General features: G+C 42.8%; 5 protein-coding genes across 15 annotated transcripts; 2 read left to right on the top strand and 3 right to left on the bottom strand.

Annotated features, from left to right (window-relative positions):
• Positions 1-47828: 47828 nt before the first annotated feature.
• Positions 47829-69678, bottom strand: MRPL23 (mitochondrial ribosomal protein L23). The gene is made up of 5 exons (XM_089655079.1): positions 69556-69678; positions 58914-59036; positions 53126-53208; positions 52977-53050; positions 47829-48245 (listed from the first exon to the last, which is right to left on the bottom strand). The coding sequence occupies exons 1-5, from the start codon at positions 69570-69572 to the stop codon at positions 48081-48083; spliced, it is 462 nt and encodes a 153-aa protein (XP_089511205.1). The 5' UTR covers positions 69573-69678; the 3' UTR covers positions 47829-48080.
• Positions 69679-69772: 94 nt separating this feature from the next.
• On the top strand, positions 69773-74518 carry LOC149444080 (general transcription factor II-I repeat domain-containing protein 2B-like). Its single transcript, XM_089655078.1, has 2 exons — positions 69773-69914; positions 72460-74518. The coding sequence occupies exons 1-2, from the start codon at positions 69870-69872 to the stop codon at positions 74281-74283; spliced, it is 1869 nt and encodes a 622-aa protein (XP_089511204.1). The 5' UTR covers positions 69773-69869; the 3' UTR covers positions 74284-74518.
• Positions 74519-85174: 10656 nt separating this feature from the next.
• Positions 85175-125393, bottom strand: TNNT3 (troponin T3, fast skeletal type). Of its 7 annotated transcripts, none has more exons than XM_089655072.1 (16): positions 125290-125393; positions 120266-120301; positions 118675-118688; positions 114178-114192; positions 112639-112659; positions 111027-111098; positions 110153-110173; positions 102696-102714; positions 97497-97542; positions 97088-97204; positions 93252-93329; positions 92704-92817; positions 91774-91883; positions 90865-90955; positions 89326-89366; positions 85175-85442 (listed from the first exon to the last, which is right to left on the bottom strand). In XM_089655072.1, the coding sequence occupies exons 2-16, from the start codon at positions 120283-120285 to the stop codon at positions 85388-85390; spliced, it is 834 nt and encodes a 277-aa protein (XP_089511198.1). In that variant the 5' UTR covers positions 120286-120301; positions 125290-125393; the 3' UTR covers positions 85175-85387. The 7 variants fall into 7 exon arrangements, with proteins under 7 accessions (XP_089511198.1, XP_089511197.1, XP_089511199.1 ...); XM_089655071.1 differs by lacking the exon at positions 89326-89366 and adding an exon at positions 88116-88156; XM_089655073.1 differs by lacking the exons at positions 89326-89366; positions 110153-110173 and adding an exon at positions 88116-88156.
• On the bottom strand, positions 120266-277022 carry LSP1 (lymphocyte specific protein 1). Of its 3 annotated transcripts, none has more exons than XM_089655069.1 (13): positions 276632-277022; positions 209661-209801; positions 201528-201774; positions 194065-194123; positions 193152-193257; positions 191769-191876; positions 187169-187212; positions 184159-184240; positions 179320-179454; positions 177704-177802; positions 177548-177622; positions 173138-173222; positions 120266-120301 (listed from the first exon to the last, which is right to left on the bottom strand). In XM_089655069.1, exons 1-12 carry the CDS (start codon positions 276709-276711, stop codon positions 173142-173144), a joined length of 1257 nt encoding a protein of 418 aa, XP_089511195.1. In that variant the 5' UTR covers positions 276712-277022; the 3' UTR covers positions 120266-120301; positions 173138-173141. The 3 variants fall into 3 exon arrangements, with proteins under 3 accessions (XP_089511195.1, XP_089511194.1, XP_089511196.1); XM_089655068.1 differs by lacking the exon at positions 120266-120301 and adding an exon at positions 155576-156297 and having other exon boundaries at positions 276632-277021; XM_089655070.1 differs by lacking the exons at positions 120266-120301; positions 276632-277022 and adding exons at positions 155576-156297; positions 222455-222743.
• PRR33 (proline rich 33) lies at positions 129039-168041 on the top strand. Of its 3 annotated transcripts, XM_089655064.1 has the most exons (3): positions 129042-129155; positions 131469-131501; positions 166210-168041. In XM_089655064.1, the coding sequence occupies exon 3, from the start codon at positions 166218-166220 to the stop codon at positions 167865-167867; it is 1650 nt and encodes a 549-aa protein (XP_089511190.1). In that variant the 5' UTR covers positions 129042-129155; positions 131469-131501; positions 166210-166217; the 3' UTR covers positions 167868-168041. The 3 variants fall into 3 exon arrangements, with proteins under 3 accessions (XP_089511191.1, XP_089511190.1, XP_089511193.1); XM_089655065.1 differs by lacking the exon at positions 131469-131501 and having other exon boundaries at positions 129039-129155; XM_089655067.1 differs by lacking the exons at positions 129042-129155; positions 131469-131501 and adding an exon at positions 143148-143165.
• Positions 277023-288358: the final 11336 nt, after the last annotated feature.

Raw genomic sequence — 288358 nt, 5'->3', positions numbered from 1 at the left:
ACCTAGAAGAATTTATGTTGTTATGAAGGCAAAGGGTGGTCACACCAAATAATGATTTTATTTGGATTTCTCTTCTGCTCATTTACTTTACATTTTATAATTGATAAAAATAAACTATTACACTTCTATTTTTGAAAGCATTCTTAATTTACAGCAGTTTTTCACAACTGCCTTAGGCTTTTGCACACGGCAGACATATAATGGCTTTTTGGCCAATCTTCCATGAAGACTACTTCTGGCCAGACTTCTCCAGATAGTAGATAGATGTACCTCAGTTCCACTGGTTTCCGCCAGTTCTGTGCTGAGGGCACTGTTGGACATCTTCCCATGTCAAAGGGAAGTATGCATGATGTGTCTTTCATCTGCTGCCTTAAGTTTCCGTGGCTGAAATGTTGCCTGTTTCTTTGTGCTTCTTCAAACGAGCTTGATGAATTGGATTGATATGGGTTTGAAGCCAAAGGGTAGTCACAGCAAATATTTGATTTAGATTTTTCTTCTGTTCGTTCACTTTGCCTTTTGTAAATGTATAAAAATAAATAATTAAAACATATAGTTTTGAACGTATATATTATATATATACATATATAAAATTATTAGTAGTAATATAATTATTATTATTATTATTATTATTATTATTATTAATAATAAAATAATAATAATATTCCAATTGTGTCAATATTGCTGTATTTTTCTAATAAACCACTTGACCTACGGAAGGTTTTACCCACTTCACGACCAGGCCATTTTTTGCTATGCAGCACTGTTCTACTTTAACTGGCAGTTGCGAGGTCATGCAACACTGTACCCAAATTAAATTTATATAATTTTTTTCACTCAAATTGAGAATTCTTTTGGTGGTATTTGATCACCACTGGCTTTTTTTTTATTATATAAAGGAAAAAAAAATTTTGAAAATATAAATATTTTCTGTTGTCCTTTATAAAACATATCCAATAAAAAAAATTAAAAGTTAACTTTCTTCATAAACTTTAGCCAAAATGTGTTCTGCTACATGTCTTTAGTAAAAAAAAATCCCAATAAGTGTATATTAATTGGTCTATGTGAAAAATAGAGTGTCTACAAAATTTGGTATATACTACTGTATATACTGTATTTGAAAATTAATCAATCCTGATGTACTGACTGCCTATCTTATTTCTTGAGGCCCTATAGATGTCAATTGAGATGCAAAGGGTGCATTCAGGGATATGCACCCACACAAATGTTAAATTTATAACAGAGGCTATGTCCATGCAGTTACTGCGTCTCAATTGACATCAGTAGGACTGCCTGCTGGGGATGCACCAAACACTTGTGCATCTTGTGCAGGTATCCACAGCCTCACATAAATATACATAGATACACCCTGTGAGAATGAGGTCTTATCAGGGTTTCCTACGGGTCTACTGCTTGAAATACCATCTCAGGACTTCCAATCAAGTATTATGACATGGGCTTGCAGGTAGCATAAAACTAAACACAATAAAACTCAGAATAAATAAAAACACAACACACCAACTTTTTTGTCAATTAAAATTTGGCCGCACCACTTTTATTGGTTTAGGTTATTTATTTTATTTTATTACATCCAAGCTCCATGTCAACAATAAATATGAAATAAACCAAATTGCTGAGCCATTAAGACTCAAGTAATACAGTATATGAATAAACATCGGTCCCTCCCTAAAACAAGTGGTGACACATCACAAATGGTTTGGAGAGAATCGAATCTTTCAGAAGCAGCAGGAAGAGAATATTTTCTTGTCTCAGTATTATGCCAGGCTGGCTGAGAAGGTCTCTTAAAGGAGCTTTATCACCTGTATAAAAAGAAAAAGGGTCCAAAAAAGGTGGGTGGGGACAATGACCTCTGTAATTCCATAGAGGTAGACTCATAGATGTCCCCCATGCCACTCTATTGTAGGGATCGGCAGGGTCCAGCTGTGAATAGGCTGTAAGGACAGATGAGACTGGAATTGCAACCCCTCTTTCAATCAGGGCCAGATTTATAATTACTGCTCTCCTTGGCATGCCACAATAAGTGCCTTTATTGATGGGCTTTAAACTTGAGTTGATGGCATCAGCTTAACATTTTCTTGAGATGCTTCAAAGATCATTAAGAATTCATTGACAGGTGTATTTGACCTCCAGTTGACTTCCTTCTGACCTGCTTCAAGCTGGTTTTGCATTCCTGTGGACTTGTATGAGAATGAAAAACCTGCCTAAAGTGAACAAAAGCCTGCCAACACTTGCCTTAATAAGATTAGAAGTAAAAGTCGCACAAGGCATGGTGATCTTACTGGAGGAGGGGCTGAAAGAGACATTTGGCCTTCTACATCAGTACACAGAGATCTAACTGAGTAGGAAAACTGTCATCCTATTCTGCTTAAAGTTTGGTTCTAGTTGTACAGACTGCAGACAGCAACATGAGTGTGGGTGGCTGTGTGCCTTTCCTGATTGCTTTGTCAACCTAGGCCAGTGATGGCGAACCCGTGGCACGCGTGCCACAGCCGGCACGCCGAGCCTTATCTGTGGGCACGCCAGGAGAATCCAGCGGCGCGCTGTCTTCCCGGCTGTAGTGTGCGTGACAGCCGGGTCCCAAGTGCGCATGCACAAGAAGCAGTGCTCTTTGTGAATGGTAAGGCGGTACCTGGGACACATGACAGATCCCAGAAGCCGCCTGACCAATCACAAAGCGCAGCGCTTCTCGCGCATGCGCACTGGGCATCCGGCTGTCTGACGAGCGCCCACACTACAGAAGCCGGGAAGACAGCGCGCGGCTGGATAAAGGTAAGATAAAAAAAAAAACTCTGCGGAAGTAAGAGCGGGTACCTGTCAAATTCAGGTACCCGCTCCCCCTCCCTCCCCAAAGGTCAGCAGTCATCCCTGTACTGTCCGCAGTCTCTGGTCATCCCTGTGCTGTCCGCAGTCTCTGGTCATCCCTGTGCTGTCCGCAGTCTCTGGTCATCCCTGTGCTGTCCGCAGTCTCTGGTCATCCCTGTGCTGTCCGCAGTCTCTGGTCATCCCTGTGCTGTCCGCAGTCTCTGGTCATCCCTGTGCTGTCCGCAGTCTCTGGTCATCCCCTGTACTGTCCGCAGTCTCTGGTCATCTCCTGTACTGTCCGCAGTCTCTGGTCATCCCTGTACTGTGTCCGCAGTCTCTGGTCATCCCTGTGCTGTCCGCAGTCTCTGGTCATCTCCTGTACTGTGTCCGCAGTCTCTGGTCATCCCTGTACTGTGTCCGCAGTCTCTGGTCATCTCCTGTACTGTGTCCGCAGTCTCTGGTCATCCCTGTACTGTGTCCGCAGTCTCTGGTCATCCCTGTACTGTGTCCGCAGTCTCTGGTCATCCCTGTACTGTCCGCAGTCTCTGGTCATCCCTGTACTGTGTCCGCAGTCTCTGGTCATCCCTGTACTGTCCGCAGTCTCTGGTCATCCCTGTACTGTCCGCAGTCACTGGTCATCCCTGTACTATGTCCGCAGTCTCTGGTCATCCCTGTACTGTCCGCAGTCTCTGGTCATCTCCTGTACTTTCCGCAGTCTCTGGTCATCCCTGTACTGTCCGCAGTCACTGGTCATCCCTGTACTGTGTCCGCAGTCTCTGGTCATCTCCTGTACTGTGTCCGCAGTCTCTGGTCATCCCTGTACTGTCCGCAGTCTCTGGTCATCCCTGTACTGTGTCCGCAGTCTCTGGTCATTCCTGTACTGTCCGCAGTCTCTGGTCACCTCCTGTACTGTCCGCAGTCTCTGGTCATCCCTGTACTGTGTCCGCAGTCTCTGGTCATCCCTGTACTGTGTCCGCAGTCTCTGGTCATCTCCTGTACTGTGTCCGCAGTCTCTGGTCATCCCTGTACTGTCCGCAGTCTCTGGTCATCTCCTGTACTGTGTCCGCAGTCTCTGGTCATCCCTGTACTGTGTCCGCAGTCTCTGGTCATCCCTGTACTGTCCGCAGTCTCTGGTCATCCCTGTACTGTGTCCGCAGTCTCTGGTCATCCCTGTACTGTGTCCGCAGTCTCTGGTCATCTCCTGTACTGTGTCCGCAGTCTCTGGTCATCCCTGTACTGTCCGCAGTCTCTGGTCATCTCCTGTACTGTGTCCGCAGTCTCTGGTCATCCCTGTACTGTGTCCGCAGTCTCTGGTCATCCCTGTACTGTCCGCAGTCTCTGGTCATCCCTGTACTGTGTCTGCAGTCTCTGGTCATCCCTGTACTGTGTCTGCAGTCTCTGGTCATCTCCTGTACTTTCCGCAGTCTCTGGTCATCCCTGTACTGTCCGCAGTCACTGGTCATCCCTGTACTGTGTCCGCAGTCTCTGGTCATCTCCTGTACTGTGTCCGCAGTCTCTGGTCATCCCTGTACTGTCCGCAGTCTCTGGTCATCTCCTGTACTGTGTCCGCAGTCTCTGGTCATCTCCTGTACTGTCCGCAGTCTCTGGTCATCTCCTGTACTGTCCGCAGTCTCTGGTCATCCCTGTACTGTGTCTGCAGTCTCTGGTCATCCCTGTACTGTGTCCGCAGTCTCTGGTCATCTCCTGTACTGTGTCCGCAGTCTCTGGTCATCCCTGTACTGTGTCCGCAGTCTCTGGGCATCCCTGTACTGTGTCCACAGTCTCTGGTCATCCCTGTACTGTGTCCGCAGTCTCTGGTCATCCCTGTACTGTCCGCAGTCTCTGGTCATCCCTGTACTGTCCGCAGTCTCTGGTCATCCCTGTACTGTGTCCTGTACTAATATCAGACTGCATAGATATTTACAGAGTTGGAGAGAACAGGAAGGAAAGAGAGAAGCCATGTTTTGGAGCATGGAGAATAAGGGGCCCTGTGAGCTGAGAATCTGATGACATCCAGGTGTGAAAGTGTCCCTCCGTAACTAGAGCTGCAGCTAAGTGAAGCTGATGAGATTGCTGCCAGGAAGCTGATGAGATTGCTGCCAGGAATGCTGATGAGATTGCTGCCAGGAAGGCTGATGAGAGCAGAGGAACTAAGCAACATATACAGCGAGAGTCACCAGCGGATGCAAAGCAGACCCGGGTCGGTAAGATCGTGCACGCACCTCATTTCAGTGTTGGCGCCTTGAGACTGAGTCCAGGCCTATAGTTAGTTAGTTAGGGTCTCTGTTTGTGTCCGGCCACAAGTGTTGTTACTGATTGGAAGGACTCCACAACTTAAAGTGACATTTCACATTGGAGAGCTGATACAATCCTACAAACTCAAGCCAGACTGGCATTTTGCTCAGAAGGAATACTCAGGCACGTGCTACAGGACCAGTTATGAGAGGGGGAATACTGTAGATTTGTGTAAGATTGTAAGCTGTTGTGCTGCACCACAGGCTAGCCCATACCGTACACCCATACACTGATTCCTGCTCTTTTAGGGTAATAACAGGTAAGGTGTGGCAGCTTAGTTGTGCCTGCCAGTAGGTAAATTACTTCACTTTCTACCTTCATCCATCAGAAGGTGCCATGCTGTGCAGCACAAGGGTCTTAGCCTTTGGGCTGGGTGTATGTAAATTTATTGTATGTTCCCAGCATTTGTGGTTGTGTTTATTTGCCACATCTAAGTAAAATTCTGTTGTGGCAAAAGCTGGTGTTGGAGCTGCTTTCCTCATTCGTGACTTCACTGTATCCTGGGGAGCCCACCCCGGTACACGGCTTACACATGTACATATCACTCTCACTTCTGCCCTCTCAATATTATTGCACTTATCTCACAGGGCCGGATGTAGCCTGTCTGATGTGGAGGAGCAGTAAAAAAGGTCTGGGGGGCAGAGGATGTGAGGTCAGTAGGGCAGTGTAGAGGAGGTCAGCAGGGCAGAGGATAGGGTCAGCAGTTTGTAGGACAGTGTACAGGGGGTTATCAAGACAGAGTACAGGGAGCAGCAGGACAGTGTGCAGAAGGTCAGCAGGGCAGAGGGCAGGGGTCAACAGAGCATATGACGGGGGTCAGCAGGGTGGAGAACAGGGGTTATCAGGTCATCAAGCAGAGGACGGGTCAGCAGGGCAGTGTACAGAGGTCATCAGGGTAGAGAAAGGGATGGTTTGTAGGGCAGTGTAAATGGGTCAGCAGGGCTGAAGATAGTGGTCAGCAGAGAAGAGGACAGTGTCACTGATGACAGAGCACTCAGCAGAGCTCCTCCTCCATCCTCACACTGCACACAGCCTGGGTACTCAGAGCTCCTCCACACCACACAGCACATAGCTGAGATTGGGTTCCTTTACAGATACAGCCTCCATCTGCACAGTGTTTTAACTTGCTACTGCAGCTGACATTCCGAGAATTTCACAGGTCATAACTGCAGCATAACAGCCTGGTACACACTTTGTAGATCGAGGTTGTGTTTGTAAGGAAATATGATCTCAGCTATGTGCTGTGTGGGGAGGAGATCTGTTGCTCTGAGTACCCTGTGTGCAGGGTGGACAGTGCCAGGGCAAGGTCATATAGCGCTCAGGGACAGGATGACAAACTGTGCCCCCCCAATGTGTAAGTATCATGTCTCAGCATATATTCCTCCCTCTCAAAACAAAATCCCCAGCACTGGTCAGCATGCTCACCCCCTAAACATAAATTCCCTCTGGAAACCAAAATTCTCCTCGAACAATGTCAAAATTCACCCTCCTCCAGTGCTAATCCCCCCTCTCAGCACAGGTCTTTGCCTCTCAATTCCATCTTCCAGCTCAAATCCCCCCATTTCCGCCCTCCTAGCACAAATGTACCCCACTCAAAATGTCACCCCTTCTAGCACACATCCTCTTTCCCCTACAAATTACCATCCTAGCACAAATCCTCCCCACCAAATCTCTCCTCCTAACACAAATCCTATTCCCAAAATCCCCCTCCTAGCAAAACACCCCCCTCCAAGGACAAAACCCCCTAAACTCCTCCTCCTAGCACAACTCCCTCCAAATTACACTTCCCAGTACAAATCATCATTCCCCACCCAAATACCCTCAAATTACCCCTCCTAGCACAAATATCACATATCCCCCCCAGCACATACCTCCATTCCTCCTCCTAGTACATATCTCTCCAATCCCTCCTCCTAATGCATATCTCCCCATTCCTCCTCCTAGAAAATACCCTCCCCCATTCCTTCTCCTAGGAAATACCCCCCCCCATTCCTCCTCCTAGCAAATACCCTCCCCCCATTCCTCCTCCTAGCAAATATCTCCCCAATCCCCAATCCTAGTACATACCCTAGCATTGTGTTGCCACTACAATTTCCCCACCTGTAAGTCACCCCCCCTCCTCAAACGTACAGGTGGGAGATGATCACTACAGAGCCCAGAGGTGGTGCAAGCTGTGCTGTGCTCTCCCCTCTCCTGTCAGAACAGCTCTTTGGCACAGCAAATGATAGGGGATCACTCTTAGATTGGACTGTACAGCTTGATTACCCGCCCCAATCTCCTCCACAGACTGCTCATCTCCCAGCAGCAGGAAATGTAGGTAGGGGGCAGATAATCATACTATATACAGTCCGATCTAGCAATCCTGTGTGTCCTACTTTACAAAGCAGTGCTCTACTCCCAGGAGGGGGGAGGGTACCTCCTCCCCGTTCTCTCCTCTCTACCGGTGCTACTGTCTGCTTCCAGTTCACTGCTCCAGGCTGCCCACTGAGGTCCCAGCCCTGAGTGTGGGAATGGGAGAAGGAGCTCAGTAGGACAGGTACAATGTAAATGGGGGGATGGTCTTGGGGGACACAACTGAAGTCTGGGGGGCGCAGCCCACCCCAGCACTCCCCTAGATCTAGCCATGTCACCCCTTCCAAATCACTGCGGCATTTGCCCTCGTATAAATCCAGCTCCCACCTCATCTCCCTCACCCATCTCCTACTACTAATAACTTCCAGAGATATTGCCCCAAACCCTGGCCCTCCACCATCAACTCCCACCTTCAGAACCAGCAGTCTTCCTTCCCTGGCAGCAGCTGCAACCTTCACTCTCTTATTTCAATGCCCCTGCTTCCTTGAGCCTGTCCTCCCCTCTTATGTGCTCTTTGGAACGTCCACTCCAATCAAAGTATCCAACAAACTTTCCTCTGTGCAAAGAAAACCTAGGGCATTACCTAATGACATTTATTGATAAAAGTAGCACTGTGGCTCTGAGGAAGGGGCAAGTCCCCAAAACACGTTAGCCTATTGGAGGTCCAGTGTCCCTGTGGGGATTACCGCATCCGGCGGACCGGACATTGTTGTTTTTTATGATGAGCCTTTTTACCATTGTCTCTTGTGAGTATATCACTATCTGCTACTTTTATCAATAAATGTCATTAGGTAATGCACTAGGTCGGTGTGCCCTCTGTTTGTTTTCTTTGCATTTAGTGTTTTGGACTCCCCAGTCCTTTGAGGGCAGCAAGGCTTGCAACATCCAGGATCTCCATAATGGATCCACAGCTACATTGAGTTCACCCCGAAGCACAGGAATATTTATGTTTATTATTTGGAAAACTCTCCTCTGTCAATGACCTCTTCCTCTCCAACTTCCTCAACCTACTTGATATTACCAAAATCTGGCTCCAGGAATCCAAATTTGTCTTCACAGCTGCCCCTTCCCATGGTGGCCTCCTCTGGACTCACTCGCCCTCACCCAGCGGACAAAAAGGGGGCAGAGTTGGACTTCTTTCCCCACAAAGCACATTCCAGGTTCTTTTTACACCTCCATCTTTGTCCCTCTGTTCTTTTGAAGAGCATTGTATTCGTCTTTTTTCTCCTGTTTGTCTGAGGATCGCAGTATTTTACTGGCCTCCCGGCCCAGTGTCACACTTTCTCAATAACTTCTCTGTATGGCTACCCTACTTTCTCTCCTCTGAGGTGCCTGCCATCATCCTCTGTGACTTTAACATTCCAGGCAATGTTAACACTTCAGTCACTTCTCAACTACTCAAAATAACCTCCTCTTTTAACCTAACACAATGGACACAAACCACCACTCACTCCAATGGCTACACCCTTGATCCTGTAATCTCCCACCTATGCACACTCTGTAAACTCTCTAACATCCCTTTTCCTCTCTCTAAACACAACTTTTTCAATTTAACATTATCCCTGTCTCCTACCTTCCATGCCCTCAACCAGCAAACAGTTACCCATAGAAATTTCCGTAACCTCAGCCCTTCCACTCTGCTACTTAGGGCCTATATAATAAAAGTGCACCTTTGTCCTGCCCAAACCTGGCCACATCTGTCTACAACAACTTACTATCATCCTCCCTGGATACACTTGCTCCTTTCTCTACATGCAGAACCAGGCCTCGCCTGCTACAACCCTGGCAAACAGATGACACCAGAAGACCAAAGATATGCAGCCATGCTCTTGAGAGAGCATGGTGCAAAACTAAATCCCTGCAAGACTCTACAAATCTGCCCTTCTCAAATACAACTCTGGCCTCCACACTGGTAAACAAATCTACTACATCACTCTCATCAAAACCCTCTCATCCAATCCTCGTAAACACTTTTCTACCCTTTTTAACAAATGCACCCGCACTGAAGACTACAATACTATCCCCTCTACAGCAGCTGTATTTCACACAATATTGTGTGAATATATACAGTTGCAAGAAAAAGTATGTGAACCCCTTGGGATTACGTGGAGTTTTGCAGGAATTGGGCATAAAAAGTGCTCTGAACGTCATCTATGTCACAACAATAGAAGAACACAGTCTGCTGAACATAATACTACACAAACATTAGATGTTGCCATGGTTTAATTGCACATAACATGTAAACATTCACAGTGCAGGGAGGAAAAAGTATGTGAGGCCCTAGCTTAATGACTTCTCTCAGAGCTAATTGGAGCCAGGAGTGAGCCAACCTTGACTCCAATCAGTGTGATGATATTGGATCTGTTGCTGACAGCTGTCCTGCCCTTAAAAAACACACACCTGTTTTGGGTTTACTGATTTCAAGAAGCACTATCTGATGTGAACCATGCCTCGCAGAAAAGAGCTCTCAGAAGACCTACGATCAAGAATTGTTGACTTGCATGAAGCTGGAAAGGGTTACAAAAGTATCTCCAAAAGCCTTGATGTTCATGTGTCCACGGTAAGACAGACTGTCTACAAATGGAGAAAGTTAGCACTGTTGCTACTCTCCCTAGGCGTGGTCGTCCTGTAAAAATGACTGCAAGAGCACAGCGCAGAATGCTGCATGAAGTAAAGAAGAATCCCAGAGTGTCAGCTAAAGACCTACAGAAATCTCTGGCACATGCTAACATTTTTGTTGACACATCTACAATAAGGAAAACATTAAACAAGAATGGAGTACATGGGAGGACATCACGGAGGAAGCCATTGCTGTCCAAAAAGAATATTGCAGCACGTTTGAAGTTTGCAAAAGAGCACCTGGATGTTCCACAGCACTACTGGCAAAATATACTGTGGACAGATGAAACCAAGATTGAGTTGTTTGGGAAGAACACACAACACTATGTGTGGAGAAAAAAAGGCACAGCACACCAACATCAAAACCTCATCCCCACTGTAAAACATGGCGGAGGGAGCATCATGATTTGGGGCTGCTTTGCTGCCTCAGGGCCTGGACGGATTGTTGTCATTGATGAGAAAATGAATTCCAGAGTTTATCAAGGCATTTTGCAGGAAAACGTACGACCATCTGTCCGCCAACTGAAGCTCCGCAGAGGATGGGTGATGCAACAGGACAATGACCCAAAGCATACAAGTAATTCAACAAAACAATGGCTGCAACAGCACAGAATACGCCTTCTGGAGTGGCCCAGTCAGAGTCCTGACCTCAACCCGATTGAAATGCTGTGGCATGACCTTAAGAGAGTGATTCACACCAGACATCCCAAGAATATTGCTACACTGAAACAGTTTTGTGAAGAGGAGTGGTCCAAAATTACTCCAGATCGTTGTGCAGGTCTGATCTGCAACTACAGGAAACGTTTGGTTGAGGTTATTGCTGCCAAAGGAGGGTCAACCAGTTATTAAGTCCAAAGGTTCACATACTTTTGTGCTGCAATATTCTTTTTGGACAGAAATGGCTTCCTCCGTGGTGTCCTCCCATGTACTCCATTCTTGTTTAATGTTTTCCTTATTGTAGATGTGTCAACAAAAATGTTAGCATGTGCCAGAGATTTCTGTAGGTCTTTAGCTGACACTCTGGGATTCTTCTTTACCTCATGCAGCATTCTGCGCTGTGATCTTGCAGTCATTTTTACAGCACGACCACGCCTAGGGAGAGTAGCAACAGTGCTAAACTTTCTCCATTTGTAGACACATCTATCTACGTCTGTCTTACCGTGGACACATGAACATCAAGGCTTTTGGAGATACTTTTGTAACCCTTTCCAGCTTCATGCAAGTCAACAATTCTTGATCGTAGGTCTTCTGAGAGCTCTTTTCTGCGAGGCATGGTTCACATCAGACAGTGCTTCTTGAAACCAGTAAACCCAAAACAGGTGTGTGTTTTTTAAGGGCAGGAAAGCTGTCAGCAACACATCCAATATCATCACACTGATTGGAGTTAAGGTTGGCTGTCAAGGTCCTACCTTTTCCCTGAGGTTATGTTACTCCATGTGCTGGCGTCCATCTTGGATTCTGCTGTGCATGATGGGAATCCTTTTATGCCTTCAGGTCTCTGTGGTCCATCCTCCAGAGGGGTGTGGCTGATGACATATAAGCCTGTGGCCCGCACATGCTCTTTGCACTTGTGTCTTTGTGTTGCTATTACTCTGTTCTGACTCTCGTGACTCTCCTGGTATCTGATTCGGCTTGTTACTTGACTATTCTTTGTATTCTCCCTTGATCTGACCCTCTGTTGCTGAACCCGGCTCGTGACCTGTGATTCTCGTCTGCTGTCCTGTACTGTTTTGTCCTGTTGTTGTTGACCCGGCTTGTCTGACTACTCTTTTGTCTCTTCCACCAGCTACACGCCATTGGTGGCGGCCATTACCGCAGCTGAGGTGTCTCGGGGGCCGCGACCTGGTTCCTGGCTGCGTCAAGTCCATCCCCACCATTAGGGGCCCTGGTGAAGGGCAGCCTGGGACTTAGACTCCGCGCCCTGAGGGACTTCGGTCTGTGGGTGGTGGTTGTCGTCAGCCAGTGCGTTACATTGTTAGGCCTGCCTGTCCGTTCCTCGGCCCCTGCCCTGACATTGGCTCACTCCTGGCTCCAATTAGCTCTGAGAGAAGTCATTAAGCTAGGGCCTCACATACTTTTTCCTCCCTGCACTGTGAATGTTTACATGTTATGTGCAATTAAACAATGGCAACATCTAATGTTTGTGTAGTATTATGTTCAGCAGACTTTGTTCTTCTATTGTTGTGACTTAGATGACGTTCAGAGCACATTTTATGCCCAATTCATGCAAAACTCCACGTAATCCCAAGGGGTTCACATACTTTTTCTTGCAACTGTAACTAGTACTATTCCCAATTACAGCGCTATCTAAAATAGATAAATAAAGTGAAATCAAATATTTTATGTGTCTATGAAATCTATAAACTCAAACAAATAGTCCATAAAGTGCAATCTTCTTATATATAAGGTGCTTCTTCAAAAAGTGTGCAGTTTATAACTTTTCTTCTTTCATATGTGCAAATTAAAGTGCTCCATGCAAAAATGTAAACATCAATAACTCCAAATGCTGTTCCTCATGTTCCACTCCACCACTGTGCACCACCACCACCCCAGAAAACTCACCAGAGTTGGTTTATATACACTTTTATATAGGTTCTCCAATCAGGTGTACCACTTCCAGGAATCCTGTTAGTCACAGCATTGCCAGGAATAACATGCAATTAGAAGGGGGAGAGACTTGAATAGTGTAAAAACCTTTATTTAAAACCAAGCAATACATTCACTAAAAACATCGCCTGTACCGCTCACACTTACTTATGCATTGCGCCTTGCACCCGGGTTAAGTCATTTAATCTCGTGGCCGGCTGGCTCCACTGAACCAAGCACAAGCCGCCTCACAATACAAGTGTGTCTCACCTCTTCTGGGTGTCTCCGCCGGGTTTCAATAGTGTCAGTTCCTGTAGCTCCGCCTCGATGTATGTTTCGTCACAATGACGTCTTCAGGAGGCATTACAGGAAGATCACAGCTTATTCCTTTTAACTGCTCACTAGTAGCCATTTACAAACTGTTTTGTTCTTATTGTACATCACTCTTTATTAATTTTGCATAAAAGCCACCAATACATTCTTCTATCTCCAGGTATTAGTTACTGTATATCATGTTGTAACCCCCATACTGCATATACAGATATACTGATTTATTTATTATTTATTTCAGGTACTTCTATAGCACCGTCAATTTATGCAGCGCTTTACATATATATTGTACATTCACATCAGTCCCTAACCCTCAAGGGGCGTACAATCTAAAGTCCCTAACTCACATTCATACATACTGTACACATATTAGAGCCAATTTAGACAGGATCCAATTAACCTACCAGCATGTCTTTGGAGAGTGGCAGGAAACCGGAGTACCTGGAGGAAACCCACGAAGTCACAAGGAGAACATGCAAACTCCAGGCAGGTGGTGCCGTGGTTGGGCTTTTGCACCAGAGACCCTAGTACTGCCAGAAGTGCTAACCATTTAGCCACTGTGCTGCCCACGATATACTGCATATACCGCACTGATTTTACTGTTGTGGGTTTAGGAACACTTTAATCCAAAACAGTGAAATCACAACCAATAGAAAAAGGGCAACTAACATTTTTTGGGGGGGTCAAGTAATTTCCTTTCATTCTAAACTAAAAAGGTACAGAGCTCAATGGCAATATACAGACTGATTTTACTGTTGTGAGTTTAGTAACACTTAAAGCTTTGACAATAAAACCGGGACGCTGATTGGTTACTATGCACAGTTGCACCATAGTTTGTGTGCACCAGTTTTAGTAAATCTCCCAATATCTGTCTGCAGCACCAACCTAGGTAGCTAGGGGGAGCTCTAGCTTCAATTTTCAGGCAGGAGGGCTGAGTAGCAGCCTGGGTGTGATAGCCAGTTGGGTCAAACTCAGGTCAGAGCTAGAGGCTCTGCAGACTAGCACTCTGTAATTTCCCCTTGCTCTAGGACACTGTAGAAAGATCTAGAAGCAGTTGGCAGAGATGAGGAGAGGCTGGTCTGTACTCTTAAGAGGATCCTGGCCACTCCGCAACAGGAGACTTGGCAAGGGGCCAGACAGCCTTTAAGAGTAACTGAGCCTGCTCAGCAGCAGGAGAGTTGGAGGAGAGTTCGGGTGGAAGATGAGGAGGATGTGAAGCTGGAGAGAAGAAGCCTGAGAGGGGGGCCAAATGGCAGGAGGACCTTACAAGGAGGAAAGCTTGGAACCATGAAAGAGGACCACCTGTGTGGCAGGGAAGGAGCGGCCCAGCTAGAAGGCCTGGTAGCAGCCACCAACCAACTGGTAACATTGGAGAAGGAATAAAATGAGTAGACCTGCACCCCCTGGGCCAGATCAGAGAAGGAGCACTCTGCTGGGAAACCAGATTAGCAACTCCCCAGGACTGTCTTACTTTAACATGGCAGGGACTTCATCTGGGGTCTAGGGTCTAGGATTCATCTGGGGTCTAGGCTAGTACAACCAGAGATGCTTGCTAGCTCTCCAAAAGCTACTTTTTTGCTGTAAAAACTTGTATATAGTTCCAGGAAGTTGTCCTTGGTTTCACAGTTCCATTGGGCATCCCATACACACCTAACCCTATCCAAGTTCTAAATCCCCTAATAAAACATCAAAACAAGCTCAAGGACTGCTTACTGTCTCCTGGATGCAAGTTGATGTGGAAAATGCGTGTTGCCCGGCTGTGCAGGACTATAGGGCAACCCAAAACTCAGCAACTCCTAAGGGGGTAGTGCTACATGTCCAAGACAGTCCTTCCCTCTCACTGCTTGAGAAATGGGCTCCTTTCTGGCAAAGATGATCACTTTACAGAGTAAAAACAAATGTGTGGACAGGGCTGCAAAACACTAGTAGTGGCTCACCAAGATCAGTACAGCAGTAATCCAGAGTGACCTTTAACCCTTATGAGCCAGCAGTGTAAGGCACACCATTCCATACCAAACATGATCTGCTTAGTTTGGTATGAAAATGAGGTTTGCATTGCATGTGAAGTTATTGTTGAAATCGCCGTGTTTGTTTTTCTCAATGTTTGTTTTAGGCCAATGTCATTCTCCTAACATGTACCCTCTTTCTGTGTACTATATCTGTACATTGTGTCTGTAAAATATTGCACAGATTGGTTCTGTATAAATAAAAACATACGTTAGCAAGGCAGACCATAACCTTGTCTTTACAGATTATCCGCTAAGCAAGTGGACACACTTAGAAGGACCCCTGCTGGTCATAGGTAGTAATTCAGTCTCCAGATGTGGCCACTTGGACACACACAGCTTACAACATGATATACAGTAAGCAGTATATCACTTATTCAAAATACATAAATAGTCAGCTATTGGATACCAGACTGTTATAATAAAGGAGCAAAAACTGCATCTGCCCTGGGCAAGAGCGGACTGACAACTCATGGGGCCCCCGGGCAATAGGGGATCATGGGGCCCCTGTGTCCTTGCCCAAACTCAAAAAGCCTAAGAAAAAGGTACCAGGGGCATCTCATGGAGCCCCCTACTGACCCCGGGCCCTCGGGCAGTGCCCGAGTTTCCAAATGGTCAGTCCGCCCCTGGCCCTGGGCCCAACATGATACAAGTGCTTGATCCAAAAAGTTGCAAAGAACTGGGATTTGGATATAAAGGTGGCCATGCACTATACAGTCTGATTATACATCATCCTTTAAATCTACTATTAGCTTAGCTATACTGTATAGAACAAGGGCCTGGCCGATTATATACAGATTGAATAGAAGTTGTAGGTGTGTCCATGAAGATTGTCTAGATGTTGTATTGTGTATGGCCAGTTTAAGATTTCAGTCCAATGGTCATCTGTACAGCCAAGGAACCCCACGTTTTAAAGTTTCCACCTGAATGGGGACACCTGATGTAAAGGGGAACCCTATTGTGGACACCTGATGTAAAGGGAGACTCTGTTGGGGATACCTGATGTAAAGGGGAGCTCTGTCAGAGACACCTGATGTAAAGGGGAACTCCACTCGATGGGGGCGTGTAATTCGCCATTGGTAAGGGGAACAGGTATTTGACTCAGTCAGAAGTTTTGGGTACCAGCAGCAGCCAGAGATCTGCAAAACAGCAACATTTTAAGACATCTATCACCAGAAAGGTATATGTAACATCCTCTATCCCCTAGGAGCAGTTAGGGACCCCCAGTGGTCAGGTGGGCTAGAATTACTTGACTTATAGTAGGGTTTTGAACATATAGGCCGTAGCCCTTCCACTTGATGAGAAATTGGGTCTGGCCCCCCTTCGTCGGCACTTCAGGATTGCCTCCACCTCGAATTCTTCTTCCTCTTCAACCGTTACGGCCTCCGGGGGCCTGGATTCCCGTTCCGGGAAGGCATCAGGGACCACCGGCTTCAACAGGGACACGTGGAAGACAGGGTGGATCTTGAGTGTCTTAGGGAGAACAAGTTCATAGGCCACTTCATTGACCATCCGTTTGATGCAAAAAGGTCCTATAAATTTAGGTCCCAACTTTTTTGACGGGCAGAGCATCTTCAAGTTCGATGTAGCCAGCCAAACCTTCTCTCCGGGCCGCAACACCAGATCCCCTCTTCGCTTCCTATTAAAAGCCCTCTTGTAGTCTTCTTGGGCTTGACGGATGGCTTCCTGTAGTTTTTTATTGTTTGAAGTGAAAAAGGTTAGTGCATCCTGTGTCGCTGGAATAGGGCATTCCGGGACTAAATCCGGGAGGAAGACAGGGTGAAACCCATAGTTGGAGAAGAACGGGGACTGCCCTGTTGCTGAATGGCAAGCGTTGTTTTACGCGAATTCCGCCAAAGGGAGAAGTGGCACCCAGTCGTCCTGAGAGAATGATGTGTAGCATCGCAGATATTGCTCTAGGGTCTGATTGGTCCTTTCGGTCTGACCATTGGTCTGAGGGTGAAATGCGGAGGAAAGGGATAGCTTGATATCCAGGGCTTTGCACAATGCCCTCCAAAATCTCGAGGTAAACTGCACCCCTCGGTCCGAGACGATGTCTTCGGGAACCCCATGCAGTCTAACGACCTCTCGAATAAAAACTTGCGCCGTCTCGGCTGCTGATGGAGTCTTCCGTAAAGGAATGAAATGGGCCATCTTGGATAAGCGGTCCACGACCACGAGAATTGCTGTGTGGTCCAGTGAAGGTGGAAGCTCGACTATAAAGTCCATAGAGATTTTCTGCCAGGGCCGTTCAGGGATGGGCAATGGACGTAGCAGGCCCCACGCCTTATTTCTTGAAGGCTTGTTCCGCTGGCAGATGGCACAGGAGCCCACGTAACTTTTACAATCCTTGGCCATGTCCGGCCACCAGAAGGAACGTCGGAGAAGTTCCAGGGTCTTGACCGGGCCAAAATGTCCTGCCATCGGGTGGTCATGGCAATGTCCCAAGACTAAGGTTCGGGCATCCTCCGGCACCACAATCCGGTCCTCCCTCCATAGGAGTCCCCCCTTGTTCTGGAGGGGCGCCCCATCGGAGGTAGACATCGCTGTGGACGCTCTCAGGATCTCGGAGCGAAGGTTCGTCTGGAGGGCCAAGAAGTTTCCCGCAGGCAGAATAGTGTCAGGTACTGGGATCTCCTTGGCGTCCTCGTACATACGTGACAACACGTCTGGCTTCGTGTTTTTTGAACCCGGCCTGTATGTGATGTGGAACTGGAACCTCGAGAAAAACAATGCCCATCTTGCTTTTCGTGGGCGCAGACGTTTGGCCGTCCTCAGATATTCCAGGTTCTTGTGGTCCGTGAATATCAGGATGGGATGTGAGGCACCTTCCAGCAGGTACCTCCATTCTTCTAATGCGGTCTTGATAGCCAGTAGTTCTCGATCCCCAATGTCGTAGTTCCTCTCCGCAGGGGTAAGTTTCCGTGAGAAGAATGCTACTGGGTGAAGTAATTCCTTGGCGCCCTTTCGCTGGGAAAGGATGGAGCCAACCGCATTTTCTGACGCATCTACTTCTAAGATGTAGGGCAGGGAGGCGTCGGGATGACCCAGAATGGGTGCCGAGGTAAATAACTTCTTTAGTGCTTCAAAAGCTTCCTGTGCCTCTGGCGTCCATCTGAATCGCGTCCCAAGCTTGGTTAACTGAGTGATGGGGGAGACCAGACCCGAGAAGTTCTTGATGAACTTCCGGTAGAAGTTTGCGAACCCGATAAAACGTTGGACGCTTTTCCTGTTCGTGGGTTCAGGCCAATCTAGGATCGCAGAGACCTTCTGAGGGTCCATTGCGACCCCCATGGTGGAGATAATCAGACCCAGAAATGTAACGCTAGCCTGTTCAAAGCAACATTTCTCTGCTTTAGCGTACAACCCGTGCTGCCGCAACCGCCCCAACACCTTTGTTACATGTACCCTGTGCTCCCCCAGGGAGGATGAGAAAATCAAAATGTCGTCTAAGTAGACGATGACAAAGATGTCCAGGAAGTCCCTAAAGATGTCGTTTACAAAGTGCTGGAAGGTGGCCGGCGCATTGCACAACCCGAAAGGCATGACCAGGTATTCGAAATGGCCGAAACGGGTGCGGAAGGCCGTTTTCCACTCATCCCCCTACCTTATGCGAACCAAGTTGTAGGCTCCCCTTAAGTCCAGCTTGGTAAATACTACTGCAGCTTTTAAGCTCTGGAATAATTCTGGTACCAGTGGTAGTGGGTAACGATTTTTAATTGTGACCCTATTCAGCTCCCGATAGTCAATACATGGCCTCAAAGTCTTGTCCTTCTTTTCTACAAAGAAGATCCCTGCACCTGCTGGGGAAGTGGAGGGACGGATGAATCCCTTCCGGAGGCTGTCCTCAATATAATCCTTCAGGGCCCCTAATTCTAGCTCAGAAAGGGGAAAAATTCGCCCAAAGGGAATTTCAGAACCGGGTAACAGATCAATAGGACAGTCATATGGGCGGTGGGGGGGTAGAGTATCTGCTCCCCATTCACTGAACACATCAAGAAACTTATGATAGGCTGCAGGAATCACTTGTTTTAGGCTGGCATCCCCTTCAGAGCACAGGAGGACCTGGGGGACCTCCGGACCCGAAGTTCGGCACAGTTCCCGACAGTATGGGGAAGGGAACGAGACAACCCCAGTTTCCCAGTCAATTTGGGGGTTATGGGTCCGCAACCATGGGAGCCCCAGAATGACTGGGAAAAGGGGTGATGCAATAGCATGCAGGCGGAGGAGTTCCCAGTGCTGACCGGCAATGGAAGTCACAATGGAAGGGGTCTCCTGGTTAACCACCCCTGATTTTATCCAGGACCCATCAGCCACAAAACAGCTGCATGCCCCCGAATCAACTATGGCCGTCACCTCCACGGTCCTTTCTGAAAGCTGAAAGGAGAGGGGGACAACTAAGTATTGGGACGGATTCATATTGGCAATAGATAAAGAAGATGAGGTGAACTTACTCAGTTTCTGCGGGCAGGAACGTACCATGTGACCGGCTTCACCGCAGTAGAGACACAGATTCTGGGAGCGTCTGCGCTGGCGTTCCTCTGGCGGTAGTTTAGGCCGTGCCAGGCCTAGCTGCATGGGTTCGGGAGCATCTTCAGACGGCAGGTTCTGGATGTTTGGCCTAGTATGTTGACTGGATCCTTGGAATGACCCCCAGGTATTTCCGCGACCCTGACCAGACCTCTCCAATCTGCGCTCCCGTAGCCTACGGTCAATTTTAATGGTGAGTGCAATCAAGTCCTCTAATGTCTCGGGCACCTCTACCCGGGCGAGCTCGTCTTTCAGAGCCTCAGATAGGCCCATACGGAACTGGTGCACAAGTGCAAACTCGTTCCAGCGAGTGTCTCCCATCCAGCGCCTAAAGTCAGAGGCGTATTCCTCAGCCGCTCGCCGACCTTGTCGGAGTGCGTATAATGTGGCCTCGGCCGAGGCCGCCCGCTGTGGGTCATCGTATAAGATGGCCATAGCGTTAAAGAAGTTGTCAACCGTAACCAGATGGGGATCATTATTTCCCCTTAGTTGGTGGGCCCAGTCTTGGGGTTCACCCTGCAACAGGGAGATAACAAACCCCACTTTCACCGATTCTGTCAAAAAGGTCCGTGGTTGCAGTTCAAAGTAAAGCAGACAGGAGTCACGGAATGACCGAAAGCGTGTGCGATCCCCGTGGAAGCGCTCGGGTAAAGGTACTCGGGGTTCCGCCATAGGGAGTGATGCGGGAGGCCCAGGAGCCGGCTCGTGGGCTGCTGCGACCGGAGGTGCAGGAGCCGGGGCCTGTGAAACAGGAGTAGATATGGTGCAGGTCTGAAACCGATTCTCAATCTGCAAACATCTGTCCTGCAAAGAGTTTACTGCTTGCGTCAGGGTAGCCAGGTGCCTGCAAACCTCCTCCATCGGGGAGGGTCCTCCTCGAGGCTCAGTCATGGCCTTCTGGTACTGTGAGGGACCGCCGAGCGGCACCCCTAGCACTCCACTGGTCAGGCGTGCCCAGAGCGCGGAGTCTAAGCCCCAGGGTACTTGTTCACCAGGGCCCCTGATGGTGGGGATGGACTTGTAGTACCCCGAGACCAGGTCGCCACTACTGAGCACACCTGTCAGTGGTAGGGGTGTTCGCCAGGGGCTCCAACCAGGGAGAGCCAGATGTGAGGAGGTCGGGTGACCCCGATGGGATGGATGGATGGATGGCTGAGCAAGTGCGAAGTCAGACAGGCCGAGTTGGTAACGTAGAGGACGGTAAGGTACAAGGGAGCAGGCAGAGAATCGTCGGGTCACACGCCAGGTCAGCAACAGGAGGTCAGATCTAATGAGGGGCATCCAGGGAGAGAGGTCAGGCAAAGCAAGGGTCTGGGCAGGAGAAATCAGCAGGTCAAGAACAATCCGGGTCAATAAACTTACAAGGCACAGGTACAGAATCACAGGAAGCAGGTAAGACCAGAAGGCAACGAAATGACAGCTCAGGGACATTTAAATATCCCGCCCTGCGCTGCCATTGGTGCCCAGCGGGCGGCCGCGGCTTCTACTGCGCATGCGCGAACTCGAATGCCGCGGCCGGCCCGGACCTAGTGCCCGTGTACAGGGCGGAGCAGTGCGCCTGCGCCGGGACCATCGCGGCAGGGATCGAGGGGATCCCTGACACTCTCCAGCAGCAGGCAGAAGCAAACAATAAAGGGGAGTTATCAGATTTCAAGGTTTCTGAGACTCACAAAAGGCAGATTACAATCCAGAAAAACCCAACATTTAAATAGTCACTCCTGCTTAGGACAGGGTGGCTGCTTAAATATTTATCTTCTTTTACAGGGAGGTCTTAGTTTGATTTGCTGCAGTTAGAAATGGGGGTCACTTTAAGGTTTTCTTAAAACAGTATTAATCTCCTGTTTTTTATTTTGTCCAAAGCTTATAATAAGCCTTACTTGTAGGTCCCAGGAATATCTCCTAAACGTGTGCCATTTAGGAAACATTCACATCAGCTCCAGCCGATGATGTCACTGCGCATGCAATGTGCTCTACATTCAGGAGGTGCAGAGTGTGCTCTGAATATAGACTGCGCCGTGCCATGATAGTGACTCCCATGCGCATGTACAGGAGTGGCGCTGTCATGGCCCAGCTGTAAGCAGGTGCTTATGGGGTACCCATGAATGGGAATGCATTGCGCTGCTAATGTCTGGTTAGTGGCTGCCCAGTTGGGGAAAAGGTTAAGCCTTTTTCCTGGGCTTTTTCTGAGACCTGCCCCCAGCCAGTACCCAATAAATATCAAAGCCTGGAGGCCCACTACAGTCTGCACACTGCCAATGTGATCAGTGACCTGCCTCTGGGTTGCCCCCTAAGGGATGCCTCACCTGAACCAGCACTTTGCCTCGAAAGGTATGAACTGGGCAGCTGTATTTCATCAGACCTAAGGGTCTGGCATGGATTTTGGGGGGGACCCCATCCTACTAAGGTATGAACTGGGCAGCTGTATTTACTTAGTTAGGGAAAGGATTATTCTGTTGTCTACAAGTGGACCGTTTCCATCCAACTGCCCCATAAAAGCAGCGGAGTGGACACAGACCTGACATCCACTTGCTCAATGGGGATCAGTGGAGAGATTTCCCACTGAGCAGGCGGATCTGCTGACAGGTCCACCCCGTCTAAAAGGGGCCAAAGGGTGCAGCAATATGGGATGGAGTTTTTCATAGTATGAATCCTCAAGTTTGATTCACAGCTGCACAAAATGTATGGCTCACTTCTAAGTATGGATTGCTGCCTTAATGTTGAGTTCCCCACCTGGTTCCAGGCATTACTGAGCAAGTGCTCAAGAAAATATCCTCCCATGTGTAGGGTGAGTTGGCCCTGCCCACACGGCCATTCAAATGGCCTAAGAGTATGAACCCGGAAAGAAGACTCGGTGCAGATGGAAGCGCCTGGAGCGGTAACCACTCAGCACTGGAGGGCTCTCTTTGAATAGCAAGTCTGTCACAATGTGCTAGTATGTGGTGCATACTAGCACATTATAGCATAATATTGCAAGGGCCAATTTAAACAAAAATGTTATTAGATTTTACTACCACCTTAATAAGATGGGTGACCCATGGCTTGTCCAGCAGATATCAACACAGGTGTAAATGAGCCCTTTCTATTACAGGTGACAACCCCCACTCACCATGCTGTATCTATGAGAGAGCAGCATTGTCACTCTAGGATGGGACTATAACCCCCCTACCCACCCCCCCCCCCACCCCCCAAATCAAATGGTATTTCATTTTCACTTATCAAACAGATAAAACTAAATTCTTTCAATGGTATTTTTTAGTATGCATTTACCAGAATCTTAGGATCAGATTATTATATAACATATATTCCCACATCTTCTATATGTTTCAAAAGATGGCACAATGTTTCAATTTACAGGTATAGGAAAAGGCATGCAAATGGAAAAGAGTTTGTATTATGATAAATCTTAGGAAAAAAGGATCTAGAAATAAATGGCAAGAAACCTAGGACTGGCTGCATTCATATTCTTCTATAGATTGCATAATCTTATATAAACAATGTCACACCTTCAAAATTATCAGGATTTCTCATTTGATATATCGCCCACCTGTTTTATAAACAGCTGCCTTTGTGGCTTTGACGCAATAAGAAGGTAAATATCAAAGTCCAATAGTACCAGGCACAGGTAGGCAGAAGTGGTCTTCCACTCTACACTGTAAGTGAGCTACACTTTCTCATCCAGTGGCTAGAATAATGCAGCCATCGGTAAATTTTCAGGCAATCATAAAACTAATGGATTTTTTTTAAATACATTTAGGGATTTAGTGACAGAATTTGACTTTTGATGCAGAGATGTAGATGGATGTAGGTCTTGGCACAGGAGAGACTGAGAGCTCAGCAGTAGGAGTTTTGGCAGTTTCACCCAGTCTTCCTGCCGAGTTTGCGAGCTCCAGCCGCCTGACTGGCCGAGCCGCGATGACGTCACTCCCACACATGCGCGCGGGAGTGCCGGGCCACAGCACAGTGCTCTGAAGGAATGGCTTGGATATGCCGTTCCTTCAGAGCACATACGCCGGTTCTAAAGAAGAGAAAATATCTCCTAAATAGTGCACATTTAGGGAGATATTAATTTTACCTACAGATAAGCTCTATTATAACCTTACCTGTAGGGAAAAGTATTAAAAAAGAGTTTTCTTCCACTTTAATATGTGTTCGGGTTTAAAGGGATGAGATGGCAACCCTATTACTGCTCCATTTGGTATAACATCCCATACATATGGACAAATGGATTCCACCATGCTCAAAGTAGAGCTCCTGTACAGTTAAGAGACTCTATATATCTCTTATTCCTGAGCCTGATCTCAATCCAGCGCTGTGCATGTCTGCAGCAACTCTTCTCCCTTGTCTCTATCTTTACAGGACACAGAGGCACCAGACTGCCTCAGTCCCATATACCAACAGTCCCGTTCAAGAGGAGTTGATCATTAGATCGACTCCTCTTGAAGGGGAACAGCCATAGAGGGATCAAAATTTGGATAGTCCCTGCTGAACCAGCCAAATTTAAATCCATCTATGGCCAGCTTTATTGTAGCTATCAGTGTTGGTGGTACACAGCAGGCCTCCTTTTTCATGGGCAGCTACCAATGACAGACACTATAGGAAGTGAGTTGATTTAACAACAGACTGAATGATCCTTCTACAGATAGTGAATTTCCCAAATGGGGACACAGACTGCAACAAAAACTTAATAGAGAGTCTTATCCTTCCCCACGTTTGCCTAGAGATACACTTTAAGTTTTTACTTCTGCCAGCTGCTGTTGGGCATGTTCCTGAAGTCTGTGTCAAAAGTGTTAAGAATCTGATTTATGAAAATCTATGAAAATCAGCTTAGTCGACCATTGAGGGCTTTGTCCTAGTAATGTGAGCAGGGAGGGGAGGAAGGATGGTTGGGTGATAAATACTTAGGGTAACCTTTCCAGTGTGGGGAGTATCACCCCTTCTGAGAGATTACTACGAAATACAGGTCTACAAAATGATGACAGTTTACTTCAGCCTTGACAAGGCACATGTGGCTACCACCCACTTATGAGAAGTGTTAGATGATTGGTTGAGGAAGAAATTAACATTTAAACCTTTTAACTGTCCTGCCTTGGGAAAGTGCTCCCAAACATCCATTGCTAGAGTGTGGAAACTGCCTGTGGTAGACATTGCTGCAACCATAAAAAAGGATATCTTGGATTATGCTGCATGGAAAAATAGCATGTATGCTACAGGATATGCAGGAGAGATTTGAGAAAGCATGGGACCCATGAATATGATAAATTGAGTTCAGAGCAAGGTGTGAACCTTGGTCTGGAGAGAGTTTTGATGCTGTTTTGATGCTCTTTGTTTTCTTTTCCTTTTGAGGAGTTTTTTTCCTGCCTACAGATTAATAAATGTATTATGACACTTCCGTGACATCAAAAAAGGTTAAGGTTGGAGTGGTTCTCAAGACCTGCATTGTAACCATTTGAACCTCTCAATACTCCTCTAGATTTATGCTTATCTATTGGGTTTTAGATTTGTGCCTTCTGCTACAAGGTCTGCTGTAAGACATTAGTCCATTATATGGCTTTGTTACATATGATCTTGGAGCTCTGTTATAGACCTGGTAGAGTGTCTTTATAAATCAATAAATCAATCTTTCATCATCTGCCTTTAAAAACTCTTTATTGAAATTAATCAAATTCATTGAATTCATTGAAATAGAAATTGCCCCCAAGATATCACTAAGGTCTCTAAGGAGCTGACATCTGATAAGTCTGCCACATGCCAGCAAAGTCTATAACTGCCCAGAGAATGTCTTGAAGAGGATCAGAAGTCAAGCCTGTGTGAAACAGAGTGTAATTTGGGTATCTTGAGTTTCCTGTAAAGTCTTTACAAAGTGGTAGGCACCCAAATTATATCAACTAACATCCTAGGGCAAGGGTCTCCAAACTTTCTAAACAAAGAGCCAAATTACTGTCCTTCAGACTTGAGGGAGACTGTACTGTAGTCTATACTGCTTTACAGACTGTACTGGGTTCTATACTGCTTTACATTGTAAAAAATGGCCTGCATCAGTGGGATTCAACAATGCCTGAGCCTTGTCAGTGGAAGTTAGAAAATTGCATAGTACGTCTGGTCAGTAGGAGGAATCATTGGTTTTGGTGGGAGGATTAGTATCATTTGTTTGCGTCCATGACAGGAATAGTAGCTCATCAATGGTGTGGGTGAAATAGTGCCCCATTGTTGGTGTTGGTGGGTAGAATAGTGCCCCATTGTTGGTGTCACTGGAAGGAATAGTGCCCCATCGCTGGTGATGGTGGGTGGAATAGTGTCCCATTGTTGGTGTCAGTGGAAGTCATAGTGCCCAATTGCTGGTGTTGGTGGGTGGAATAATACCCCAGTGTTTGTGTCAGTAGAAGGAATTGTGCTCCATCGTTGGTATCAGGGGAAAGAATGGTGCGTTGTAATTTGTGTCAGTTGAAGGTGTGGAACCAAGGCCTGGATAAAAGCAAGCAAATGGCAGCATCTAGTCCAAGGACTTCAATTTGGAGACTACACCATAGAGGAACAACACACCTTGAGGTGGCTCTAACTGGAAACCACATCAAAGTAAGGGGATTGAGACACCTATTTGTGTCCTTTATGCCATCTGGAGGTCACATTTTATGACTTTGAGGGTCATAAAATTGTGGGGTAGATTGTGTTAACATTTTTTTCTTTTACGTTGCAGGGTCATGTTGGAGTTTACTTTCTGGACGCTGACCACATTTAGAAGTCGGAATGCTAGAATGGGAATGAAGAGGATAGATACTTGGTACACTCAGGAAGATGGAAGGAAAGAAGAAAGTATTGCTTGGTGGGAACACTCCAGTTCAAGGTGTGCCGTTACATCCAATACGGCTAAAGTAATGATATAGCAAAGTAGACATATGGTCTACAAGGTAACACCAGTGGTACTCAGACACTGCAAATGTTGTTCTGTTGGTGCACAATTAACAAAAGTTTGCCTTGCCTTACTAACAATCCTTCTAGATCTGAACAAACATAAACTCTTCATTTACCTTTAAAAGATAAGGACACAGCAACCCCCTCCTTACAGCGCTTTCATATTTCCTCCTTGAACTATTTTTTTTTCGTCTTCCCCTCTGGCTGGTTTGTGTTACCAGTCCTGTAAAAATAATAATAAAAATGTCAAATTGAATCCATATGGTTTAATACTAGGCAACCGGATCTGCAGTGGGCTTGTGTGCCCCCACCTCTCCCTCCAACCACACATATAATCACTGCCAACCCCCCAGCACACACACTGTGTCACCAGAAAATTAAGGGCAGCCCTGCTTGTTATTTCAATTTGGAGCAGCGGGGAAACCTGGAAAGTACAGTAGTGGTTTCCCTACCTTAATCTATACATCTATAAAGCAAAAGCCAGGCAGACGCTGATAAATAGACTGCAGTCAGGACATGACTGAATGGAGAATGTACAGAGTACCTGCCTTGTGTTCAACCACTTCAGACAGATCCACTGAAGTCAATGATTTAGTGCTGTGCATCCATTACAAGCAGACCTGACGTAAGCCATAATGAAGGCCAGCATACAGAGGAAAACATGCTTTAAAGGGGGTTTGTCACAATGTTAAATGCCTATCTCTGAAGTCTTCGATGATCAACTCTTCAGCTGCATACCAGCTCTGGGAAATTAAAATGTAAAGCAGTATAGAACCCCCAGACTGGGTCCACACTAATGAGGTGGGGGACACCGCATGTAATTGCAATGCATTCCTGTGCCAATTACATGCAATATCTGTGCGGTGCGATTTGAGCCATACATTTTGTATGGCTCAAATCGCATTACATCCGCACTAAAAAGGTGCAGGACCCTTTTTTTATCTACACATGAATTGCATCGCATGGGTGTTCTCACCCATGCGATGCGATTTCTGGTAATCGCATTGCGTTTTGTTTCATTGTGTCATTATTTATCATTGACAACCGCACCAGATTGCATGAACGCCATGTAATGTGGTACGGGAAATGCACAGGATTCGTAGCATTTCCCGCACTGCATTAGTGTGAACCCAGGCTCGGGTTTTTAGTTTAACAAAATAAAATAAACATTTCTTAGTAAACTGTTAACATTTTTGTCCCAGCTCTTGCAGTTCTCAATTTTCAGTGCTGTTGACTCCTGCTCTTTCATTGCTGCTTCCCTGAACATCTGACTTTCACAGGAAAGAGTAAACAGTGGACAGTGCAATCTGGGGTCAGTCTGTTAGCTTGGAAAAGGGAAGGGGGAGAGAAGAAAAGGGAGAGTGCCTCAACATCCTAGGCTATGGGCCTGTGTGTTTCTACTGATGTACATAGTGTCAGGAGACACAATTCTAGTCCCTGCATATAAGGGTGGCTCCATAGAATGTTACAGGAAAAGGGGGTCACCCTGTAACAGGAAACTTGGAGCAGTGGTCATGGCGTCAGCTTTAACAGGAATTTAGGCAAGGATTAAAATATGCAAAAGGGGAAGGAGAGAAAGAGGTGCAAAGCCACCAACGGTGTAGCAGGATTTATTCAACAATGATTGTAAAATACAACAAATTGCACTCACAAACGTTGCTTAAAACAGGCATATAACAAGCTCCATGTGGAGCCGCTAGTGCAGAGTCCAGTCCCGACAGTGCAAAGTCCAGTACCAACAGTGCAGAGTCCAGTCCCAACAGTGCAAAGTCCAGTCCCAACAGGGCAAAGTCCAGTCCCAACAGTGCAGAGTCCAGTCCCGACAGTGCAGAGTCCAGTCCCGACAGTGCAAAGTCCAGTCCCAACAGTGCAGAGTCCAGTCCCGACAGTGCAAAGTCCAGTCCCAACAGGGCAAAGTCCAGTCCCAATAGTGCAGAGTCCAGTCCCGACAGTGCAGAGTCCAGTCCCGACAGTGCAAAGTCGAGTCCCAACAGTGCAAAGTCCAGTCCCAACAGTGCAGAGTCCAGTTCCAATAGTGCAGAGACCACTGAGATGACAGAAGCGCTGTGGAATCTAGGGATCCGGACAAACCGGCAGATAAACCGCCATGGGAGACTCGAGAAAGGAGCTGTCAGATGCCACAGACTCTGCCAATCAGCAACGCGTTTCAGAGGCCAAACAACACCTCCTTGGCAGCTTTGGCGTTCCCAGCCCGTCCAAAGAGTCAGCCTAATTCCAGCCAGTGGTATCAGCAAGAGACTATCCACTAACTGATTTTAGCCCAGACCTCTGGGGTTATATATGTCTATACATACCTGTATAAATCTTTGTTATGTTATATCACTGCTTTCCAGCATTATTTGAGGTGTACCTGTTCTAATGTGACGTCGATACAGTCCCTCATACACTATTCAATCTGATTGCTTAACCCCTTGATGCCAACGTAACACAAATATGCAGTCTCACGGAACTGGGCTTTTTTTGTGGGGTCACATATTTGCGTACTTGTCTTTGTGCTGGGAGCGTGCCGTTCACCACGCTCCCAGCACAAAGACCGCGGTGTCACTGAGAGCCCCGGCTCCCGTTCTAACGATCGGGACGCGGGACTCCCGATTCCTGGTCACATGATCGCTGTGATAGCCTCTGATTGGCTATCACAGTGATCAGTCACTGTACAACCCAGCCCCCTTGCTTTTTTCTCTCTCTATGAATGGACTAGAGAGATTGTATCTCTCTAACTCCTGGTATAGAGAGGAAAAAAATGTTTGTAAAAAAAAAAAAAAGAAGATAAATATTAAAAAATAAAATAAAAAATAAAGAAAAATACCTAGATCAAGGTTTGATCTAGTTCAGTGCCAGGATTAGTGTTTGGGTCAAGGAATAATAATAATAATAACTAGTATGCAGCCTCTGAATCAGAACTGGCACAGGTTTTTAAGGCCCTAAGCACACAGATCCTAATTTGCAAACACTAGTCTGAACAGCATCAGATTCAAGAATTTACGATGTATTTGACAAGCCATAAGCAGCTTTGTTAAAGTGGTTGGAAAGACAGAAGGGATATTTTACCTTAATGCATTCCTGTTGCTGTCAATGAGCCAATGAGAAGAGAGCGGAGGTGGGCAGAGCCGCAAACTGTGTGGGAATGGACAATGTCCATTCACAGGAGCGCAGCTTGGGGGCGAGCCTGCCAGAGTGCCCCCATAGCACTCTAGTGGAGAGAGGAGCCAGGAGCAGGGGCGGACTGACAACTCATGGGGCCCCCGGGCAATAGGGGATCATGGGGCCCCTGTGTCCTTACCCAAACTCAAAAAAGCTTATGAAAAAGGTACCAGGGGCATCTCATGGGGGCCCCTACTGACCCCGGGCCCTCGGGCAGTGCCTGAGTTTCCAAATGGTCAGTCCGCCCCTGGCCAGGACTGTCTGTGAAAAACCATTGTACAGAGCAGATAAGTATGACATACTTGGTATTTATTTATTTTTTCCATAACAATCTGTAGAATCACTTTAACCCTTTCACTGCCAGGTCAGTATGTCATACGGACCTGACAGCACAGGGTTTTATACACAATCCAGTGGCTGCAGCCACCGGGATTGTGTATAATACTGACAGGCAAGTGGAAGCAGTCAAGCAGCACAGCTGGGCTGCCGCCCGATCACTTTCACAGCCCCCAGTACCAGTGCAAAACACCCCCCCCCACACACACACTCCTACCATGTATCCGGGCTCCGCTTGCCAATCTGCGGGCCCGGGGAGTGCCATGGCGGGTGCCGGCAGGAGGAGAGAAGTCCGCTCTCCTCCCCTTCTTACTATGACCCGGAAAGCGATGTATATGACGTCACTTCCAGGTCTTGGCTGCCACTTTCTCTGGCTAGAATAGCCTGGGATGCATGTATTGCAATGTGATCTGCATTGCAATACATCTAGTGGAGTAAAAAGAACCTGTCACCTAAAAATCATCACATAGGGGACTTTGGAAAAAAAAAGTTAAGTAAAAAAAAATGTTTTCATTTCAAAAAAAATAAAGTTACACCTAAGCACATAACATCCCTCTCCCAAAAAATTTTGAGGACCCCCCCAACCCCACATATACACATGTACAAACATAAACGCACACGTTGATGCACCTATGAGTGAATACATTGATTGTGATGCACGTTACATAGCACTGCGCACGCCAGAGTGAAAGCAATAATTCTATTACAAGACCTTGTCCGTAACACTAAACTGATAACCTCAGTCACTCACCTATAGAAAATATAGGGTTCTGAAGTTTGTAGCCATTTCATAGGCGCACACAAATTTAAGGTTTGGCATGTTGGGTATCTATTTACTTGGTACAACCTCATCTTTTACCAAACATTTGGGTAATTTGGGCAGCACAGTGGCTAAATGGTTAGCATTTCCGCCTGGCAGTACTCGAGTCGTTGGTTCATATCCCAAATACAGCACCACCTGCCTGGAGTTTGCATGTTCTCCCTGTTCCTGCGTGGGTTTCCTCCAGGTACTCTGGTTTCCTCCCACGCTCCAAAGACATGCTGGTAGGTGAATTAACTCCTGTCTGAATTGTCCCTAGTATGTGTATGTATGAATGTAAGTTAGGGACCTTAGATTGTACACCCCTTGAGGGTTAGGGACTGATGTGAATGTACAATATATATGTAAAGTGCTGCGTATGACAGCAATATATAAGTACCTGAAATAATAATAATAATTTATTGCTTTTGTTTGCCCAAAATTCCACAATTTCGGTCTGTTTTTTACTGAAATGTTGCATTTCCTAGACCTTTGCGGTAATATCCGGTGACACAGAAAATTGGAACTACCACTATTTTATTCTCTAGGGTGTCTGCTTGCAGAAAATATATGTTTGGGGGGTTTATGTAATTTTTTAAACATGTGTGCAAAAAAATTCAAAAACGGCTCTGGCAGCGAAAGGGTTAAAGCATGTAAAGACCAGCTTTAGCTTTAGTAGGGTTGTCTTTTAATATAACTCTCCATCCCATGAGTGTATCCCACCAAGGACAATACTTACCTTCCTCCCTGATGCAGTGATCTTTCCTCCACCATCATTCCAACTGACTCCTCTTATTGGACAGGCTACTGGAGGGGATACTTTTTTAAAAGACATCTTTAGTAAAGGTGCAGTTGTCCTTTAAAGTGGGTAAAGTAGTAGGACTGAGGATATACACAGCACCAGGCACTATATACCACAAGCTCTTTTTTAAGATACTCTTTCTGGATTACAGTTATAGAATTTCCTATGCAAATATTGATTTTACGACATTTAGTATTTGCACAGATGTAGACCTTAAGTTGGCCATAGATGGTTTCAGCCAGATCACTGCATCTAATGATAGACTTGTGTCACACGGAGATGGCCACACACAGAAGGAAATTCATCCTGTCCCTGCTGAACCAGCCAAATTTCAATCTATGGTCAGCTTTAGACCCACAAGCACACACACTACTATTGCTACCTGACAGCTCTTGAAACCAATCCCTTTATTTTGAGATGGCAAGGGGCATGGTCCCTCTCTCTATAGCCAGTGGATCAGGTAATTGAAAATGCTCCATACCCAGTGGTTCAGGCATTTGCAGTGGCTCCATAATAAGTAGCACAAGTAGTTTGGAAGGCTCCATTAAAAAAGGAAAGGGGATTTCTTTCCAAAGAGGTTGATTATGCACAAATGGTACCCAACCAATGCTTATCTTCAATGTACACAGGACACCTATATACTGTATATAAGAGCTGCCACTACTGTGCAGTCACTGAGCCTGTCATTCTGACCACACTGTTTCTCTGACCAGGAACAAGTGGCAGCCACTAAAGTGTGAATCCCTGCCATCCATGCTTGTTCTGGATTTGTAACTCTCGTAATAATAGAAGATAGGAATGAAAACACCAGAATCTACTTCTTTAAAAACAAGTCAACAATGGCAGTTCCCATATTTCTATCCAAAATTTTCCTCTAAAACCTCTTCATATTTAAGGCTCGTTCACACCAGCACCCATGCTAAATGTATGGCCACTGCTGTGCACTGGGAGAAACAGTTCCAATGTGGAGATCTCAGTTCCTCACACTGTTTACTCTTTGTTTTTATTAGAGCTAAACTGAAATGTCACAAGTGACAGTTCTATTCACTGAAATGACATTGTAATGAGTTTGTGACGCAACACGCTGTACTAAAAATAATTCTCTGCATGCGACGTAGTGGTGTGAACTCAATAGCAAATTGCCTTGTCATTGGGCCCCCTAGAGTTACAGGTGGGAATACATTGTGAAGTGCATTTCCACTTTTTTGTCACAGCCAATGAGCTCATTTGAGCCTTCAGCAAAGAGAGAGTGTCTCACATGTGAGGTCCTTGGGAAAAGGACAGCACTCTTTCCCATAGTGCTTGGGTGGTACTCGTCCTAATGGCTGGTCCATCCTAGAAAGAAACAGAATGGAGCCATGAAAAGGTGAAGTTTTTCCAGCAGGCTTCTGTCATTATCTACAGATATGTTAGTAGAAGAGAGGCAAATTTTTAAAATCTGATTATCTTAGGGTGATCCTATTGTGTTTAGTGACTACATACAGTGCTTTTAAAAAGGTGGACTAACCCTCTAACCAAGATCTCAGAATGCTCTTCAAAGCTCCTAAGCTGGACTCCAGTCTTGCACAGTTGTACAGGCTCCTCATCTGTACTGAAAATGCTTATTCTTTCACTGCACACTGCGAGCTTATCACAATGTGCATTAGAAGACACAGAGTCCACCTAATTTCCTGAGCGGAGGATGTCCAACATCATCTGGTTCTTTCTCCCCAGCCACAACTTCCCTGACCCCTCCCCTTCATTAATTGGATTTTCGTTTTTTCAATCGTGGAGGCTCAGGATTACATCTGGGTGTTACCAAGGACTGTCTGCATGCAAATATGATGCTCCTTCCTGTAGCACTTGGGTGGCACTCACACCATGAAAAACTCTTGTAACTTTTCACTGTAGGAGCACCTCTGCTAATACCTACTTTTATCTACTGTTTATGGTACATTAGTGGGATGGTGAGCGGGAATATTGCTCCTCCCATTGCATCCCTCCCATTACAGATACAGATCATTGGTGTCACTGGTTACTTACTTGAGATGTAGAAATTGCCCACTGCTCAAAGAACCCCTAACAACTCTCAGGAGGAACCCTGTTTAGGAAAGACTACTTTAAAGAGACTCTGTGAGGACTTTAAGATTAAAAAACACCAGTAATCTGCAACATATGAAACAGTATGCCCATCACTATGGCAGTCTATGTGTCCTACCACCCCACTTTGTTATAGTGATGCAGCCTTTATGAGCCTCACTCAAGTTTTCCCAGGAGTGTTTGTGCACCAGAGAAGAGTTAAAAACAGAAAGATTTAATGGTAAAATTGCACTCACATACAGTAGATAGGTAACAGGTAGGCATGTCAAGTGATGGATGGCGCAATCTTGGAAACCCGGTCCATGCGGTGACATCATCCCTGCGAGCCTCCCTGCACCCCTCTGCTACTCTCCGAGCCCTGGACACCACTGGAAAACACTCAGAGTGCGGCCAAAGGACCTGATGCTCCCACTGAACCTCCATCACTTGACATGCCTACCTGTTACCTATCTATGTGAGTGCAATTTTACCATTAAATCTGCCTGATTTTAACCGTCTACATTTAGAGTGGCGCTGCTGCCTCTCTTCTCTACCTGCATTAGGAGTATCTACAAGTTCTTACAGCCAGCTGCCTCCTCGGACAAGTCCATACTACTACAAGCCCCCCACTACAGATGGACTTGGACACCACCTCCACATGGACCTTCTGCTAACCCCCATTGCTGATGGTCCATCCCCAAACGCACACCGGGTAGATGCATCTTAGCGCTCCCTCCCCCACTCACCTCTGAATGTGTTTGTGTGCCACCCCACTGTGATTCCCTCCCTTGACTCCCACTGCTGAATTCTGTAGTGATATAGGGGTCCGAGGAAGAAACCATGGCGAGGGACACAGGCAACCGACACTCATGGGATTTTGACACGCTGAAGAGGAGTACAAAGATTGCATTGGGGTGGTGGGGTGGTAGGACACAGGGGCCACCCAACATGAGTATACTATGTTTGCCTTTGCAGGGTAATGCTGATTTTATGTTTTTAGAGACCTTACAAGGTCTCTTTAATTCCTGAATTCTAGTCTTTTAGTTCGACCCTGGCGTCATATAATGAAGCAATAGATTACGTCAATCAAAACACAGTTGAAGCTCTAAATTAATTCACACATCTAAGACTATAATCAATTACACATCTGTTGTGATAAAATAAAACTAACAAGTAGACAAACCAAATACAGTATATTGGAATATAAGAAAGATTATTCTTCACTTATAGTAAGCAGATTCATGTGAAGAGAACACCCAGTTTTGTCTCCGGCAGACAGATTTGTGGACCGATTTTAAAATTAAGTCCCAAAATTATCCCAAAAGATGATAGTTACCAATGATATGAAATTGCATCCCAGTGCTTTCTTAACATGTACAGCGCAAGAGAACATGTTTAATACAATATAATATTCTCTACAGATACAGTATGTTTTATTTCGCTTGTCCCTATATCAACTTAAAAAATGCTAATAGACATAAAAGGGATGGTTGGTCATTGAGGCATGATCATACCTATCTCAGAAGGCAACAAAAGCTATTGGAAGAACTCTATAACATGTACAGTGTAGTTGGTGCTGACATGTAATTGTACAGGGTGACTGTCATTAACTGTCTTGGCAAATAGAAGGAACAAAGCACTGAATGATTAATTCAAAAATCCTTATAGCCCTTATCCTTGACAATGAAGTTTCTAGTAGAAAAATGGTAACAAATGTGTTTCTGGAGTCAATAAATCCCCCTTCTTCAGGGCATACCTCAATGCTTGTGTAATGGAGTTACTAGCAATGCCAATTCACAGCCACTGAGCTCTGCACATTTTTAGTTTAAGATGAAAGGAAATTACTTGACCCCCCATAAAACGTTAGTTGCCATTTTTCTATTGGTTGTGACTTCACTGTTGATTAAAGTGTTACTAAACCCACAACAGTAAAATCAGTCTGTATATGCAGTAACCGGTGCTTGTTATTCTCACTGTGGAACTTAAGGGGTTAATCTTTTGTATTGTGTAAAAAGGCTGTTTGATCCTGTCTTTTCTGATCCTCCCCTTCTCCTACTGTCCCCAATCAATCTGCTGACAGGACAGAGTCTTGGGGGCAAGCTATACATGCTCAGTTTGGTGTGTATTGCTAGAGAGTTTTTTTTCTTTGGGAGAGTGCATGTGATCAGCACAGGGCCAATCAGCACTGTCCAGACACAGGGTTAGGGGTTATGCAGTCTCATAGGACAATAGGGAACACTTAGGAAGATTTGGGTGCAGGCCTGCTGTGTTGTCGTATATGGATACCATCTAGTTGAGTACTTTAATATATACTTATTTTGCTCTCCCTTTTCCCCATTTGTTTGAGGCCAGTTACCCACTATTGCTTGGTATTATGGGTAATACATCTTGATTGACCACTATTATCATCGGCCAATCTCTTCGCCACCTCATTTGGCTTTTCCAGTGGGTATACTTGAGACCTCGGTTGGACTGGGATAGTGTATGTTACTATGTTACTCTTGCTGGCCAGATATACAGGTGGGTTATATTCTTGATCCCGCTTGATATGGCAAGTACACCAATTTTGATTACTTGAACCCATTAATATATGGCTATTTTGCAGGCTCATTAATGTCTTCTGTGTTCCTCTCCATGTTTTTGTGGATATAAGTTTGTTTTGTCCCTGCTGGAAGTAGCCAATCTATAGAATTACTGTGAGTACTGGCCAACTCAAGCCATATTGGTTTTATTCATGTAAATTCGGGATACCCTTGTCATTTGGTGGTACAGTTTTATATACTTCCTATTATAGGATTCTTTTATACTACAACTGGCTTTCGAGCTTTTGATTGGCTCACTTCAAGCTCTGGTTCCCTATGTCCGCCCTCCAGACTTTTGTGCCGCTCATCTGTCTTCTCCACGTAAGCCCAGCCTAATTGCACACATATGTATCTTGTTGATCTTATGTATATTTATGTTTTTGTTTGTATATCCATTTTGTATTTTTTTATGCATGCAGTAGCACTATTATCCCTCATATTCAAGCTACGGTCCTGAAGAAGCCAAATGCACAGTCGAAACGCGTTGACCATATTTTGATGTATGCATATTGTTAGTATGTGCTTAGTGGTAATTTTTTGCATATACATGAGGGAGGCATTGTGCTTATAACTAAGACCTTTTTTGCTCTTGTTCCCTCTCTTCAGGGGCATGTCTGTACTATGGGTCCTATCATGAATATATGACTCTTTTATGTCAATAAATGGTTATATGTATTTTACTGTGTGGTCTCTTACTGTGCCCAAAGAATCCAATGCCTTTGCTGTACCTAGCAGGTCAGTTTCTTTTTCCTCTGTATCAATAGGGTTTGGCACCAGAAAGCTTTTTTGGTACTTTTTTTTACCACTTTCTATTCACAGTTAGGCTGCATTCACAATTGAGTGTTTTTGGAGCTTGGAGCTTCAAGCTACAAAACACTCAAGTGTGAATGCAGCCTCATTTGCTAAATTTGTCCTTGCAGCTAACCTAAAATAATTAGCAATCCCGCAGCAGCTGCTCCTGGCCACCACTAGAGGGAGCTGAAGAGAAGTGATGTGCTTTCTAATGGGACAAATGAGCAATGCATCGCTTGTTACTTATGTTCCGTCTGGCAGTGGATGGGGGCAGCTATTGCAAGGGAATATATATATATATATATATATATATATATATATATATATAGTGAATTCATAAAGTATTCAGACCTCCTCCACTTTTATCAGTTCTGTTGTTTATGTTGCAGCCTCATACTATAGTTGTATAAATTCATTATTTTCTCATTGATCTACACTTAGTACCCTATAGTGACAAAGTGAAAACATAATTTTAGAAATGAAAATTAGAAATATTTGCAAATGTATGAAAAAGAAAAAACTGAAATATCACATTGGCATAAGTATTCAGACCCTTTGCAACAACACTTGCAATTTAGCTCAGGTGCAGGGGCGGACTGACAACTCATGGGGCCCCCGGGCAATAGGGGATCATGGGGCCCCTGTGTCCTTGCCCAAACTCAAAAAAGCCTATGAAAAATGTACAGGGGCATCTCATGGGGCCCCCTACTGACCCTGGGCTCTCGGGCAGTGCCCGAGTTTCTAAATGGTCAGTCCGCCCCTGTTCAGGTGCCTCCCGTTTCTCTTAATCGTTGCTGAGATGATTAAACACCTTGATTGCAATCCACCTGTTGTAAATTAAATTGACTGGACATGATTTGGAAAGGCACACACCTCTCTAGAAATGGCCTCACAGCTAACAATGCGCACTGTATCAGAGCAAAAAGATGTCAAAAGAACTGCCTGCAGAGTTCAGAGACAGGATTATTGCAAGGCACAGTGGCCTTCATAGTTCTCAAGTGGAAGAAGTTTGGCACAACCAGGACCTCTTCCAAGAGCTGGTCGCTTAGCCAAGCTGAGAAATAAGAGGAGGGCCTTAGTATGAGAGGTGACCAAGAACCAGGTGGCCACTGTGACCAAGCAGCAGAGATCCTGTGTGGAGATGGGACAAAGTTCAAGAAGGATAACCATCCCTGCAGCCCTCCAAGGATCTGGGCTTTATGGCAGAGTGGCTACAGAAGTCTCTCAGTGCAAAACACATGAAAGCCCACTTGGAGTTTGCAAAACTACAAGTGAATTGGCAATTCAGTCAAATAAAAGAAGTGCATGTAGTGCTGCAAGATGGCTTCCACATCAGGAGTCCAAGGTCACCGCCACTGCTGAGCTGTGTATGGTATCTAAACAATGAGCTGAAGGTAGGAAGAGGGAAGTCAAGGGTCCATGGAAAGCAGCTGGGGTGGAAGTGAAGTCATTCTGTGGATGGCGCTCTAGTAGGCATTGCTACATGTTTCAGGGCATCCACCTCTTTGTCAAGCCTGGTGTCTGCTTAGTTTTTTCCAGACTTGAACAGCTAGCCTCCCTTGTGAGCCCTCCGAACTGTAGCATGGTGCCATGCCTTGTTGAGCGATCATCCAAAATCAAGGTGTTTGTGGACTCAGCTTGAGTCACCCCCTTTTTACATTTTACAAGGACTTACCCTGATGATTTATGGACTGAGTCTCATGAACTTTTTGCTGGACCTTTTGCAGGATTCCCCATATACCAGGATAGTTACACCAGAACAGTCACACCTTTTGCCCTATACTAAGTTTGCACAATTATGACGTAGCCATTCAAGGAACGAGCATGCATTTGTTAATGATTAATAGACACCTGTCAAAAGAGAAACATGGGGCCAGCACTGCTTACCTCTACTAAAATGTATGACTGACTGTCAGAAATCCCCCAACAAGGCCTCAGTGGGGGAAAAAAAAAAAAGCACACATTGCACATTTTGCACTTTATACCTTATGCAGTCAGGTTCCCACTTGCCTATTCTGTGAAAAGTGATCCCAAAAGGTTCACTTTTTAAAGTAATGGCAGGCACTAAGGAGGCAAGCCTGCCTAATCCTTAATACCTGTCTGTTTTGTTTTTAAAAGGGAACTAATGCGCTGAAACCTTGAGCCACACAATTGTGGCTTTGTGTCGCCTGTCAACTAGGCTATATTGTAAGCTCTAGGTGAGAGGTCAGAGGGGTGGTAAAACCACGGCGCAACTTCAGTTTTTACCACTTCCAGCTGTATGTGTGAAAAAGACTTTAGTAAAGCACACTATGTAGATTCAATAAAGTCTCTAAGATGACCTTGTGACTCCTGCATAGTCAGGAGGCATATGCATACTTGTTCAGTGTAGTACCAGTCAGGGGTGGACTGACAAGTCATGGGGCCCCCGGGCAATACTGGATTATGGGGCCCCGTGTCCTCACCCACACCCAAAAAAGCCTATGAAAAAGCCAATGAAAGGTACCAGGGGCATCTCATGGGGCCCCCTGCTGACCCCGGGCCCTCGGGCAGTGCCCGAGTGCTCGAATGGTCAGTCCGCCCCTGGTACCAGTGGTCCTGATGTGGGAGACTGCATACTTACAGGTAAAACGTTTTTTTGCCAACGTTTCATTTTCATTCAGGACAAGCCTTCAAGAGATTCACTTTCTTCAAACTGCACTGACACAGAAAGGCTGAACAGAATGCAAAAACAAAATTCTCCAAGATAACAATATTTACAAGTCGGGGAGGAGTGGAAGAACCCCCAAGGTCATAAAAATGAGCCAGAAAAGTAAAGAGTGATTTAAGGAATGAGCAGGATCATGTCACAGAGGTGGGAAGAGACACAAAAGCATCTGACAATTACTTCTCTATACAATGCAATGATGATGGCCAACAAGCCTGAAACCGCAGTATGCAGTCTGGAATAATTGTCTCTATATTTAGGCTGTATCTGTGCAGCTCCAGATGTAGTGTTGGCCAAAGGGACATAAAGGAACGGTTGACATTTGTTAAAGTATATGGCTCTGCATGCACTCCCTGGAGATGGGCCTGCCTCCCCCTCCTGCACCCAGCAGTTGATTGACAGCCCCAGCTGTGCATGTTTCCCTATAAGACTGTGTGTGGGGAGGAGACCTTTCCCCGCACTCAGGTCTCAGATTATACTCAGCTCTGTACATTGTGTGACATCAGATCTCCACTTTCTGTTCCATGGAGAAATGCTAAATTCTGTACTTTGAAAAGCTATAGCAGAGAGAGAGCTACATATAAACAGGTACAATTTATGTACAGGGGCGGACTGACCATTTGGAAACTCGGGCACTGTCAGTAGGGGGCCCCATAAGATGCCCCTGGTACCTTTTTCATAGGCTTTTTTGAGTTTGGGCAAGGACACAGGGGCCCCATGATCCCCTATTGCCCAGGGGCCCCATGAGTTGTCAGTCCGTCCCTGCTTATGTATGAGCATTTGTTAGATCGCAGTGTATCACCTGAGGATAGGCACTTCAGTGGTTATATGTTGGGGTTTAAAACTACTTTACAGTGATATTAATGTTTTTTTTAAATAGAAAACAATGGTTTTGCACAGAGCAACCCCGATCCTCTTCTTCTCACGTCCCTTGTTGGCACTCCTGGCTCCCCTCTCTTGACCAGTGTCCCCAATAGCAAGCCACTTGCTTTAGGGGCACTGGTGAGTGCTCGCTCCCGAGCCCCGTTCTGTGTGTCTAGTGGTTCAGCCCTGCCCACCACTCTCTCCTCATTGGCTCACATAGAGCAGTGGCTCAACCCCACACCCCACTCTCTCCTCATTGGCTCACACAGAGCAGTGGCTCAGCCCCACCCCCAGCTCTCCCCTCATTGGCAGTGATTGACAGCAGTGGAAGCCTTCAGCTGCTTTGTCTCAGCCAATGGGGAGAGAGAGGCTCAGGACAGCCAAGGTTCCTGTGCACATGGCTGGATCAAGATGGGACTCAGGTAGGTGAGAATTGGGGGGAGGGTCTGTGAGGGGAGCTGCACACAGAAGGTTTTTTGCCTTCATGCATCGATTGCATGAAGATTAAAAAAAACCTTCAGCCTTTACAACCACTTTAAACCCCTTTTTGAGCACATTTGATTCAATCACTGCCTCAACCTATATCTGGCTTTTGCAGCAAGGAGCAGTAACACAAAGCCCCACAGCCTAGGATAGCAAGGCCACACCCCTGCTCCTCCTCCAATCTAACAGACTGAATGGAAACTGCTCTGTCCACTATTACTCTTTCCTGTGAAGATCGGAAGTTCAGGGAAGCAGCACAGAGAGCAGGAGGCATTGAAAGCTGTAAACTGCTGGAATTTTCACAGCTTACTGGGAAATGTTTATTTTATTGCACTCAATGTGTTAAACTAAAAAACATTCAGGTCTGAATACTACTTTAAATGATGCATTTATTCAAATAGCTAGGGCTTCACAGCTGCTCTGCGAGGAGGCTATCTCAACTTCTACGAAGATTTTGTGCTTGCGTCACACAAGATAGGAGATGGTTTGTTATTCTTCAACAGCAAGCCACGCCAGATCCACTATGCAGCATGTTTTATACCCCCCACGCATGCACTGTTTGAGTTCTGGCTCGGTTTCCTAATGAGCATAACAAACTGCACCAGATCTCATGCATTGCATGCCGGAGATCAGCAACACACATCACCAGTGGGTCAGCACATACATTTTGTTATGTTTTTACAATGACAAAGCCTTTCTAATTCTAAGTCTAATTTCTAAGGAAGATTAAGTGGACCACCTGTGATATTTCTTTTAATGGTGTAGATTTTTCATGGGGAAAGCAAACTACAGAGACTGCAGGAATATATAAAAGGTAAATGCAAGCAACTATTAGTTTATCAACTGTAAACCTAACATTACAGTGCTGTTGTCAGCTTTATTAACCACCTCAATACAAGGCACTTTCACCCCACCCCACCCACCTCCCGCCCCGACCAGGCCAATTTTCAGCTTTCAGCACTCTCACACTTTGAATGACAATTACTCAGTCATGCAACATTGTACCCTTATGAACTTTAAAAATGTTTCACACAAATAGAGCTTTCTTTTGGTGGCATTTATTCACCACTGGTTTTTTTTATTGTTTGCACTATAAATGAAAAAATACTGAAAAGTTTGAAAAAAAAACCCAGGTTTTTCTTGGTCTCTGTTATAAAGTTTTAATATTAATATTTGGACACAGGCACAATTAAAAAAAAATTTTCAGGTATTTACCAAAACATATTCAAGCTATAAATTATTTTTTATTATTGTTTTGTGCACTGGTACACTGTGACAGATTTTGACAGATGTTTGTGGGACACTGTGACAGATGTTGGCATGTGCACAGTGGGATGGCTACAGATCTGTGTAACTGATCAATAAAATCATCAGCTACACAGATCAGGTGTCACAGTTTGCAGCATCCTTCTGTGGACATTCAGAGATGATTGGACACAGCCATCACATGATCAGGAGAACCAATCAGATAGCCCATATCCCAAACTGTGATGTGCTGTGTGCAAGAGACACAGAAATCATAAAATTGTGCTGCTGTGCAGCCTTTGGGCCGTGCGCAGGCACATGTTCTGAGGGACGTACAACAATGTCCACTTAGAACAGGGAAGTTCCCACCTGGCCGTTTACATACATTGGCCATGTGGAAGGTAGGTGGGGGTGATAGGGGGAGACCCCATTTAGGTAATAATTTTATGGTAGTAATTTAGAAAACATTATCTGTCATTTTATGTAAATCTTATTCTTAGTTTAGGTTGCACTTCACAACTAAGACATTCAGGTCCTCTACAAGGTCATCTCTGAAAACATGATGCCCACATGACGCACTTCTTGTATCTTCTTGTGCTTTATCTATGAGGAGTTGTTCTTATTTTGTCATTTCTGTCCTGTCTCAGCAATGTAATGTTCAGCTTGATAGTTACTTGCAAAATCAAAATCCCACTGCTGCCAGGCTGGCCGGCTTTGCTATATGTTACTAATTTGTCAATACAGATAACTATGTTATATGGACTTGGATCATATATGTTATTATACTACTCATAATTAAATAGAAATATTGTTTATACACATATATATATATATATATACACACACATGCATACACACACATCATTACAAGTGGAAATTTAAAAAAAAAAAAAACCCACATACTACTGGAACACTGACAAATGTCTATACAACTTAAGCCCTGTGGGGCAGTGCCAGCTGTTATATTCCAACAGCCAGCACCAGTTGCTGTCAGAATACCTGAACAGTGCCTGCAATGGCACACTGTATTGCCAGGAATGTCTGGCCTGACCCCTTGAACAAAAGTTGACTGAAAAATAGGGGAATAATAATGGACATAACTGTGTTAGTTTGTATTTGTATGGAGCAAAATTTGGCAAATATAGATTTTTGTTTTAGATTATTTCAGCTGATTTAATGAGATTCAAATAATAAAAGTAATTATCATTTCTTTTTAATTGTTAAAAATAGCAAGCTTGATGACGCAATGTATTTATTTATGTATGCCTAGCTTTCAAAATGTGTATCTCCAAAGCCACTTTAATTGTGTGATGTGCACAGTATACAGTACATGTATGATGTTTATTTAATTTTAAAATATTAAACCTAAAAGCAACATTTTTTTATATTGCAGCCTACCAATTCTTAGATGTGATGGATGCATTCATTTTCTTTTCTTTTTCATCTGCTGATCCAGCTAGTAAGTCCGTTTGTTTTTTTGTTTTTTATGTTGTTTTTTTTTAGCAGAACAAGCTCCTCTGTGAAGGTAGCAGTTAGAGGGCTGTGGCAAAATATTTAGCACTTACAGCCATGCTTACAATGGCCAAATTTTATTTATTCATGTAAAACCTTCATCCCAGAAAAACTGCTTGTGTAACTGCAGTATTAGCTGAAGTTTGACTTCAATTTGTTAGTGTATCTAAATCTACTAGTATGTCTAACACTCCCCTCCCCCCAGACAGACAATGCTGCCCAAAGGTGCACCCTGTGATCCAGATTGCTGGCACTCTAAAAACAGGATGTGTGTTACTTGCTAGGTCACCAGGTGAAAACAGAGAGGAAAAAAACCAACAAAAAATAAATCAAATGCAGCTACAAAATGATCAGTAAGCTAAAATGTATTACATTTTTGGTATATGGGTTTAATATGGCTTTAAGTTGTTAATGTTAAAATAAGATTGTTTTCTAAAACACCAGTATTGCCTTTATAGAAGCCTATATTGTTTTTGCTGAAGCCTAGAGCCCCTGAGCAGCAGTAAATCTTTAGGCTGTCAGCAGATTGGCCACCACATTTTCAGCACAGAGCCTAAAAATAGAGAGCACCTGAGAATGTGCAGAGCAGGGTTAGATAGTAAATTTCTGGAATTTAAACAGTATAGACCAGTGGTTCTCAACCTGTGGGTCGCGACCCCTTTGGGGGTCGACCAACCCTTTCACAGGGGTCCCCTAAGACCATCAGAAAACACATATTTCTGATGTGTAAAGAGCAGCTACTGTGTAGAAAGCAGCTAATCTGTTAAAAGCAGCTACTGTGTTGAAAGCAGCAGTATTGGAGGTAAAACGACACTCATGAATTATAATTACTGGATAAATAATTTTATGGTTGGGGGTTACCACAACATGAGGAACTGTATTAAAGGGTCGCGGCATTAGGAAGGTTGAGAACCACTGGTATAGACAATTATTTTTAACGTTTACATAGATATACCTGCAAAAGGGGCCAGCATGAAGAGATCTAGCAGGACTTATTTTTCTGACTAAAGTTCCACTTTAAAGTGGCTGTAAAGGCTGAAAGTAAAAAAACCTTCTGTGTGCCCCACAGGCCCCCCCACAATACTCACCTGCGCCCCCTCTTGATCCAGAGATGTGCACAAGAGCTTCGGCTGTCTCGGATCTCTCCCTCATTATTCGCTGAGACACAGCAGCGGACGCCATCAGCTCCCACTGCTGTCAATAGCAGCCAGTGAGCCAAAGAGGAGAGAATGGGGCGGGCCCGAGCCATGGCTCTATGTGTCTTATAGACACAGAGTGGGGCTTGGGAGCGAGCATGCACAAGTACCCAGCAAGCGGCTTGCTATTGGAGGCACTGGTCAAGGGGGAGGAGTCAGGAGCGCCAGAGGGGGACCCGAGAAGAAAAGGATCGGGGCTGCTCTGTGCAAAACCATTGAACAGAGCGGTAAGTAAATTATGCTTGTTATTTTTTTTATTTTTTTTAAACTAACCTATAAGACTTTAAGATAATTTTCTGGCACGTTTTTCTAGGGATTGAGTTATGATGTAAGAGAAAACTGAATCCTTAGATAAACTGAAGTCTGTAAATTGTTGGTATATTCTTTGCACGCTGTCCTAAAAATCTGAGAGTTTAGGGTAGTCACAGATGATGTGTAATAAAGAACCTTTAACATCTCTGCATCTCCAACTTCAATCGGGAATGGACGACATGTGTTTATGGAGTAGTGATGGGGTCCTGTAGTTGCATTACTGGATCTTGGTATAGATCAATGATTTTAAAGTGAATGGATATATTTTATGGCGCTGGTCTGAGCATATTTAGATTATGTTCCCAATGAGATTGTTTAAAAATATCTAAAAACCATATCGAATCTGTGTGATTTTTTTTTATTGCTGACAACATAACATCAGAACACTATAGCTTTCCATAACAGCATGAAAATATACTCGGAAAAAGGCAGCAGTCACCTCCATTGTCTGATGACGTGTGCCTCCTAGTGGTTAGGCTGCATACAGCTTTCTAAAGGAGAAAAAGCCTTCGTAATTCCCCAGCTATATTTGGCATAGCATTACCTAGCCTTTATAAAAGGATAATTAATCCAAGAAAGGCAATGTTTTTTGTTTCTTTGTCACGATCTAGTTTTCACTCCCACATTCCTATCAATTCACGGAGTGTGATATTCCTACACAAATCTGGAGGTATTGCCTACAGACATGTTAGATCAGCATTCTGATGACTTAAGTTATTCATGCATGTAATAAAATAACTGTCTAACCTGACTCAGAATCAGTGTCTGGATCTTCAAAAGATTTATCCATGCAATTGTATGGCCTAATCTTGAAGATCCAGACACTGGCACTCTGTCCAAACTTTGTGTGGGGAAAATGTGACCAAAGGCAGACGGTATGCAGATCTGCATGCAGATGTGGTCATTAAAGGGAAAATGCAGTTTATTTTCAGTGACTGCACTTTAGAGCAGTGTATACCCTAAATCATTTTTGGTTTGCCTTTCACATTTCTACATGCCTGTTCATCCTTGTTCTTTTTTACCTGCAGACTACATAGATTTGTAGCTTGACACCTAGCGGCAGCTTCACTGGCAGCACTCCCACTTTACCTGCTTAAAGCAATAGTAAACTGCCTAAAAATCCAAAATAGGGCCCCTGCAGGATAATGCCACCATGTGCTAGTATTCATCACATACTAGCACATTATGACAGACTTTCTTTAAAACAAAGCCCTGCAGCAGTGTGCTGTCACCGCTGTCAAATCTTCCATCTTCATCCAGTCTTCCTCCGGAGTTACTGGCCATTGAATGGCTGAGCAGTGATGATGCCACTCCCACGCTTGCACTTGGGAGTCACTGCTGTGGCACTGCTCTCTCATTGGCTGGCATGCTGTCCATTGAGCATGCAGTGTGCATACTCCAGGGATGTCATCGGTTGCTGCTAAAGTAAATATCTTCCCAATGGAGAACATTTAGAAGACATTTACTATATCTACTATATCTACAGGTAAGCCATAAAATATCAGCCACATATTGCCTCAGGAGATCATCCCACATATATATATATATATATATATATATATATATATATATATATATATATATAATCAATTGCACAATATTTTAGCTGCAGGATGTCAATATTGCAGCAGGACACAGCTTTGAGAGTGGAGTATATGTAAAGCCAGTCACTTAAATTTCACATAAGATGTAATTTGTTAATGTAATTTTCTATCATTTTTAAATCTGTAACTTTCACTAAAAAAATTTAAAAAAATACTTTGTAAACTGGATCCTTACACAAGCACTGTTATAGGGTGACCACACTAGCTCTATGTTTCCCTGTTGTCCTCCCATGTTGTCACCCGCTAATAGCACGTACCTAACTGTTGCAGCCACAACTTTATGTAATTACTGCTGTTTTCCTGGACTTGGGCTTAAAATAAATGCATATTGAATAGAGCTGTATAAAGTGGCTTTTATAACTTTCTAGAGTTCAGCCTTAAAGAGACCCTGAAATATTTAAGGTAAAAACAAAAAGAAAAATCAAGTATTTTTAACATATACTTGTGGCATTTTTCCAGCAGCAGCGTTGGTCTCTCTTCCTGCTCTCACAGAATAGACAGAGCAGTGGGAGCTATTGGTCCCAGTTGTCAGTTTCTGAGATCATAGAGGGGAGGAACAATGCACGTTCCGACTCATCACATCACTACTGGGCTCTCCTGTCCCTGCAGGTGCCGCCTGTAAAAGCGATCAAGTGCCTGAATAGCTACTCAGATCACTTTTATTTTGTAGGAAATCGGTGGACCTAAAAAATGCTCATGATCATTGGTGCAGCTGCAGTGATGACTGAGAGATCACCCTTCCCGTCTGAGGACATATATGTATGTGTATATATGTATTGCAGACGAGAAGCAGTTAAAAACCTAGGTACTTCCCTTTATAATAGAAAAAAAAAAGTCAAGCTTTCATTTTTACATGCACTGGCTACTAAGCCCCTTGTTCAGTCCAGTTTCAGTATTATGATTATATAGAAGTTACCAGTCTCAACTTAACCAAGGATACAAGAACACTTTTTGGAAAGAAAATAAATGCATGATTTATTTATGTACAATTCACCACAAACCATAAGTTCACTTATTTTCAACTCTAAAAATTATTTGAAAAAATAAATATTGCTGTCGTTTAGAGAAGCTGATTGATGATCTGCTTGTAGATTCTCCAAAGGAAATAAAGAGAGTGGTACTTTGACCTTCAGACATAGAAATCTCATTTTGTGCAGAGGACAGAGAATCCGATCCCGAATTGGCTACGAAAGGAATGTATTACAACCCAAACCAATCATTAAGTCCTCCTCTGCGTGGATCGCTGCGCTGACGCTGTTTCTCATCCTCCATGAATTCTGCTTGGATCTGTTCAATTGAGCCCTGCTCAGAAGCATCCTCCTTCTCTGGAAAAAGATCTGGGAATTGGAAGGTCTTTCCTTGGCCCTGTAGAAATGGAGAAAAGGATCAGGTTCAGAGGTGTTCAATATAGTTCTAAAAAAACTAATTATGCAATGTAATGGTATTACAACACAGCTCATATCAGAAATTAAACTGTGCCACTGACAATGCCAAGTGGCTGAACACGACCAGAGTCACAGTAATAATGCAACCACACTGATGTCATGGTCTCAGACATTGGGCGCTGAGCAGAAAAACAAAGCAGCAGCACAGGCTGAGATGGTTAACATTATATCAGGATCACAGGCACATCATAGGAAATAATAAAGCTCTGAATCAGAGACATTTCTAACTCAATCCAGGAAGAATGTCTGTCATAAACACACAGTGCATTACAATACAACCCTCGTTTTCAAAGCTCAGAACATTTGAGTCACCAAACATGTGTTGTTGACTCTTGGGAACAGACATGCAGCCTTTGGAGAGCTAGCATCACAAAAATCATCACCAGACTCCAGAGGACAGACTCTGGAGGACCAGTATAAAGAAGAAAGCCCATGGCCAATCACCTACTGGAATGACCATGGTGGTGCAGGAGGAAGAGCTGTTTACTAATAAATCAAGGTCCAAAACGCTGGAGTTGATTTACTAAAACCGGAGAGTACAAAATCCAATCAGCTTGCAGGCTTTTTGCTTTAAGTGGTAGTAAACTTTGTTTTTTCAAAAATTGTTGACGGACAGGATATTTATGACAGAAGAGACCCTGTCAGCCATCATGTACACTGAGCCACGCATGCAGCCCCGATCCGTGCCGTTATGATGTGACTCCCGTGCGCATGCGTGGGAGGCACATCATAGCAGCCCAGCCAATCAAGCAGCTGCAGGCAAGGAACCCAGAAAGAAGCCTGGGCAAAGATGGAAGCGCCCGGGACCCACCGGATCAATTCCGCTGGAGGGCTCGGTTTGACAAGTAAGTATGCCATAATGTACTAATATGCTGTGCATACTAGTACATTATGGCAGAACACACCTGAGGGCCCCTAAAAAAGAACAAGCTGAAATTAGAAGCTGATTGGCTACCATACACAGCTGCACCATATTTTGCACTCTAAAGTTTTAGTAAATTAACCCCAAAGTCTCTAAATTCTGGCCCTAAGGAATTCCTCCTCCTAAACTGGAAATGTTTTGCTTCCTGCTAGTTAGCCTCTTGAAACATGCTGTGTTATCTTGGCTGTATGATGCAAGTGACAACTGTTCTTCTCAGTGATATGTCTCTGGTGGTTGCAGACGAGCAATTACAGCTTTAAAGAGGAGCTTCAGTCATATGTGTGAAAATGAATTCAGCAGCTACAAAAACTGTAGCTTCTGACTTTTAATAGGACACTTACCTGTCATAGGATCCAGCACTGGGCTCAGCTGAGCCAGTTTCTTCACCGGTCTTCACTCCCTGGCCCCACCATCTCATCTATGGCTAGCTAGCTGTGACTGCTTGCATCTTCACAGCCTACTGCTCGCTGCGCTTCCTGATGGTTCTGCAATCTTCTGGGACCTGCGATGTGTCCCAGAAGGCTGCGGGCTGGAAGGGGGGGGGGGAGAAGTTTTGTTCGGATCGCCTGCTCCTAGGCAGGCTGCTGTGGTTGCAGGACACCTGACCTCGATTGTTGCAGATGATGTTTAAACAGCTCTGAGACAAGCCCTTGAATAACTATACAACTATACTGTATCTAACCTGCCTACGTATCTAGTAATTTGGTCCCAATTTTTGCAGTTCAAGCCTAAGAAAATCTATACTGAGAGAAATATTTAAAGTGGTACTAAAGATTTGGCTTTAAAAAAAAAAAAAAAAAAAAAAAACTTTTTATGCTTACCTGCTCTGTACATTGGTTTTGCACACATCAGCCCCGATCCTCTTCTTTTTGGGTCCTCTGGCTCCTCCCCCTTGAACAGTGCCCCCAATTGCAAGCCGCTTGCTATGAGGACACTGGTGCGTGCTCGTTCCCGGGCCTGACTCTCTGCATCTATAAGACACATAGAGCCGCAGCTCAGCCCCGCCCTCTCCTCATTGGCTCACTGTCTGTGATCGACAGCAGTGGGAGGCAATGGCTCCTGCTGCTGTCTCAGTCAATGAGGAGAGGGAGTCCTGGGACAGCCAAGACATTCGTGCACATTGCTGGACCGAAAGGGGACTCAGGTAGGTATTAGGGAGGGCTAGGGGGCTGCTGCACAAAGGTGGTTTTTAAAAACCTCCTGCCTTTACAATCACTTTAAGCTGCCAATGTGAACCTCTTCCTTGCCTGGTTATCAAGATAGTTCTTTGGCTAACCAAATACTGTAGTTTCTTATTTTTAAAATCAGGCATCTATAAGTCTTTAGAGTCCAGTGCTGTCTTCCCACAGCCAGTTCTTCTCACTACTGCGGGTCCGTGGTACTGCTATTTTGGATTTGGAAGCTAGCTAAGATTTCCTGAGGCAGAACAACCTGCACCCCATCAGGAAGTGCAGTGAGACTGGTTCTGGTGCCTCCTGGGACATGTGACATGTTCCAGGAGGTGGAGGGAGGGGCAGAACAAACATACATGTATAAGAGAAAACTTACAGAATGGGACTTTGTATGTACAATGAATTAAATAAGTTGGTTCCAATTCTTCAGTTCTTGCCTATAGGAGACTGATGTTGTTTGTTTGTACAGTGAAGGAAATAAGTATTTGATCCCCTGCTGATTTTGAATGTTTGCCCACTCACAAAGAAATTAACAGTCTAAAAATCGAATGGTAGGTGTATTGTAACACAGAGAGACAGAATAGCAACAACAAATTCAAAAGAAATGCATGTGTAACAAATGATGCACTGATTTGCATGTTCATGAGGGAAATAAGTATTTGATCCGCTTCACAAAATATGACTTAGTACTTGGTGGCAAATCCTTTGTTGGCAATCACAGAGGTCAGACGTTTCCTGTAGATGGCCACCAGGTTTGCACACATCTCAGGAGGGATTTTGGCCCACTCCTCTTGGCAGTTCCTCTCCAAGTCAGTAAGGTTTGGTGGCTGACATTTGGCAACTCGAACTTTCAGCTCCCTCCACAGATTTTCAATCGGATTAGGGTCTGGAAACTGGCTAGGCCACTCCAGGACCTTAATGTGCTTCTTCTTGAGCCACTCTTTTATTGCCTTGGCCGTGTGTTTTGGGTCATTGTCATGCTGGAACACCCATCCATGACCCATTTTCAATGCCCTGGCTGAGGGAAGAATTTTCTCACCCAAGATTTGACGGTACATTGCCCCGTCCATTGTCCCTTTGATGCGGTGCAGTTGTCCTGTCCCCTTAGCAGAAAAACACCCCCAAAGCAGAATGTTTCCACCACCATGTTTGACAGTTGGGATGGTATTCTTGGGGTCATAGGCAGCATTCCTCCTCCTCCAAACACGGCAAGTTGAGTTGATGCCAAAGAACTCGAATTTGGTCTCATCTGACCACAACACTTTCAACCAGTCCTCCTCTGCATCATTCAGATGTTCAGTGGCAAACTTCAGACGGGCCTGGACATGTGCTTTCTTGAGCAGAGGGACCTTGCAGGCACTGCAGGATTTCAATCCTTGTCGGCATAGTGTGTTACCAATTGTTTTCTTGGTGACTGTGGTCCCAGCTGCCTGGAGATCATTGATAAGTTCCTCACATGTAGTTCTGGGATGATTCCTCACAGTTCTCATGATCATTGACACTCCACGAGGTGAGATCTTGCATGGTGCACCAGACCTAGGGAGACTGACAGTTATTTTGTGTTTCTTCCATTTGCAAATGATTGCACCAACTGTTGTCATCTTCTCACCAAGCTGCTTGGCGATAGTTTGGTAGCCCAGTCCAGCCTTGTGTAGGTCTATAATCTTGTCCCTGACATCCTTGGACAGCTCTGTGGTCTTTGCCATGGTGGAGAGTTTGAAATCTGATTGTTTGATTTCTCCTGTGGACAGGTGTCTTTTATACAGGTAACAAAATGAGATTAGCAGCACTCCCTTTAAGAGACTGCTTCTAATCTCAGCTTGTTACCTGTATGAAAGACACCTGGTAGTCAAAAATCCTGCTGAATCATAATGTTTGGTATTTTTTTCATTCATATAGCAAAAAACGAAAAACCCAGTGGCGATCAAATACCACCAAAGGAAAACTCTGTCTCAAAAGAAGGATAAAAATGTCATATGGGTACAGTGTTGAATGACTGAGTAATTTTCAATCAAAATGTGAAAGTGGTGAAAGCTGAAAATTGGCCTGGACTGGAAGTGGGTGAAAGTGTCCAGACTTGAAGTGGTTAAAGTAGCAATCCAGTCAAATCTTAACTATTCCTAAACCTGTTCCCACCCCCATTCTAAGCACCCTTTAAAAGAAGAGATTTACACATACCGATTCTGAGAGTGCTCCGGTCAGCTCACATCATCTTTACAGCGGCCAGATTCAGTGAAGAGGAGAGTTCGCCGTCCACGGCTGCAGAACCTGGGCAATAACATCACCCATAGGTTTACCTATGGGGCATTCATTGTCGGCAAATGGACCCGATCATGTGAATGGACTGGAGTGCCCTCAGCATATGTAAGCATAGACATCTTTACTTTCACAGGATATTTAGAATAGGCTTAGAATGGGGCTGGGAATAGACTTCGGTATAGTTAGGACTTGACTGGAATGCTACTTTACTTATTTTAATAAATAGAAGCACCCCCAGAGTACAAAACAAAAAAAACAGACATATTGATTTAAAAAAGGTATAAGGGACAGAACTTACCAGCTGAACATAGGCCATCTTGTAATCTGGCTGCTTCACTCGTTGATTTAGATGGTTTCTTTTTTTGTTGCTGCCTAAAATTCAGTGCTTGCATTAGTTACTGTAGAATAATTTAGTCTAATTTGCATTTACATTGCCATGCCACTTACCATACTGGATGCGAGTGCGCACACATGACACTGGTATGTTGTATATACTCTGCAGATAGTTTTGGACATCAAACTTTGTCATTCTGTAGAGTAAAAAACATGACATGGTAAGAATGCACTGCCATACATTTCCTCAAAAATACAAAATACCACATATGAGATTTTATAAGGAAGCAGGGGCAGAAAGTGAGAACCGTTTTCAGAGCAAGTTCGGGCAGCCAGTGTTATCAAGCTCGTGACACAATCCAGGAAACACTATGAACTTGTAACACAATCCAGGGAACACTGCAACTATCAAAGTCAGTTTAGAGTGCAGACGTACCCATCTTCTGAAATATCAAAATTCTTTTGACTGTCGATACCAAGCATGTGTGCAATGCCATGGCATTAGTTATGGGACCAATTCCTTCGTTCTGTACATCTTTCCTCTGACTGACAGTTTTTGTCTACAACCTGGGGAAAGATGTAGCCCACAGCAAGCAAGCTACCCAAAACACCTGAGCAGTTGCAGAGAGCAACAATTCCAAGTCTGCTATCGCTGAGCTCTCACTATAGAAAAATGTGTACTTCTCTTTACCTGAAGACAGCAAATACTGCACCATCAGGGTAACATAAAACAGATTTAATTAAAAACACAAGCCATCAACTCACTGCTGAAAGGCACATGGCTAAAAGCCTGTGGCTGCAAGCTTGACACTGGACTCTGCTGGAGAGCCAAAGACAAACTTTGTTATGCATTTTTGTGGTTTTTAAGTAAAAGAACAATCCTGTAAAAGAATTTGTTTTCTTGGTGTCTCTCAAAACAGAAATCCTAACAATCTCTCTGAAGAAACCAGTTCCTTGTGTATACAGTGACTAAAGAGATACAGGACGGTGCTCTATCTGGTGATAGATATATGTCTGCTGCAAAGATATACCTAACCTAAGCTGCCTGTAAGTAAGAGATCTGATTGAGTGTACGTGACATAAGCAGAGGTACTTCCATGCAGTAAAGTGGTCATAGCACATCGATATTTGTGTCTTTAAAACAACCCCATTCCTGATGTGCTTAGTCAGTAACAAGTCATGAGGAAAATACTGACATGTGTGGAATTAATAATCGAGAGGTATGGCAAAGGAGAAGAAAGGGGTGTTTACTGGATGTTTTTGTGACTCTGCAAGCTAACCAGTATTTGCCAGTCCAATCAAGGAGTCAGTAGACAATTTTAACTTCAACAGACAGTTAAAGTGGTTCTAAAAGCAAGACATTTTTTACCTTAAAGCAGAACTAAACCCATCAATTTAACCGTTTCAAAAACAGTTACATTCCGGGCATGATGGGAATGCTAACTGTCATATTTGTTTGTGCTGTCAACCAAACTGTCAAACCATAAATGTCTGGTGTCCTAACTAATCACATGTGCAACGCCATGTCAGCTGCAGATTAAACAGCGGCTAAGATGGCAGCTTCCTTGTCTGAAAAGGATAGGAGGGTTTAGTTCTGCCTTAAAGCATTCCCTGCAATAAGATAATAATTGGATCACCCCCTCACCTTCCTAAGTACCTACCTGAGTCCTGTATTGATCCAGCACTGCGCCCACTGCAAGTCTTTTCTCCTCTCTCTTCTCTCAGCATATTACACTGAGAGCAGCAGGAGACACTACCTCCTGCTGCTGTCAGTCAAATCCTGTGAGCAGAAAGCAGGAGGCCCGAGTCGCGCACATTTGTCTATGGACACACGCAGCCCAGCTCGGGAGCAAACCCGCACATCTACTGGCTTGCTATGGGGGGCAGACACAAAAGTAAAAAACAAATATCGTCAGCGGGGTACCCCAGAGAGGGAGGTTCGGAGCTGCTCTATCCAATGACATTGCACAGAGCAGGTAAGTATAATATATTTATTATTTTAGGGGAAAAAATGAGCTTTAATGCATTCCCTACACTAAGGTAAAAACCACCCCACTATCTGTCCTACCTACCCCCCTCTAAAGACTTATCTGACCTCCGTCATCACTCCAGCACTATCTCAGCTGCAGAACTGATCCTTTCATTTCCTAGTCTCATAAGAAACACTGAGGGTAGTGGAAGCCATAGGCTTCTGCTGCTGTCAGTCAAACTCATATGAGGGGGGCAGCAAAGCCATGGCTTACAGGCACTCTGTGTGTCTAATAAATATCAAATATTTGCCAATACCGACACTTTGCAGTGCAATTTGCGTTAATGGACCCAAATTGCACCGCAAAGAATAGCATATGATTTGGACAGGAATACAATTCCTGTCCAAATCGCATGCAGTTTCCCACTGCTCCTGTGTGAACCGAGGCTTGTCACAGCCTGAGATCACACAAGAGTGGTGTGTGAAATGTCTCGCTTGAAATCCCCACTGCTTTCCCTCCTCTCCTACCACTGACACTCAGCATGGGATACCTGCAGGGAGGATTCACGTACCACTCCTGTGTGAACACAGGAACAGTGGGAAACCGCATAAGATTTGGACAGGAATCGCATTCCTTTTCAAATCACATGCTAATCTTTGCAGTGAAATTTGTATCCATTAACGCAAATTGCACCGCAAAGTATCAGTTAAGGTATCGGTAGTATTTTCAGGAGTACAAGTACTCATGAAAATACTCGGTATCAGCACTAATACCGGTATCAGTGCATCCCTAGTTAGAACCCCTGTTGGGCTCTCTCTCTTCTACTGACAACATTTTGGCAGAAAGTGGAGGGGAGCTCATCATCAGAAACAGAAACAAAAACGAAAAGTGGGAGAAGGGTAGAAAACTCAGATTATATTCCTCTCTGTGTCTGATACAGACTTTCCTTCACTTTCTGCTTGGTTAAGTTGCAGGGATGCAAAGGTGGGGCACAATTTCTCCAACAGAGCCCCAGACAGCAGTAAAAAAACCCAACTGGTCCTAATCCTTTCCCACTCTATCAAGAAAAAAGGTAAAAAAAAGTTTTTGGCTTACACTTTAAAGCTGAACGTCATGCAGATATAAATGGAACTAATTAATTAGGCCTTGTAATAATAAATACATCATTAAATGTAGATTTATGTGAATTTGATCTGGTGTCAGTTTCTTGCATTCTGCTGTACAGCCTGCAAAGCAGAGCTCAGAGAGGTGGAGGGAGAAACAACACAAGGAGCCAGTCAGGTGAAGCAGCACAAGGAGCCAGTCAGGTGAAGCAGCACAAGGAGCCAGTCAGGTGAAGCAGCACAAGGAGCCAGTCAGGTGAAGCAGCACAAGGAGCCAGTCAGGTGAAGCAGCACAAGGAGCCAGTCAGGTGAAGCAGCACAAGGAGCCAGTCAGGTGAAGCAGCACAAGGAGCCAGTCAGGTGAAGCAGCACAAGGAGCCAGTCAGGTGAAGCAGCACAAGGAGCCAGTCAGGTGAAGCAGCACAAGGAGCCAGTCAGGTGAAGCAGCACAAGGAGCCAGTCAGGTGAAGCAGCACAAGGAGCCAGTCAGGTGAAGCAGCACAAGGAGCCAGTCAGGTGAAGCAGCACAAGGAGCCAGTCAGGTGAAGCAGCACAAGGAGCCAGTCAGGTGAAGCAGCACAAGGAGCCAGTCAGGTGAAGCAGCACAAGGAGCCAGTCAGGTGAAGCAGCACAAGGAGCCAGTCAGGTGAAGCAGCACAAGGAGCCAGTCAGGTGAAGCAGCACAAGGAGCCAGTCAGGTGAAGCAGCACAAGGAGCCAGTCAGGTGAAGCAGCACAAGGAGCCAGTCAGGTGAAGCAGCACAAGGAGCCAGTCAGGTGAAGCAGCACAAGGAGCCAGTCAGGTGAAGCAGCACAAGGAGCCAGTCAGGTGAAGCAGCACAAGGAGCCAGTCAGGTGAAGCAGCACAAGGAGCCAGTCAGGTGAAGCAGCACAAGGAGCCAGTCAGGTGAAGCAGCACAAGGAGCCAGTCAGGTGAAGCAGCACAAGGAGCCAGTCAGGTGAAGCAACACAAGGAGCCAGTCAGGTGAAGCAACACAAGGAGCCAGTCAGGTGAAGCAACACAAGGAGCCAGTCAGGTGAAGCAACACAAGGAGCCAGTCAGGTGAAGCAACACAAGGAGCCAGTCAGGTGAAGCAACACAAGGAGCCAGTCAGGTGAAGCAACACAAGGAGCCAGTCAGGTGAAGCAACACAAGGAGCCAGTCAGGTGAAGCAACACAAGGAGCCAGTCAGGTGAAGCAACACAAGGAGCCAGTCAGGTGAAGCAACACAAGGAGCCAGTCAGGTGAAGCAACACAAGGAGCCAGTCAGGTGAAGCAACACAAGGAGCCAGTCAGGTGAAGCAACACAAGGAGCCAGTCAGGTGAAGCAACACAAGGAGCCAGTCAGGTGAAGCAACACAAGGAGCCAGTCAGGTGAAGCAACACAAGGAGCCAGTCAGGTGAAGCAACACAAGGAGCCAGTCAGGTGAAGCAACACAAGGAGCCAGTCAGGTGAAGCAACACAAGGAGCCAGTCAGGTGAAGCAACACAAGGAGCCAGTCAGGTGAAGCAACACAAGGAGCCAGTCAGGTGAAGCAACACAAGGAGCCAGTCAGGTGAAGCAACACAAGGAGCCAGTCAGGTGAAGCAACACAAGGAGCCAGTCAGGTGAAGCAACACAAGGAGCCAGTCAGGTGAAGCAACACAAGGAGCCAGTCAGGTGAAGCAACACAAGGAGCCAGTCAGGTGAAGCAACACAAGGAGCCAGTCAGGTGAAGCAACACAAGGAGCCAGTCAGGTGAAGCAACACAAGGAGCCAGTCAGGTGAAGCAACACAAGGAGCCAGTCAGGTGAAGCAACACAAGGAGCCAGTCAGGTGAAGCAACACAAGGAGCCAGTCAGGTGAAGCAACACAAGGAGCCAGTCAGGTGAAGCAACACAAGGAGCCAGTCAGGTGAAGCAACACAAGGAGCCAGTCAGGTGAAGCAACACAAGGAGCCAGTCAGGTGAAGCAACACAAGGAGCCAGTCAGGTGAAGCAACACAAGGAGCCAGTCAGGTGAAGCAACACAAGGAGCCAGTCAGGTGAAGCAACACAAGGAGCCAGTCAGGTGAAGCAACACAAGGAGCCAGTCAGGTGAAGCAACACAAGGAGCCAGTCAGGTGAAGCAACACAAGGAGCCAGTCAGGTGAAGCAACACAAGGAGCCAGTCAGGTGAAGCAACACAAGGAGCCAGCCAGGTGAAGCAACACAAGGAGCCAGCCAGGTGAAGCAACACAAGGAGCCAGCCAGGTGAAGCAACACAAGGAGCCAGCCAGGTGAAGCAACACAAGGAGCCAGTCAGGTGAAGCAACACAAGGAGCCAGTCAGGTGAAGCAACACAAGGAGCCAGTCAGGTGAAGCAACACAAGGAGCCAGTCAGGTGAAGCAACACAAGGAGCCAGCCAGGTGAAGCAACACAAGGAGCCAGCCAGGTGAAGCAACACAAGGAGCCAGTCAGGTGTGCTGCACTACAAGGAGTATAACGAAAGGAGGAGAGAGCAGATTGAGAGAGAAAAGTTCATCAGGGTGCTGCTTCTCCTTTAACATTCTGGACACAGAATGGGGAGGAAACTTGTAGGTGAAACTGCAATAGAGAACGATCAGGTCCCTTTCCCTGCAAGACAGGACTGTGCTGTGTGGCAAAGTTGTGCAAATCTCAGGAATAGATGGACAGAAATACAAATACTTTTGGAAGATAAAATAGCTTTCATGCATTACATGTTTCTGTATCGTTTAATAACCCCTTCGTCCCCTAGACTGCAATCAAAGGCTCCAAAATTCTATAAGATTGTCTCTATTCCAGATGGAGGCATGTGTAACATTGTCAGAGTAGATGCATATGCTTACGCAATAGGAATACGGAATTGCACTGTGTCTGGGGGCTGCTCTTTGCCAGGTCTGACCAGGGTCATGAAGAAGTTTGTTCGGAACACACGTAGTTGTGGATTTCCAAGCTGGTAAAGGGGATATCTAGAATAGCAGAAGAATAAATATGTTCAGAAAACATAGCCACTAATTAAAAACATCAAATTCTTTGCAAGTAAAATCACATTTTGTTAATCCATCCATTTCAGTAGTTATATATACGTCACATATATTTCTAAAACCTCCACTCTTTGCCCACTAATTTTTAGTAACTTCTCAAATATTTACTTGCTCCTGTTTTTCATAATTCTGATAGCCTATATCACTAATCAAAGAAAATCATTGGGATGTCATAAACGCATCCTTTCTGCTACTGCGGTCAATTACAAGGGATGAGTAGACTGTAGAATTATGAAAGTCAAAAGGAAAAAAATAAAACATACCTGAAGGGCCTATTCTCACAGACGCTCAGCCTCACATAGAGTGAAGAGTTGTGTGCATGCTTCTGTACTTGCAGCGAGCTGCATGCAGGAAGGTCATAGAAGTGCATTGGACGTATGGACTTACCTGTACAGCCAAGTATGACAGGTACACAGGAATGGGTGCATTGCCCCCCAACACAAAATCTGTGCTCCCTGCATACCTGTCAAATTCAGCTGTGTAGGCAGTTCATAGAGTCAGTCAGTTTTCCATCCACTGCTTGCATTTGAAAACACTTAGTCCCGGTCCACATATATGCGGCCGTGCGGGACACGTTTTGCACGGGCACGAGAGCCCATTCATTGGAATGGACTCCCGTGCCCGTGACACGCAGGGAAGAAGTCCCTGCACTTCTTCTGAAAATGCAGCCCGCACGGTAACCTCGGTTCCCAGTCCGGTTGCGTTTTCCAGTGCAGGTGGCGTGCCATTAGGACTGATAGCACCCACCCGCGGGTCCGCTTTCCTCTGTACGGGTGGTGCGGCTACATGGATTTTCGTGCGGATCCGCAGCTGCACTACCCACACAGATGTGAACCTAGCCTTAAAGCTGAACTCAAACATAAAAGAAAACTACCTTTGCGGTGGAGCTTCCACCCCACTGCATGGGTTGAACGTGTGCTTTTGCCTGGGAAAACCATATAAAATCACTTTCACTTACCTCATCCCTGGTTCCTGCACGCTTCCTCCTCTTCATTGTGACTAGTCCCTCTGAAGTCTCTTCTCTGCAGCCATCCATCTGTCAGTTTCACTATGAAGTCATCAAGTACAATGAAGAACCAGCAGTCCTCTATTATAAGTGAGGACGCTGAGCGCCCTCCCACAACCCAGAGACCTGGTTGGAAGAGGAGAGCGCCAGCTACTGTCTTTTGAATTTCCCTGGAGTTCAGCCTGAAAATAAAACTAAAGGCAAAGTTTTTTTCTCCCCATTTTGGATGGTTATAATCCTGCAAATGTTTTTTCCATCTGCATCCCATTGTTGACATTTCCCTTCACTTCCTGTTCCATAGCAAAACGGAAAGTGACAGGAAATCCTTCTAAGTTGAGGGAATCCTGGGGTGTCATCAGAACTAGTGTCCCCAATTGGAAGACTTTCCTTCCATTCCTGTTCTGGTGACAATCCAAAATTTGGGAATTTATATTAAATTCACATTAGGGATAGTGGTAAACGGGACAAATAGAGAGGCTGAACCTTCCTAACTGGGACACAGACAGTAATAAAAAGCTGACAGTTGTTCTAATCCTTCTCCACTCTATCCAAAACTATAAAAAAAAGTTCTGCATTTAGTTATACTTTAAGAGGAAAAACATTTGAAGAATTGTCACAGGCATATAGTGCCTTGAAGAAGTACTCATACCCCTTGAAATTTTCCACATTTTGTCATGTTACAACCAACAACGTAAATGTATTTTATTGGCATTTTATGTTATAGACCAACACAAAGTGGCACATAATTGTGAAGTGGAAGGAAAATGAAAAATGGTTTTCAAAAGTTTTTACAAATATCTGAAAAGTGTGGAATGCATTTGTATTCAGCTCACTTTACTCTGATACCCCTAACTAAAATGTAGTGGAAGCAATTGCCTTCAGAAGTCACCTAATTGGCAAATAGAGTTCACCTGTGTGTAATTTAATCTCAATATATATACAGCTGTTCTGGGAAGCCCTCAGTGCCTATTCACATACATGAGGATTGGATGCAGTTTGAACTGCATCCAATCCACATGACATGTGAAATAACATTGCTTCCTATGGTGCCTGTTCACATATGTCTGGTGCACTTCTGGTGCAGATTCAGTGAGGTTTAATAAAAGAGTTCTATACCATTTCTGAGCAGTGCGATTCATATCAGGTACGGATTACAGGCTATTGACATCTATGGAAACCGTTTCCAAACCTGACAAGGGTGATCAGGATAAAATCCTGAGTTGATCCTGTCCTGAACCTGATGTAAACCTAACCTGAACTGGTGAACAGCTACTGTGTCAATTAGCAGTGAAACCTGAGCTTCAATACGCACCCCACATGTGTGAATCAGCACTCATAGGTGTATTAGTGAACATTAGTAAACAAAGAGCATCATGAAGGCCAAGGAACACACCAGACAGGTCAGGGATAAAGTTGTGGAGAAGTTTAAAGCAGGATTAGGTTATAAAAAAATATCCCAGGCTTTGAAGATCTCATGGAGCACTGTTCAATCCATCATCCGAAAATAGAAAGAGTATGGCACAACTGCAAACCTACCAAGACATGACCGTCCACCTAATCGGAGAAGGCCGGGCAAGGAGAGCATTAATCAGAGAAACAGCCTAGAGGCTATGGTGACTTGGGGGGGAACTGCAGAGATCCACAGCTCAGGTATGAGAATCTGTCCACAGGACAACTATTAGTCGTGCACTCCACAAATCACAAAAGAAGAGTGGCAAGAAGAAAACCATTGCTGAAAGAAAGCCATAAGAAGTCCCGTTTCCGAGAAGCCATGTGGGGGGACACAGCAAACACGTGGAAGAAGGTGCTCTGGTCAGATGAGACCAAAATTGAACTTTCTGGCCTAAAAGCAAAACTAACACTGCACATCACCCTGAACACACCATCCCCACTGCGAAACATGGTGGCGGCAGCATCATGTTGTGGGGATGCTTTTCTTCAGCAGGGACAGGGAAGATGGTCAGAGTTGATGGGAAGATGGATGGAGCCAAATACAGGGCAATCTTAGAAGAAAACCTGTTAAGAGTCTCCAAAAGACTTGAGACTGGGGCAGAGGTTCACCTTCCTGCAGGACAGCGACCCTAAACATCCAGCCAGAGCTCCAATGGAATGGTTTAGATCAAAACATATTCATGTGTTAGAATGGCCCAGTCAAAGTCTAGACTGAAATCCAATTGAGAATCTGTGGCAAGACTTGAAAATTGCTGTTCACAGACGCTCTCCATCCAATCTGACAGGGCTTGAGCTATTTTGCAAAGAAGAATGGGAATAAATTTCACTCTCTAGATGTGCAAAGCTGGTAGAGACATCCCCAAAAAGACTTGCAGCTGTAATTGCAGTAAAAGGTGGTCCTACAAAGTATTGACTCCGGGGGGCTGAATACAAATGCACGCCACACTTTTCACATATTTGTAAAAAAAAAAAAAAAAAAACTTTGAAAACCATTTATCATTTTTCTTCCGATTTAAAATTATGTGCGACTTTGTGTTGGTCTATCACATAAAATCCCAATAAAATACATTTATGTTTTTGGTTGTAGCATGACAAAATGTGGAAAATTTCAAGTGGTATGAATACTTTTTCAAGGCACTGTACCTCCTCACATACAATGCAGGACCACTAGCCCTGCTGGAGCAAGGAATATGGGGAGTAATACAGCCTCTTCCTCTACCCCTAAAGTTATTCACGAAGTTCACCTTTAGGAACATGATACATCCGTATATAGAGTATAGAGTAACATGTTTCTAAGCTCACCTCCTGAGCCCATCCGCCACCTCCCAAGACAGGGATCAAGGCACCTCTCCCCCCGCCGCTGCTGTCACATTTCAAGTCAGCATGGCTGTGCGGGCAGAGCCCACACATCCATGTCATTCATCCAGAGATCTCTAATGAATAGAGATACACCAAAACGTTTCGGCCGCAAATACCTTTGGCCAATATGAAAATAGGCACCGATACAGGTGCCGAAAATAATCCCGCCCTCACCCAGTGGTTCTTCGCCTTACCTGAGAACCCATCCAACGATCCCAGCGCTGGGCATAGAGATTAGTGAAGGAAAGATGACCTCCACTCATTTCTATGCCCTTGGAGGACCGGAGTGACGTCATAACGTCACTTCCGGTCCAGGAACCTTGTAAACAAGGCCTTTTTTTTTTTTAAAGCACTAGATCAATGCTTTTTTATCTAATGCTTTACATTGTAGAGGAGAGATGTGGGGTCTTATTGACCCCATATCTCTCCATAAAGAGGACAGGACACTGTTTTTTCTACCACAAGGGATGTCTGCATTCCTTGTGATAGGAATAAAAGTGATTAAAAACATTTAAAAGAACAGTGCAAAAAAAAAAAAGTAATAAAAAAAAAAAATGTTTAAAGTGCCCTCGTGTCTGCGGTGATCGCATACATAGGCCATGCCAACATATGTAAACGGTGTCTACAACACACATGTGAAGTATTGCCGCGAACGTCAGAGCAAGAGAAATAATTCTAGCACTAGTTCTCCTCTGTAACTTTAAACTGGTAAACTGTACAAATTTTTAAAACATCATGCATGGAGATTAAGTACCGTAGTTTGGCGCCATTCCGCGAGCATGCGCAAATTTAAAGCATGTTGGGTATCCATTTACTCGGCATAACGTCATCTTTTACATATTACAAAGAAAAATTGGGGTTTGCTGTATATTGTGGGGTTTTTTTATTCATTAAAGTGTATTTTTTTCCCAAAAAATTGCGCTTGAAAAATATATTCATTTTTAAAAACTGTCCATTTTGGTTTTTAGCCAAGTGCATCCTGAATTTTCGGTTTCGGCACCAGAATTTTCATTTTGGTGCACCCCTAGAATAAAATACATGCCCCTTCCGCCACCGCGGCAGACAGACTTGAAGTTCTCCATGAACTACAAGTGTGGTAATCAGCTCCCTTGTAGTCCATTGATACTTCCTACAGCTTTCTAACTGAAAGCCTGGAAAGTGTCTGCAGGAGCCTGACATTGCACCTGCAATCCACTAATCATGGGCGCAATGCTTTCTGGGCTCCTGTAAAAAATAAAATAGATGCACATTTTTTTTCTGCAACATAGCCTTTAATAAGCAGTTAAAACCCTTACAGTGTGGGGTGATCCCCATTTGTTTTCATTCCAGAGATGGGTTTTAAAGTACTTACACTGCTTCCATTTAAACAAACACATTTAATGATGTAGAAAGGAATACAGAGCTGAATTCATTTGTATCTTTTATATGTGCCTGGAGTTTGGCTTTTGGCAGGTCTGTACATAACAGATGACCCAATAAATGTGTTAACAAGGAACTATTTTTCACTAAGTGGTAACTTTTGGGCATTCCAAAAAAATCTAAAAACACAACCCTTTAGGTTCAAGGCATCTCCTGAAATTTTGGGGATGAAGTGATTTATATTTTGCTAAACCCCAAAAGTTCTATACCAAAACATATAGTAGCTTTCTTTGTATAAAGTAGAGATGAATGTTTTGACTGCACTGACCCATATTTGCATCCAAAAAGCCAGTGACAGATTTTCCTCATTTTAATATGAAATTCAGATAGAACTAGAAAAGCTCCACCAGTAGTCTACAACTGGAGTGGACGAAGTAACTGGGTGGAGTGGCTTGAGTATATTGTGTGGTTGGAGTGGCTGGAGTAACTGTGAAAAGGTTGGACTGGGCAGAGTAACTTTATGGAGTGGGCAGAGTAACTGTGTGGAGTGTTTGAAGAGAGTAAAGATAGTAAACATTACACTAACCAATTGATTGATCAAATTTAAAAAGTGCACATGGCAAGCTTGATAGAGTGAGAAATGCATTTCAACTTTTATTTTTCAGCTCAAACTCTAGCTTTTGTCACTCTGCTGCCTGCTCACACACCTGGGTTCCTATGGCAACTCACTCTACAGCAACGGCAGAGAAGAGTGGTTAAAAACAAACTGCTCCAACTTGCTCACTTCACTGGCAGTTGCCATTTTCAAACGGTTGTAGTTTAAAAATTATAAATCCTACACCGAAGAGCTTTAAATTGTGACAATCACAAGACCCAGACCTACATTTTGATGCATAGTATGTTTCTGAAATATTAAAAATGAAGGCACAGTCACAGTTTAGAAATTGCCCTTCAGATTTGAGGTGGCTAGAGTGGAGTTTCAATGAATGTCAATGGGCGGCGTGAGTTGCAAACAAATGGTCATATTGTGAAAACTATCAGGACTATGGCTTAGCCATGGACATTTTTAGTGGCAACAGGGATAGCTGAACGTTTTGATATAAGATTTGTGTAGGTGGGCTTGAAAATGAGGGAGTGGTGGCAGTTTAGAAATCATGTCCTGATTTTTCAGCTCACACTCTAGCTTTTGTCAGCTCCCACTCTAGTTTTCAACATTCCGCCAATCATTCCTATGGGACCAATTTCACCACAAAAACGCCGATATTTCGTGAACCATTCGGCGAAACATTCCACAAAGTAATAGCACACCAATTGGGAACAATCCGCACGTTTCAGTATATTACTGTCTATGTAGTATAAAAACTGTGGGAGGAGTTAGGGTGGTAAATTTGGCTATAATAATAGGAATATATATGTGAGATAACAGTAAGTGGTCTTGCCATGCAAAAACACTTAAATATAGCTGGCACCTCCATTTGTGCAGAGAAAAAGAACTTCCCTTATTCCTAATTCTCCATCCTTGGTTTTCTTGCGCTAGAATGGGGTAGAAACTGGCTGGTGATGAAGAATCGCCGCGGCTTGTCAGTACACCAGTCTGTTCAATGCTATGCTGCCAAAAGAGGTGAATGATGCCATCTAGTGGACATATAGTGAAAATATAGTTAAAATCCAAAGATGCAGAAAAGTAATACCCTAGCCTAGATCACACCTAAGCGTTTTCCAGAAACGCAGTACAGTTCAGTTAACATTATTTCCTATGGGACATGTTCACATCTCCACGTTATCACCGTGTGCATTTTTTGGAAAGGGTCAGGGACTTTTTTTCAATGTAAAAAGTTGTGTTTTTGGTTCTATAGACTGCAGAAAGGCATGTAGTGCGTTTTTGCTGCATTTATAATCTGTCTAGCAACAAAAAAAAAAAATGCAGCCAAAACGCAACGCAATGCAGAAAGAGCTCAAACGCAACCTGCATCAGTGTGAACGTAGCCTAAGGGAGGGTTATTTAACCACTTCAATACCAGGCACTTCTACCTCCTTCCTGCCCAGTCTAATTTTCAACTTTCAGCACATTTTGAATGACAATTGCGCGGTCATGCAACGCTGTACGCAGACTAAATTTTTATCATTTTGTTCACACAACTAGAGATTTCTTTTGGTGGTATTTAATCACCACTGGGGTTTTAATTTTTTGCTAAATTAACAAAAAAAAAGACCGAAATTTTGAAAAAAAATATGTTTTCTTCATCTTTGTTATAAAATTTTGCAAATAAATAATTGTTCTTCATAAATTTAATCCAATATGTATTCTGCTACATTTCTTTGGTGAAAATAACCCAAATCAATATTTATTATTTATTCTGTAGGAAAGTTATAGAGTCCACAAACTATGGGATATATCAGAAAATCGATCAATCTTGAAGTCCTGACGGCCAATCTGATTTCTTGAGGCCCAAAAATGTTAAGACAGTACAGATAACCCTCCTTTGTGCAAAGTAGACAGTTCAAGACATTTAATAAGAAGCATTGGAGAGTTTTTGAAGTAATTTTTTGGAAAATGAATGGGCATGTGAGAGATGCAATCCGGAAGGATGTCAAATGACACTGACCCGGATCGACGAGAGCCCCCCCTCAGACGTCATTTTGCTATTGGCCAGCTGGGAACAGGTTACAGGATAAGTTCACCTTTTGACTAAAAAAAATTTCACATTTTTTTGCAGGTAAAAAAATGTGCATTTTTTTTTTTGCAGAAGCCTGTAAAGCAATACACCGTTGATCAGCAGATCGCTGGTACCATGCAGGTCTCTTGCAGACCTGGCAGTATATCTGTGTGCCCGTACAGGCAAGCAGATACACTGACAGGAAGAGTCAATGAACTACCATGGCGCTCCACAGTGCCGTGGTAGTTGATTGACTCTTCCTGTCAAAACACAGAAAGACATGCACTACTTTTAGAAATCCGCGCCACACCAAATCACTTGGTACGGTGCTGCCATGCAATCTGATGCCCACAAAGGCACTACATTTGTGATCTGCGTATGGGATGCCATTAATGGCTGGTTCACAATCTGGCATGGGAAAGACGCGTTTTATGTGTGTTTTCTGCAATGTGTTCAAAATGCACTCTCTTTGTGATCGGCATGTGGGTGCCAATGGAATGTTAACAACCCAAACGCAGATCGCAAAAGCACCAAATTGCAAGGTAGAACAGTACAATGAGATCTGGTGTGGTGTCAGTTTTTCTTTTTTAAAGTACTTATTCTGTGTTCTGGTGTGATTTGCAGTCCATTTAAATGAACGGGATACAAAGCAGCACTGCACAGGAATCACCCTGGAATACGAAACGCATTTCCGCGCAATACCAGTGCGAACCGGCCCAATTAATGGCAATTTTGTCTGCTAAAGAGCACTTGTTTTACCTGCAGCTTACGAATGCATGTGTATGCGAACCTGGTCCATGGGAAGGATGTCATGTAAGAATGTCATGGTGGCCTATGGAGCTGAGTCACCTCTGAGCTCTGCTGTTTAGTGTGAAGGACATAAGAGAATTCATTCCCCCTCCATGTGTAATCATACCCCCCGATCACTGTACACCCTCCCAGGATTACTGTACACCCCTCTGCCACCCCCCCCCCCCCCCACCTCTGTACACCCTCCCAGGATTACTGTACACACACCCCCATACACCCTCCCAGGATCACTGTACACCCTCCCAGGATCACTGTACACCCCCCACACACACACCTCTGTACATCCTTCCAGGATTCCTGTACACACACCCCACCTCTGTACACCCCACCACCACTGTACACCATCCCAGGATTACTGTACACCCCCCCACACACACACCTCTGTACACCCTCCCAGGATTACTGTACACCCCACCACCACTGTACACCCCCCACACACACCTCTGTACACCCTTCCAGAATTACTGTACGCACACCCCTCCTCTGTACACCCACCAGGATCACTGCACACCCCACCACCACTGTACACGCTCCCAGGATTACTGTACACACACCTCTGTAAACCCCCCTCCCCACACACACACCTCTGTACACCCACCCAAGATCACTGTAAACCCCACCACCACTGTACACCCTCCCAGGATTACTGTACACCCCCATCTCTGAACACCTCACAGAAATACTGTACACCCCCCCACACACACACACCTCTGTACACCCTCCCAGGATTACTGTACACCCCCATCTCTGAACACCTCACAGAAATACTGTACACCCCCCCCCACACACACACCTCTGTACACCCTCCCAGGATCACTGTACACTCCACCACCACTGAACACCCTCCCAGGATTACTGTACACACACACCCCCACCTCTGTGCACCCTCCCAGGATCACTGCACACCCAACTACAACTGTACATCCTCCCAGGATTACTGTACACAAACCCCACACACACTTATGTACACCCTCCCAGGATCACTGTACACCCCAACACCACTGTACATTCTCCCAGGATTACTGTACAACCTCACCCCGCCTCTGTACACTCTCCCAGGATTACTGTACGCACACACCTCTGTACACTCTCCCAGGATCATTGTACACCCCACCACCACTGTATATACTCCCATGATTACTGTACACCCCCACCCCACCTCTGTACATCCTCCCAGGATTACTGTACCCCCCCCCCCCCACACACACACACACACACACCTTTGTACACCCTCCTGGGATCACTGTACATCCTCACAGGATTACTGTACACACACACCATTGTACATCCTCCCAGTATTACTGTACACCCCCCCCCCCCCCCGTACACGCTCCCTCAATTACTGTACACCCCCCACACACACACCTCTGTACACCCTCCCAGAATTTCTGTACACCCAACACCACTGTACACCACCACTTCTGTACACCTACATCATACTCTCTGCCCAAACCCCCAGACATCTCTATGTATTCCTATCACTGTACACAATGCCCTTCCAACCATCCCGTCAGTAGATGTGTAGAGAGATTAATGCAGCCATCACTACACACAGGAGTGACAGCTCACTGATCCAATCAGGAATGACAGATATACAGCCATATAAAAGGCTGAAAAGGCAGCTCCTGAGCGCTCAGCTACCTCCTCTCCCCCCACCCGGGATGTACAGTGCATGCTGGGACTTGTAGTGGAGGGCTCTCCGGCTCTGTCCTCTGATAGAATGTCTCCCCGAGATACAAAAGGCTCCTCTCCCCAGTCCAGCCTGACCCTGACACCTCTCCCAGGAATACAGGGCACTCACATCACTCTGTTAGCCATCTTCTCCCGGTGACCCCGTTTTCCTTTCACCAGTCACATCACTCTCCTCCACTTCCTGATACCGGCGCCGCAGCGCCACCCACACTTCCGGAGGCCCAAGAGCATGTTCCCGCTAAGGCACAGCGCCACCTATCGTGCCGGAGGAACGAGCTACGACAAGCGGCTTACAATTCCAGCGCCACCTACCGGCTTGGAGGAGCGGAGACCCCATATAGTGGCCGGAGGATTCCCCCAACACTTCCTGTGCAGTGGTCGGGGTCAGGGGGCCGAGGTTCCGGTGCTCGGGAAACCGCATCTATGGAATCCTGCACAGGAATCCCCACAGCCATGGAGGCCGCTACGGTAGGTCTGCCCCGGGATGGGGCACTGCTATCCCTTACATTGGGGGGACTACAGGTAGCAGCATGCTCTACGGTGTGCCTTCCTGTATGGAACAGAACAGTGTGTCTGGGGGGAACCTCCTATACACAGACATACCCCATACATACACTAAAGGGAACCTGTCATGAGACGCTATTACTCAGCTCCTTTAACCCTTCCACTGCCAGAACCTTTCTTTCTTCTTCACACACATACTACAATGCAAATGGTTTCCATGAAATACCCCAAAACTTCCATAGGTGCTGGAAGGAGAGGACCCACAGGATAAAAACATGGTAGCTACAATCTATTACATCGAATATCTCTTCCCCCCCCCCCCCCATGCTTTGGTGTCTCCTATTGGCTCTTGCATCCTGTAGTGCCATATGAGCCGGCAGAAGGAACCACATCGTGCAGCGGGGGAGCACTTATTCTACAAACACAGATGTGTGAAATACCTGCTGCAGCCAGGGTAGAAACAAAGCTGCCGGAAAGGCAAGAATGGAGGAAATAGCCCTCACTGACCTCCGTAGCTGTGGGCACAGTGAAGAAATGTATCTTTAAAGTTTACAGTAAAAAGTACTTTTACTTTATTTCAGCAGTTCAGGTTACTCTGCTTCTCGTCCCAGCAGGACTTAAGTGAAAGTAAAGGCTCGGGTTTAAAAAAAAAAAAAAAAAAATTACAAACATGTTATACTTTCCTGCTCTGTGCAAGGGTTTTGCATAAAGCAATCCTGATCCTCCTCTTCTTGGGTCCCCAGCCAATGCTCCTGGCCCCCTCCCCCTGCTGAGTGACCCTAGAGCAAACCATTTGCTCTGGGGGCACTCTTGCATGTTTGTTTTTAAGCCCCGCTCTGTATGTCTATAATTCCTCGTACTAAAACCAATGACGGGGCGCGAGTCCTCCCGCTGCCCCCAAGGACGGGGCGCGAGTCCTCCCGCTGCCCCCAAGGACGGGGCGCGAGTCCTCCCGCTGCCCCCAAGGACGGGGCGCGAGTCCTCCCGCTGCCCCCAAGGACGGGGCGCGAGTCCTCCCACTGCCTCCAAGGACGGGCTGCTGTAAAATGTTACTGTAAAAATATAAATTTAGCCTAACTTAAAAGTCATGTCTGAAAAGTAGTTGGTCACCCCACAAGCCATCCTCACAAGTCCATCCCAGTCTTCCTGCTGCCACCCCGGGCGGGGCTCAAGTCCTCCCGCTGCCACCAAGGACGGGGCACTAGAAATTTACTAGCAAAGCCTCAATAAAAAGTAAGGATGGCGTGAAGAAAACTTAGAAAAACATAATAAAATAAATGTCACTGTAAACATAAATTTAGCCTAACTTAAAAGTCATGTCTGAAAAGTAGTTGGTCACCCCACAAGCCATCCCCACAAGTCCATCATGAAGGCAGAACATCTGGTACTGCCAGCTGACTTGCCTTAATGCTAGCCTGGCTGTCTGCTCTGAGTTGTCACCAATGTACGTAGTATGTAGGGTCTGTGTTCTGGGGTCAGTAGTAGGTAGGTGAGTATCCGGGGGTCAGTAGTAGGTTGAGCACTGTACAGAGGTCAGTAGTATGTAGGGCATTGTTGAGGGATCAGCAGGGTGTATTTCAGTGCTCAGAGGTCAGTAGGATGTAGGACAGGAGGATCTGGAGGGCACAGTACTGGGGGCAGTAGTCTATGATACAGAAGTGGCTTCCTCATGCAGAGCAGCACAGGGAAGCTGCTGTGACAGATTTACCGGTTCTGGCGCTGACCTCTGCTGGCCCGCCTCTCTTGCCCATCCCACAAGATGTTACCCACAGGTGCCTAGAATGGACAGGAGAGCAAGGCCAGCAGGTATTACTGCAGTACACTCGGGGGTTGAGTCCAAACCCACCCGAGCTATCCTGCCTGAAGCTGTTAAAGTTGGCAGCGAATCATAGGCATTTTCTGTCCTACATCCACACATACGCAAGGGGTGTGCTGAGAGTTATGGATTGCTTCTGCTGCCTAGAATTGGTGGTCATCTTTGACAGCTTCACAGTAGGAGAGTTCAGGTAAGTTCAGACTCCTCACTTCCCTGCACTGCTTTGCAGGTGGCAAAGAAACACTTTAGGCTGAGGGTCGCCAAGGCAGGTATGTGAACATCCTACAATGTTCATTGTAACAGAATGCACACGGATAATAAGAATCTTTCTAAACAGCATTTATTGGTATCTAAAATGAATACTTAACTTCCGTATTTAAAAAAAAAAAAAATCTTTAAAAAAAAGAAAAATCTACTAAGCTTTCTGTGATGAGAGATTTATATTCCTGTTTATGTGCCTCTTCTATCCACATATCTATTCATTTGAATTTTAGTCCGTCAGTGTAGCCATTCACTCCCCTTTGTATGTTCTAGCTGAGTAGATCTGAAGAAGCAAATAGGTTCTCATGATGCAGTTGTAGCTTCCATGATTCTGCTCTGTGTAAGTCATACTGTCATTTTGCACAATGCAGTGAAGGGGTGGATGATGTTATACATTTCTTGTTTGACAATTCTATCTACATTTTGTTCTAGGTTCCTCCTGCTGGCCTTGTGCCAAAGACTAGCACCCCTCGGCATCGAAAGGTGGATAGTGAAAATCGGGCTTTCAAAGAACGTTGGGAGATGGATTACTTGTTTGTGAAAACAAAGAATAAGCCTCAGTGCTTAATATGTTTCCAGATCCTGGCTGTCTGCAAAGAGTACAATGTAAAAAGACACTATGTGTCTCAGCACGAGTTTCAGTTCTCCAAGTATACCGGGGAACTGAGGCTTGCAGTAATAAATGACTTGAAAAGTAAACTGAACAGCCAAGCCCCCTTGCCTGAACCAGCCATAAACACAGAAAAGGCTGCCATCAAGGCCTCCTTCCTGATCTGTGAGGAGATTGTGAAAAGGAAAAAAGCATTTAGTGATGGCGCGTTTATCAAGGAATGCGCTGTAAAAATGGCTCGTGCCTTTGGTAATGAAGAAATGGCGAAAAGTTTTGAGTCGGTTTCACTCTCCCATCAAACAGTAGCCCGGCGAATTTCAGTCATGGATCAGTACGTCACTCAAAAAGTCCACGAGGCCGTCAAGAATTGCACTTACTTTTCCATTGCTGTAGATGAAAATGTAGACATAACAGGCACCAATCAGCTTATTATCTGCGTCCGCACAGTGGATGAGAACTTTAATATCTCGGAGGAATTGTTGCATCTGACTCCCCTGCAAGGAGTTGCAAAAGACGAAGACATTTACGAAGAAATAAAGATTGCTCTGGGAGATTATGGTGGCTTAGAACGGTGTATAAGCATCATGACCGATGGTTGCAAATCTACAACTTTAAAAAACTCTGGGCTTGCTACACTACTTAAGAGAGATGGCTTCGGTTGCTTGCTATTACACTGCATCGTACATGAGGAAGGTTTGGTGGGAACCTTGTTAAAAATGGCAGATGTAATGGAAGTTGTTATAAAGGTAACAAATTTGATCAGAGACAAGAAATGCGGTATAACTCGTAGGAGGTTTAAGGCACTGTTGGAAGAACTGGAAGCAGCTAGTTCTGATATGCCACAAAATCGAAACCTCCGATGGTTGAGTGAAGGAAGCTACCTTTCAAAATTCTTCAGGTTTCGAAAAGAAATTTACTTATTTCTGGTTGAGCTGAAATCCGATCCAGTCTTAGAGATGCGTCTCTGTGACACGGACTTCCTCTGCTCTCTGGCCTTCCTAACAGACATCACACAAAGTCTGAACACTCTGAATACAAACTTGCAGGAGAGAGAGCAGAACATTAGCCAGCTCTGTAAGCATATCTCTGCCTTCAGAAACAAGCTCATGCTCCTAAAACTGAATCTATTAAGGAATGAGTTGATACATTTAAATTGCTGCAGTGAACTTTTCTATGAGATGAAAGACACTGGATCCATTTTAGACTTTAACAGGTTTATCCCAAAGATTGAGATTTTAATTGAGAATTTCAGTGCAAGGTTCCAGGAATTTAATGAGCTGAATTCCAGCTTCAGATTGTTCACTAGTCCACTTACTGCAGATATTGTTACTGCAGATGTCCATTATCAAATGGAATTATGTGAAATACAGGCAGATGTATTCCTGGCTTCCTGGGCTGAATCAGGGGTGCCATTCTTTAAACTTCTTCCTAAAGAAAGGTATCCAAATTTACGGGAGTTGGGACTGAAAATTGCCTCAATGTTTGGCAGTACCTATATGTGTGAGAAAGCATTTTCTGATCTGAATCATATCAAGTCCAAATACAGGAATAATATCTCAAATCGCACTCTCCTACAAGCACTGCGTCTTTCCACAACCAACCTTAAGGTAGACGTCGATGAATTATTGTCACAGCCCACTCATTAAAAGCTATTTTGTTTCCATATCACTAAAATAGACAGCTACTACACACCTTAGGTCCTTCCTTTCAAGCTGACATACGTCTTGTGAACAATGTTAAACTACAGTAGGAGAAAACAAAATATTAGACTAGACCAAAAGACAAACTACTTCATCTTTTCATACATTTATTTATTACATTGTTTATACTTTTGTAAATACGTTAGTATATAGGTGAATGGCAAATAAAATGGTATTACTTCTTGCTTTGTATATTTTGGGTCCAAAGGAAAAGCTCTCCTTATAAACCCTTTAGGGGTTTTTTACCAAAACTGAAGAGTGCAGAATCTGGTGCAACTCTGCAGAGAAACCAATCCGCTTCCGGGTCTGATTGCCAAAGCTTAGATGTACAAGCTAAATATAGAAGCTGATTGGCTACCATGCACAGCTGCAGAAGTTTTAGAAAATCTACCCCTTTGTGCCTGTGCACATGGTTTGGTAGGCTTGTCTCCTGTGTTCCTTTTGTGTTTAGGGTCTGTCTGCACATACAGATAGATGTTATTCTCCTTTGTGCTGAACTAACAATACACACAATGCAGATTCGGGCTGGAGTTTTAGTGGAGCAAAACCCCTTTGAGATCCACTGCAGCCTAACAGGCTCTGTGTATAACCCTTAAAGTGGTTGTAAACCTCTGACATGAAAAATGAACAAAGCATATCCTTCACTGGTGTGTACTTTATTCAATCCAAAGCACTGAGCATAATTTCTGTCTGAAGTCTGGTTCCTCTGTTATCTGTCATTTCTGACAGGTTGTGTGGACTCCAAAGGATGGAGAAGTGAAGGGGGGCCTCCAGTACACAGCCAGTGATTGACAGCCTCAGCTGTGCATGTTTCCCTATGAGATTGTGTAGAGCAGTGGTTCTCAACCTTCCTAAGGCCGTGACCCTTTAATACAGTTCCTCATGTTGTGGTGACCCCCAACCATAAAATTATTTACCCAGTAATTATTCATGAGTGTCGTTTTACCTCCAATACTGCTGCTTTCAACACAGTAGCTGCTTTTAACAGAGTAGCTGCTTTCAACACAGCAGCTGCTTTCTACACAGTAGCTGCTCTTTACACATCGGAAATATGTGTTTTCTGATGGTCTTAGGGGACCCCTGTGAAAGGGTCGTTCGACCCCCAAAGGGGTCGCGACCCACAGGTTGAGAACCACTGGTGTAGAGGGGTGTGTGTGTCCCTTTCTTCCACTCGGGTCTCAGATTATACTCTATATTCTCTGAGCTGTTCATGGTGATGTCCTATCCCCATCCTTTACCTCTCGAAGCTCAGAAATGCTGTATAAATTCTTAAATATAAAAGGATGTAGGGAAGAGATGGCTTTCAGATAAAAAGGTAAAATGTATGTAGGAGGATTTGTTTCATGTGTAGCACCTGAGGCTAGGGTTTACAATCACTTTGCCCAAAAAAAGGCAACTAAATGGCATAAGAATTGTCACCACCGCTGGCTCCTTGCAGCTGATCTTTTCCCCATTACTGACTTGCTATGACTTGACTGAGTCTCTGGGTAGAGTCGGCCATCTTGGTAGAGGCAAGGTTTTCCATCCCCATGTCAGAGCCTCCAGCAAAGAGAACAGTGAGCAGCACAGCAGTGACCTCGCCTAATCTTCTGAAATGAACACTTGGAGGCAGCAGCACTTTTGATCTCACACTGCAGATATAAAACTATGAGCCTATAGGGAAGCAGAGCCTAAGCACCCTCACATACCAGGTTGTATGCTACTATTTTTCAGGAGTAATTCAAAACCAAAGTTCAATTTTTCAGTGCACTGTTTAGGCAAAGTTAACCCTTCCAAATGTTCCCTATAACATAGAATATCTTTATTTTTTTAGATCAGTTCCACGTTGGCCTAATATACAAAATTTGCAGGAAAAGGGCTAACACTTTTTTTTTTTTTTCCCCTTGTAACCTTTCTGAGATATTCTATAATTTTCTAGTATGCATGAACATTTATCTGAGATTCCCATTCTTATGGATAACCTCCTGGAACAAAAATTTCATTTGAATATGTTAAGAGCCACAAAACCTATAAATCCTTCCTTTTCAAATACAGTTATTGCATTGGAAAAGTAGCAGTGACGGTATCATGTGCTGTACATAGCCTGTGAATGATAGTATTGTTCAGTGTTGAGCCTAAGAATGAGGTAGGCTGGCCTTAGCATGACAATTCCAATCTGACAGGGCTGAGAGAATACATGTAAATAATTAAAAATTCAGTCTCCAGAAGGCAAAGCATTTTCTGTTTGGACGTGGTGGAGATTGTGATGTCACCGCCCTGCTTTCCACCTCGTCCAATCAGAATGCTTTGTAGTTATTTATAAAAATCCAAGGCATTCTATGAATGGCACCTGTGCCAAGCGAGTGGCCCCTGTCGGTTCTATGCATCAGGGTAGCCGTAAGGCACAGGACTCGGAAGACAGCGGCCATCACTGTAGTAGCAATGACTACTACAGTGATTATCTGGTGTAAAAAAGGTATAGCGAGCGCTACAAACAGGTCTGTAAAAGCAGCTAGAACACCAAAAAAGGTAACCAACCAACCTTACAATAAATAATAAAAGGAGAGGGATAGGTGCAGCGCTTGAATCAGAGTACAAAAAGAGTGCTCTGTAAAGGTGTATATGCATATAAATATAAATGCTCAATAAAATAGGTACAAATGTGATACAATAGTAAACAGTGCACTAATCAGTGGGAAATGTTAAAGCACACACAAAGTCCACATCCCAAGTCAATGGCTGTAAGAGAGGTGAAAAATCCCAAGAGCGAATAGAGTGCGCACTCACCAGAAGTGCGTATAAAATACGCATGTAGAGAGGTATAATCTTCAAAATATCTCTGGCATCAAAGCTCTGGTCAGATCGCACTCCATATCATCCTCTGTCTCACCACGAAGAGCAGTTACCAGGATTCATCAAGCAGTATGGGCGTCAAGGTCCTACTTAGTCCAGATAGGCACATAGAATGTTGGCCACATTTCGTGCTACCCTTTACAGGGCTACCCTTTGAGAACGTGCATCGCATGAAACGCGTCGGGGGGGGCTACAGCACATGGACATCTAGCCACCACATGTGGCCAACATTCTATGTGCCTATCTGGACTAAGGAGTACCTTGACGCCCATACTGCTTGATGAATCCTGGTAACTGCTCTTCGCGGTGAGACAGAGGATGATATGGAGTGCGATCTGACCAGAGCTTTGATGCCAGAGATATTTTGAAGATTATACCTCTCTACATGCGTATTTTATACGCACTTCTGGTGAGTGCGCACTCTATTCGCTCCTAGGATTTTTCACCTCTCTTACAGCCATTGACTTGGGATGTGGACTTTGTGTGTGCTTTAACATTTCCCACTGATTAGCGCACTGTTTACTATTGTATCACATTTGTACCTATTTTATTGAGCATTTATATTTATATGCATATACACCTTTACAGAGCACTCTTTTTGTACTCTGATTCAAGCGCTGCACCTATCCCTCTCCTTTTACAGTGATTATCTACTTCCACAGAAGTCCCACAGGTATGGTGTATACATAGCTACATTTGGTCCAAGCTGGATCAATGTAACTGCATTAAAACACATACTGGGACTTTGGCTTTGATAATGAAAACAGAATGGGCTATGTAAATCTCAGGACTGGATATACAGAAATACAAATCCTTTGCCTGATAACAGGGCTCACATATACTGTATGTATTTCATCTGTGTATTTATACAGCCGTGGCCAAAAGTTTTAAGAATTGCACAAATAGTCATTTTCACGAAGTCTGCAGCCTCAGTTTTTATGATGGCAATTTCCATGTACTCCAGAATGGTATGTAGAGTGATCAGCTGAATTGCAATTAATTGCAAAGTCCCTCTTTGTCATGAAAATGAAATTAATCCCAAAAAAAAAAATTTCCACTGAATTTCAGCCCTGTCACAAAAGGACCAGCTGGCATCATGTCAGTGATTCTCTTGTTAACACAGGTGTCAGTGTTGATGAGGACACGATGGAGATCACTCTGTCATGCTGACTGACCACTGGTTCACATATATGTGGCCGCGTTTTGAGCGGGCATGAGAGCCCATTCATTTGAATGGACTCCCGTGCCCCGTGATACGCAGGGAAGAGGTCCCTGCACTTCTGAAAAATGCAGCCCGCACGGGAACCTTGGTTTCCAGTGTGCGCTGCGTGCTATTAGAACTAATGGCACCCTCCCGCAGGTCCGCATTTCTCTGTGCGGGTGGTGTGGCTGCACAGATTTTCGTGCGGATCTGCAGCGGCGGCACGTGCACATATGTGAACCAGGGCTGAGTTGGAATAACAGACTGGAATCTTTAAAAGGAGGGTGGTGCTTAAAATCATTGTTCTTCCTCTGTTAACCAAGGCTACCTGCAAGGAAACACATGCAGTTATCATTACTTTGCACAAAAAAGGGATTGCTGCTAAGATTGCACCTAAGTTAGCCATTTATCAGATCAAGAACATCAAGGAGAGAGGTCCAATTGTTGTGAAGAAGGCTGCAGGGCACCCAACAAAGTCCAGCAAGCACCAGGACCATCTCCTAAATTTGAATTAGCTGTGGGAGTGGGTTCACTCATAATTTTGCCTAAGAACACAGCCATGAATAAAGAATGGTACAAAAACCTCCTCCTATAGCAAATTCTTCCAACCATCCAAAAAGAGTTTGGGGATGAACAATACCTTTTGGAGCATGATGGGCAAAAGTCATGACTATGGCTTGGGGGAAAAAAAAAAATCGAAATTTTGGGTCCATGTTCGGACTTTAAACCCATTGAGAACTTTTGGTCAATCCTCAAGAGGAGGGTGAACAAAAAAACCCCACAAATTCTGGAAAAACTCCAAGCATTGATTATGCAAAAATGGGCTGCCATCAGTCAGGATGTGGCTCAGAACTTGATGGCCAGCTTGCCAGAGTGAATTGCAGAAGTCTTGAAAAAGAAGGGTCAACACTGCAAATATTGACTCTTTGTATAAACTTAATGTAATTGTCAATAAAAGCCTCTGACACTTATGAAATGCTTGTAATTATACTGCATTATACTACAGTAACATCTGACAAAAAATCTAAATACACTGAAGCAGCAGACTTTGTGAAAATGAATATATGTGTCATTCAGTACCTTTGACCATGGCTGTAGATGTTTGCCTGGAGTTCCACTTTAAAGATCAGCAAGCAACAGGTGAAAGCATTCAAGCTACTGATGCTATACTATAAACTCTGCAGCTGTGCTGCAGATATAAAGTTCACCCAGTTACCCCAATCTGAGGTCTGCATGTGTTTGTCTCTCCTTTTCTGCTCTATCTCTCCCCACTGGTTATGTAGGCTATGCTGCCTCTACTCTATGTATTTAGCTCTAGGATCTTATTTACTAAACTGTTTAATTTTCTGTTCCTGACTCTTTTTATGTTTTTTGTAACATTAATGTTTATGATAAGTAAAAGACCATTTGCTTCTAAGATGATCAGTAACTTAGTCCAGGCCCAATGACTGGTTTTGTTGCAGCCCCTGGCTATGTGACGTCATTTTGCCTCCACTTAGGCTCCCTGTACACAGGACACTTCTGAACGATGGAAACTGACTGCTGGAAAATGTAGGTTAAAAAACGTCTGTTTAGCCGCATTTGCATACTGCGTTTAGGCGCGTTTATGAGTGTTTGCGTTTAGAAGCATTTTTAAAGATAACCTCAGGAGACCTTCCAAAATGCACTGAAAAACAGTAAAAAATTAACTATTTCAGACATTTTGAGAGAAATAGAGAGAGCAGTATTTTGTTGAGATTAGCTGTCTTTTGTTTTTCTTTTTGGGGTTTGGATGTGTTCCAGCTTATTCCTGTGCAGAAAATATTGCAGCAGTGTCTAACATATTTTCTTTCATGCGAAACCTCAAAATATGGTGTACCAGGTCCATTTGAGTACCGGGAAAATGCTTTGCATGAATTTTTCATAATGGAAAAAGGCTCTGGACAGCATCTGGAAATGAGAGAGTTAAAAAAAATTTCCAAACGCAAACACTTATAAACGCAATTAGCCGCGTTTACAAGCATTTGGCATTTGAAAAGCTGATAAAATCTACTCCTGAACGCAAGTTTGGCGCGTTCAAAAAAACGACTGTAAACTCAACTGCCTGTAAATGACTGTAAACGACCTAGTGTACATGGACACATAGAAAAACATTAGGGAGAGTTCAGGGGCTGCTGAAAAAAAATGCAGAAAAGCTCCTAAACGTGAGTTTATCAGCTGCAGTGTACATGGAGCCTTAAAGTCTTCAAGACCCCAATGGGAAATATTCACGTCACCAGGGAGCAACATGGGCACTGTAAAAAACCATTCACCCACACTACAGCACAGGAGAATGAAGACTCGGCACCTGGTATGTCACATGGCCATGATTTCCGGCAAGAAATCGGGGCTTTTTTAAATTAATATTTTTTTTTTTACAGTAAATCTAATGATCAGCTAAATGGGGGTGGGAAAGGGTAGTGGGCTTTTTTTCTGAAGATTAGTTTTAGGAGGGCTTATATTTGTCAGTTTTTAATTGTTTATTTAAAACCCATATCTATAAAGGGAAAAAAAAAACTGTTGCTGTAATTGCTTAAAAAGTGTGAGCTGGAGTTCAGCTTTAATATGTTGGTCAGTCCATTTAAATCCGATGGTGCATCCAATGCTGCCCCCCATGTTGACAGTGCTGCTGTCTCTGTTGCTCTTCCATCCAGGCTGAAGAGCCCCCTAACCCTAGGTTCACATCTGTGCGGGTGATGCTGCTGCTGATCCGCACGAAAATCCGTGCAGCCGCACCACCCGCACAGAGAAATGCGGACCTAATGGCACGCCGCCCGCACTGGAAAACGCAACCGTACTGGGAACCGAGGTTCCCGTGCAGGCTGCGTTTTCGGAAGAAGTGCAGGGACTTCTTCCCTGTGTGTCCCGGAGCACGGGAGTTCATTCAAATGAATGGGCTCTCGTGCAAAACGTGGCCCGCACGGCCGTATAGATGTGAACCGAAGGTAAGACAGGATGTGTGTTACTGATTGGATCAACAAGAAAAAAGCCTAAAAAAAATAAAAGCAGTCACCAAATGTAAGGATAGGGGGAAGCTGCAGTATTTTAAATATATATTTTGGGGTTTAATACCACTTTGAGGATCATAGGTAATTACACATAAAAAAGTAAAAAAAAACTAGATTTCCTTTTCTTTTTTTCTTTTTTTTTTTATATCACAACACTTTGAGTGTATTGTGTAATTAATTAAAGTGCAACTAAACCCTCCTATCCTTTACAGCCAGGAAGCTGCCATCTTAGCCTCTGAGATGCTGTTCCCATGTGATCAGCTATGAGAGCCGGTTCACACCTGAAGTATAGGAAATCGGACTTGTGATTGTGACAGATGGCAGAACGTTTTGTGTTATAGGAACACTGAACCTCATGGTGATATGTTATAAGGTGGTGTACGGTCCTGGAGGCTGCTCGCCAGCAACCATGGTGTCCTGCTGAACGCTCAGAAGAGCTCAAAAGTGTTGGAAAGATGGGAACTCCACACTAATTTGTACAATCCTTTTAAAGATTTTATTTTACGATAGCCAATGTGCTTCAGGGGCTCAACACTCCTCCTTCATGAGGGCTAAAATACAGATTGTGCAGGCGCCTGGACCGAAAACGCCTTTTTTGAAGCTTTCACAGTCTAGGCACCTGCATGATCTGTATTTTAGCCCTTTTGAAGGGGGGGGGGTGTTGAACCCCAAAACGCTTTGGCTGCTGCCAAACAAAATCTTTTAATGGACTGTTGTTGTGTGGCACTCCAGTCTTTTCAACACTTTAGATGGCAGAACTTGTGACAGATTCATGTAGGTTCAGTAAGGTGAATATGGATCTAACAGAACTGTCACAAGCTGTGAAGTAGTGGAGTTTTACAGGCAGAAAAGCTATCAAATATCCAATCCAGAGGAACTTAAAGACAAATATTGTTGCGGAATTGTCTCAAAGATGCAACACACTTTACTGCAACATGGAAGAAATCTTATATACCTTCACCGTATCACAGACCTAGCAGTATTTCTTCATGAATATGTTGTAACAATAGCACCAGACAGGAAAAGTGTCACAAATAGGAACCTTTAATTTGATGCATGCATTAGTGCTAACAATGCATGTAAATGTAACAGTGATTTCATTGAATTGCCTCTACTATGTGTTGGAATGGGCTTTGCTGCCATAGATGTTGTGGGTACATTTTTGTGTGTGTTGAGCATTCAAAAGAAATGGGCTGCCTAACTACAGTGCACCTCAATGCACAAAAACTACGTCAGAGGCTAAATGTCTTATTTTTTCCCAATGTAACAAAGAGGTAGATGTACTAAAACTGGAGCGCTCAGAATCTGGTGCAGGTGTGCATGCAATCAGCGTCTTAGGCTGGCCATACACTATACAATGTTCTTACAATGTTCTTACAATTTTCTTTAGGTTTACCTTCAACTATGTACTGAAAGGGCCCACCTAATTGGATACAATTGAAAGTGTTGTTTAGGTTTGACCTCATATTATATGGTTTTGGGTAAATCTAAAGCAAAATTCTCAAGAAAATTGTATAATGTATGGCCAGCCTAACTTCAGCTTGTTCAGTAAAGCTTTCAAAATAAAACCTGGAAGCAGATTGGTTTCTAGGCAGAGCTGCACTAGATTTTGCACCCTCCAGTTTTAGTAAATTTCCCCCAAAGAGTTTGGTTTTAGTCCAGAATTCTGGTTCAGGTCATCTAATAGCTGTGCCTCCTAGAACAGTGAAAATATGGAACAGCTGCCTATAGTATCTTCATTTTCCCCTAATCTGTGCTAACACACTGAAACCTGACTTCTGATTCCTGAAACCAACAGATTCCTTTCTTCAGCAGATAAGCCCAGCTGTGTACACTTTTTTTTTAAAATGTAATTATGAAATACAGAAAATATGAAGGGTAGGAAAATGTCATCTTTATTTTTTCCAGTTCTGCAGTTTTTATTGTATTTTTTTTTCTTGTTTGAAAATCTACGCTCAATCAGTGAATGCAGCCAGTGGGTTGCAGTGCTGAGCAGGGCCCTCAAAACCCTCTTGTATTGAACTGTATTGTTATTGTATTGTCTCCCGCTATAATGTAAAGCACTGAGCAAACTGTCGGCGCTATATAAATCCTGTATAATATAATAATAATACTTTTTAAAGCTCACCAGCTCAATGGGGGTCACAAACAGCAATAAAAACAAGTTTTAGTAGAGTGAAAATGGATTAAGACCTTTGTTGGAGTTTTATAGTTGTGTCCCCATTGGTGATATTTTCTCTGTCTTCTTACCCAGGTGACGAGAAAGAATAGAAAGTGAGAGGAGTCTCCCCAAAGGTGGCATAAGCAGCTTTTGCTTTTCTTTAGTATAGGAACGTTAGAACCCTGTGCCAGATTTTTCTTTCTTTCTTTGTGACTGTTGCAGATTTTCCCTCACTTCCTGTCTGGTGAAATCAATATCAGCAGAAGAGGAAGTGAAGTTAAATCTCTCCAACAAAACCCTGGATAGCAGTAAAAACCTGACATGAGGTTTAAAGCTGAACTCCAGGTACGGTTTTCAAGGCCTTGTTGACGCTAGAGCGTTTTGTAGCTCAAAGCTCAAAACGCTCAACAAGCAAAAACCTATTGTTTTCAATAGCCTTTTTTCACATCTGAGCTCCCTGTCGCTTGTAGCAAAATGCCTGTCGCTCAAAAAAGTACATGAGCAACTTTTCAGGCGAATTGAGTTTTTTGTCTACATAGGCTTCAAAGGAAACGCCTGAAAACGTGACATGATCTTTTATCCAGCTTTTATCAAGCATTTTGTTGCACGTTTTCTGCCCAAACTGTAATTCTCTGCCCCATTTTCAGCAGCACTCCACACCTTTTAGTTGAAAAAGCCTGAGAAAAGATGCAAAAATGTACAGATCTGTTTAAAAAAACACTCGTTAACATTTGAAAAATACGCTTGAAAATGTGACTCTTCGGTGTAAATGTAGGCGTTGTTGTGTTGGGCCAGCCTTTGACCATTGTAAATACTTATTCTGTACCTGTGGGACCACTGTGGAAATGGAGAATTGCTGTTGTAATTGGTGCTACTACAGTGATCACCACGGTCTTCCGGGTCCTGTGCCAAGCGGCTGCCCTTCTGCATAGGGAACACATGAAGTTGCTCACTCGGCATGGCCACCATTCACAGAATGCCTTGTATTTTTTTTTTTCTATGAATACAAGCCATTTAATGGTTGGATGAAGTGGAGATTGTGAAAGCAACACCCCACCTCTCCATAATCTCTTATCAGAGAACACCTCAAAATTCATTGAAAAAAATACAAGGCATTCTGTGAATTTGCGGCCCCGCTGAAGGAACAAGCCCTTGTGGTTCCTATGCAGTGGGAAAGATACTTGGTACAGGACCCGGAAGACCACAGAGATCACTGTACCAGATGCAACTACTAAAGTGATTCTCCTCTTCCATAGCAATCCCACTGGTATGGAATATGTACAATATATTTACATTGGTAAAAGCTGGAGTAATGTAACTATGTAATAAAAAAAAACATACCTGAAGTCCAGTATTAAACCTTCCCCACTCTATCCAAGACTAGATAAAGAAGGTTTTGGCATGACATACACTTTAATCGTGAGATTCTCTTCATGTATCCCTCCCCAAAGATCCTTGACAGTGGCATACAGAGCTTGTTGTGTTCTTCAGTGTTACCAGGTTTTGAGCATAGAAAACTATGAAGACCCACAGGCCATGACAATGTCACGTGTTTATCTAATGGTAAGCAGCATTTGTCATTCTTCTGTGGGGTGTTTGTGACAAGTACAAGGAATGTTATTCGGGTAAGAAGCGTCACACTTTATTTACAAAAGAGAAGAGATAATACAGAGCAGTCCACAGAGAGAAAAAGGTGGCCCGAAGGGATAGACAGGACAACTATGTTGTGGGGCATTCAGTGTAGCCAGCTTCCTGCAGGATCGGGGATGGTAAAAGGTGGGTGGAGGGGGGCTGCTCTCTGACACGGCCGGGTCTTGGTTTGGGAGCAGTTTACTTCCAGCGGCCCCCAACTTTTCCTTTGCCTCCTCCAGCTGCTTTCTTGCTGCTGTAATGGGGAATAAATAAGCACGGGTTAGTGGACAGAGTACATACACAACAAGAACAGGAAAAGACCAGATACAGAAAATCGGGCATAGGGAACATTAGTGTTATGAAAATGTGTTAAAGAGGAACTGAACTCTGGAAGCTGTGCCCAAAAATAAGCAGGGTAGAGGGCAGAGGACTAGTCAATAGCATTGCCTGTTGTCTCCTTGCCGCTTGCCATTTTCCATTACAGGCAGTTCCCGGGTTACGAACAAGATAGGCGCTGTAAGTTTGTATGTTGAATTTGTATGCAAGTTGGAACAAGTGCGTTTTTTAAGTGTAACACCAGCCAAAAAAATATTTTTATGTTTTGGATAACATAGGGAAGGGTTAACTGACCATGGAGTGATGTAGGATTGCTGGCAGGTCCACTGGAAAGTAGGTGGCAGCATGCAGTGAGCAGCAAGGTGGCCTCCTAGTAGTTTCCAGGACCATCCTGATGCCCCACTTCCTCCGTTCTCCATTCCAAATCATATGTAATTTGGATGTTTGTAGCTCAGGATCTGCCCGTACTGACCTACCATGCCTTGTTCTTCACTGTGTCTCTGTATGGAAGAGGCCATCTTGGTAGAAACAGGGTATTGCTTTCTCATGTCAGAGCCTCCAGCAAGGAGAACAGAGAACAGCAAAGTAGTGATTTAACCAAATTTCACTCCAAATCTGTCAAGAGTATCAATCAGAGGCAACAGTGCGTTAGATCTCACATTACAGATATGAGGCTGTGTGGGTACAGGGATGCCAAGGCACCTTTGTTTACCAGGAAATACACTGCAATTTTTAGGGGGGAATTTTAGACCAAAAGTACATTTTTTCAGGGCATTGATTAGGCATAGTTACAATTTCTACTTTTTTCCTACAACATAGCAAACCTCTACTCTTTTAGTTCAGTTCAACTTTAAGGCAGGTAAAGAGAGAATACAAAAGATGGTGAAGGAGGACAAAAACAGAAATAGAAGAATGAGAAACAATACTGTTGGTATTGCAGGCCATTAAACCAATGCTATGAAACAAGCTGGCTTATGTAAAAGAATAATAACATTTTTCAGCTGTCTTCCTGAAAGTTCCAAATATTGGAAGTCTAAATGTTTGTAATTATCATCATTACAGGTGGGATTTAACATGGTCATCTGATTTCCTTTCTGGTAAATTCATTGGAAATCAATGTAGTGGGCTTCAAACAAAGCCTAACATGGCTAACTTAATACAACTGGATGGACTTAACAAGCGATCATATGTCAATAGAGTGTGACATTTTGCTAGGTATGAAAGTAGCCAGAAATGTTATAATTCGCTTCTTTATATGAGCCACTTGTTGGGTTTAATGGTCCTGCTAGTTTCCCCCATTTACACACAAACAAGCAGTGTCACTTACCATGTTGTCAGGTTAGTTTGGGAGAGACTGTACATTTTCTCCCACATGCTGCACTTCCCTTCAGATTATCATGCATATATGTCTCAAACACACACTGCTACCATTCTGCCATCACAATCGTAAAGGCCAACATCAGGCTTGGGTAAAACCAGAGTTACTGTAGTATAATGGAGGCCGTGAAGAGACTCCGGTCTTGTATGTGCTGACAGAACCGCAGTGTGCTCCTTATATACTGTACCTGACACACCAGGGTCAGCAGGGGGTTAGTTTACTTACTTGTTACTGCTCAGGGTTAGACTGGAGATATCATGGTAAGCTAGAGATATCAAGTGAAGAAGTGGTGTCCTATTCAGCCTGTGATATCTCTCAAGACCAGTGATATCTAAGGTACTTGTGAGGGCACACATCATCTCATAACTAGGTAGGTCAGTCATCAAGCCTAGGTGAGACTTGACACAAGTGTTCGGGTCACCCGTTCACTCTGAAGGCTGTCAAATTACGAGCTGAACAAGTAGTCTTATATACTGTGTTTTCTGAATTGATAGTCAAGTCTCTGCTGCGTATTCGTGACCAGTACACTTGTGGCTAGGCTGGGCTGAGCATAGTTGTTAGGTGATATTTGCAAGGCATCATAGGTCCAAGTTATGCAGTTATATTGCATTACATTGTCACTAGGCATTGGTTTTAATGCTTTAAAGTGCTTAAATTGGGTTAGCACAAAAGAGGGTTGAGTAGAACTGGTATATATTTACAAATTTCCTTTATGACACCGTAACGTACACACTGGTCTGGTAGCCATTTTGTAAGCTAAAGCAAAATTTGTGAGGATGCAGGGAATCGATTTCATTAGGAATTGCGGTCACAAAATGGCTGCTTCAATTCATAAAACGGCTGTCTCCACCAAATGTGCAGCAGTCCTAGATTTAACAAGCTGTTAATTGAAATTGGAGAAATATGGAAGGGAATTGTACCGAAGGGTGAAAATACTGTAGATGTATTAGTCGTTGTGATCTTGGTTGTTTGGGATAAATTGTATTTTTGAGAAAATACAAATAGTTTATTATAAACACGGGCAGTCCTACCAGAATCCATGCAGTGTTGATTTTAAGGGGCTACTGGTTTTCAAATATTTTTTTTTTTTTAATCAGTAGGTTAGAAATGAATTTGAATTTAGAAAAATATTCTGAACCTCATATTTCAGTTGATTGGGGATAAAATGCAGGCTGGGATTGGGGCAAGGCTGTTGTATCTAGCATTACTTACTGTTTCTGCAGCTGATCAATACGGTTCCTGAGGGTAGTAACCTGTTAAAACAACACACAACCCATTTATGCTGGAGAGTCCTTCACGATTCCTTACCTCCAACACCATGATACTTTGTCAGAGGTTCCTCAGGCCGCTTTTTGGAATGCTGTTACCTGGCACCCTCTCACCAGGGTGGAGATCCATATAGGCAAGATAGGAGTGGCAGAGTGTCTAGTGACCTGTACACACACAGATACCTCTAGGCATGTACCCAGACACACAGCTACTTACCTTTACTTAACACCCGGGCTGGGATATGTAGCAGAGGCACAACTACTCTAATCATAATCCAACAAAAGTGGGATCAAAGGACATCAAGACTACAAGTTTATCCAATAAAGAAATTTACAAGTTACTCTGGCTCTGTACTAAATCATCACATGATGGGTAGATAAGTCAGTATTGTTGGTACTTATTTTGAAAAGCTTTCTATTATATATATATATATATATATATATATATATATATATATATATATATATATATAATTACAAGATCCCAATTGGTTTGGTAGACAAATGATGATGAGTATACCATGGTTTGCATTTGTACTTCACAGAATGTGCCATCAAAAAGTTGATTGTGGTATTGGTAATAAAATAGGTCATTCAATGGTTGCATATCTTAACAATCAACAATCTAACGTGTTCAGCAGTCTTATTCTGAATGTTTGCCAAGCATTTTTTAGACTATTTATGATTTACAACAAATCTGAGAATTAGCCTGGACTTTCTAGTACAGAATAATTACATTATACACAAGAATGTGGGATCTCTTACTACAAATGTGTCCAAGTAAAGACACTGCAGCATGCCACATAACTAATTGTCTTAATATACAAGAACATTCTGTAAGCCACCAGTAGTATTCTGTCACCTGATGCAAACTTCTTTTTTTACACAAACTAAAATTAGCGAATTTGGGTATTACACATATACTGTATATGTATTTTGGATCATAACATAATCATGATGCAACAGGAAGTGAAACATCTCTTAAAACATGGAACCTTTTTGTAGTCCTGATGTCCTGGTTTGCCATATCCATGAACTTTCCTGGAGCCTTTGCTTCAGCCCCAAGCCCGGTCGTACTCAGTGCTACCCTGACACACACCTGAACAGACAGTTCAGTTGAGTTAGCCTCCTTCGTAAGAGGCTTCTCTACTTACAACTTAGAGAGTTCCTCTACTCTCCTGTGCAGGGTCGTAATCTAAGAAAAACCAAGATAATCATGTGAATATGGGATACTGGAAGCAAGTGCCTGGTAGGATAATGCGTGTTGGCCTCTTCTATATTACCTCTAATTCTTATATATAGAAGAGCAGCAGAGAGTGCTGTGCCCTCTACTTTGACTACATTTATCACTACAAATGCATCACTGCTACGCATATATTGGGTTTTTTTAATTACACCTCTAAAGTTATAAATGTACAAAATAGATGCCAGCCACTAAACACTTTCTATACAGAGTATAAGTGGCAGCCACCGAATGCTTTCTAATTGACCAACAGGTGCCAGCCACGGAATCACAATTTCCACCTCAGCCAATCAGAGGAGATCTTCTATTCGTTCATTAAAAATACAAGACTTCTCCTGAATGACAGATAAACATTCGGACTAACATGGTTTTGTTCCAGCAGACAGGAAGTCAGCCATACTTCTTGAACACACTTAGGTTGATTTACTAAAACTGGTGCACTCAGAATCTGATGTAGCTGTGCATGGTAAGCAATCAGCTTCTAACTTTATCTTTTTCAATTAAGCTTTGACAATAAAACCTGGAAGCTGATTGGTTTCTATGCAGAACTGAACCAGATTTTTCATGCTCTGGTTCTAGTAAATTTCCCCCACTTTGCCATTATACTGTATGATGCTAATGCTACAGCAATATGATAGCAAACACAAGGGCACATAGTAATGTAATGGAAATAGTTTGTTTGAGCCAGACATACTGGAAGGAAAAAAGACTAAAAAAAACTAATGTAGAGTCCACATCTAACGACTGGTAAACTGCAATATAAGAAATGTTTGCTTTAAGGTTTAGATATGCTTTAAGTGGGAACTCAAATGAGTCAAATACAATGCTGGCTAATTTAAATATCTCTGTATTTACTACAATAACAAAAATATGGTAAAACAAACCTGTACAAATGTGAACATCACATAATTTACTAAACACAAAAAAAAATTTGAAAGATGTACTCCTTGATTTACACTATACCTTTCCATTAATGAATAAAGCTGGGGCAGACTGAAAACTAGACATTGCAGATGTTTTCCATTGTGCATGTCATTTTTTCTAGTGTGCTTATTAATTATATTGCACAGTAGTGTGTTTTCAGCTGTTTTGTGAGATACATAATAGCAACAACAAAACATGCTTGTGTGGCAAAATGAAGAAATTGTCCAGTTTTTTTAGTCCTACAAATTTTATCAACAAAGCAAATTTAAACTAATGTGTAATTTTTTGAGTTGTAATTTCATAACTTGCGTAGGTATAGCCTTGATCAGAAATAATATTGTGGACAGCTGCCTTGCAGTCTAGAATGATCAAAGAAACAAAGGATCCTACAGACCGTAATAATATCAAAATTTGGTCACTAATATTATAATAATACTATAACCTCATCCTTGTTATCTACAGAAGTAAAATCTGTCTGGGGCAGTGCATTGACTTTAGACGTAATTTATTTGTTTATTGGACTCACCTCGTATTTCTGTTTCTTGAGCTTCTCTCCCATCTCAAACTTCTCGGACTCGAGCTCGTACAGCCAGTCCCACATCTCCTTAGCCTTGTCCCTGTTACAGAAAAGTCAACAGGTCAGATAAGTTTACATACAAATATGCTGCAGATCCAGGCAAAAAAATGAATGTTTAATCCAGGCAAAATTACTATTTTAGTTTTAGTTGGGTGGAATTACCCACTGGCTTCTTGGATCTTTTGCAGACTCTGGTATAAAGATCTTTCAAATGGAGTATCCAGCTCTGTACCCTGTTGCTAGAAAGTCAAAACCTCTGCAGTAGATTTTGTCTTATAATATAAATGAAGACTTAAACTGAGCCCATCACAGTGGGTGAGACAGGTGGGTGGATTTGAAAACTCAAAAGTCTTATCACTGGACTTCTGGAGCAACAAAAAAAGCTGTGTGGTGGTTCTATCTACTCGCTTTTACCCAATACTGAAATGTCCACTTTGGGTGAACAAACGTTTTATATCTTAACTCCAAGCAGACATAAAACAAAACACATTAATGCAGCTCTGTATTCATTAACACATCATGACATATGTTTGTTGTAATGCAAACAGTGTAAGTATTTAGAATTTTGATTGTATTAGCCTCTTGCAATCTTCTTCACAGCAGACAGCAAGAAGGTGAGGGCACCACGAGGAGCCAATAGGTTGTGCAGTTCTCAAGTGCTAACAAGTGACATACTGAGTCAGCAGAATAAAATGAGGTCTACTAGAGGGTTGTACTGTATGGCAGAGCTGTGTAAATCTCAGGACTAATGAAATACAATTCCTTTGGCAGGTGAAATCTCTCTCATGTACTGTATATATTTTCGCTGTTCCCCTAGATTCCAGTATTGTCCAAAGACACCTGAACGTCAATGTTTACCTGAGTTTGTCCTCACTCATGTGGTCAACATTCAAGGCCTTGCGACGATCTGCCAAAATCTTCTTTTTCTGCTCACGGGCTGTTTGCTTCTTGCCTCTCTTCTGGTCAGCCTACAGAGGAAACATTACCAAATCAGTGATTTTCAACATTTTATCAGCTGCTCCCCCAAATGTTATGTTTTGTTCTTGGAGGCTGATGGGGGTATTTCTTGATAATGTTCATTAAACAGCAACAGACTTGGTCCCAGTGATGGGTACCAATCTGTGTTGTATGGCTGTCTAACCTTCTGAGTCACCCAGCCCATAGAAGAGTACACTAATATCAGTAGTGGATTGGAATGAGTGCAGATATGACTTCTGTTAGTCCTTGCGCTCTGCATTTTCTCTGTCTTTTCTAAAGCTAGCGTAGATAGTCCTGTCACCAACAAGATCTGAAATCTGAGATGGTGTGCAGGGGATGATGGGTGTTTAATATAAGGGATGATTACAAGTACAGTAGATACCAAAGAACATTGTAATATGCATGTTCCCACTGGCCGCTGTGTTTTGAAAATGGTGCAGTAACCTTTTTTTCTGATGAAACGCAGACTCGCAGACCCACAATAGTGTGAGCCAGGCCTCAAGTCAGTCTGGGCCTCATCTAATAAAGTGTGAAGGGAAACTGGGACTGGCGTCCTTCAAACATCCAGTCAAGTGCACAAGAATTTTAGGAAAAAAAGGTAGATAGGGAGCTAGCCAGAGAAGAATCATCTTGATGCAGTTTGCCAGCTTGATGATGTATTGCAATAGATATTACCCTATTACAATATATGCTAAATAAGAATCTGTGTTTTTAATTCATAAATATTCAAAGTATTGCAATAAACATGTTTACACTTTTGTAAATCAAGCCCTATATCTTGTTTTGTCTTTAGATGGTGGACCTGCTCACCTTGGCCAGGTAGCTGCTGTATGTGGCTCCCATGGAAGACAGAGCCTTCTTCTTCTTCATATCATCCTCAGCACGTCTCATGGCATCTTGTTCCTCTCTTCTTGCCTTCTCCTCCTGTAGCAGCATTATAATAATGATTGGGGATATACTCTAAGGCTTTTACAATAAACTCTAAAAGCAATACAGTGTTTATACAATTCAGAAGTGTTCAAGAATATTATTATTGTACACCCTACATGCCAAAATTGCAATATATTTTGTGATATTTTTATGATGTAAAACATGTATAATTATTACTCTTTATACATAAATGTAATGATATTAATAATACTTAATATCAGTCCTTATTTTATAAAGTGCCAATGTATTGTGTGGTATTACATGCATGCATTGCACAGTAAAGGTGCTTACAGACACCAAATGATGGCCATCCTGGCATGCATGATTTGGACACTGAATGATTATTCTTATGAGCCTACTATATGAATAGGTGTGAATATGGTACACAAGATATACAATTGTGACTGAGAGTTTCTGAGCATACTCACAGCAAGTCTGTTCTGACGTTCCTTCTCCTTCTCTGCTCTGGTCCTTTGCTGGTCAGCTCTCTCAGTTCTGCGTTTCTCCTGAAAACCATAAGAAAATTGGGAGATCAGAAACCCTTGTACCAAACACAGCAAATTTACTGTACATTCATACAGACATTATGACTGTGAGAGCTGTGAAAATGTGGAATAGACTCCCTCAAGAGTTGGTTCTGGCCAGCTCTGTGGATTGCTTTAAAAAAGTCCTGGATTCTTTCTTAGATACACAGAATATAACTGGATACTAACATTTATAGGTAAAGTTGATCCAGGGAATATCCGATTGGGGGATCAGGAAGGAATTTTTTTCCCTGCAATAGCAAATTGCATCATGCTTTGCTGGGTTTTTTGCCTTCCTTTGGATCAACTGTGGGTATAGGATTATAACCTTTTTTTTTTTTTTTTTTTTTTTTTTTAATGGTTGAACTGGATGGACTTTTGTCTTTTTTCAGCCAGACTAACTATGTAACATTAGGTTTAATTCCCAAAGCCACAACACCAGGATACAGTTTTGTTTAAAAAAAAAAGGTGACAGTTTCAGAGAGCTATGAGATTTGAAAGTGACAGCAGTTACATGGCCTAAATAAAGATCCCTCTCCTTGTAATAAAGGAGAACTCCAGGCAAAAGTCTAATTTTTTTTAAATCTGCAGTGTAAAAAAAAAAAAAAAGTGTGGTCTCATGAGCTGTTTTCCACTTTAGGTATCCTTCTGTGAATGCTATCTGGTCTGAACAAATGTGCAAATACTCAAGCAATGGACTGGGTATTCTGTGAACCATTCTCAGAAAACAAGATGTTTTGTGAATGCAAAGGGAGAAGGGGGTGCACAAAGGACACTGTGGTTTCTGCAGATGAGAACACCCAAAGCCGCAGCGAGCCGGAGGTATAGCAAGAGCTATACTAGCCTAGCCTTTCTCAACCAGGATGACCAGGCACCCTGAGGTGCCTTGAGGTTTCTTCAGGGGTGCCTTGGAAAAATGTCTACAAATTGCCCAAAACTTGTATACAAGCCAGCGGGTGGAACAAGTCTGCCTTCTAGTTACACAAAGCCACAGGTTTTCATTGAGCACCATTACGGCCTTCTAGCCGCCGGCATCCTGACAACCAATGGCATCATTCGTTGATAAGGAGGATGTCAGCTGTTTTCACGCCATCTTAATTTGACCCTCCCCTTCCCCTCTCTGTCAGTGCTGGGGTCACATTAGCTCAGTGAAGGAGAAGAGAAACATTGGAATAGTAGTCAGTACCAGGGTTCAAAAGTGTATTGGCTTTGGAAGAGTAAATCACCTCTAACGCTGGGTGTCCTACATGTGTGGATTTGTTATATAAAACTATTAGAATAGTTTTTCACATGTTAGAATGGGGTGCTCTTTTAAAATTATGGACAGTCTTGAGGCACCCTATTTTAGAACGGGGTGCCTCAAGACTGTCCATCATTCTAAAGGGTGCCTCGGAACTGTCCATCATTTTAAAGGGTGCCTTGACTGAAAAAAGCTTGAGAAACACTGTACTATCCCATATGAATAAAGGTGTAACCATTAAATAAATGACTGATACTTGAAGTGGCATACACTTCATGAGACCTAACTTTTTTACACCACAACTTAAGGCCTCATGTACACTGGATATTTTTTCTGCTGCTCCTAGGGCTCCTTTGGCACTTTTTTATTTCCTGCCTCTAAACGCCCCTGCATGTTATCCTATATGTCTGTGCACAAATAGGCATTTGGAGGAGTTTAGAGGCAGAAAAGAAACACTGCCAGTATGTCCAGGAGCAGCAGAGTTTTGCAGAAAAAACGCTTGATGTGCCTAAACGCATGTAAATGTGCCAAAGCGCTAGGCACGTTTAGTACTTGTGCAAAAATTAATTTCAGTTGCCAGAACAAAACATTATTCCGGCCAGTGAAATTAATTAACGCCCTAATTGACGTGCTTAAATTCCTTACACGAGTTTACAAGTGTCAAGCGTTCTTTCTGCAAAAAATGCTGCCAAAATGTCCAGTGTGCATAAAGCCTAATGAATATTATCTGGAGTTGTGCTTTAAAGGGTAACTCCATTTTTGTGGGAAAAATATAGCAAATAAAAAAAATAATATAGCATATACCATTGCAACACAAGCCATATTGTGATTGAATGTTATTAAAAATTAACTTTCCTTTTCAATCTGCAGCGCTGCAATTTTCTGTAAAATGCAATGCAATGTGGCAGCCTAGAGGCGTTCTGTACACAGATGGTGTGCAGGACACCCCCCTGAAATGTAACTTCCTGCTTGTATGATTGGCTCCCTGGTTTTCCCAAAAGTCTGCACTAAGATACAAGGCATATTTTGGGCACCCCCTGCACAAAAATGTCATTTTTGGTCAGATACTCCCAAAGCAAAATCACATCTAAAAGGATGCTGACCCTGCCACTTTCCTCATTAGAACCCTGCCAGTGCAGCAACTGAATAATAATTATACATTGCTCCCATTCATGATTACTCTGCACATGGACGCAGACAAATAAACAACTATTTCTTCAGAATAATAAACAGTAGGATCCTGCAACAAAGTTAGTTAAAATCACTGCAATGTACATAGATCACCCAGAGGGGAAGGTTTGTTTCCTCAGCAAAAGTGGAGTTACTCTTTAACACAGATTGACGGCCAGGTGGGACACTCACCGTTGTGACTGGGCGTTATATGACATCCTTTTAAAACAAGCTACTTACACAGTCGTGGGGCTGCGCAGCGGCGTGATCTGTCACTCGCTGTGTCCACGGGACACAGCCGATGACATATCACTAAACCGGCCCGTTGCCAGTGTCATGTGACTGCTGTGACCAATCACAGCAGATCACATGTCAATTGTATACAATGGATGGCTTCCTGTCATGCCATCCATTGTATGCACTTATGTTGTTAGCTGTGACTGGTCAAGGCAGTCACATGATACAGACAGGACCAATCACAGCCCATCTGTATCCTGTGGTCAGCTTTGCCTAATCACAGCTAATCACAACAAAAGACTGAATGAATCAGTTTCATTCAGAAACAATAATTGCAAATATCAATTAAATACATTGGTATTGGCAATTATAATGTATTAAAAAAAATCCTAATTACTTGCCCAGAGTAGTCCAATGTTACTATGGTAACATTGTAATACTTTGGTCACAGTGTGCTGAAAAATAAAATAGTATAAAAAAAGGAAAAATTTTATAAAAAATAAACAAAATAATAGAAACATTTGAAAAAAAATACAAATTCAATTATTATTATTATTATTATTATCATCAAAGAAATGAAGCAGAAAACATTTTTACCTAAATTTATGAAGAAATGTTATTTATTTGCAAAATTTTATAACAGAAATGAAGAAAAGTGTGTTTTTTTTCAAAAGTTTCAGGTGTTTTTTGTTTTATTTAGCAAAAAATAAAAAAGTCAGTGGTGAATAAATACCACCAAAAGAAAGCTCTATTTGTGTGAAAAAAATTATAAACATTTTATATGGGTACAGTGTTGCATGACCTCGCAATTGCCATTCAAAGTGCGACAGCGCTGAAAGCTGACCTGGGCAGGAAGGAGGTAGAAGTGCCCGGAGTTGAAGTGGTTAATGCTTTGTGAATTGCTCCATTTACAGAAACATTTATGAAATCTCTGCCATCTTGTGGACAAATTAGAGAATACATGTGTTGCTTTAACATTTGTAACACATATGCTGGAAAGACTAATGATGGACTAACTACAATGTTATACAGGTGATAGAATTAAGGCCTTTGATAACATTGTCAGAACTTCAGTCACAAGCATGTAACTTACAATTCTGTCCTTCAATGCAATAAGCTCTTCCTCTTCCTTCTTACGAGCCTCAAAGTGTTGATCAATCAGTGACTGCAGCTCAATCAAGTCCTTGTTCTGTCTTTTCTTCTGGATATCCTGCAGACCAAAATACAAGTATAGATCAGAATAATATTAACACAGTGCTGTGTTCCCCTTCCAGAACATGAAAATCCCAGTGTGGCAGACGTCTGAGATCAGCGCCTGATTTTCTACTTCTTGTGGTCCCGCATTTCAGCAAGTTGACGTGGACTGCTCCATCAAGTTTGCCTGGATTTATCTATTACATAATGGTTTGCCAATTTTGAGGCAATGACCATCTGCCTTTAGTAGGAAAAGTATGGTAACTATCATTTTGGGACTCTCCCTTTTATTTTCTTAGTGTACTTACATCAAAGTCTACTTTCTCTCCTTCTGGGATTTTAGGTGCTGTGAGTCTGCAACACAAATACACAGCATTAAGTGTTGATTGCTATCGTTTACCATTTTGACTAAAGCTCTATGCAGTTTGATTGGCTACTAAATGTTTCTGCTCTTTGCACATTATTATTGCTCTTCGTTCTGATTTTTGAAAGCAAGGGGTCTCCAAACTGCGGCACGAGGGCTGGATATAGCCATTTGCTACCCTTTATCTGGCCCTTGGGGCACTATTCCTTCCACTGAGACCAACAATGGGGCAGCACTTCTTCCATTGAGACCAATGATGGTGTACTATTCTTCCCACTAATACCAATGATGGGGCACTACTCCTACTGACCATCAACCCTAAGGCCATGTTTATTCTCACTGATTCTGGGGCCAGGTCATTTTCTACACTCACTAGCCCTAGTCTGACCCTCCCAAAGTCTGAAGGACCGTATATTGGCCCTTTGTTTGAAAAGTTTGGAGACCCCTGTTTTAAAGTAACAACAGAAACATGTAAATATTGTTTATCAACTTACACATACAAATTTGGTTGTCAAACAAGAATCTTTGTGGAGCACTGGTGAACTTATGCTGGCCATGCACATTACAAACAGATTTTATAATCTTTTTTTTTTTTTTTTTTTTAGATTTAGCAACAACGATTTGGAACAAGGGCCTTGTTTACTTATAATCCCTCATTTTACACAAATTTGAGAACTCTATAAGAAATTGTATAGCGATTGTATAATCAGATTGTAAGATGTATGGCTGGCTTTATTCTTTATACATACATATACATAGATAGCTGTCCAATCTTTCTTATTGCTGGGGGCTCTCCTCCGATAGGGTCTGCCCCTTGCCTTTTTATTGGTCCTGAGGCATGTCCTAATACTGATCTACTGTACAATACAATCCTTTCTTATGGAGATTTTAAACCAGGGCTTGAAAAAGCCACTTGCCCGCTCGCCAAATGCGAGGAGAACTTCCTCTGTGGTGAGCGGCGAGCAGTGAGCACAGATGAAGCATGGAGCGGCTGCACCTGTGCTCCAAGCCTCATTGTGAAGCCGAGTTCCGGTTTACAACTTCTGGTTTCCGGCTTCTGTGGCACCGCCGCTGAGGGGACAGGTGCAGGAGAGGTCCACTCTCCTCCGCTGAGAGGAGACACCCTCTCCACCTCCATGGGGGACTTGGAGGGACTAGGAATAAGTACTGTATACAACATATCATATCACTATAATGGAGTACAGGGCAGCTGGGATATACGTACTGTATACATGTCATATCGCTATAATGGGGTACAGGGGAGCTGGGATATACATTACTGTGTACACGTCATATTACTATAATGGAGTACAGGGGAGCTGGGATATACATTACTGTATACATGTCATATCACTATAATGGAGTACAGGGGAGGGGGATATACATTACTGTGTACATGTCATATCACTATAATGGAGTACAGGGGAGCTGGGATATTCATTACTGTGTACATGTCATATCACTATAATGGAGTACAGGGGAGCCTGGATATACATTACTGTATACACGTCATATCACTATAATGGAGTACAGGGGAGGGGGATATACATTACTGTATACATGTCATATCACTATAATGGAGTACAGGGGAGCTGGGTATACATTACTGTATACAGGTCATATCACTACAATGGAGTACAGGGGAGCTGGGATATACATTACTGTATACATGTCATATCACTATAATGGAGTACAGGGGAGGGGGATATACATTACTGTATACACGTCATATCACTATAATGGAGTACAGGGGAGCTGGGATATACATACTGTATACACATCATATCACTATAATGGAGTACCGGGGAGCTGGGATATACATACTGTATACACGTCATATCACTATAATGGAGTACAGGGGAGGGGGATATACATTACTGTATACATGTCACATCACTATAATGGAGTACAGGGGAGCTGGGATATACATTACTGTATACATGTCACATCACTATAATGGAGTACAGGGGAGCTGGGATATACATTACTGTGTACATGTCATATCACTATAATAGAGTACAGGGGAGCTGGGATATACATTACTGTGTACATGTCATATCACTATAATGGAGTACAGGGGAGCTGGGATATACATTACTGTATACATGTCATATCACTACAATGGAGTACAGGGGAGCTGGGATATACATACTGTGTACATGTCATATCACTATAATGGAGTACAGGGGAGCAGGGATATACATTACTGTATACATGTCATATCACTACAATGGAGTACAGGGGAGCTGGGATATACATTACTGTATACATGTCATATCACTATAATGGGGTACAGGGGAGCTGGGATATACATTACTGTGTACATGTCATATCACTATAATGGAGTACAGGGGAGCTGGGATATACATTACTGTATACATGTCATATCACTATAATGGAGTACAGGGGAGCTGGGATATTCATTACTGTGTACACGTCATATCACTATAATGGAGTACAGGGGAGGGGGATATACATTACTGTATACATGTCATATCACTATAATGGAGTACAGGGGAGCTTGGATATACATTACTGTATACATGTCATATCACTATAATGAAGTACAGGGGAGCTGGGATATACATTACTGTGTACATGTCATATCACTATAATGGAGTACAGGGGAGCTGGGTATACATTACTGTATACAGGTCATATCACTACAATGGAGTACAGGGGAGCTGGGATATACATTACTGTATACACGTCATATCACTATAATGGAGTACAGGGGAGCTGGGATATACATACTGTATACACGTCATATCACTATAATGGAGTACAGGGGAGGGGGATATACATTACTGTATACATGTCACATCACTATAATGGAGTACAGGGGAGCTGGGATATACATTACTGTATACATGTCACATCACTATAATGGAGTACAGGGGAGCTGGGATATACATACTGTGTACATGTCATATCACTATAATGGAGTACAGGGGAGCTGGGATATACATTACTGTGTACATGTCATATCACTATAATGGAGTACAGGGGAGCTGGGATATACATTACTGTATACATGTCATATCACTATAATGGAGTACAGGGGAGCTGGGATATTCATTACTGTGTACACGTCATATCACTATAATGGAGTACAGGGGAGGGGGATATACATTACTGTATACATGTCATATCACTATAATGGAGTACAGGGGAGCTGGGATATACATTACTGTGTACATGTCATATCACTATAATGGAGTACAGGGGAGCTGGGTATACATTACTGTATACAGGTCATATCACTACAATGGAGTACAGGGGAGCTGGGATATACATTACTGTATACACGTCATATCACTATAATGGAGTACAGGGGAGCTGGGATATACATACTGTATACACGTCATATCACTATAATGGAGTACAGGGGAGGGGGATATACATTACTGTATACATGTCATATCACTACAATGGAGTACAGGGGAGCTGGGATATACATTACTGTATACATGTCATATCACTATAATGGGGTACAGGGGAGCTGGGATATACATTACTGTGTACATGTCATATCACTATAATGGAGTACAGGGGAGCTGGGATATACATTACTGTGTACATGTCATATCACTATAATGGAGTACAGGGGAGCTGGGATATACATTACTGTATACATGTCATATCACTATAATGGAGTACAGGGGAGCTGGGATATACATACTGTATACATGTCATATCACTATAATGGAGTACAGGGGAGCTGGGATATACATTACTGTGTACATGTCATATCACTATAATGGAGTACAGGGGAGCTGGGATATACATTACTGTATACATGTCATATCACTATAATGGAGTACAGGGGAGCTGGGATATACATACTGTATACATGTCATATCACTATAATGGAGTACAGGGGAGCTGGGATATACATTACTGTATACATGTCCTATCACTATAATGGAGTACAGGGGAGCTGGGATATACATTACTGTATACGTGTCATATCACTATAATGGAGTACAGGGGAGCTGGGATATACATTACTGTATACATGTCATATCACTATAATGGAGTACGGGGGAGCTGGGATATACATTACTGTATACATGTCATATCACTATAATGGAGTACAGGGGAGCTGGGATATACATTACTGAGTACATGTCATATCACTATAATGGAGTACAGGGGAGCTGGGATATACATTACTGTGTACATGTCATATCACTATAATGGAGTACAGGGGAGCTGGGATATACATTACTGTATACATGTCATATCACTATAATGGAGTACAGGGGAGCTGGGATATACATTACTGAGTACAGTTTTATATTTTGGACTCTTTATTCTAAAGAAAAATGTAATTTCATAAGCTTTAAGGGGGTGTGGTTGGAGGCGGGGCAGAGGTGGGGATTGGGGCGGGGCGGGGTGGGGGCAGACCTGGGCAAGGTTGGGTGGGGCAACTGGTGGAGAGTAAGTTTTGTGACCGGCTAGAAGGTCTGGACTCAAAATTGTAACCCCTGTTTTAAACAATTTTAATTAGCCGTTACTTAAAATATCATCTAGCCACTGAGTGGACCTGAACATTTTCTCTATTTTTGGTTAGCAGTTATTGAAGAGTGAAAAGCAAACAATTTTTAAATATAATTTGCTAGACTTTAGAGGGGTTGATTTACTAAAGACAAATGGGCTGTTCACGTTGCAAGGGCATTTTCTCTTAGTTTAGTGAATGAGGCAAAAATTCACTTTGCAAAGAATACTCAAGCATGTGCAAGGAAATTTAAAAAGAAAATTATTTTGCTTAGACATGAATAGATGATGGAAGCTAGGAGAGCATCACCTCATTTATTAAGGCAAGGAAAAATTCCCTTGCAAAGTGCACAGCAATTTGCCTTTAGTAAAACACCTCTTCCATGATAATGGATGATGCACCTATATACATCACTGCCTCCTACAGAGAACAGCTGTTATCTCCACATGCAATACTATGCAGACAATCCTGAATGTGACATAAGGCAGTCATCAGTCTCTGCATTTGTAGCATGTTTGATAAATTATATACTGCATGGTATAAGAATGCTTTGTGCAATGTGAAACATTTGCTGGACACAGCAGAGAATGTGTGGGTGTGTGAGTATGCAAGCACACAATGGATTCAAGAAATGCCACTTACTTTGGTTTTGGCTTCTCTTCTTCAATCATACATTGAACAAGGAGAGATGAAAAAAATATAATTGAGAATTCAATATATAACAGAGGGGGTAGGAAAGGGAAGTGCATGGTAACAATTAACCAACCTGGAGACAATTCTAGACAGAGGGTTCAGGTAAGATTGTCCCACAGTTTACTTTATTGTCTTATATGTGAAACCACTTTTCCTTAATACTAAATCCCCATGGACAGCAGAATAACAGTACTATGGTCAGAACTGTCAGAGGATAAGTATCTCTACACTAAACCATTTGTAATACAGGCAGCCTGAGGATAATCTGGCACAGTAGTACTCATTCAGAAGACCCGTTCCTTGAAGGACAACTCAATGAAACTCCCCTACCTGTGGATCTGTGCAAAGGGGAAAGACTTTTGAGTGCTTTATTTATTTATTTCAGGTACTTATATAGCACTGTCAATTTTTGCAGCGCTTTACATATATATTCTACATTCACATCAAGGAGTGTACAATCTAAGGTGCTTTTTGTAAATGTTACTCGCCTGATTGTCCCAACACCTTTAATGCATGAAGCACCTGAATTCCTGCTCTACGCCTCCATTTTATGGAGTTTTCCCTCAAAACCTTTAAGGTCTAATATGGAGACAGGGGTACAGCCACACAGGGTTAAATGTCTCTCTGACTATTGCTATAAAGGGGAAAATCATATAAATAAGACAGAGAATGGAATAATTTATTCATGTTATGTAATGCCTCTTCCCCTAACTTCACAAATCCACTTTGTTGAAGTTGCATTGAGCTGCCCTTTAGTGGTACTTTAATCTTATAGAAAAGGCAATGAATATTTACATTTTTTTCTGAGTTGCCAGTTCTATACATATAAGGAAAATATTTATATACACTCTGTATTAGTTTCAATTGATTGATATCCATATTATGGATCATAAATGACTGGATATAAATATGCCCTCATGACCCCGTGCCATAGTTTTCTTGATAAACAGAATGCAAAAAGTTAGAGGGAGAAAAACTCAATCCACAGTCAATCAAATGGTTCGTTAATGGGGGGAAAAAAACAGATGTTATATCTTCATCCAGAGACACAATGGAATGTGGTAAAGTGTGAATTCTGAAGGCGAAAAAGGGAAAGGGTACAGATAAAGGAAAGAACACAAAATTATAGACCTTGGTAAGATAAAAGGGAATGAACAAAGGAACAGGTATACGGACAAAATAGGAAAGTCATCTGTAGATGAAATGTAGAATAAGCCTGGAAGCAGATGTGATATAAAATAAAATTGAGTTTACAGAATGATTCATTCAACCGTAAGTAGATAGATTTGATATTAAAGCTATAGTGAAGCTATAGGCAGATAAGGCAGAATAAAGCTGTAGGTAGTTAAGTACATGGAAGCTATAGTTAAATATGTTGCTATAAAGGGACATATGTAGTTTAAATGGAGGCTGTAAGTAGAAAAGAGGGAAATGAAGCTGTAAGCAGATGAGTTGCAGAATGGGGCAAAAGGTACATAAACAGGACAATGTATAAATATATGGCATATAAAATAATGCTGTAAGCATTTTAGTAGGGGAATGAATATATAGGTAGATAAGATATGCAGTAAGGCAGAGTGAGTTGAATCATTTAAGCTATTGGTAGAAGGGTGACATACATAAGCTATCATTGGTTAGATCATTGAAATAGAGATAGGTAAAAAGTGACAAGTTTATGTATAATTTCTGGCTCATCACCCTATAGTACAGTCAGACAGGGATAGTATATGACACAGCCAATATCTTAAGGGAACTGCATGTAAAGTTCAGGAGCTGTTCACACGTAACAAATATACCTTGAGCAAACAGCTTTCCATAAAAATTATATGGATATTGATCTACAAGGATGATATTCTAGGTAGCTGATCAGTTAGATTACATTTAGCTGATACCAATGTAGATAATACAGAAAAACAAAATACTAAAGCAGTCCATAGATTATGCAATTTTCTTTCCTTCTACCATGGGTGGAAGTAAAGAATATGGCTTGATTCCCCAATCAACACAGTCAGTGTTGATTGGGGAATCCCTCCTGCAGTGTTATAGTATTATTCCAGCATGGAGCCTTCCAGGTCAGAAGAACACAATGATCACTGCTGGCAGCTATAGCCACCAGCAGTGATCACATGAAAGAAAAAACTCTTCAGGCTGGTTGTACTGAAGTCGATTGATGGATCGACATCAGTACAACCAGCCTTCCCATATATGGATTGAATCTCAGCATGTCCCTGCTGAACTGGTCAAGATTTGATCCATCTATGGCTGGCTTAAAAGAGTTTACATTATGTTAGAGATAAAGGTGGGATATACAGAACGTAAAATCTAGATGCAGGGGATGATGAAGTTTTACAGATAGAGAGCAATATGTTTCCAGAAAAAGAAGAATTTAAAAGCATATGACAGTACAGGTACAAGTTCAGAAGAAGTTCTAGACAAAAGATTTTAATTTTAAGATATATTATAGGGACAGGAGCTATTGTAGAAAAAGACAGTGGAAAATCTAGATAGCTGCAGGGGACGGTGTTGGCATAGATAGAATAGGGTGATATCCCAATCTAGTAGAAGATAGAGATGGTAGAGGTGAATGCTGGTTACATAAGAAGAGAGCCCTATATACATGAAAACAGGGTCAGAGGATATGAAGAATAAGAAAGCTGGAATGATAAGAGGACAAGGAAAGGGACAAATAAGAAGGAATGGAAGCACATGATGTTAGGAAGTACTGTATAAGAAATATGGGAAGGTGAGGAAGTAAGGAAAGAGACAGAAAAGGGAGTGGAAAAGTATACCAATAAGAGGTATAGGAGAGGTGGTGAGGTTTTTCAGAGCAGAAAGCATACTGATGACAATTGAGAGGTAAAAGAAAAGAAGGAAGGTAAAGAGAGAGACAACTGAAAGGTGAGGTAAAGCATATGGATAATAGGTACAGGAAAGGTAGGAAAGTGAGGAAACAGAGACTTGAGATGATGACGAAAGCATTCCAAAGAAAGCATACCGATGAGAGGCATAAAGGATAAGAGTTAAGTACTAGTAGATGTATATACAAAAATTCCCATAAGTTGATGACTTGATGAGTGGCATTCAAAAGTTCTTCAAAATTTTGTACGCTTTTAACATTTGATTTTGGAATGAATGTATATTCCCAAAAGAAAACCACATACACTGCATGAAATCTGTTCTAAAAAAAATTCCATCCTGCTCCAACAAGATTTCTTGCCACTGTGGTCAAAAACCATCATCAGTTTGACTCCTCTAATGACTCCAAAACATTCCTGAAACTCTTTGAAAGGATATGTAGTTGAAGTGAATAGAAAAGCTAGAAAGACAACAGTGAGAGGAATGACAGACAAATTAATTGAAGAAGAAAGAAAGGAGGATGAGAACAGTATGAAAGAATGAAGATGAGAGTCATTGGACAGACAAAAAAATGAGAGGTGTAAGAAAGGTAGGAAAATGAGAGGTGGATAAAATAAGCAGATAAGAAGAGGAAATAAAGGCAGCGATGAACAAGATATACCAAAGACAGGCAGAAGAGATGAATAAGAATAAGGTAAATATAGACAACATGCAGAATGAGATGAGAAGCTTTTGCTTTACATAGATTCAAGCGACAGCAATGGTAGAGGGAAATACATTTCCAGATAACTATACAGAATAGGAATATGATAGGACAAATATTAAGAGGAACATTGTAGATAGACGATAGGGAATATTCAAGTAAAGGGTTCAAGGGATAGAGACTGAAGATGAAGGGGGTTAGATTTATAGATAAATACAAAGGAAACAAATGAGGAGGCAGACCAGAGAAGAAACTTTCTAGATTAAAAAGACATTAAAGCTATAGGTAGAACTGAAATGTACTTCTAGTTAGGTGACAGGGATAGGTTCAAGAGAATATTAGACTGGAAGGGATTTCTAAGGACAAGTGCAGCTGAGCAGATGGGGAAGAGTTTCTAGGTAGATGACAAATACACCAAAGCTATTGTCCAGTTAGAGAAGATTGAGGGGGCAGTGGAAGCAGAGATAGATCACAACATAGGAAATATCTAGATAGATATTAAGGACAGAACAGAATTGAAGTAATGTTTTGTTAACTGATGGAAACAGTGAGGTCATAGACAGAAAAAAAGTCATTTCTGCATATGAAAAGAGGGCAAAGAAAGCCAATGCAAAGGAATAAATAAGTAAAGTATATGAAAAGAGAGGATGGTACACATGCAGTAGTGTTGGATATACAATATATTTAATGAAGCTACATGCAAAGGATAATAAACATACTTTCTAGAAAGATATAGGCAGATGACAATGTTAGATCTAGATAGATTAAGACTATAGGCAAAAAAGAAAGGTTTGCCTCCCATGAGCAAAGTGGTGATGACATTGACAGATAAGAGGGGATGTATTTAGACTGGACAGTATGACAGACACAGAAAAAGTGAAGCTGATGATGAATAGGTACAGTGATACTGATAAGGAGAAGACATTGAAGATATAGATAAATGGGAGAATGAAGTTATGGACAGGTAAGTAAAAGGAAATAAAAGCTGTGGAAAGATAGTGCTACATAGATGAGAGAACGTTTCTGGCAAGTCAAACAGAGGAATAAAAGATAGATGGGCAGGTACAGTTGTAGAAGATGATAAAGTGGAGTTAAGGACATGCAGGTAAAACTGTAGATAGAAGGAATTGACAGCTGTAGATACATTATAAAGGCACAGATAGATATACAAAGCAGAGTATTGTACATGAAATTGTGAGTTAAATATATTTAGATGTTAATGCCAAACTATGAATGGATAGGAAAGAACACTTGTTGGTAAGCGGGAAAGAAAAGCTGTAGATAACTTGAAGCAATAGCTTGGGTGCCCAGTAAATGGTATAGCCAGGGAATTGTAGATGCAGGTAGATTTTGCAGAGTAGAATAATAGATGGGAAAGTGAAGTTGTAGGTGACCAGAAAAGGGTATCTGTCAACATATGCAGCTAAACTGAGGGTAAGGTAAAGCTTTAGGTAGAAAGAAATGTGAAACCATAGGTAGAGCAGATAGCAGTAGGTAGGAGGACATGTGAGCTGTAGATTGGCCATTAAATGGGATCTGTAGGTAGATGTAGGTAGGTCATGCACAGAAGATAATACCAGATAGTAAAGTGAAGCTGTAGGTTGGCCAGAAAATGGTGTCTGTAGACAGATGCAGCCAGAAGCTTTAGGTAGAAAGGAAAGTGAAACAGTAGGTAGATCAGATAGCAAAGCCTGAGGTAGGAGGACAGGTAAGGTAGTAGCTAGATGAGAAGGTGAAACTGGATATAAGGAAAATAAAGAGGTAAAAACATGGGAAAGTGGAACTTTCAGTAGCGAGAAAATGATATTCAAATAGATCATGCACAGAGGAAAATAACAAATGGTAAAGTGAACCTGTAGGTTGGCCAGAAAATAGCATCTGTTAAGAAACTGAAGCTACAGGTATAGGAAAGTGAAGAAAAAAGACAAAAAAGAAAGTGAAACTGCAGCAGAAGAAATATTTTAGGGCAAGGACAGATGTAGATAGAAAAGAGACAATGCAGCTAGTGAGGAAAGTGAAAATAATGATAGAAGTGAAAGTATAGTTGGAAACCGAGGATAAGATGAAACTACAAGCAATGGAAAAGGTAGATGAAAAAGTGAAGATCAAGATAGAGTGGAAGGTAAAGCTGCAGACAGATGAGAAAGTAAAACTATAGAAAGAGGGGTTATCAAACGTATTGAACAGCCATTCTCAACCAGGGTTCTTAGGAACCCTCAGGTTCCTCCAGAAGTTTCTAGGGGTTCCTTTAGCTGTGGCTCATCTGATGGTAACCAAATAGTTCTGTGTACACTTGGCAGATCCTGGAATATGGCACCAGTGATCTTTTTAGCTGTCAGTAAAGGTGGTTTGATCACCTCTGCAAGGGGTGCTTTCTTCTTCCTGACCACCAGTGTGAGGGGTTTATTGCCCCCCAGTGAATTGACTTTAGCAGAGGTTCCCTGAGAGCAAAAACATTATTTTAAGGATTCCCTTTGGGTAAGAAGGTTGAGAAGGGATGATATAGAATGTAAAACTTGAATGAAAAAGTAAAGATGTAGAAAAAAGGAAGGTAAAAGTTCAGCTAGTATAAGCTGTTAAAAAGATAGGAAAGTCACGGCATGTGTTTTTTTTTTTTTTCTCAAAAGCTGTGCTTTGGAGAGTTAAAAGGACTTGAACTATCTAAGAGATTGAAATTTGAAGTCCTTGTACATCAGACATATACTGTACATACTGTTCTCTGGGGCATGCTTCCGGTAGAAAATTCTAATTTAGACAGATGTATTGTCAGATAGGTGGATAAAAGAAAAATAATATCCAAATATGGGAAGTTGGGTGTTTAAAACATAGCTTCAGAGAATGTAAAAAGGTAACGCATAAACGTTTATAGGAAAAGGAGTCATGAACTGAAATGGAGGATAGATGGTGGTTCTACAGTGCAATATTGGCTATCCATATACTAAAAATAATTATATATATTTTCCAAAGCTATTCTGGATCCTGGTGTAGCATATGGTTTTTGCCCTTTCTGACTCTTTTTGTTGTATGGCTATCCTTATCTAGATAATGCAGAGAGGAGAGACTGCAGGTATAAAATATAGAAACAGAATAATATGGAGTATGATTAAGACAAAGAGGGGGTATAATAAGTTAAGAATGTAAGTTGAGAGAGGTCAGGATATTAGATTAGGCATCAGGTCCAGGAAATGCAGGAGGTTAGGCTGTGGGTAGAGACAAGGGTACTCTTGTCAAGGGGTCAAGGAAAAACAAGCCAGTGATGTGCAGATCTCTCCAGTAATCCATTCACACATAGTAAGGGAAATAGGGAAAATATATTTAGTAAATAAGGTGAAAAGGAAAGCAGGCTGAGCCAAATGTAATCACCTCTAGTATACAGTATGGATGTGTACTGTATACACACTGCTAATTTATATAAACTGCCTTTATCAGTAAAAACAGTAAATCCTAAATATTGGCCATCAAGATTTCAGAAACATTATTATTATTATTATTTTCAGAATATGCTTAAATCAAGTTTTAATTTCTTAGAAGAGGGTTCAGTAACTTTATAGCCATGCTAAACTTGGTACCTTGCAGTAATTTCAGATATTGTTTTCTTCTTACAAAGCCTACCAAAGCCAATTTAGTAGAGACAGACTGTGTGTCTTCTACACATACTTGGACTTCTTATTGATGAAGTTATAAGAAGCCTATCTGTAAAGGTAACATTTTTCAAACATGCCATTAAAAATGTTTTATATTCCTACTCTTGCTCATATGGTGTTTGGCCCAGCCTGATCAGCAAAATAGTGAATGGGAAGAAGATCAAAACCACTGAGAGAGCAAAAACAAAATGGAAAAGAAATACCGTCGTATTCTTCACCGTGTTCTGTAAATGAAAAGAAATTGTTAGCTCACATCTTCTCTCCTAGATTGGAAATCAGGTTAAGATGGTATGATCCAGTCAACCAATCAGATATTTCAGAACAACAGGCATCTCATGCACAGAACTCCTGACCGGATCACACTGTTCCTGGGGGTAAGGATTTTTTCCGTTATGTATCCATTCAAAAATACTTAACTTAAGTATTAAAATGATCCATCTTACAATTTCAATGAACTCTGCAAACTTACTAATTAAGGAGCAATTCTAAGCATGTGTGTGAGCTGTTCATCGTACCTATTTTCTTTGTTTGCTAGGCTACATTAGTGTCAGTTATTAGGCTTTATTTAGTAATGTGTAGCGAAGAAAGGGGATGTTTAGCGGGTCATACCAACCAATCAGAAACAGCTTAGATTAGTCTCATGAAAGCTGATTTCTGATTGTTTACTAGGGACTCACCATACATCCCAGTTCTTTGCACAATGAAATAAAGCCTTCTATTATGAGGTTTTGTTTCATATCTGATAAACCATACTGGTGTGTCCCATTATTTCAGTGTGACATATGCAGTTGCCATGCAAAAACAGCATTCAAGCAAGCAAAGGCATGGCGAACCTTCTCATTGTCAATCTTAAAGTTGTACTTGCAGTCATAGTTGCTATGTCAGTGCAATTAGGATGTATCTTTTACCCAAGGCTTTAGAGTTGCTTGTATAAAGGGGGAAAAGGTTCCATAGTTTCAGGAATTTCTCTTCTGTGCATCATCCACACATTCAGATAGATAGATTGGGTAGGAGAGCCATTATTGGAGGCCAGATATATACTACCAACCTTTGAGGAAGGTTGGTTAACAATCTTACCTTCCTCCTCGGCCCCCTCATATCCTTGCTCCTCTTGAATTGTCTCCTCCACAACTTGTGCAGGCTCTCCTTCTTCAGAAGCGAATTGCAGAGGCAGGGCGATTATAGTTCAAGCAGTCACACAATAGCCAGATTGAGGTAGGGGCAGGGCAGAAGGAAATATTAGCAGCAAGCAAAGAGGAGAGAAGGAGGACATGAAAGCAAAGCATAACAGTACATAGTAAGAAGATGCACAGTCAATTCTTTACAGCAGTGTTTCCCAAAGTGTGGAATGTGATCCACTGGGTATTGCTTACATAGCCATCTTTACTCTAGATGGTACATGGCAAAAATATGGATTTAAGGGAATGATGTGTGGGAATATTGCTCTAGTGTTAGATTTCATTGGTAGGCAGATATTCTACTGATTTAAATCTGAGGTCCAGGCTTTAATTATTTGGTAAGAAAAGTCCATATGGATTGCTGCTTTATAGTTAAGAATTGTTCTGCTGGTGCAACAGTCTGTAAGCTGTTTATGTGTGTAAACCTGGTGGCCTCTCAAACGTACAGCACAGCTGGTCACCCAACACTGCTTACGACTTGATTCTGCAGTTGCCTACCCTCAGACCAGCAGCAAAGACACTATAGCTTTTTACATTGGAGGCTTGCTGTAAAGAGAGATTTTTGGTGTTTCCCATGGCAACTCCAAATGTATGTTAACCTTATTTAACATTTCTAGACTGGATCAAACTGTTTCCATGTCTTTCAGGAAAATTTTGAAAAGAGCAGCAACCTTATTGGCCATCTTTTTGACAGCTAGAATATTGACCACTGGAAGATGAGAATGAGGGGAGGGTAAGTAAAGAACCTGCAGGGAAGCAGGAAGGGTAGTGACCTTTTAAGGACACATTTTAGCCATGACCATACATTTACTGCCACAATAGCTAACAAAAAGTAGCAGTTTAATTGTTTCTACCTTCAATAGTACATGTGGTACTTAGACACTGCAAAGTTAGCAACAGTGCTTAACAACTGACCAAACTTTGTGGAAACACAGCTTTGCAAGAACAATGCTTTTAACAATAAAGCATGGCCTATAATGCAGATTGTAGATGCTCATGCTTTATTTATAGAAAGGAGGGTTATAGAATAGTATCAAGTAGATATAGTGCCAGAAAAGTATCTGGCACTGAACTAGGTAGAAAACATCCCTTGGCTAAGCCACAGAGCATGGAAGTATTGTGGATGTTTAACAACAGTGAATGTTACTGTTCTGTCTCAGCAATGGCTGCAAGATGCAAACGTCATGTCTATCACTTGGTGTCAAGGCCATAGCGTGCCTCATGCATCTGGATGCCAGCAAGCATAACCCAACTGTCAAATTATCTGATAATTTATGACCCTAGGAAATAGGTAATCAATGCAGGCATCAAGCACTAGGGTGACCTGACCATGTATAATTCTGTGTTTGCAGAGTAAGCAAGTCATGGGATTAAGCGTTAGATTACCCTGCATTTGGTCACCTCTGGTTATAGACATATGAAATTATGGAATTCAGACTATAAAGACACTCAGATTCCTGTGAGATTTACCCTAGATTATGGGAAGTGGGGATGATGAACAGACCACATACCTTCCTCATGGGCTTCTTCTACTGTGCAGGTTAAAAATTAAGGAGGAGAAGAATAGGAGTTAGAGAGGAGAAAGAAGCACAGATAAGATGCAAGGTTCATCCCCTGCTACAAATAGCATTACTTGACACACAAGTACATGGCACATAGCGCAGACTGTAATATGGAGTGTTATGTCTGGGATTCTGTTTAGTGATGGACGAGTACTAAACTATTAACAACTAATCTTGACCACATTTTGTTGTTCACACCTGCACCATGTAATATATTGTCACCAACACCTACAAATTCTATAAACGCAGAAAAAATCCGCTTTATTTTAAGGCATTATACAGATCTATGTGCACATTAATGCATATTTTTTATGCATTGATGTTGCATTAAAGCAGCCTATTCATTTTAAAGTCACTTAGTTACTACACGGAAAGCATGAAAAAGAAGCCTCCCTGTAAAGAAAGGATTCACCTGACCTGCTTCAGGGAAGAATCAACACTTCAAGGAACGTTAGGTACCTAGTTCCCCTCTACTGTGTTTTCATCCACTGCCCCTACAGTATGGCAATACAGGACACTGTAGTATTGTAGGGGCTGGCAAGTAAAACCACAGTGCCAGCAGGGCATACAGGCACCTGAAACCCCATGAAGTGTGTCAGATGCTGACAATTCTATAGCCACTGTAGCTCTTCAAGAGAGACTTTCATTATAGAGAGACATTTTTTAAAGCTGTTATTCTACCAAACAGTTGCTTTAATGGGCCACAATGCATGAAAAAATGGCTCTGCAATTGCTTCTTAACAACGCAGCATATTCACATCTGAGTGTCATGGCGTGGATCTAAGTGTTTACTATATATATATATATATATATGAATTAGGGTGCCATTCAGAATGGATAGCCATACACCACTGTGTACATATACCGCACGTTGATGTTTGTTGTAGTAATGTGCAATGAACCATGGATACATAATCAGTTTCCAAATAAAAGCACAGTTATGAAAGGTAAAAAACATATTAAAATGCATTTTAAAGTGCACAGTTAAAAACTTCTGAAAGTGTTACTACTCAAAGTATCCATGCAGTATTCCAATTTCTTTTAATGTTAGGTAGGTAACAGTATGAATTCAAGACTAAACTGACGAAATAACCTTACCATCCCTATAAACCTACCTCCTTTGGTATTGCAAATAGACTCTTTTTTATGATGAACTTAAAGTGTTTGAAACAAGAACTGTCTGGATTGTCCATACCAACCAGAAATGGAAAGACAGATTAGTTGTTGTAGACAGTTCTTTCTTCAGGCACTTTGATAAGTATGGCCCATTGGCCTCACTAAGGGGAGAAGTGATATGGTATCTTACCAAACTGTAAATATCCCTTCATTTTTGTATGACTGAGACATTCATATAGATAGCTGGCTCAGTTTGGAGGCCACTATGAGTCATTTTTTGTTCCTTCAATACCAGTAGATATCAACATCAACGTATCCCACTAGCCAAAAATTGACCCAGCTAATAAGCTAGTCCAAGAGAGCAGTACATACCTTCTTGTGCCTCCTCTGTTCATACATTTTGACAGTGTAGCAACAGCAGGGCAGATAGAAGCAAAAAAATAGACAAACAAAACAGGTTAGCAGTCAACAGAGACCTACAGAGCACAGGATTGCTGCAATCGGTACCTTAGAAATAAGTAAGCACAACCTGTAAGAGATTACATCAAAGCAGATAGCCTACAATCACTACAACCAAAAACATTACAAATGATCACAAGAAACAGCAGTCCTCATGAATGATTTTTTTCTAAAATGACATCTAAGTTACCAGCCAATCTCACTCTCTCCTTCATGTTTCTAGTATAGTTGGAAACCAAAAATGGAGAGGCCAGTTGTTTCGGCAACAGAGACAACCCTTTCAGACACTTTCATTCATTAGACTGGGATACCAACAACAAGTGACATGCAGGTACTCCTACAACTACTAAACTACATTTAAAGTTGAGGAATACGTGATGGTGTTAAAGTGAAAACTGTAATTGTAATAAAGAGTCATGCTATATAAAAGTCATCATTCCCACTCAGCAGCGTAAATTATTTTTCAGATGTTGACTCTGAAGGCTGACGGAAGGCATTTCAGCATCGAACAAGAAGACCAGTAATTGTATTTTATGGCTTGGTCTTACTACTGGTACCCCATGAATTGAGAACTTACATTCAATAAAGTGGTTAATTTATTGAGTATTTTAGATTTAGGTTGAGAATGTATGTAGTTTCCGATCAAAATCAAAAATCATTAACCAAATATTTTTTTGTAAATTAAGCCCAAAGTTCTTCTGTAATCTATCAGCATTGAATATAAAAATATTATCTTATTATATTATTAATGTTGCTATGAATGGGAATGAGGATAAAATAAGGTCAGGCACTGCAGATTCAAAAAGTTAACTAAAAAAAATGTAAAGTCTACAACGGGGTCAACAATAAGTTATAAAAAGCTGAGATATATGAAAGAATTAGCCCTTTTCAGTGCAAAATACACACACAGTATATTTAGTGACACAGCCCATTGACATTTTATGGTCCTTGTATGCAAAAACCCATATCAACCAATCAGTATTCATCTCTCAGTGCTTCTGCCTGCCCTAAACTCATAAAAGATAAAGTCTGATTGGCTGTTGCATGGTGCACACATCACCCTTTTGCACTGTCTTACTAAAAAGAAGGCCTGGATATATCATTTTTTGGCCATAACATATACGGCATAGGGAAACCTCAAATTTGCACTATGATGGACTTGTCTGGCTGAGAAAGGGTTAAAGGACATAAATATTAGTGAGATCTCGCTGATCCATTAGATCCTGCAGTGTTATGTAGTTAAGGGCTGGTGGTCAGCGATAAAGAATTTAGTAAGTTGACCCGTTTTACCTTCTTCGTATTCTTCTGTTGAACAGACATAAAAGAAAATAAAACAGCAACGTCAACAAGGACAACATGACAACAAACAGACTGTGATTCCCAAATGTCCACCTTAAATCCAGACATAGCCAAAAAGTATGGCTGATGGGTTATACTCCAATTTGCCATATTTTTTTTTCTTTAATAAGACCTGCAGTCTCAAAAAGTACGTTTATGTGACCTGTTTGGAAGAGATAACCCTCAGTCTTACTTTAGTAGCAGAAAAACAGAAAGACAACCTACATGACACTGATAGGCATCACAATGATCTACAAAAAAAATGTAAAGAACAAAGGCTATTGGTTTATAAGAGAAATTAAAAGATATTAATGATATATTATTATAAATTAGTTATATATAATATTTTTAAAGTTAATTGATTTTAATAGGATTTAAAAAGGTACACTTTAATTCCTCTTACAGTTCCAAATAATCGGTACAACAAGTACAAACAAGAGACATGTATAATACTCAGGGCAACATCATAGCAATCTTTGACAATGTAACACATTAAAAACATATACGCCATACAAGAAGAGTCTGCAGCTGCAATGGAGTCCTAGGTAAAAGTCAATGTCATTCAAAATTAACCAATTTCATAAAGTGGTCAGCAGATGGAAACAGATCCTGTTAGTAAGATGAAAAAGGAGCAGTCACTGTTTAATATTGATCGTGCACAAACTGAATGCAGCTGAGGATAAGATAAATGCATTTTATAGGCCTGGATTACAATGGTGGTATTGCTAAGAGAAAGGATATCAGTGATCAGAAGATAGAAGAGCATACGTTAATAAGAAAAGTAGAAAAAACTGTTATCCAAGCACAAGAATAGATGTAAGAAGAGATCAATAAAGGAATATGTACTAAAGAAAGTCTGAAGAGTGAGAACACAACTGTCAGGACAGGTGTTAGGGTTATCCTTAACGTTGCACATGTGGATTAGCAGACACGTCTAATTACCAGACCCTTTAAAGGGTCAGTATACGCAAATCGATATTTCAGTTTTTTTGAGACGCTGGAGAGTTAAACCAATTGATCTTTAATTAATATCTGTTCTACTGCAGAGGTCTCTGAGCTTGAGTTCCTGGGTTGGCACTCCTGCTATGGCCATTATGAGGGGTTCCCATGTTTCCTACTGTATTCAAGACATAAAGGATGCCAGGGGCTGGCTTCTTATATCTCAAATATTGTTTTTATGTGGACTGACCCTTTAAGTAAAGCAAGCTCTACTTACATTCTTAGCTATTGGAAACAATGCACTGGCAGGGGAATGGAGGGGGATGGTACAAACATCTATCTAGATATCTATGCTTTATCTATCTAGATATCTAAGATTTATCTATCTAATCTATTATCTATTTATCTATCAATCTAGATAGACCTGGATCTATCTATTTATCTATCTACCTACCTATCATCTAAAGGTTAACACTTCTACCTTGCAGCACTGGTTTCTGTGGTTTAAATCCCAGTCAAGACTCTGTCTGCATGGAGTTTGAAAGTTCCCACTGTGTGGGTTTCCTCTGGGTACTCCAGTTTCCTTAACTATGTATTTGCAAATGTGTGCTAACTAGACTCCTGTTTTTAACGCATACTGTTAGACAGGTTAATTTGGTTGTTAGTAAGCTGGCTGGCAAGTTGAGCTGGGAACTTTCTTTTTTTTTACATACTTCAGTCTCCTCCCACACACCAAAGACAAACTTACAGTTAAAATTGGCCCCTGTCTAAATTGGCCCTAGTGTGTGTATTATGTATCTGAGATAGGGACCTCAGATTGTAAGCTGCTTCCTAACCCTCTTGTATTGAACTGTATTGTTACGGTATTGTCTCCTGTTATATTGTAAAGCTCTGAGCAAACTGTTGGCGCTATATAAATCCTGTATTATAATAAGGGCAGGGTCTGATATAAATTAACAATATGTAAAGTGCTGCCTAAATTGTTGCAATATAAATGCCTGTAATAAATAAAATATGTAGGTTAATTGGCTCCTGGCTAACCTAATAAGTAGATTAATTGGCCCTAGTATGTGCATGAATGTGAGTTAGGGACCTTAGATTGTATGCTCCTTGAGGGCAGGGACTGATGTAAATATGTAATAAATATTTAAAGCACTGCATACAGTGATGGCGCTATATGGGTATCTGTAATAAATAAATGATTAAAAAAAACTATCAATCTATCTGTTAGCAATTATAATTTGAGTGCCTATTGTTGATCCCATATCGCTGTCCCACTATAGAGTCCAGCTGACGTTTACTTTACAACAATTCCTTTTTCCTTCCTTCAGCTATTAATAAGCAGGATTCTGTTTCATTTTTCTTATGGCAATGGAAGTGATACTCTATCTCTACACAGACAGATTTTAGTGTGAACCCAAAATAGCCAATTGCCAGGATGACTGAGTTCAGCATTAGGGTAAAAAAAGGATGCGCTACGTCTGTGCTCGTTTTAGGATATCCATAAACCATGTGCTGCTGTTAGGTGGGGTGCTTGAAGATATTCACACTGTAGTGCTGTGTTATAGAGGAAGACGACACCAGAAAGTGAGAAGGAGAGTTAAATATAGATGAGGTATCTAGTGGAAACATTATTAAATGTTACAAATAAAAAATATAAATACTGTGTATATGCAAAGATCATCATTTCCAACAAATGAGTTTAGCAGGCAGTCCCATTCAAGTTCATTATATAAATATATTTCAATTATTTAAATTTTATTGCTTTACTTTATACCTAAGACATAGCATAGACATGTGGCTGTAGCCAAATACAATAAAAATTAAATCCTGGCTAATGAAAATGTATTGAAATATCATTTTATTAGCAGGGTAATGCACAGTGACATGCATTCAATTATAAAAACATATTTTTGACTGTTAATCATTACGTGACTTCATTTAATCTGTGCCTATCTTTGACTCTTGATTGGCAAAAGTGCATGCTGGGTAATGTTCATGCTGGGTGTTGCATTCCAACAGCAGTTGGAAAGCCACAGATCCCTTGCCCTGGATACAAACTCCTGAAATGCATAATAATAACTGGCATAATGCAATATCATAAGTTCATAGGTTGTACAGCTCCATACTCACCCTCCACCTGCTCACTGATGCAGGAAATAAACAAAACAGACAGAACAAAAAAAGAGATAAGAAAAGGAATAGATAGTTAATGTTTGGAAACAAAACCCTTACATTAAGTAAAACTCTAAATTTATTGACGACGAGACCTTCATTGGACTTATTTGATGAGCCCAGTGTAGAAAGTGTTGAATCACTAGCCATAAAAAATGAGACTTTCTGTGATGTGAAATTTAATTAGATACTATGCCATACTGCCAAACTTTTTAAATGAGAAAGAGGGACATCTTTTAACTCATAGAGGTTGATTTACTAAGGGCAAATTGACTGCTTTCTTTGCAAGGGAATTTTCACTCTTCAAGCCTTCAAGCAAAAGTTCTCTTAGTGAATGAGGTTAAGCCACCATCCAACCATCCACCATCCAATCATGTGCAAATAAAAATACTATTCTTTTTATTTTACATATGTTTGGGTATTCGTTGCAAAGTGAATTTTCACCTCATTCACTAAATTCAGTTAAAATTCTCTTGCAAAATGAACAGCCTATTTGCCTTTAGTAAATCAACCCCATATGTAGGCAAAGAACACATCCCTGGACCACGAAGAACTGGTAACCGTAACATTTTTGGCTGAACCCACAAGTCTTTCTTTACAGCACTTCTTTTTGTAGTTTTAAATATAGCAAATGAGGTTGGATGAAAGGTTTACTGTAGAATGAATATCCTGGTAAAATAATAATTAATAATAACTACCAATAATTACCAGTACATTTATAGAGGTGTACACACCAGTCCAAAACTGGAGACAGAAGAATTTTTCCCAATAGAAGCGCAGTCCCTCCAAATGAGAAGAGTTGGGAGCTATAACTTCACCATGTGCCTCATCATTGCTCTTTGCATTACCTCTTATTAACTAAGACCATAAATGAGCAATTACAAGACAAAATATTAAGCATGCAGCGAAAAACAAGGCAAACGCCAACCACTAAGAATTATTTTCACTTGTCTGTCTGCCTTGTCTTAAGCCGACAATAGATCTTGGCCAATTTAGCATTGTACCAAAGGCAAATGTTTTACAACCTGGGTACAACCACCATGTCTGTTTCTCCATGTGATTATTGCCAATGACAATAGTTTCACAGGAGGAATTCCCCCATCAACACTGATTGCGTTGATGGAAGGATCAAGTGATTTTTCTTTCCTGCAGCCCCTGGTTGCAGGATAGAAAATCATATTGTCTATGGTCTGCCGTAGGTGACACCCAGGCCTTACCTATCTTATAGGTTATTGGTGAAAACTAACACTGATTCAAATGGGCTAAAATTGATCTGTTGCATATATTAAACACACATCTTACATAAAAATTAAAAATAAAAGTAAAAATTTTGGATATGTTTTATAATCTAAAGACTATCAGGTCTCACTAGCTTAGGCAGTAGATTAATCTCACAGTTTGAGAAGCATTGCTGTATCTCATTCCTCTTTCTCCCAAAGGTCAATATGTGGGTGTATGATGGGGGTTTGTGTATTTTGCATATGTGTATACAAAAATGCTTGTGCTGACAGCTGTTTACTCAGCAAGGCATGCTTTTTTAGATACTTACACTTCCTCTGTGTCAGACATGTTGGGTTTTGGTCGGCTGGAAAGAAGCAAAAAGGAAGAGAAACTTGAGAACACATTGTAAACCAAACATCTTGGTTGGCATCCCTCCAAACAGAACTGCTATTTAAAAATGCAGAATTATCATTTTCTAATACATATCATTAGTATAATGACAACCTTTGCCTACCTTCGTGTACTGACGTGGCCAAGCTTTCCCTAAAAGTGCGGCTTATATAGAGTGCTGGTGTTGCAGTGTATTGCTATTTCTGCTGCACCAGCTGCAACTGACTAAAAATAAAACAAAGTACAGCCTTGCCAAGATCTTTTTGCACAGGTGTGCTACAGAAGATCTGAAAACACATTAGGGCAGCCATTCTCAACCAGGGTTCTGTGAAATCCTAGGGTTTTTCCAAAGGTTCCTAGAGGTTCTTTGAGCTGTGGTTAATTGACTTTCATATTTCATGATGCCTGCATAGTCCCTTGGCATAGTCAGCAGAATGACGCCAGTTATCATTCTAGCTGTCTGTAAGAGTGGCATTATGACCACCACTGTAAGGTTCTTTCTACTGACTGCCAACATAAGGGGCATTTTTCCCATGAACCCTGATAAATTTATTTTAGTAAGCTGTGTCCCAAATACTATTTTAGGGGTACATCTGGGGTAAAAAGGGCAAGAACGGCTGCACTAGGGGGTATCTTTATCAAAATATGAGCAGGGAACATAGTGCTGATGCTCCCATGAAAAAGTCAGATTTTACCTTTCATTCTTGAGAAAAGTCAACGAGTATTCTGACTGAGTGCTTATGACAACAATTCCAATTTTGCTTTAGATTTGTTTTTTTCAGTTTTGAAGTAAATGTTCAGTTCACCCAAAAGTGATATTTAAGCTATAAGTGGAGTCCGGTGAACTAATTCGGCCCCGATGTCAATGTCTTGAACAGGCAACCTGAGAGATCTCCCTGCCAATTCCCAACTTTATTCTTGTCCACCTGAGAGGTTTGGATGTTCCCATTTTGTGTGCTCACATTCTTCCTGCTGAACTATGATTAAAAAAAACCCAAATAATCCAGCAGGGAGAGTGGGAACCCCATATAGTATCCACAACAGGTGTGCAGACCTGGAAACTCAATCAAAGAGATCTCACCAATAAAGGTCCCGGAGATTGTGGAGATTAAAAAATCAGCTTTGGGTGGACTGACACTTTAAAGTGTCTGAAGACACCCAATGCACATTTTCTTAGTTTTGGATAGAATGGATGAAGGTTAGCACCCCTGTCAGGTTTTACCTCTATTTGGGGCTCTATTAGGCTGCATGTACACGAGCAGCTCCTAAACTCGAATTTAGGAGCTTTAGGCATTTTTTTGCCAAAGCTCCTAAACTCAACTCCATAAAAGCCTATGTGTCCATGTATACATAGGCTTTTAGCAGAGTTTAGGAACTGCTGCGTTTAGGTGAGGTTAAACTTCCCTCTCCCGAATGCAAAAGAATCACGTTCAGGATAGGAACGTTTTGACCGCTGACTGTGAGAAAACGCAAAACGGGGGCCAAATCGGGGTACCGCGGTTGCTGCGTTTTGCCACGATTTGTGTTTTCCCACAGCTGGCAATGAGGGTAGGCTCGTGTACATGGAGCCTTAAAGAGATTTTTCCTCACTTCCTGTTTTGGAGACAATATCTTACCAGGCAGGAAGTGAAGGAAAATCTACAATAGTAAAACAGACATCAATTAAAATTTGGCAGGAGTTCTAACCTTCTCCTACTTAATTTAAAGTAAGCCTTTTTACTTCTGTCTGTGTTGTTCTTGAAGCGTTTATTTTACCTTCTTACTGGTAAAAAGGGGAATAAGGAAAAATCTCTTTAACTGAGCCTCACATAGCAGTAAAACCTTGAAATGAGTTCCAAAGACCAAATACACACTTTCCCACTGCGCTATCACACATTAATCCACGTTATGTGCAATAGCAAATGGCATTGCCAATACACTAATACAAAGCAGCTCCAATGCTCATGCTTTGCAGGGCATCTCAATGCACAGTAATGCACTTCCATGTGTTGTGGTGTGTGCATTGCCAAAAATAGTGTATGTTTGGTTTTTGGACTTCTTGATGTGTTGCAAGCACATCCTAGGCTGCCTTAATGAAATACATGCATTAACGCAATGCACCAAACACTAAAATCTGGATGGGCCCTAATCCTTCCCCATAAAAAAGGGGAATATTATAGATACACTGGTTTATTGTCATTTAAACTAAATGCAACGTTAAGCATGATCAAAGTAGAAAAAGCCCCAGTGATGAGGGCTGTGACAGTAGGGAGATCTAAGAACTCAAGTGGACCTGATGGCATGTCTTTTTTTATTCTAAATAGCTGTACTTTCAGATCTCATAATTGGGATTCCAAAGAGAGAGAAAAAGGTGGTGGATGTTCAACTCACCAAAATCTACTCAAAACTAGCACAGTGTGCATTGTCTGACTCTTTAGGTTTTATTGCATTATCAGAACCCCCTATGATGTTTCTAAGCCAAGGCCTAATGTACAGTATATCTCAGATGGGACAATACTGAAGCCTTTTAGGTCTTCTAGACTCTAGGCTGTCATTACTTAAGCAGTAAAATTGCTTAGAATAATCTAACAAAAACCCAAACAGGACAGGACAACCATATTACAAAGTAGGTGACCTTTTCAGTTCCTTTTCTAGGGCCTTACTTTGACCTTAATGGTTGTACTGTAATGTATTGCTTCAAAATATGAATTTAATGCATATATCTTATTTCCAGGAGATCTTTTTTACATTAATTTATAATCCAACTTAGCAGTCCCTGGAGCCGGACCAGACACAGCGCCAATGTCACCCAATGGCTTAATTTAGGTCTCCCACCCTGTAAGGAAAACTTGGGAGCCCATGGCTGCAGTTTACATGACTCAGATGTTACATGAGATAGCAAAGAGGGGCGGGCTGGTACAAGAGACAGACAACTGGGCATTCTTGTCTATTTTGGGACCCCCTGGGAATGTCCTTTAAAGGTGATCTGGACCTGGGAGAGAGACAATACGATGGCAGGATGTTCTTTTAACATTTGGGTTATGGGGTATTTAATCCACTTGTGAGGTGTGTATCCAAGACATTAAATAAGTCCCATGACATTAGATAAGTGCCATGACTTTAAGTTGTTTATGAAGCTTAGCACATTATCTGCCCCATGTTTGTGGACTGTTTACAATAGTAAATTTTTTTCCCCTATCGCACACTTCCCATACTTCAGAGGTGAGCGTCATAGGAATGCATGTCTCATTTTGCTGTATGTAATCACATTTTACACTTCACAGTTAAAGGTCTGAAGAAAAAAAAGCAAAACGTCAGTGAAAACGTGTGAAGGGAACTGAAGGCCACCATACCTCCCGTCTGACATATAGTCCTTTAATATGACATTTGCTACCACCCCCATCTCTGACATAAATAACAGCTGGTCCTAACAACCTACACACAACCTGTTCTATAAATGTCATGCAGGAATCTGGGACAATTTAAAAAGCTAAGACACAATTCACAAATGCCTCAACAAATTTTTACTATAGATTACAAAGCAAAAAAAGCCACTAATTTAATTTAATTTAATTTAATATCTAGCATCTCTAGGATCCTAGATTTCGGGACATACAAAGAAAAGTCATTGATCCTTTTTTTTTTATCATGGCCATGCATAATACACAGCAACAAAGGGTTTATGACATTGTTATACTTCCGAAGCATGGGCAATTCAGGTATTCAGCTTTCTGGCATCCTGCATGCCTCTAGATACAATAAATAATTGGTAACATGCTTCCTAGATACAAGTAACTGATAACATGCTTCCCAGGTACAATACATATTTGATAACATGATAACATGCTCCTAGATGCAAATTTTTTTTATGGCAACATGCCCCCTAGATACAATGAATGTTTAGTAACATGCCCCCTAGATACAATGAATTTTTAGTAACATAACCCCTAGATACAATGAATTTTTAGTAACATGACCCCTAGATACAATTAATTTTTAGTAACATGACCCCTAGATACAATTAATTTTTGGTACCATGCCTCTTAGACACAATAGTATCTCTAGATATAATGAACACTTGGCAACAGCTACCGGTAAACCTTTACAATACACATCGTTTGTAAAAAAAAGAAAAGAAAAAGGGCATTTCAATTAGTACTAGACTTGAGTTAAGGAGAGGAGTCTACTTGTAAAAAATAGACTAGAGGACTTGTTGACCACAGTGACCAATCTTTGATTTTCACAGAGAACAAAAGATGACAACTTATTGGTCACCATGGACAACAAGTCTTATTTTCTATTCATTTATTTTATGGAAGTTTTGTCCTTATGAAAGGGTGGGTGCTTCTAGCTGGAGAAACAGTGACATCATGAAATAGATTTATTCTCCAGTTTTAAATAATAAGCCAGTCAAGATTAGAAAAAAGGAGCCAACAAAGCAGATAGATAGATAGATAGATAGATAGATAGATAGATAGATAGATAGATAGATGGGTGACACACAGCACATGACATTGCTGAACTGTGGCCAGGGTCACATTAATGACACCGGTCTTGTCATTCCAAAGCTTAGCCTGGATTGCATTGTTCAGCAGTTGTGTGCAGATCTCACATGAGGATTAAATTAGGGATCTTACTAATAAAGTAAAGTATTAGCAGTTTGCTGTTTCAAGAATCCTTTTGATCTTTGGGAATGAGGGAGGTGCAGTGGTATTGTCACTGTCTATGTAAGTGACAGCCAAATTATTGAGTTATTCTATCATCTCTTCCATGATAATTGTTCTAATGTTAGGAATATATAGAATTAAAAATATTCTGCATATGAATTTAAAGATCCACTCTTATTACTGTCAGAGGGATGTCAGGATTAGAAGACCTGACAATTGAATGTCTTCTTAGGTGCTGCCTCCCCTCCCTTCACACAAGTGATTCTTCCACTTGTTGAAGGGGTATCTTTTCAGGCCCCCCTCACCCTTCTCTTACCTGAGGCCCGAGAGCAGAGAGCAGCACTGGGGGTCGGAGTAGTTGTGAGACTTTTCAATCGCCCACCGGCCTGGTTATGTCTTGCAATTATACTGAAATGTGATCTGCACCCCACCAGGATTGGACAGGCTGTCTGAGGGGTGAGGAGTGGCACACAGGAGGGGCAGGACAAGTGTATGAACAGCTGCTTAACACAGGTTACAGGGGAGGGGGCTCACTAGGGTTTAAGCTCAACTTACTCACTAATTATAGACCAAGCAGGACAGCAGAATTTGGAGATGTTCCCTTGTGAGTGTATATATGTGTGTGTTGGGGAGCTGTTAAATTAAGAAGACCACCTTCATGGTAGGGGGTGTGCACAAAACCCTTATTTTTCAGCCACATTCCAGGAATAGAAAATGAATGCCATGAAGCACAAACCATTATATCAGTGACATGCAATCTAAGCATTGTATTGATCAGATAAGAATTATGCTGATTTCTGCAATGTTAAATCATCATGTACACTTCAGGAATATGGTGCTCATAGTCATTAGATGACAGTCCTTGTTGGTTGGATCTGGCACCCACCATACTGCTGGTTGAGGCTCACCAAGGCCAATAGCAATTGGTCAAGTGAGAACATTATGTCCACTTGATACTGATTTACTCCTGATAAGCTGCAAATGGAGGTGTCTCTGGTGCACCTCCCCTTTCCTATTTTATAGGCCTACACACGAAACATCTGATGCCACCGTTGTCTGTTTGGAAGCATTGGCTGGTATTTGTGCCAAAAAAGGGGGTCAGATTGTGGCTGTCTCTCCATCCGCTCTCCAGTATCTCTGGCTAGACCCATAGACATGAGATACCAGTCATCTGATTTGCTGGTTTGGGCCAGGTTAAGCTATGGTCTTATCCACCTTCTTTTTCTATGCACAGCAAGAACTGAGCTCTCATGTTTATTTGCCCAATGGACAATCCCGTTGCCATTATACGTCCAACCGCTGTTGGCAATTTATAAGAAACCTTATTCCAAATGATTTTTATTTTCTGTTGATATATCCTTCTCTTGGTAATGATATTCTCTGCACACACTTATATAGCCATAGACATACATTGGATAATTGTATCCTCAGCATGCTGATTTTGATATAAAAAGATGAAAAATGGGAACTCTATGTACCCTGAGAGTAGTCATGTACAGGTAGATGTCTCACCTAGAATGATGGGTGGTGAGGAATCTGCGAGACCCTTATCACATCTCTGTGCTGCTCAGATCTGACGCAGTCTCCACCATGGCCAATGAGTGAAAAAGGCCACCACATGAGGAAATATGTTTTTTCCTTTCTCCAAAGTAATGGGAACAATCAGCACTGATTCACACAGTTTTTCTAGTAAGCCAGAAGCAAGGGCGGACTGACCATTTGGAAACTCGGGCACTGCCCAAGGGCCCGGGGTCAGTAGGGGGCCCCATGAGATGCCCCTGGTACCTTTTTTATAGGCTTTTTTTAGTTTGGGCAAGGACACAGGGGCCCCATGATCCCCTATTGCCCGGGGGCCCCATGAGTTGTCAGTCCGCCCCTGGCCAGAAGTGTCTGTTATTGTCATCCTCCTGTTTTTATCCAATCATTGGCCATAGTTTTAGTAAATCTAAGGAAGATTGTACAAAGATTGTATAATCAGATTGTAAGGTGTATGATGACCTTACAATTTGATTATGTACATTTATCCTGTCACCAGTCACTGAAATACTTTAAACCTAGTACACATGATGAGAAAATCAGACAAATAATCATCCATTTTTTTTGGCATGCTAGTCTCATATCACAAATTAAGGGGTTACTAAAGTTACAAAAATTCTTGTATGATGGAATACAACTTCGGAAGTAATGTAATGTATTGTATTGTATTGTATTGTATTGTAATGTATTTTTTCGTTTCTGAGCATGCATGGTCCTGGACTCTTGATTTTTTTTCACATGAATACTGTACTGATTAAATGAAAATCGTTTGTTCTGTTATCATAATTTTTGTGCTTTTCCCTTCTGATAATTTCACGTGATCGTGATTGAATCTCGATAGCTACATACAAATGATCAGATTATCACATGATCGATCTGAAAGCCGTATTTTTCATCTGATATTCTGGGCACATTTTAATTATATTCTCAATTCTCTAATTATCTGTTGATTGCTCAGACAACAGTTGTTATACATGTTAAAGGGGCTGTAAGCAAAGCACTCTGATCTGATTAGATCTGAAGTATCAGAAGTGTGAACTTTGCTATGGTGTGAAGTGTGGGGATGATTTATCTCTAGTCGACTGATAAAGAACAAGAGAGGACATGCTGAAAGTTTGCACATTATCTTTTTCTTAGAATTGCTAGACTGCAAAGTACTTTTTGGCAGATTTTATCATTATCTGTCATGTCAGGGTACACCAGTGTTACTTCTAATATAAACAATCACTATCCATGTGTGACCGACTTTAAAGTTGGATATACACCAATAGAATTTATCATTTTTGGAACATTTGTTTTGAATAATTAGTGGGGTCAAATCGTTCGACCATAGTGATGAGAAAATGTGGAGAAACAAGATGGAATTTTCTCATTTTTTATCTGAACAAACAAAATCCTTACAGTAAATGTGATTTCCGTGTGGGAAAAAATTGCCTATATTGTAATATGGACAAAAGAAACCCGGTTAATACGTCTGGGATCCCATTCAAGTAAAAGATCTGAATGCATTTTTAAGGGCTTTCAAATTAAATTAGTTTACTTGATGATAGAAACATTAAATGCACTGGCAAGCAATTTTGTTAGAATTTTTAAAGAAAGTAAGATAAAATATTTTTAGTGCTCAAATTGCCAACAAATGCTCTGAATTAACAGTATAATTCTTAAAAAATTGCCTATAACAACCAGCCAAGGACCATCAGGATGGATCACATATTGTTAAAAAAAAACAAAAAAACTGCAGGATGACATCTGATGTTTAATTTACATAAATTTGTTTATGTACTTGATTATAATGTGATTAATTTATTATAAACATCTGGATGAATTTTTAAGGGCTTTCAAATGAAATTAGTTTACTTGATGGTAGAAACATTGAATGCACCGAATGGAATGGAATTTTCTAATTTTTTATCTAAACAAACAAAATCCTTACAGTAAATGTGATTTCCGTGTGGGAAAAAATTGCCTATATTGTAATATGGACAAAAGAAACCCGGTTAATACGTCTGGGATCCCATTCAAGTAAAAGATCTGAATTAATTTTTAAGGGCTTTCAAATGAAATTAGTTTACTTGATGATAGAAACATTGAATGCACTGGCAAGCAATTTTTTTAGAATTTTTAAATGAAGATAAAATATTTTTAGTGCTCAAATTGCAAACAAATGCTCTGAATTAAAAGTATAATTATTAAGAAATTGCCTATAACAACCAGCCAAGGACCATCAGGATGGATCGCATATCGTTCAAAAAAAGAAAAAGCTGCATGATGACATCTGATGTTTAATTTACATCAATTTGTTTATGTACTTGATTAGAATGTGACTAAGTTATTATAAACATAATAAACACAATTGCATCATGCTAATTAAAAAAAAAAGTCTGAGTGTTAGCTCTCTGTTATAGATGCCTATGGAACACTCGCCTGTAGTCTGTAGCAATGTCTATGCTGTCTCTGGACAGTAGGGGAGGCCAGAATCCAACATAAAAGAGTGGGTGTTCCCCCTCCCCCTGACCTTTCCGCAGCCCCCCTTCTTCCCCCTAGGTTCTCAGTTTTGCTGCCCCAGGTGTGGGGGTCGTTTTCTTCCAGTCGCAAGTGGAAGAAGGGAGCTGGGCACAGGAGCTGGCAACTTACAGCTTTCAGCAGGTAATCCAAAAATTAAAAAGAGGGTTACAACCAATCAGACATCTTTATTTTGATCAGAATGGTACTTATACCGTTCGAAAGGAAAATGATATTTATTCAAATGTTACTGCAGGCCGTTCCCTAATTCGTATTCGCACTGGGGGCAGTCCTCTGGGGTGAAACAAGGAAAGGGTTAATAACCTATTAAGGGATACTGGGAAGAGCTGCACTTTACCTACAAACGGTTCACATTTTATACATGGAATACATTGACATTAAAGGGGCAGGTTACCTGCTGCAAAACTGCAAAGGGCAATCAATCAATGCATAAAATATGCTTGAGATATAAGGGATCAGCCTGCTAAGGGTTAACTGTCTCTGCATGAAATGCTATGTAGCTAAAGTGTCAAGTTAACTGCAACTATGCTGCAAAGGTTAATCTATCTATGCATGTAATATAATGATCGGAAGGGGTTAACCTTCCTGCAATGACAATACAAAGGATTATCTATGCATGAAATACTGTGATCTTAAATGGTGAAATGACCAGCATCAGATTAGCTAACAATCTATGACATTCTTGCAAGGTACACTGTAGTCTTTAAAAAGCACATTTAATATATTTTTCTCCTTATGCTACATTTTAATGCACATGCGCAGCTTGTAGGCTGAAATGACACCTTTCTGTGTATTTTTACATGCGTTGTCGACAAATATGCATTTTCATGCACTGCCACTCACATTGCTAGACCCCAGAAAAGGCTTAAATTCATTAAAAAGTAATAATGCAAGTCAATGCACCACACAAAATGAACGATCACCATTTAACGACTAACCTGTGTATACTTGCTGATGTGCATTAATATTATTATTATTATACAGGATTTATATAGCGCCAACAGTTTGCTCAGCGCTGTACAATATAACGGGAGACAATACAGCAACAATACAGTTCAATACAAGAGGGTTAGGAGCAGGGGCGGACTGACAACTCATGGGGCCCCCGGGCAATAGGGGATCATGGGGCCCCTGTGACCTTGCCCAAACTCAAAAAAGCCTATGAAAAAGGTACCAGGGGCATCTTATGGGGCCCCCTACTGACCCCGGGCCCTCTGGCAGTGCCCGAGTTTCCAAATGGTCAGTCCGCCCCTGGTTAGGAGGACCCTGCTCCTTGGAGCTTACAATCTAAGACATTAATACACATGCATTAAAATGCATAGGTATAAATTGGCTCTAAAACCCACAAAAATGAAGCAAAATCCACCCTAAGGCTAGGCTCACACTCAGGGGCAGACTGACAAATCATGGGGCCCCCGGACAATAGGGGATCATGGGGCCCCTGTGTCCTTGCCCAAACTCAAAAAAGCCTATGAAAAAGGTACCAGGGGCATCTCATGGGGCCCCCTACTGACCCCGGGCCCTCGGGCAGTGCCCAAGTTTCCAAATGGTCAGTCCGCCCCTGCTCACACTTCAACATCAGCTTCTTCTTCATGTATTTTTAAGCCTTTTTTTTATACAAGTTTTTGCACATTTTCAGGTTTAAGAATTTTTGTATAGGCCATTGAAAAGAGAGAGGATTACTAGAAGGGGGAGAATGGCTGTTAGGTGTGAAAATGTGCATGATGCGTGTTTTTCTGACACTCCCATTAAAGTCTATGGTCAAAAAATGTGATCCTGCCCCCAAAAAAGCACCCATACTTCTTCAATTATGAATGGGCCCCATAGAATAAAATAGAAATCTTATTACTGATTTCTGTAAATGTGCAAAAAATCATGAATGGGGACTCATCTATAGTAAAATGCATGCTTACAATGTATGCTAAAAGAAATAGTTTTTAAAACATTAAATGGGAAACAATAAATGCACAAAATTCATGCACACTGAAATGTAAGTCATTTATTTGCCCTGATCATAAAAAAGATGCAAATAAATAATGCCATGCAAAATGTTGACACTATATAAATAAATCCTGCATATTAATAATAATATAAATAATAATAATATTAATAATGAAAAGAACAATTCTAATTGAGTAAGACATTCAAGATATAATCTATTTGTGGAAATAAATACAAATTAGTTTAAAAAGACCTTATTTAGCCTTGTTTTAATATAGATTTACATTGTTAATATGTGTACCAATGTATTCCTATTGGGATGCATTTCACTGTGTGATGCAGATACACTGTAACTGTAAACGGTATTGGCTTTCACACAAACACTTAGCCAGATTGTGTACCGTTGATGTAATGGTGATATTTAAGGAATATATGATGTAATAATTATAATTAGCACTCATTTTGTAAATGTAGTTAGAATTTTTGTTTTTGTAGAAGCCTTCGAAATGTGAGAAAAAAAATGTTTTTGTAAGTATTTTGCATTCAAATTGTTGCTGTGCTTGATGCTGAATCTGCAATTTCTATAGCCGGCGCAGTTTCTGTATGTTAGTTTTTGGTCAGTGGTGCTTTCCTGATCTGTGATGGGGTATTAGTGCTTTACAGGGCTTTCTGAAGATTATCACCCCTCCAACATGAAATACCTTTTGTCTTCCAAATATCCCCTCAATGCTCTCCAGGATGCGGTTGTAATTAGGTAACCCTGGGACTAGTTGGATGTGGCCATAATATGTCATCTGGTGTGACAATGTCTAATCATTTCCAGGTGGAAAACAATTCTCACCCAATCAGAAGTTGACAGGTCACGTGACCATATGGCAAGCTGCTATTTTCATTTCTCTCTACATAGTAGAGAAGGGTCAAGTTACGGTGTGATAATCTGGTTAATGCCCTATGGGATGCCCTGCCTTAGGTTTCACTGCCTAGTTATATGTCACTGTGTGCATGTATATAGAATAAGGAATATTTTAGGGCTTAGTTATACAGTTGTGCTCAAAAGGTTGCATACCCTGGCAGGAATCATGAAATGCTGACATTGATATTGAAAATATGACTGATCATGCCAAAAAACTATCTTTTTAAAGGATAGTGATCATATGAAGCCAATTATTATGACATAGTTTTTTGGCTTCTTTTTTAACCACTTCCAGACCGGACACTTTTACCCCCTTCCTGACCAGGGCAATTTTCAGCTTTCAGCGCTATCACACTTTGAATGACAATTGCACGGTCATGCAACACTGTACCCAATTTAATTTTTTACCATTTTTTTGAGACAGATAAAGCTTTATTTTGGTGGTATTTATTCACCACTGGGATTTTTATTTTTTTTGCTATGTAAATTAAATGTCAAAAAATTTTGAAAAAAAGTGGTTTTTTTTTAAATTTTGCAAATAAATAATATTTCATCATAAATCTTTGCCAAAATTTATTCCGTTATCTTTTTAGTAAAAAAAAATCCAAATTAGTTTATAACCAAAAATTATAATTTTTAAACATTTTTTTTTACATTTTTATTTTATTTTTTTATATTATTATTTTTTATTTTATTTATTTTATTTTTTACATAGTGTCACCCTAGCAGTACACCATGGTCACCATGGTGACACTGTACTACTTGTGGGGGGTGATGAAGATTTTTTTTTTTTTTTTTTACACTGATTGCTTTTACACCCATATAGGATGTAAAAGCAATCATTTCTCTTTCTCTCTGTCTGCATTCTTGCAGTCATTGAGAAGTACTGAGTGAGCTGTGATTGGTCACAGCTTGTCACATGGTACAAGGCTGTTGTGAACAGCCTTGTACCATTTGACCCCTGTGATCATTCACAGATTTCACACGTAGTAAGCAATGATGTCACAAGTGACATCTTGCTTACTACTTTGCATGTGATCACTGATTGGCCAATCAGTGATCACATGATCGGAACCTCGTACAGAGCTCCCGTCCGACGATCGGTGTTTCACTGTGTCCGGAGGACACAGCGGGCACCGGATCGCGGTGCTGCGCGCTCCCAGGGAGCGCGCACAAGCAGGGTGCGGGGAGGCCATTTATAAACGGCCACCCGACCCTGCAGTGCCACCGTCCAGCCATTTATATGCAACGGCCGGTCGGGAAGTGGTTAATCAAAATGATAACAGAAATCAATCAAATGGCCCTGATCAAACGTTTACCCTGAAAGGATTGGCCTTGGTACAGACACACAAGGTGACACACACAGATTAAAATGGCAATTACAGGTTAATTTCCCACATCTGGGGATTTTTAAACCCCCTGGCGGTATTCCCGAGTGTAGCTCGGGGTAAAGTTTCAGTACCACAAGCGGTAACCCTGAGCTACACTCGGGAATACCATGCGGCGTTGCTCCAGGATCCCTCGATCACTTACCTTTTCCTACGCTCCCGCGATGTCCCTCCTCCAGTGTCCCCGCAATGTCCTCCTGTGAATGCCGGCATCTGTCATCTGGGTTCCGTCCCCTGCAAGCGTCAGGATGTACGGGGGACGGAACGGCGGGAAATTTGAAAATGACAAAAAGTGCAATTCACTAAATACACTAAAATCACATAGTATAACATTACTGTATCAAACCATTTCACATACATTTTGTCCCTCGATCACTTACCTTGTCCTACGCTCCCGCGATGTCCCTCCTGCAGTGTCCCCGGCAATATCCTCCTGTGAATGCCGGCATCTGTCATCTGGGTTCTGTCCCCTGCAAGCGTCAGGACGTATGGGGGACGGAACGGCGGGAAATTTGAAAATGACAAAAAGTGCAATTCACTAAATACACTAAAATCACATAGTATAACATTACTGTATCAAACCATTTCACATACATTTTGTCCCTACTGCTTTGTCTTGTGTCCTGCCTGCATTTTAACTGTTCTTTCTGCCTGGAAACTGAGAAACGTCCATGGTGTCCAAAAAGTGTCCCTTTAGGTCAAAAGCGGTTTTAGACCAGCTAGAGAACAGTGATAGTAAATTAGAACTACGTGCAGAATTGAGTGATAATGATTCGTGGGGAAATTCGTCATCAGATACTGAAAACGATTTTGCGACTTTGCTCAGTGATGTGCGAACTTGGCACTCAATTTCAAGTTTCAGTGTTTTTGGTTTGATTATATTATTGAATTAAATTTATTATTATTATATTATTATTTTTTATGATTATTTATAAAATTATAATTTATGATTTCGTGTGTCAAATTGTAACATACCCGGGATTTTACTAGACTCTTGTTCGGACGGATTTCAGTGAGTTATTCCTAAAAATTACAGGCCTACAATAAAAAAATACATATTTCCATGCAAAAAAAGTACCGCTTTGAGCACAGAAATATGGACATAATCAGACCGCTGGGGAGGTTAAATTGCAATTAATGTCAGTGTATAAATAGTCGATGAGTTTGTTAGCTCCCACATGGATGGACTAAGCAGGCTAGATACTGAGCCATGGGGAGCAGAAAAGAACTGTCAAATCACCTGCGTAATAAGGCAATGGAACTTTATAAAGATGGGAAAGGATATAAGATATCCAAAGCCTTGCATATGCCAGTCAGTACTGTTCAGTCACAAGAAGTGGAAAATTCATGAATCTCTTGATACCAAGCCAAAATCAGGTAGACCAAAAAAGATTGCAGCCACAATCGCCATAAGAATTGTTTGAAATACAAAGAATAACCCATAGGTAACATCAGAATAAATACAGGTTGCTCTGGAAAAAGATGGTGTGGTTGTTTCAAGGAGCATAATATGATGCTACTTGAACAAATATGAGCTGCATAGTTGAGTTGCTAGAAAGAAGCCTTTACTGCGCCAATGCCACAAAAATCCCAAGCACAATATGCCTGACAACACCTTGAAACTCCTCACAGCTTCTGTAATCTGGAGTGACAAGATCAAAATAGAGCTTTATGGTCACAACCGTAAGCGATATGTTTGAAGAAGGGTCAACAAGGCATATAGCAACAAGAATACTGTTCCCACTGAGAAGCATGGTGGTGGCTCACTGATGTTTTGTAGGTGTATGAGCTCTAAAGGCATGGGGATCTTGTGAAAATTGATGGCAAGATGAATGCAGCATATTATCAGAACATACTATCACTTTATTTGCATTCTTCTGCACGAAAGCTGTGCATGGGACTCTCTTGGTCTTTTGCAGCAGGACAATGACTCTAAACACAAGGCCAAGTTAACCCTGCAAAGGTTATAGCAGAAAAAGATGAAGGTTCTGGAGTGATCATCACAGTCTTTTGACTGTAATATCATCGAGCCACTATGAGGAGATTTCAAACGTGCAGTTTGTGCTAGACGACTAAAGACTTTGCATGACCTGGTGGCATTTTGCCAAAACGAATGGGCAGCTATACCACCTACAAGAATTGGGGGCCTCATAGACAACTATTAGAAAAGACTGCACACTATCATTGATGCTAGAGGGGGCAATACACAGTATTAAGAACTAAGGGTATGAAGACTTTTGTACAGGGGGCATTTCATTTGTTTACTTGTTGCCATGTTTTGTTTTATGATTGTGCCATTCTGTTATGACCTACAGTTGAATATGAATCCCACAAGAAATAAAAGAAATGTGTTTTGCCTGCTCACTCATGTTTTCTTTAAAAATGGTACATACTGTATATCACCAATTCTCCAAGGGTATGCAAACTTTTGAGCACAACTGTATATGCATGCGTGTGTTTATAGCCTAGATATTTTTATTTATGGCACAATTTGTATATGTGGAATGGCTGTAGGTTGGTTTGCTGGTGTCTGGCCCTCTGCAAAACATGATCCCCACATTATCTGTCCATAACGGAAAGAATGTGTGAGACATGATCTGACAAAATATCAAAATTTCTAAATGTGAAATGTGGTTAGTGGTGCTTCCCTGATCTCCCCTATCCACTGCATTGCATAGATTTTTATGCAGGACATGTGACTGCTGAATACTAGCTGCTGTTTGGTCTGTGCCACTAACCAATCAAAAGTTTGCATTGAGTAATCACATACCCTGTAGAGCAGCCTTTCTCAGCTAGGGTTCCATGGAGTCCTAGAGTTCCTCCAGAGGTTGCTAGCAGTTTCTTGAGGAATGAGTCAAGAAAGTCCACTGAGACCAATGGTCTTTTTAGCTATCTGTAGGATGTGTGTTCTTTCACTGGCCACTAATGTAATGAGCATTGACCATCACACCAATGTACTGTGAGCTGTACATACAGTCATTAACATCAGGGATTCCCTGAGACTAGAATGTTTTTTCAAGGGTTCTTTCATGTAAAAAAAAAATGTTAATGGATAAGTTCACCTTTGCGAACACGTTACATGTTCCACTAGCCACACCCGCCACCCCCCCCCCCCCCTCCCTCTGACAGATAGTATTCCTGTACTATCCGTCAAATTTCAAAAACAGCGTGGCCGTGCGGGGCTCCGCCCACACAGCCGCATCATTCGTTCATGGACTTCCGTGAATGAATGAACTGCAATCTTGTCAGCCTTAGTGGCCGTGGGCTTGTAGTTCTCAATGAGCTACCAAGGGGCTGTTGAGCGCTGTGCTAGTTCATTAAAGCTTCCTGTCAGAATATCTGCTTGACCGTACATCCCGTACATACAGCAAGCAGATATTCTGACAGGTCTGCAGGAGACTTGCATGGCATCAGCAATCTACTGATCACTGGTGCAATGCTTTCCAGGCTCCTGTAGACAAAAATAATGAATGCACATTTTTTTACCTGCAATTTAATGTGCATTTATTATTTTTGTCTAAACGCTGAACTTATTCTTTAAGAAAGGCTGTTGCAGAGTGTTTATATATATGTATAACTTGCAAGCCAAAAAACATTTTATAATGTGCTTCACTGGATCGCCAACATTTACCACATAACTCAAACTGTGCAAACTAATTGTATGCCTATAAATGTAGCGCTCCCTAATACCACAATAGTAAATAAATATATGAATCCATCTGTGATAACATACACCATAAATTCAAAATTAAATATAACAAATAAAGTGACAGTGATTAAAAATCAAACGCTAAAATTGTGATTATTAGCAAAGTATTCTTAATAATAGTCCCATCAATCAATAAACAGTCCAATAATAGTGATCAAGTGATTCATAAATCATCAATTGGTGACTTTCCGTGAATCCTCCAACCAGTAAAAATGTGCGCTCACCTCCTTCTATGCCTATAAAATAGGCTATATACGCTTGTGGTTCATGAAACCTGGAACCTGCCAGAATAGTTGCAGTATAGAATGGATGTGAGGTCCTTTCCTATGGATGACAAGGCTAACCCATTGTTTGCTGGATATCCCTGCAGGGATTAATCCCTCCTTCAGCTGTTAGAGATCACTTGCTTTACTCCTCTTTATTCGTTGCTCAGCAATAAAGAGAAATTGGAGACATAGTGATTTATCCTTAAAACAAAGTGCTTTATTCCCAAAATCAATCTATATTGCACTCACATTTAAAATAGATTAAAAACAGTATGTGTCATTAAAGCCTCTGTCGGCCGCCAAGGCATGTACTTGCTGTCTGCTGTCTGCTCTCTCTGGTGCCGAGTGACGTCGTAGCCCCACCCCTACACGTTACGTCATAGGTCACGTGGCTTCATCAGGGAGTTATGATAGCGTAGCGTTTATTGCTGAGGAACGTGAGCATAGCAACAGGGGTTTCAGGGGTCACAATTGTGACCCTGTTCATGCTCCAGGGTGGCCTGTGCTGTCCTCCTGTCAGTATAAGGGGCAAAGCTCTGAGCTCTGAGCTTTTGGCTCCATTTTTATGTCCTGAACTGGAGAGTAGTGGAGGAAGGACAGGGTGAGGCCAGCTCTGCTGGACAGGAAAGTGTCAGTGCTGACAACCAGACAGGGATGGACACTGAGCTGTCACCAGGCTGAATGAGGGAGGAGGAGGAGAGCACCATCCAGGAGCTGGTACTGCTGTCATTGAGGAGGTAATAAGACACTGGACAGATCCATGCAGAGAACAGACACACCCCACCCCTCCCCTCCCCATAACTCCTGCTGACACTCCTGCCCCAGGTCAGCCCTGCATGTGCACACAAGGTGGGGGCAGGCAGGCCATACTGGGAGCTGCTGGGTGAAAGAAGTGGGCTTATATGTGGATCTGGAAGTCAGACAACCAGCTGAGTTTCCTCTTTTACATACAAAACCTACTGCTTTGATAGCTCAGAGTGTGGCCTGCCTGCCCCCCACCTTGTGTGCATGTGCAGAAAGCAGCAGGAGAGAGAGAAGAGAGAGACAGCCACCATACAGAGAGAAGAGAGAGACAGCCACCATACACAGAAAAGAGAGAGACAGCCACCATACAGAGAGAAGAGATAGACAGCCACCATACAGAGAGAAGAGAGAGACAGTCACCATACAGAGAGAAGAGGGAGACAGCCACCATACAGAGAGAAGAGAGAGAGACAGCCACCATACAGAGAAAAGAGAGAGACAGCCACCATACAGAGAGAAGAGATAGACAGCCACCATACAGAGAGAAGAGAGAGACAGTCACCATACAGAGAGAAGAGAGAGACACCCGCCATACAGAGAAAAGAGAGAGACAGCCGCCATACAGAGAGAAGAGAGAGACAGCCACCATACAGAGAGAAGAGAGAGACAGCCACCATACAGAGAGAAGAGAGAGACAGCCACCATACAGAGAGAAGAGAGAGACAGCCACCATACAGAGAGAAGAGAGCGCCAGCCACCATACAGAGATAAGGGAGAGACAGCCACCATACAGAGAGAAGAGAGAGACAGTCACCATACAGAGAAAAGAGAGAGACAGCCACCATACAGAGAGAAGAGATAGACAGCCACCATACAGAGAGAAGAGAGAGACAGTCACCATACAGAGAGAAGAGGGAGACAGCCACCATACAGAGAAAAGAGAGAGACAGCCACCATACAGAGAGAAGAGAGAGACAGCCACCATAAAGAGAGAAGAGAGAGACAGCCACCATACAGAGAAAAGAGAGAGACAGCCACCATACAGAGAGAAGAGATAGACAGCCACCATACAGAGAGAAGAGAGAGACAGTCACCATACAGAGAGAAGAGGGAGACAGCCACCATACAGAGAAAAGAGAGAGACAGCCACCATACAGAGAGAAGAGAGAGACAGCCACCATAAAGAGAAAAAAGAGAGAGAGAGACAGCCACCATACAGAGAGAAGAGATAGACAGCCACCATACAGAGAGAAGAGAGAGACAGTCACCATACAGAGAGAAGAGGGAGACAGCCACCATACAGAGAAAAGAGAGAGACAGCCACCATACAGAGAGAAGAGAGAGACAGCCACCATAAAGAGAGAAGAGAGAGACAGCCACCATACAGAGAAAAGAGAGAGACAGCCACCATACAGAGAGAAGAGATAGACAGCCACCATACAGAGAGAAGAGAGAGACAGTCACCATACAGAGAGAAGAGGGAGACAGCCACCATACAGAGAAAAGAGAGAGACAGCCACCATACAGAGAGAAGAGAGAGACAGCCACCATAAAGAGAAAAAAGAGAGAGAGAGACAGCCACCATACAGAGAGAAGAGGGAGACAGCCACCATACAGAGAAAAGAGAGAGACAGCCACCATACAAAGAGAAGAGAGAGACAGCCGCCATACAGAGAGAAGAGAGAGACAGCCACCATACAGAGAGAAGAGAGAGACAGCCGCCATACAGAGAAAAGAGAGAGACAGCCGCCATACAGAGAGAAGAGAGAGACAGCCACCATACAGAGAGAAGAGAGCGCCAGCCACCATACAGAGATAAGGGAGAGACAACCACCATACAGAGAGAAGAGAGAGACAGTCACCATACAGAGAGAAGAGGGAGACAGCCACCATACAGAGAAAAGAGAGAGACAGCCGCCATACAGAGAGAAGAGAGAGACAGCCGCCATACAGAGAAAAGAGGGAGACAGCCACCATACAGAGAGAAGAGAGAGACAGCCACCATACAGAGAGAAGGGAGAGACAGCCGCCATACAGAGAGAAGAGGGAGACAGCCGCCATACAGAGAGAAGAGAGAGACAGCCACCATACAGAGAGAAGAGAGAGACAGCCGCCATACAGAGAGAAGAGGGAGACAGCTGCCATACAGAGAAAAGAGAGAGACAGCCACCATACAGAGAGAAGAGAGAGACAGCCGCCATACAGAGAGAAGAGAGAGACAGCCGCCATACAGAGAGAAGAGAGAGACAGCCACCATACAGAGAGAAGAGAGAGACAGCCACCATACAGAGATAAGGGAGAGACAGCCACCATACAGAGAGAAGAGAGAGACAGCCACCATACAGAGAGAAGAGAGAGACAGCCACCATACAGAGAGAAGAGGGAGACAGCCACCATACAGAGAGAAGAGGGAGAGACAGCCACCATACAGAGAGAAGAGGGAGACAGCCACCATACAGAGAGAAGAGGGAGACAGCCACCATAAAGAGAGAGGAGAGAGACAGTCACCATATAGAGAGAAGAGAGAGACAGTCACCATACAGGGAGAAGAGAGAGACACCCACCATACAGAGAGAAGAGAGAGACACCCACCATACAGAGAGAAGAGAGAGACAGCCACCATACAGAGAGAAGCAAGATACAGCCACCATACAGAGAGAAGAGAGAGACACCCACCATACAGAGAGAAGAGAGAGACAGCCACCATACAGAGAGAAGAGGGAGACAGCCGCCATACAGAGAGAAGAGAGAGACAGCCACCATACAGAGAGAAGAGAGAGACAGCCACCATACAGAGAGAAGAGAGAGACAGCCACCATACAGAGAGAAGAGAGAAACAGTCGCCATACAGAGAGAAGAGAGACAGTCACCATACAGAGAGAAGAGGGAGACAGCCACCATACAGAGAGAAGAGGGAGACAGCCACCATACAGAGAGAAGAGAGAGACAGCCACCATACAGAGGGAACAGAGAGACAGTCACCATACAGAGAGAAGAGGGAGACAGCCGCCATACAGAGAGAAGAGAAAGACAGTCACCATACAGAGAGAAGAGAGAGACAGCCACCATACAGAGAGAAGAGAGAGACAGCCACCATACAGAGAGAAGAGAGAGACAGCCACCATACAGAGAGAAGAGAGAGACAGCCACCATACAGAGAGAAGAGAGAGACAGCCACCATACAGAGATAAGGGAGAGACAGCCACCATACAGAGAGAAGAGAGAGACAGTCACCATACAGAGAGAAGAGGGAGACAGCCACCATACAGAGAGAAGAGGGAGAGACAGCCACCATACAGAGAGAAGAGGGAGACAGCCACCATACAGAGAGAAGAGGGAGACAGCCACCATAAAGAGAGAGGAGAGAGACAGTCACCATATAGAGAGAAGAGAGAGACAGTCACCATACAGGGAGAAGAGAGAGACACCCACCATACAGAGAGAAGAGAGAGACACCCACCATACAGAGAGAAGAGAGAGACAGCCACCATACAGAGAGAAGCAAGATACAGCCACCATACAGAGAGAAGAGAGAGACACCCACCATACAGAGAGAAGAGAGAGACAGCCACCATACAGAGAGAAGAGGGAGACAGCCGCCATACAGAGAGAAGAGAGAGACAGCCACCATACAGAGAGAAGAGAGAGACAGCCACCATACAGAGAGAAGAGAGAGACAGCCACCATACAGAGAGAAGAGAGAAACAGTCGCCATACAGAGAGAAGAGAGACAGTCACCATACAGAGAGAAGAGGGAGACAGCCACCATACAGAGAGAAGAGGGAGACAGCCACCATACAGAGAGAAGAGAGAGACAGCCACCATACAGAGGGAACAGAGAGACAGTCACCATACAGAGAGAAGAGGGAGACAGCCGCCATACAGAGAGAAGAGAAAGACAGTCACCATACAGAGAGAAGAGGGAGACAGCCACCATACAGAGAGAAGAGAGAGACAGCCACCATACAGAGAGAAGAGAGAGACAGCCGCCATATAGCTATCATATCTTGGCGCACAGTGGAAGGTAATGGGGGCCCAAGGTCAGCTTTTGCATTGGGGCCCACAAGCTTCAAGCTATGCTTCTGGTGACAGATGGCCTTTTCAGATCTAGTTATCAAAGTTTAACCAGTTCCTGTCTGGCCCATGTATATAAACGGCTGGACGGGAGCAGTGCAGGAGCGGGTTGCCGTTCATAAACGGCGCCCGCCATTTTAGCCTGTGTGTGCTCTCTGGGAGTGCACGGCACCGTGATCCAGGGTCCGGTGTGTCCTCCGGATACAGCGGAACACCGATCTCTGTACGGGACCTCTGTGTGAGGTCCCGATCATGTGATCACTGATTTGCCAATCAGTGATCACATGAATAGTAGTAAGCAAGATGTCACTTCTGACATCATTGCTTACTACTAGTGAAGTCTGTGAATGATCACAGAGGTCACATGGTACAAGGCTATTCACAACAACCTTGTGCCATGTGACAAGCTGTGACCAATCACTGTACTGCTAGGGTTACAGTATGTTAAAAAAAAATTATAATTTTTGGTTATAAACTAATTTGGGTTATTTTTTTTACTAAAAAGATAACTAAATACATTTTGGCCAAGATTTATGAAGAAAGATTATTTATTTGCTAAATTTTATAAGAAAAACACTTTTTTTTCAAAAGTTTTGTACTTTTTCATTTATATAGCAAAAAAAAAATAAAAATCCCAGTGGTGAATAAATACCACCAAAATAAAGTTTTATCTGTCTCAAAAAAATGCTTAAAAATTCATACAAGTACAATGTTGCATGACCGCGCAATTGTCGTTCAAAGTGTGACAGCACTGAAAGCTGAAAATTGGCCTGGACAGGAATGGGGTAAAAGTGTCCAGACTTGAAGTGGTTAATGCCTCTATCACTTCATTTGCCTAATATTCTTTGCTGTTATATTTTTTTCACATGTAGATTTGCATCCATAGCTCACACAAATTTAGTCAGCATTGTTACCTAAAGCAGAGTTTCAGGCGTTTTTGTGTTTATTAAACGTCAGCAGCTACAAAAACTGTACTTACCTGTCCTGGGGTCCAGTGATGTACTCATCCGCATCGTCCCTTCTCTCTTTCTGTCCTCCACGGCACCGGCATCTCTACTGTGGGCACCAGGCTGTGACAGCTTGCGGGCACCCTTACATGTGAGAAAACATTTCCCCATTTCAATGGATTAGGCAACAATCTCATGGCTATGGACGTTTATTGCTGCACCCACTGACACCAATGCTGGGGGTTTATTGCTGCACCCACTGACACCAATGCTGGGGTGTATTGCTGCTCCCACTGAAACTAATGTTGGCAGGCTATTGCTGCAACCACTGACATCAATGCTGGGGTTAATTGCTGCACTCATTGACATCAATGCTGGAGTTTTATTGCTGCACCCACTGACACCAATGCTGGGGGTTTGTGGCTGCACCCACTGACACCAATGCTGGGGGTTTGTGGCTGCAACAACGAATAAAAATATTGGGGGTTTATTGCTGCACTGACACTAATGCTGGAGTTTTATTGCTGCACTCACTGACACCAATGCTGGGGGTTTGTTGCTGCACCAACTGATACAAATACTGGGGGTTTATTGCTGCACCCACTGATATCAGTACTGGGGGGTTACTGTTGCATCCACTGACACCTATGCTGGGTGTTTATTGCTGCACCCACTGGCACTAATTCTGGGGGTTTATTGCTGCAACCACTGACACCAATGCTGGTGTTTATTGTTGCTCCCACTGACACCAATGCTGGGGTTTATTGCTGCAACCACTAACACTCATTCTGGGGCTTTATTGCTGCACCCACTGACACTAATACTGTCAGTTTATTGCAGCACCCACTAACACTAATGCTGGGGTTTATTGCTGAAACCACTGACACCAATGCTGGGGCTTATTGCTGCAGCCACTGACACCAATGCTGAAGTTTATTACTGCAACCATTGACACTAATAATGGTGTTTATTGCTGCTCCCACTGACACCAATGCTGGGGTTTATTGCTGCACCCACTGACACTAATGCTGGTTGTTCATTGCTGCACCCACTGACACTAATGCTGGTGGTTTATTGCTGCAACCACTGACACCAATGCTGGGGTTTATTGCTGCAAACACTGACACCAATGCTGGGGTTTATTGCTGCAACCACTGACACCAATGCTGGGGCTTATTGCTGCTCCCACTGTCACCAATGCTGGGGTTTATTGCTGCAACCACTGACACCAATGCTGGGGTTTATTGCTGAACCCACTGACACTAATGCTGGTGGTTCATTGCTGCACCCACTGTCACCAATGCTGTGGTTTATTGCTGCAACCACTGACACCAATGCTGGGGTTTATTGCTGCAACCAGTGACACCAATGCTGGGGTTTATTGCTGCAACCACTGACACCAATGCTGGGGTTTATTGCTGCAACCACTGACACCAATGCTGGGGTTTATTGCTGCAACCACTGACACCAATGCTGGGGTTTATTGCTGCTCCCACTGTCACCAATGCTGGGGTTTATTGCTGCAACCACTGACACCAATGCTGGGGTTTATTGCTGCAACCACTGACACCAATGCTGGGGTTTATTGCTGCAACCACTGACACCAATACTGGGGTTTATTGCTGAAACCACTAACACCAATGCTGGGGTTTATTGCTGCAACCACTGACAACAATGCTGGGGTTTATTGCTACACCCACTGACACCAATGCTGGTGGTTTATTGCTTCACCCACTGACACCAATGCTGGGGTTTATTGCTACACCCACTGACACCAATGCTGGGGTTTATTGCTGCAACCACTGACACCAATGCTGGGGTTTATTGCTGCAACCACTGACACCAATGCTGGTAGTTTATTGCTACACCTGCTAACACAAGTGCTGCGGTTTTATTACTCTACCCACTGACCCCTATGATGAGGATTTATTGCTGCACCCACTGACACCATTCCCGAGTATTTATTGCTGAATCCTTTTTGCTGCATCCACTTAATTGTGCATTAATGCTGGGGGGGGGGGGGGTATGGTTAGTGCTGCACTCACTAGAGTGCCTTCCAGGCATTTGTCCCTGGGTGCATATGGCCCTAAATATTCATACCACTTGGTACAGCATCCGGCCTCGTCCAGTCACTGCAGCTTTCAGCCTCATATACATTTACAGGCTGCTGACAGCAGGACTAGACGTTGCACCGGTGCCTTCCACGCTCATGAAAATGCTGGGATTGGCTGCACACAGGCTAAACTTCTAGTGTGCATTTAGCCTCAGTGTGCAAGGTATTTAAATGACACATGGGGGTTGATTTACTAAAGGCAAATAGGCTGTGCACTCCAACTTTAAGTGCAGTTGCTCTAGATCTGAGGGGAACATGCAAGGAAAATAAAAAAACAGTATTTTTGCTTGCACATGATTGGATGAAAGAAATCAGCAGAGCTTCGCCTCATTTCAGAGCTTCCCCTCGGGTGTAAAGCAACTGCACTTGGAGTGCACAGCCTATTTACCTTTAGGAAATCAACCCCATTAGTTTTTTTTTTGCATTGATCTTCACTGAATTTACACACTGTGATTTTGTTGTGGTAAATGCAACACACATATTTATTTATTTATTTCAGGTACTTATATAGAGCCGTCAATTTACGCAGCACTTTTACATACATATTGTACATTCACATCAGTCCCCAACCGTCAAGGGGTGTACAATCTAAGGTCCCTAACTTACATTCATACATACACATACTAGGGACAATTTAGACAGGATCCAATTAACCTACCAGCATGTCTTTGGAGTGTGGGAGGAAACCGGAGTACCCGGAGGAAACCCACGCAGGCACAGGGAGAACATGCAAACTCCAGGCAGGTGGTGCCGTGGCTGGTATTTACACTCTGTAAATGATGTAAATGATATCTGTATTGAACAAGTACGATGACTGCAGTTCCTAATATTCCATCCTGAAAATAGAAGTTGTTTGATAGTCATGCGGGCCCAGTGGCTTCACTACTTTCTGAGTCATTAAAGGTAATTAAAAGTGAATTGAGTCATTGCCACATACATGACCATATCATGCTGTGTTCATACAAAATCATTTTTTGAGACATATTTCAACAGGGGTATAATTCCAGCCATAGCAGAACATGCAGCAGTAATAGGGCCCAGGACTGCCCGCCTGTATAATGATTTATCCCATAGTATTTGGCAAAGTCCTGTAGAGTCTTCATCAAACAGATGGTCAATTATGTTCTATCTCTTCTGCTATCCAGCAGTTATGGATGCACAGCTGGTCCATGGACAGAAAGGAAATATTTGCATGGCTCCGCCCACTATCCAGAAATAAAGAATAAACCCCGTATTTTTGGCATTTGTGATTGAAGCTAGACTTGCAGATACCTTCCGCTTAAGTGTCCCCTGCAAAGATTATAGTTAATACTAACCTCTTCCATTAGCCACACTGCAGATCTACGCGGCATTGAAGGCCAGCTCTTGGAATTACACATATAATTACTCATATAAAGGCCCCCCCCCGCACTGAAAGGGTTAAGTGTTTGTTAACTCCAGGGGATGAGGAGTAAGATGCAATACTTACCTTACTCCTCACTCCGGTAGGCTTTGGTGCTCTCCTCTCCAATCCAGGTTGTGGGTGGTCCCTCGCTGTCCTCACTTACAGTGCAGGGTTATTGGTCCTACAATGTACAGGCTTACCTCGGTTTTCAAATTTAATTTGTTCTGCAAGACTTTTCGTATTGCAAAAAATTTGTAAATCGAAATGCGGTTTTCCATAGGAATGCATTGAAAACCAATTAATCCATTCTGGAGGTCAGAATAAAGTAAAAAAAAAAGTATTTTATCTGTTCAAAACTATTTATAAAGTGCACTTTAAAGGCATAAATACTGTACAAGGACATGATTAAAAATTAATTTGTAAATGCATTGAAAACCAATTAATCTGCTCCGGAGGTCACAAAAAAGTAAAAAAAAAAGTTTTATCTGTTCAAAACTCTTTACAAAGTGCACTTTAAAGGCATAAAGGGACATGATTAAAAAAAATCCTAAATGCATTGAAAACCAATTAATCCGTTCCGGAGGTCAGAAAATAGTAAAAAAAAAAGTATTTATCTGTTCAAACTCTTTATAAAGTGCACTTTAAAGGCATAAATACTGTACAGGGACATGATTAGAAATTAATTTGTAAACGCATTGAAAACCAATTAATCCACTCCGGAGGTCAGAAAAAAGTAAAAATAAAGTTTTATCTGTTCAAAACTCTTTATAAAGTGCACTTTAAAGGCATAAAGGGACATGATAAAAAAAAATTTGTAAATGCATTGAAAAACAATAAATCTGTTCCGGAGGTCACAAAAAAGTAAAAAAAAGTCATATCTGTTCAAAACTCTTTGTAAAGTGCACTTTAAAGGCATAAATACTGTACAGGGACATGATTAAACAACAATTTGTATAAGCATTGAAAACCAATTAATGCGTTTGTACTGCAAAACAAATTCGTAAGCCGAGCCATTATTTTCAGTGGATTGTCATTCGTAAACCGAAAATTATGTTAACCAAGGCGTTCGTAAACCGAGGTTCACCTGTACTAGATGACATTCCCACTAAAAGAGATTTTTTTGTAATTCCCAGAGTTGGACTTTAAAAAGAAACCAGCACCTAAAGAAATTTTAGAAGCCAAACTGTCTGGGAGTGTTGGATTCCTGGTTCCCCACTGCACTCAGTGGTTTGGTTCACTAGCCACAATGTCACTGCTGGGTGCTGCAGTCATGGAGTTTCTGGCTGGAGGAACCAGAGAGGATAATGGGGATCAGGAATAGGACACTCCTGGAAGTGTTGGATTCTGAAGGTTCTACAGCAGGGGGGACAGCAGGTGACTGATGGATCATGGTCAAGGCTTGCTGACCCGCCATCTCAGACCATCAAACAGAGTGCAATGCAGAGGGACTACTTGTAAAGTTGCAGCTGTAGTAGGGCAGCAAGAGCTGCATAAGCCGATGCCTCCTACACACTGTGATGGTTGGTGGGTGTACTACCTGCCACAAATGACCCATTCAAGTGAAAGAGGCCATTCTACAAGTGCCTGGCAACCTTTTTCAGTACTAGAAACAAAGGGGTAAAGCAGGCAGTGTTGTGTTGCTTTCTCACCACCTGCTAACCCCTTGGATCCCGCAGAAGCATGCAGTTGCTCTTGCAGAGTGGCCACATTTACGTGAATGGGCCGTGATTGGCATGCGGTAGTACCCGCCAAAAGCAACAGGGAGTTTAAATCCTGCTTTGGCATGTATACATCTTTGGCTGCTGCCTCAGCAGCTAAAGGGGGTAGGGCGGTAAAACCACGACTCAACCGCAGAGTTTTATTGCCCCCAACTTTACGTGTGAACAAGCCCTAAGAGTGCCGCTGCTGTATGCAACTAAGGGCTCGTTCACAAATGATGTAGGCACTGGTGCTCCTCTGAAAAGCTATCTGAGTGTGTTTGACAGGTGGTAAGGGGAAGACAAGCTGCCTCCTCGCCAACTGATTTAAACTCATGATTGCCATGCAATGCCTGCAACTGCAACATGGTAATACAGCAATTGGAGATTTAAATTATTATTATTATACAGGATTTATATAGCGCCAACAGTTTGCACAGCGCTTTACAATATAAGGGAGACAGTACAATTACAATACTTTCAGTACAGAAGGAATGTGAGGGACCTGCTCGTGGAGCTTACAATCTAAAGATTTAAATTGAGTGGGCGTACCCTTGAAGACGTGCATGTGCACGAAACGCGTGGGGTGGAGCCACAATTGATGTTGTAGGATGGAGCTGTGGCCATCTTGGTATTTCCTTTATACCTGTTTTACATGTTTGATTCCACGTGGATGTTTCTTACTAAAATAAGATACTACCCTATATACCAATTTCTGGGCTCCTGTGGTGAGCTATTTTCGCTAGGGAAGGGCCCTATCCTTCTTTCAGGAGCGGAGTAGTTCACATTAGAATCCCTGGCTGCCTCTGGATCTACAGATATGATATACATACATGCTATTAACCAGTAGCTTTCTGGTGAGTTTACATCTGACAGAGGTGGTGGACCCCTTCACTTGTTTTGTACCTACTGTTTAACCTGCACTTAAGATTCCTGCACCTACGGACACTAATATATTTTATTATATTTTATGGACTTCACCAGTTTATTTATTTCTATTCTCTCACTCATTTGACAACGATTATCTAATACTTATATTTGTGGCTAATTTGCCTTACTATTATATGGATATTAGGCTCAGTTCACACTACCTTTGTCAGCAGGCTTCAGACAGGCGTTTGAGAAGCGTTTTCAAAGCTTCTCAAGCGCCTATGAAAATTCTGCACATGGCAGCACACAGTGCTGTCCACACTGAAGTGTTAGCATCACGTCGCATTGCATTGCGGCAAAACTAACACCTCGTGTCAAGTCAGGAGGAGTTGAAGCCTCCCATTCAAGTCTATGGTGCCGCTCCGGTTGCAAGGTGTTTGCAGAGTGTTAATACCATTTATCTTCATTATAGGTGTTTGTGGTACGGTTTTAATGCTTGGCAAACACCTATCAACTGCCTCAAAACCGCACATAGGGCATTTGGGGAGTGTTTGTGGAGCATTAAAAATGCTTCCCAAACGCCTGTCTAACGCCTGTCAAACACTATAGGGCCATTTGGCAAGAGTTAGAAATAAAGTCAAGTGTGAATGAGCCCTTAATACCTCACTTGAATTACCAGTTTGTTTGCTCTTTTAAGAGCTCTTATATGGTGTACTTGACTGTTCCACCCATTTTCATTTTTTAAATTTTTTTTTTTTTCATATAAAAATGTAATTATTGGAAGTTTTATATATGTTGCAATGGGATGTTCCTCTTTATATGTATTAATTTTATTTATTAATTACTTGCTCAGCGCTGCACTTTATATATATGTAAGAAGGCAACACTGCCCGGTAATGAATAAGCGCTGTCTTTAGCGTGAAATGCGTTTACCTGCCAGTCCCCCACTGTATTTCCACTGTCTATACTGGTTTTATCTTGGTTCAATAAAGTGGATTGTTTGGAGTGCAGCCGATCGGATGTCCTTTTGTTCTCATCGATGCAGCACACAAGCTGGGCTAGCACCTACAGGAGGAGTTGTGCTTGGAGTTTGGGAGGCACTCTACCTTGAGCAGCGGTAGACACTGTGCATGGAGATCCTTGACTTCTCCCATGTTGTTCAGGTAGATCTCCACCTCTCTAAAAGTTGCCTACCCCTGCATGTGATTTATGTTCAATACAGTGGAACGGCTGTGCTGTGCACTGGTTTGGGGGTATTTATGGTTTATTTACTATCCAGTAATTGGCAAGTCATTTTGATGAAATTATTGTAAATACCGACAATTTCTATTTCTGACAGCAATGAAACTGATCAAGTACTCTGTAGTATTTTTCTGCTCTTATTCCAAAACCCTTAACTCCAAAATGGTCACTATTGGGCCTAGATAATACCACATATTCTCTGCATAGAGTAGCATGTCCCCCATTCACTGTAGTGGAATGCCCATAGACAGCCTGACAGATGGTCTCTGCATTGAGGCCGAGGCTATGTAGCTATGGGTAGGCTGCCAAATAAATAATCCTACACAGCAGGCTTGTGGTAAGTATAGCCAGCTCTTTAGTGCTGGTGGGGGCACAGAAATGGATAAGTGCACTAAAGTGTATTTATTTATTTCAGGTACTTATATAGTGCCGTCAATTTACTCAGCGCTTTACATATATATTGTACATTCACATCAGTCCCTAACCCTCAAGGGGCGTACAATCTAAGGTCCCTAACTTACATTCATACATACACATACTAGGGCCAATTTAGATAGGATCCAATTAACCTACTGGCATGTTTTTGGAGTGTGGGAGGAAACTGGAGTACCTGGAGGAAACCCATGCAGGCACAGGGAGATCATGCAAACTCCAGGCAGGTGGTGCTGTGGTTGGGATTTGAACCAACGGCGCTAATATTGCCAGGTGGAAGGGCTAACCATTTAGCCACTGTGCTGCCCCAAAGTACTTATCCTTTAAAGCTGAATTCCAGAAATGTTTTTTTTTTTTACATTTATCCAGCTTGGACTACATGATATCATATGCCTGTGGGACCACTCTTGAATTGGAGAATCACTGTAGTAGCTGATGCTACTACAAGGATCCTTACTATCTTCCAGGTCCCATTCAGTGAACGCCTTGTATTTTTCTCAATGAATTCAAGGCGTTCTTTGATTGGATGAGATGGAAATTGTTACATCACCAGTCCTTCCCTCCACCTTGTCCAATCAGATAATGTCTTGCGACCACCTGCAGCAGGACAACTGCTCAAACACAGGAACCAGAAGACAGTGAAGATCACTGTAGTAGTAGCAGCCACTACAGAGATTCTCCGCTTCCACAGTGATTTGGCCAGGTTTGGCATATGCATACATACATGTAACAAGGCAAACAATTCATACCTGGAACACAGCTTTAGGCTGGGTTCACACTGATGCGGTGTGGAATTTGCAGCGTTTTCTGTGTGAATTCCACACCGCATCAGAATTGTGAACCGCTGCGGGTGTGTATGTTAACTTAACAACACCCCAAAATCGGTCAGCAAAACATGGTGCAAAGTGCAGAATCGGATCGCATAGGTGTGAATACCCATGCGATCTGATTCTAGTGTGGACTCAAAAAAGGGTCCTGCACCTTATTGGTGTGGGTACGGTGCGATTGGAGCCAAACAAAATGTATGGCTCCAATCGCACCGCACACAAATCACGTGATTTGCAAAGGAATGTGGTGTAGTTCCTGTGCGAATCACATGGGGTATACCGCACCGCATATATGTGAACCCAGGCTGAAAGTGGATGTAAATCTCAGACATGAATATGAAAGCATATCTGTCTATAGTGTGTACTTGTCTCAATCCAGAGCACCAAGTGTCATTTCTGTCTGCTGCCTCGTTCCTCTGCAATCAGCATGAAACATTTCTGACAAGTTTTCCTGACACCAAGAGAAAAATAGTGACAGGGGAGAGACCTCCAACAGATTGACAGCTTCAGCTCTGTTTCTGTGAGCTGTGTGGAGGGGGTGTGTCTTTTCCCTCCAATCAGCTCTCAGAACTCACTGAGCACTGGAGAGTGTAATTTCAGCTCTCCGCCCCCTTTTGTTTGAGTCTCGGACATACTTTATAAATTCTGGACTTTGAACGGATGTAGGGAATAAAATACTGCAGATAAACAGGTACAACTTATGTAAGAGGATTTGTTTAATCTCTGAGTATCACCTGAGGCCAGTCACTTCACTAGGTATATGTAAGGGTTTACAACCACTTTAAGATTACTAAAGAGACACCCTGTGTTTGATTACATGTTACTTTAATGTATATACAGTGCCTGGAAAAAGTATTCATACCCATTGAAATTTTCCACATTTTGTCATGTTACAGCCAAAAACACAAATGTATTTTATTGGGATTTTATGTGATAGACCAACACAAAGTGACATAATTGTGCAGTGGAAGGAGAATGATGAATGATTTTCAAAATTTTTTACCAATATATATCTGAAAAGTGTGGCGTGCATTTGTATTCAGCCCCTTTTACTCTGAAACCCCTAACTAAAATCTAGTGGAACCAATTGTCTTCAGAAGTCACCTAATTAGTAAATACAGTCCACCTGTATGTAATTTATTCTCAGTATAAATACAGCTGTTCTGTGAAGCCCTCAGAGGTTTGTTAGAGAACATTAGTGAACAAACAGCATCATGAAGGCCAAGGAACACACCAGACAGGTCAGGGATAAAGTTGTGGAGAAGCTTAATGCAGGTTTAGGTTATGAAAAATTTCCCAAGCTTTGTACATCTCACAGAGCACTGTTCAATCCATTATCTGAGAATGGAAAGAGTATGGCACAACTGCAAACCAACCAAGACATGGACATCCACTAAAGTGACAGGCCAGGCAAGGAGAGCATTATTGAGAGAAGCAGCCAAGAAGCCCATGGTAACTCTGGAGGAGCTGCAGAGATCCACAGCTCAGGTGGGAGAATCTGTCCACAGGACAACTAATAGTCATGCACTCCACAAATTTGGCCTTTATGGAATTGTGGAAAGAAGAAAGCCATTGTTGAAAGAAACCTGCGCTCTTCAAAAACAATATATATCTAGATATTATTTCTAGATGAGTGAACACAAGCAATAATGTAATGTGAAAAAATTCATATACCAAAATAAATATAGCAATAAAATCAAGAGCAACAGAAAAGTCAGTGAAAAAAATATATGAACCAGTGTCCAACAAAAAATAATAATAAAAACATGAGCCAAAAATTATAAAAAAAAAGTATCCAAAAAATGAATTGATTAAATCGTGAACCAATAAATCTTCTTTAACTTCTCATATAATGTGAAACAAACGTGAAAAATCCACCATCAAATGAATTGGATTCACTCACCAGAGCTCCATGCTGGTAAGATATCAACCAGTTATACGCTCCTGGAGGCTGTCGGATGACGAAACGTGTAGGGAGGGACCTCAGTGGTGATGTCACCACGTATGGGTGAGCTGTCGTCTGTTTAGACCGGAGCAATACCTGTCATAGTGATTGTATATGCCTGTGATGCTAGTGTCGGCTCTATGTGAGTGGTTTTAGTTACGTTTTGCATTCAATAAAGCCTGGAAGGTTTTACACTGTGGATTCCTTTTTTTCTTTCTCCATGACCCATTCCGGTTATATGAGGAACAAGTGCTATTTGAAGGAGTTTCTGAGAATATGAGGAGCAAGTGCTATTTGAAAGAGTTTATGAGGAGCCAATTGCTATTTCAAGGATTTTCCATCAGCTGGTGTGTGTTGCTGCAGATCGTTGCTCCCGGAGCACAAGCGAGTATAGCTAGTTGATATCTTACCAGCATGGAGCTCTGGTGAGTGAATCCAATTAATTTGGTGGTGGATTTTTCAAGGTTTTTTTTTGCATTATATGAGAAGTTAAAGAAGATTTATTGGTTCACAAATTAATCAATTAATTTTTTGGATAATTTTTTGGACACTTTTTTATAATTTTTGGCTCACGTTTTTATTATTTTTGTTGGACACTGGTTCATATATTTTTTCACTGACTTTTCGATTGATCTTTATTGATTTTTATTGGTATATTTATTTGGTATATGAATGTTTTCACATTACATTATTGCTTGTGTTCACGCATCTAGAAATAATATCTACAGATATATTATTTTTGAAGAGCGTTGCTTTTTGTGGTTCAGATTTATTACCGTTTACAGGGGTTAGTTAGCAGCTCTTCCTAATATATCTGTTTGATATATGCACATTTATTTTTATGTGATATTGATTCTGTAGGGGCTTTCCCCAATTGTTATTCCTTGTTGAAAGAAAGCCATAAGAAGTCCCATTTGCTGTTGCGAGAAGCCATGTGGGGGACACAGCAAACATGTGGAAGAAGGTGCTCTGGTCAGATGAGACCAAAATTAAACTTTGTGGCCTAAAAGCAAAACGCTATGTGTGTGGGAAAACTAACACTGCACATCACCCTGAACACACCATCCGCACCATGAAACATGGTGGTGGCAGCATCATGTTGTGGGGATGCTTTTCTTCAGCAGGGATAGGGTAGCTGGTCAGATATGATGGGAAGATGCATGGAGCCAAATACAGGGCAATCTTAGAAGAAAGATTTGAGACTGGGGCGGAGGTTCACCTTCCAGCAGGACAACGACCCTAAACATACAGCCAGAGCTACAATGGAATGGTTTAGATCAAAGCATATTCATGTGTTAGAATGGCCCAGTCAAAGTCCAGACCTAAATCCAATTGAGAATCTGTGGCAAGCCTTGACAATTGCTGTTCATAGACATTCTCCATCCAATCTGACAGAGCTTGAGCTATTTTGCAAAGAAGAATGGGCAAAAATATCACTCTCTAGATGTGCAAAGCTGGTAGAGACGTCCCCAAAAAGACTTGCAGCTGTAATGGTAGCGAAAGGTGGTTCTACAAAGTATTGACTTCGGAGGGCTGAATACAAATGCACGCCACACTTTTCAGATATTTGTAAAAAATTTTGAAAACCATTTATCATTTTCCTTCAATTATGTGCCACTTTGTGTTGGTCGATCACATAAAATCCCAATAAAATACATTGTCCATTTTTGGTTGTAACCTGACAAAATGTGGCAAATTTCAAGTGGTATGAATACTCTTTCAAGGCACTGTAGTCATGAAACTTCTCCAAATCAATGCAGTGTCTGATATATAATTTAAAGTCATTTAATCCTGGGACGATTCATATTTTATAACCATACCTTTGAGGATAGTGACCAGACTATACTGTGCCCTGGCAAGGGGGTTCCCAATTACAGCTGAATGGGAATTCCCAACCGTTTCATGTGAGCTATGTTATCTGCTAAGCTGCAAAAGCTTAAGTGTAAGTACATTACTGTGTATAACATTCCCATTGCGTGGGTTTTGGTATTATGATTAGAACACAGATAGACCACAGACACTAACCACATTCACAATAACAGCAAACTATATTTTTGTTCATTATTTTATTTATAAAGCATAAAAAGTACTTAAAAAGACCCAGGGCAGTGGGGGAGTTTGGATGGAATATGACATGCAGTATCATTTCTACATTATTCTCACTGGGCCAATGAGTCTGCTATGTACTAAAATGTACAGGCCTGACAACCCTGCAGCAGTTGTCATTGGTCCTGTTTGCCCCATCGTGACATTCAATATGACCATTTCCAGTTTCCAGCTGAGATTTGTAGCAATTTGTAGCAATTTTTTTTTTTTTTATGAAGCTGCTTTATCTGTAAGAAATAACTCTGAAGCTGCATAGAAAGAGTTAGCAATACTGCCATCAGAAGCTATTGTATCCCATGGAGTAGGCCTGAAGTCGCAAGCAGCAGTGGTGTTCGTGAACACGCAGCGTGCACTATGAACAGTTGCCATACGTCAATTTCTCAGCATTAATACATAGCAGTCAATGGTTGTATTTTAGAGATGAAATGCTCCAGAAACTCAACATAATACTGTACGTAAAGCAACCTTTTCATTGTACAGCTATAATTCTGTCTGCATCACTTTAGTACATAGCTTTCATTGAATTTGAGATGAGATTACAGAAAAGTTGGACTGATGGGGCTGAGGTAAGATAAGGCAACGTGGCATCACCAAGTTTCTACTGTAAGTTTTCAGAATTGCGTGGAAATTTTGAGAAAATTCTCATGACAAAAATCACTTCAGGGTTCTGTAAAAGAAGAACAATAGAAAAGTGTTACTGAAATCTTATGTTCATATAAATAAATAAATTGCTTTAAATAATTCAATCCTAATCACTGGGATACCACATGTGTGAGAATTTGTTGCTGCATAGGGGGCTCAAAATCTAAACAGAATCTACAATCTTTCAAGGTGCATAAATTACACATTTGATTTCCTGATTATCACATTTCTGGAGGCCCTGAAGTACCAGGATAGTAGAAACACCAACAAAATGGCCACATGTAGACAAAAGTAGACACCAGGCACTGGTAACGGGCTGTAATCAGGCACTGGTAATGGTTGTAGTCAGTCACTGGTACTGGTTGCAATCGGGCACTGGTACTGGCTGCAATCGAGAACTGGTACTGGCTGCAATCGAGAACTGGTACTGGCTGCAATCGAGAACTGGTACTGGCTGCAATCGAGAACTGGTACTGGCTGCAATCGGGCACTGGTTGCAATCGGGCACTGGTACTGGCTGCAATCGAGAACTGGTACTGGCTGCAATCGGGCACTGGTACTGGCTGCAATCGGGCACTGGTACTGGCTGCAATCGAGAACTGGTACTGGCTGCAATCGAGAACTGGTACTGGCTGCAATCGAGAACTGGTACTGGCTGCAATCGGGCACTGGCTGCAATCGGGCACTGGTACTGGCTGCAATCGAGAACTGGTACTGGCTGCAATCAAGAACTGGTACTGGCTGCAATCAAGAACTGGTACTGGCTGCAATCAAGAACTGGTACTGGCTGCAATCGGGCACTGGTACTGGCTGCAATCGAGAACTGGTACTGGCTGCAATCGAGAACTGGTACTGGCTGCAATCGGGCACTGGTACTGGCTGCAGTCGGGCACTGGTACTGGCTGCAGTCGGGCACTGGTACTGGCTGCAGTCGGGCACTGGTACTGGCTGCAGTCGGGCACTGGTACTGGCTGCAGTCGGGCACTGGTACTGGCTGCAGTCGGGCACTGGTACTGGCTGCAGTCGGGCACTGGTACTGGCTGCAGTCGGGCACTGGTACTGGCTGCAGTCGGGCACTGGTACTGGCTGCAGTCAGGCACTGGTACTGGCTGCAGTCGGGCACTGGTACTGGCTGCAGTCCGGAACTGGTACTGGCTGTAGTCGGGCACTGGTACAGTCTGTAGTCGGGCACTGGTACGGTCTGTAGTCGGGCACTGGTGCTGGCTGTAATCGGGAACTGGTGCTGGCTGTAATCGGGAACTGGTGCTGGCTGTAATCGGGCACTGGTGCTGGCTGCAATCGGGAACTGGTGCTGGTTGTAACTGGATCTGGTACTGGTTGTAGACAAGCACTGGTACTGGTTGTAATCAGGCACTGGTACTGGCTGTAATTACAGTAAATACTGGCACTGGTTGTAGTCGGGCACTGGTATGATCTGCAGTCGGGCACTGGTACTGTCTGCAGTCGGGCACTGGTACTGTCTGCAGTCGGGCACTGGTACTGTCTGCAGTCGGGCACTGGTACTGTCTGCAGTCGGGCACTGGTACTGTCTGCAGTCGGGTACTGCCTGTAGTCGGGCACTGCCTCTAGTCGGGCACTGGTACTGCCTGCACTGCCTGTAGTCGGGCACTGGTACTGCCTGTAGTCGGGCACCGGTACTGCCTGTAGTCGGGCACCGGTACTGCCTGTAGTCGGGCACCGGTACTGCCTGTAGTCGGGCACCGGTACTGCCTGTAGTCGGGCACCGGTACTGCCTGTAGTCGGGCACCGGTACTGCCTGTAGTCGGGCACCGGTACTGCCTGTAGTCAGGCACTAGCACACACTGGAACATTGTCTGTGTTTGACACCTAGCTTCCTCCTTCCTTTCACTGCGACTGCGTGTGTGAGCAGAATGGGCTGGCTGCTAATGGCTGACTGGTTACAGTAATCACATGGTACAGAGCCTTGATTGGCTCTATATCTTTTGCCTGTGATCTGCACTGTTCAACTACAGCATGACTACAAGACAGTATGTGTGCACATGCACACACAAGCACAGAGAAAGCAAGACATACGAGTATATCCAATTGGAACAGGAAGTGCACTGTCTGGTCAAATAATTACAGTAGCCAGTCCTTAAAGTGCTACTAAACCCAGGATCCTGCATTCACTATATCTGGTCTCCCACAGTACACAGAACATGGAAATGTGATTATTTTAGTAAATATAAACTGCTATATACCTTTTCTCATCAGCAATTAGAGCAGTCTTGGGACTTCTATCAGTGTTCAGCAGAGTGGTGGTTAAATCTTGTAGTAGTTTTCTCTAGGATGCAGAACCCCTGACCTCTCTCTGGACAGTGCTGATTGTCCCTATGCTGATCACATGCACTCTCCCATAAAAAAACCCCACCAAACCACCAAAAAACACCAAACTGAGCATGTGCAGTGTCTCCACACAATATGTCTTATCAGGAAATAAAGAGGGAGACACTGGAAGAAGGGGAGGATCAGAGAAGTCAGGATCAAACAGCGTTTAGCGATTAACCCCTTTGGTTCCAAAGTGAGTATGACAAGCATGCTTTACTGCATATACAGATTGATTTCACTGCTGTGGGTTTAGTAACACTTTAAAGTGGAATTTCAATCTCTCAATCAACATTAACTATTCAGGATGCTTATGCTGCCAGTATGAAGACAATATAATATACTTTCCTATCTATTTACTGTTTTAAACTGATTTTTACATTTCCTTAGTCACTTCCTAGTTTGCGTGCCTAGGCAAATGATGCCATACATCCCAGAAGTCTTCAAAAGGGGAGGAGGAGTTTTGCCAGCTAAGCAAACCCTCTTGCCTGCATGCCAGAGCTAAGGGCAGATGGATTCCAGGAAGTAAATGCTAGATGAATCACCTGCCCTTACTCAAAATGGCCACGGCCAGAAATGCTAGAGGGTGTTTTCTAAGTGATTTCTCAGCAAAATAAAGCAATGAGACATTAAAGAATGGGGGAGTTTGATTTGAATATTAAATGTGGATTAAATGGGGCTTGTGGTGCTCAAATACAGTGTAGTTCCGCTTTAAGTGATTAAAGTTACACTTCTAGATGTCACTCTTTACAGTTGTTACATTTGTAGAAGTTTCTATACTCTGTATAAATTGGTTCTAGCTCCTGTTATGATATACTCAGCTGTCTGCCTGTGTAGCATGGATGCCTGATCTTGTTAATAAAGCCCTCCATAACTACTCTGCCTCCCACACTACAAGACACAACAGGATCCACATTTGACTTTGCACTACTTCCATGCTTGGTCAGCCACAAGAAATCAGAATCCAGCAGGAGAGGTGGAGCGGAATATGCGAGTTATATATAGTGTGTACGAATGAGTGACATTCTGGGGGCTATCCCAGACAATCTGTGACTGTTGGCAACTATGTCATCCCCCACACCTATTACCTTTTTACCACCTCCACCTTCCTTTTAAGCTGTAAGCACCAAGAGCAGGACCCTCCTAATCCTTCTGTATTGTAACTGTACTGTCTCCCTTTATATTGTAAAATGCTGGGCAAACCGTTGGTGCTATATAAATGTGTACAATGAACTGTATATGCGACTATGTACTGTGTGTGATTGTAGACCTTCTCTTTAGTTCCCTTGTCTCCTCCTCCCATGCTCGTCTTTAGGACTTCTCCAGAACCTCCCCCATCTTTTGGAACTCCCTACCCAAATCTGTCCAATTATCTCCTACCATGTCCGCCTTTATTTGGTGAAGCTTATTCTGCCTCCACCTCCACACTGTACGTTGACTACCTCCATCTGCTCATCCCATAGTTGCCAACACTTAAAAAAAAATTTTAGGGACCCCTTTTTTAATTGTATGTCCAGAAAGCCAGTGATTCAGCCCGGGACAAAGACTGTCTGTGACAAATGTCAAAAATCTGTGAGCGTCCCGGACAATCTGTGACTGTTGGCAACTATGTCATCCCCCACACCTATTGCTTTTTTTTTTACCACCTCCACCTTCCTTTTAGGCTGTAAGCTCCAAGAGCAGGACCCACCTAATCCTTCTGTATTGTAACTGTACGGTCTCCCTATATATTGTAAAATGCTCTGCAAACTGTAGGTGCTATATAAATCCTGGATAATAATAATAATACATAGAAAAAGCATAATATGGGGGGGGGGGGGGGAGAATAAATTACAACCTGGCAATGTATGAAGATATGACCTATTGTTAAATTGGGCATCATTCCATGCCACTTGAGCACATTTAGCCACTTAAACAACAAAGATCTTAATTAAAACCTGTGCTTTGTTACTTGGAAGGAAGTGGAGCGAGTCATGAGTATTTCTCTTTCCTCCTAATGTCCAAGTAAAGCAGAAGGGCAACAAATGGCAGGTAAGTATAAGCTGCAGCAAGGACTGCCATTAAATATGCTTTGCCCTACAAAGCGCCTTATTATTATACAAGAAATTCATAACTATGACTTAATTTCCAATAACAAGTATTATACAAACAATATAACAATATACAATATAACTTGGTAAAAAAGGCAACAAAACACTTATCAGAGTATATATGGAGTGCCACCATAGGAATTATATAAGAAAGTAAATAGAACAACATTTTCTTTGAAATATGCTACAGGCTATTTCTCAAACAATAAAACTTTTTTAAATGGAAGCCATGTCTTGGATCGTGAGTAGAAAAAAAGCCTGGAACCTTGGTTTGGATTGTGGGCCATGACCCTTCTTATAGCCCACCACTAATTAGATCAGCCTGTCTCAACCTTTTCAGCACAGAGGGATCCTTGAAATACCTTTCAGGTTTTAAGGAACCTCTGCCAAAAAATCATTATATATACACCACACATGATATATCTCATGATACATTAGTGTGACGGTCAGTGGGAAGAATGTTTCTTACATTGGTGGTCATTGGGAAGAACTACCCCCCTACCAGTGGTTTATTTTAGGTTTTATGTTGCCCCAACATCCCCCCACCCCCACCTGGGAGAGCCTTCCACTACCCCAGCCCTCACCCCCCCCCCCCCGGCGATAGAGACACTCATCTTCACAGCTCCAGACATCCCTGGGAATGAGAGTGGGGCTCTACATACACCATCAAGCAGCCTGCAGCCTCTCTCGGATCCCACCTGCTTATCATGGCACGCGTGTCCCTTCTTTTGGAGGGAGGTGCTGCCCCAAATACACCCCTTCCCCCTACAGATAGATTAAAAAAAATCAATGGTGGCAGTGGGAACTTATCTGAGAGGCAGGAATTGCTCAATGAACCCTTAGCAACCTCTGGAGGAACTTTAGGGTTCCATGGTACCCTGGTTGAGATGGGCATAGTGTGTTACAGGGATATAATAGGAGAAATCGATCTTGTGACAGACTGAGCACTGACACACTGAATATTGTTTGAGAAGCCTTAAAAAATAACCTGCACAAAATGTTTGCAAATCACTGTATTCATTGACCAGTGCTGTAGAACCAGGGTGGATAAAAATCAATGATTTTTTTTTAAAAAATCAAAAAAAAAAAAGGATTTTTTTTATTTAAAACTGATTTTTTTTATTTAAATCGGATTTTTTTGAATAAAATGCTTTTTGAGGAAAATATATTACTATCCAAAGGTTATTCCATCATGAAATAAAGATTAGTTTTTTTAATTATGTAGAATAAGGCTGTATATGTTTAATTTTTTTGGTAAATAAATTCCATTAATCCATTCACAATGTCATGCTCTTCCAGGGGTTTTTGTAAGATTATTGGGCAGTTTCTCTGCCTACAAGATATTATCACAGATGATTGGTTTAACTTTTGCAGTTCTCAAAACTGAATTTGACTCAGCGGAGATCACATGCCTCTTCTTCACAGCAAAAATGTTATAACATGAACAGAGTTAAGAAAAAGACCTTAATCCTAACTTCTACAAACCTATGAATACAGAATCAACCCCTTCAGTGCTAAGTTTCAAGAAGTTCAATGAACAGAATAGAAACAATATTTTTCTGATTGTTTGGAGTGGAATAGATCTGCACAAGAAGAAAGTGAAACTAAGTGTGAGGAGGAAGGGGCTGACAGTCTAAGTTTGTTAAAATATATATATTCTGTTTAGCCAAATTAGTTAACAAACATGGATGTTTGTTTAAGAAAATAACATATGCTGGAATGTTATTGTTTCAGATGAATAAATCTATTTAAAATTGGTATTATTAAGGTAATGATTATTTTTCTCCTTCCTAAGTACAACAGAAAAGTTGTCCAAATATGAATGATTAACCTATTAAACTGGGGATAAAAAAACGAATATGAAAATCTTCATCTACTTGCATATTAAAGTTATACCAGCAAGAATTAGTCTATGTAGAAAACTAGGATTTAAATCAAGCCTGACTAGTGATTTAAATCAGTTTGATTTAAATCAAATCCACCCTGTGTAGAACACAGTTGGGTAGTATAAACACCTCATGAACCAATGATGAAAAAAGCAGCGCAAAAAAAATTATATATATTTAAAAAAAAACATACTAGCAGAGTAAAAATATAATACAAAATATAACACTGTAAATATACACAAATATTTAAATCATTTGACATAAGTCCATCAACTGAAAAATGAAAATTGTGATGAAGTGCAAAATCCTTATTGATCCACCGAAATTACCAAGTGAACAACGTAACGATGATGGAGTAAAGTGCACTCAGATATCACCACGTGCTCCAGAGGAAAACCTCCCCCAATTCAGTAGCACTCACCAGATGTCGTGGCCCATCCAAACCTGATAGGCAATAGCACTTATGATGAGTGCCAGGGTAGTACAGATCAATCAATCAACAAGCCCTTCATCAATTAGAGGCTGATATGATGGAGGGACATCCGCCAAACTATTACAGGTGAAACTCATATAATTAGAATATTGTGCAAAAGTTAATTTATTTCAGTAATGTAACTTAAAAAGGTGAAACTAATATATGAGATAGACTCATTACATGCAAAGCAAGATAGTTCAAGCTGTGATTTGTCATAATTGTGATGATTATGGCTTATAGCTCATGAAAACCCCAAATCCACAATCTCAGAAAATTAGAATATTGTGAAAAGGTGCAATATTCTAGGCTCAAAGTGTCCCACTCTAATCAGCCAATTAAGCCATAACACCTGCAAAGGGTTCCTGATCCTTTAAATGATCTCTCAGTCTGGTTCAGTAGGAATCACAATCATGGGAAAGACTGCTGACCTGACAGTTGTGCAGAAAACCATCATTGACACCCTCCATAAGGAGGGAAAGCCTCAAAAGAAAATTGCAAAAGAAGTTGGATGTTCCCAAAGTGCTGTATCAAAGCACAATAATAGAAAGTTATGTGGAAGGGAAAAGTGTGGAAGAAAAAGGTGCACAAGCAGCAGGGATGACCGCAGCCTGGAGAGGATTGTCAGGAAAAGGCCATTCAAAAGTGTTGGGGACTTTCACAAGGAGTAGATTGAGGCTGGAGTCAGTACATCAAGAGCCACCACACACAGACGGATCCTGGACATGGGCTTCAAATGTCGTATTCCTCTTGTGAAGCTGCTCCTGAACAACAAACAATATCAGAAGCGTTTTACCTGGGCTAAAGAAAAACAGACCTGGGCTGTTGCTCAGTGGTCCAAAGTCCTCTTTTCTGATGAGAGCAACTTTTGCATCTCATTTGGAAACCAAGGACCTAGAGCAGGGGCGGACTGACCATTTGGAAACTCGGGCACTGACTGAGAGCCCGGGGTCAGTAGGGCGCTCCATGAGATGCCCCTGGTACCTTTTTCATAGGCTTTTTTGAGTTTGGGCAAGGCCTATTGCCCGGGGTCCCCACGAGCTGTCAGTCCGCCCCTGACCCAGAGTATGGAGGAAGAATGGAGAGGCACGCACTGCAAGATGCTTGAAGTCCAGTGTGAAGTTTCCACAGTCTGTGTTGATTTGGGGAGCCATGTGATCTGCTGGTGTTGGTCCACTGTGCTTCATTAAGTCCCGGGTCAACGCAGCCATCTACCAGGAGATTTTGGAGCACTTCATGCTTCCTTCCGCAGACGAGCTTTATGGGGATGCGGACTTCGTTTTCCAGCAGGACTTGGCACCTGCCCACACTGCCAGAAGCACCAAAACCTGGTTCAAGGACCGTGGGATTACTGTGCTTGATTGGCCAGCAAACTCGCCTGACCTGAATCCCATAATCTATGGGGCATTGCCAGAGAAAGATGAGAGACATGAGACCAAACAATGCAGAAGAGCTGAAGGCCGCTATTGAAGCATCCTGGTCCTCCATAACACCTCAGCAGTGCCACAGGCTGATAGCTTCCATGCCACGCCGCATTGAGGCAGTAATTGCTGCAAAAGGGGACCAAACCACGTACTGAGTACATATGCATGCTTATACATTTCAGAGGTCCGATATTGTTCTATGTACAATCCTTGTTTTATTGATTGCATGTAATACTCTAATTTTCTGAGATTGTGGATTTGGGGTTTTCATGAGCTGTAAGCCATAATCATCACAATTCTGACAAATCACAGCTTGAACTATCTTGATTTGCATTTAATGAGTCTATCTCATATATTAGTTTCACCTTTTAAGTTGAATTACTGAAATAAATGAACTTTTGCACGATATTCTAATTTTTCGAGTTTCACCTGTATACTCCGTAATCAAGGAAAGATGTAAAAAGGAAACTCATAGCGTGAATGCAATAAAAACCATTTATTGGGTAGAAAGTATTGCACTCACATGAAATAAATGAAAGCATGCCAAAATATCCACAATAACTGTTACGGGTATCTGCATATCACATGAAGCGAGTGTCTCATCCGATCCTCCTCGCAGCACGCGAGTGATACGTCACTTCCGGCGGGGGATGTAAGATGGATGCCTCATTACAGAATACATCGTGTGGACCGACCCTGACACGTGTTTTGTCATCTGACTTTGATAAACTACTACTGAATTAGGGGAGGTTTTCCTTTGGAGCATGTGGTGATATCTGAATGCACTTTACTCCATCAATTATCATTATGTTGTTCACGTGGTGATTTCGGTGGATCAATAAGGACTTTGCACTTTTAATTTTTCAGTTTTTTTTTTTAATATATATAATTTTTTTTGCGCTGTTTTTATTCATCATTGGTTCATGATGTGATTATTGCATTATTCACTATTAGGGCAGCTGCATGCTTCCACATTTTCTGCACTCACTTATTGACTTAGGTGAGTGATTTATTATGCATTTTTTCAGGCGTTAGATGTTTTTTTCTTTCTTTATATATTTTTACATCTCATTTGTGTGGTGAATATATGGTTTATATATTGATTTTAGTTGGGTAGTATACTAAACATATGATTTTCACGGGTCACATCAATACATCTCAGAACTCTTGATCAGACATGATGGCAAATTTTGTCCAATACTCCATGCACCTCCTCAAACCAAAGGAAATCCTTGGCTGGGCATTCAGCAAATGATCATGTAAAAGGTACCCTGTGACAAGAGAGACTGCCAAACAATTGGATTCCTGAAAGATTGTGACACACTATACACATGCACACTCCTACCACTTCCATATCAGGCACCTTTGCTGAAAAATAATGAACAATACAGGTCAGGCAGGAAGATTCAACCCAGTCTATCATTTTTTTTTTTTACTGGAAATGGCTTAGAAGTATCTGTAAAGGTTGCATGACTGTTAACAGATATCTGATTATTTCCCAAAACTGGAACTGATGACATGTATATTTAGGGATTGTGTCCAACATACAGAAAGAGCTACCATCTAATGTGTATGGTAAGATTAAAATCAACAATTGTTAAAATCAAAAGGCCAGGCAGACAGTGAAAGGCAGCCATTGAATGAAGCACACTAGCTCATGTTTTTATATGACCAAACTTTTCTTTTCTAACACACACTTTTTTGTATTTCATTCAATAGGAGCCATAATGCTGCTGACAGTGACCCCCCTGGAGAATCCAGGACCTCCTTCTCCTGTGCCACCTCCAATAGCTCCTAAGCCAGGCAAAGACAATGCACGCCTACAACGCCTCATGCGGAAAGCTGCAAAGAAAAGTGGAGCACAACCTCTTCCAACACAATCCCCCAAGTCCTTCCGTTCAACTCTTTCTCCGGTTACTGAAGGTGACATAGAAAGCCCTGAACCTACTGCTGCACAGAAACACCTGCCTCCTCCTATTACGCTACCTCCTCGTTTTCAGATCCGGGGAGTTACCCACCGGGCATCGTCTCCTTACCCGAAACAACGGAGCTTCACCTTCACTGTGCCTGAGCAACACAGTTTGAACCAATATCTCAGCCCTAGTCCAACTCCTGACACACCTTCTCCTCGGCCTTCTGGATCTAGTACCCATGACAATCCTTTTCTATTCCCTTCAGGAGGTAGCACCTCTGACCATGCTTTGCTAAGAGTCAATGCCAATGCCAGTCCACGACCTTGCACACCAAAACATGTTACTTTTAACCCAACACCGAATATGCAGCCAGTAGTACCCCTTATCACCATTTCTGATCTCCCTGTTATTGTTGTGGCTGAAACAGAACCTGGACTTGATTTTCCAAACAAAGACGAAAATATAAATGAAAATGAGGGCAACACAAATGTCCCAAATACAGAAAGTGGTCATTCCACACTTAAGAGTCCAATGCCTAATCAGCAGAGGCCCATAAACACATCCATCAGTTGTAGTACAGTTAGTTCAGAAGACAACCCAGCAGCATTGCAAGTTGCACCCGCAACCTCAGTGGCAATGAATAAAACAGAGATATGCTTGATAGTCACAGACACTTTACCCAACACAATAACTCTTCCTTTAAGGCCAACTGATGTGAATCAGACCAACGCTCCAGCTCATACCACAGATGAAGGCCTTCCATTAGTTTCAGAAGTCAAAACCACAAGTCCTCCTCCTGAAGTTAAAAGTGTATCAAAACCTGTTAAAACTGAAACCGTAATCTCAGAAACCAACGTATCCACCTCTGCAAAACTTCCTAACTCAGAGGAAGGGAACATCTTAAAATCCCCAGAACGGCCAAAACCACCTCGGAAAAAGCCTGGTGGTGGATGGGCAAGGCTTATGAAGCACCTCGTGGTTGAGCCTGATGAGCCAACATTTCCTGAACCACAAAAGACAGAGGGGAAAGAGGGGAAAGAGGAGAAAACAGAAGAAGCCAAAGAAGCTGAAAAGGAGACTACACAACAAAGCAAAGGGCTTCGAGCCAACAAGATGTGGGATGCACTACTGTACCATATGGCCACATCCAGCAAGGGGCAAGAGAAGCCTGCACCAGCCGAAGGATCAACATCTGATGCAGCATCAGCACCAGCTCCCTCTCACCAGTTTCCTTTCCTGCGCTTCCGTTTACCCCTCCTTCTGCATCGACCTCGATTTGATGCGAGAAAACTAAAGGAGGCAGCAGCCCGACCACTGCGCAAAGTCACTGCCTTCTTCCACCGGCGAATCTCAGACAAAGCAAGAAGCACATTCAACAGGACAGCATCAGGCTGGAGCATTAAAGGAGAGGATGCTGAGCAGGAAAAAATAGGGGAGGATGCAGCAGAAGTAAAAAATGAGTAAATAAGGAAAATTATCTATCCAAGCCATTAATACACAATATTATACAGGCGTGTAGTGTTCCACTTGTGCCATTTACTCCCTACACGATTTTGTATACATATAAACAACATATGTAACCATGTATTGATGTGCTGTGTCGAAGTATTAAAGGGTCACTGAACATAAGTAACAAAATGGTTCATGTAATATAGTTCTTTAAATAACACTCAAGAATAAACACGTTTAAAGCCAAACTCCAGGCAAACACCGTAATACATAGCTGAAATACATAAATAAGCTAATTTACCAGCTAAAGGATTTGCAATGCTGTCAATCCAGTCCAGAGTCTGGTTGGTGACCTCACTTTCTATAATGTAGCAACATAGCTTGGTTACCTTCCTGCCTCCAAGCTTATGACCAGACAGTGAAGGGCGACAGCAGACAGTTCAGTTTCATAGGTACTCCACACATTCCCTATGGCTGAGGATGAGGATTGTGTTTAGTTTCAATACAGAAACCCTGAGGTTTAAGGGGATGATCAAGATCTCAATAGAAAATTGATGACCAAAAAAGATTTCATCTTTAATCTGACAACTCTCTCCCCGTGACCATCAATAATATGGAAAGTTATAGATAGGATTGGAGTATCTGTAAATGGAGCATACAGAAAGAAGGGGACCCACATGATATGTAATTATCGGACAAGAATTGATGGGTGACTAAATAATTACTCCTATATGGTCATCTATAACATTCATGCCCGGGTTATCTGGATGGCCACATATAGGAATACTTTTAGTAAGAATAGCAACTATACTATACTATTCTAATATTCATCTCCCATGCTTCTTTTGAGGAAGTAGACCATTGGTCTAAGAAACGCATTCAACAACACATATCTCCCAATCAGCAATTGCCAAAGTAATACTGAGCCAATTAACAGGATGATCATTATCATTTGGTGCACTTCTTATAGTATATATACATTTTATGTCATTGAGAAGGAATTTTATGCATTGCATATGCCAGCATAAAATATATTGCCAAAAGTATTAGGACGCCTGCCTTTACACACATGAGCTTTAATGTCATCCTAGTCTTAGTCCATAGGTTTCAATATTGAGTTGGCCCACCCTTTGCAGCTATAACAGCTTCATCGCTTCTGGGAAGGCTGTCCACAAGGTTTAGAAGTGTGTATATGGGAATGTTTGACCATTCTTCCAAAAGCACATGTGTGAGGTCAGGCACTAATGTCGGTTGAGAAGGCCTGGCTTGCGGTCTCTGATCTAATCCATCCCAAAGTTGTTCTATCAGGTTGAGGTCAGGACTCTCTTCAGGCCAATTGAGTTCCTCCACCCCAAACCCGCTCATCCATGTCTTTATGGATTTTGCTTTGTACACTGGCGCGTAGTCATGTTGGAACAGGAAGGGACCATCCCCAAACTGTTCCAACAAAGTTGGCAGCATACAATTGTCCAAAATGTCTTGGTATGCTGACACCTTAAGAGTTCCCTTAACCATGAAAAACAACCCCACACCATAATCCTCCCTCCATCAAACTTTACACTTGGCACAATGCAGTCAGGCAAATACCGTTCTCCTTGCAACCGCCAAACCCAGACATGCCCATCAGATTGCCAGACAGAGAAGCTTGATTTGTCACTCCAGTGTCCAGTGGCGACATGCTTTACACCACTTCACCCGGCGCTTTGCATTGCACTTAAATCCATTCCATGAACCTCTCTATGCACTGTTGTGCTAATCTGAAGGCCACATGAAGTTTGGAGGTCTTTAGCTATTGACTCTGCACACAGTTGGTGACTTCTGCGAACTGTGCGCTTCAGCATCCGCTGACCCCGCTCTGTCATATTACGTGACCTACCACTTGGTGGCTGAGTTGCTGTTGTTTCCAGTTGCTTCCATTTTGTTATAATACCACTAACGGTTGACTGTGGAATATTTAGTAGCAAGGAAATTTCATGGATAGATTTATTGCACAGGTGGCAACCTATCACGGTACCACACTTGAATTCACTGAGCTCCTGAGAGCGACCCATTCTTTCACAAATGTTTGTAGAAGCGGTCTGCATGCCTAGGTACTTGATTTTATACACCTGTGGCCATGGAGGTGATTGGAACATCTGAATCCAATGATTTGGAGGGGCGTCCCAATACTTTTGGCAATATAATGTATGTTATTTTAAGTCTAGCTATGAGGGGCGTTCAAGTAAAACCGGGACTTTTGAGTTTATATAATGAAAGAACAAATTTCAAGGAGTGAAAAATGCATTTAGTTTTCAACATACTCCCCTGCTACAGTTATACACTTATCCCAGCGTTTAACTAATGCCTGGAAAGCTTCGGCATAGAAAGATTTGTCAGTACGCCTAAACCATCCTAGGACAGCCTGCTTCACTTCATCAATGATTAAGTTCACCATTCGCAAGGAAATATTTGTCTCTTGTGCAATTTCATGACAGGGTATGCTTCGAATATCCAGGGTCAGGCATTCCATGAGCTGAATGTTCATAGGAATGACTGCTGTGGGCTGGGAACCACCACGGTCGGGATCGTCACTGATGGACATACAGCCATCTTTGAAATGCTTACACCATTCAAATGTCTTACTGCGGGTAAGCGTCTCATCACCAGACTGTGCTTGAAGTCTTCTTTAGATATGAGCAAGTTTTACACCTTCATTCACAAGAAACTGAATCACAACATGCTGTTCCAGCACGCACTAACACTGTTGTCTGCCATCTTGATTAACGGTCTGTGGACTGGCCCACAACATGTGCGCCATCTATCAGTAATAGGACACACTTGCCACTTACTACTGCGTGTAGTACCGCCACACTAGTATCCCTTTTTATACCTGTAAAATTGAAAGTCCCAGTTTGACTTGAACACCCCTGGTAATAAATATTTGATTGAGTGGAGTACCTACGAAAGTCCCTGCCTTGTTTCCAGTTTAGTGTTTCTAGGTAAAAATTAGGATGTGGGTACCAAATGCATTTGTAGGGTAATATATCTATACAAATGTAATTATTATTGTTGTGTTTAGTTATTTTAATGAATACATGACTGCACTATTTATAATTTTTTTGTATCTGTCTGGAGTTTTGGCTTTTAATCAGAATGCAAATAACTGGTAGTATGGGGGATGGAGAAAGGGGGAGGGGATGATATCCCCCAAGACCCATTTGTCTTCCTGCCAAGTTACTGATAACGTCAACTGTCATTTTATGCCTTCTTTAGTCTAAGATGGCAGCTAATGTAGCAGAAGAGGCTACACAACACAATTAGGTGAATTTCATATATTTCAGTTCTAGTACAGTCTTTTTTACACTTGTGAAAATTAGTAGGTGTTTAATATAACTTGCTCATTTTATGTTTTCAGGTCTTTTAATTTCCCACTTAATCTGCAGACATTAAACCTTATCTCTCTTTTTCTGTGCACTGCAGGTTCACAAGATGACAATGGGCAAATACCAAATGATTATAAGAGTGGGAATAAAAAAAAAAAATATTAGGAATGGAGAGAGTCTGATACATCAGCAAAATGTACAGGTGCATTGACAATCTGCTCTTTAGTGCAAAAAAATATTTTGCTAGTTGAGCTAAATTGTACCTGTCTCCTAGGAACAGTTGTCTTGCCAGCTGAATAAACATTCATGTCAAACTTTTTCAACACTCAAGGTACTGGTGACATCACTGAGGCAGACGCACAAAGTGTCCCAGGCCCCAGTGCACCTGTTAGCTCTAAAAGCAGGTGATGCACTACAGTACCCTGTGGCCAAGGGCCTAACTCACATTGGTGACCAGTCAAGGGCTGCTTGCATGTTACTCCAAAAGAATATTGCATCAAATCTTATTTGATGTTGAAATGAAGGGCTTCATAAAGGCTAAGCACTTGGGGTGGGTCATACACGTGATGATTTTTGGTGTAATTGTAAAAACAATTTTGCAGATAGCAGCACAGTAAAAGACTATCTCAAAGGCTATGGAGACTGGAAGATTTCACTCTTTGGATTAGAAGGCGGTTAATGTAGTAGAGTTCAGTTAACACTGTGCTGTACTGCCAAAATAAGTGTTAACCTTGGAGATCACCCAACGTGCACTACATGGTAGACCAGCATGTTGGTTGAAAAATGAATAGTTCAGTTATAATTGCTGAATGACAAGATCCCCCTTGTATGACCAAGTACAATGAAGATCTAATGTTTATATGTACAATTAAGGAACTGAACGCATGCATTTAGAAAGGTTAGTCCAGCCAAAACTGATATGACAGCATTTGCTAGATGCTGAAATTGAAATCTAGCTCTGGGCTCTCCCTGCAATCTGAAGCTGTCCCCCACAATATTTATTTTCTGCCACATCTGGGTTGAATGATGCCCAGCAGAGAGATCCACCTGTAAGTGCAGGGTGTCATGGCCCCACTCCCTAAGGGGTGTCACCACACTCACAATGAAAAGTTACAGTTCAGCGTAATCGATCATCGCATCAATGCCATCCTCTCCATTATCAAAGTCCACCTAGTACATGGAGGAGACATAGGAGGAAGAAGACTCTGCGTAACACATGACGAACCTGAAGACATCTGAAAAGGTCATTATAAAAGAGCAAAACATACATATTGGGGGAAGGCTTCTCAGGGACCACAGGGGAGGCAATATGCTGGCAGGTGGGCTGGGAATGGAGTTGGATCAACTCACAATTTCTGCAGGTAAGATTTCTGTACTGAGTGTTTACACCTGTTGTTGCCATTAAAGAGGAGTTTTACTCTACATTCTGGATTTTTAATTTGATATAGTAATATTATATAGGAAAAAATGAAATGACAGAAAATGCAAAGGTAGGACAAAACTCAGAAGTAGGCAGGAACAAGGTGATCTCACTGTTGGGGTACTCAAGATGTAAGAAGGCAGAGACAACCACTCTCCACTATGCCTAAAATACTGTATCAGTTTTGATTAGACTGGCTCTAAATGCATTGTCCAGCCCTCCAAAGTTTACTTCCATCATTTAAATGACATGGACACATCAATGCCAGATAACTCAAAGTGCACCTCCTATGGTGCTCAGCTGGTAGATAGGTTAGATGACCTCAAGGAACAGTTGGAATGCAGAAGTTACCCTTTCTTTGCAAGGACTGAAAGGACAAATAAATAAATGGAACACAAGAGGAAACAGAGAAAGTGAATGATATAATCTGATATAATCTGAATAAATATAAAAAGGAAGTAAAGAAAGACAAGAATGTAATGCCACTGGACATCTTTAATTACCTGATCAAGGCTCGTCCACTAAGATCTTCTCATATTTTCCATGTCCAACTGGAACAAACTTGTACTTTTTAGTGGGAGTCGCATTCTGCGGGAGAGAAAGAGTCAGAGGTCAATTCAGGAATAAGCGTTCTATTTTCTGTGAGCTAATATTAAGTCTTTTACGGAAGTCACAATTCCTGATTTGCCATTTAATGTAAGTCTGTTAGAGTCATTATGATTACTCCTGTAAGAAATTATATATATATAGCTTAGGACATGCATACATGTGTTTAATAAAATTGTCAGCTAACAAATGCCTTTGTTTGTATTCTAAGAACATTAGAATCTAAAGTCACTCTCAGCAGAATAGTAAGTTGGGGCCTATTCACATCTCTGTGGTGAGTTGCAGTGTACTGCCACATGCACGTTAACATGCTGCATGCCACATGTTATTGTGTGTTGCAATAAAGTGACCCTGTCTGCGCAGGATCATCAGTAGCCAAAAGTATACTTGTTAAAAAAAGAGGGAATACACTTCCATCAGCCTGTGCCTTGAAACGTTGCATTTCCCACCTTTTACAAGTATTCTGCACTTCTGGTGGGAGAAAACCTGTGTGTGATGGAAGAGCTGATCCATTTTGGTCGAATACTTGTTGGGAGCAGTGAAGCAGCATCATTTCAACACAAAGGCCACCAGAAAGGTGAGTATATTGCCTCTTCATTTAGCGGGTATGTTTTTGATACAATTGACAGTTGACTTTTTGCCACCTCAAAGCAGGAAATGCCTGAATAAGTACCTTCATAGCAAAGTATTATACAAAGAAAGCTGCAGATTTTATGTGATTGAGAATGATTTTTAAAATGAAGTTAACATGCTAAAGCTTATATGTGGTTTTACCGATTGGTTTTAACTCTCTTCTCAAGTTAGCACTTCTCAAGTTAGCAAACCAAGCCCAGTGTGTAGCCAGCATTCTCAGAACTGAGTTGCACAAGAACTGGAGAGCCAACAGCTTCCAGCTTCCTTTTTATTGAAAGCGAATATCCTCATAAATTATACTTGGCTTAGTCTAGAGAATGCCTAGTCAGCAACTGTAGGAAACCCATTACCTGAAATGTCTCCAGGGTAGGGAGCATTTTTTAGTTTATGAATAGAAGTGTATTTTCGGCTGTGGCTGGCAGTATTCAGCTACAAATAGTATCTAAGAGATTTTCCAGGAGGGACAGTTACCCTTCCCAAAGCTACTTTATGTGTAGCTGAAATACATAAACGTTTTGTACATTTATTAATATTAAAATGTATTTAAACACTAACATTGAAATTCTCTTATTTGCTCTCTTTTGGTCTGATTAATATATTTTGTTATATCTGTTCGAAAGATCCTGACAGAAGTCTAATGAGCTTCTAACTTCCTATAGTGAGCTGACAACTGAAATCTTAGTCAATGTTATCAACCCTGACTCCTCTCTGTGCACTACAGAACACCTCCCACTGTGTAATGGAGAAGAGGAAAGGAAAAGGTGATCTACCAGTCCTAACATACTTTGTAGGGCGACAGTGCTGATCCTTCACAGATACAGTACAGTGAGTGAGTGAGCCTTGTCACCCTAGGACAAGAAGCATGTTACTTATAGGATTACCAGGTTAAAATTAAAATTAAAAAAAAACCTCACAATGTAAGCACCGCATCTAAGAATTGGTAATCTGCAATATATTTCATTTATGGTCATCGGTTTAGATACACTTTAAAGCCCAACTACAGGCAACATTTTTTTTGTCCATATGACCACACTGCTTTGATCAACTGCTTGTTTTTTTCTAAGAGTGAGCACAAAGTTTATATTCACCTGATCTGCGGATCCTCCCAAAAACTGTGCTCCCCCATGGTCCAGTGGTGGACTGTTCCTGTCTATGGCACGAGCTGGAGTCAGGAACAGTCCATTTTCAAGATCGCTAGAGAGCAGGGGTGCCAGACTGGTCTTGTGCGGGGAGGATCGGAGGATCAGGCAAGTATATATTTTTGCTGTCCTCTCCCTTGGGGCTCGTTCACATTTGGCTGTTTTACCAACGCTTGCCAAACGCCCCTATAGCATTTGGCAAGCGTTGGTCTGGCGTTTGCGGAGTGTTTTTTAACGCCCGGCAAACGCTCCGCAAACGCCGCATGCGCGGTTTAGCGGCGGTTGCTAGGCGTTTGCCGAGCGTTAAAAATGCCCCACAAATGCCTATAATGCAGTTTGAATGGTGTTACCGCTCCGCAAAATGCCCCGCAACCGCGTTGCAACCGCACCGCAAACGTTTGCGGAGCGGCACCATAGACTAGAATAGGAGGCTTCAATGCCTCCTGACTCGACCAGAGGCGTCCGTTTTGCCGCGACGCAACTCGACGCAAACGCTCCCGTTAGAACAGCACCATGTGCTGTAATGTGCAGAATCAGCAGAGGCATTTGGGAAGCGGTAAAAACACTTCCCAAATGCCTCTCTGCCGCCTGCACACAACGCTAGTGTGAACGTAGCCTTAGAATAAAATGAGCAGTTAACAAAGACAAAAATTTCAAGATTGCCCAGCTATAAGTAAAATGAATGTATGTGATGATATTTGTTTTTTCTTCTTTATTCTAGTTCTACTGTATTTTCATGGCCAGGGCTAAAAAAAAAATGTGTAATGAAAAGAAATAATTTTCTTTTTTGTAATATTTTGGATTTGTATATGCTGCCAGCAGGTGGCACATTAAGCATGTTTTCCAAATGTTTTCTTCCCACTTGCTGAAAAGGTTTGTTGTTTAAAGTGCTCAGTAAATCAAGGTAAACTTTACATACAGAAGGAAATGAGTCACGCCAATGACAGGTAACACACACCTCTCAATTTTCTGAAATGAGAAATCGGGATGAAATATATAGTCTGAAGACACACTTTTTTCATGCAAAAAAAAATCTTCAGTTAAATCCTTTTGTGGGACTACATTTCCTTTAGACTGATTTTTTTGTAATAAGTTAGAACCCGGGTCAATGTAAAACAATGCTTTTAGTAGTTGAAGCTGAAGTCCAGGAATTATTTGTATTGCATACCTACATTGGTTTAGCTTGGCACAATGCAAGTATGCATTATTCATACATGAGGGTCCACTGGGGAACCTAGAAATCACTGCAGTAGTCAGTGCTACTACAGCGATAACCATGATCTTCCAGGTCAGATTCTATGCAAGCAGCTGCCCCACTGCATACTGACTCACTCGGCACGGTCTTCAGTCACATTGTATTCAATGAATGCAAGGCATTCTCTGACTGGATGAGAAGTGACATCATGATCTCCACCTTATCCAATCAGAGCATGCCTTGTATTCACTAAAACGAAAATACAAGGTGTTCTATGAATGGCAGCAGTGCTGAGCAAGGGACTCCCTGTGATCACTGTACAGGGGCAGCTGCTTGCATAGAACATGAGCATGAACCAAAAGATCACGGCTATTTCTGTAGTAACACCAACTACTACAGTAATTTCCAGCTTCCCCAGCAGCCCATCTGATAGACGTACTGCATACTTATTTTGTGCCAAGCTAGACCAATGTAAATATGTGACACAAATAATTCCTGGAGTTAAAATTTTAGTACATTTTATCATAGAGGTCTACACATCAGACCAGAAAGGGAGACAACTGGGAAGGAACAGAGGAACCTGGTTTTAAAAGCGGAAAACGTCCCAAGTTATGGACAATTGGAAGCTAAGAGTAAGATCAAAGCTGTCAGCGGCACTTTTCTTCGAGCAAATCATATCTCCCTGAGTAAAATTGGGGTAACTTACTTTAAAGTGAACCAGTGTCTTACCCATGCAGTGCAAAGCAACAGGTTGGTGTGTACCCCCAAGAGCACATACTCAGATTTCCTTCACTTCTCGCTACTCTATTTAGCCATGGGGAGCAAAGGAAATCCTGTGCACATAACAGCATGCGACCCACGTGGCAATGTTGGTGAATGGGGTGTGAAAGAAAGGTAACTATGAGCTGGGAATAGAAAAATATAATTCATGGGCAAACCACAGGTTTTATTTATTACAGGTACTTATACAGCACCATCAATTTACACATTTATATTGTACATTCACATCAGTCCCTGCCCTCAAGGAGATTACAATCTAAAGTCCCTAACTCACATTCATACACATACTAAGACCAATTTAGACAGGAGTAAATTAACCTACCAAGCACGTCTTTAAAGTGTAGGAGGAAACCGGAGTACCAGAGGAAACACACGCAGACATGGGGAGAACATGCAAATTGCAGGCAGGTGGTGCCATGGTTGGGATTAGAACCAACAACCCTAGTGCCGCTAGGCAGAAGTGCTCACAACTTTGCCACTGCGCTCACTTTACCAAGACTTTGTAGGTATCAAGAAACCAAAAAAATAGCCTTTTCATTGCAAAGATATTTTAATGTCACCTTATTATTTTGTCCTGACTTGGAGCCCTGTTCCCACAAGCTCTTCTTGCTCAATACTTCTCCTGGCGTCACTTCCTGCAACCAGAAATCACAACTTATAAAGGTGTCACTTTTTCCACATGGCAAAGCACATTTGCAGGGAGTACGTTAGCTTACTGAGAGTTTTGGAGGGGATGCCTGGTCATCTGGTTCTGGCTTTCCTTTACCCCATTGATTAATCATGTCTGACACACCAATGTTGATGCCCTCTGTATCCTGTTTAACAAACAATACATACAATGTGCAAGAAGTTATTACCACAGCAAATTAAACGAGCAGCCAACATTTGAAAATAAACATAATATGTACAGGAAATAGAGATGACATAGGAGTCTTATTTTATAACAGGTTTTGTCAAACAGAAAGCACATTATTTATTAGATGGTAAGGAGAGCATATGAACATTGTTAGGCCCCCTTGCACATGGGGTATCTAGCACCCGTACGTCCCATCTTGGCGTTCTGGCCTGCCCAGGAGGGACAGGTGCAACATTCAGCTCCACTGCCTGCAACCTATCAAAGTTCATGGCAGGCTGCGGCTCGGCTGGGAGCTCCACTGCCAGCAACCCGCCAAAGTTTATGACAGACTGCAGCTCAGCAGGGAGCTCCACTGCCTGCAACCCGGCAAAGTTTATGGCAGGGAGCTCCACTGCCAGCAACCCGTCAAAGCTTATGGCAGACTGCGGCTCGGCAGGGAGCTCCACTGCTTGCAACCCATCAAAGTTCATGGCAGACCGCGGCTCAGTAGGGAGCTCCACTGCATACAACCCATCAACTTTCATGGCAGACTGCGGTTTGGCAGGGAGCTCCACTGCCTGCAACCCATCAAAGTTCATGGCAGACTGCGGCTCGACAGGGATAAACTCTGTACTAAACTCTGCACAGAATGGACCTTACATTTGAGGCACTATGCTAAGTGCTCTGAAGTCTTCTGCAAGTGTCTAATTAGTGTCAGTGTTGGTCCAGCTCCACCAACCCTCACCCACCTACATAATCTCCTATGTTACCTGCAGCTAGCTTTGAGTTGCCATTGCTGACCCTAGTCAGCAACTTATCTGGCTGTCACGTTGATCCAATGACTTCTATACATTCTGGGTCAATAACACAGAACAAGCTTTAGCCTGGGTTCACATATATGCAGGTCGGTATATCACATGTGATTCGCACAGGAAATGCACCGCATTCCTAAATGCAAATCACATGCAACTTGTGTGCGGTGCAATTGGAGCCATACATTTTGTATGGCTCTAAATCGCACCTCATCCGCACCAAAAAGGTGCAGGACCCTTTTTTGGGTCTGCACTAGAATCGAATCGCATGGGTATTCACACCTATGTGATCCGATTCTGCACATTGCACCGCGTTTTGTGGACCTTAACTTAAACATACACACCCACAGCAGTTCGCTGCGATTCTGATGCGGTGCAGAATTCGCACAGAAACCGCAGCGAATTCCGCACCGCATCAGTGCAAACCAGGGGTGAAGCAAGTAAAAGGTGAGTGGAGTCAGAACTCCATAACTGCATATTTGTTATAAGTCATTGACACAAAGAACTGAAGCCATTGTATCAGCATAAGAAGCCAGGCACCTAGCATTTTCAACTGAGGTCAGCAAGACAGCTTCCATACTTCTCTCAGAACAGGTTGTGTTAGGAAACATCTGGAGAAGCATTTGAAGTATGGACTATAAATGAAGCAGGGAGTACATGTTTATACACTACATAGATGTCATACCTTGCAAGGGGATGTCTTGGAGGCTGCAGTGACATCTCCAGCCTCCCATCGGTTCTTTATGTTCGATACAGCATCTGCAGGGTTTAGCATCTCTAAAGATGGCGTCCGAACTAAGCGGCCTGGTTTGCCAGATGTCTACGGAACAAGGAGAGAAAAGAACAAGAAGGGAATCAGCAAATATTAAAATATGTGTAAAAGCAGCAGGATGGTAATAAAATATAACACTGAAAATCTCAGGAAAGCAACAACCATGGAGGTCTAGTATACAGGTATGTGAGTATACCAGTGTCAGCTAACCTCCGTGTGTGTCCAAGGACCAAATGAGCCCACCTAAAGCGATGATGATATCTCTTTATTATTGTAGAAATTTGATGAGGTCTGCTTCATCCCATGCTGTAATAACAAATGTTGTATGCAGAACACAGCACTGTTACACAAGCACTGCCCTCTGGAGAGCAGTCTGCAGTGGATCGCTTTTATGCAGGCCATAGACGGGGAGAAAACCAGCCGATGTTTCGGCCAAAAAAAAAAAATTGGCCGATTTTCGGATCGTTAGTGGGGTAATCAGTCGGCCGTTTTTTGTGATTTTGACACTTTTTTTTTTTATCGGTCATGTTGGGGGAAAAAAAAATAAAAAAATCGGCCAATTTTATCCTTCAGCCGATTTTCGCAGCAATGATGGACAAATCAGCCGATCTTTTTACCGGTTTTAAAAAATGCGCATGAGCAGTGACCGGCAAGAAGGAGGAAAAGAAGAAATAGAATATGAATAAGAAGAAAAGAAAAAATAGAATATGAATAAGGAGAAGAAAAAGAATAGGAATAGCAAGAAGAAGAAAAAAAAGAATTTCAGTGAGATATTATATTTGACATTTAAAAGTAAAGCAACATTGTATCTATTTGTATCCGAATAGAAACATCTGTATCCGAAATGGATACAAATATATACAATGTTGCAACTTTTTCTTCTACTTCTTAATATTCTATTTCTTATTTTCTTCTTCTTATTCATATTCTATTTCCTCCTCTTATTAATATTCTATTTCCTCCTCTTATTCATATTCTATTTCCTCCTCTTATTCATATTCTATTTCCTCCTCTTATTCATATTCTATTTCTTCTTTTCTTATTCATATTCTATTTCTTCTGTCAAATATAATAGCTGAGCTCTCTGCAGGGACACCGCTATTATATTTGCCGGCTGTAGACGGGACGAAAATCTGCCGACTGTTTTTTACCAATGGTGGTAACGTCAGCCGACTGAACGACCGATTTTTTCATTTTTCTAAAAAAAACAAAAACGTCCGGTTTTCTCCCCATCTATGGCCTGCATTAGAGGGCATTTGACAGGTGGTGGGGAAGTAATATGTCACCAGCTGTTTAAATCCCTTAGCCATAGACCTAGATTACATTTGCAGTTCAAAAGGTGGTAAAACAGACAGTTCAGCAGCATTTTGTCACCTCAACTGTCACCCCCTCCCCTTCCCAAGGTGCAAAGACAGCATCATGCATCATGTTGCATCAAAGATCATCCTCTCCATCATGGTTAGTGGGCAGAGCCATCCTCCAAATGCAACCCATTCAATTGAAGGGGCCTTGCCCCAAACACATGCTTTGAGAGGTTAAAACAGGTGATGAGGAGGAGACATACCACTTGATCACTGCCTGTCAAATGCCCTCTGTAAAGCAATCTATTGTGGATCACTCCTCACGGGGGTACCACAAATGCATAAAAACCCTTAGGCCTCATGCACAATGGGTGTTTAGCACAAGCACATGAGGCTCTAGGGCTTTAGCTGCAGCAGGGGGGGGGGGGCACAGGTGCACCATCCAGTCCAGTAGCCTATGGAAGTCTGACAGCTATTGTGGCCGGACAGTGCACCTAGTGGTACGTATGTTTAGGTATGAACAGGAGCCAGGCGCTGTGTAGTTTTGTGATAGAAATAATACACCTTGTATGGAGGTGTGCCTTTAATAAGTCATATGGTAAAACAATAATAAATAACCAGCCTGTGGCTTTAGGAAGCCAGGTTCCAAGATGGACGGCCCGTCCGCTCAGAGGGAAGCAGTGGAGTAGAATGCCTGTCAGTGCAGGGACCACGTTTACCCGACGTCCCAGCGTCCTGGATGACGTCACCACGATGTGGAGAGTCTTTGTCAAGTCTCTTGACTTGACAAAGCGCATGCGCGCGAAACATGTTGTCCCAGCAACCGGCCTCTTCCTTCTAAAGCTGCGGCTCCAGCAAGAGTTCCCCCCCTCCGTCTCTCCACATCGTGGTGACGTCATCCAGGACGCTGGGACGTCGGGTAAACGTGGTCCCTGCACTGACAGGCATTCTACTCCACTGCTTCCCTCTGAGCGGACGGGCCGTCCATCTTGGAACCTGGCTTCCTAAAGCCACAGGCTGGTTATTTATTATTGTTTTACCATATGACTTATTAAAGGCACACCTCCATACAAGGTGTATTATTTCTATCACAAAACTACACAGCGCCTGGCTCCTGTTCATACCTCCCACAAACCGATGTGTTTTTACCATGGCAGCAGTGAGTTTTTTCCCCACCAATCATAGTTGACATATACCATTCACTTTTTTGCTTTGGGACACATCTGTGCGCTTTTATCCAGACCGTTCTTCCAGTACGTATGTTTAGGGCAGTATACGCCCAGGGGCAATTGGCCAGATGGGAAGCAGTTGGAACTCTGGGCCTTCATTCCCAAGCAGGCCTGGAGTGGCCGTAGGCATTTACCCGGTGAGCCGGGACCACCTGGATAGGAGGGGCGGTGGGGGCGGCATATAGAGTAATTGATCTGTCCATTTTCCTCTTGTCACCACTGAATGCCCACTTTTCCTCTTCCTTCTGCAGGCATTCAGAGGCTGCAGGAGAAAAATCCTTGTCTGAATGGACAGTCAGTGATCGGTACCAATTACTGACTTTGTCCATTCATAACTGAGGCATAGTAGACTGTGTTTACTATACTTCAGCTTATGAATGAACAGGAAGCTCTGTACAGAGCTATTGCTGTCATTCTCTGCTGCTGAGGCTGCAGAGATGGGGATTGAGGGCTGTGGCCTCAATCTCCTTTCTCTATCTCGAAGTTGAGATGTCAGGGTCTGCTGAGACTCCTGATATCTCACCAAAGCTCCCCAACGGGGCTCCTAAATAAATTGTAAAAATTAATAAAAAATAAAATTGTAAAAAAATAAAATAAATTTAAAATGCTAAAAACTACTGACACCAGTGGCAGAACTACCAGGGTCTCAAAGGTCACACTTGCAATCAGGCCCTGGCTTTCTGCCACCAGGCTCCAAGGGAAGGACCCCTGGGCTTGGGGCTGCTTAGTCTAAAATGCCCAGACTTATTTTTTGTCTCAGTCTGGGCCTGTCCCCAAGTACAAATTGCCCCAAAGGGGCATAACTACAGGGGTCACAATTGCGACCTAGCCCCATGCAACCCATGTGGCTCCCCTGTATACCTGGGTAGGAGGGCGGCATATAAAGGAGCCATTCTCCTTCTGCAGCTGCTGAATGTCTGCTTCTCCTCCTCTCCCTCCCGCAGGCATTAAGTGGCTTCAGGAGAAGGGGATGTGTCAGGATAGAGAACAGGGAAGGAGAGAGAAAAATATATCATTTGCCAGCCACTTCCTTTTCTGAATGGAGAGTCAGTGATCTGTACCGATCACTGACTCCGTCCATTCATAACTGAAGCATAGTAAACTGTGTGTACTATGCTTCAGTTTCTCAATGAACAGGAAGCTCTATACAGAGCTATTCCTGTCCATTCATTCTGTACAGCTGAGGCTGCTGAGAAGGAGATTGCGGGCTACGTCCTTAATCTCTTTTCTTTGTCTCAAAGGTGAAACATCACAGGTCTGTGACCCCTAATATCTCACCAAAGCCCCCCAATGGGACTGCTAAAAAAGAATACAATAATAATATTGTAAAAAAAAAAAAAAGTAAAAAAATATAAAAAAATAACTGCTGATGCAGTCTTGGAGGAAAGAAAGATTAGGTCTCAACTATGGGAATCACAATTATTGAGACTGACACAATCCCAGCTTGGTTGCTCAGGCCTGCTTGAATCACTGAGAGATGTGCAATCTTATAACAACAAAATTAAAAAACAACTGACACCAGCGGCTGAACTACCAGGGTGGCAAAGGTCACACTAGCATTCCGCCACCAGGCTCGGATGGAAGGACCCCGGATGGGGGTCAGGAGGCCCTGAAGTTTCTAGTTATGCCTCTGCCCAAACAGAAGTACCATTAAGTGCAACATCCAACCCCATCCAGTCACAGCAGCTAACAAGCTCTCATAAAATTTGACAGGTTGCCAGCAGTGAAGCTGGATGGTGCACCTGTGCCCTCCGGCCCCAGCTAAGTCCCAGAGACTCATGCACCAGGGCTAAATATCCATTGTTCATGAAGTCTTAGAGGAAGGAAATATTAGGTCCCAACTATGGGAATCACAATTATTGAGACTCTGATACAATCCCAGCTTGGTTGCTCAGGCCTGCTTGAATCACTGAGAGATGTGCAATCTTATAACAACAAAATTAAAAAAACAACTGACACCAGCGGCTGAACTACCAGGGTTGCAAAGGTCACACTGGAATTCCACCACCAGGCTCGGATGGAAGGACCCCGGATGGGGGTCAGGAAGGCCCTGAAGGTTCTAGTTATGCCTCTGCCCAAACAGAAGTACCATTAAGTGCAACATCCAACCCCATCCAGCCACAGCAGCTAACAAGCTCTCATAAAATTTGACAGGTTGCCAGCCTGCTTGAATCACTGAGAGATGTGGAAATCTTATTTGTTTTAAGCTTGCAGACATTTACCTCTATTGCATGTGTGTACTGTTCCAGGCGGTCATCGATCTTGTGTATTGGCAGAGGCGGTTCGCTTCTCTTTATACTGTTACTGTAGGTAATAAAGAATATAATGATTTCTATACAATAGACAAGGCAAGATAGATATAGAGCTTATAGCCTAGAAATATTTGTGTTGAAGTGATGTCAGCAGTTCTCAGTAAGTTGACAAACCCCCCTCTTAATATATAGAGTCCTCAGGTCATAAAAGACTCCTTAGTCTCAGTGTAGGTGACACATATGCCTTAGGCAATGTTCTTGTATTGAGCTCATAGTTGTGTTGGTGAGACAGCTATTACACAGCATGATGCAAATCCAAACTATGTGTCTAAAGCCTTTTGGCTTTCATGCTCTTACTGCCAGAGGCATTGGGAAGAGGTCCAAAGACATGAGTAGTTCCTGCTACTGTGATATGGACAGGGATCAGAAGTGAAATGTGCTTCTCCATTCCATTTACTATTTAGATCATTTCAAAAAGTCATTAAATGTTTATTATTTTAACTCCATTCTTATCTAAATTATACAATTAATTAATTATTTAAAGTGTCATTAAACCCACATCATTAAAAACTATGAAAAAATGCTGTAATGCATACTGACCATACTCACTCATTCACTATGGGATTAATTTTCTGTATTTTGCAAAAAACCTGGTTGATTCCGCTGTTCTCTATCTCCCCATTCTGTCCATGTCTCCAATGTAGTTGGGGATTTTGCAGAGCAGTGTTGGCAGCAACTGCACATGCTCAGTTTTCAGTGAGTTTCTATGCTGAGCATTTCCTCCCTATCACGTCTGAGCAACCCATGTGACTATAGGGTCTTCTATGTGGGTGTATATACAGTGGTAAATGACAGCCCACTTCCTCCCTCCTCCTCCATGCACAGTAACCAGCTAAACACAACAGGTGTAGGATATTACATATTGATTGATGGGGGCTTCACCTCCATGTTATTCTAAGACACAGGCTCGAGGGGTGTGACACAGATACAATTAATAATACAAATAATACAGATTGGATTTCAAATATATATATATATATATATATATATATATATATATATATATATATATATATATATATATATATTTATGACAAATTAAAACAGTTTATTGATATTATTTATTTTTCTCAGTATCCCAAAGGCTGCTTTTTTTAACATGTGACCAGCAGCAGAGGACTAGAAACTCCTCCTGCCACTGTTTCCCTGCAGACAGGCTAGGAAGGAGTTGGGTCATGTGGCAACTGTATATCGATTAGGAAAAACGCAACTTAAGATTTTTTTTTTATTAAAATAATTACAGAGTCATCATCCAAATACAGAAAAAGAATGGATAATATAAATTAAACAAATCGTTTTTAGTATCACTTTAAGTGTTTCTAAATTAAAAATGTTTTCTTTTAATTCTTATACAAAGTAGAAAAGGGTTAGAACCCCTGTCATGTTTTGCTCGGGAGATTCAATCTTATTATTTGACCTGTGACCATTACCACCAGGACTATAAGTAATGGAAAAATCCAAGGTTTTTAGTTGTCATCAGCTCGACATGCATCAATGGGGACACTTGTTGACAACTGTCTAAAAGGGGATTTACCTTATTTTTAAAGAGGTTTCCTTACTTCCTGTTGTGTCTACAGGGCACAAAGTGCAAGAAAGATCTCTTGAATGGGACAGAGATGGAAAAAAACGGTAGCACAAAGCACCACATTTAATGCATTGCCATGCATTACCATAGCGAGATATAGTGCAAATGTATAAAGTAGAATGCAGTGAAGAGCAAAAGCTAAAGTGTTTATAAATCCAAGAACAAGAATATCCTACATTGCAGACTAATAGACCTAAGATATAGCGACTGCATACTTTTTTAAAATCTTTTTATTTCCATCTGCCAGCATCACACTTTCTGTCTTTGGATGACAACACTCACTAGTAATTGAGTACTTTATTTGCCGTTGTCACCCTAGAATAGAAAGTGTGCAAGACCCTACTTTCATAACCTCACCTTTAGGAAGACTGAGAGAACCTCAAGCTGGGTGCAAACAGGGATAAGGCCAATGCTGATGGGCTTTTGTATATCTCCAGAACCGTTTCCTCGCCAGTACAAGTTAATAGTAGCTGAAGCAAATGAAAGTCATCTGCACTTTCATTGAATTTCACGTAGTTACATAGTTAGTCTGGCTGAAAAAAGACAAAAGTCCATCCAGTTCAACCATAAAAAAAAAAAAAAAAAGTTATAATCCTATACCCACAGTTGATTCAGAGAAAGGCAGAAAAAAACCCATCAAAGCATGATCCAATTTGCTCCTGCTGAGAAAAAAAAATTCCTTCCTGATCCCCCGAGAGGCAATTGGATATTCCCTGGATCAACTTTACCTATAAATGTTAGTATCCAGTTATAGTGTGTGTATCTAGGAAAGAATCCAGGCCTTTTTAATGCAATCCATTGAGCTGGCCAGAACCAACTCTGGAGGGAGTCTATTCCACATTTTCACAGCTCTCACTGTGAAGAAACCTTTCCATGTTTGGAAATTAAATCTCTTTTCCTCCAGACGTAAAGAGTGCCCCCTTGTCCTCTGTGATGACCTCAGGGAGAATAACTCTACACCGAGTTCACTATATGAACCACTGATGTATTTATACATGTTGATCATATCCCCCCTTAATCTCCTCTTCTCAAGACAGAATAAATTCAGTTCCTCTAATCTTTCCTCATAGCTGATCTCCTCCATGCCTCTTATCAGTTTGGTTGCCCTTCTCTGTACAAGTATGTTTCATTTGATCTCAGAAGCGCCTCAAACGAATGACAAAAGCATGCTGTGTTCGTCTACCGATGTCCATAACCTTTGGAAGATCTGAGCCGCACCACACTTAGCTCCTCCTGCTGTGAGCAAGCTAAGAGCGGTTGGCACCCCAAATATATGAGTGGGTTGACCCCTGAAGTCAGGATGATTTGAACATTTTTATTAGGTGAGACACATACCTCTTCTGGATGGAACGATTCAGAATCTCTGCTCTCTCAGTTATCTACAGAGAAGGAAATAAATATATTTCTTTAATGTAACACTCTAGTTTGTATTATTCAGTCACTCTTACAAAATGACCAAATCCATGGCCAACTGCCATTACCAAATATTATTCCAGCTAGGTAGTGACCATTGCACTAGAGCTCTGGAGGCCTCATTAATTGAGGTGCTACACTGATTGTATAGCTATATGTACATGATCAACTTTGTTAAATGGAACAGAAACAACTGAGTAATGTCCATGACACTATTTTATTTGCACTCACATACAATTTTTCTGGAAAAGCTTTTGGGGTATGTCCCCTTCTTCAAGGTCCAAGCAGTACTAATACATTAGTACTACCTACAGTAATACCCAAAATTGAAACATACTTGTTGATATTGAACATATGCTCTGAAATCACTCCCAGGTCCTCTTTCATCATCGATTTACCCAGCTGATTCTGTTATATTATAATATTATAAATTGCTTTTAAAGTGTAGGTCAAGGCAAGTTTGTTTTGTTCATTTTGGAGTTGGAAAGGGTTACACCCTCTGTCACCCCTATATTTGGATTAGTGAATGTGGTCATTGAGACAAAAAGTAGTGGGAAATTTTAGAGTTGTCCCCTGAGCAAGAAGTAAAATCCTCCATTTAGGACACCAGTCCCTATCAGGGGCGGACTGACAACTCATGGGGCCCCCGGGCAACAGGGGATCATGGGGCCCTCGTGTCCTTGCCCACACTCAAAGCACACCCAAAAAAAGCCTATAAAAAAAAAAGGTACCAGGGGCATTTCACGGGGCCCCCTACTGACCCCAGGCCCTCGGGCAGTGCCCGAGTGCTCTAATGGTCAGTCCACCCCTGGTCCCTATGATAATTCACTAAAGCTGGGTAGACATGCACAGAAATTTGAACGGTTCAGCGTCAGCCAGCCAAACCTAAGTATGTGTGTACTGCTGTCTGTTCATAGGAAGCCAGTCGTATGACCAACTTCTATCAAATAGCCCTGCTGGAAAAACAGCATTCGGTCAGCTACTGCAGTGCTGATCTGTGTATTCTTGTGGGGAAGGCAGGGGGAGTCTGTCAGAATAGTGCAATGGGGGAGATCCCTGCATCCACCGTCCACATCGCTTGTGTGGATGCAGGGATCTGTGTGTGCCCTGCCTAACGTTTAACGCAGTGTTTCTCAACTCCAGTCCTCATGGCCCCCCAACAGGTCATGTTTTCAGGATTTCCCTCAGATGAAACAGCTGTGGTAATTACTAAGGCAGTGAAACTGATCAAATCACCTGTGCAAAATAATGGAAATCCTGAAAACATGACCTGTTGGGGGTCCATGAGGACTGGAGTTGAGAAACACTGGTTTAACTGAACGCCTAAAGGGAAGTTCCACATTTCTGCCTCCTCCACCCCTTCATCTTTTGGACATTTTTCTTGGAGGGGGGGAGCTGGTGACGTTACTTGTGATGAAACCCATAGGGTTGAGCCACCCACACACGCTATTGTGCATGTGCGAACGGCCGGTGGCCATTTTGGAAACTGGAAATTTTGGAATTTTTTTTGCCAATCAATGCCTAATGATGTTTGCTTACATGTGAGTGCAACCATACTTTAAATAAATGTTGTGATTATGGTTTTATACTATGTGGAGCGTTTTTTCTTTGCATGTTTTCCACTAAGAGTCCAAGCCTCATCCTGAATGGTTTAGCTACCCTAATTAAGGTCCATTGTTTGGAAGATCCTTATCTGCTGTTTTAGTGATCTGGATGAGGATTCCAGTGACTGGCTTTCTGGATTTTTAACAAAGCACGATTGACCACTCTTAACAGGGGGTCATGCCTTTCTGGTAAGCCTTCTGTAGTAGTGGTTTGTGACAGGACAACTGTCCTTGGATTTCTTTTGTTTCATCACAGCCTCTGGGACTTTAAATTTTATTTTATTTTTGGATGGACTATTTTTTTGACACATTTTTCACTGTTTTCTTATGATTATTTGTAACTTTTTAAGCGCTGCACTTATGTATTTATTGCTGATTGCCTAGTATCGGGGGTTTTGTGTTCAGCTGCTATATGTTTTACACCTCATTTTTGATTAGTGATTATCTATTGTGGTTCTTTTTAGCGCAGGTTTATATATATATATATATATATATATATATACCGTATTTTTCGCTCCATAAGACGCACCTGACCATAAGACGCACCTAGGTTTTAGAGGCAGAAAACAGGAAAAAAAAAATTCTGAACTAATGGACTGTAGACATAGTACAGGAGATGACCAGAGACTGCGGACACAGTACAGGAGATGACCAGAGACTGCGGACACAGTTCAGGAGATGACCAGAGACTGCGGACACAGTACAGGAGATGACCAGAGACTGCGGACATAGTACAGGAGATGACCAGAGACTGCGGACACAGTACAGGAGATGACCAGAGACTGCGGACACAGTGCAGGAGATGACCAGAGACTGCGGACACAGTGCAGGGGATGACCAGAGACTGCGGACACAGTACAGGGATGACCAGAGACTGCGGACACAGTACAGGGATGACCAGAGACTGCGGACACAGTACAGGAGATGACCAGAGACTGCGGACACAGTACAGGAGATGACCAGAGACTGTGGACATAGTACAGGAGATGACCAGAGACTGCGGACATAGTACAGGAGATGACCAGAGACTGCGGACATAGTACAGGAGATGACCAGAGACTGCAGACATAGTACAGGAGATGACCAGAGACTGCAGACATAGTACAGGAGATGACCAGAGACTGCAGACACAGTACAGGAGATGACCAGAGACTGCGGACACAGTACAGGAGATGACCAGAGACTGCGGACACAGTACAGGAGATGACCAGAGACTGCGGACACAGTACAGGAGATGACCAGAGACTGCGGACACAGTACAGGAGATGACCAGAGACTGCAGACATAGTACAGGAGATGACCAGAGACTGCAGACATAGTACAGGAGATGACCAGAGACTGCAGACATAGTACAGGAGATGACCAGAGACTGCGGACATAGTACAGGAGATGACCAGAGACTGCGGACATAGTACAGGAGATGACCAGAGACTGCGGACAGAGTACAGGAGATTACCAGAGACTGCGGACAGAGTACATGAGATGACCAGAGACTGCAGACACAGTACAGGAGATGACCAGAGACTGCGGACACAGTACAGGAGATGACCAGAGACTGCGGACACAGTACAGGAGATGACCAGAGACTGCGGACACAGTACAGGGATGACCAGAGACTGCGGACACAGTACAGGGATGACCAGAGACTGCGGACACAGTACAGGGATGACCGGAGACTGCGGACACAGTACAGGGATGACCAGAGACTGCAGACACAGTACAGGGATGACCGGAGACTGCGGACACAGTACAGGGATGACCAGAGACTGCAGACACAGTACAGGGATGACCAGAGACTGTGGATAGTACAGGGATGACCAGAGACTGCGGACACAGTACAGGGATGACCAGAGACTGCGGACAGCACAGGGATGACCAGAGACTGCGGACAGCACAGGGATGACCAGAGACTGCGGACAGCACAGGGATGACCAGAGACTGCGGACAGCACAGGGATGACCAGAAACTGCGGACAGTACAGATGACTGCTGACCTTTGGGGAGGGGGGGAGCGGGTACCTGAATTTGACAGATACCCGCTCCCACTTCTGCGGAGTTGTTCTTTCATCTTACCTGTTCCTCGATCCAGCCGCGCGCTGTCTTCCCGGCTTCTGTAATGGCGCTCGGCATGACAGCCGGGTGCCCAGTGCGCATGAGCGAGAAGCACTTGCGCTTTGTGATTGGTCCGGCGGCTTCTGGGATCTGTCATGTGTCCCAGGTGCCGCCTTACCATTCACAAAAAGCACCGCTTCCTGCGCATGCGCACTTGGCACCCGGCTGTCATGCCCACACTACAGAAGCCGGGAAGACCGCGCCGCTGGATAGAGGAACGGGGAAGATGAAAGAACAACTCCACGGAAGTGGGAGTGGGTATCTGTCAAATTCAGGTACCCGCTCCCCCCCCTCCCCAAAGGTCAGCAGTCATCTCTATAAGGTCCCGCTGTAGAGCTGAGCGGCCGGCCCGGTATTCTGACACGGCGGCAGTGGAAATACCAGACCGGCCGCTCCATATTCGCTCCATAAGACGCGCGGACATTTTCCCCCCTTTTTTGGGGGGAAAAAAGTGCGTCTTATGGTGCGAAAAATACGGTATATATATATATATATATATATATATATATATATATATATATATATATATATATATATATATATATATATATATATATATTTATCCTTGAAATACAAAAATTTTATGATATCTTGACTAAGAAGGACCAATGTTTCTTGGTAGAGCCCAATGTTTCTTGGTGGAGGCATCAACAAATTAAAACACGATTGTTCAAAGTAGAACAAATCAGATTTCTCTGAGCCAAACAGATTTTGATTAGTGTGGACAATTCCTCTGATTCCTATCACAGGTAAATAAGTTGCCACTTTGAAGGGAAATGTGAAAGGGTTATAGCTTTATAAAATCACCTTCACTGTGATGGCATCATCTCCTTCCTCCCCATCACTGCCCACTGACCGCCTCTGAATTTTCTCTTCATCTGATGCCCACTGTTCCTGGTACTGCTCTACCTGTACCTGGTGCCAAAAAGAAAAAAGGATAGTAAATATTCATATGTATATTACAATCATTTTGTTTTTTGTATAACACTTGCAGCAATACTTCCCAAGTTCCCTGCCCTATATATATGTAGAACCACTGAGGGCCATTTACACTTACATTGCAGCATGCATGGTAATATACAGGTGTAGGTGTGAATGGGTCTTTTGTCTTGGGTTCACACTAGCCTGTAGGGTGTGGGCTGGTGGCACCCACAACCTCCCGCAGCCGAATCGTGCTACTCTTGCGAGACACACTCCTTCTAAATAGCACCCCAACGTATCTCAGCCTGCAGAGCAATCGCATGTGCGGGAACTGCAAGGAAACTGCATGGTCAAAAGGACCATGCGGTTTCCCTGTGGATGCGCTTTTGAAAAGGCGCATGCACCTTTTTTGTATATGGGAAATGTGGCACAGCAGCCCATTCAAATGAGTGCCCAAGCAAATGTGGGCCACACGGCTTGCACTAGAAGAATTTTCTCTATAAACAAGCTAAACTGTAACATATAGATCTGTAACAACCAGATAGGAGAGAATTGGGTTTCTACTTGAAATGCATACTTATGCAGTACAATGTGTTTTAAAATGACCATAGATAGACAGAATTTCAGCAGATGAAAATAGTGAAAACAACAAAAAGAAAACTAATGCAGCCATCACATCTAATAATTGGTAAGCTGCCATATCATAATGGTTTGCTTTTGGGTTAATACCTCTTTCAGTCTGCCCATACATTAGGGGAGACAGAATGTGAAGTGTCCGTGGAGTTAGGTGATACAGGAAAGCTCATCACCAGTCATGACATACCTCTGACAAATAGTGGGACTTAGCAAAAGGACATGCAGGATTTATGAAATCTCAGTTGGCAATTAATATCTGCTGGGAAGTTTGCCCCACTATGGCAGCCAGGGATCAGTGGGCACAGTATTTATAGGCAGCATGCCACACATAGGAGACCATTATGGAGAACAGGAAACAGAACAGAACACAAAAAGACAATGACATAGCCACATGGGCTGTACACATGTCACAAGTGTGCCAAAAATGAATCAGCATGTTGCATTCTGCAGGTGGTAGTAAAGGTGGCAGCTCTGGCACCACACTTGTGGTGTGGTGGATCAACATTTAGAGGGTAAAAACAGTTGCCTCCTCACCGCCCGTCAAACGCCCTCTGATAAGCAACCCTCTTCTGATCACTTTTCAGAAGGATGACAATAATAGCTTCACATATGAACAAGCCCCTAGAAACTCACCTGATGTCCAGCAGGCACATATCTCTCATCCTCTTCTTCTTGATCTTCAACCTCTTTTTTGGGAAATCTTGGACTTGGTGGCCTGTAATCCTCATTGTTTGTTTCTCTGGAATAATACCATGCAAATTTTCATTAATCATTTTTTCTTATACTGACAACTACAGTAGCTGTCCTTGTGGTCCCTGCTCAGTAGAATGGAAAACCACGTCAACAGCCAGTTTATAGTATATTTACACAGTATGCTGGCGTGGCTCAGTGAATCATAAGACTTGCCACAAAAAAATGCAACATGAGCAGACCTTCTTAACTTGTAAGCCGTGGTTGCTTTCCCCTAAATACACATATGTATGTATTTATTTTATTCATCTTATAGCGTTGTCAGTTTACGCAATGCTTTACATATATATTGTACATTCACATCTGTCCCTAACCCTCAAGAGGTGTACAATCTAAGGTCCCTAACGCACATTCATACATACACATACTAGGGACAATTTATACAGGATCCAATTCACCTACCAGCATGTCTTTGGAGTGTGTTAGGAAACCGGAGTACCTCCATGCAGGCACAGGGAGAACATGCAAACTCCATGCAGGTGGTGCTGTTGTTGGGATTTGAACCAACAACCCTACTACTACCACCAGGTGGGAGTGCTAACCATTTAGCCACTGTGATGCCCTATTAGCCCTATTAAAACTGCAAGAAACAGGGATCGTTAGGAATTGTAAAACATTTTGTAGCAGGAAAAATTTATCATCCAACTACTCATAGTAGCTAATGATATTCCAGACATGTGAGGGTGAGGTGGGATAAAAGTAATTATTTACATGGTTCTACCTGCTATCTTAAAATGAGAGGGGAGGAAAAAACTTTTCATTTTTCATTAATTCTAATGTACCGTAATAATTGTACCTGATTTCCCAAGAGACGAATTCTATCTCCTCTGTGCAGGCTTCTGGTTCATCATTTGCCTGTTAAAAGGTAAAGAGATGAATGTAATGAGAAGATCAATGCCTGGTTATGTGGGTAGAGCTGATGATGTCCAGCTTTTTGGTGATTTAGCCCAAAATCGCAGAATGCTATGCTGCTATGCAGAGCCATACAAAGCAGTGTGCAGGAGCTGACAGGGAAGACAACTGTATTGTTTACATACAGTTCTCTCCCCCGTCGGTAATACTCAGCGAGTAATCACCGACCGGGATAAAAATTTAAAAAAAATCTAATTTTGTCATAAATTTACACCAAAATGTATTCTGCTACATGTCTTTGCTAATAAAAATCCCAATACGTGTAAATTAATTGGTTTCTGTGAAAGTTATAGCGTTTACAAATGGCAGTATAGATATTGGAATTTTTTTTCATTTTTACTAGTAATGGCGACGATCAGCGACTTATAGCGGGACTGTGGTGGACATTCTGACACTGGGGGGAACTGACTTGGTGTCACGGACATCCCCAGTTACACCAATACAGTGATCAGTGTTAAAAAAAAAAAAAAAAAAGCACTGACACTGTACTAATGGCACTGGGCAGGAAGGGGTTAACATGAGGGGCGATCAAAGGGTCAACTGTGTGCAGGGAGTGTTTTACTAGGAGGCCGTGTCAGTGTGCTTCACTGTAATCACACTGCTCTGGATGGCTGTGCACAGCCTTCCAGAGCAGTGTGCCCGAACTGACAGGGAGGAGGACTTAGTAAACAAAACAGTCCTCCCATTGTACAGGTTGTACAGACGCCGATCCACCAATCAACTTCTGTACAACCGCCATGTCAGATTTTCCCTGCTCGATCAGTGCTGCAGGCTAAAGCTTGCAACTCTGTTCAGTGTATTTTGATGGTAGGGAAGCCTTCCTGCTGTCAGAGTACAATAGGTCAGCGGGAGGATTCCCCCATCCACCCTGAATGTGTTGATGGGGGGAGTTGGGTCAAAGTCCTCCCATTAGAGATCTTTGGGAATCACTGGGCGCTGGCCAGTAAATACCGGCCGAGACCCGGTGATTTACAGCCACAGTCACGAATGGTGGCATGGGTAGGGCGTGCATGTGGCTCACGCGCTCCCTACCTGGAAATGCAAAATCACGTATATATATATATATATATATATATATACAGTCATGGCCGAAATTGTTGGCACCCTTGATATTTCTCCAGGAAATCATGTATTTCTCACGAAACGTATTGCATTAACACATGTTTTGCTATACACATGTTTATTCCCTTTGTGTGTATTGGGACAAAACAAAAAAAGGGAGGAAAGAAAGCAAATTCGACATAATGTCACACAAACCTCCAAAAATGGGCTGGACAAAAGTATTGGCACCCTTTCACAACTGCGGATAAATAAGAATGTTACAAGCATGTGATGCTCCTGTAAACTCACCTGGGGCAAGTAACAGGTGTGGGCAATATAGAAATCACACCTGAAAGCAGATAAAAAGGAGAGACGTTCACTTAACCTTTGCATTGTGTGTCTGTCTGTGCCACACTAAGCATGGACAACAGAAAGAGGAGACGAGAACTGTCTGAGGACCTGAGAACCAAAATTGTGGCAAAATATCAACAATCTCAAGGTTACAAGTCCATCTCCAGAGAACTAGATTTGCCTTTGTCCACAGTGCGCAACATTATCAAGAAGTTTGCAACCCATGGCACTGTAGCTAATCTCCCTGGTCGTGGACGGATGAGGAAAATTGATGAAAGATTGCAACGCAGAATAGTCCGGATGGTGGATAAGCAGCCCCAAACATGTTCCAAAGACATTCAAGCTGTCCTGCAGGCTCAGGGAGCATCAGTGTCAGCGCGAACTATCCGTCGACATTTAAATGAAATGAAACGCTATGGCAGGAGACCCAGGAGGACCCCACTGCTGACACAGAGACATAAAAAAGCAAGACTACAGTTTGCCAAAATGTACTTGAGTAAGCCAAAAGCCTTCTGGGAAAACGTCTTGTGGACAGATGAGACCAAGATAGAGCTTTTCGGTAAAGCACATCATTCTACTGTTTACCGAAAACGGAATGAGGCCTACAAAGAACAAAACACAGTACCTACGGTAAAATATGGTGGAGGTTCAATGATGTTTTGGGGTTGTTTTGCTGCCTCTGGCACTGGGTGCCTTGACTGTGTGCAAGGCATCATGAAATCTGAGGATTACCAAAGGATTTTGGGTCGCACTGTAGGGCCCAGTGTCAGAAAGCTGGGTTTGCGTCCAAGATCCTGGGTCTTCCAGCAGGACAATGACCCCAAACATACGTCAAAAAGCACTCAGAAATGGATGGCAAAGAAGCGCTGGAGAGTTCTGAAGTGGCCAGCAATGAGCCCAGATCTAAATCCCATTGAACACCTGTGGAGAGATCTTAAAATTGCTGTTGGGAAAAGGTGTCCTTCCAATAAGAGAGACCTGGAGCTGTTTGCAAAGGAAGAGTGGTCCAAAATTCCGGGTGAGAGGTGTCAGAAGCTTATTGATGGTTATAGGAAGCGACTGATTTCAGTTATGTTTTCCAAAGGGTGTGCAACCAAATATTAAGTTAAGGGTGCCAATACTTTTGTCCAGCCCATTTTTGGGGTTTTGTGTGACATTATGTCATATTTGCTTTTCTGCCTCTGTTTTATATTTGTTCCAATACATACAAAGGGAATAAACATGTGTATAGCAAAACATGTGTTAATGCAATACCTTTTTTGTGTGAAATACTTGATTTTCAGGAAAAATATCAAGGGTGCCAACAATTTCGGCCATGACTGTATATATATATATATATATATATATATATATACACACACATGATTTTGCGCACTCATGCCGCTCTGTAGTAGTATTTCTGCTATAGTGCGGACGAGACGCGGTTAAAGTGTATGTCAAGGTAATGACAACACAGTACCTTTTGCTGCACTGAAATCCCAACCAGCATTGTCAGATTTCAGTATAACAAGCCTGTTGGATTTTTTTAAGGCCTGCCAGTAGAACACAATAGCGCTGAAGAAGGGATTCCCCCATCAACACCGACTGTATTGATTGTATTGGGTATTCAAACTATTTTCTTTCCTTTAATCTGTGGTTGAAGGAAAGAACATTGTATACAGTAATTTATGTCTTGCCTTACTGTCACTTTCTGATGTAGCAATATGGAAAGAAGTGAGACTTTGGGTATTAGTATAGGTGTACCAATGTACACTTGTCTGATCAGAGGAAGCAGGTCACAGAACATGTTGAGATACTAACAACCAGTTTCTACACAACCCCACAAACATTGTTAAATATGACCACATTTTTGACTGTCATCTATGTTAAGCACCAGATTGCCGCTATTTATGCTATGTTATTATTATACAGGATTTATATATCGCCAACAGTTTGGTCAGCGCTTTACAATATAACATGTTCTGCTATACTTGACTCTTAAAAAGCTTTACTACAAACACAAAATAAACATGAGGCATGGCAGCCTTGCTTCCATTAGGCTTGGTTCACACCTATACGTTTTGCTGTGCGTTTGCAGATTTGCAGAAACGCACTACAGTCCATTTAACATTAGTTCCATTGGGTGATAATCAGATCTATGCAGTTTTCACCAGTGCGTTTTTTTGGAAAGGTGGAGGGATGTTTTTACACGCAGCATGGTGCCTTTTGTGACTCCATAGATGTCAATGGAACCGCTTAAAAAACACATTTACAAAGTATGTAAGTTTTGGTGTCTTTTTGGTGCGTTTTTTTCTGCCTGACAAAAGACACCTCCTCCGAGCAACACAACACATCCTAAAAACACAAAACACATTAACAACACATCAAAAACACACATGAAAAAATGCAAAACGCACTGAAGAAAAGCAATACACATGATAGAAAAATGCAAAACGCGTGATGGAAAATGCATCAACCGCACTTGCATAGATGTGAACCTAGCTACAGAGCCTAATCCAAAGGTGTTTTGTTCCATAACACAGTTCCTTTAAAAGTTACAATATTTACTATAAATACAGTATTGGCAACATTGTGTGTGTTACACAAGACCTTCAGAAGTCAGCTTTTTCATACTGTGTACAAAATAACAACGTTTTGGGTTTCTCATTCTTTTTTCTCTATTTGGTTAGAACACATGAGTACACACAATGAACACATTTTTTGTCACTGTGTGTGGCATGGTTCGATAATTCAGATGGTTCAGCAGGGACTGGCCAATTTCGATCTATGCATGGGCAGGGAGGTTGTACAGAAGTCGATCCACCAATCAACTTCTGTACAACCGCCATATCAGATTTTCCCTGCTCGATTAGTGCTGCAGGCTAAAGCCTGCAACTCTATTCAGTGTATTTTGATGGTGGGGAAGCCTTCCTGTTGTCAGAGTACAATAGATCAGCTGGAGGATTCCCCAATCCACCCTGAATGTGTTGATGGGGGAGTTGGGTCAGTTTTTTTTCATTCAACTTACTAGTTGAACAAAAAAAAAAAAAATCATTTCTGGGCTGCCTAATGCTATATGGCACATTGTTAAAGAATGTTACTCTTGTTTGACAACAAACATTTTTTTTTCGTTCAGAATGCTGATGAGATTGGTGAGATTAATACACAGCTCAAAGGAGGCCCACAGACCTGAGATGGCAGTTATCCAGCCCTGCTTTAGACAGCATTAAAGAGGAACTTAGCGAAGTTTTTAAAATTAAAAAAAAAAATCAGCCAATACAAATACTGTAGCTGCTAACGTTTAAAAATTAGGTCCTCAACCAGTCTAAAGATTCCAGCACTGTCATCTAGCAGCTGATTCTTTCAACTGCTGTGGGTCCCTGGTGCCATCATCTTGGATATGGGGGCCAGCTGAGACTTCCCGATAAACCACAGTTGGCTCCCCACTGCCCATGTGCAAGATCGCAAATGCGAGTTGGCTGGAGGAATCCAAAATTGTGCCATTCATGGATCTGACAGGTTAGAATACCCTTCTAATCAAAGTTGAGTGATATCTCATATCATCCTACATCCATCTGACTTTTTTCCACCTATAGCTCCACCTGCATTACACCCTATAGTATTTTACATACAATTCAACTTAAAGCTGGCCATGCACATGGCAATCTACTGGGGATTGCAAATATGATCTAAAGCAGGGGTCCTCTAACTGCGTGAAAAGAGATTCACAGAAAAGCGGTTACATAATGGACAGAAAGCGATACTCAAAGTAATTAAAAAAAGGATTTATTTATTTCAGGTATTTATATAGTGCTGTCAATTTACGCAGCGATTTAGACATATTGAACATTCACATCAGTCCCTAACCTTCAAGGGGTGTACAATCTAAGGTCCCTAACTCACATTCATACATACACATACTAGGGACAAGTTACACAGGATCCAATTAACCTACCAGCATGTCTTTGGAGTATTACACAATACACATATGGACATATAAAAGGTAAATACCTCAGTTAGCCATCACCTCAGTATGAGATAATACATCAAAGTATGACCTAAAATCACTTAAAACAGACGTCATGACCGGTCAAAGTAATGAAGTGCTGCAAATATAGTGACAGCTGGTCTAATACATTTGCAGCACTGACACAATAGTTACACTGCCATGCAGGGGGGTTTCAAAAAATTGTACCAAAAAAATGGCATAACAGTCAATGCAGTATATGGCTGATCGTAAGTACCAGACAATGGATATAGTAGCCCAATAAAACCTAAACAGGTATATATTAACGGTTGAGAGATCTATAGAGACAATCTACCTCCACAACCACTAGCTGGGTAATAACCAGAACAGGTAGTAGTTATGGTAGGCTATGGTCTCTATATATCTCTCAACAGTTAATATATACCTGTTTAGGTTTTATTGGGCTACTATATCCATTGTCTGGTACTTACGATCAGCCATATACTGCATTGACTGTTATGCCATTTTTTTTATACAATTTTTTGAAACACCCCCTGCATGGCGGTGTAACCATTGTGTCAGTGCTGAAAATGTATTAGACCAGCTGTCACTATATTTGCAGCCCTTCATTACTTTGACCGGTCATAACGTCTGTTTTTAAGTGATTTTAGATCATACTTTGATGTATTATCTCATACTGAGGTGATGGCTAACTGAGGTATTTACCTTATATGTCCATATGTGTATTGTGTAATAAAGCATCATTTTTTTAATTACTTTGAGTATCGCTTTCTGTCCATTATGTAACCACTTTTCTGTGAATCTCTTTTCACTTTTTTTAGTTTTGCTGAATGTTTTTTTGGTTACTGGGCAGATAATGTACGTTTAGCGATACGTGTTATTTATAAGCCCTTTATTTTTCTAATTTTACTAGTCCTCTAACTGCGGCCCGTGGGCAGGATGTGACCCTTTGCTTGCCCTTATCCGGCCCTTGGGCCAATGACACTATAATGGGATGCTATTCCTTCCACTGACACCAAAGATGGAGAAGTTATTCTCCCACTGACACCAGTTATGGGGAACTATTCCTCCCACTGACATCAACGATGTAATTTTTTTAATACCCATTGACTATCAAGCCTTTGGCACGGTTTACTCCCATCAATGCCAGGGAATTTTCTACTCCCACTGACCATAGTCTGGCCCCAATAAAAATTGAAGGGCAACACACTGGCCCTTTGTTTTGAATGTTTGGAGTCCCCTGGTCTAAAGGAATTGCTGGAAACTATAGCCTAGTACACATGGGCTGAATATTAGGCGGCATAGGCCGGTTCAATAAAAAAAGTCCGACATTCAGCCCGTGTCTACGTCGGCTGGCCAAACAGAAGCTGGCATTTAGGCCTGCCAATCGGCATCTGATCAGCACTCCCAGCCAATGGCTAAGAGTGCTGATCAGTGTACTCAGGCGGGGGAGATGGATATTGGATTGTTAGTACAGCGGCTCCTCCTGAGTTCTGCAGTTTTTTTTTCATTCAGCCCATTGAGTTGAATGAGAAAAAAAAAACGCTAGTGTGTGCCAGGCTTAAGTCTTCTGTCAAGCACGTGTTCACTAGACCACCAGAGTTTGGTCGACTAAAAAGTTGAAACAGGGTAATAGATTTACAGCTTACCTAAAGTTTATTTGAAGATTGAATTGAAAAGGTGAAAAGGCTACGTCAATTTCATTAAAAGTGATCAGATTTCTCTGCCCAGTTGAATGGGTCAATCTTGATCCCATTTTCTTACGGTAAATCACAACCACCACTTTATGTCCTCCATTGCTTTGTGATTTCCATAAAAATGGAAACAAAAATTCAATTACTCAAATAAATTGCCACATATATGGCCAGCTTAGAGTAGTTAAACTGTATTTTTATTTCTGACTACCGTCAATAAAATCTATGGTGAACCTTGGATACAGCATTGGCCATTAGGAACCTCCTCAGAGTTGTTTTACATTGTTCTAGTACCTCTACTTCTTCATTACGAGTTGTCCCCTCATCTTCTTCCTCCACCTGTGCTTCTGTGTTGCATGTATGAAGCTCCTCCATGGCTCTGGTCTGCTCTGTCTGTTCCTCCTCTGTAAATCTGGGCTCTTCTCTCTCCTCTGCGGCCTGCGCAGCTCCTCTCTGCTTCCTCTGCTCCAATTTCTGAGACCAGTCACTGAATCCCTCATCCTCCTCCGTCTCCCAGGGACCAGCTGGCTTCAGCCCCACACTGAAAAGCACAGAACATAAATATGACTTTATAGAAAACAATTCCCTTCTCTCATCTGCCCTTCTAGGATAGACCATCTGCAGAAAAAACAGAATGATCTCATTTGTATTCTTAATTCATTCTTTTAGTTTTTTTACTGAACCGTGACACATACAGCACTACAGAACACATAGAAAGCGTGTTTGCATCATGTGATATCTTCGATTAAACTTTATTAAAAAAGTATACAGTATCTCAGTCTCAAAAGTAGAAGACAAAAGTGCATAAATGTTCCTTTCAAGGTGAGATACGGTCAATCCTCTGAATAAAGATGACCAACTGGCAGACTTGTTTAACAAATGTAATCACTTTCCTAAATCGTGACTTACACGTTTTTAGGGCAAACCCTCTTCCTCAGGGATCTACGAAAGAGGGTTTGCCCCTGAAATGCATAAGCCACATTTGAGGCAACGATTACATGTTGTTGAATGCACTTTGGGGGCTAAAAATATGCATGCATCATACATACTGGGGGGTACAACTGGGGAATCAATGGTGGAGAAGGATCTGGGAGTTCTGGCAGACCACAAGCTTAATAATGACATGCAATGCCAAGCTGCGGTTTCCAAAGTGAGCAAAATCCTCTCTTGTATTAAAAGAGGTATAGACTCCAGAGAGAGAGATATCATAATACCCCGGCACAAATCATTAGTAAGACCTCATCTGGAATATGCAGTTCAGTTTTGGGCACCAATTCACAAAACGAACATTGGGGAACTGGAGAAAGTACAGAGAAGGGCAACCAAAGTGATACGAGGCATGGAGGAGATCAGCTATGAGGAAAGATTAGAGGAACTGAAATTATTCTCTCTTGAGAAGAGGAGATTAAGGGGGGATATAATCAACATGTATAAATACATCAGTAGTTTATATAGTGAACTCGGTGTAGAGCTATTCTCCCTGAGGTCATCACAGAGGACAAGGGGGCACACTTTACTTCTGGAGGAAAAGAAATATAATCTCCAGACACGGAAAGGTTTCTTCACAGTGAGAGCTGTGAAAATGTGGAATAGACTCCCTCAAGAGTTGGTTCTGGCCAGCTCAGTGGGTTGCTTTAAAAAAGGCCTGGATTCTTTCTTAGATACACAGAATATAACTGGTTACTAACATTCATAGGTAAAGTTGATCCAGGGAATATCCTATTTCCTCTTGGGGGATCAGGAAGGAATTTGTTTCCCTGCAGAAGCAAATTGCTGGGTGTTTTTGCCTTTCTCTGGATCAACTGTGGGTATAGGATCTTAACTTTTTTTTTTTATGGTTGAACTGGATGGAATTTTGTCTTTTTTTCAGCCAGACTAACTATGTAACGATCAATGGATCCAGCAATTGGTTATTCACAAGCGATTGAGCAAGCAAAAGGAAAGAAAAGAGTAGCAGACTGTTAAGTTATCCAAACATTACATATAACAAAAAATTGTAAATCAATAAAATCTACAAACAATTTTTAAATATCATTCATAAAAAGGTGCTGGATGGGATAAAATATATGATTGAGACATTAAAACAGTTGTATTTGCAAAAAAAGTATATATATATGCACATTTTGGCCATATTGAACATGTAAAAGGTTGCTTGATCTGTCTGGGCCTATCTTAAACCTTGGCCTGTAATGGATTTGGCTGTTCTATGTGTACATGCATAGATCGCGCTAGGAGGCAATAGAAACAGTTATATGATGACCGCAGGAATATGCAGAATGTGGGCATGAGGTTGGGCTCTTCCATTGCATTTGCTCAAAACCTAAACACACAATAACTGGACAGGGAAGTCCCCTGTGTACTCATACAAGGTCTATCCTATGATCAAGTCTAAAGCTGCCCATGGATAGTATGGACCTGGTATTCTTTAAAGTAAATTTTTTTCTTAAGGTGACAACTCTCCCTCACTTCCTGTCCTCTCCTCCACTGAGCAAATTTCCTTCACTAATAGCACTTTCTGTAACACAATCTACTGAATTGGCCAAAAACCTGGAACCTGTTTGATACTTTTCGTTCAGACTGCAGGCTCAGTGAAAGAAATTTGTGTATGGGCAATCTTAAAGCGTATTTCCCCTTTTGCAGTCAAATCTGAAAAAAAATTATTTTTTTTCCCCTTTTACCATTTCCAAGGAGAAGACACAACAGGGTTGATTCTAAAGCTGGCCATATGTGGATCAAATTTTGGCCGTGTCAGTGGGGACTGGCCACGGTTTGATCCATGTATGAGCTAGCTGAGTATCCAAGTTAATCCATCAATCAACTTGGGTTCAACCAGTCTGTTGTTTTTTTATGTGACTACTGCCAGGCACTATAGGTGCTGAAGGAAAGAAAATCAAATCATCTATGGGCAGGTTAAAGCAGTAGTAAACCGCCAAAAAAAAGAAAAGAAAGTTTCTCTGCAAAATAATGTCATAATGTGCTAGTATGCATAGTATACTAACACATTATGAAAGACTTACCTTAGAAGGAGTGAGCTAACTCTGTGTGGGGACATTAACAACCAATACAGTCATTAACATCCAACACAGGAGAGGGGTTTCTAAATATTATCCCTTTGTTGGGACAGACAGTGTTCAAATCTAATTTACAGCTTCTAATGAAGTACTGTGAACAGTACAGTGTTAATTATGTTAAACATTAGTCCATTACCCCCTCCTAAATATTACATAGCAGGGAGATCATGGAAGGATTTCTTAAGTAATCAAAAAGCAATTAAAATGGTAATCAGCAATAATTTTTTTTTGTCTTATTTTACATGATGTTAATGGGAACTTATAACAAACATAAAGTAAGCTGCAAAAGTGGAAATACACTTTAAATGGGATGAACTTGTATATTGGCTCTATGGAAAGAAAGTAGTGGAAAACTTCTGGAGACAACCTCCTGGAAGTGCAGCTGTGGATTAAGCAATCACGCACACAATCCTAGCAAACAAACCACATCTCAGCTTGACAACACATGGGAGAAGAATCCTCCAAACTGGGATGGATGATTCTGCAATCTCATTTTAACTTGATACAAATACAAACAAGAGATTAGTATTCAAAGACCTCAAAAAGCTGCAGGTTTCCAATTCCTGGAAGTCCAACTGGCTGAGATAAACTGGCCAAACACGAGGAAATCTTATTTAAGACTCAACAAATGATCTGGTATCTCCAAACTATTTTTAAGCAACAAACATAATGTTGTACACTGTGGGATGATTGTTCCTCTACCAAGGCAGGCAGGATCTGAAGGACTTCTGATTTTTTTTTCAAGCTAGATCTTGGTAAAGTTGGCCATACATGGTTAGATTTACATTTGATCATATGTAGAAAAATTGTTTGTCAGAACTTTCTTACTTGCCAATAAAGTCAAATAATTTTGTTCTTAAGCCCTTAAAATGTCATTCAGACCTGCTATTTGAAAGGAATCCCAGATGTATTAAAGCCGGGGTGTCAAACGGGCGGACCACCAACTGCAAAACTACAAGTCCCATCATGCCTCTGCCTTTGGGAGTCATGCTTGTAACTGTCAATCTTGCATTGCCTCATGGGACTTGTAGTTTGGCAACAGCTGGAGGGTCACCAGTTTGACACTCGTGTATTAAAGCATCCTTAACCAATTCAATACCGGGAAATTTTACACCTTCCTGCCCAGGCCAGTTTTCAGGTTTCAGCGCTCTCACACTTTGAATGACAATTGCGTGGTCATACAACATTGTACCCAAACTAAAATTTTATAATTTTCTTCACACAACTACAGCTTTCTTTTGGTGGTATTTAATCACCGCTGGGGTTTTTATTTTTTGCTAAATTAACAAAAAAAACAAAAATTTTGAAAAAAAAAAAGTTTTTCTTTGTTTCTGTTATAAAAGTTTGCAAATAAATAATTGTTCTTCATAAATTTAGGCCGAGATGTATTCTGCTACATGTGTTTGGTGAAAATAACCCAAATTAGGATGTATTTTTTAGTTTGTAGGAAAGTTATAGAGTGCACAAACTATGGTATAGATCTGAATATTGATCAATCCTGAAGTACTGACAGCCAATCTAATTTCTTGAGGTCCAAGAATGTCAGAATAGTACAGATCTCCTCCAAATGACCCCTTTTTGCAAAGTAGACAGTCCAACGTGCTTCATAAGAGGCATGGCGAGTTTTTTGAAGTTGTATTTTTTTTTGTCATAATTTTTCGGAAAATGAAAAAATTAAAAAAAATTAAAATATTTTTTTTTTCATATTGTCACCAGTGCAGTACAGCGTCATCATATAACTGGCATGGCGGTGATCAGAGACACTGACTGGTGACAGTATGAAAAAAAAAAATATATATATATATATTTTTTTTATTTGTTTTATTTTTTTATTATTTTCTATTAATTTTTTTTACTTTTTTTTAAGATTTTTTTTTCATATTTCACTATGACCAAAGTAGTACAATGTTACCATAGTAACATTGTACTACTTTGGGGAAGTGATCAGTATTTTTTTTTTTTTACACAATTTGCTTAAAGCAAAGAATTACTTTGCTATAAGCAAGCATTTACCTGAATGACATCGATTCATTCAGGGTTTTTTTTTTTTTTTTTTTTTTTGTGCTTAGCTGTGATTTGGCCACAGCTAATCACATGACATGTCCATGTGACTTGCTGTGACCATTCACAGCTAAACACTAGTATACAATGGATGGCATGAATGAAGCCATCCATTGTATACAACTTTCGTGTGACCTGCTGTGATTGGCCACAGCAGGCCACATGGTACAGGCAACGGGGCCCATACTCAGATCTGTCATCGGCCGTGTCCGAGGTACACGGCCGGTGACAGATCGCGCCGCTGCGCCGCTCTGCAGGAGCGCAATCTGCGCATGTGCGGGAGGACGCCGTATGGCGTCCACCCGGAACGCTGATAACATTTGCCGCCTGCCTTTCGGCCATAGGCGGGCGGCAAATGGTTAAACTTCACCTTTAGCAACATGTTGCATATTACACCCGCATTTAGAGAATAACATGTAAAATGTTGCCAAGCACCACCTTCACCTAACCCCCTGAGCCCCCCCCATGAGCGGAGATTCCTCTCCCCTGCAACCACTGTCACTTTTAAAATTGATGTGGCTGCGTGGGGCTCCACTGCACAACCGCGCCATTCATTCAGAGAGATCTGTGAAAGAATAAACTACAAGTCCTGTCTGCCATCGCGGTAGAAGGACTTGTAGTTCTCAGTAGAACACAAGTGCAGTAATCAGAGCATTTTTAGTCTATTAACACTTCCTTCAGCTTCCTAACTGAAAGCCCATACAGAGGTACAGGCAGAGAGCTATAGGAAGAGTCTGCAGGAGCCCGACACTGCACCCGTGATCTACAGATCATGGGTGCAATGTTTTGCAGGCTCCTGTGGAAAAAATTATAAATGCACATTTTCTCCTGAAAAACATAGGCATTTATTATTTTATTTTTAAAGGTGAACTTAGAGCTTAGTGAACCTATAGAGGAACTAAAGGCACAATTACTTACTTTAGTTTCAACAGTCTGAAGCCTGCAAGGTCTCTTACCGGAGCCGGCATCTTCTCCCCAGTGTCTTCCGGGTGACAATCCTCAGTTGTATCGATTGGTGAACAGGCAGGTAAAACTACTTTATTGCAGAAGAGACACTGCATGTGTCTTCTGCAATAAAAAGCCTACTGGTTCCCAATTTTTTTTATATTTAGCCCTTAGTCCAGGTTTAACAGGTTTTATTAGAATATGTGCAATTTTTCCCAAAAGAAAACCACATTCACAGATAGAATTTAATTCATTGCGAAAAATTTTCCATCCTGCTCCTAATTATTTTGTCACTACATCCAAAAGCTAATCGATTTGACTCCACTAGCCATTAGAAAATCAAATGAACATTTTGAAAAGCAACATTTTTGTACAAAATTCTACTGGTGTATGGCCAGCTTTAAGGCTAGGTTCACATCTGTGCGGGTGGTGCCGCTGTGGATCTGCACGAAAATCCGTGCAGCCACACCACCCGCACAGAGAAATGCAGACACGCGGGCAGGTGCCATTAGTTCTAATGGCACGCCGCCCGCACTCAATGTGGATAGGGGAATCCTTCTCACCGAGTTATTGTATTCTGGCAGCAGGGAGACTTCTCTCCTGTCAAAATACACTGATCAGTACTGCTGGCAATGGCCAGCGGCATGGATCAATCAGGAAAACCCCACAGGCTTTTTTCCTGATCGATCATACGTGGATCAAAATTCGGCCGATCTCTGTTGAACCAGATAAATTTTGATCCATGTATGGCCAGCTTAACTAGGCTGGGTGTATGTAAACCCTAACCATGGGCTGATAAATATATAATAGTAATGCATTTTATCACAGTTTTACTAGTGCAAAAACTACCTGTTGATCTTGTCAGAAATGCAGATCTGTTCTGTGCTCTCTGCCTGTGTTATATCAAAGAGACTATTTAGCCCTCCCAGTTCCGCTCTTGGACTACAAGTCAACTGATCCCTATGCTGCAGATAAGAAGACGGAGAGTGGTTGAGTAGTTCAGTAAAAGAAAATGGGCAGGGCTGACACCAATCAGTTTTCATAGTTTCTAAAGAGACTGGCGCCCAATTTCTTCCACCCCACAAAGGATTCCACTGTGAGGTCTGAAATGCTAGCCCACTGAGCTGCCAATACAAAGGGAAATTAAGAACTTAGTGAATTTTTGGCAAATCAACTGGTACTTTTCTGTATTTACAGAGTCGTTAAAGTGATAAAACATGAGAAAATGTGGATATATTGCATGTACTGCATATGTGTTTTTATTTTGCCTTGACATATGCTTCAAATAGGATGAGGGTCACATAGTAGGTCCACAAAACCTCTAATCACGTAACAATTTTGATCCCTTGATACCATCCTCAAGAAAAAAATTTGGATTGACTATATCTTTGGATTGACTACAGTATACCTTCTGATTAAAGGATAATTTCACCTTTTGACCAAAATAATAAATGTACATTTTTTTGCAGGTAAAAAAAAAAAAGTGCATTTATTATTTTTCGTTGCAGGAGCCTGTAAAGCATTGCACCAGCGATCAGCAAATCGCTGGTACCATGCAGGTCTCCTGCAGACCTGTCAGTATATCTGCTTGCTTGTACTGGATGTACAGACAAGCAGATACACTGACAGGAAGAATCAATTAACTCATTGAGAACTACAAGCCAAAAGCCGCCATTGGCTCCCACTGCGCTCTCTATCACAGTCTGTGAGTCAATAAAGAGAGAAAGGAGTATGAATAGACACTCAGAGCAGCGGCTTGGGTATGAGCCTGCTTGGGTGCCTCCATAGCAAGCTGCTTGCTCTGGGGGCACTCAGCAGGAAGGAGGGGCCATGAGCCTTTAATATGACTTTAAAGTGAATTTCAAGCCAAAAATGTTGTTTCTAGTTTTGGTTAGTGTAGGGAAGGAGTAGAACTCCTGTAAAATTTTTACTGCTATCCCTGACACCAATAGGGAAATATACCCTGACTTCTTGCCCAGATGACAACAGTTTCACCGGACAGGGAGAATCTGAAAAAGGAAAAAAAGACAGAAATAAATATCTGACAGTTGTTCTAGCCTCCCCTTACTCTACTATAAAAAGCATTTTTATTTCTGTCTGTGTTGCAGTTGGAAAGTCCCTCTCCTTCCTGTCTGTAGACCTACGTACGCCTTCTCCATACTTCTGAACCATGCATCCTTCCACTTGCATAAGCCTTAGTCTGCACCTGGTGATACAGTGAGGACAGCACCCATCAGATAAGTTTGGTAAGTTCTTTGAGATGTGTGCCCAACGAAGAGCGTTACTAGGGGATCATGCATGGGTGACGGGTATGTAGGGAACAGGGAGTGAATTTTGTGCACATTCTTACTGGTTATCTGTCTGCATGCAGTTCTCATCATCCAGGTCGTCTGGAGACTGTCCTTCACTGCCCAGATGCTGCTGTCTCTCTCTTCTACGACGTTCCCGTGCTGCTTCCTCCTCGTCTTCCACACTCCACTGAGTGGTCAATCTGCCATACATAAGAGAATACAAGAACACTATATAAGAAGACTGCTCAGCTACTATATGATCTTTCCTGAAGGCTAAAAGTTGTCAGTGGTGGAGGCTCTCATTCCCTAAGAGAAAATAGGGGCGCCAAACTAAGTGCAGCATATTAGTAATTTATTGCAAGGTAAAATTATTAGCAACTCACTAGACATAAGTTGATAAAAGGCATGTCACCCTCGTACGGGGTCCTGAAGGATCCAGGAGCCGGTATGCGGCACAGCAAGTCTGGGCATCCGGATGGTGGCTGAGAGCAGGTCCTCTGAGGCTCAGGAAGCGGCCAGCCACGATGATGGAACCAGCCTGGAACGCAAATGGCGCTGGAGAGGACGTGACGTCAGACGTCGGTGCGTGATGATGTGAAACAAGGGGCGGTAGGCTTTTCGAAGTGTAACTTCTTCTTCAGACCTCTGAAGAAGAAGCTACGCTTCAGAGGTCTGAAAAAGAAGCTACGCTTCGAAACGCGTTACCGCCCCGTTTCACGTCATCACACACTGAAAAAAAAAAGCTTGAAAGGTGTTAGCTAGAGTGTTGGCCACTGTAGTACACACTGATCACTCCAAATAAGCACAGGAGGAATTTTTTCGTTGGTTTCATTACAGTACTGTTGATGGGTTAACTTTCTGTGGTTTAGTTACGGTCATGTACTACGCAGGCACGAGATCGAGTGGTGCATGCTGGGATAGCCAGCAGCACCAATTCCAGGAAGTAAAGACCTGCAGGCTTCAGTTGCCCACAGCTATCATGGCTCCTGCCTGCTCCCGAGATCCTGGTAAAGTTTAACTTATTTTAAAGTAATTACAATGCTATTATGAATTACTATATCCAATTGTTAATGCTAATGTAAAGGAAATAGTTGATCTGCTTGTAAAAAAAATATATTTTGGGGACTGGAGCTCCGCTTTAAAGCTCTCCAATCAGCAAAAATCATGAGTCTAGATTGTAAGCTCCTTGAGGACAGGGATTGATGTGAATGTACAGTATGTAAAGCACAGAATTGATGGCGCTATATAAATACCTGAAATAAATACCGGTAAATAAAACAGTGGCTACGAACACATTTTATTTATTCTCATACCAAGGGTCACTTTAATATTACTCATTTATATTGCTGTATTTTTTTTTTTTCAGAAGGAAATCCAAAAGTGAACCTCCCACCTGTATCTGGCCTTTTTAACATCCCCAGAAGGGTGTGTTATCAGTGAATGAAGACTGGCAGCAGAGCAGCAGTGACATTGGCTGCTGTGTCCCTGCACACCCTGTCCACTCCCAGATATCTGAGTCTTCTGGCATCGTACACATGCGAGTTCTCACGCATCTGCATCCTGCTGACCCCTGACCATCACATCCAGGGGTTGAGCGGTATTCACGTAATGATACAGTTTGCACATGTAACTATTAGCTCCTAATGGGCACAGTATTCCCTTTGAGTTTCTATGTGCACAGCTCACTGTGTACCCAAATCCTACTGACAGTCATGTTCTACTATTCACCCAACAACTTTGTAAAGGAAGCTTACAGCTAAAACACTGTAACCTTTCAACATAATTTTGTACTTCTCACTTGCTTTGTAAGCAATTTGTACTGTGATGTGTCATATGTTGGTGCTATATAAATAACTGGAAATAATAGATTAACAATACAGGGCATTCATTTCATGGAATTAGTAGACTAAATGATTGAAACTAGGCTGATAAGGTATCTCCTTGAGAACAATAGATATATCAGCCCATCCTGAAACACACCACTATGTGTCATGGAAGATGGATAGAGGGGGGTTAGGTATGGTCAATTACTTCCTTTCCTCTTCTCAGTTAGAAAAAAAGGTAAGGTATGCCCATTGTACAGAGATTTCCCAGACAAGGTGTCCCATAACGAGTGATAATGATGGTTGAAAGTAATTGTTAGCTTCCCTCCCACTAGGATAGCCCTGGATGGTTCATTCTATACCAGATGTGACATATCTAGTAAAAATGGGCTATTTATAACTTGGGCCACATACACTACGATTTGAATGGGCAATGTCCTTTAGATTATTATTGTTGTTTTTATTATACAGGATTTATATAGTGCCAACAGTTTGCACAGCGCTTCACAATGTGAGGGCAAACAGTGCAATTACAATACAATTGAATACAGGAAGAATCAGAGGGTCCTGCTCGTTAGAGCTTACAATCTAAAAGGGGAGGGTAAAGTGATACCAAAAAGGTAATAATTGTGGAGTATGAGCTGATGGAGAAAATACACGTACAGTTGTTAGGAGGCAGGATAGGCTTCTTTGAAAAGTTTTCAGGGATCACCTAAAAGTGGACAGAGTAGGAGATAGTCGGACAGATTGGGGTAGGGATTTCCATAGAATGAGAGAGGCTCAAGAGAAGTTCTACAGGCAAGCATGGGAGGAGGTGACAAGGGAACTAGAGAGCAGGAGGTCTTGGGAGGAATTAAGAAAGCCATTTGGTTAGTATTTTGAGACTAGGTTAGTGATGTAGCTGGGGGCTGAGTTGTGGATGGCTTTGTAAGTTGTTGTTAGCATTTTGAATTTTAATTGTTGGGTGAGCGGCAGCCAGTGCAGGGATTTTCAGAGAGGGGTGGCAGGCACTAAACGGTTGGTAAGGTGGATGAGTCTGGCAGCAGCATTCATGATGGACTGGAGGGGGGATAGCCTATGTAAAGGTAAGCCAATGAGAGGGGAGTTGCAGTAGTCGAGGTGAGTGAACCTGGGAGTGAATTAGGAGCTTTGTCATTGGTTAGGAAGGGGCGTATTCTGGAGATGTTGTGGGGTTGAGACGGCAAGCTTTGGAAAGTGATTGGATGTGGGGCTGAAAGAAGAGTTCGGAGTCCAGGATTACTCCTAGCACCCTGGCATGCGGGGATGGGTTGATGGTTGTGCCATTGATCTTGACAGAGAAGCCAGGGGAAGGGGCATTTGGAGGAGGAAATATTAGGAGACTGGTTATGGATAGATTGAGTTTGAGGAAATGGTGTGACATCCAGACGGATATGTCGGCCAGTAAGTTAGTGGTGAGTGAGGAGACTGATGTTGTGAGCTGAGGGGTAGAGAGATAGATTTGGGTGTCGTCAGCGTAGAAATGCTATTGAAAGCCATGGGAGGCTGTCAGCTGACCCAGGGAGGTGGTGTAGATTAAGAATAGGAGAGGTCCAAGAACAGAACCAAGTCTTTGGAGTGTGGAAGGAAGCTGGTGTACCTGGAGGAAACCCATGCAGACACAGGGAGAACATGCAAACTCCAGGCAGGTGGTGCAGTGGTTGGGATTTGAACCAACGACCCTATTACTGCCAGGTGGAAGTGCTAACCATTTAGTCACTGGGCTGCCCGCCATAGAACAGGACGTATGTTACTAATAGGATTGCCAAGTAAAAATATAGAAATAAAGCTGGATTAAAAAAATAATAATAATAATGCAGCCCCAACATTGAAGCACTGGTATGCTACAATAAATTACATTTCTGTTCTTGGGTTGGAACAGACTTTAGTTAGCATTGTAAACTTACTGGTTCTTTAAGCTTCAGGTCTAGCTGCTCCATTTAACATTATCATCCGGAGGTCTGGTGGACACATGCCAGCAGCTGACCTTTCATGCATGCCGTCAAAACTTGGCATGGTGTTTGTAAAGGATGTAATACTTAACAGTGGCTTGTTGAGAGATAAAGCGGAATAAGCCAAAGCTGTGAAGAAATTAATGATGCTCTGAGCTGGTCACAGAGCAGATGAGGGTGTAATACTCTGCAGATTCAGCAGGCTGATTCATCCTCTGTTGTTAAGGGGTGTGAATGAAAAACAGAAGAACTGACACGTAACCATATAACCCCTCCAGGACTTGGATTCACAGCATTATGCTGCAAGTATACTGGCCGGAGTACAACACGCAGAAGTGTGCTTTTATGTAAAAGGGGTACCAACCCTAAATCTGCTCCATACAAAGAAACACATCCAATAATAACAATTACAGATGTAAAATGTACATGCACAGCTTAACATATTGTACTCTTTAGGCCTCATTCACAAAGGCATATAGTCTGTGAATGGGCCATGCGTTTATGTGGCTGGAGCCACCAGGTGATGCATGTTCACCCTGTAGCCCATTCACATCTACCAACCCTAAACCTGCTCCATACAAAGAAACACATCCAATAATAACAATTACAGATGTAAAATGTACATGCACGGCTTAACATATTGTACTCTTTAGGCCTCATTCACAAAGGCATATAGTCTGTGAATGGGCCATGCGTTTATGTGGCTGGAGCCACCAGGTGATGCATGTTCACCCTGTAGCCCATTCACATCTACCAACCCTAAACCTGCTCCATACAAAGAAACACATCCAATAATAACAATTACAGATGTAAAATGTACATGCAAGGCTTAACATATTTTACTCTTTATGCCTCATTCACACAGGCATACAGTCTGTGAATGGGCCATGCGTTTATGTGGCTGGAGCCACCAGGTAGCTCATTCACATCTATGAAGATATAGCAGTTGCATGGACACAGCCACAGATTTTGCAAAAATATTGCCATTTTGGAGTTAACAGGGACACAATTAATAGGTGGAATGTGCTTTAAATAGATGCTGTTGCAGAAAGCTATTTGTGAAAGAAGCCAATACATACTCAGCTTTCCCAGTGGTCATGCCTCCGAACCCCTCTCTGATTGCTAGAACTGGACTTCAGGGAGTGCTGACCTCTCAGATCCTCTGCATCTCTCACTGGATCCTCCCTTTGACCTCATGTCACCCATGTTTCCTGGAGTAATAGAAGGTCAGAAGGAGGAGGCGGTGAGAGCTGTGGGGGGCCCAAAGGGGTTGACTTCAGGGTACCCGTTCTTGTGATCACAACAGTGTTTGGGGTGTGGGCCTCAGAAAAGGTGTATACTTTCCGTCTTTTTTTTTATAGATTACAACTTTTCAACCCCCTCTGGGTGATTAATGTACGTTGAAAGGATTTTAACAAACTTGATACCTTTTGCTGCTCTGAATAAATAGCTGTTTGTTTCACCGGACAGATTGCAGTCAGATTCTGAATGGGAGGGACTAGTTCATTATAATCAGCTGGTAAACGCTCAGCATTCTAATGAGAAAAGCTGCATCCCTTTAGAAATATTTAACCCTTGGGGAGTTTCCTACCAAAACTGAAATTTCTATTGCACTCAGTGCCTAAAATTTGACTTGTATTTTAGTGCAAACGTCTGGGAAAATCAGTTAGCCAAAGATGAAATACACAAAAACAGAAAATAAACTAAACTACTCTAAAACACATTCCAGTTAAAACAATCTAAAAAAAAAGTCACACTCTCTACATAAAGAAGAATTAAAATAATTTTGCTATAATCACTACATTCATCCCTAATAAGCTTAGAAAGTGCTCAGAAATGGTTATGGGAATTTTCTAAATAAACAGACCATGTATTCTGCAAACCAGCACCAGATATTCATAAACATGAGAAAAGCTTGGCTGTCCAATTGATCAAGCTACAGTCAACTGGACTGGTTTTAGAAATGTGTCTGACTGCTACTGTTCCTGCAGAGGAGCTGAATGTGGAACTATCTGTCCAAGCCTTTCTTCCTATGTCCTTGAGGTGTCAGTTCAAGCCTTTACCAGTCTATAATAAAAGTATGAAAAAACACCCCCCAATTCTTGTAGAAGAGGGAAGGAGGGGTGGAGAGGAGGGAAGTTGCTGTAGAGCAGGGGTGTCAAACTGGTGGCCCTCCAGCTGTTGCCAAACTAAAAGTCCCATGAGGCATTGCAAGATTGACAGTTACAAGCATGACTCCCAAGCATGATGGTACTTGTAGTTTCGCAACAACTGGAGGGCCACCAGTTTGACATCCCTGCTCTACAGCAACTTCCCTCCTCTCCACCCCTCCTTTCCTCCTCTACAATAATTGGGTGGTATTTGTTTGTTTTTTTATTTACCTTTTTTTTTTTTTTTTTTTTTTTTTTAAACAACAGCATGGCCCCCTGCCCCTTAATGCGCGTTATGAGAACCAGGAAAAGCCGTAAGGTGTCTTGATGATGTCACAAGCAAGATGGCGGCCCAGGACCCAGCGGTGTCTGTTGACAAAAGGATGTCAACTGGACAACGCTGGATCTGGTGGCTGGGTGTGTATCTGAACTGTGCTTAGAACACCAGCTAGGCAGGGGCAGACAAAAGGAAAATGTGTGTGGGGGGGGGGGTTACACTGAAGGTCCTCTTTAAAGCTCTGGTAAGCTGGTCCCATTGTTGCCTCAGGTGCTGGCTCTCACAGCTCTTATGTAGCAAAAAGTCAAGGCAGAGCCTCGCGCTGTCAAAATCAAACCATGGTGCTTTATTCAATGTTGCTGCTGCGTTCCACCCCGCCTGGGCTTAATTGTAGAAGTAGGCCAATTGGGGTTAAATGCGTCAAAGGGGTGAGGTCTAGGCAGGGACTGTGTTTCTGAAGCCTGAAACATGGAATAAAGCACCATGGTTTGATTTTGACAATGTGCAGTCCACACCTTGCTCCTCCTTCCCCCTCCTTTCTAAAACAAAAAAGTGGGGTGTCCGTCCATGTCCAGCTCAAAGCTCATGTCTAAAGTCCTTTTGACTGCTCTCAGGAGACTCAAACAATTAAGCAGTTTAGAAAATCTGTCCCTAAAGCCTGGTACACACGGGTTAACTTTCAGTCCATGTGTCTATTCAACAGAAGCTGGTCTAACGACCGCTTTCTGAGGAACAGGCTTCAAGTAGCATGGAAGTTGGGATCTCTACTGCTGTGCTATTGTATTCTGACAAGGGGACTCCACCCACTGTGCTGAAAAACCAGCATTCAATTAGTGCATGCAGCCAATGGCTGCAAGCACTGATCATTGTATTCTTGCGGGAGGGGGTGGAGTCCCCTTGTCAGAATAGAATAGCACAGCAGTAGAGATCCCAGCTTCCATGCTACTTGAATTGATGCATGGATCTGTAATTCTCTTTTTATTCTACCTGCTGGTTGAATGAAAGAACCTCGGTGTGTACCCAGCTTTAACACTATTGTTCCTCTCTGTAATAAACAGGATCTTTCAATTTGTACCCGTAATAACAAGCCCCCCTCGCTCGTAACTTATATAGCCAAGCTATTAACCTTTAAAGTAGAACTAAACCCTCCGTCCTTTACAGCCAAGGAATCTGCCATCTAAGGCTGGCCATAGACGGGCCGTTTATAGGCCGAATTGTCGGCCGACAAACAAAAAATCGGTCGTTGCTGCCATGGATGCTGCCACCAATGCTTACGAAAAATGCCCATTTTCTGTGGATTTTCCAGCATGACCGATAAAAAGAAACAAGAAGATCCGCGAAAAATGGCAGACGGCATTGCCCCACTAACGGTGTGAATATCGGCCGATTTTTCGTTCGGACGAAAATTCGGCCGATAAACGACCCGTCTATGGCCTGCATTAGCTTCTGTTTGATCTGCAGTTGCCATGGTGTTGCACATGTTATCAGTTATGATGCCAGCCATTTGATGGTTGAGATCACAAGCATCTGTAAAGGTTACCGTTCACAGCATGCCTTGAATGTAACTGTTCTGGGATGCAATTCAATTGTTGGGTGTAGTTCTGCTTTAAATGGCCTGCATGCTGCAATCAGTGCTCAAAAGAGATTACATCACATGTGGACATTGCCCACCCTTATGCAGGCCATAGACGGGTCGTTTTTCGGCCGAATTTTCGTCCGACCAAAAACATCGGCCGATATTCACATCGTTAAGTGGGGCAATGCTGTCGGCCGTTTTTCACAGATCTTCTCGTTTCTTTTTATCGGTCATGCTGGAAAATCTACGAAAAACGTCCGTTTTCCGTAAGCATTAGTGGCAACATCCATAGCAGCAACGACCGATTTTTCGTTTATCGGCCGACAATTCGGCCGATAAGCGGCCCGTCTATGGCTAGCCTTAAGCTGGCCATAAATAAGTTCGTTTTTTTTTATAGCTGGCTGGCTAACAAAAAAACAAACAAAATCAACTGGATTCCCCAATCTACACATTCGGAAGGAGTTGATCACTAGGTCGACTCCTCTTGACTGGAAATGGCCATAGATAGCTAAAGATTTGGCCAGTCCCTGCTGAGCCGGCCAAGTTTTGATCCATCAATGGCCAGTTTAAGTAGTGTTTTATACGATTACTTTGCCTTAATCATCTATATTATACCATAAAGCAAAGTCTTATAAATTATAACAAAAGAACCCACAAAGCATGCCAAACGCACACATATGGCTGCATTACTGACATAACAGTACAAACATGCGGTGACACACAGTATACGTACAAACCCCGAGTGTCTGAGGATCCCTGGAATGTAGCCAAAGCATTTATCACCGGCTGTATCTTTAGGGGTTTACAAAAAGATTAAAGATATATAAACAGACCTCACAGTGTCACTTTACTTCACTCCAGCAACTGAGTTTACTGGCTGCTGAATCACAGGCACTACGCCAGACATTATTAATAATGCAGCACAGCAAATCGTGACAAGTACTATTACCTCCATCATGTGTGTACCCTGGTATACGTACACAGCAAATCATGACAAGTACTATTACCTCCATCATGTGTGTACCCTGGTATACGTACACAGCAAATCATGACAAGTACCATTACCTCCATCATGTGTGTACCCTGGTATACGTACACAGCAAATCATGACATGTACCATTACCTCCATCATGTGTGTACCCTGGTATACGTACACAGCAAATCATGACAAGTACCATTACCTCCATCATGTGTGTACCCTGGTATACGTACACAGCAAATCGTGACAAGTACCATTACCACCATCATGTGTGTACCCTGGTATACATACAGAGCAAATTGTGACAAGTACCATTACCTCCATCATGTGTGTACCCTGGTATACATACACAGCAAATCGTGACAAGTACCATTACCTCCATCATGTGTGTACCCTGGTATACATACACAGCAAATCATGACAAGTACCATTACCTCCATCATATGTGTACCCTGGTATACATACACAGCAAATCATGACAAGTACCATTACCTCCATCATGTGTGTACCCCTGTATACATACACAGCAAATCGTGACAAGTACTATTACCACCATCATGTTGAACCCATAACCTGTTAAAGATTCTGTATATACCCCTACAGAACACACCGTGCACAGTCCACATGTATTTATCTGCTGCTTCACTACACACAGGAAACAGGAACTTTGTTATCAAGAAAAGACATAGAGTTTAACCATAAATGCAGCTACAAACTTATAAACACTGCCATCTACTGGCTGAAGAATATATCTCTACTGAATACTGATGTTGATGTAGTTGTACAAAAATACATGAACAATGTATTCCAACATTATCACATATGTGCCATGGTAGACGTACACAGCAAATTTCATGATACATTAGCAATTTGGAGCTCGTCAGCACAGAACTCCAGGTGCACAGTTTGATGCCCCACTCTATTGCCCTCCTTCATAATAACCCTTCCTGTAACCCTCGCACTGACGTTTCCAGTAAACCTAACACTTACACTGACCCTTCTTGTAACATAACCCTAACACTCACACTAACCCACTGACACTCCCTGTGACACCAACACTACCTCTAACTCTACACTATCCCTGTACCCCTCTGTGTAACTTAAATACTACCTCCCCGCAATCTAACATATATCCTTACACACACACACACACCTATCCCATAATACTAACCCTAGCACTCTCTCTAAGCCTAGCCTTCATTCTGCCTATAACCAAATTACTTAACCCACATCTCCTAACACTAACACTCATAATAGATTGTAAGCTCCAAGAAGCAGGGCCCTCCTATCCCTCTTGTATTGAACTGTATTGGTCATGTATTGTCTCCGGTTATATTGTAAAGCGCTGAGCTATACAAATCCTGTATAATAATAATAATACTCCATTAATGCCCTACACTCACCCCTAATAGCCCATACATTATGATTACTTTTTCGTTCAACCAGTTGGTTGAACAAAAGAAAATACCTCGATTCCCACATCCACACATTCAATGTGAATGGGGTAATCCCTCTTACTGAGGTATTGTATTACAAAAGTGGGGAGCCTTCCCTTCCATCAGAATATAATGATCAGTGTTGCCGGCTATAGCTGGCAGCACTGATCATTCGGGAAAAACTCAACAGGCTGATTGTACACAAGTTGATTAATAGATTGATTTGTGTGCAACCAGCCTGCGCGTTTATGGATCACAATTCAGCCAGTCCCTGTTGAATCAGCTGAATTTCAGTCTACATATGGTCAGCCTAACTCATCTTTCTAATCTTAACACTAGCCTTTATGGTTCCCCTGCCTGTAACCTTAAGGTCCCTTTCATATGGGGCGGACTCTGCTTTGCTCAGCAGGAGATCGGACCGCTGAACCCCTGCTGCCGTTTGCTCCATTATGCATGGCCGCAGCTCCCTGTGCTCTATGGGCGGCCGGGTGTAAACGAACCAGCTGTGTGTTTACACTCGACTGCCCTTTGATCCGATCTACCTACATGGAGGGGAATGGATCTCCTTCCTTTTTTTAGTAGACTGGAACAGATTGGAGGTAGGTATAAACGGACACAAGTTTGTGTAAACTTCATGGAATCAATGCATTGCCACAACACACACAGTAACCCACATAACATGTACAGCGCTGAGCAAACTATTGGCGCTATATAAATACTGTATAATAATAATAATAATAACATGCATTACCATATTACCATTCATTCTGAATGCCCTCCCTCCCCCCTAAAGTGCTCAAGAAACACACTTGCATTGTAGCAAGCCACTATGCATGGCAATGCAACAGTACTGCATTCTTAGCGTTGCAGGGGTTAATGCTGGCCATACACTGGTAGATTTTTATTACGTTCATACAAAAAATCTGGGTATAATATTCAATATTGCCAACAGAAACTTGAATAAAAATGAAAATGAAAGTGATTTAAATTGAAAGTCATTCAAAATGTTGCTTGCATTTACCATTTGATTTTGATATGAATGGAATTTCCCAAACGAAAATCCCCATTTGCTATTAGAACTTTGTTTGAGATAAATTTTCCATCTTGCTCCTTTTCTGATCACTATGGTCAAAAATGAATGTCAATTTGACACCATCGAAATATTTTTCATAAAATGAACATTTTCAGATGACATTCTACTGGTATATGACCAGTTTTACAGATAAAGGGTTATGGTGCAGGTTATTGAAGGGTTAAATCCTAATTCCTACAGTTGGATTAAAGCCGACCACACTCTTTTAAGAAACCAGACAAAATTTGAGCCCACTGAACATCCTTCAATCTGAACATCAAAAGGAGCCAGGCAGAAAATTGTCGACTGAACAGTGGCTGCATCCACTCAGATGCAGCTACTGTTCAGGTATTGTGACAGCCGACACCTTCAGCTCCATATAGTACAACAGAGAGAATGGTGGAATCTATAGATTTCTCCGGTTCATCCTGGAAGGCTGAACAAAAAAAATCTTACAGCTTTTGTGTTATGATGCAGGTTACCGGAGGGTTAAGTGTTATGTAGAACTCATGGGACATCAATTAGTTCCCAACAGCAAAAACGGACTTAAACTGGCCATACACTAGTAGAATATCATTGAAAAATTTTCACTTTAAGAACGTTCATTCATTTTGTAATCTTTACTGAGGTCAAATCGTTTCGACCCAATTGATGTGTTTGTTTACGACTCAAGTGATATGAAAATACAAAGGGGCACAATGGAAATTTTTCAATTTCCAACCGTTAATGGGGTTTTCATTTGGGAAAATACATCAATTTCAAAATCAAAAATTAAAAGCAAACACAATTTTGAAGTACTTTCAGTACTGTGGCAGTGTGTCATCAGCTTTCCTTAATTTTTACTCCATTCTAATATAGTCTTTCCTCCCCTATATACTCCCTATGACACCTATACACACAGGAGTGGAGGACATACATTGGTACCTGGCTATTCGACTTCCTCCATTCTGCCACCTCTTGTGCCTGACATTCCATCACATCCTCTCCACATTCCCCCACATGGATTCTTCCTTCCTCCTCATCAACATGCATGATGTTTCCCACCATTGCTACAGCCCTCCCAGCTCATTCATTCCCATCAATTGCAAGTCCTTCACCAAATACAATTTCACCGTACCGCTACGCCGATCGGTTCAACTTTACATTGTATCACAGCGTACTATTAGCTGGGTTCCATCATCACCTTTGACTTCAGAGTTGCCAACATTCTAAAAGAACTTTGGGGACCATTGGCTGATCTGTCACTCATCCTCATACAATCCGAGAGAGTCATCCATATATCCCAGGCATGCTGTTCTTCAATAAACATTAACCAATAATCATGAGAATGTTAGTAGATACAAATTGAAGTTAGTGTTGAGAAAAAGAAGAGATTTGATAAGGCGAATGATCATGATTTGATATGATCACGATGATGAAGATCATGGCTTAACTGATATGATCATGATGACTTGGAATCTGGGGGGTGAAATAATCGCAGGCATAACCTAGCGCTGTCCCCAAAAGTCATAATCGTCTATCAGATATGCGATTTGATCACTGTGGTCTCTGATTTTCCATCCTTCCTCACCTTAGTAGATTCTGTAGGCTCTTCTTGCTGTCTCTTCTCACAATTGAAGTAGACATCCTCCTAGTGCAGCTTTGTCTTCACCTATGCCTTTTCGTCCTCCCCCTATTCTTTGTATGCAGAACTGCCTCCTCAGACCTCCCACACCACACCTTCCCTTTATCAGCTCTGATCAATCGATCAGTTCCCAATGTGTCTTGTCTTTGTCACTTCCCTGGGATCATTAGTGGATCTCCTCTCCTCTCTGTAGTCCTGCTCTCCTTTCTCCTTTTTTTTTTTCAGGAAGTTTGAGCAGATGCCTTCCCCCCCTTTTGTTTCCAGCTCCCTCTCCCCCTCCTCCTGTGTTGGGAAGTCAGGGGGAGATGATATGAGGTAAGAGGAAGCTGGACCCTCCCTGGCCCTGTGTTTGGGGAAGGGGAGGGGGTGACAATATGTCACTGTCTGACTCCCCCCCCCCCCTTCCCTTACACATTCTCTGGGGGAGTCCCCTTTATCACAGCAAACATATTTTCCCTGATGCTCTAATCACAGCTGAGTGGGATTTTCTCTCTCTTCTATTGATTTTTTTTAATGTATCCTCTTTTAATACATCAGTGTTGCTTTGTTTTGCACACCGTGTCTTCCTATCTCATCGTATTGTGTGCTTTCCATTAGAGTTTCACATCACAAAGATATATATTATTCAGGCTATTGTTCCATCTGCTGCCATATTCTCACCCCATAAACATATTTACTGTTTATGCTTTTTATCGGCAGAAGAGCAAGTAGGGATTTTCTGTTAAATAAATAATCATTTATTTTAAATAATATTTAATGAAATAAAAAATATAATAGATAATATTTATTTATTGTGTCAAACCAGACAATATTAATCACTTTCAGGCAGCTTTCTCAACCTGGAGTGACAATGAACGAACAAAGACAACCTACCATAATGTATTTGGATGATTGGCAAACTCTGATCAGTTTTTTGGACTGAAATAAATTTAAAGTGACCCTGTCACTGGCTGAAAGAAGTCAGACAGCAACACTGTAGAAAAAAAAAAAAGAAATAGTACAGCTGGACATACACCTATAGATATCTTTACCCTAGGTTCACACCTAAACCTTTTCTGCAGCGTTTTGCAGAAACGCAGTGCAGTCCATTTAACTATGGGACAGGTTCACATCTCTGTGTTTTCACCCAGTGCGTTTTTTGGAAAGGGTCAGGGACTTTTTTGAACGCAAAAGGTAGCATTTTTGGTTCTATAGACTGCAATGGAAACGCTGCAGAAAAGCATGTAGTGCGTTTGTTATGCGTTTTTTATGCGCTTTAAATTTGCCTAACAACAAGAAAAAGAAAAAACATCAAAAATGCTAAATGCAACACAAAACGCAATGCAGAAATGGGTCAAATGCAACCTGCATAGGTGTGAACCTAGCCTTAAGCAGGACATAGATTGTGCAATTTTCTTTCTTTCAACCGTGGATTGCAGGAAAGAAAATCACTCTATTCCCCCATCAACACAGTGAGTGTTGATGATGAAGTCCCTCCAGCAGCGCTATTGGAGCCTTCCTATAATCCAGCAGTGATTGCAAAAAAAATTCCAACAGACTGGTTGTACTGAATTCGATCGAAGAACCAGCCTGTCCATAGATGGTTCACATCTCGCCCAGTCCCTGCTGAACTGGCCGATATTCAATACATCTACAGCCAGCTTCAGTCAGTTTTTGGTGTTGGGAGACTGACGTAGTTGCTTTTGCTGCCAAAAATGTTTGCGTGTCGACCAAAAAGTAAAACCAATCGATGTCCCATGAGCTCTACAGAACACTTACTCCAGTAACTTGCACCATAAAACAAAAGCTAGCCATACACTAAAAGATTTTTCTCATTCAGACCTGCAGGCTGAACTGGAGAAATCTATCAATTCCCCCATCCTTGTTGTTGTATTGTATGGCATTGTCAGAATACCTGAACAGTGGCTGCATCTGATTGGATGCAGACACTGTTCAGCCGACAATTCTCCACCCAGCTCTTTCGATTTTCAGATTTGATGCCTCTATGGCCAACTTTAGTTCAGTCTACAGGCTGATAGAAAAAAAATCTAACAGATTCGTCAGTCAACACTAAACAACATGTATAGACAAATCTTTTGCTGCTGCTAATTTTTTCTACAGCTGGCTGTCACAATACCGGACTATTGTCTGCATCTGATTGGAGTTGAGCTGTGTCATGCAATTAAAGTGGAACTAAAGTTCTCCTGACATTCACTGCGAAAAGACAGGCTCTTCATTGCAGAAGCGACTTGCAAGGTTTCTTCTGCAATAAGATGCCCCTACCCGCCTGCTCTCAGCGTCCCCTGGCTTGTGAACGGAGTTGCTCACCCCTGTGTGCCAGGATGACTAACTCCTGTCTATGCGCAGAAGAAACGCCATTCTGCGCAGACCAATGAAGATGGCCGAAAACCACCACACAGAGGAAGATACCAGCACCGGCAAGAAATGGGGATCACTGGAGGGAAGGTGAGTATAAATACCTTTAGTTCCGCTTTAATCCCTGGCTCACACCAATGCGTTTTTAGTGCTTTTTGCAGAAACGCACTACAATTCATTTAACATGGTTTCCTATGGGTCATGTTCACATCTATGCTTTTTGGAGCTGCTGCGTTTTTGGAAAGGGTAAAGGACATTTTTAAATGCAAAAAGCAGTGTTTTTACTACAATAGAGTTCAATAGAGAAGCTGCTGAAAAGCATGTAGTGTGTTTTTACTGCGTTTATGCCACGTTTTGCATTTTTTTTCTGGCCAGCAACAAAAACAATTTCCACTTTAACAAAAAAAACCTGATAAAAACACAGCAAAATGCACATGTAAAAACGCAAAGCACAATGCAAAAAGAATTATAAAACGTATCAAAAAGCATAGGTGTGAACCAAGCTTCAGAATGCATAGACTTTAAGGGAAGCACCTGAAAGGTAGCAAACTGATTCCTACTGCTGAGACTGTCAGCTGTATGTGGATCGCATGGCTGCCGAGCTTGTACACTATTCACACAGCCAGTGAATACATGCAGTGATTGTGGTTGGAAGCACTTTGGTTTCATCTACTTTTGCACCTGAACAACTGTTCTCCTCCTCTTCCTCTCCTCCCCCAAACAAAGCTTTTTTGCATGCATATGCAAAAAACACTAAAAACAGCTTCCAAATCACCTGACGGTATAGGCTAGTCATACACTATACAATCTGTACAATCCTGTACAATTTCCTTTCAAGTTACCAAACTACGTTATATGAGGACAGACCAAAGCTGACCATACATGGATCGAAATTTGGCTGTTTCAGCAGGGACCAGCTGATTTTCAAGACATGTATGCACGCCCTGGTTGTACAGAAGTCGATTTATAAATCAACGTCTGTACAACCACCCTGTCGGCTCTAACCTGCAACACTGATCATTGTCTTCTGATAGCAGGGAAGGCTCCCCACTGAGAGAACACAATAGCACAGCAGGAGTGATTCCCCCATCCACTTCAAATATGTGGATGGGGGAATCTGCACATACCATATAAAGGGAGACAATACAGCAATAATACAGTTCAATACAAGAGGGTTAGGAGGGTCCTGCTCCTTGGAGCTTACAATCTAAGAGGGAGGGGCTAGTGGTACAAAAGGTAATAACTGTGGGGGGCAAATTGATGGGAGAAATAGAAGATTTGGTTATTAGCTGAAGGCAGATAGGCTTCCCTGAAGAGACAGGTTTTTAGAGATAGCCTAAAAGTGAGAAGTAATAGTCAGATTGGGGTAGAGAGTTCCAGAAGATGGGGGAGGCTTTGGAGAAGTCCTGGAGACGAGCATGGGAGGATGAGACAAGGGAGCTAGAGAGCAGGAGGTCATGGGAGTAGCGGAGAGGATGGTTCAGGTGATATCTGGAGATAAGATTGGTGATGTAATTGGGGCAATTTTTCTTCATTCAACCTGCTGGTTGGATGAAAAAAAAATAGTATACTGTATGTCCTGCCCTGAGCAGGGGAGGACTGACCATTTGGAAACCCGGGGTCAGTAGGGGGCCCCATGAGATGCCAATGGTACCTTTTTCATAGGCTTTTTTGAGTTTGGGCAAGGACACAGGGGCCCATGATCCCCTATTGCCCAGGGGCCCCATGAGTTGTCAGTCCGCCCCTGGCCCTAAGCAGTCTATTCAATTAGCACGAAGTTAGGCAGATTTAAAAGAGATTGTACAATCAGATTGCGGCGTGTGGTGAGCCTTATGGTGGCCACACATGCTTCATTTTATTATCTAATTGATGTACAAAACAGCAAACCATCATAACTTACCTTTCGATCATTTTATACTTGATCTACATCAGATTTGATCAAGTTGAGCCGATCATCTAGAGCAGACATTTATTGATTATTATACATCCATCAGCAGCGCTGAGATACTTTCTTCATGACTACGCTACGATCCTATTTTGTTCAGATCACAAGATTACAAAGTTACGGTGATACCTCAACTACTTATTGAAGTCCACTTCCCCATGTGTGGCATATCGGTCAAATGGGTTGACGACTGTAGATTGATTATTCCTTCCAGAATATTTAACGAGTATATAGCCACCATTAAAGTACTTTACAGGCAATATCGGCCACTTGCAGCTTTTCATTAGAAAGAATATTGAGTGGAAAACAACTCACTTCTATCCATTGTGGTTGATTTATAGTTTTGATACTGGTGGTGGGTTGGTAGTAGGTTGCCTTGAAGTTTTTAGTTGTTTTGTATTACCAGAACTGGTTGAAGTTTGTACTGCTTATGACCAACATAAGCTTGGCTTGACCCAGGGGCAGACTGACCATTCGAGCACTCGGGCACTGCCTGAGGGCCCGGGGTCAGTAGGGGACCCCATGAAATGCCCCTGGTACCTTTTATAGGCTTTTTTGGGTGTACTTTGAGCGTGAGCAAGGACACAGGGGCCCCATGATCCCCCATTACCCGGGGGGGGGGGGGCATAAGTTGTCAGTCCACCCCTGGCTTGACCTGAGCAGATGTCTCATTATGAGGACTGGTGATAAGACATCTGTCTATCCTGTGTTACATCACAGCACCTGGATCTGTCTAATCTCCTCCCCGCTACACATCCTACATGTGGATGGCACTCAGATGTGGAGAGCTTTGTTTTCCTTTCCATGGAAAAGCATTTGGTCACCAAAATTCCACCTGGAAAATGAGTGTTTTTGTTGACCAGAAGTCTTATCACCTTCTAATAACAGATCATTTGGCTTTATCACAGAAGTTGGGCCACAAGTTTAATGGCACCAAAAAGCACATTTCAAAGGGTCGATCCACCCAAAACTAATATTTAGTTATAGGTAGAGTTCTCTTGGCGATTTGCATTATTTATATATATATATATATATATATATATATATATATATATATATATATATATATTATTTTTTTTTGGAAACTGGGTCACACATGATATGAATGATATGAGTGAGGAGCAGGCAACAAAAATAGTTGAAGATGTGGCCACTATAATGGGCTAAATATCGAGGGATAGATGGAGAAATAGATGTGTAAGAAGAGAGGGAGTAAAGCAGACAAACGGGGATACTGGGATATAAAAGGAAGGGGTCCTAGGGTGTTGAAGAAGAAGAAAAGGATTAAAGCTGGCCATACATGGATCACATTTCGATCTGTTCAGTGGGGATTGGCTGAATTTTGATCCATGTATGGGCAGGCTGGTTGTACACAAGTTGATCTATCGATTTACTTGTGTACAATCAGTCTGACGGGTGTTTCCCGAAGAATCAGTGTAGTCAGCAACATTGTATTCTGCTGGTAGGGATGGCTCCCCGCTGGCAGAATAGAATAGCTCAGCAGAAGGGATTCCCCATCCATATCGATTGTGTGGATGGGGGAATTGGTTCATTTGATTTTTTTCTGTTCAACCTGCTGGCTGAACAAAACAAATGAACCATGTATGGCCTTCCTAAGAAATGGTAAAAAAAAAAGGAGGGAGGGTGGATAAAAGAGAGATAAAGGGAGGAAAGAGGTAGAAAAGGAATAGCTAGAGGCAATCCTCCTCCCCAGATATCATCTATGAGAAAATCCACTCAGAAGTCTAGGAGCTCAGTAAGAGATCTGTGAAATCTTGTGAGGCTTTTTATATTTTAAGCTGGCTCACATTTCAGCCAATTTGCGCTGATCCAGACAAAATTCAATTTGGGGATTGCCCAGCCCTGTCGGCACCACCCAGCTCAACAAACTCAAATAAAAAATTGGTGGCATAATTGGTGGCCAAACAGGGCTGTATCTTATCAGATGCCATCAACATTCAGGTATGCAAGCAGCCTTGGGTGTTGGCTGTCAGAATACAATAGCCCAGCAGTGGAGATTCCTTTATCCACACAGCTTAGCATGGGATGGAGGCTTTTATTAGAGTTTTCTTGCCTGCAGGCTGAATAAGAGAACTCTGTGTGCATGGCTAGGTTTAACTTGGATATACAGGTTGAACTTTTTTTCACTGAACAAAAAAAACTCACAGACCCTGCATCCTGAATCCACATCGCTTGCATGGATGCAGAGATCTGTAAGTTTTTTTTGTTCAATGAAAAACAGCAGCATTCTCCCCCGGCTCTATTGTATTCTGACTCTGGGGACTTCACCACTTCTCCCCCCATCAGAGTACACAGATCAGAAATGCAGCCATTGGCTGCACAAGCTGATGGAATACTGGTTTTCCAGCAGTACCATTTGACAGAAACTGGCCAAGGACCAACTTCTGTTTAATAGAGGTGCACACATGAACCAAAAATTCGCCTGGTTCCTGCTGAACCGGCCAAATTTCGATAAATGTATACCCAGCTTTAGATACACCAAGAGTGTAACCTCTGCCACAATCTTCAACTCTGTTCTGATCCACCTGGAAATTTTGGGGTGTTCCCAATCTTCATGTTGAACTCAGCATAATATAGAATAAAACATCCATCAGGAAGAGTAGGTACTCCTCATAATGGCCATAGCAGGGGTGCAAACCCAGGAACAGCAGAGATCTCTCCAGTACAGTTCCTGAGCAATATAGGAAAATGTCAGGTTGTTTAGCATGTCCCAAAAAGTGAAATATTAATTTATGTGCCCTATAATTTTACCCTGTACAAATCATTAGTAACACCTCATCTGGAATATGCAGTTCAATTTTGGGCACCAATTCACAAAAAGAACATTGGGGAACTGGAGAAAGTACAACGAAGGGCAACCAAACTGATAAGAGGCATGGAGGAGATCAGCTATGAGGAAAGATTAGAGGAACTGAATTTATTCTCTCTTGAGAAGAGGAGATTAAGGGGGGGATATGATCACCATGTATAAATACATCAGTGGTTCATATACTGAACTTGCTGTAGAGTTATTCACCCTGAGGTCATCACAGAGGACAAGGGGGCACTCTTTACATCTGGAGGAAAAGAAATGTAATCTCCAAATATGGAAAGGTTTCTTCACAGTGAGAGCTGTGAAAATGTGGAATAGACTCCCTCAAGAGTTGGTTCTGGCCAGCTCAGTGAATTGCTTTAAAAAAGGCCTGGATTCTTTCCTAGATACACAGAATATAACTGGATACTAACATTTATAGGTAAAGTTGATCCATGGAATATCCGATTGCCTCTCGGGGGATCAGGACGTAATTTTTCCCCCTGCTGGAGCAAATTGAGTCCTGCTTTGCTGGGTTTTTTGCCTTCCTCTTTGTGGCTGAAAGTCCATGTACCAAAACTGCCATAATGAAAACAAGGCCAATTCACAGAAATTTGAGGCCTCATATACTAACCCGTCGTGATAATGCATAGTAACACATGGAACATGCATCACCAAGCTGGGGTTCCACTCATTTTGAAAGACCCACCAATATTATAACATAATGCACCTGTGTTGCAACACACTGCAATATAAAACGATGCAATATACATGATGCATGATAAGGTGTTCCATTACACAAAAACGGTCACATACAATTTTTGTCACGTTAGGGTGCATTCAGGGGCGGACTGACCATTTGGAAACTCCGGCACTGCCCGAGGGCCCGGGGTCAGTAGGGGGCCCCATGAGATGCCCCTGGTACCTTTTACATAGGCTTTTTTGAGTTTGGGCAAGGACACAGGGGCCCCATGATCCCCTATTGCCCGTGGGCCCCATGAGTTGTCAGTCCGCCCCTGGGTGCATTGGCAGCGCATTCATTTCAGTTGATCACCTTGTGATTGTACGAGGGGTGTTCAAGCCAAACCAGGACTTTTGAGATTATATAATAAAAGAACAAATTTTAAGGAGTGGAAACTGCATTTATTTTTCAACATACTCCCCTGCTACATATATACACTTATTTCTGCTATTAACTAATGCCTGGAAAGCTTCAGCATAGAAAGATTTGTCAGTACACCTGAACCATCCTAGGACAGCCTGCTTCACTTGACCATCTTTGTGTTCACCGTTCCCACAGAAAGATTAGTCTCTTGTGATATTACACAACAGGTTATGTGTCAATTATCCAGGATTAGGCATTCCAGGCACTGAATGTTCACAGGAATGACTGCTGTGGGTTGGGAACTATCACAACCAGGACCGTCACTGACGGACGTACGACCATCTTTAAAATGTTTACACCATTCAAATGTCTTACTGCGACTGAAACTTCATCACCACATGCTGATCCATGCATGCACTAACACTGTTGTCTGCCATCTCGATTAACAGTCTCTGGACTGGCCCAAGACATGTGCATCGCCTATCAGTAATAGGACACACTTGCCACTTACTACTGAATGTGGTACCACCAAGCTAGCATCCCTTTTATACCTGTAAAATGTCCCGGTTTGAATTGAACGCCCGTCATATATGTTTGATTAAAAAAAAAAAACACAATCAGGTTTATACTTACTGGCTCTCTGCAATGTTTTTACACAGAGAATTCCCGATTCTCCTATTCTTGGGTTCCCTGGAGGCGCTTCTGGCTCCCCCCTCCATGAAATGTCCCTATAGCAAGCTGCTTGCTATGGGTGCACTCGTGCTGATTCACACCTGAGCCCCTCTCTGTGCGCCTATTCACACACAGCATGGCTCACACCCGCCCCATGCTCCCTCCTACTGGCTGTGATTGACTGCAGCGGAAGCCAATGGCCCTTACTGCTGCCTCCATGACCAGTGAGGAGGGAGAGAACCAAGAGAGTTGCTGCTCTCATGCACATCGAGATAGGATTCACGTAAGTATAAGGTGGGGACTGTACACAGAAGGTTTTTTAACCTTAATGCAGAAAATGCATTCATGTAAAAAAAAAACCTTCAGCCTTTAGAAGCACTTTAATACAACAAAAATTAACACATGACATAACGCACATTAATGCATTGTCAATTCTTGAGCCCTGCCACAAATGTACCATTTAGCCACACATCTACGCAATCTGATCATTTCCTGATTATCAGAGCTGAGACTCAGATTGTTCACAACTATTGGGTAGTTTGTATAACCAATTTAAAGTAACCCTGTATTTTGCCCTTTACAGGGTGAAGCAACAAGTTCACCTTAAAGCAGATCTATGGTCAACATGTAAATTCATATATTCATTTCCACATTGTATTCCAATTATTTCTAACCTAGTCCTATAAATCTGAATGATCTTGAAGTTTGTAGACTTACCCTGTGAAGATCCCCATACATTTCTTTCCTTGAATTCTGTGGCTTGTAGTCACTATTCCCTGTGAGTAGGCAATACTGTGTCACACATTTCACAGAGCATGCCTTCTGAACTACAGAGGTTCTGAGAAGAGGAGCTTCAAGAGGTGGGGTCAGTAAAGGACTCACAGGCAGCAAAGTACCATGGGATATGTAGTCCTTAGAAATTGAAATCCAGGAAGTTGTGGAAAGAGATGGTCAGGAGACAGGCAAAACATACAAGAAAGGAGGTTTTTCAAGTAGGCTTAAATTAGATTGTGAAATATAACTATTATTTGTATTGTTATTACAAATGTTGATGTTATAAAAATGAAAATGTATGCTGTGATCATAGAACCCCTTTAAAACCCAAATAAAAAATGATCCCATACAGTGGGGTTATGCCTGTACTGTATGTGTTTTATTACTCGTTTAGGGGAACAAAAAAGAGTTTTGCGTACCTGATCCTCTGCTCCTCACTAAGCCAGTTTCTTCTCCCTACGCTCCACTGGTCTAGGGTCCTGATATTACACTGTTCAACAGGTAAAAAGTTTTGGGCATAAAATTAGCTAATCTTACATAATTTTGGGGTGCTGAAAACGAAAATGACCCTAAAAAATGTTGATTGGCTCTAGTTTCCATGATATATTCACCCATCTAATGACGTAAGCCATTCAAAATTATGATGCAACTTCAGCTGCATATTGCGCAATTGATACTGGTGACCAATAGAAAATTGCATGTATACTGAGATGATGCAATATTAGCCTTTAATTGCATCACTTCACTGCATAAAAGCTGCAGTATCTGTAGCTGATTGTAGTTCGACAGCGTCTTTACATTTCGTTTTATGCTTATATAGGCTACTCAGTAATGCCTCGAACTTGTGTGAATAAAGCAGATAATTTCTGCTATATCTGCGGTGAAATAACTTTTATCTCACAAAAAAGGAGGATAACAGGAATGATTAAGAAAGCCTACAACTTGTATTTTGGCTGCAAGATAGGAGACCAGGACAAGAGCTGGGCACCACATATATGCTGCAATTCTTGTGGGACGGCACTGGAGCAATGGTTGAATGGAAAAAAGGCATCTATGCCTTTCGCTGTGCCAATGATTTGGAGAGAGCCAACAGATCAGGTTAGTAATTGTTACTTTTGTATGGTGCCTCCAATTGTAAAAGGGCTAAATAAGAAGAAAAAGTTATCTGTGCACTATCCAAATATTCCATCGGCAATACGTCCAGTTCCTCATGGAGAGGGGCTACCAATTCCTAAAGCACCAGAATCCTTCGTGGTTGAGTCAAGTGAGGAAGAACCTGAAGCGTGTAGTCACGTGCAGTTGTAAGAGATAGCCCTTTCCTCGAATACAAGAGAAAAGCCAAGAGAAGCAAAACCGACACAAACTGAAGACAAAACTAGTGAGAATCCAAAGTATTAAAATGATTCAACTTAGCTTATGGCTATAATTTTTCTTGGTAATCCTATGCAATATATTATGCCATTTAGGCTTTGTTATGTAGTCAATATCACTTGCTTTATATTTGTGGAAAGACATCTATCTATATAATTATTGTGCATTATGTAGTCATTACGCCTATAGTAGAAAACTTTCCGTTTACAGAAAAACTAGAGCCAATTGACAAATTTCATTGTTATATTTGAACTCAGAATGTGAAATTCATTAAGAAATGGATCCTTTTGTTTCCAAAACTGGCAAAAAATAAAACTTTGTTGAACAGTGTTATCAAGGCAAAAGCAGGGTCCATACCTCTATACTGGATGTGATGACACTGAGGGACAGTCCACTGGTGGAGCGTGGAGAAGTGCCCTCTGCCAGGGGGGCAGAGGATCAGGTAAGTAAAACTTTTCTCCTCTTTGCTAGACAAAACAAACTATTAACCCTCGCAGTCTGTGCACATCCCCACTGCAAGGGATCATTTTTCAGTTGTCTGCAGTTGGGCTTTAATAGTAGTCTCAAAATGTTTTTATGCTGGCCTGATGAAATTGTGTTAAAGGTGCATATTTGATACAGGACAGAGGAGCATGATGATTTTAGAACTATGAGTATGTGTGTGACTCCCAATTGTCCTTCATTTGGAGGGACTGTCCATGTTTTGGAGCCAAATCCCTCTTTCCTCCTCGGTTGTTCCCCTTTCTGATCTTGCATACAAACCTTTATAATAAATGTATTATTAAATGAGAAGTGTAGGTTTTTGAATTTTTTTTATGAAATCATACTTACTTACAGTAGGTGGATGCAGCATTGCTCTGATGCTGCATATGCCCCTCTCCAGCTCTTAGTGTGAGAACATGACTGCTGATCGCTGAGTTCTCACTGCCGCTGTGAGCAGAGAGTGGTGACTGTCACTGGCCCTGGTACAGCTTTGGCTGCACTTCTCCTTTAACTACCAACAAATAATGTACCAAACCACCCACACAGACCTATGAGGATGGATTATCTTTCTTGAAAAGCAGGCGTAAAGAAAAAGTAGTGATGAAAAGGAGCATGTGTTGACTTAGCCAATCGCTTTTGATTACTATTTTTTCATGGTCCGTGTAATGGAAGTATGGAAGGGATGCATCCTCTGCCTACATACTATGTGCTGAATGGTGAACCTCATTACCAGCTCAGGAAATTGGGGGTATGGTATGTGTGCGCAATGATGGGATGAAAAACAAACCTAAATCCCAGTCCTTCATATTTTCTGCCATAATAAATCAGATGATGATTGGCATTTCACATTACAATGCTTTGCTTGCCTCCAGTGTATATATTCTTTTCTGTGCCTTCACTCCTTGCTTCATTAATAAATTCCAGCAATGAATCCACAGAAAAATTTCTCCTGAAAGATGGACCCCAAAGGGGAATTCTGCCTGTTATAGTAAAGCTTAATTGTATAGTATTAGTAAATCATCATAATTAAAATCGTATATATATATATATATATATATATATATATATATATATAGGCATTTATGAACACAGGAGAGTGTTTCAAAATTATTTGTGCACAACTAGAGGTTTACTGGAAATAATTGTCCATATATTAAAGAGACCCTGTCACCAGGCCTTCTATTTATCAAAAACAATCTTCTCAAGACATTAAATGTGCATTTCATATATTTTAGGCTAATTATTTACCTGGAAAAGCCTTTCATGTATAGATATGCAAGTGACACCCTATAGCAGTGGTCTCCAAACTACTGCCCTTGGGGCGGATGCGGTGTTTGCTTGCCTTTATTTGGCCCTTGGGGCACTATTCCTTTCACTGACACCAACAGTAAGGCATAATTTATCCCATTGATACTAATGATGTGGCACTGTTTTTTCCACTAACATCAACCATTGGACAGTATTCCTTCCACTGACACCAAAGATGGGGCACTATTTCTTCTGCTGACACCAGCGATGGGGCACTGTGCCTTCCACTTACGCCAACAATAGAGCACTGTTCCTCCCACTGACCCAAACAATGGGGCATTATTCCTTCCACTGACACCAATGATGGAGCACTATTCCTCCTACTGACACGAAAGGTGGGCGCTGCTCCTTCCACTTACAGCAACAGTGGGGCACTCTTCCTTCCACTGATAACAAAGATGGGGCACTATTCCTCCCACTGACACCAACAATTATTATTATTATACAGTATTTATATAGCACTAAAAGGTTTGCTCAGCGCTGTACATTATAGTGGGGGGCAGAACATGAGACAGTACAGTAACAAAACAAAACACAAGGGGGTCAAGGGCCCTGCTCTTTCGAGCTTACAATCTAGGAGATGGGGCACCATTGCTTCTACTGACATCAACCATGGGGCACTATTTATTCCACTGACACCAAAGATGGGGCTCTATTCCCCCCACTAGAATTAACTATTCCTTCCACTGACACCAAAAATGCGATACTATTTCCCCTACTGGGATTAACTATTCTTTCCACTAATACCAATGAGAGGGGACTGTTCTCCCTTCTACTGACTTACTCCCACTGGCCATCAAGCCTGAGACATTGTTTACTCCCACTGCCTCTGGGGCATTTTCAACTTCCTATGGCCACAGTCCAGCCTCCCCTAAAGTCTGAAAGACAGTAAAATGGGTCTTTACGTCATAAGACTACTTTGCTAATAATTACTTAGCAATCTCCTACAGTATCACCTAAGGCTAACCGTACATGGTTAGATTTCTCTTGGTAATCCCTGTGGGATAAATGAGAAAAAATCAATTGACTGCCCCATCCTTGCTATACAGCATGGATGATGGAATTTCCCATTGACATCTGTTGTATTCAAGCAGCTGTGACATCTGTGGCTGTCTGAATATCTAAACATCTATTATAGAATTTTAAGTTATAGTGAATTTTAAATCTACTTTTGTCAAGCCAGGTAACACCAACAAGGCCACCCATGGCTTGAATTTCAGGCAATTTAGCAGGAATCAGTTGAAATTTAGGCCACGTGTGGCCAGCCTAAAGTCCAACGACCCCTGCACTGCAAGAATGAAATGCTCTTTAACTATTGAGCCATAGCGCCCAACTTGTGGCCAGCATTTTGGTATAAGATGTGCGGCCCTCAGACCTCAGCAGTCTGTAATGGGAACATTGTTTATGGTAATAGCATTGATCCCTACTACCGCATGTAACATTTTCTTAGTTTCATATTGTCTTCTGAAGAATATCCCAGTCAAAAATATAGCATGCCCACATCCCTCTAACCCTCATTTCTTCTCTTAGGTCTGCAGTTTCTGACAGTCCTCTCAAGCATTACTTATATTGAACATTATGTGTGGCCCTTTGGTGATGTCAGGGGTCGCATTTGAGGTCCCCTTTAGCTCATAAGTTGATAAGCACTGCGCTAGAAGATGAGAAATATTGTGTAATACTTACCTTATACCTCGCTCTTGGTGCTCTCCACCATTCTGACTTGTGGGTGATCCCTTGCCATCCTCATGTACAATGAAGGTCTATTAGTCCTGCATTGTAATTGATAACATCATCATGGAGCTGTGGCCCCGAGCACCTTATAAAGGTGGCTTTAGGGGAATACTCACACAGCTGGATAAAGCCTGCCATAGCAAGGAATACGTTGAGTATTATACCGTATTCCTCATCTTCTAGAGTTAACAAGCATTTAACCCTTTCACTGCAGGGTGGGGGGCTCCACTGCAAGGGTAGTTTCTTTGTAGTATGCAGATTTGGGCTTTAAGCGCATGTTTGAGAATTATTTTTCATCCTGTTGCTTTGAATTTTCCCATCACTACGGTCCAAAAGAAACATAAATTTGACCCCCACTATCCATTAGATAATCGAAGGTTCTGAAAACAAAAATTTTCAAAAAACATTCTGCTGGTGAATGAATAGTATTATATACTACTGTATATGCAGTCCAGAGGGTCAGATCTTACTGCCACCCTGCCACAGGAACAGGTAGGAGGATACCTTGTCATGGCATATATGGGCTGCGAGCATAAGGATTGGTGCTCCTATTTATTTTATTATGTCAGGTACTTATATAGCACCGTCAATTGCTATGCGTTGCTTCACTTATGTATTGTACATTCACATCAGTCCCTGCCTTAAAGGAGCTTATAATCTAAGGTCCCCAACTCACTTTCACACATACTAGGGCCAATTTAGGCAGGAGCCAGTTAACCTACCAACATGTCTTTATATTGTAAAGCGCTGCGCAAACTGTTGGCGCTATATAAATCCTGTATAATAATAATAATGTCTTTGGAGCATGAGAGGAAACTGGAGTACCCGGAGGAAACCCACGCAGGGACAGGGGGAACAAGTAAACTCCAGGCAGGTGGTGCTGTGACTGTGATTCAAACCAATGACCCTAGTGCTGCCAGATGGAAGTGCTAACTACTTAGCCACTGTACTGCCTACCACCAAAATGAAGAACCATCAGTTCATGCTTTAGCCTCCTTATAAGCCCATATGTCTATACCATGTGGTTCTTATCTGCTGTTAAAATTAGTGCTTAGAAGAGCGGATAAGCTTTTTTTTACTAGGTATTTACATTTGTCACTCAGTAATGTGTTTGTCTCAGTGTATATGAAGCCAAGTTATTTTACTTAGGATTATAGCTGAAGACTGCTTCCATTCCAAAGTGGTGAGACAACCCTTCTTAGACAGCCTCATAAAGTCTTTAACAATTGGTATATTGACATTGCACAGTCCATCAAGCTATATTTATGCTGATGTGGCTTCCTTAGACAGTGGAGAGGTAAACTAGTGGTATGGGCACATGGTCATAGCACACAGTCACAGTACAGTTTACATCTGGAACTGATAATCATCAGTCAGAGCCTCACACATATGTATATCAGTAGATTCTTGCACTGGAATTTGTCGCCAATGTAATTTGCTATAGGGAAGGCTGATCTTCAGTGCAGGTGAGGTGAGTATGCAAACACAAGGTTAACTTTCAGTATGTAGAGTGTGGCTGGCCATACATTGCTTGAATTTTGGCTGATTACTGCCGAATTGGGCAAAATTTGAGCAAAATTGGCAGGCACAATTATAAAAATGTATTGAACGAGGAGAAAAGTTATTGCCTGAACAGTGATTGCATCATATCAGATACAGTCACTATTCAGGTATTCAGCATTCATAAGTGCTTGGGTACAATATCCGGCAATGGAGACTGACCCATCTACACTGTTTAGCATGAATGGGGAAATCAATTGATTTTATCTTGTCTAGACTGTGGCTGGCTTAGCTTAAAGCTGGCCATTGATGGATCAGTTTTTTTCATGCAACCAATGGGTTGATCCAAAAAAAAAAACAGACCCATTTGCCCCATCTACACACTCGATGTGGATAGGGGAATCACTCCCACTGAGCTATTGCATTCTGATGGCAGCGCTAATCAAGCAGCGTTTATCTGACAGGGTGCCGTGCCCATACATGGATCAAAATTCGACCGGTTTCTACTGACAAGGCTGAATTTCGATACTTATATGGCTGGCTTTAGTGTGAGAATTAAGTTAGGCTTACTATAAACTAGAAGAATTTTATTCCAAATTTTTTGTTTTAAGAATGTTCATTTGATTATCTAATCGTTAGTGGTATGTTCACTTTTAACCACAGTAATGAAAAAATTTGAAGAAGCAGGAAGGTTTTGCTCGAACTAACACATTTCTAACAGTACATGTGGTTTTTGTTTAGGAAGTTACATTCATTCTGAAATCAAATGCTAAAAGCAACGGAAATGAAGTACTTTAGATCGACATTCATCAAGTCATCAAATGTACTGAGAAATTTTGCATGAATGTTTGTACGTTTGCATGAATGTTTGAGCGTTCATCCAAAAATCTACTAGCATATACCCAGCTTATGAGGTATGGGGAGAGATAGCACAAGGGTTAATATTATGCTCAGGTTCACAGGCAGTGTTAGCACTAAGCTTACAGGGAGGGATAGTTTGAGGATTAAAGGAAGGGCTAGTGTGGGGCACTGAGGATAGAGTTTTCAGAAAGGGATAGTGATTAGGGTTGGGGTTACAGGAAGGGTTTGTGTTGGGGTTACAAGGATAAATAGTGTGAGGGTTAGGGTTACAGACAGGGCTAATGTGAGGGTGATTTTTAAGATTTACAAAGAGGGTTAGTGTTAGGGTTGGGGTAAAAAGGAGAGCTGTGTTATAATAAGGTTTTTTATGGGGCTAATGTTAGGTTTGGGGGTACGGGAGTTAATGTTAAGATTACAGGGAGGGAATTGTGAAGGTTACGGGAAAATTAGTGTTAGGGTTGGGGTTAAAGGAAGAGTTAGTGTTAGGATAAGGTATGCTCTGGGATTAGTGTAAGGTTTTGGGTTACAGAGAAGGTTAGGGTTGGGGTTAAAGGGAGAGTTATTGTTAGGATAAGGTTTGCTCTGGGGTTAGTGTAAGGTTTTGGGTTACAGAGAGGGTTAGAGTTGGGGTTAAAGGGAGAGTTAGCATTTGGATAAGGTTTGCTCTGGGGTTAGTGTAAGATTTTGGGGTACGGAAAGGGTTAGGGTTAAAGGGAGAGTTAGTGTTAGGATAAGGTTTACACTGGGTTAATGTAAGGTTTTAGGTTACAGAGAGGGTTAGAGATAAAGGGAAAGTTAGTGTTAGGATAAGGTTTACACTGGGATTAGTGCAAGGGTTTGGGGTACAGAGAGGGTTAGGGCTGGGTTTAAAGGGAGAGTAAGTGTTAGGATAAGGTTTACACTGGGGTTAGTGTAAGGTTTTGGGGTATGGAGAGGGTTAGGGCTGGGGTTAAAGAGAGAGTTAGTGTTAGGATAAGGTTTACACTGGGGTTAATGTAAGGTTTTGGGGTATGGAGAGGGTTGGGGTTAAAGGGAGAGTTATTGTTAGGATAAGGTTTGCTCTGGGGTTAGTATAAGGTTTTGGGTTACAGAGAGGGTTAGAGTTAAAGGGAGAGTTAGTGTTAGGATAAGGTTTACACTGGGATTAGTGCAAGGGTTTGGGGTACAGAGAGGGTTAGGGCTGGGGTTAAAGGGAGAGTAAGTGTTAGGATAAGGTTTACACTGGGGTTAGTGTAAGGTTTTGGGATATAGAGAAGTTTATGTTAGGATTGCAGAAAAGGATAAATTTTGGGTTACAGAAAGGAGTAGTGGAAGGTTAACAGGAAGGGTAAAAGGTTTAATGTTAGGGTTACAGAGAGGGTTTATGTGATGGTTATATGGAGGGTTAGTGTTAGGGTTACATCGAGGGTTATAGGGAGGGTTAATGTTGGGGTTACTAAGAAGGTTAGTGTGAGGGTTACATTGAGGGGTAGTATTAGGGTTACATATATGAATAGTGGAAGGATTATAGGAGGGGTTAGAGTGGAGGTTTACAGAGAGGGTTAGTATGAGGGTTACAAAGAGGGTTGGTTTGAGAGTTCCAGGGAGGGTTAGTTAGGGTTACAGAAAGGGTTAGTATGAGGGCTATAGGGAGGGTTATCATTAAAGTCGGGGTTAAAGGGAGAGTTAGTGTTAGGATATGGATTGAACTAGGGTTAAACCAGCCATAAATTGATTGAATTTCGGTTGGTTCAGCAGTGACTGGCCGAGGATCATCTATAGGCAGGCTGGTTGTACTGAAGTCAATCAATCGATCAACTTCAGTACAACAAGCCTGTCGGGATTCCCCCATCAACACTGACTGTATTGATGGGGAAAGGATCAATTTTATTACCTTCCACCCATGATGAAAGGAAAGAAAATGGCATGATCTATGGGCTGCTTTAGTGTAGGGTTTGGGGTTACAGGGAGGGTTAGTGTTAGGGTCACGGAGTGGGGGTATGGGGGGCTAGTTCTAGGGTTACAGAAAGGTTAGTGGGAGGTTTGAGGTTATAAGGGTTAGAGAGCTTTTGACTTTCATACTTTTCTGGGGAACAGAAATATAGAATCTGAATGGCTGCTATGGCAACAAGAAGAGCTTATGTATGAAACTCAAAGCATTTATGTGCTGTATTTATTCATTCATAGTACTGTTTCGGTGCAGTGAATTTTAAGTGCATGTCAGTTCATCATTTGCTGGAAACTACTGCACCCGAAACCTACTAAATGCAGAGGTGTGCCCTAGACCCAGATCCTACATACAGCTCATAGGACCCTGAGGTGACCTCTAACATTCTGATTCCATGTTATGGGTGGAACGTTCTTTACGATACACCGGATACACACTGACAGACAAACATTGGTGCAGACGGGCAGGCATTTGCAATCTGTTACCATGGCACCCATGACTTTATAGTGCAATGTTCACTGCGTATAGGGAATTGCAGGCTGCTCAAGCTATCATCTGAGATTGAGACCTCAACCCATGAGGATATGCTGTCTGCCCAGATCACTGACTGAGACTGGAGTGCCGCTAATCCTCCGAATTCTAAGTACATCATCCCTTTAACACACAGTAGGGTTGATTTACTAAAGGCGATTAGACAGTGGACTTTGGAAGTGCAGTTGCAATCGTCTTACCCAGAGCTTAGTAAATACGGCAAAGCTCTGCTGATTTCCATCGTCCAATAATGTGGAAGCAAAAATACTTTTTGTACTTTGAAAGTATTTTTATTTTCCTTGCATGCGATTGGGTATTCTTTACAAAATGAAGCTTCATCACATTACAATTACTAAGGAAAACGAGTGCAGCTGCATTTGAAAAGGGCACAGTCTATTTGTCTTTAGTAAATCCTCCCTAATGCTTGTTTCCTCCGCAAGGATGAGTGAAACTGAGTTTTAATTTCCCCAAAGTTATTGAAAATAATAATGTTACCTTTTTGAGGAAATGCCTTATAGCCCATTAGGAAGGAAAAATTCTAAGTGGTTTCTGGTGGTAAGTGTGCAGTGGGCTTTAAATAACTTCTGAGGGTTAAAGAAGTTCCTTTTAACCCTCCTAGACCTTTAATCCTTGCGCTGGTAATATTAGTAATTAGATATGAAAGAATATTATATTTACTGGTTTTATTTTTTTTTCTACATTCCTTCAGTTACTTCCTGGTTTCCATGCCTAGGCAATTTATGTCATACATCCCAGGAGTCTTCAGAAGGGAAGAGGGGCTTTCTCAGCTACGAAACACCCTCCTCCTGCCTGCATGCCTGAGCTAAGGGCAGATGGATTCCAGATTCCAGGAAGTAAATTTGTCTCTACTTACTTAGGATGGCTGTGGCTAGAAATGCTAGAGGAGTGTTTTTCAAAGTGACGGCAAAATAAAGCATGGAGACATGGATAGAGGAGTTTGCATATCCAACGATACCTAGAATTTGGCATACCTAGAGATTATTAAACACTCAGAGCCCATTGTACATAATTCCCTTGCTCTATACACGAACAATAAACATTAAAATAAATAATAATGCCCATAAAGGAAATAGACTGTAAAAACTGACCTCTTACTTTAGTTGTCAGTGAAAAAGTGTCCCCATGGATTAGCGGTCATCTGAGAAATGGCTCCTTACATTGTTGATCATGAAGAAAGACTACTTTACTTTGGAGATCTTTGGGAAACGCCCGCTTGCATTGAAGGTCAATGTAGAAGTTACCCCCTACATTAAATGTCAGTGGGAAATTGCCCCCTTACATTGGTAGTCATTGTAGTAAGGGGATCAATTTGTCATTGCTCACTGCTTAAGGTACCCCTAGCAATCTCTGGTGGAGCCGTAGGATTCCATGGGACCCTAGTTGAAAAAGCCTGCTTGGAGGTTGCTAGGAGGTCCTTGAGTATTGAGCAATTTTTGAATTTCAGACAAGTAACCACTGATACCATTGATCTTTTTAGCTATTTGTGAGGGGGGAATTCTTCCCAATAACCACAAGTGTAGGGGACATTCTTCCCACCTTTCCAGAAACTTGAGAACTATTTGGAATAGGAGTGGAGGGGGCCCAGATCTGCATGTTTGAGGGACTTTGGCCAATCCCCTAGCAGGAGGCTGGGCATGGTGACCAGGGCAACTCTCAAATATGCCAGAGCCTGGAAAGAGGGGGGAGTTGAGTGGAAGATGGATTGAGAGAAGGCTGGAGTGTGGAGCCTGGGAGGGAGCTCAAGGGAGGGAAGCCTACCTACAGGCTGGTTGCTGGATGGGAGGACCTTCCCTGCTTAAAGTCTCCTGGGGAGGACAGGGGCGGACTGATAACTCATGGGGCCCCCGGGCAATAGGGGATCATGGGGCCCCTGTGTCCTTGCCCAAACTCAAAAAAGTCTATGAAAAAGGTACCAGGGGCATCTCATGGGGCCCCCTACTACCCCCGGGCCCTCAGGCAGTGCCCTAGTTTCCAAATGGTCAGTCCGCCCCTGGGGGAGGATATCCTGAGCAGCAAGGAAGAACCCAGCCCAGCAAAAGGCCTGAAAGCAGCTACCAACCCAGCACACTGACAGGATAGGACAGTGTTAGTACTCTTACACCCTCTGGGCTAGATAAGGAGAGAGGGCGGTCAGGTGCAATACCCAACTAGTCTTCACCTAGGACTGCTTAACTGCAATCTCTTGAGACCCCCTTGCTCAGGGATACGCTCAGCACAGTTGAGTGAAGAGGAGGATTCATCCACGGTTTGAGGAGGTACACCAAAATCGAGATAGTGCTTTTTTTTTTTGCCAGTCCACCCTTTTTGTACATTTTTGCTAAGAAGTTTGTCCTCAAGTTCTACAGTTCAGTGGGCATCCCATATACCCCTGGACCCCATAAACATTGTTGACCCCTTAATAAAAACAACTGAAAACCAGCTCAAGTATTGTATGCTGACTCTGGGAGTAAAAGTGTGGAAAATGCGTGTTGCCTGGCTGTGCAGGGCTTAGGAGCACGCTATTAAATCCAGTGGCCCTTATGGGGTAGTGCTACATGTAGATATAGTAATAAGTGTCAGGAGTTCCCTGAGACCTGAAAGTCATTTCAATAGTTACTCAATGTAAAAAAGGTTTGAGAAGGACTGCAATAGACTTCCGCTAGATGAGAGACAAGAAGGAACGCAAAGTGGGGGTGTGGGAATACCTCTCCCGCATTACACATATTCAAGAATAAAACGGTCCCCTGATCAACATATTACTGACAAAAGGTAGTGAATGGTTTGATGTATTACAGCCACATTTATTATCAACCACGTGTATTACATCTTAAAAACGGAAGCTCTAACCAGATAGGCTGCATTTCCTCTATGCATTTAAAGAATTTGTATTTCTGGTGGCAGTAGATTTCTAAATCAGCTAGTATGGGGTGTTACTTCATCTAAACACATACTATATGTCCAATTGTTAACAAAGGCTGTGACCTGAAAAAGCTTCAGATTGCAGTTGCACCATTTGGAATGACAGTCAGACACTTGAGGCAATTAGGAACATGGTTTACCGTGCTTAGCATAATTGACTGTTGAGATTTATGAAAGTACATTATCAAGTACATTATCAGGTACATTATCAGCAGACCAGATATTTGCCCTTTTATATAAATCTGTGTCCATTCTTTATCTGTCTGAACTCAGCTATGTGCTGTGTTATAGTGGGACAAACTCCCTGAGTGGTGACAGCCTCGACAGCCCTCTTCTAGTGAGACTTCTACACTATGTGAAGTTGAGCCAGAAGAAGACAGATTAGCTGCAGATTAGCTGCGGGAGAGAATGAGAGGTGGCAGAAGTAGCATGTAATACCCTATTATACTCTACTATAAACTGGTGATAATTACATATAATGCACAATATTTATATGAATTTACAAGATTTGTGTGGCTGCTCAGTTAAGAGCTCAAAGTGAACCCATGGTAGGGAAAATAACAGGTTCACTTTGTAGCAGTAATAGAGTAATCTGTGTACTTACCATTACCAGGCTACCCTCTTACCCTGATCCACTGGATCTGACCATTTGGAAACTCAGGCATTGCCCGAGGGCCCGGGGTCCGTGGGGGGCCCCATGAGATGCCCCTGGTACCTTTTTCATAGGCTTTTTTGAGTTTGGGCAAGGACACAGGGGCCCCATGATCCCCTATTGCCCGGGGGCCCCATGAGTTGTCAGTCCGCCCCTGCTGCCAAGTCTTCCAGAAACTTTTGTATGAAGCTGGCTGTAGATTGATTGAAATTTGGCTGGTTCAGAAGGAAACCAGCCAAATATTGATCAGCATTTGGCCGTCCATGCTTGAAAGAAGTCAACTGTTTGATAAACTTCTGATAAAGGGGCATGCAAATGCTGCTGGCAGAATACAGTGGGTGGGTGTGGGGGGTGAAACGTCAGCATCTACTTCCTTTGTGTGTATGGAGGAATGTGTATGGTTGTACCCAAATCAATCAGGCCACAATCAGCCTGCCCATACATAGGTCAAATCTCGGCCAGTCCTCGAATTTGGCTGTTAGTTCAGCCACCTGCTGGCTGAACGAAAAAAGACACTGTATAGCCAGCTTATAGCGGACCTTCACCCTAAATGGGAAGTTCCCCTTTTAAGACTTTCCCTCTCCTCTAATAATATGGAAGGTTAATATTTTTTAGGGGGAGAGAGGGTACCTAGTTTTGGCAGGTACCCACTTCCGTTGGAGTCTGCTAGGCCATTCCACTGGAAGTTGTCCCCCCTCCCTTCCCTGCCCACAACCTCTTGGGTTACGTCACAGGTTTCAAGAGGCTGCAGGAACATTCACAAAGCGCAGTACAGCTTGCACATATGCATGGGGAAGATGGCTGTGGGGTCGCAAGGAGCCACAGCCGGATTCCCACACTAGGCATGCTTGGGACCTGAAGACCAGTGAAGAACCAGCTCAGGTGAGGATGGTGCTGGACCCCTTGATAGGTAAATGTCCTTATATTAAAAGTCAGCAGCTACAGCATTTGTAACAGCTCATGTTTAATTTTTTTTTGTCTACAGACTGAAGAACCTCTTTAAGTTTTAACTATTTGAGAAATAAACTTAAATGGGGCTATGCATGCTTCCTACTTGGGTGAAAGTTCTATGATGCCAGAGGAAGGAACCCAATGGGTTCTAAATGCTTGCATCTTTATTAACCTAAAGTGGAACTAACATCCTGATATTTAACTTTCCGTTAATGATCTGACATCCTTCACTGGCACCAGCATCTTCTACCTGGCATATTCTGGGTGTCAAGCTGCATTCGTCTTCATTGACCGATGCAGGATGACGTCAGTCCTGTGCATGTGCAGGAGTGTAGTCATCTTAGCTCACAGGAGCTCTGCTTGCATGTAAACGGAGCTGCACTTGTACAGCTCAGTGTACATTCCAAAGACTGCAGGCAGGCAGGGAGGTTCATTTTATTACAAAAGAGACATTGCAGGTCTAATATGCACAGGGGCAGACTGACCATTTGGAAACTCGGGCACTGCCCGAGGGCCTGGGGTCTGTAGGGGGCCCCATGAGATGCCCCTGGTACCGTTTTCATAGGCTTTTTTGAGTTTGGGCAAGGACACAGGGGCCCCATGATCCCCTATTCCCCGGGGGCCCCATGAGATGTCAGTCCTCCCCTGATTCTGCAATAAAGAGCAGGGACTTTATCCACTTTGAGTTTGCCAAAAAAGGGTATCACATAACATCCAAAATGTGTACAATAGGACTTGTTCACACCAACTGTGTTGGGATGCATTGGGCTGCATAGCTCCAAGGTAGTCAAAAACAGACCTTATTTTCTATTTTTCAGTCACATAAATGCATTGGTGCGTGCTGGAGAAAATCGGGCATGTTTTATTTTGCGCTTGACAGCCCGTTGTGATGCACTCTAATGCGTTGCAACACTCTGTGGCACATGGTAATAAAATAAAGTTTTAAAAAATGGTAGAAAATGCACTGCAGCGCATGCCAGTGCATGCACATTATCCACAATTTGGCTGCAAAAGTGGAAATACACTTTAAATACAACCATTTAAAGGGGATAAACCTAAAAAGCCAGATTATTTCATCTAATTACTACTGTAATGTTTGCCTTAAGGCAGTCTCGCCATCAGTTCACAGGCATGCAATGGAATGGCTCTGCAGATCAGCTGAGACACAAGTCTGTGTGTATATCTGAACAGCGACACTTACTAACATCTGTTCCCCATTAGGCTCCTGAAGTCAGTCATTTACCCTTATTGTGCTGATCACTATATCTGGGTTTTCTTTTCATTCCAGTCAGCAGTTCAGACTGTGAGCATTTCATTTATTATCATTGATGGGGAGGGGAGGGGGGATCCATTCACTAAGCTATATCGCATGTGTTATTGGAATAAACAATTACTATTTTAAACTATGCGAATATTATTTTCAGCTCTCATTGGTTGTTAAAAATGATTATTACAGGTAGAGTTTAGTGAATTGAGTCTTCTGTGCCCTATCATAAGTGATTTACCTGGGTGTAGGGTAATAGGTGGAAAAACTTGACAAAGTGCTCCACCCTGTGGTTGCTGATGATACGTGTACCTTAGCAATAGTGTGTTCCTAAATGTGCACTATTTGATGTGTTAAATAAACATTGGGTTGAACAAACATATATATATATATATATATACCAATAATCAAATTATAACCGTGCTCCAAATTCCAAAATAGCACTTTTATAAATTTGGAGCGCGGTTATAATTTGATTATTGGTTAATAAACGCCCATCCAGGGAGAGTGAGCAGTATAACCGGCGATCCAGTATATATATATATATATATATATATATATATATATATATATATTTTTTTTTTTTTGTATATCCTGGTGGCTCACAAGCACATTCATTTTTTTATATATATATATACACACAGAGGAGGGACCTGTTTGTGCCAATACATTCAGTTGCATTAGGCCAAAGTAATTATGCTGCTTTGTGAAGTTCATTGATCTGCAGTTCTTCATTTACACTAGTAACAAGCTTTGACAGGTCTATAATGCTTGTTGACATGCAATGTGTGCAGTCATTCTCATCAATAGACCCAAGTGTGTTGATAAATCGAAAAGTGCATATTGAACTTTGTTGGCCATACATCCTTGTACTAGCATCATTAAATCAATGGTTATCCTGTATAAATGTGCTAATCTGTAGTAACAGTGTGAATGAGTCCTTTAAAAAAAATCTATCAAGTTCGTACAGTATACACAACATGCAAAAGCACAGGCATTTCTTGAAGCTTGCAATCTAATGTTGGATGTAGGGGCCAGGGGCGGACTGACAACTCATGGGGCCCCCGGGCTATAGGGGATCGTGGGGCCCCTGTGTCCTTGCCCAAACTCAAAAAAGCCTATGAAAAAGGTACCAGGGGCATCTCATGGGGCCCCTTACTGACCCCGGGCCTTCGGGCAGTGCCCGAGTTTCCAAATGGTCAGTCCGCCCATGGTAGGGGCTCATTCATACTCATGGGTTTTAACATGTCAATGCAAGCAGACATGTTATAGGGTCCAGGGGTAGACTGACCATTTGGAAACTCGGGCACTGCCCGAGGGCCTAGGGTCAGTGGGGGGCCCCATGAGATGTCCCTGGTACCTTTTTCATAGGCTTTTTTGAGTTTGGGCAAGGACACAGGGGCCCCATGATCCCCTATTGCCCGGGTGCCCCATGAGTTGTCAGTCCGCCCCTGATAGGGTCTGTTAATAACAATGGCAACACATAAAAATGCACAGAGAAAGGTGCGAGTCCAGCATCATGTCATCAGGGAAACCCAAAATCTAATATCAATGTGCTAGGCATCACATCTCCCTGTATACAATTTTCTTAAAGGATAAGTTCACCTTTGGTAACATGTTACATTTTCCACCCGGTTTTCACTACTGCCAGAGCTGCTGTCTGCTCCGCTGCATAGTGACAGCTAGCTGGGGATTTTCTCCTCCTGCTTGCTGTCACTATTTAAAAAGAAAGCCCCGCACGGCCGCGCCATTCATTCACAGATTTCTGTGAATGTAAGACTACAAGAACCAACAGCCTTTGCAGTTGTTGGCTTGTAGTTCTCAATGAAAAACATTTTTTTTTTAAAAAAGGTGAACTTATCCTTTAAGCAAGTATTTTATTTGCAATTCATTTGAAAAGTTTTTTTTTTATCTGGAGATCCTACCAATAAAGTACTTACTGTTGCAGGCTGATAACACTTATGTTGGCCATAGATGGATCAAAATTTGGTCAGTTCAGCAGGTATCGGTCAAATTTCAATCCATCTACAGTTGCAAGAAAAAGTATGTGAACCCCTTGGGATTAGGTGGAGTTTTGCATGAATTGGGCATAAAATGTGCTCTGAACGTCATCTAAGTCACAACAATAGAAGAACACAGTCTGCTGAACATAATTGTACACAAACATTAGATGTTGCCATGGTTTAATTGCACATAACAAGTAAACATTCACAGTGCAGGGAGGAAAAAGTATGTGAACCTTTGGACTTAATAACTGGTTGACCCTCCTTTGGCAGCAATAACCTCAACCAAATGTTTCCTGTAGTTGCAGATCAGACCTGCACAACGATCTGGAGTAATTTTGGACCACTCCTCTTCACAAAACTGTTTCAGTGTAGCAATATTCTTGGGATGTATGGTGTGAATCGCTCTCTTAAGGTCATGCCACAGCATTTTAATCGGGTTGAGGTCAGGACTCTGACTGGGCCACTCCAGAAGGTGTATTCTGTACTGTTGCAGCCATTGTTTTGTTGAATTACTTGTATGCTTTGGGTCATTGTCCTGTAGCATCACCCATCCTCTGCGGAGCTTCAGTTGGCGGACAGATGGTCGTACGTTTTCCTGCAAAATGTCTTGATAAACTCTGGAATTCATTTTCCCATCAATGACAACAATCCGTCCAGGCCCTGAGGCAGCAAAGCAGCCCAAAACCATGATGCTCCCTCTGCCAGGTTTTACAGTGGGGATGAGGTTTTGAAGTTGGTGCGCTGTGCCTTTTTTTCTCCACACATAGTGTTGTGTGTTCTTCCCAAACAACTCAATCTTGGTTTCATCTGTCCACAGTATATTTTGCCAGTAGTGCTGTGGAACATCCAGGTGCTCTTTTGCAAACTTCAAACGTGCTGCAATCTTCTTTTTGGACAGCAATGGCTTCCTCCGTGGTGTCCTCCCATGTACTCCATTCTTGTTTAATGTTTTCCTTATTGTAGATGTGTCAACAAAAATGTTAGCATGTGCCAGAGATTTCTGTAGGTCTTTAGCTGACACTCTGGGATTCTTCTTAACCTCATGAAGCATTCTGCGCTGTGCTCTTGCAGTCATTTTTACAGGACGACCACGCCTAGGGAAAGTAGCAACAGTGCTAAACTTTCTCCATTTGTAGACAGTCTGTCTTACCGTGGACACATGAACATCAAGGCTTTTGGAGATACTTTCGTAACCCTTTCCAGCTTCATGCAAGTCAATAATTCTTGATCGTAGGTCTTCTAAGAGCTCTTTTCTGTGAGGCATGGTTCACATCAGACAGTGCTTCTTGAAACCAGTAAACCCAAAACAGGTGTGTGTTTTTTAAGGGCAGGACAGCCTTCAGCAACACATCCAATATTATCACACTGATTGGAGTCAAGGTTGGCTCACTCCTGGCTCCAATTAGCTCTGGAAGAAGTCATTAAGCTAGGGCCTCACATACTTTTTCCTCCCTGCACTGTGAATTTTTACATGTTATGTGCAATTAAAACATGGCAACATCTAATGTTTGTGTAGTTTTATGTTCAGCAGACTGTGTTCTTCTATTGTTGTGACTTAGATGACGTTCAGAGCACATTTTATGCCGAATTCATGCAAAACTCCACGTAATCCCAAGCGGTTCACATACTTTTTCTTGCAACTGTATGGCTGTTCCTGCTCAACACAAGTTGATCTAACAATTGACTTGTGTTCAAAGAGAATGTTGGAAAACTTTCATTCGATCACTGGCTATAGCAGCACTGATCAGTGTATTCTGACAGCACGGGGGGTCCCTGCGGTCAGAATACAATAGCACAAACGGGAAGGATTCGTCCTTACACAACTCTTATGTGGATGGGAGAATCCATTCTATGGCCAAACTCAATCAGCCTTGTTGCCGACGCTGCCACCCATGTCCACGAAAAACGGCCGTTTTTTCGCAGATTTTCCAGCATGACCGATAAAAATAAATGAGGAGATCCACGAAAAACGGCCAACGGGTTGGCCCCAATAACGGCGTGATTATCGGCAGATTTTTCGTGCGGACAAAAATTCGGCCCATAAACGACCCGTCTATGGCCTGCATAAGCCACTGCCTGGAAATAAGGGCCTTGTAAAGCTGGCCATACACTGATCACTTATTTTCAATTAGTCTGCTGCCTATAGAGCATGGACAGACAGCTGGGCTATTGTATTCTGACAGCAACTGGTGCCTGCTTTCATAATACAATAACCCAGTAGGAGGGATTAATTTAACATTAGATTGCAAGCTTCAAATACCCTTGGCTCAGTCAAGAAATGTGTGTGCTAATGCATGTTGTGTATATGTTTTGCATACATGATGTGTTTGTGTTGTTTAAAGGGCTCATTCACACCAATATGCTTTACCACATTGGGTAACCATTGATATAAATGGTGCTAGTTCAATGGTGCTAATTGTGTGGCCCAAAGGTGGAATGTTCCTTTTTGATGTGTCAGGGTAGGGTCTAGAGGTGGAAATGGCAGTACATAAAAATGCATGTCAACATACCTTAGATAGGTGTCAATGCATGGTAATCACATAAATTAATACCCAAACAGTGACTACAGCTAATTGGATTCAGTTACTGTTCAGGAGGACAATCAGACCACCCATTATGCAAATTTCAGATGGTTCTACAGAAACCAACTGAAACTCAAACAGTGGGGTCTACTTACTATAGCTGGAGCTTGCAAAACCAGGCTCACTTCTGCATAGAAACCTATCAGCTTCCAGGTTTTATTGTCAAAGCTTAATTGAAGAAGCTGAAGTTAGAAGCTGATTGATTTCCATGCAGAAGTAAGCCTAATTTTGTACTCTCCAGTTTTAGTAAAAAACCCTGGTGTGTGTGTGTGTGGCCAGCTGTTTGTGGTGCTTCAGTTGGCCATTGTGTTGCCTATCAAATCTATCAAATAGGCACCCTGATGGGCAACTGAAATAGCACAGGTGTCAGGCTGACAACACCACTGCTAATTGCGAGGCAATGGCCTAGCATTGTCAGCCTGCAGTAGGAAGTGCTGTTACTGGCTGGATCTCCAGCTATAAAGCTATGCAGTTTTCCTACAGATTCACAAAAACAACCGTACAAAGTATGATGCCAAACATACAAAAATGAGTTTGGTTTACATACACAATAATCTTACACTATGTGTACAATAATCAATTTAAATTGGTTCATTTATATTATGGCAGTATCCACTATTACAGCCAACTGCAGCTGTTTTAAAGCTTTAAAAACCTTCTTTTTTTGTTTCCTTCTTCATTTTTGTGGTTTTGGAAAAGTACAACGATGACTGGCAAGAAAAAGTAAGAAAAAAAAAAAAAGCAATCATTTTATTTCAGCCAAGACTGAAGATTGCTAAGTTATCATCATCCCGTCACCCCCAGGCTGGGACAGCTGCTCTTAGAAAGTGATATATTAGGGACTGCTTTATTCTTTTTTAAACATTACCATCTGTTAGAACAGGAGACCGGCCAGGCTTTATTAACCCTGTGCAGGCTGAAGACACAAGATGGGATTGGAAAATGTATACATGGTATTCCATCTTTATTTTTTTTCCCAGTTTCTGTTGCCTCCTTGGAAGACGTGAGCTACAAGAGCTTACAATCTAATGCTGTCCCTGTAGTAGAAATAAAAGTGCAACAGCAGTAAAATATTGACAGCAGCAGGAAATTTTAGAACGTTACCCATTACCTCAAACATGTAAGTATCGGTGTTCTCATCCTACATCACCCACCCATCCTTCCAACCCCCCCTTACTGCGTTCTCCTTGTAAGGCCACAGAGCTAAGATCTGCAGAGCTGGCAAGATATCCCTGCCTGGCCAGCCTTGTGTCACTGTCCGTCACCGCCGGATGCATATGTCCCCAGTGTCTCAGCATCTCCTTAAACTGCCCCTACCAAAAACTCCACACATGCCTTAGGAGAGACGTTACTAAGTTTAACATAAGGGAGCTCAATACAGGCCTGTGGTCCTGGAGCATGCTGGGAGGATCGCTATTAGTTTGAATTTCTATTCCTGTATTATCGCCTTCTCCTATGCAATGGCGCATTCACACCTTAAGTACATAGATTTACTGCTTTTGTTTGTAAACAAGGTAGTCCTGTATATACACTAAAAATGCAATTCAGATATCCAATAAACTTCATATACATATATATATATATATATAGTATGTTTTAGTAAAATATTGTCATATTTAAGCAAACAATAAAATGCAATACTGCCGTTTTTTTACAAATAGTTTTTATCCTCAAGGACACTGCAACCGCTCAGTATCCATCTTGTAAAATAAAGCAGTATTAAACCCAACAGCAGCATTTATTATATTGCAGTTTACCAATTCTTAAATATTATAGCTACATTCGTTTTCTTCTTTAGACTTTCTTTCTTTTATTTTCATTTGATGACGTCTTATATTTTTCAGAAGCTCAAGCTCTACAGCAGAATGTATCAGCGGACATGGATGAGACAGACCATTTAACACTGTCAGGGGGATTAAAACGATCAGATTATTCATGTAAACTTTTATCCCAAAAGGAAAAAGACTGTTTTCTGAAACAGATTATAAATTGTGAGGTGGAGTTTAGCTTCCGTTTGTTATTGTATTTAAGTCTGCTAGTATATTTAACACTCCCCTCCCCCTAGACTGGCAATGCGGCTCTCTGCTGTGCCTCCTGAGCTCATTCCTACAGAGTGGTGTCTCAAAAATACTGGAGGTGTGTATTTGGCCAGATCACCAGGTGAAAACAGAGGGAGAAAAGCCTAAGGGCTGGTTCACACCACATGCAGTGCAGTATTTTTTTCTGCTTCAAAAACGAGTGGAAAGTATGTTACATGGGTTCCAAAGGCATAGTTCACACCAGTGCAGTCAGTTCCAGTGCAGTTCAGTTCCAGAAAAAAAGTACAACATGCTGCTTTTTTCCTGCATAGAACTGTAGTAGAAAACATCACAAAAGCATACAAAAATGCACCAGACCCAAGTACAGTGACAGGAAAAGGAATTAAAATTATTATTATTATTTTTATTATTATAAGTACTTTTATAGTGCTGTCACTTTACACAGCGCTTTACATATATAGTGTACATTCACATCAGTCCCTAACCCTCAAGGGGTGTACAATCTAAGGTCCCTAACTTACATTCATACATACACATACGAGGGCCAATTTACACAGGAGCCAATTCACCTACCAGCATGTCTTTGGAGTGTGGGAGGAAACCCTCGCAGACACAGGGAGAACATGCAAACTCTAGGCAGGTGGTGCCATGGTTGGGATTTTTGAACCGACGACCCTAGTATTGCCAGGCGGAAGTGCTAACAAATAGCCACTGAAAATGTATTGTAACTCCTCCAATGATCCTCTTCTGGTCACATGCACATCTGGACAAGGGGTTGTTGGCTTTAAAACTTCATAAATCTTGTTGTGTGTATACCTTCAATCTTGTTTGGTAAATACCTGTTTGATCCTTATACAGTAGGTCCTCCTCCTTCCCTATTCAGAGTGGCAACTCTGTTTGATCTGATCTTCTTTCTGCTGTGTTGCCACTCTTATGATGGCCATATATACTTTGTTTTTTTATCCGATCAATATGTGATCCGATCAAAACGATTGAATCTGCAAACAATGAAATCGCCAAAGCTTCCCTTCCAATCAATTAAGACTCAGTTTCGATCAAACTAAGTTGATTGGCCAGGGGGAAATATTATCAATATTTTTGAATCAGTCAGCAGCAATGCAATGCTTTGTTCATGAATAGCATTGAGTTTGAGATTATGAGATTCCATAGTGGAAGGAGAGAAGCGATTGATAATTTATGATCATATCTTAGCTATCGATTGACATCCATTTCTCTTTGTGTGGCATATCGATTGAATGGGTTGTCAACTGTAGAGCGTTTATTCCTATTGGAAGAGACTGACCATTTAACAAATTATATATGGCCACTGTTACTGCGCATGCACAGTTTTCCCCTGAATGAAGCCCTTCACTGCCTATTTTTCTGGTTCCTGCCTCTTCCTTTGCCTGCAGAGTGACTCCAGCATCATGATTAACAGTGGTCCCCACATGTAGTGGTGTATTTAGCTTTTGTGCAACACAAAAATTGTGCATCTCCGCACCCCCACCCTAATGAGATTGAAAGCTTCACAGCCGGAGATCACCAGACCCATGACCAAAGCCCAGGTGAGCTCAGGCAGTTATCCAGACATCCCCAGGAAGGACAGTGCCACCCTCCCGCAGCTCACAGCCTCTTTTGAATCCCATGTGGCGGAGCGGAGCTCATGCAGTGCCTCACCGAATCCAGTCCCCATCCTCATGTGTGTCCCTTCTGCCTGGGGCAGCGCTGCCCCCCCCCACCTAAAAAATGCCACCCAAGGCAAACGCCTTGTTTGCTTCATGGTATATACACCCCAACCAAAATGACCACATTTCCTCTGCTCCCAGGTGGCTCCAGTATTGTGACAACAGACCCCATGTGACCATTTTATATTTGTCTGCCAACTGGCTCCTTGCAGCCACAGGTATAAGAATGCCACTGTCCAGAAAGTTAGTCTAATTTGGTTTACATTCACTTTCAAAAAAGTATATATAAATCCCATTGCTAAACTGTACGCATTTGGGAAGTGGCTACAAAGAGGTTGCAGAAGATCAGCAGCATGCTGATGCAACAAAGGATGAAAAAAGGTAAAAACAAGTATTTTATTTATTTATGTATTTATTTTTCAGTGACACTTGTAAGATATCCAGTGATTTAGCAAACTCATTCAAAAAGAATTTACCTAATTTAACAGTTAAAAAATACATTGTAGATCAGAGGTATGACTTTGCTTTCAAGCTGTCCATAGATGGATCAAAATTCAGTTGGTTGAGCAGGGACAGACGAAAGCTCGATCCATCTATGGCTGTTACCGGTCAACAAACGTTGATCTAGCAATTGGGGCTGTTGGAAAATGTTTGTCGATCAGTGGCTTGCAAAAAAGGAACCATTGCCATAGACTGAAAATAATTATGTTAAGGTGGGCTTATACAGGAGAATATATGGCTGAATTGTGTATGGTGGGGAGGTATGGGGCAAGCTCTTATTCTGATCGGACCTTTCACTAAATAGAGTAGCCCCATGCTAATTTGCTATGAATTCCTTGATTAGTAAACCATTCCTCAAATTCTGCTCTACTCTGCTAGCCACTGCACTTTCTTCCCATTGTCTATAGCCATGATGCCCAAGCTGTGGCCCAAGGGCTTCATGTAGCCCTTTGGTATATGATGTGCAGCCCTCAGACCACAGCAGTCTGTAGAGGGAACATTGATTAGGGTAATAGTACTGATCTCTACCAGCCTCAAGTAACACGTTTCCACTTTCTTATTGTCGTCTGCGGCATCTCTGTAGCCGAAAATGTAGCATGTCCACACTCTCTGGCCCTCATTTCTTCTATTAGGTCTGCAGTTTCTGACAGTCCTCTCAAGCATTACAAATGCCAAAAGTATTGGGACAGCCCTCCAAATCATTGGATTCAGGTGTTCCAATCACCTCCATGGCCACAGGTATATAAAATCAAGCACCTAGGCATGCAGACTGCTTCTACAGACAATTGTGAAAGAATGGGTCGCTCTCAGGAGCTCAGTGAGTTCAAGCGTGGTACCGTGATAGGTTACCACCTGTGCAATAAGTCCATCCGTGACATTTCCTTACTACTAAATATTCCACGGTCAACTGTTAGTGGTATTATAACAAAGTGGAAGCAACTAGGAACAACAGCAACTCAGCCACAAAGTGGTAGTCCACGTAAAATGACAGAGTGGGGTCAGCGCATGCTGAAGCGCACAGTGCGCAGAAGACGCCAACTGTCTGCAGAGTCAATAGCTAAAGACCTCCAAACTTCCTGTGGCCTTCAGATTAGCACAACAACAGTGCATAGAGAGCTTCATGGCCATGTCAGCTGCATCCAAGCCTTACATCTCCAAGTGCAATGCAAAGCGTTGGATGCAGTGGTGTAAAGAACTCCACCACTGGACTCTAGAACAGTGAAGACGTGTTCTCTGGAGTGACCAGTCATACTTCTCTGTCTGGCAATCCGATGGATGTGTCTGGGTTTGGCGGTTGCCAGGAGAATGGTAGTTGCCTGACTGTATTGTGCCAAGTGTAAAGTCTGGTAGAGGAGGGATTATGGTGTGGGGTTGTTTTTCAGGGGTTGGGCTTGGCCCTTTAGTTCCAGTGAAGGGAACTCTGAAGGCGTCAGCATACCAAGACATTTTGGACAATTTCATGCTCCCAACTTTGTGAGAACAGTTTGGGGATGGCCCCTTCCTGTTCCAACATGACTGTGCACCAGTGCACAAAGCAAGGTCCATAAAGACATGGATGAGCGAGTTTAGGGTGGAGGAACTTGACTGGCCTGCACAGAGTCCTGACCTCAACCCAATAGAACCAAGCCAGGCCCTCTCATCTGACATCAGTGCCTAACCTCACAAATGGTCAAACATTCCCATAGACACCCTCCTAAACCTCATGGACAGCCTTCCCAGAAGAGTTGAAGCTGTTCTAGCTGCAAAGGGTGGGCCAACTCAATATTGAACCCTACGGACTAAGACTGGGATGCCATTAAAGTTCATGTGCGTGTAAAGGCAGGCCGACCAATACTTTTGGAAATATAGTGTATATTGAACATTATGTGTGGCCCTGTGGTGATGTAGAGGACCGCATTTGAGGCCCCCTTTAACTCATAAGTTGATATCCACTGGTCAATAGCATACAATTCAAATGCATCTTGTGTATTCTAGGACTGTATACACCCATCCAGAACTTTTGCTTCCCCATAAAGTCTTTCTTCAGGCACTTTCCCCCCATCACACAGGCTTCCAATACCAGTAGTCATATCAACACAGTGCACAGACCTAGTCCATTCTAGTCACCATCAGGAAACCTGTTCTAGGGAATGTTATGCAGCCATTGATGCAGCACATGCATTTAAGAAGTAGCTGCAAAGAGGCTGCAGAAGATCAGCAACACAGTGACGCAACAAAGGATGAAAAAAAAGGTGAACACAAGTAAGTGGCACTTATTTAGGTGTTTTACCATGTGCTTTAGCAAACTAAATTTTATTTAGTGAGACTACATTTAATTCAACAATTGAAATACTTAACAGATCAGAAGTAGAGCTCCCAGGACTTCTCTGGCACTTTTCCCTTTGATGGATTTCTCTTCCACATCCCATCATCACACTATTAGTTACAAGAAAAATACTGCTGCTGAATTCCCTTTTAGGTTTGTATGAAACGTTTCTCTTTTTGGAGTGTAAGCTCTTTTGGTAAGCATAGTCCCTCCTATTTTTTTATATGTGCACTTTGCAGTGTCATCATTATAGCGTCTAATTTAAATGAATTAAGTTTTATAGCTTCCTGTGTAAATGGATGACTTTTCACAAGTGGATCATTCTTATGAAGCCCTGGGCAATAACAATAGGCAAGACATAGGCAGGATTCATACTGAGTGGACAATTAGTACACACCCATGGCCATAAAAGAGTTAACACAATGTTAATGTAACAGCTGAGTCAGTGAGGTCATCGGTGAAGTCATTCAGTGCAGGGTGGAGGCATCCAGATGTGAACATGTGGCGGCTTCATCCCAAATCATCCACCCACTACTGAGCCAGTTATATAGCAGTTCAGCTGATCCAGCGTATAGAAGATTTCGTTTATCCGATTACCAGGCGTATCACATCCAATTCCTATGTACCACGTCCAGCATAGACTTTATCCTAGTAATCTATCGCTTCTCAACTTCATTTGTTTGTAAATAGTTAACCAATATTTGCTATTTCAATTAAAGGTGATTGCTGGTAGGTGAAATCCCCCATCAGTTTATGAGGATGTCCTCAAAGAGGACAGAGACAGCCATAAAGAGCTGTCAGACCTGATATAAAGACCTATTGGCAATCCAAGCATTCCCAAAGCATGTCAAAATGGTCAGGGGATCCAGAGATATACACCAGTCAGCCATAAAATTATGACCTCTCACCATAACCCTTCGAGGCATGGACTCCACTAGACTTCTGAAGGTATGCTGTGGTTTCTGGCACCAAGCCATCAGTAGCAGATCCTTTGGGACAGCCTGTTTCAACCAAGTTGCCCAGGCACCCTGGGGTGCCTTCAGGTTTCTTCAGGGATGCCTTGGCAAAATGTCTAAAAATGTCCTAAAAATAGTATACAAGCCAGCAGGTGGATCAAGCCTGCCTTTTAGTTACACAAAGCCACAAGTTTTCATTGTTCACCATTACAACCTTCTAGCCTCCCCGCGTCCTAACAATCAATGATGTCATCGGTTGATTAGGAGGACATTGGGCACCTGCACATCATCCTTCTTTACTGCTCCCCTGCCCCTCTCCATCAGCACCGGTGTCACGTTAGAGAGGGAGAGAAGCTGAGGGAGAAGAGAAACATTGGAATACTAGTCAGTACCAGTTTACAAAGGTTTATATCCTTTGCAAGTATAATTCACCTCTAATGTTGGGTGTCCTTCATGTGTGGATTCTGCTGCACAGCATGTAAAACAATTGATTTAATTTGTTTACATTTTAGAATGGGTGCCTTGAGATTGCGCAGAATTTTAAAGGGTGTCCTAACTGAAAAAGGGTTAAGAAACACTGTTTTAGGACCTATAATTTGCAAGGTGGGACCTACATGGATTGGATTTGTGTTTCCAGTATATCCCACAGATGCTTGATTGGATTAAGTTCTGGAGAATTTGGAGGCCAAGTCAACACCTCATACTCATTGCTGTATTCCTCAAACCATTCTTGAAATCATCACACCAGGCTATCTTTTTTAATTGCTCTGTGGTAGAGTTCAGATCTTCAGGTGCCCATTGTAGGTGTTCTGACACCTTTCTAAGTGCACATTAACTTTTTCAGCAATGTGAGCTACATTCGCTCTATTGGATTGGACTACACGGGCCAGCCTTTGCTCTCCACATGTATCATACAGCTTTGGCTGGTCACGTCACTGTCGCCGGTTCGCTGGTTTTCCTTCTTGACCATTGCAAATTGGGAACATCCCACAAGAGCTGCAGTTTTGGAGTTGTTCTACCAGTCAGTTGTTGACCCAGTCATCTGGCCATTACTACTTGGCCCTTGTCACTCAAATCTTTACACTTACCCATTTTTCTACTTTCAACACAGCAACTTCAGTGATTAAATGTTCACTTGCTGCCTAATATATCACACCTACTTCCAGATGCCATTGTAACAAGATAATCAAATGTATTCACTTTAAGGCTCCATGCACACTAGCGGTTTTTTAAAGTAGTTGTAAAGGCAGAAGGTTCTTTACCGTCATGCATTCCATATATGAAGGTAAAAAACCTTCTGCATGCAGCAGTGCCCCTAGGCACCTCAATACTTACCTGAGCCCCATCGAGATCCAGCGATGTGAATAACAGCCTCAGCTGTCCTGGGTCTCTGCCTCCTTATTGCCTGAGACAGCAAGCGGGAGCCATTGGCTCCCACTGCTGTCAATCACAGCTAGTCAAGCAATGAGGAGAGACAGGGGGCGTGGCCAAGTCACAGCTCTGTGAGTGAATGGACACACAGAACAGTGGGTGCCCCCATAGAAAGCTGCTTGCTGTGGAGTCACTCAACAGAAAGGAAGGGCCAGGAGAGCCTGTGGGAGACCTGAGAAGAGGAACCAGGCTGCTCTGTGCAAAACCACTGTTTACAGTAGGTAAGTATAGCATGTTTGTTTTATTTTCCAAAAATAACCTTTAGAATCGCTTTAATGTGGAGTTCCACTCACCTGTCAAAAAATAAAAGTCAGCAGCTACAAAAACTGCAGCTGCTGACTTTTAAAAAACAGCCACTTACCTGTCCCTCGGTCCTGTGGTGTGTTGCCCGCATTCCAGGAGTCCGGCATCTTCAGTGTGGGCACCTGGCTGTGATAGCTTGTGGCATGCGCGAGTAGCGCTACGCTTCATAAATGGTTCTGTAGTCTTCTGGGACCTGTCATGTGTCCCAAAAGACTACAGGGAGGGAGGGAGGGAGGACACCTTCCATTTCCAATCAGCTAGGCGATGGGACCGGAAATGGGAGTGGATACCTGTCAATTTTGGGTACCCACCCCACAAAGGTGCCAATCCTTAATGGGGAGCAGTCCTTAAAGCGGAACTTCCCCTTTTGGGTGGAGCTCCGCTTTAAGCTCCTAGAAGCTGTAAATAGCGTTTTCTTTCTGCTCCTAGAAGCTAAATAGTGTTCTCCTTATGTGTCCATGCACACTACTTTAGGCTGTTAGCATTTTTTTGTGCTTCAGCTTCCTGGAGCATTTTTCCAGCAGAAAAAAAATGCTAAATGCTTCTTAATGCTACTAAAACTCTACAGCTTTTTCTAGCTTTTAAAACGCTTACACTGCTAAACACTCCTAAACACTACTAAAACGCTACTAAAAAATGCTATTACCAGCATTTTTTATCCAGCATATTTTGAGTTTAAAAAAATTGCCAGTGTGCATGGAGCCGAACTGTCAGTGGTCATAATGTTATGGCTAATAAGTGTAACCAGACTGATACATCAATGAAGGAGCTGTGCATCAATCTCTCTACACACTTAACCCATTAAGCCCTAAAACATAACTTTTGTTCATACACAGCTAAAGATAATGTATGTTGGCAAAAATGTATCAGTTGTAATCCCCACACAGTAGCCTGTGATTAGTTTGTTTGGTTTATAGTTATGATCTACGTAAGCAGCTGAAGTTATGTACAAATCTTGATTCTAAATCCCCATTTACATTTGTGGACGAACGAATGGAATTCCATTATTTCCTATGTGGCCCATCAACATCTATGCAACACGCTGCTATGCCACTTGCAGGTACTTCTTTTGGTGTAATAGTGAGTTTTTGGTCCCATAGACTTCAATGGGAGTGCATGGAAATTGGATCATAAAACTCATCCAAAACACATGAAAATGCAGACACATGGGTGTGCGAGTAGATTCATTGCAATAGTCAATCCTGGCTACTCCAACCTCCTTAAACTAGATCCTTTAACTACTTTGCCACTGAATGCAATAAATGCAGCAGCGAAACAGTGGGCTTTGTGCATACAGCCAGTCAGGGCTGCTGTTAGAAACTACAGGGCCCCATGAAGTCAACCTGACAGCCCCCCCAAGAAAAAAAACGTTTTCTAGGCTTCAGTTATGAATGAACACAGTGTGTGATCGGTACCAATCACTCATTGTGTTCATTCATGAAAGGAAGGGGCTGGTAAATGTGACATATTTAGAGGACCCTTCTCCTACTCTCCTTCCTGAAGGATCCCATTGTGTGCTTGCAGCTGCTGGTGGGAAGGAGAGGAGGGAATCCAGCATCACTGTGGGCATGGGGGGGAGGGGGGTTAGGCACAGAGGGGCCTGGGCAGCAGGGGGAAACGTATAATGCACAGGGAGAGGGATAGGTGCACCAGGGTGGCAATTATTGGAACCGATCCCCTGTATGGCTCCCCTGCAGCAGCTGAAAACAAGCAGAAGGGAGAGAAGAAGGAGCCAGCTTTCAGCTGCCGCATAGAGAGACATACAGGGGATCGGTTCCAGTAATTGCCCCCCTCCACGATGCCGATCACCCTCCCTGCCCACTTCTGATTCACCCAGCTGCCTGGCCTGGGCCCCATACAGGAGGACTGGTGGTACCCCTTTATCCATGGCCCTACAGCCGGTGCTGCTGTGTTGTGCTGGGAGTGTGCCCATTAAGTGGGCAAAGTGACTGTGCTGTCACCGACAGCTCCCAGTCACTGGTTACAATCAGAAGCCAGGGACAGATTCCCAATTATGTGATCAGAATGACAGCGAGTGACTAATCACATGATCAAGAAGCCCACCTAGGCCTCCTAGCATTAGGAACCCATAAAGAGCTGACAAGAACCAGGGACAAGAAAAAGGGAAAGCTGAGAATCCACATACATACAGTTAAATAAACTAAACAGACTAAATAAATGTCCAAGAGTCCCACGGTATTTAATAAAAAAAAATTGATAAAAAAAATGCTTTTTGGGAGCCACGCATACTCACCCTTCATCAGGGACTGGGAATTCTGACTGTGCCTAAACTAGCAGATACCAAATAGATCCATTATTTACTGCTTGTAACAATTTCATGGGGGCATATAAAAGTGGAACTAAACTGCATCTGAGCACCACAAACCAACAATGCTAATGAATTCATTTTTATTATTCAAATCAAACCCCCCCATCCATCCTTGTCTCCATACTTTATTTTGCTGAAAAATCACACCCACGGGCATTTCTGGCTGAGGCCATCCTGAATAAGTGCAGATAATTCATGTAGCATAGACTGCCTGGAATCCATCACTATGGAATCATTTTCTGTATTCTGCAAAAAGCCTAGTTGATCCTGCTGTTCTCTGCCCCCCCCCCTCCTGTCCATGTCCCCACTGCAGTTGGGGATATTGCAGAGCCGTTTTGGTAGCTAGCGCACATGCTCAGTTTTCAGTGTTTTTCTACCCTGAGCATTTCCACCCTGATCACATCTAAGCAGCTCATATGACTATAGAGCCAATGTGAAGCAGCCGCTGATCAGTGTATTCTGACAGCAAAGATTCCCCACTGTCAGAATGTAATGATGTCCCAGCAGGGAAGTTTCCTCTATCCGCCTCACTTGTGTGAATGGAGGAATCCGTTCGTTGTTTTTTTCGTTCAGCCCGCCACCTATGGCTGGCCTTACAGTGCATAGATATGCGATACATTTTATATATTGAGAATACAAATAATCCCTTCTTAGGGTCACTTCACACTGGAGATGTCTTAGCATATAACCCAAACTACTTTATGTTACAAAACTGAAATATTGCTGCAGAAGAACCAGAGGAAACCACTGCAACCTAAATAGCCGCGGTAAATAGATAACTATATCACATTATATTGAAGGGTTTCCGTCATTTACATTCTTCTGCTCTTGCGTGTCCTCAGATGCGTTAAATATTTTCCCCCAATTTAAAAGTCAGGTGTGATATTGTACAGACATTGCTGCAACTAATATTCAGACTGGGCACCTGAGCTCTGGAATCATGGGAAGTACCGATAACCCCTGGGGCTTGTTCACACCAGACCATGCACTACAACATGTGCGCACTGTGCGTTGTGTAGGGGCAGTGTGATGTGTTCTCACAACGCATTGTACCGTATACCTTTTATTTATTTGCAGTGTTTCAAAAGGACACTTCATTGCAATGTGTTGTGGTGCCAACATACGGTGAGGTGTGCTGACATACAGTTAGGTGTGCCGACATACGGTGAGTTACGCTGACATACGGTCAGGTATGCTGACATGCGGTGAGGTGCGCTGACATATGGTGAGGTGTGCTGACATACGGTGAGGTGTGCCAATATACGGTGAGGTGTGCTGACATACGGTGAGGAGCGATGATATACGGTGAGGTGCACCGACATACGGTGAGGTGTGTGTGCTGACACATGGTGAGCTGTGCTGACATGCGGTGAGGTATGCCGACATACGGTGAGCTGTGCTGACATACGGTGAGCTGTGCTGACATACGGTGAGCTGTGCTGACATACGGTGAGCTGTGCCGACATACGGTGAGGTGCGCCAATATACGGTGAGGTGTGCTGACATACGGTGAGCTGTGCCGACATACAGTGAGGTGCGCCAACATGCAGTCTGGTGTGCCGACATACGGTGAGATGCACCGACATACAGTTAGGTGTGCTGACATACTGTGAGGTGTGCTGATATACGGTCAGGTGTGCAGACATACGATGAGGTGTGATGACATATGGTCAGCTGCAGGGGCGGACTAACCATTTGGAAACTCGGACACAGCCCGAGGGCCCGGGGTCAGTAGGGGGCCCCATGAGATGCCCCTGGTACCTTTTTCATAGGTTTTTTGAGTTTGAGCAAGGACACAGGGGCCTCATGATCCCCTTTTGCCCGGGGGCCCCATGAGTTGTCAGTCCGCCCCTGGTCAGGTGTGCCAACATACGGTGAGGTGCGCCAACATTAGGTGAGGTGTGATGACATACGGCAAGGTGCACTGACATACAGTGAGGTGTGATGACATACGGTAAGGTTCACTGACATACAGTGAGCTGTGCCGACATAAGGTTAGGTGTGCCGACATACAGTGAGGTGCACTGACATACAGTGAGGTGTGATGACATACGGTAAGGTTCACTGACATACGGTGAGCTGTGCCGACATAAGGTTAGGTGTGCCGACATACAGTGAGGTGCACTGACATACAGTGAGGTGTGATGACATACGGTAAGGTGCACTGACATACGGTGAGCTGTGCCGACATAAGGTTAGGTGTGCCGACATACAGTGAGGTGTGATGACATGTGGGGAGCTGTACCGACATATGGTGAGCTATTCTGATATATGGTCAGGTGTGATGACATACAGTCAGGTGTGCTGACATACGGTGAGGTGTGCTGACATACGGTGAGCTGTGCTGACAAATGGTGAGCTGTGCCAATATACGGTCAGGTGTACCAACATACGGTGAGCTATGCTGACATATGGTGAGGTGTGCTGATATACGGTGGGGTGTGATGACATATGGTGAGGTATGCCGACATACGGTGAGCTGTACCGACATATGGTGAGCTGTGCCGACATACGGTCAGGTGTACCAACATACGGTGAGGTGCACCGACATACGGTGAGGTGTGATGACATACGGTGAGGTGCTCCGACATACGGTGAGGTGCTCCGACATTCGGTGAGGTGCGATGACATACGGTCAGGTGCGATGACATACGGTCAGGTGCGATGACATACGGTCAGGTGTGCTGACAAATGGTGAGCTGTGCCAATATACGGTCAGGTGTACCAACATACGGTGAGCTATGCTGACATATGGTGAGGTGTGCTGATATACGGTGGGGTGTGATGACATATGGTGAGGTATGCCGACATACGGTGAGCTGTACCGACATATGGTGAGCTGTGCCGACATACGGTCAGGTGTACCAACATACGGTGAGGTGCACCGACATACGGTGAGGTGTGATGACATACGGTGAGGTGCTCCGACATACGGTGAGGTGCGATGACATACGGTCAGGTGCGATGACATACGGTCAGGTGCGATGACATACGGTCAGGTGCGATGACATACGGTCAGGTGTGCCGACATACGGTCAGGTGTGCCGACACACGGTCAGGTGTTCTGACATACGGTGAGGTGTGATGACATACGGTGAGGTGTGCCGACATACGGTGAGCTGTGCCGACATACGGTGAGCTGTGCCGACATATGGTCAGGTGTGCCAACATACGGTGAAGTGCACCGTCTTACGGTGAGGTGCGATGACATACGGTGAAGTGCGATGACATACGGTCAGGTGTGCTGACATACGGTCAGGTGTGCTGACATACGGTGAGGTGTGATGACATACGGTTAGGTGTGCCGACATACGGTCAGGTGTGCCGACATACGGTCAGGTGTTCTGACATACGGTGAGGTGTGCCGACATACGGTGAGCTGTGCCGACATTTGGTGAGGTGTGCTGACATACGGTGAGGTGTGCTGACATACGGTGAGGTGTGATGACATAAGGTCAGGTGTGCCGACATACGGTGAGGTGTGATGACGTAAGGTCAGGTGTTCTGACATAGGGTGAGGTGTGATGACATACAGTGAGGTGTGCCGACATATGGTGAGGTGCACCGACATACGGTGAGGTGTGATGACATACGGTAAGGTGTGATGACATATGATGAGGTACTCCAACATACGGTGAGGTGTGATGACATACGGTCAGGTGTGCCGACATACAGTCAGGTGTTCTGACATACGGTGAGGTGTGATGACATACAGTGAGGTGTGCCGAGATATGGTGAGGTGTGCCGACATACGGTGAGGTGTGATGACATATGGTAAGGTGTGATGACATACGTTGAGGTGCTCCGACATATGGTGAGGTGCGATGACATACGGTCAGGTGTGCTGACATACGGTGAGGTGTGATGACATACAGTGAGGTGTGCCGAGATATGGTGAGGTGTGCCGACATACGGTGAGGTGTGATGACATATGGTAAGGTGTGATGACATACGTTGAGGTGCTCCGACATATGGTGAGGTGCGATGACATACGGTCAGGTGTGCTGACATACGGTGAGGTGTGATGACATAAGGTCAGGTGTGCCGAAATACGGTCAGGTGTTCTGACATACGGTGAGGTGTGCCGACATACGGTGAGGTGTGATAACATACGGTCAGGTGCAACGACATACTGTGAGGTGTGATGACATACAGTGAGGTGTGCCGACATACGGTGAGGTGTGATGACATACGGTGAGGTGTGATGACATACGGTGAGGTGTGATGACATACGGTGAGGTGTGCCGACATAAGGTCAGGTGTTCTGACATACGGTGAGGTGTGCCGACATACGGTGAGGTGTGATAACATACGGTGAGGTGCAACGACATACGGTGAGGTGTGATGACATACAGTGAGGTGTGCCGACATATGGTGAGGTGTGATGACATACGGTGAGGTGTGATGACATACAGTGAGGTGTGCCGACATATGGTGAGGTGTGATGACATACGGTAAGGTGTGATGACATACGATGAGGTGCTCCGACATATGGTGAGGTGCGATGACATACGGTCAGGTGTGCTGACATACGGTGAGGTGTGATGACATACGGTGAGGTGTGCCGACATACGGTGAGGTGTGATAACATACGGTCAGGTGCAACGACATACTGTGAGGTGTGATGACATACAGTGAGGTGTGCCGACATACGGTGAGGTGTGATGACATACGGTGAGGTGTGATGACATACGGTGAGGTGTGCCGACATAAGGTCAGGTGTTCTGACATACGGTGAGGTGTGCCGACATACGGTGAGGTGTGATAACATACGGTCAGGTGCAACGACATACGGTGAGGTGTTCTGACATACGGTGAGGTGCGATGATATACGGTCAGGTGTGCTGACATAGGGTGAGGTGTGATAACATACGGTGAGGTGTGATAACATAAGGTGAGGTGTGATAACATACAGTGAGGTGTGATAACATACGGTGAGGTGTGATGACATATGGTCAGGTGTTCTGAAATACGGTGAGGTGTGCCGACATGCAGTGAGGTGTGATGACATACGGTGAGGTGTGATAACATACGGTGAGGTGTGATAACATACGGTCAGGTGCACAGACATACGGTCAGGTGTGATGACATGCTGCATTGCAATGCAATCCACCTACTGTACATGAAGAAAACAGGACATAAATAGTTGTTTTCTATGTGTCTTTACAGTCAGACTGCGATGATCTGTATGTATGTATCTCATTCTCATCTCATATTAATTATGTTGGTATTATAAGCAGTCTTGCAGCGCTGTATTTAGCCTTCTTACAGCTCTAGTTACATCTGAATGATGATGGCCTTTTATCCTTTCATGTGATTATTTTAGTAAAAACAAATAAATTGCGCTATACATTGTGCGCTATTGCTCACTAAGCCTGTGTTCTGCTGTGTATAGAGGAACAATTTTTTTTTTTAACTTTACAGACAAACAATAGAATGGAGAGATGGTGTGATTTTTTTTTCTGAACTGTAAAGAGTCTTGTGATTCCTCTCACCACTCCCTGCATCACTGAAACCCTACATTGCTTGTACTGAATTGAGCTATAACTGTCCAGAGGTCATAAGACGATGGAAATAAAATAGGGAAGTTAAGTTCTTACAATTTGTACATTTTAAATCTTGTTGCTGCCTCCTCATTCGCTTGCTACACTTATGTCCCATAATTATCAGCTCAGACTTATTAGAAAAAGAAGCCGATCCTGAGAGACAGGTGCTCTTTAAGTATAGGACCTTGTCAGACAAATTTAGGACACAGAGTGACATTTTAAAGAGCCAGGAAGGGTGTCCTTTCTCCGTGTGCCATAGTAATTATGCTAAAAATGTCGGGATCAGCACAATATATACCTCGCCCAGCTGGCCGCTGTGTTCTGTCCAGCCCTGAGCAGGAAGAGCTTTAGGTGCGGACGTCACCACTCTCCAGTATCTGCATCAGGATCATTTTTTGTTTTTTGCTATGGAGGTGTTCCTACATTTTTAAAGCTCCAAGCACCATGGGGTGGGTGCTTTTGATAACGCTGGTAACGTCAGCTGTGTAAAGTCACGTTAAAAACGTGAGTTTTTCAGCTTTTTTTTAGCATTTTTGCATTAGCGTTTAGCTGCGTTTGCGTTTTTAGAGGGGGTTTTTTTGTCAAAAAAGGTCCAAAAATGCTGGTTTGTGGCATTTTACCACTTCTTTTTAAAGCTAAAAAACACCTAGAAACCAACTAGTTCTGGGTTTTTTTTCCAGCCAAAAAACACCCCTGCCAAAAAACGCTGATTACAGTCTATGTGTGCATGGACACAGGATAACATGCTGGGGGATTACTGGCTGTAGAAAACAAATGTCAAAAGGCAAAAACAGCCGCTGTAAAAACATCCAGTGTGTATGAGGACTGAGGATTATCATCATGCAAGATGCTAGGGCTGTATGTGGAAAATGCCGTGTTGTACAAAATTGACGTGCTGATGATGTGTCGTGGCACACAGTATGAGTTTTGTTGAAGGGATATGTAACTAAATACTGTATCAAAAAGGAATACATGCTCACAGTTTTAGGGCTCGTTCAGACGGGAGTCTACCAGAAAATAGTCCCCATGTACACATTTATTTCAGGTACTTATATAGCGCCATCAATTTACGCAGCGCTTTACATATATATATTGTACATTCACATCAGTCCCTAACCCTCAAGGGGCGTACAATCTAAGGACCCTAACTCACATTCATACATACACATATTAGGGCTGATTTACACAGGAGACAATTCACCTACCAGCATGTCTTCAGAGTGTGGGAGGAAACCAGAGTTCCCAGAGGAAACCCACACAGGCACAGCGAGAACATGCAAACTCCAGGCAGGTGGTGCCATGGTTGGGATTTGAACCAACAACCCTAGTACTGCCAGGCGGAACTGCTAACCATTTAGCCACTGTGCTGTCAAACTGCAGCAGCCAGATTTGTACCCCATGTGAAGGAATGGTGTCAGTGTTCATACCAGTGGTCACATGTGAAAAGGGCTGAATGGCTTTGGTGCAGTTTGCATCCAAGGTCTGTGATTCTGAGCACACACTACCTGGACGCATTAACCACTTGCCCTCCAGAGGATTTACCCCTCCCCCCCTTCCAGACCAGGCCATTTTGTGCGATACGACGATGCGTTACTTTAACTGATAATTGCGCGGTCATGCAACACTGTACATAAATTAAATTTATGTAAATTTGTTCCCACAAATAGAGCTTTCTTTTGGGGGTATTTGATCACCTCTGCATTTTTTATTTTTTGCACTATAAACAGAAAAAGACAATTTTGAAAAAAAACAAACATTTTTGACTATTTGCTATAAAAAAATATCCAATAAAAAAATGTAGAAAATCTAACTTCTTCATAAATTTAGCCAAAATGTATTCTGCTATGTCTTTGCTAAAAAAAAAATCACAATATGTGTAAATTAATTGTTTTAAGTGAAAGCTATAGCGGTTTATATACTGGAATTTTTTTTTTTTTATATATACTAGTAATGGTGGTGGGCATTCTGACACTGGGTGGGAACTTACTAACTGCCACTGACATCCCCAGTGACACTAATAAAAAGCACTGACACTGTAGTAATGACACTGGGCAGGAAGGGGTTAACTTTTGGCAATCCCAGGGTTAACTGTGTGCTGTGTGTGTTTTACTGTGTGCTGTGTTTTACTAGGGAGGCATGCTGTTTTGTATCTCTTTGCTGTGCAGAGAGATACAAAGCAGCATGTCCATGCTGACAGGGGAGAGACCTGTGTTGTTTACCAGCTGTTGTTCACCAGCTGCTGTTGAACTACAAGTCCCATGAGGCATTGCAAAACTGACAGTTACAAGCATGACTCCCAAAGGCAGAGGCATGATGGGACTTGTAGTTCACCAACAGCTGGAGGGCCACAGTTGCCCACCTCTGGTCTAGGGGAAGGGGAGTGTTATACTAGCAGATTTAGATACACTAACAAACTGAAGCCTAACCTCAGCTAACGTTGCAGTTACAGCAAACAGTTTTTTTTTATCTTTTGAGATAAAGGTTTTACAAGAATAAATAAACGCTGACCGTTGTAAGCAAATGTAAATGGATTGTCTCAACACTCTAACTACTACATTTGCAGGGCAGCTTGTTCTGTTGAAAAACAACAGACTTGCTGGCAGGATCACTAGGAAAGAAAGCCTAAAAATGTAAATAAAAGCAGCCATCACATCTAAGATTTGGTAAGCTGCAATATAATAAATGTTTAATATGAGATAATAAGAGATAAGTGCACCTTTAATGCAGAATTAAAATGAATTTGAGACAGAGGAAGTGCTGCCCGATGGAGATCTCAGAGGTGTGGGGTTAAAAGTAATTATGATCTGTTGCCGAAGTGCTGAAGGTAAGGCAGGAGGGTAAGAAAAGACTTGTGGCCTCCATGTATATGCCTCTTTTTAGGGTTGGTTCACACCATCTTGGGGTGTCTAAGCATGCATGGTTTTTACGTGTCCAAGTGCGGTGCATGCGAGTGCAGCATGCTTTCATCAGCTTATTCATTTCAAAGGAACGCGTGGTTACATGCAAAAAAAGTACAGAAGCCTGACTTTTAAAATTGTGGTGCACTAAACTGCAGTACCATGCATTCTTGTGGCCGCAATGCACCTGCGTTAGCGAGAGACATGGGTGTGTCATTAAGAATTAATGGCACCCACAGTTGTCTGCAGACAGCAGTGCATTCCCATGTGGTGCAGGAAAATGCACACTTCCCCACACTATAATTGGTGTGAACCACCCTAAAACTACAGTATGTCTGAAACAAGGTTTTTAACCGCTTCCTGCCCAGTGCCATTAGTACAGTGTGAGTGCTTTTTATTAGCACTGCTCACTGTATTGGTGTCACTGGGGATGTCAGTGACACCAAGTCAGTTCCCCCCAGTCTCAGAATGCACGCCGAAGTCACTGATTGCTGCCATTACTAGTAAAAATGAAACAAAAAAATCCCAGTATATATACCGCCAAATGTAAACGCTATAACTTTCCCGTAAACCAATTAATTTACACGTATTGGGCTTTTTTTAGCAAAGACATGTAGCAGAATACATTTGGCCTAAATTTATGATGAAATTTGATTTTTTTGATTTTTTCACTGGACATGTTTAATAGCAAAAAAGTAAAAATATTGTTTTTTTTCTCAAAATTGTCAGGCTTTCTATTTCATAGTGCAAAAAAAAAATGCACAGGTGATCAAATACCACCAAAAGAAAGCTCTATTCGTGGGGAAAAAAGGATGTAAATTTCATTTGGGTGCAGCGTTGCATGACAGCGCAATTGTCAGTTAAAGTAATTCAGCACCCGTATCACAAAAAATGGCCTGGTCAGGAAGGGGGGTAAATCCTCTGGAGGGCAAGTGGTTAAACATTAAAGTAGAATTAAAGACATTTTTTTTAGGTTTGAATAGAGTGGGGGTGGATTAGAAGTATGTATTGTTGTCTGTGCCCCCATTAGGTAGATTCACCCTCTCTTTTTGCCCTTTTTACTGTTATCACTGTGAGAGAAAGTAAAACAAAATTAATTTTGGGTTATTACTAGAACAGTAATAGATGGGAAATTTTTTAATGGGGATGCTAGTTCTGGTGACCCTGGTGACACCGATACCCGAGGATTTTTTTTACTTCCTGTTTTGGTTATGGGACAGGAAGTGAAAGTAAGTCTCCGCTATGTGATACGGATGGAAAAAAAAAACTTGCAGGGGTTATAACCCTCCCTTACTCTATCCAAAATGAAAAGTTTTACCTTTAGGTCTACTGTAACTGCCTCCCGCCCGCCATATAAGAAAATGACGGGAGGGTGGCACCTCTCTCATTCTGGGAGACCGTCATAAGACGTCCTCACACTCTAGCTGCGCACGCGCCCCCCCGGGGGCGATCTTTCGGTCTACTGTAACTGCCTCCCGCCATATAAGAAAATGACGGGAGGGTGGCACCTCTCTCATTCTGGGAGACCGTCATAAGACGTCCTCCCACTCTAGCTGCGCACGCGCGCCCCCGGGGGCGATCGGTGGTCCGCTGTGTCCCTGGGACAATAGTAAAGAGCCAATGACACAGGCTTTAACATGTACTGATCAAATGGGGCCAATCCAACAGGCTGCTTGTACAAAAGTCATTCAAATTCTGTACAACCAACCTGACCATACGTGGACTGAAATTTGTCCAGTTTCTGCTGAACTGACCATCCATGTATGGTCAGCCTGAGTCCCAGAAGGGACTATCCAGTTTGATTACAAATTAGCAGGCCAATAGTTAAAAAAAGGCAATTAAAAGTTCTTATATGTGACATCAGATTTTTCAGTAAGGTCCTATGATTTATTTGCACCCTTTTTGTTAATCAGAGTGTTTTGGGTTTTACAAAGCTGGAAATGTCCCCTCTTATGTTACCCCATGACCCCACATAAGTATAGAAGCGTACTCAGCTGTCTATGAAGCAAGTGGCAGAATCCTCATGGAACTATGCGGTGACGCCTTACAAGAGGATGGCTTCAAATTGCTTTCATTCCTTCGTCATTCAACAGCCAAGGCATACAGATCCTTGTTTGCTGGATTGAGTTCAACAAAGTGTGTCCCAGATTGTCTGTCTTAACAATATGTTAGATACGGTGGACATTTGTTTGGGTTGTCTAGCATGACCATGCCCATTGACATGGCATAAAATAGCAAACAATAATTAGAGCATCAGAACGATGGAAAGCTTTTCCTGAATGGTTCTTACAGGTAATTGCACATAATATGATACCCTTTACATCAGGGGTGCCAAACTGGCAGCCCTCCAGCTGTTGCAAAACTACAAGTCCCATCATGCCTCTGCCTTTGGGAGTCATGCTTGTAACTGTCAATCTTGCAATGTCTCATGGGACTTGTAGTTTGGCACTGGAGGGCCGTCAGTTTGACACCCGTGCTTTACATGTTTACGTGATTCTGTATCTTCAGCTTATCTTGTTTATTTAATGCCAAACCCCAGTCAAAAATTTATATTTAATTCTGGAGAGAGCAGGGAAGGATTAGAGCCTCTTTTGGGTCTTTATTGCTGAATCCATATTGAGGAGATGTTCTCTTACTTCTTGTCAGGACAGGAAATGATGAGAAATCTTTCCAGTGGTCATATATCACCTTGAGAAAGGGGCTGCATGTCCTGAAAACATTAGTTATGGCTGTACATTTAATGACATGTTGCATTTAAGCAGAGTTGCCCCCCCTCCCTAAAAAAAAGTGAAAAGATTTAATATTAGGGCACTTACCTGTCCAGGAATCCAGCAGTGTCCTCACCCCGAGCCGATTCCTCAATCGGCTGTCGGGTGCTGGACCTGCGAAGTGTCCCATACAACTTTCTGACAATAGTTTTATTGCTATCGGTGCTTTCCTGTTCTGGTCTTGTATGGGTGTTACAAGGACAGGAAGTGAGGGAAAATCTCCACAATGGGGTCACAGGCAGAAGTAAAAACAGAAATTTTTAACACACCCCCTCCCTAACTAAAACTAAAATAAGTGCGTCCAGAGTTAGCCTAGGTTCACACTTGCGCAATCCTTAAAAATGTGGCGATGGCATTCATTGTGTTGTTTTATGCTATTTTCTTTGTTTTTCCCTGGTGATCTGGTCAGTAGGACACTTCCTGTCTTAGGCTAGGCTCACATTTGGGCTTTGTTAGACTGCATGCAACATCATTGCACATTGCCACAACATACAAAATCTGCACATCACTTTTAAAGGCCTATGCCAGTGCCACTAACCCTTAATGACACCCTAATGCACCTTCCTAACATGCACGTGAAATCGCCCTGATGTGTCACGGCCAATGAGCAGAGAGAACCAGGAGAGCCTCTGCTCCCGTGCACATTGCTGGATCACGATGGGACACAGGCAGGGCTGTCATAATGCATGGGCACCCCTGGACATTGCCCAGGGACCCCAGGTGCATGATAATTTTGCATTACATCTTACTTGCCAACTGTCCCGGATTTGCCAGGACAGTCATGTTTTTTACTAAGCTGTCCCAGGACTGCTGTGTCCTGGGCAGTAGCCTGGAACCTGTCCTGTGCCCTCCTGATCCCAGTATTGTACTCTCCTGATTCCCCCCTTGTACTGTGCACCTCTGCCTTGAGAGTAGGTGTGTAAATTGGGAGGCTGGTAGGGGCACCAATGCATTACTTTGCCCAGGGGCCCATGATGCTATTAAGACGGCCCTGTACTCAGGTAAATAATAGGGGGGCTGTGGGGGGAGCAGTACACAGAAGGTTTTTCACCTTTATGCATACAAGGTAAAAAAAACCTTCAGCCTCTCAGCCTTGACAAACACTTTAGGTTCCTGGAGACTCTCTTGGTAAGTTTCATCTATCAGACCTTTCACCATTTTTGTTGCCCGTCTCCGGACTCGTTCTATCTTATCAATATCTTTTTGTAAGTGGGGTCTCCAGAACTGGACACAGTATTCTAAATGAGGTCTAACTAAAGATCCATAGGGAATCAGGATGTTCTTACTCCTGCCGGAGATCCCTCACCATCAGGAGGAAATCCACAATTAGACAAGTGTGCCCATTAAAGACATCCCTTCCATTCCTCTGACAATGGCCACCAGGACAAATAGAGAGGGTGAAGTACCACATTGTGGACACAAAAAGCAATAAAAACACACACTTCATTCAATACAAAAAAAAGTTTTGGCTTTAGATACAATTTAAATTTTCATTGATTTAACTTCATGATGGGCTGGGTTATTGCACATTACAATTGCTCATTGCTTTACCGAATAAATCCATATATTATATTAGACAAATCTGCAAATACATAAAGTGTAAAGATTGCTCACCTCTGGGTCTCATCGAGCCTTTCTTGAAATGTCTGCTCCTCGCACCCCTCCTCTCTCTGTGGTTCCTCATTGTCAGACATCTTGTCCTGTCAGTGTGGCACAATGTAACAGACTGCGTGTGAGGGTGCGGCAGACTGTGTGGATTATATGTGTCGTACTGTGGTCCAGATATGTGCTCTGTATGGGTGTTTGCAAATTTGGGATTTTTCTTTTTATTCTATTGCAGCCAACACAGTTCAGTGTGAGAATGACAGTGCGGGTGTGTCTGCAGTCTCTGTGGCTTTGTTAGGCTCAGCTCTGACCGAATTGTATTATTCTGCAATTTCTCTCTCCTGGTTGTCTCTGGATATATACGAGTCGTGTCACGGTGTATAACTCCTCTTTCTTCTTTCCTGTGTTGTGTCACAATAGTGAGTCTCCTTGCCTACCCCCACCTCTTCACAGTGATGCAGGATGTGGTTTTGTGGACATATCAAACTTCTGTATTTTATACTGCACAGCTCGAGAGATGCAAATCTCAGAAAACAAGAAGTGTAACAGGCATGATAAATGTGTTCAGATTTGGGGCTCAGAACAACTACCCTTTCATGTAAACCTTGTCACTAAAATCTCCTATAAACTTTAACAAGTACAAGATCATCTCCCTATAGTGTCAGACTCTTTTCCGGCTAAAGCACATTCACTCATTAACACAGAGCTCTTGCTGGAGATGCTGGAAGGAGCATGGTATGTACCTACACACAGGGCTGCTTTTAGAAAACATGGGGCCCCATACAGCCAACCTGACAGCCCCCCCCCCCCCTTAAAAAAAAAAAAAACAGTTTACGATGCTTCAGGTATGAATGAACACAGTGAGTGATCGGTACTGATCACTCAACGTGTTCATTCCGGAAAGGAAGGGGCTGGTAAATGTGATGTATTTAGCGGACCTTTCCTGTACTCTCCATCCTGAAGGATCCTATTGTGTGCTTGCAGCTGCCGGTGGGAAGGAGAGGAGGGAAGCTGGCAGCACTGCGGTGGTGGAGGCCCTGGGCAGCAGGGGGGAAACCTATGTGGTGTACAGGGAGGGCAATGGGTGTGGTGGCAGGGGACAATTATTGGAATCTACACACAGGGCTGCTGTTAGAAACCATGAGACCCCATACAGCCAACCTGACAGCCCCCCCCCCCCTTAAAAATAACAGTCTACTAGGCTTCAGGTATGAACACAGTGATGATCGGTACTGATCACTCATCGTGTTCATTCAGTAAAGGAAGGGGCTGGTAAATGTGATGTATTTACCAGACCTTTCCTGTACTCTCCATCCTGAAGGATCCTATTGTGTGCTTGCAGCTGCCGGTGGGAAGGAGAGGATGGGAGCTGGCAGCACTGCAGCGGTGGGGGCCCTGCGCAGAAGGGGGAAAACTTATGTTGTGTACAGGGAGGGCAATGGGTGTGGGGGCAGGGGACAATTACTGGAACCTACACACGGCTGCTGTTAGAAACCATGGGGCATCATACAGCCAACCTGACAGCCCCCCTCCCTTAAAAAATAACAGTTTACTATGCTTCAGGTATGAATGAACACAGTGAATGATTGGTACTGATCACTCATCATGTTCATTCAGGAAAGGAAGGGGCTGGTAAATGTGATGTATTTACTGGACCTTTCCTGTACTCTCCATCCTGAAGGATCCTATTGTGTGCTTGCAGCTGCCGGTGGGAAGGAGAGGACAGAAGCTGGCAGCACTGCGGCGGTGGGGGCCCTGGGCAGCAGGGGGGAAACTTATGGTGTACAGGGAGGGCAATTGGTGTAGCGGCAGGGGACAGTTACTGGAACTGATCCTCTGTATGACTGTCTTTGCAGCAGCTGAAACCCAGCAGGAGGGAGAGGAGAAGAAGCCAGCTTTCAGCTGCTGCAGAGAGAGCCATACAGGGGATTGGTTCCAGTAATTGCCCCCCCTCCCCACAGTGCCTATCACCCTCCCTGCCCACGCCCAATTTACCCAGCTGCCTGGGCCCCCATGCTGGCCTGGGCCCCGTACAGGAGGACTGGTGGTACCCCCTTATCCACGGCCCTGCCTACACATATGGTGGGACTGCTGCCTGATCACTGCTATGTGAAAGGCTGATTTTACTACATAAATTAATGTAGCACACTCCTAGTTAGCTAGGGGGAGCTAGTCCATTATTTTTTCAGTTAAAAGGCTGAGTTGCAGCCTGGGTGACAGTTAGAGGGGTCAAATTTGGGCCAGGGCTGAGAGGCTCTGCAGATCAGCTCACTGATATTGCCCTCTGAAATAGAGACTTGGAGAAGTCTCTAGAACTCAGTGGGCAGGGGTGAGGAGGAGCTGGTCTGCACTCTTGAGGGATCCTGGCCAATCCCCAGACAGGAGGCTTGGCATGGGGTCAGGACAGCTCTTATGAGTGTCTGAGACTGCTCAGAGGCAGGAAAGTTCAGGTGGAAGATGGAGTGAGAGGAAGAGATGTAGAAGGCTGGGAGAGGCCCTAGTGGGAAGGGGCCTACCTAGAGGCTGGGACCTGGACAGGACAATCGTCAGCCTCACTAGTCCCTGGAGGGAGGACTACAAGTGGAGCCAAGAGAGGAGCCAGTTCAGTAGAAGGCATGAAGGCAGCCACCTACCTAAGCCAGCTCACAGGAAAGAGACTGAGTGAGTATTATTATTATACAGGATTTATATAGCGCCAACAGTTTGCTCAGCGCTTTACAATATAATGGGAGACAATACAGCAACAATACAGTTCAATACAAGAGGATTGGGAGGGCCTGATCCTAGGAGCTTACAATCTAAGAGTAATCTAAGAGCAAAGTAATCCTACACCTCTTGGGCCAGCTAAAGGGGAAAAGAGCACTCTGGTGAGAAACCTGATTAGTCCTTACCCGGGACTGTTCGTCTTAAAGTGGCACTGGATCCTCTTTCCCAGGGATTCCTCCAGACAGCTGGGCAAAGAAGAGGATTTATCTGTAGTCTGGGGTGGTACACCAGGAAGGCTGGAGATCTCTCCCAGAAGAGTTTTCCTGTGTATATAGTTGCCAGGAAGTTGTCCTCAGTTTACAGTTCCTTGGGCATCCCATGCATCTCTCAACCCCATGCAAGTTTATTACCCCTAATAAATTCCCAAAAAACAAGTTCAAGGACTGTTTACTATCTCTGGAATGCAAGTCTGTGGTAAATGCATGTAGCCTGGTGGTGCAGGACTATAAGGGGAACCAAATCTTCAACGGCTCCTAAGGGGGTAGTGCTACATTAACATGTGTAAATGGGATATTTGGGTCTCCCCGTGGAGTGGCTCCAAAGTTGATAATTCCAGGGTCCATATCCAAAATTAAGAAAGTCATCTTGAGGCATTGTCTCTTAGCAGTGTCAGTCATCATTTCTTGTCATTGGAAAGCAACCTCTCCTTCACACACTGCAGAATAGGCACAGATTTTGTTTGTTTTCTGTGAGGGGGAGTGTGGCTTGTCAAAACCCTGTAAACAAAAAAAAAGCACAAGGGCACAATAATAGACTAACCTCCAAAGAGGAAGGGCTTCAAAGCCTGAACCCCCCAGGCATAAGGCTACTAACAGAGGCAAGGTATTCTAGTCCACCTAGGCTGACACCAGGCGATCTCTACTCCTTAGGGACCTTGGTACAAGTACCTGGTGAGGGATTTCCTGATGGGAAGAGGAAAAGCCACAAATAAATAATGTGGCGACCAATGGCATGAACTTCTATGTTACCAATCATTTGTATTTTTTTCAGTAAAAAACTTAAAAAATACAAGAAATGCCTAATTATTGTGTTACATAAGTGGGGTACTGGAGGGGGCCTCAAGGAAGCCAAGAGCATAGCCTACACCTAGGAGTGTTAAAGCAGCTGGCACAGGTAAGGAGCGGGTGGTGGTTTAGTAGTAATGGCGGGCTTGTTTGTGGCCAGGAGGTTCCACGGGTGCACTCACGAGGAAATCTGGGCTACTGTTATATTGTCCTCAGATATAGAAAGGGGCTTGGACCAGATCTGAAACCACAAAGAAAGTGAGACCTTCCAATATCTAATATCCCAGTCAGGCCTATTGGCTAGACAAGTATCTATTATCTGTATGTGAGTTAGGGCTGGTGGAGTAGATTTGATCCCCGTCGTTCCAACCCTGCAAAGCTGTAGTTTTAGATACCTAGCCAAGGAACTGGTTAAATGGCACAGCCCTTGGGTGTCCATCCTTTTCTATGATGGGCTTCTTTAATTAGAATATGTTAGAGACTGTGGCCAAAGTACACCGTTGCTTCAAAGGTGATAGACATATGTCTTTTTCAACCTAACTAGTTATGTAGCTTACTATATATCCCCCAATGTTGTCTCAATGACCAGCTGCTCACTGCACAAGTCTACATTGCAGACAAATGGGGCAGTACACATACAAGTGGCTAATTTTCAAGAGGTCACAGGGACACCATACTAGTGTTCTCTAGCTGTCAGTGCCCACTCCATCTGCCCCCTAAAAATATTGGGAGCAGCAGCAAGTGGCCTTTTTCAAAGTGTTATTATTTTGTGTGTGTGTGTTAGTCATGTTTCTTAACACTTACTATCCTTAAAACTGACACCAATTAAATAATCAAATGATTACTGCAATATAACTTATTAATATAATTTACAACTTCAAATATGTCATAATAATTAAACATCAAACAATAATAATTTTGTAAGCAGTTGAAAAAACTATTGGTGACTATTCAGTCTAATGCTGTAGTTTTGTTTATTAATTCGTCCCAATACTCAGATATGGCATTTTGGTACACTGTCTGTTACATAATTGTAGGGTTTACTGCCTCAATAGTTACCGTATCCATCAGGATAACTCAAAAATGTAAATGGACAAGTGACGCAAGGCATAAAAATCAGAATTCTTCTTCCACCAGTAATGACTGATTGCCGTTCCTTTGCACCTTGGACAATTCATTTTGCTTCTTCTTACTTAGGCCAATGTCAGAGCACATATAAAATAATATCAATTAATGCATTTATGTATGCATTAAAAATCATTACATTTAGTTTTACAAACAATTAGTGTTATCAGAATTTGGCTTTTATCAGCCTCTTGTAATCACTTGCAGAACAAATCCTATTGAAAAGGGAGGGACCGCAATAGCGTTCAAACAGATGTGCTGCATGCACATGAGCTGTCCATAAACCTGCTGCCAGAAGGAGAGAGCAGAGAGATGAGCTCAGTCTTCTGCTGCCCTGTCATTGTCCAAACGCAGACTGTGATCTAGCTGTGTTGCTTCAACTGCAGATAAAGTGGTTGTAAAGGATTTTTATGGATACAAATGGAGAAACAGAAAAAGGGCGCACCGACCTAGTGCATTATCGTTTAAAATAATTTATTAAAAAAACAAAAATAGGTATCATACTCACAATGGACATAATAACACAGGCATGTCAAACTGAACAAGATGTATGATCCAAACAACATCTGAGTCCATACGATGGAACCCTGGATGACCAACTGGCTAACGCGTTTCGAGGACACAACCTCTTCCTCAGAGCCAACCTTGGTTTAACTAATGCCTGGAAAGCTGCAGCATAGAAAGATTTGTCAGTACGCCTGAACCATCCTAGGACAGCCTGCTTCACTGCGTCATCATTGTGTTCACAGTTCCCACAGAAAGAATTGTCTCTTGTGCAATTTCACAACAGGTTATGCGTTGATCTAGGATCAGGCAGAGGTGTATTTAGGTTTTGTGCTGCCCTAGGCAACACAAAAATCGTCTGCCCCCATAGACACTGACCAACACAACCCCCCCTTCCCTCTCCCGCGGAGAGAGAATGACATTGACCAACAACACCCCTGCACCCCACCTGGGAGAGCCTTCCAATACCCCACCCCAACTACAGAGACACTCATCTTCACAGCTCTGGACATCCCCGAGAGCGAGAACCAGGCTCTACATACACCATCAAACAGCCCGCAGCCTCTCTTGGATCCCACTTGGTTCCTATGGTGAACATGTCACTTCTTTCATCCCTTCTTCTAGGGGGAGGTGCTGCCCCCCTAAAAAATGCCGCCCTAGGCAAGTGCCTTGTTTGCCTTGTGGTAAATACACCCCTGGGATCAGGCATTCCATGCGCTGAATGTTCTGACTGCTGTTGGCTGGGAACCACCACAGCTGTGATCATCACTGACGGACATACGGCCATCTTTGAAACATTTACACCATTCAAATGTCTTACTGCAGTAGAGCGTCTCATCAACATACTGTGCTTGAAGCCTTCTGTAGATCTCCACAGGTTTTACGCCTTCATTCACAAGAAACATCATCACCACACGCTGTTCCATACACGCACAATGTGCACTACCTATCACTAATAGGACACACTTGCCACTTACTACTGTGTGTTTTACCACCTTGCTAGCATCCCTTTTTATGCCTGTAAAATGAAAAGGTTCAGTTTGACTTGAATGCCCCTCGTGCTTCCCTGAGCCCAAACTTGATCCAGATCTATGCCCGAGAGCAGTGGCTGTGCTCTCTCTCTCCTCACTGGACTCAGCGGGAGCCAATGGCTCCAGTGACAAGGGAGCAGGGGGGTGGGGCTGAACCACGCTGTGTGTGTCAATAGACACACACAATGCATCTTGCGAACGAGCCAGCATGAGAGGCAGAGTTAACTGTTGCACAGAGCAGGCAAGTATGACCTGTTTATTATTTGAAAGAAAAGAACCTTTACGATCACTTTAAAAAATGTCAGCTCACCAACCCGACTATGCTCTCTGGTAAGATTGTGGAAATCTTAGTACTGGTTGGAGAGAAATGTAAATCCTTTGGCAGGTAAAATAGCTCTGCATATCAGTTTCAACTGTGTAAATAGTTATTCAGTTTAAAGAGTATGTAATCTTTAACCTTCACTTCTCTTATTTGCTTCATTTTAGTCTGTTAAATATGCAATTGAAAATGTTTTATATCTGTTTGATAAGTGCAAAAAAAAAAAAAGACGCTGATCCAGCCAGAAACCCAGCTGTTAACATCCTGTACTCTCTGTGGCTGGGCTGTTATCTGTTAGCATTGTTCCTTGCTATCTCTGTGAGCTACAAAACACCCACCCCCGTTATGGAGAAGAAAGGGAGGTGTTATGTAGTCCTAGCTAACAATATAGTCCGCTTAGTATTGTTGTCACCCTAGGACAAGAAGTGAGTTAAAGCAGAGTTCTACTCACGCTGTCAAAAAATAAAAGTCAGCAGCTACAAAAACTGTAGCTGCTGACTTTTAAAAAACAGCCACTTACCTGTCCCTCGGTCCCGTGGTGTGTCCCCCGCAGCCCGTTTCACTGGCCGTCCTGTATTCCAGGAGGCCGGCATCTTCAATGTGGGCACCCGGCTGTGATATCTTGCAGCTTCACAGCCGGGTACCCACTGCGCATGTGTGAGTAGTGCTGCGCTTCATGAATGGTTCTGTAGTCTTCTGGGACCTGTCACGTGTCCCAAAAGACTACAGTGAGGGAGGAAGGACACCTTCAGCTTCCGATCGCCCTAAAGTGGGAGCGGGTACCTGTCAAATTTGGGTACCTGCTCCCCCTCCGCCCCCGAAAGGTGCCAATCCTTAATGGAGAGCGGGGCAGCAGTCCTTAAAGCGGAACTTCCCGTTTTGGGTGGAGCTCCGCTTTAATGACAGGATTAAAAATGTAAAATAAAGGGGAGGAAGTGTAGAAAAAGAAAACTAATGAAGCCACTACATCTAAGGACTGCTAAACTGGAATACTATCAATTTTTGTTCTTGGGTTTAGATACCCTTTAAGTTCACCCTTAATAAATGGTTAATCCCTTGCTTCTAAGTGACTAAAGCCTTGACTGTAGTTGAGCCCTGAGATAACATATCTTACTCTGTACACAGTTGAACCTTGCAGTTCTCCTTGATCTGTTTTTGCAGAACTGCTTTATATATGTTGCTTTTTGTGCTTGCAGAGACCTTTGTACCTTTTACTTCTTGTGCTTGCAGACACCTTTGTACCAGGGGCGGACTGACAACTCATGGGGCCCCCGGGCAATAGGGGATCATGGGGCTCCTGTGTCCTTGCCCAAACTCAAAAAAGCCTATGAAAAAGGTACCAGGGGCATCTCATGGGGCCCCCTACTGACCGCGGGCCCTCGGGCAGTGCCCGAGTTTCCAAATGGTCAGTCCGCCCCTGCTTTGTACGTTTTACTTCTTGTGCTTGCAGAGACCTTTGTACATTTATACTTTTTGTGCTTGCAGAGACCTTTGTACATTTATACTTTTTGTGCTTGCAGAGACCTTTGTACATTTATACTTTTTGTGCTTGCAGAGACTTTTGTACATTTTACTTCTTGTGCTTGCAGAGACCTTTGTACGTTTGCTTTTTGTGCTGTTGCTGCTGACCGCAAAGCAGTGATGAGTCGCACTACTTTACCTCTGTTTCCTCTTCCCCTCAAGTTCCTGCCTTTTCATCTTACATTTGTAACTGCAGATAAAATAAACGAGTTGGCTGGACATTACTGTAGATCGTTCACCCCCCTCAGTTTCAGAGCGGTATATGGTTTCACAAAACGTCATCGGTCAGCAGTGTCTGAGCAGGGTCTAGCATTATGTGGCACATGAAACGAGAGCAATCCAGATGATTATTCTAACATGTGTTGCAAGGCTAAGCTCTCAAGGAAGACATTTTTACTGGCTAGATTTCCAATCGTGCTTACATCTCTTGGAGATTTCAAAATAAAAATGGGTCTCATCACAATGCTTATACAGAAGGAGTGTAAAATCAAAGTGCTTTTACTGATCACAAGCATTCTGGTTTAGTTTACACTAGTGAGGTCAGTCAAATATAGTTGCAAATTGTATTTTTTTTGGATTGCTCTGGTGTAATATTTTAGTTAGAGATGGAACCTGTTGAGTTGACTCAACCTCTGGCTTCTTATCGGTCTTAAAGCGGAGCTCCACCCAAAAGGGAATTTTCTGCTTTAATGCTCTGTCCCCCGCTTCCCATTAAGGATTGGCATCTTTGGGGAGCGGGTACCCAAATTTGACAGGTACCCGCTCTCACTTCTGCTGCGATCGCCTAGGCGATCGGAAGTAGAAGTTGTCCTCCTACCCTTCCTCCCTGTAGTCTTCTGCGACACGTGACAGGTCCCAGAAGACTACGGGGCCATTCACATAGCATAGCACTTCTTGCGCGTGCACAGTGGGCACCCGGCTGTGAAGCCAGAAACTGTCACAGCCGGGTGCCCACACTGAAGATGCCAGCACCAGGGAAAGAAGATGGCCAGTGAAACCAGCGGTTGTGAGGACACCGAGGGACAGGTAAGTTTCTGTATTTTCAAAGTCAGCAGCTACAGTTTTTGTAGGTGCTGACTTTTATTTTTTTTTTCCAGGTGGAGGTCCACTTTAAAGTGATAATACTTACCTGCTCTGTGCAGTGATTTTTCACAAAGCAGCCCTGATGTTCCACTTCTTGGGTCCACTACTGGTGCTCCTGGCAAGCATCTTGTTATGGGGCACCCAAGCAGGCTCGCTCCTGAGCCACTGCTCTGCATGTCCATTTGCACAAAGAGTCACGGCACGGCCTCACACCCTCTCTATCCTCATTGGCTCACTGGCTGTGATTGACAGCAGGGGAAGTCAATGGCTTCCATTGCTGTTTCAGCTAATGAGGAGGGAAAGTCCTCAGAGAACTGAGGCCCTTGTGCACATCACTGGATTACGAAGGGGTTCAGGTAAGCATTAGGGGGTGCTGGGGGGGGGGGGCTGCTGCATACAATCTTCAATCTTCATGCATGATGGTAAAAAAACTTGAGTCTTTACAACCACTTTAACCTCCCTGGTGGTATTCCCGAGTGTAGCTCGGGGTAAAGTTTCTCTACCAAAAGCGGTAACCCCGAGCTACACTCGGGCTTACCATGCGACGCTGCATAGGGAGTCCCTGCAGAGCTTGTGGCAGGCGCAGCACCCTTTGGTGCCTTGTGCGCTGTGGCATTAGAAAAATTATGCAATTGCTGTTTCTTTGTTTGATTAGACTGACTTTACTCTGAAATTCCTCCAATGCCGCTCTATGGATGCAGTAGGTTTAAAGAGCACACCGAATATTTTAGTTAACTTCTTTAATAACTTCAGTCTTCTTCATATAACACTGCTTACAATGGCTTGTTTTGTTTCATATTACAATGGTTTAATTCGTATTACGTTGGGTTGATTCAATAGCTTATCTCGATAAATTCTATAGATTTGATAAATTCACTTGGATTTATAAATTCGTTAGATTACTCTACAGTGACTTGATTCGTAAGTTCGGTGGAACTACAGGTAAACACATACAACAGTTTTTAGACACAGATCTACCTGCACTGTTAAACAATAGAGGAACACACAAGTGCATTAAATACCTATTTGGCCTTCTCTACTTCCATGGAGCTTCTCTGTTTGGAACTTTGTCTGTTTCCTCCTCTGTCTGGTGAGCATGTGTCTCTAGAACAGCGGTTCTCAACCTGGGGGTCGCGACCCCTTTGGGGGTCGAACGACACTTTCCCAGGGGTCGCCTAAGACCATCGGAAAACACATATTTCCGATGGCCTTAGGAACCGAGACACCGCTCCTTGATCCGTCTGCAGGTGTGGGCGGGATGACATGCCGTTCCTGTCATCTGGACACACCCCCGGGATCAATCCTTCCTCGTCGGTGATTGGCCGCCGGAACTGTAGCTCAAGAGAGGCACACAGGCGGCCAATCACCGGCGAGGAGGTGGAGCTTGGAAAGGAGGAGCCGAGCGGCACCGCGAAGCACCAGCGAGTGAAGAGGAGGAAAGCGGCCGGAGAAGGAAGCCATCTGACCGGTAAGTGTTTTTACCATGGGAGAGGGAGGGAGCGAGCGAGCCCAGGCTGGAGCAGGGGTCAGCAAGGTAAGTATCATTGGTGTCAGTGGGAGGAATAGTGCCCAATCATTGGTGTCACTATTACCAATGATGGGGCACTATTCCTCCCCCCACTGACACCAATGATGGGGCACTATTCCTCCCACTGATACCAACGATGGGGCACTATTCCTCCCACTGACACCAACGATGGGGCACTATTCCTCCCACTGACACCAACGATGGGGCACTATTCCTCCCACTGACACCAACGATTAGGCACTATTCCTCCCACTGACACCAATGTTGGGGCACTATTCCTCCCCCTGATGCCAACGATGGGGCACTATTCCTCCCACTGACACCAATGATGGGGGCACTATTCCTCCCACTGATACCAATGATGGGGCACTATTCCTCCCACTGATACCAATGATGGGGCACTATTCCTCCCACTGATACCAATGATGGGGCACTATTCCTCCCACTGACACCAATGATGGGGCACTATTCCTCCCACTGACACCAATAATGGGGCCGTATTCCCCCCACTGACACCAATGATGGGGCACTATTCCTCCCACTGACACCAATGATGGGGCACTATTCCTCCCACTGACACCAGTGATGGGGCACTATTCCTCCCACTGACACCAATGATGGGGCACTTTTCCTCCCACTGACACCAGTGATGGGACACTATTCCTCCCACTGACACCAGTGATGGGGCACTATTCCTCCCACTGACACCAATGATGGGGCACTATTCCCCCCACTGACACCAATGATTGGGCACTATTCCCCCCACTGACACCAATGATGGGGCACTATTCCCCCCACTGACACCAATGATGGGGCACTATTCCCCCCACTGACACCTATGATGGGGCACTATTC

This window comes from Staurois parvus, unplaced genomic scaffold, assembly GCF_062004578.1.
Source record: "Staurois parvus isolate SC_StPar_1 unplaced genomic scaffold, SC_StPar_1.0 ptg000818l, whole genome shotgun sequence".
NCBI classification, from domain to species: Eukaryota; Metazoa; Chordata; class Amphibia; order Anura; family Ranidae; genus Staurois; species Staurois parvus.
Note: the sequence above shows the minus strand (reverse complement) of the source record. Positions and strands in the feature narration are given on the sequence as shown.

Excerpts from the sequence above, each read along its gene's own strand:
- MRPL23 (XM_089655079.1), bottom strand. Across the intron at positions 53,209-58,913 it reads CAATTCCGTATTCCTATTGC|AATGACAAAGTTTGATGTCC; the intron begins GTAAGCATATGC and ends TTTACTCTACAG. Across the intron at positions 53,051-53,125 it reads GCGCACTCGCATCCAGTATG|GCAGCAACAAAAAAAGAAAC; the intron begins GTAAGTGGCATG and ends ACTGAATTTTAG.
- LOC149444080 (XM_089655078.1), top strand. The coding sequence starts at position 69,870 with ATGGAATCCTGCACAGGAATCCCCACAGCCATGGAGGCCGCTACG. Across the intron at positions 69,915-72,459 it reads CAGCCATGGAGGCCGCTACG|GTTCCTCCTGCTGGCCTTGT; the intron begins GTAGGTCTGCCC and ends ATTTTGTTCTAG.
- TNNT3 (XM_089655072.1), bottom strand. The coding sequence starts at position 120,285 with ATGTCTGACACAGAGGAAGT. Across the intron at positions 110,174-111,026 it reads TGAGGGGGCCGAGGAGGAAG|AACACGGTGAAGAATACGAC; the intron begins GTAAGATTGTTA and ends TTTCATTTACAG. Across the intron at positions 90,956-91,773 it reads ATGAGTGAGGACAAACTCAG|GGACAAGGCTAAGGAGATGT; the intron begins GTAAACATTGAC and ends TTTCTGTAACAG.
- PRR33 (XM_089655065.1), top strand. The coding sequence starts at position 166,218 with ATGCTGCTGACAGTGACCCCCCTGGAGAATCCAGGACCTCCTTCTCCT.
- LSP1 (XM_089655069.1), bottom strand. The coding sequence starts at position 276,711 with ATGTCTGACAATGAGGAACCACAGAGAGAGGAGGGGTGCGAGGAGCAG. Across the intron at positions 177,623-177,703 it reads CATCCCCTCCAAAACTCTCA|GAAGTGACGCCAGGAGAAGT; the intron begins GTAAGCTAACGT and ends TTCTGGTTGCAG. Across the intron at positions 173,223-177,547 it reads AGTCAGGACAAAATAATAAG|AATGCGACTCCCACTAAAAA; the intron begins GTGACATTAAAA and ends TCTCTCCCGCAG.